Below are 209723 nucleotides of genomic sequence, written 5' to 3'. Positions count from 1 at the left end.
AGCAATTCACAGGGTGCCATTGGTTCTGGGGAAGAAGGAGAAAAGTGCTATACTGAAGGGGGATCCAGGGAACAAAGATTAGGAGCTAGATAAAGACAGGGAGTTAAGGTACAGAGAAGTGAGGTATCGGTGGAGGCAGAAAGGAAGGGTTATCATTGCCCTTGGTTTGATTCAGAGTTGAGACAAGGAGTTAGGTCCCCTTCAGGCAAAGCAAATCTCCAGTGCTATGTGTGTTGTGGGCTGTTTTGGTGGGGAGTGAGACACAGGCTGGCTTTCTGGGCTAGAGACAATCCTACCAAGAAATGGGTAGATTTATCTTGCAGAGCATAACCAGAATAACTCCTAGACTCTTAGGGCGGGGAAGCCTCAGGCAGGGAACAGGATTGTGAGGGAAAGTGAACAGAGGGAGAGAGATGTCATGTAATGGGGTGGCAGTTCCATTTCAGGCCAGGCAAAAGAAGCTGTACCACAATAATCCTACAGGAAGGAAACATGTCCCACCCATACCGGCTACCCTCAGTACCCTGGGACAAAGCTACAACTGTCCCACCCTAGTTATAGCTTTCTAGTTCAATTAACATGCCTAGAGCTCTGTTCTCAGGGTAATTGTTGCCTCTGTAAAGTCAACTTTTCCGACCACAGCTAAATTGTTCTCCTGCTCCTCGGGACTCCCACAACGTAGGGCCTGGTTCAGATCTTGCTGTAGGTTATCTTGTACTGTTCTCTAATTGTTCCATCTGAATTAGTTGTCCCTCCAAGTATATCAAGTTCCTTCTCATTCTCCTGTCATCTTCCTCCACTCCTCAAAATTAAGTATAGGATTGGTCCTCTCTAAGGATCTGATGGATGAAAGGATTGATTGACCAAGTGAACAACAAGAACTTGAGTCCAAGAACTGTGCAGGGGACCTACCAGGGAGGAACTGGATAGGGTAGGGATTGATTCCCACCCTCTAAGAATGTTACTCGCCAATAACCCACTGCATCCCCAAAACATCTATCCAGTCCTGTGGACCCTGGCAAGCCTGCCCTGGGTCTCTCTGCATGTATCATTTTCTGCCACATGCCAAGCCTGGCTGCCTGCATGGGTTCCATTCACAGGTCTGAGGAAGGAGGCTGATTCACTTTCTCACTTATATATAATGTGCAAGTTAATGCTATAAAAACACCTCATTCAATGGCTTGTCCCCAACATTCTGCAGTTGCCACCTGCTGCCTCATGAATACATTGCCCGACAGGACCTCTATAAACACCTCCAGAGCGCCCTCAGGGTCCACTCAGCAGTCTTATCTGCCTCAGGAGACTCCAAATGAGTTTAAAAAGAGGAGTACCACCTCAGTGCATTCTAGAGGCTTGATCATTTTAAAAAGCTATTTCTACATGAAATTGTGAGGGAAATTCTATCTGACTTTTTCTCCTCAACCTGATGATGATGATGATGATGACAGTATTTTACATACGCTTTTAGATTTTCAAAGTGCTTTACAAGTAGTATTTCCCTTTCCCCTCAGGATAACCCTAGAAGATAGATGCTATTATCATCCCAGTTTTATAGATGAGGAAACTGAGGAAGGTAGAGATTAAGTGACTTGTCCAGGGTCATATAGCCAGTAAGAGTCTGAGACTGGATTTGAACTCAGGCCTTCCTGACTCAAAGTTTAGTACTCCTTTCACTGTACCACCAAGCTACCCCTATGTACTCCTTTCCACTCCAGTCTTGCCAATATCTTCGTGGTTTTCCTGATATCTACATCTTAATTGTACTATTCCTTGTTGCCTGAAATGTCCTCTTTTGTCCTTACCTACTCAAATTAAAGGCACAAGCAGAACCCCAAGGATATATTCCATTGGTAAGTGTAGACCATGGAGATCTCTCCCTTCTCTGAACTCTGACAGCACTGGCTTTCCATAAAACTCAGTGTAGTACATAATTACACAGTGTTTCTTATTTCAGATACGTACGTCAGTTTTCTCTCCCTACCTAGAACATAAGCTATTAAGGATGTGGACTAAACCTTTTATGCTTCAAAACCTCCATAACCCAAGGCACACAGTAACTACTCAGCAAACATGGAGCTGCTGTTTTTGTTGTCATTTGAACAAACTAATTAATTCAGGAAAAGGGCTTGTGTCGGAATCTGATATTACTTTGAAAGGTAGTGTGTATTTTAAATTAAAATGTAAACTGATTGTAAGGAAAGGCAAGAAGTTAATAAGTTTATACTTCACAGCAAACCAAAATTATGCAATCCTATCTAATGATGGCCCAAGCTATACTCTCTAAGTCCCTAGAAACAAAATTTAAGGGGCAGAGAAGGGGAAAGCAGTGAACACTTCTTGAATCTTGTTTTTCACTTGGAACATAAGCTTTCAGAGGCCAGTAATGATGCTTAAATGGTTCTGTGACCTAACCCCAATGGGCATCCTTTTCTTCTAGATGAAGTAAGGGTCAAATTTTCCATATGCTCACAGATAATTTTGCTCAATATGAAAAAAATGGATTATCTGTGATCTTTCCTGATAATAAAGAACCAAATACACTTGGGGAATCTTTTGTTTCTCTTTGCCCCTACCCAGATAACAAAGGGAATTTCAGTAGCTGGGAGTTCCCAAGGGTGGCCACCAGCTCTCCTTATAAGTATTCAGGCCCACAAGGCTCAAATAATAGAATAATTTTAAGCATAAACTAATGACAACAGTATTTTCATTCAAGCTCATAGAAAGGATTGACACTTTTCAATTTTTTAGAGACCTGTACAGATTCTATGATTTAGAATACAAATCCAACTAAATCCTGACAAGTTTTCTTCCTTAGCATCAAGGTTCCTCTCTATGTCCCTTTTGTGTCGTGTTTACTGCTTCTACTAGCTCTCATTTCCTATCCAGCAGGCATTGTTACTTACCTCATCTTTTCAATACGTCTCAAAACTGGTCCTACACAGCTCCCGTTTCCTGCCAGATTTATTCGTTGTCTTCTCAGCTCTCATTCACTTTACGCTGCAGTTGGACAGTATTTCTCTTCTCCAATTGATGGCTCTTGCTACCTTTCCAAGGGAACCAGTTCTCTAACCCTTGCCTATGTAGAGACAAGTTACCAACTAGGTTTCTACAGATCAAAAAAAAAAAAATACCTCAACTCTATTGTTTTTAAATCTCCTTTTTGTGCACAGTCCTTACAGCCCCAGACCCCACATGAGAGGATTCAAAGAGGCTGTTAGACTTCATCTTACAAGGGAGTCTCCCTTTTTGCCCCTTTATGTTGAGTAATGTTTTATATATTCCCTCCTTCAGAATTTTGGCAGTAGGTATCTCACTTGTGTCAAACTTTATTGTCCCCCCCTCCCAAGTCTCAAGTTTCTTAAGTATATTCTTTCCTCAATTTTCCCTATGTCTTCCATTCTCCTCTAGAGCAGCTGGACTGGATTATTCACATTGCTAGGGCTGCTTTCAGGTCCATCCAGAAAAGGAGAAGTGAGGGTGGCACCAGCTCTTCCTGACATGGGTGGCCATATGCTGAGAAGAAGGAGGGATTTATACCATCTACTATGTGCAAAAAGCAACCCCTGTCATGTCATTCATCTTGCAGAATTCAGGGAAATCTCTATGTTGGTTCTCTTGTCATTTAATTTTCCTATCAATGCTTATGGGTATTTCTAAATATATTTCATTCCACTAGCTGGTCTTAAATGTGAACTACTCTGAGTTGGACTTTATATAGCATTTTATTTCTTAGTCTGCACCTATGATTTCACCCATGTTAGGAATTTCTAATGTAGAACCCACCCGATCCCCCAACACCATCACTAATATAGATTAGTAGCTCATAGTTTTATACAGAGCTTGCCTGGTTATGAAAAGTTTGAGATTTCTCCATGATCACAGAATTAGTACGTGTCCAAGGCAGGACTTAGACCCAGATCTTTCTGACTGCAGGGTTGGTTGGCCTTTTGCTGACTAAAACATTGAAGTCTTAATTGGGAGGATGGATATCTGACCACTAATGATGGAATGGGCCCCCTAAGAAGTTCAGAGAGTCTCTTGGATCCAAAGATAACATTATTTTGAAAGAAGGATAATAACAGCACAAATTTCACATTGTATCTGCATGGAGCTAAGCACAAGAATAAACAACCCCCTATCCCAGTGGTATTTACCTTTCTCCAGTGTTTAAAGTCATCTCAGTTAAATTATCAAAAATTATCAAATATCTGCAGTGTAGCTCCTCACAGGTTGATTGTTCTATTTATTCTAATTAGCTCAAGTCAAAAGTAACCTGATGTTTGCATTGGAAAAGCCTTCACTAGTGTCTTGAGCTTGGAAAAGACCCAAAATGTTAGGTTTTATGCATACATACAAATGTCAAATTTCAGAGCATTTGTATCATTTACTTTTCCTTTGGAAGAATCCTCCTAAATTCCTTAGATGATTTGATTGGAAACTTCAACCCCACAACTATTGAGAGGCACTATTGCATAATGGAAAGAGCACTGGAAATTGAGGGAAGATTCAGGATCATACAGATTTAGAGTCAAAAGGAACCATGAAGGTCACTTAAATCTAACCCCCAACTTTACAGATAAGGAAACTGAGGCCCAGATAAGTTAACTCAAGGTCACCCAGATAGCTAGTGGCAGGACTAGGAGTTAAACAGAGGTCCTTTGATTCTAAATGAGTTCAGTTATAGAAACACTGAGTTTGAGGTTCTGGCAAGATATCCAGGTAGAGATATCTAATAGGCAGCTGGAAATGTGAGATTAGAGTTCAGGGGAGATATGGACTTCAAATATACTGGGGAATCATCTGTAATAAAGTGATTAAAGAAACCATGGTTGTGGATGAGATGAGAAGGGAGACAATGATCCTTATTTGAATATCATACCATGCCTTAGGTTCCATGTTCCAGCTCTGATGCTTACTAGCTGTGTGACCAAACTGTAAATCTTTCAACTATTCTGAAAGTTTGCTTATACTGTAAAAAAGGGACAATAACTGCATTATCTACATCACAAGGTATGTTATGAGGAAAGTGCCTTGTCATCCCTAACCACTACAAGGTTAGCTTTGCTTGACCATGTTTTAAGCACAGGGCACCAAACTTAAGACCATCCAAATGACTTTGACTCATCCCTTCCCACTGCCAGTCACCGTTGTGCTCATTATCCAGTTGATAAAAGTGAGTCTTCCAGGAAGCTAAGGGAGGAGCTCAGGGTTATGCCTCAAGAGAAAGAATATAAAATGACAGTTCTAGAGTTTCCTGTCCTTCTACCCCAACTTGAACCCTTTTATAACTTCTCTGTTAAGAGCTATGAGACCTGACTATTTTATCCAAAACTTCCAGAGGGTTGGAGAAAGAAGACCAGTTCATCTCACATATTTAGAGCTTTCTGAGAAACCTCTGGGGTTAATTCCTCCCCAGTTAGGAGTAATATTCCTCCTCCAACCAAGTCATGTCACTGAAGACGGCAATGGTCCCTACATAAAACAACTTAGCCATTTGCTCAGTGGCAACATCCTGGCCCTTTATGCCATGACTGAGTGATTATTGCAACTTTATGCTGAATGATTTAGAGCTATAATCAAAGAATCTAGGATGGGGTGGGAGGTAATATTAATTCCCTGTTTTTCCTTCACCATAGGCATATCCACCAGAGTAGGTAATATTAACATATAGGAAATGGATCATAAGAGAAAAGAGTTTAGAGATGGAATTGGCCTTGGATATCATCTAGTCCAATCCGCTCCTTTCAAATAAGGGAACTGGGGTTCTGATAGATTGTGACTTTTACAAGGTCACACAGGAGGTCACAGAATCTGAATTCAAATCTAGGACCTCTGATCTCATAATAAGCTGTTTCATTTATATAATTAAAACAAAAACACATATGCAAGGGTTTCACTACTTCTCCTATGAGTTCCTGTGAAAGGAGGTGACAAAACAGGATGAAAAAGGTAATAACTGAAAAGCACTTCACCAAAGTAGGAGTCAATGTGATGTGGTATTGAGAACCTTGACTTTGCAGGATCTAACCCTAGCTATGTCAATGTATGACCCTGGATCTCCACTTCTTCATCTACAAAATAGGGATGATAATACCTATGATAAGTCATAGGTGGCTGTGAGATTCAAATGAGGATCATTGTCTCCATTCTCATCTCATTCACTCCCATGGCTTCATCGATCACTCTATTACAGATGATTTCCCCAGTATATTTAGAGTCTACTTCCCTGAATTCCAACCTCACATTTCTAGCTGCCTATCAGATATCTCTAGCTGGTTTCCTGCCAGTACCTCAAACTCAATATTTCTATAACTGAACTCATTTTGGACCTCTTTTTAACTCCTAGCCCCACCACTGACTATCCAGGTAAACTTGAGTTAAACTTGTCTGGGCCTCAGTTTCCTCATCTGTAAAGTTAGGGGTTGGATTTAAGTGACCTCCAAGGTTCTTTCCTGAATCTCCCCTCAACATCAGCTGTTTCTCCCAAGTTGCCTCTTTCTAGCTATGACACTGTCCTGGAACTTCAGAATTGTCTTTGACACCTTTATCTCCTTCATCCTCCACCCGTCTCTAGTCAGTTGCCACATACCACTAATTCTGCCTCCATCATATTTTTACAACTTTCTTCTCTTCTCCACTGACCCTGCCATCACCCTCATCTAAGCTCTCATCATTGAGATCTCATTTGTCCCATTGTAATTGCCTCCTTATTGGTTTCTCCAAGCTCTACCCTATCTAATCTATCCTTGACACACCTACCACATTATTTTTTTTCTAACATACCTGACTATTCCATTTTTCTCCTCGAAAGCTCTCAGAAGTTCTATATTTTCGTATTGAATGAACCATAAACTTTTTTGCCTGGCATTCATATGGGCTATCCCCAAATCTGGAATCCATGTTTTCCTCTCCAATTGGAAATCAAGTCTACCTAGTCCAAGTACTGTGTCTTCCACAAGACCTTCCCTGAGCCCAGCTAAAAGCAGCCTCTCTTTCTTCATATTTCTTTGAACATTTTACCTAGACCCTCCCTTTGCCTTTATCAAATTCCACATGAAATCATACTTATCTATGTACATGATGCATTTCATATATGTACACCCAGCATCCCCAGAGAACATAAGCACTTTGATGATGGGAACCATACCTCTTTTAATTTTTGAATCCTCAGCACCTAATACAAAGTTTTGTACATAGTATGATCTTAGTAACCATGTATTTGTTGAACTAAATTGAAATGAGATTACACATACAGAGCACTATGTCAACATCAGAATGATATATATGTAAAGGCTGGGGTCCCCCACACTCTCAATTATTCATAGCCAGTCCAGATGGCTGACTGAATAAATCAATCAAGGGTATAAACTTGGTGAGAACAATTTAAGAGGAACGAAGTGCTTTTGATCTTGAATGAAGATAAATGATGCCAAACAGGAAATGTCTTATAGTCATCCGAAAGAATCAGAAATACCTCTTGACCTATGGAAAACACAGCATGTCAGTCTGGCATCTGGCATTCTAATAGCAGGCTAGCCCAATGGAAGAGCACTTACAGTCAAGCCCTCAAGAAGAGAGTACTCAGGGGTGGGGAAAAAGAGGAAAGGATCTGTTTCCCTACTCCTTCCACACATCCAGGCAATTATGTGAGTTTGTGAGATCCATCAGAGAATACTACTGGTAACTGGAGCTGGTAGCAATGTCCCTGGAGCCTCAGTGACTTATCACAGCATCTGCATCAGGTGCAGAGAGACACAGTGAGGACAAACTAGATACATTAAGGAAAGGTGACTTCAGGATTCTATAAGGACACTCACCCTTGGAATCCAGTAGAGAATCATGTCTAATGGGACCTTCATGAAGATTCCACAAAGGGAGAAAAAGTATTTGTAGCAACCAGGAAGTTACCCCTTAGCTATATGAGTGCTTCACCATCATTGTATTTTAAGTTGGTGCCTGTTCTCCCCATGAATGCTGTGTGTATTTATGGGAGACGACTTCCGGGGAATTTTTCTTCATGCCAACTATTCTTATTATGTCATCACAGTAAATACCCTTTCCTACAAGTTCATTGAGGCTACTGGCTGATAATCAATGAGGAACACACTGGATGGGAACTTATTAGTATCAGTACTCAGCAATAATTAACCCTTATTAAAACCTAGAGGGAGTAGTAGTAATTGACCTCTGGATACTCATTCCCTCTGTATAATTGGAGGTTGGCAAAGCATTCCTGAAAGGCATGTCACATATAAATATAAACAATTAGTATTTTTGTTATCCCTAAAATTTCTTCAAGCTCCAGTTTTCTAGCCAGCATTGTTGTCCTTCTCAGAGGTATTACATTTGAAAAGAGAAACTTAGAGACAGAAATGCTTAAACTGTGAAATGAATCAGTAATGGTGAAATTACACCTTGATTCAAGGAAGCTATGCATTCTTGCTCTGGAGTGAGAATAACTAGCAGCCTAAGAGTTCAGGTAAATAATTATTTTACTAAGTACAGGTACAAGTGAGCATAGCGTCTCAAGATATTCTCAGACACACACACACACACACACACACACACACTCAAACACAGATACACTCCCTCCCCAGACAATCTACACAAAATCTCCAATGGGTATGAGAATCCATTAGGCCATCCTTATAGACTCCGTGCCTTTAGGAGGCCCAAGACTTGGCTTCTAGGACAATTCCTTCTGGGTGGGGGGGAAGGGATTTAAATCAAGTTGCACAGGGCCCCTGTCATAGATTCCTGACCTATGATAGCCCCTCAAACTGCATTGGTAGGTCACAGTCTTTTGCATAGCAATCAATTAGCATTTATTAAATGTTTATTATATGTTAGATACTATGGCTGACACTGGGACTACAAGGACAAAAATTAAACGGTCCTCACGCTTACATTCATTCTATCTAAGAAAAAAACATATATACAGTAAACACAAAATATACATGAAGTAAATACAAGGTAGTTGTGGGAAGGAGGAGGCACTATCAGCAGGGGGAAATCAGGAAAGGCCTCACATAGAAAGGAAACATTGGAACTGAGCTTCTAAGGAATGTAAGAAATTCTAAGAAGGGAGCACATTTCAGGCATCTGAATCAGCTGTGCCTACAGGCATAGAGACTAGAGTGGAATGTCATACACTCTTAGACCTAGAGCTTGAAACTATCTTAGAAGTTATTTAATTTGCATGGTGGAGAAAAGACATGGAATCACATGTGCTGTCCCAAATTCCCCTCCAAACTTGAAAATAATGCCTTAAAACAAACTCTGGACTAGGGAAACCAAGAAAAGGCCAAGGTGAAACAATTTTCCAATCCAAGACAACCTGAAAGGTCAGCAGGAAAGGTCTATCACATCAGGGTGAGAGTAGAGCACAGTCCAGTGCAGACAATGCCCTGGCAAGCTAGGAGCAGTCCTTGAGGTCACCTGAATTAGCAGTAGGTGCTTCTGGATCTCTCAGCCTACACAGGGTAAAGGAGTTGGACAACTAGTCAGAAGATAACAGGGGTACCTTTGCTGATACTAGGAACAGGATTCTGTTGTTTTGCCCATATGCAGATCCAGGTTACAGACCTGGGTCTCAGTTCCAAGGGAGGGAGAACACTACTAGCATACTAGAACTTGCATAAAAAGGTAAACAGGAAAGAGAAATCATAAGGGATTTAATAGGGCTAAACTGCTTACATTCCTACATGAGAAGATGATACCTGTAACTCCTAAGAACTTTGTCATTATTAGGGCAGTTCAAAGGAGTATATATAAACAGAGGGCATGAGTGTGAGTTGAATATTATGGTCTAATGCCTAAAAAATAGAATTAAGGGTGAGAAAGAAGAATGCACTGGGAGAAGGAGGAAGAGAGAGGTAGAATAGGATAAATGATCTCTATTCTAGAGGGGAAGACAGAGGACATAGTGGGGAATGCTAGAACCTTACCCTCATTGGAACTGGGTCAAAGAGAGAATAACATACTCAACTGGGGATAGAAATCTGTCTTGTGCTACAGAAAAGTAGAAGAGAATAAGAGGAGGTGGAATTGATAGGAGAACAGATTGAGGGAAGTAGTAGTTAGAAGCAAAACACTTTTGAAGACAGACAGTGAAATGAGAGGGAGAGTAGGATAAACTGGGGGGGGGGGTGGAATAACATGGAGAGAAATACACAGTAATCATAACTGTTAAAAAAATGCCACAAGTTTCTCTAACAAAGGTCTCATTTCTCAAATACAGAGAGAACTGAGTCAAATTTATAAGAATGTAAGTCATTTTTCAGTTGATAAATGAACAAAAGATATGAAAAGTCAGTTTTCAGGTGAAGAAATCAAAGCAATTTATAGACAACTGAAAAATGCTCCAAGTCACTATTCACTAGAGAAATGCAAATTAAAACAACTCTGAGGTACCACCCTAAATCTTTCAGACTGGCAAATATGACAGAAAAGGGAAATGACAAATGTTGGTGGGGATGTGTGAAAATTGAAACATTAATGCAATGCATTGCTGGTAGAGTTGTGAACTGATTCAACTATTCTGGAGAGCAATTTGTAACTATGCCCAAATGACTATAAAATCTGCATACCCATTGACCCAGCACAATTTCACTAGGTCTGCATCCCAAAGAGATTTTTTAAAACAGGAAGAGGTAATATATTCTAGGTATAGAATAAGGAATATTTTGTCAGATATAGTCACTATTTTGTGTTACTCTGCTTTATATACTTTCAATGGGGGTCTATGGGAGAAGTTCAGAGGTCTTGGAAAGGGATAACAGTAAGAAAAATGTCAAAAACAAAAAAAAGGAAAAGGACCTATGTGTACAAAAATATCTAAAGCAGCAGTTTTGTGATGGCAAAGAACTGGAAACTGAGGGGATGCCCATCAATTGAGGAATGGCTGAAGAAGTTGTGGTACGTAATTGTGATGGAATACTATTGTGCTATAGGAAATGATGATCAGGATGCTCTTAGATAACCATGGAAAGACTTACACAAACTCATGCAAAGTGAAATGAGCAGAACCAGGAGAACATTGTACACAGTAACAGCAAAATTATATGGTGATCGTCTGTGAATGACTTAGCTATTCTCAGCAATACAAACATCCAAAACAGTTCCAAAGGACTTACTTCGCATCCCGAGAAAGAACTATGGAGTCTGAATGCAGATTAAAACGCATCTTTCTTTAAACTTTATTTTTCTTATTTGCTTTCGGTCAGTATTTTCTTTCACAATAAGAATAATAAGAAAATATGTTTTGCATGACTGCACATGACCTATATCAAATTGCTTGCCTTCTCAATGAGAAGGGCAAGGGAGGCAGGGAGAGAATATGGAACTCAAAATTTTAAAAAATGAATGTTAAGATTGTTTTTACATGTAACTGGGGAAAGACTAAAATATTAATTTGAAAGAAAAGTAGGCTTGATGGTGGTGATACCATTTCAATGAAAGGTAAATAAAAAAGAACAAAATTCAAAAACACAGAAAGAATCTGTGTCAACCATTAATAAAAAGCATAAATCAAAGTGTAGAAATTATAGATATATGTACTATCTTCTATTTACAGCAATGTCTAGAAACAAAGAAATGCCGTGACATATGATAATTTGCTCAGCCTTTGAGAGATCATGAAATTGAACCTCTGTAATGTCATTGCAGAGAATATTTGAATGAGACAAATTTAATGTAGAAATAAAATAAAGTACTTGGGGAATAAAAACGTCATTTAATTCAAACCTTTCATTTGATGGATGAGGAAACAGAATGTTAAGTGACTTGCCCTAGGTCACACAGGTAGGTGATTGGAACTCAGGTTCTGGGAATTGAATACAGTTCACTCTGTCCTATGAGTAAGATCAGCCTTGTTCTCTGATTCCCTTTTGGTTGTGTTACTGATGCCAAAAAGGAACCCTTCAGTCTAATGATGAACAAGGATCTGGGAGCTCCGTTGTCTGAGGAGGATCAGCAGGAGCTCACCAACTTTTCCTAGTTATTCTGCCTTGTACATACAATAAGCTTCTGCTGCTCACTTTATTTCTGGCCTCTTCCTGTTAAGCTAGAGTTTCCCACAATCCTCTTCAGTCTTTTAGACATAAGAAGGCTTCAATTGAAATGCCTTATGGTCAGATAAACAATCACCTCTTAAGTCACAAAAAAAATGGCCCAGAGTCACAATCCATCATCTGTTCCAGGAAAGGAAACATGAACACAGCAATTGAGTAAAAATATTATGCAGACAGTGGCAGCCCCTAACTCTTTTCCAATCCTCCTGTCTTGGGCAGGGAATTTTCCAATTTATTCATTCAACCAACATTTAATGAGCGTGGAGTATGTGTAGGGCACTGTGCTGGGTACTACGTGGCATAGATACTGAAGGCTGAAGTCAGGGAAACAGATGGAGAAACAAGATCAATAAAGCACGGCCCTAGCTTGCAGGAAGCTCATGGTTTCACCATCCATCCAAGGGTAATCCTTGATGGATGTCTTGAGGTTATTTTTGCCCCCAAATAAAAATAGAAACATAAATAATGACAAGATTTTTAGCAGGGAAAGATGATGCCAGAAGGTAATTGCTTTGCAAATTACTGAAAGTTATAAACGGATCAATGATTTTCTCCAAAGTTGAAATCATCTGTAATTAGCAATATGCAAATCCCTCCCTAGTCCTTTGCTAGAGACAGTGAGATGTGAAACCCTAGGAAACTGTAATTCATACTCATTCAGAAGAGACTATGGTGGACAGTGATCAAGATCAGTCTAGAAAAGAGAAAGGAGGATGCTGATATTTATAAAGGACTCAGCAGGACTTTCCTCCTGTCACGGGGACCTGCGGACTGCTCAGGCAGAAGTGGAAAAGCTTACATTATGAGGATGGTTAAAAATTATTATTATCATTGCTGATAATAATAACTGACCCCGAGCTTTAAAGTTAGCAAAGAACTCTACCTATTTTATTTGAAAACTACAACAACCCCATGAGGGAGTGACTCTAGTGTCCTTTTCTTCATTTTACAGATAGGAAATTAAGGTTCCGAGAAGTTGACCAGTGTGTCCATGGTCACACAAAATTACACTTTCTATGGAAAGCCTTTCCAAATCCTTCTTAATTTCAGGGCCTTCTCTTGATTGCTTATCTCCTGTTTATCCTGTATAGAGCCTGTCCGTATGTAGTTGTTTACTCTGGTCTCCCCGTTGCATTGTGAGCTCCTCAAGGGCCTTTCGTATCCCCAGCATTTAGCACAGTACCTGGAGCATTTTTATTGACGCACTGACTGACACAGCTACCATCAGAGGCAGAATTCACAACTATCTCTTTCTGACACCAAATCTAGCAGCCACTTCTCTTTCTCAAAAATACCAAGCAGATGTAACTTCCCTTCACTCATAGGCAGAGGGTAAGGAAAGCCCTCACCCTCCGCTCTCCAAATAACTGAGGTGAAGATGGGAGCTAGGCAAGAAGAGTTCCAGGGATTTTTTGGTTTTACCTTAAGACAATGTCCTTGACTCCCAAAAAGACATTTAAATATTCTAAGTTTCTGTGTTACTCCAATGTATGGAGATGGTTTACAAAAACCTTAATTTTTTAAAAAATCAGCACCTGTATTTTTACCCATAGATCCTCTTGCCTAAGAAGTAATTCACAACAGCTGTTGCCACAGAAATAGGATCACCAAGAAGACAGAATACACTTCAGTAAGAGCCTAAATAGCATATTCTGCTTCATGACCTGAAAGGGTCCAGTGTGCGGCAGAGCCCGGTTGTTCTGAGGAGAACTGTGAATGATGGAACCGTAAATGCAGAGAGCATCACTCCGTTCACCTGGTATCCCCACCCCTCATTTAATTAAGGGGGAAGAATAGACATGGCAAGAAGGGGGGGTGGGGGCTTGCCCAAAGTCCCAGAGTTTAATTCAACAAGCATGTGTTAAGCACCTGCTGGGTGCCAGGCACTGATGACTTTAAGATTTACAAAGCCCTTTATGTGCATTATCTTAACCAGTCCTCACAACCATCCTGTGAAATAGGTGCTATTATTACTCCCATTTTATGGGCAGCTAGGTGGCAAAGTGGATAGAGCCCCACCCTGGAATCAGGAGGACCTGAGTTCAAATCTAGTCTCAGACATTTACTAGTTGTATGATCCTGGGCAAGTCATTTAACCTTGTTTGCCTCAGTTTCCTCATCTGTAAAATGAGCTGGAGAAAGAAATGGCTAAACCACTCCAGTATCTTTGCCAAGAAAACACCAAAATGGGGTCGCAGAAAGTCAGACACAACTGAAATGACTCAACAACAAAATTATTCCCATTTTACAGATGAGGAAGCTGAGGCTTAGAGAAGTTAAACTATAGTTTGCCTGCAATCAAACAGCCAATGAAGCAAAATGAAGCAAAACCTGAACCTGTGTCTTCCTGACTCTAAATCTAGCGCTTCATCCACCAGACAGCAATGCTGACCTCACTAATAGAAACAAAGACAGGACTAGAACCGGGGTCTTCCAATTCACTCCCAGTCCTGTCCTCTCCACTCCACCATAATGTCATTCCTTGTGAAACAATACCAAAAATGCTCCCCTGGTGCTGATGACTTTCAGACCAAGCCATTTCCACGAGGCATATGTGCAGGAATTCTCCAAGTCTCCTGATTCTGATCCAGCTAGCCAATGGAAAAGCTTGTCTCTGGCCATTCACAGTTGATTTTCTTCTCTGATTGCCCATTGAAGAATTGGAAGGTTAATCCCTCTCCAGCTCAGGTAGGCTAGAGGTTAATAACGTTTCCACAACACCTTACAGTTTTAAGTGCACATTATATTCATTAACTCATTTGATACTTGCAACAACCCTGCGAAGTACTGGAATGATGCCCATGTTACAGATTCAAAACCGAGGCTGACAAAGATTAAGTGATTTATCCATGATCACACAGCTAATGGGGCAGGATTCAAACACTAGCGTTCTAACTCCAGATCCAGTATTCTATCCACTAGGGCCTTATCCCTAGACCACTGGGACTGGAGGAGAAAAAAAGGAAGGAGAAGGACTTGGCCCTACTCAGACTTCCTGTCATCATCAGCATAGCAGAGATGTGTCAATGCCCCTTCAGAAACTTCACTCTTCTACAGGAAAGCTAACTTAAAAAAAAAGTAGCTGAAGGTATTTATGCTTGTTCTCCTGCCTGTAAACAGCTGGGCTACAAGCATCAATGGTCGTGGTTCCCTGAGGTCGTGAGAGGCAGCAGGCAAGACCAAATGGTCCCAGTGCCGATTAGGACACCATTTAATAAGTAACATCTGGCACTCCTGCAGTTCCCCTTTACTCAGGGCTCTCCAAGCATTCATCCCAGCCCCTACTGATGAATCCCCCCACGCAGCCTCCACTGCCAGTCCCAACTGAACACATAGAGCTGATCTCTCCAAACTAAACCAGCTGCCCCCTCCCAACAGTGACCTGGTTCCATTTGAAAGGGGAAGAAATAGTACAGAAATATATATATTCTGAACCACAGCTTATGAGCAACCCTCTGCAGTTTGTGCCAGTAACTAATCCTTCCCCAGAGCACCTTCTGCCCCCTACTTTTCCTCTTGTCTCCATCTTTCCTGGTGAAGGATAGAAAGGCCCCTCTGGCAGTTGGGGCTCGTAACTTGACTGCTCAGAAAGCATGGTTTATATCTCAGGTTGACATCTTTCTTGAGTCCCTCCTCCCTCAGTCCCTACAAGGAAGCTCCTCCTCAAATAATCCTATCTTAGATGCCAATCAGATCACGCTGAACAGCCCTGACCCTGCTCTTGAAGCTCCAGCTATTTAAGAGAAGTAACAAAGACCAAAAAGGCATCAAGACTTTTAGAATTGTTGTGCAGAATAGAATTGTAGGGATGAAAGAGAGATCAGAAATAATTAAATCTAAGCTTCTCATTTTACTGATGGGGACTCTGAGACCCACAGAGACAAAGAGGCTTGCTCACAGATTTGGCAGATTCAGTGAATTAAATATATAGAGTACTTTACTTCTGTAGTGAGCATGCATAGAAGAATCCTATTAGAAATGCCCAAGGAGTTCTAAGGGTCATTAGGCAGACCTTTTCCCCTTCCCTGCTGCAATGGTTAGAAGAGGATCCTATGCAAAAGCTTCTGGGCTAGGGGGAAGCTATCCATGGCAAAGATGAAGGACTGTTCAGGTTAAAAGACCAGAATGTTGAGAAACAAAAATAAAAAGATGGCCACTGTAGAGACAGTGATGTCTGAACCAACACTGAGGAACTTCAGAGCCATCCTGGGAGTGGAGATCAGACAAGAGCAAGAGCACAATATCTGAGGGACCAACTTAGGATTCAGGACAAGAGAAGAGTACAGAAGCCACAGCAAACCACTGGATCCACCCCAAACCACCAGAAGCTAGGGCAATGTTTATGGTAGCTAGGTGGTACAGTGGATAGAGTCGCTCTTAGAGTCAGGAATAGCTGAGATCAAATCCTGCTTGAGACACTTACTAGTTATATGACCTTGGGCATAGGGGGAAGGGGCATTTATTAAGTACCTAGCAGGTTTCTTTTTTTATTAAGTACCTACTACACCACCTGGATGCCTCAAACTCTCAACTTCAATTTCATCATCTGTAAAATGAGGGTAATAATATCACCTACCTCACAGGGCTGTTGTGAGGATTCAGTGAGATAATATGTGTAAACATCTTTGTAAATCTTAAAACACTGAAAGAAATGCTAGCCATGATGATGATAATGATGATGATGATAATGGACAATTACAGGGACTAGATATGAACTGGAATCCTACTCACGTTGCTAAGTGTACTCCTATGAGTCATCAGGGACTGTGGCTAAACCTCTGGAGGAAGGGAAACTGTGCTTGCTGGGCAGTGGTAGGGACCAAAATTAATACTTTCCTATAGGGGCTCAGAGAGGCAACTAGATGGCTCAAGAGATGAAGCAATGGGCTTGAAGTCAGGAAGACCTGATTTCAAATTCATCCATAGACATATACTAGCCATGTGGCCCTGGGCAAGTCACTTAGCCTGTTTGCCTCAGTTTCCTCACCTGTAAAATGAGCTGGAAAAGGAAATGGCAAACTACTTCAGTATCTTTGTCAAGAAAACCCCACACAGGGTCACAAAGACTTTGAAATGACTATTCCCTGGAAAATGCAGATGTTTCCCTAGAGTTCATTTAGACCATTCCTAATTGCACCATCTCCCTTACATCTGGATTCCTATAACAGCTACAGTTTATACCACACAGTTACTGGGACCAGGTGTAGATTAGAGCACAAGGATTCCACATGCTCCAGGGCCATGCTCAAAATCCTGCCTTCTGTGGAACCCAACATTGTCAGATGTGTGACCTCTGCTTTCCACTAAAGTCCTACCTTCTACGCCTCATGTGACACTGGATTCTCAAAAGCAACATTGACAATGAACAAATTCTTCAAAGTCCTACCGAGTTGGAAAGGCTTCAAGTACAGACCCAGAGACCTGTCTGTCCAAAGACCCTGTTTCTAAGGATCAGCTTGGCTAGGGTTGGAGAGGATAGTCATCAGATTGGCTGCAGGTGATGAATTCAGAGGTTTTCCAAGGCATAGTGGGATTGCGACGGGTGTTAGTGATGGGAGCTCCCCAAACTTTTCCCAAGGAAACCAAGAATCATCAGAGTAAATGTACCCTGTCGCCTTAGCTAAAGCATAATCTATTAGAGATCAGGGGCCATAACTTCTCCTTCCCTACTAAACCCCAACCCCTACTCCCAGGGGTGGAGAGCACAGGGATGGGCACACCAGATTTTCAATAAAGACATATCTTGTTGTTTGATATATATTATTATTAATGAAATGTCAATGTATGGATATTAGAATCATAAAATTATACATCTTAGAGCTGGAAAAGACATCAAAAGATCATCTGATGTAGCCCTTCATTATAAGCAATAGCATTAATAGGTTCAATTTTGGCAGCTAAAAGAGCATTGGATATTAGATAAGTCCAAAAAAGCATTAACATTGGACTGCATCTTGCTCCTGGGTGTTTCTCTTTTCTCTTTTCTCCAAGCACTAGAACAACCACAAGAAGCAAAATGAGGATACCCCAAATGGTCTAATTCAAGGTAAAAGTAGAAAATCATGTACTTGAGTCTATAAGAACCCAACGATTATTGATAAACAACACAAAGGCAGTGGAAAAGGAGATATCGTAAAGAGTGTCAGCGTTCAGGGTAATAGACCGAGGTGTGTTGGAGACAACTCTAGCAGGCTTTCAAGACTCAAGATTTGTCATCATGAGCATTTGCCTCTAGAAAGTCATCAACAACTAAGAAACAGGGCTTAATTTATTGTTCTGGAGATTTTCCAGACTTAAGAGAGTGATGGAGAAAACGTGTGTTACACAGTTAGCAGAGCCTATTGTTAAACATTATTAGTCACCCTCCCTATAATAGGTCTCCAAATATCCCAAACTAGCATGTTTACCTTAATTTGACTTGGGGTTCAGGTCCATAAATAATTAGCTGATAAAGATAATGGGAGGTTGGGTTCAGATCCATAAATGATTAGCTGATATCGATAATGACTGGGGGGAGCACAGATGAGGGAACATTGAATTCCTAAGTATCTAGTCTTGTGGCCAACATTCCCTGCACTCATTTTTTTTCACTTTGACCATCAATGTCCCTCCGCAGTTCTGTCAGAGTACCCTAGCTTCTATCATAGGCAGGCCTGGGTAAATCAGGAAGAGCTCAGAAAGTACAGCCCAGACAAGTGCAGCTGTCTGTCTGTCACTGACCTCTTCTGTCATCCCAGAAGTTTGCGGTGTAACTTAGTTCTTGAGATTTCCCCTCCCTTCCCTGCCACATGCACCCCTAGAACACAGCACAACAGCACCCAAGTAGACATCATAGAAGAATCAACCAGGCACCCAGGTTTAACAGCTTTACCACAAAGGGAAAAAGGAAAAATAGAATCACTGATCTTTGCACCCCCAAACCCAGGAGAATGGTTCTGGTCCTGGTTCCCTTGGCCTTCTTTCCTATCAACACAGTTAGTTTTATAGTATAAGGGATGATTTAAAGCCACTGACTCAAAATCACTGACTACCTATGCTGACTCCAGGCATCTTCAAGGGGTGTAAGAGGCAGATGCCCTCATTAGGGTTTTTGGAAGCAAGTTCTGTCTTCCCAGTGTACAAATCAATCACTCTACCTTTCCAGCACTGGTAATAGTATTTCGACTCCATAAATGAGAAATAGCTATCTTCCTAGAGACATAGTTTGTTTTCTTTAACAGTAGAAAATAAAGGGGTCAAAATAGAAAAGTTGCAGAGGGGGTTGTGTATAAATAGACAGCTTGGTGGTTATCAAATCTGACCCTGGAGTCATGTAATTAGAGAAGGGGGGGGGGGGGGAGAAATCTCATTAACTACAAAAATCATTAACAGTAGAAGAAAATAAAAGGAGGGCAGAAGGTGGAGCTGCTTAGCTGCCAAAGAAGATTGCTTGGGAAGGAAGGTTCTCAGTGAAAAATAACTTTTATGATTGCATGTATGTGCCTAGCTTTGTCATCCCCATGGACTCCGACATCCTCAGACTACCCTCAAGAAGTTTTAGTGACACTTCTCTTGGAGCTTAGCATCTCCCAATACATCCTCAGCATCCCCCTGCCATTCAAACCCCAAGCTGAAAAAACAGATCCTTGTGTCTGCCACAAACTAGCTGTATGATCTTAAGAAAGCTCATTCTTCTAATTCTCAATTTCCTTATTTATAAAAAGACTAAATGACATCTTTGGATTTTCTTCTAGCTCTAATGTGAGTCTTATGAGACTAATGCAGGGTTTCTTAATCTGGGGTCTATAGACCCACAAGGGATCCATGAATAGATTTCAGGGAGTTCATGAATGTGGATAGGGGAAAAAATTTATATCTTTATTTTCAGTAACTGAAATTTAGCATTTCCTTCAAATATGTAACAACAATTAGAGAGGAAATGCATGCCAACCTGCCAAAGGAATCCACGACCCGAAAAAGATTAAGAAGCCATAATCTAAAGGAGCCCCTATGGGCTGGCCTTACCAATGTTCTTGAGTATCAGGGTCTACTCCAGATTCCCTCTCCCCCTATGCCTAAACCAGGGGGGACATTCTTAACCTGCCCTCCAAATCCTTCCCCTTGAACTCATGGTAGCTATTTTTTACAGTCCTTTGAGTATTTTGCCTGGAACCCACAAATTTCATACATATATACACACATACATGTATATATATATATATATGTGTGTGTATGTGTGTGTACATATATATGCATGTGTATATATACATATATGTGCATGTATTCACACAAACACATATATACATACATACTCTGTGTGTGTATGTGTGTGTAGTTATCTTTCATGCATGGAGAGAACCAAAATGACCTCACAATGTAAGTATCAAGGTACTGTGCATCTGACTGGCTGATCAGACCAACACAAGCTTGGAATGCTCTACTGCAAGTCAGACACAATTAGATTGTGTGAACATTTGGAATAGAAATATCTCTAAATTTGTGCATCTTACTTTTCTTTTGAGTTACTGCAATTCTGCTTTGTTCATAAAGCACAGCTTCTTCTTTGATCCAGGCATGCCATGCTGGGTGATCCTGTGACAGTGTCTCCCACATCTCATAATCAATTGCAAAGCTCTTTGGAGAGACCTTAAAAGTGTCTTTGTATCACTTCTCACTTCCATCACTTGCTTTGTGTGAGTTTTCTGTAAAAGAGTCTTTTAGGCAAACAGATGTTTAGCATTCAAACAACATGGCCAGCCCAGCAGAGTTGTTCTGTCTACAGCAGAGTTTGAACGCTTGGCAATTTAGTTTGAGAAAGGACTTCAGTGTCTAGTATCTGTCTTGCCAGGTGATCTTCAGAATCTTTCTAAGACAATTCAAATGGAAGTAATTCAGTTTCCTGGCATGGTGCTGATAGAATATCCAGGTTTCACAGGCATACAACAATGAGGTCAGCACAAGAGCTCTGCAGATCTTCAGTTTGGTAAGCAGCTAATACTACTCTCCCACACTTACCTCAGAGTCTCCCAAATATTGATCTGTTCCTGGCAATGTGTACATCAATCTCATCATCTACATGTACATCCTTGGAAAGTATACTGTCAAGGTAAGGGTATTTATCCACAGCCTTCAAAATTTCTCCATTTGCTGCAACCAGTGGTTCCTCATGTGGATGGTGTGGTACTGACTGGTGGAGAAAACTCTATTTTCTTGGTATTAATTGTCAAACCAAATTGTCAAAACCTCTTCTTCAGATGGAAGTTCAGCTAGAGAGGGATTGACTTCAAACTGAGGTCAGTGGCTTCAGCATTGGTTGATGATGATCTGTTGAGAAGGCTATGGAAGTTTTCAGCCCATCTCTCTAGTATCATGTCCTTAACCCTAATCAATGTGGCTCCATCATCACTGAGTAGTTGAGATATACCATGGATCATTGGCCTATAAATAGTCTTCAGGGCATCATAACAGTGCTTTGTATTGTTACGATCAACATAAAAAGGGGTGTAAAGTGTGTTCAGAGAGGGCCAGTACCTTTGGTGTGATGGTTGCTGAGCCCTTTTCGGGGCTCTTTCCACCTTTGGTGTCTGTCTGTTCCACCCAGCCCTCACCTGTGAATCCAATAAACTGCAGCCTGTGTAGCAGCCACACCCTGGTAAGCTGTTTCAGCAGATGGGCCAGACCAGGTTGAGGGTAACCAAGGGGCTTGGTGAGTTAGGGAGATGTCTACCCCAAGAATGTGAAGACTTCCTCTGATAGAATGGGCGGATGAGAATAATTTGTTCCAGCAGTCATGAAGGCAGCTGAAACAGGTGATGTGGAGCGCTTAGAGCTTGGTTAGACACCGAAGATCATCCACTGCATCCTGAGCCATTGCCAGCTGTCTTGACTCTGTCGTGTCATTGGACTGTGATAACTCTAGAGGAGAGAGTGAGGCTGACAACTTGGTGCAACTCTGCCTCACTTAAATCCAATTTATACACAAACCAAAAGACATCACCCATACTATTTTACTATTATGCCTCAAAGTCCTGTGGTGACAGACAAGTGATGAAGCAGCAGGTGCAGATACACCAGGAGCTGTAGTCACAACTCTGCACACAAGTGACCCAGGCCATAGGGCCACCCCCAAGGCAAAATGACTACCAGAAGAATTAATATCAACAAATTAGAGCTCCATGTCAGGAAACTGAATCGCTTCTATTTGAACTGTCTTAGGAAGATTCTGAGGATCACCTGGCATGATAAGGTACCAGACACTGAAGTCCTTGCTTGAGCTGAATTGCCAAGCATTCAAACTATGCTTCAGATAGCACAACTCTGATGGGCTGGCCACGTTGTTTGAATGCAGAATATAAACTTTCCAAAAGGACTACTTATGGAGAACTCACATGGGGTAGGTGATCACATGGTGATCAGAAGAAGTGATACAAGGACACTCTCAAAGTCTCTCTCAAGAATTTTGGGTTTGACTGTGCAACATGGGGGACAACTGGCACAGCATGGCATACCCACATCAGAAAGAGTGCTGTTCTGTATGAGCAAAGCAGAATTGAGACAGCACAAAGTAAACACAGGATGCGCAAATTGGGACAATCCTCCCCAAATATCCACACGGACTATCTCTTCCCAACCTGTAGAGCATTCTAAGCTTGTATTAGTCTGATCAGCCATAGTTGTACACAATGAAATTTTTATTTTATCATGTTGATGTCATTTCAAGAACAAAGGACAACAAACAAACAGCCAATCAGCATAAAATGAATTTCATCTGTGTTCTTACTGAGCCAAGTTCTCTAAACTTCACTTTATTTTTGATGAAGTTAAATACTGTCTTCTTACAGACAAACTATCCTGCTGGCAAACCCTATGAAGTTCTTGTTTTTCACTTAGCAGCTTCTGAATTTCCCCATTATTTTCATCAAAAGTCTTGTTTTGTGATCATTCTGATCTACGTGAGTAACTATGATATTTTACACCAGATCTCTGAAAGCTGCCTACTCCTTTTGTGTTTCATTGTTGCCAACTATGTATTGGCTCAGTTTTTCCTCCAAGTTAGCAACAAATTATTCCTGCCAGGGAAAGGAAGCTCTAATCTTTTGACATTGTCTTCTTAAAGTTGTCTTGCTTTAGGTCCCTTGCTTTTGTTGAAAGCAAATATTTACCTTAGAGAGGGTAAGTTTATGATTGGTTCAACACTGTGCACCACACAACACCTTCATCCCTCTCACATCCCACCTGTCTGTTCTCCTTATAATCACACAGTCTACTAAATGCCAATGTTTGCTGTGAGGGTGCCTCCATGAAGTTTCATTTTGTTTAGGTAAATGGAAGACAGAGTTGGTGACGAGAAGGCCATGAGATCCACAACCTTAACTAGTAAGTGATTACTGCTGTGGCTGTTTCCAACTTCACTCCTCCCAAAGACTTCCTGATATGTCTGATAGTCTGTGCCTACTCCAGCATTTAAGTCACCCAGAATTACAAGCTTGTCCTCTTTCAGCACATTGATAATGAGGGACTTCTGCTCTTGATAAAATTCTTCTTTGACCTCCTCAAGGCTAATCACGGTGGGAGTATACCTTCTGATGACGATGTCATGGAGCTTTCCTGCAGGTAGCAATAGCATTGCCATAAGCTTGATATTCCCTCCTTTTGGAAGGCATACAATCTTGTTGACTAGATTAGTTTTGATTGCAAAACTTACCCCAGCTTCACGACACTCCCCATCATGGCAGCCACTCCAGAAAAACATGTATCCAGCTCTGACTTCAGGAAGCTGGCCCCCATTTGCCAGCCTTGCTTCACACAGGGCTGCTATCTGGATGTCATACCTGCCAAGTTCTCTTGCAACAAGAGCTGTTTGTCTTTCAAGTCTACTTGTTTTCTTGTTGTCTATAAGCATACACACATTCCATTCAACAATGCTGAATAGAATCATCTTTGCAAAAGTTTTTGTACATTATTTTGTGTTTTGACCCCAGAATAGGATCCCCACCTGCTGCAATAAGGAGGCCAGCATGAGGTTAGGTGAAGCAGACAATTTTCAGGGCACGTTTTCTTGGCCCTTCCTTACACCAGGAGGTGAGCAGTGTGGTCCTTCAAAAAGGACTCAGGCGCCCAAGGCACTGCTGAATCAATCACAGTGTTGCTTCAGTCCAGTGAGAACATGACCTTATGGCCTAGACTGTCTGTGTCAGTGTTTTGACTACAGCTCTCAATGTATCCACATCTGTTGCTTCAACACTTGCCCATCACCACAGGAGTTTGAGGTAGGTAAAAATGTTTAAGTGATATTTTTTGACTCACACATATATTGAATTTAAATGAGGCAGAGTTGTATGTAGTTGTCAGTCTCACTCTCTCTTCCAGAGTCATCAGTGTCTAGTGGCAAGAAAAATGTCAGAATAACTGCCAATGGCTTGGGAAGCAGTGAATGACCTTGTGTGTTCAATGTCTAACTGAGCTCTAAGCACTTTGCTTCAGTCACCCTCATGGGCCATTGGAACAAATTGTTCACATCTGCCTATTTCACCAGGGACGTCTTCATATGCTTGGGGTATACAGCTCCCTAACTCACTGATGGCTTTAAGACTATCAGTTACCTTCAGCCTGGATTATCCCACCTACTACGCCAGTTTTACAAGGATATGGCCACTGTGCATGGAGTCACAGGTGAGAGTTGGGTGACAGGTAGACACCAAAGGTGGAAAACAGACTCAGCAGTTCTCACACCAGAGGTATTTGTCTTCCCTAAACACTAACCACCTGGATGCCATACATTTTGTGTATGTGTAATCTCTTATAAAGTCATCAGTTTCCTTAGCTGTAAAATGGAAATAGCAGCACCTCCCTCCAAGGGTTCTTGTGAGAATCAAATAAGGTAATATTTGTAAAACATCTGGCACAGTGTCTGGCACATAGTAGGCACTTAATAAATGCTTTTTTCCTTTCTATCTACATTGTACTAATAAATACTATGGGAAATATGAAAATTCAAATAAGACAAATTCCTTGTCTTACAGGAATTCACATTCTTGATAGAGGTACAACACTTATCATGGTATCACATAGTATGGAATCAGGGATGGTACCCCTAGCACCTCTGGTACATGATACACAGCTGACAGTCAAGCTGATTCATCCCTTCACCATGATTTTTTTCTTTACCTTCTAGGGTCCCTGAGCAGAAAAAGAGCATAGGATTTTCTTCCTTTCCCCTCCTTTTCTCTTGCTTCAAGATAAGAGAGACTTGTCACAAAACATACACCTGGCAGAGGAGGAAAAGGGGCAGGAGAACAGTGACAATGGACTTGGCATGACATCTCCCACGCCTCTGCAGTCACACAATTCATCCCCAGGGTATAGCATTTCTCCTTCCTCATCTCATTTTTTTCAGATTCTTTATCTTCTTTCAGGGTTTAGCATCAGTGCGCCTCCTCTGTGTACTCTTTCCTAATCCCCCTAGCTGTTAGCATATACTGTGTGAGTCCTCTGTCACTCCATATCTTATAATATGGAGAAGGAAATGGCAGACCACTCCACTGAGGCAGGTGGATGGTGCAGTGGTTAGAGCACTGCACTTGGAGTCAGGAAGACCTGAATTCAAATATGGCCTCACACATTTGCTGGCTGTGTAACCCAAGTCATCCACTTTTTCTCATATGTAATATGAACTAGAGAAGGAAATGGCAAACCACTCCAGTATGTTATCCAAGAAAACCTCAAATGGGGTCACAAAGAGTGGGATGCAACTGAATGACAGCAATCTTAAAACTATATTTATCTGTGTCCATACCATATCAACCACCACAATAGGATGTAAGCTCGTTGAAGGCAGGAATTGTTACATTTTTTCCTTGCATCTCTTACACATAGGACAGTGCCTTACACAGAGTAGGCATATAATTAATTAATTGCTGGAATTTAAATGTAGTGTAATAGAGAGACTGGCCAGAGAGGGCCCAGTCCTTACAGCACTCTCAAATTTGCCCTTCCTGACCAGTTCAAGCACAATAAACGTCCAGTTCTCTCATAAGGACAAGGGTAATGTTTTTGTGACAAGTGTATTCTGTGCCGTTACTCCAAAGTTAGGCTGCTCCATCTGCCCTTTGTGGTTCCATTGTATAAAGCCAATGACTTGGAGTCCCTCTCCTCTGATAGGCATCAGCTCAAGCCCCAACTAGCTATGTTTCTCCCCCCCCCTCCATATTAGGGGCCAGTAACTAGCATCTCAGTTCCATTTAACCACAGTACATCAATTAGCTTTTACAAAGAGATATTTACTCTAAGGGGCAGCTAGGTGGTACAGTGGATAGAGAGCTGGTTCTAAAGAAAGATCTGAGTTCAAATGTAGCCTCAGACACTTAAGAGTTGTGTGACCCTGGGCAAGTGTCTTAACCTCTGTTTACCTTAATCCACCAGAGAAGGAAATGGCAAATCACTCCAGTATCTTTGCAAAGAAAATCCCAAAAGGGGTCACAAATAGATGGACACAACTGAAAACACTGAACAACATTTACTCTAAAGATATAGCGAGAAAAATGTACAAATATTCCCCCTCTTCCCCAACACAGAGTGGAGAGGGGCATACTCTCCCCCAAACCACCTTGGTCTCTATGGGAGCAGGCTCAAAATTTGTTTCCGTTCCTACATGGCATGGGTCCCATCACGTTCATGTGTAGATGTGGCATGACTGCTTTGTCTCAGCTTCTTCTGTCCTGGATCCAAAAGGTTACTCTTTGCTGCAATACCTAGCCTGGAACCCAGGCTCTGAGATGGCGGAGCTCCCTTACAATGATCTTTCAAATTCACAAAGTCATGAGATCCTTCATCTAGAATGGAATGGAAAAAAACAAAAATAAACCAAGGACCAGGGTCTGCTTTCTCAGGGACATGTGGCCTCAAGTTAAGTAGAAGATGCTAAGGCCCTGCTCCTCACAGCATAGTCTCACCCCTCCAAAATCTGATTCTCCAACCCTCAATTAAAGGTGTAGGAGGTGGACATCTTTCAAATATCTCTCCCTCCTTCAAATACCACAATTTTTAGCATACTTCACCCTAATCTATTGGTGATATCTTCACAAAACCCTTTTCTAATGAGAAAGTCTTCCCTTTTCCAGACCTTAATGCTATCTCTCTCTTTAGACTTCAGTCTTAACACCTTTCTACCATGTTCTGGCTCCTGGAAGCCTCTCTCTCTGCCTGACTTTCTGTCTCTCTGTCTCTGTCTCTCTCAATCTCCACCCCCTCCCCATCTTTGTCTGTCTCCGTGTGTCTTGGTTACGTCTGCCTGTCTCTGTCAGTCTGTCTGTCTCTCTCTATCTCTGTCTGCGTTGGTATATCTGCCCATCAGTCTGTCTGCCTGTCTCTGGCAGTCTGTATGTCTGTCTCTTTCCCTTTCCCTCCTCTCTCTCATGGTCTATGATAGTCTTTTTTGAGGCTGGGACCTCACACTTCAAGGCACTGATTAAGTCCTTCACAGATTTACTTGTTTCCTTTCCGATCTCATGTGTCTTTGTGACCCTGTCCCTCACTAACCAGCCAAGTTGAATTGACTAAGACCACGTAGAGCTGATAAATATGGGATATCTTTTCTTGTTCTCAGCAAGCAATCCACTTCCTGATTTAGGCTGGATGGTGGGAGACTTCAGGTCCCACTCGTCTTATACTCTATCAAGTGGAGCTCATCCATTAGTTGGTTTTCTTTAACTTTTTATTTTTTAAAAGAGGGGGCTCAGTGTGGAGGGCAGTATGATTGATACAAAAACAAAAGGCATAAATAAAACTTTTTTAAAAGACCATATATTCTACCCCTTTGAAAATTTTTAAATGTATGTGACACTGATATCAACGTTCTCACCCCAATCTAATTGGGCAGGGTCACTTCACCATACGCATATACATGAAGAGTTAAATAACACAAGATGTAAGTGTCCTGTGGGTGACAACGATGTAAGGTCGTAGTGGTCCGAAGGAATCCCAGATACTATGAGGATGTAAGGGGGACAATCTGGCCATATCTGGTGCCACAGGGATCTGTGCCTCGGGATCCTGCTGGTGATGTGGCTATTGAGGGCCTTTCATTCACTCAGATGAATTGAGGCATTAACGCATGGCACTTGACCGCACTGATATTCAGAGGTTTCCAAATTTATTTGACCTACCACTCCCTTTTTTAAAAAAATTACTCATCACCCCAATGGAAATCCACTTCCTTTAACCCTTTAACATTTGGGGGGGGGGGAATTTATGTCATTTCAAAAAAAAATACGGCTCCCTGGATCATTCCAGCCCCCCCTAGGGGGAGGAGCTTTGGGAATCTATGATGGGTACAGGTTTCTTCCATCATTGCTGGTGGCAAGCCCTCCTCACCATCTCCTCTGAAAGCCTGCAGCGAGGCACTGCCCCCCGCACCAGCTGTGGGCTTGCTCTGGTTCTATTACAATTTGTGCTGACCAGTACAGCACTCCCACCTGCTGTCTCTCACTCTTGCCACACGACTACCTCACCTTCTTTTCTTTCCCACTCCTACATGCTGTTCTTGATCCTACTTCTCACACCCATGGGATTGTAGGAAGGAAGGAAGAAAATGAGAATGTATCAAGCACCCACTATGTGGCGGTACGATGCCAAGCACCTTGCAAGTGTTGTTTTGTTTGATCCTCTCCATAGTCCTGACTATTATCATCCCCATTTTACAGATGAGGAACCCAGGGACACACAACTAGGAAAGTTCCTGATTCTAAGCCCAGTGATCTATCCAGGATGCCACCTAGCTGCCTTTAGACTTGGAAGGGACCTTACAGGCCTCCTCGTGCCGCTTCCTTATTTAACACAAGGAACATGTGACTCAGGCTCAGAAAGGTCAAGTAATTTGTCAAGGATGATGCGGTTTATAAATGTCAGAGGCAAGATTTGAACCCAGGTCTTCCTAGCTTCATTCCAGCACTCTCTCTACATCACTATACTGACTCCCTCACCATTGTTTGAAAGTCATCATGGCTAACATGCTGCAGCCTGCTTGTTCACCAGGTAGCTTTTCATTCTCCTCTGGGTCAACTGCAATTTTGCTTCTCCTAAGATTATGCTGCACTGTGGCTTGCAGTCATGTAGCATCATGGTGAGAATGTTAAAAAAGGATGAAGCTTTGTAGCAGCATGTGGTCTGGGATCATTTAAAAAATGCACTGCTCCTTGGATGCAAAGCACTTCTAGTTTAATTCTGGGTCCAGCTTAGGATTTTGGTGTCTGTCATGGAGAGAAAGGGGTAGACAGAGAAAAGGAGAAGGATAGGGAGGGGGGAGAGAGAGACAAGGTGAGAGACAGAGACAGAGAGACAGAGACAGAAAGAGAGAGAGGAGAGAAAAGGAGAGAGGGAGAAAGAGAGAGTGTGGGACAGGGAGAGGGAGGGGGAAGAAGAAGGGGAGGGGGAGGAAGAGGTGGAGAGAGAGACAAGGAGAGAGAGAGAAGGAGAAGGAAAGAGAGGAGAGAAAAGGAGAGGGAGAGAAGGAGGAGAGAGAAGGAGAAGGAGAGGGAGAAAGACAAGGAGAGAGTGAGAAAGAAGAAGAGAGAAAAGGAGGAGAGAGAAAGAGAGAGAGGGAGAGAGAGGGAGAGGGAAGGGGAGGGAGAGGTGGGGAGAGACAAAGAGAGAGAGAAAGAGTGGGAAAGAATGATAGAAAAGGAAAGAGAGAGAGGAGAGAGAAAGGAAGAGAAAGAAGAAAAGGAAGAGAGAATGAGAGAGAAGTGAGAGAAGGAAAGAAAAAGAGAGGATAGAGAGGGAGGAGAGAGGGAAAGAGATAGAGATATATAAAAGACATAGATAGGTAGAAATAGAGTGCAGGACTTGGAATCAGGAAGACCCAAGTTCAAATCCTGCCTTGGACACTCCCTAGCTATGTGACCCTAGACAAGTCACTTAACCTCTCTGTATCCTGGGTTCTGCATTTTAAATACCCTCCCAGGGTTATTGTGAGGATCAAATAAGTTAATGTATGTACAGCACTTTGTAAAATCTTAAAGTGCTCTATAAATGTTCGCTTTTATCATTAGATGTATGGGTTCACATAGTTCACATGTATGTCAGTCTGTAATAGAAAGTGGCATAAGACATAGACGGTCAAGCCATGGAGTCAAGAAGACCTGAGTTCAAGTTCTATTGTTGTCACATATTAGCTTGTGACCATGGGCAAGTCACTTAACCTCACAGATGGCACAGTAGATAAAGTGTTGGGTCCGGAGTCAGGAAAACTCATCTCTATGATTTCGAATCCATCCTCAGACATTTCCTAGCTGTAGGACCTTGAGCAAGTCACTTCACCCTGTTTGCCTCAGTTTCCTCATCTGTAAAATGAGCTGGAGAAGGAAAAGTCAAACCCCTCCAGTATCTCTGACAAGAAAACTCAAATCGGGTCACACAGAGTCAGACATGACTGAAAACATCTGAACAACAACAACCCAAGTAACTCTCTTATACTGAGTTATAGGTAATTTTCTAATCTATGTGAGTAGAAGGAATTTCTACTCACCAAAGTCCCTACATGGATGAGTCACAGGGATTGTCTTTCTTTTTGGTTATATTCATATTCCTAGCACTTAGCACAGAACTTGGCATGTGTTTAATAAATGCTTTATCCATCTATCTGCGGTTCAGTGAAGATGTGATCTGCTACCAAAAAAAAAATCTGTTTAAGTCTAACTGTTCTCTCTTCATGTTTTCATCAAGGATACCCTTCATGAACACACAGACTATTATCATAAAGATTTTAGAGAGGTAACAAAGCACTTGTGTTTGTGAGTGTGGGTGTGGGTGTGGGTGTGAGTGTGTCTGTGTGGGTGTGGATGGGTGGGTATGGGTTTGGTGGGTGTGTATGTGTGTGTATGTATCTGTATGTATGAGTTGGTAGTTCATATCTCTCCAGACTCCTTTTTAATCAGTAAAAATACCATCTGTAATGATTCTTTCAAAATCTCCCCCCTTCTTTCTTTGAATTATCTTTAAAATCCATCCCTGAGTATCTTTCAGATTGTGCCGCTTCTGTCACAGATTTCACATGTATGGACTTGGTCAGACTCTTTCTGACCTGGCCTTTAATGTCTCCCACATTCTCACACAGTACATCATTTCTGAGGTGGCAGAGTATAAATACAATGCTTCTACTATCATTGTAGTTGATAATGGGTCACTAGAGGAAGAACCAGCAGAACTGTTCTATTTCATTATTTCATGTTCAACTTCCAGTTTTATATGAATGCGGAGGGAGGGCTGCGGAGGGGGGAGATGGGGTGCCTGGAGCTAAGATGGTAGAGTTGAAGAAGCACTCAGCCAAGCCCTCCAACCTTTGCCTTCAAACAACTTCAGAATAACACCTCAATTCAAATTCCGGAGTGGCAGAGTCAATAAAAGCTCAAGATGAAACATTCTTCCCATCCAAGACAACTTAGGAGGTCAGGAGAGATGTGTGACATGGGAGTGGAGGTTGGCCCCAAGCCCAGGTAGATGCAACGCCAGTGGTGAGACTAAGTGATGGTTATAGAAGGAGAAACAGCTCAGGAGCTCTCAAGTTAGAGATGGGAAGGGGACCTGGAAACTTGTCCAAAAGAGATTACAGGGAACCCCTGTATTGGCACTGGACACAGGACCAGATGCTGTTGGGCAACTCCATTGCCTATACCCACTTCTGGGTCACAGTACGAGGGCAAAAAGAAGCACTTTTGGTCAAGAGGGAATGGGAGCCCTGAGGAAGCCCTGACTTCTGGTGCCCCTTGAAGATGAGTATCCATTGCAATCACAAGGGAACTTACCCAATAGGGAAGTAGGAGGGAAAGACGGTAATGGAAGGGGAGGTGATAAAAATGGAGAGTGGATAAAGGAAGACAGCGATCAAAAGTAAAGTAAACTTTAGAGGACAGGACAAAAAGAGAGAATAAATAGAAGAAAATAGAATAGAGGGAAATGCACAGTTAGCATTCATAACTGGGAATATGAATAGAAAGAACTCATGCATAACACAGAAATAACTAACAGAAACAAGAATCCAACAATATGTTGTTTACAAGAAACACACTTGAAACCGAGAGACACACACAGAGTTAAAATAAGAGGCTGGAGCTGAATCTATTACACTTCAAATGATGTAAAAAAAGGCATAGGTACAGATGCTCCCTGCATGATATGTCCAAGCTACCTGAATGCTCATTTTCCTCTCAGTTACTTTTTGCTTCTTTGTAATACAATACTGTTTGTAATCTTTGGATATCTTCTTCCATAAGCCCACATCGTCCTTGACTGTTATGCATCTGCTTACTAGGGATGGAGAGTCTGATGACTGTGGCAAGAGGCTGTGTCTACTTAATTGATATGAAACAGTTACCAAAATTTCTTAAGGAAATGAAGAGAGGCAATATCTTTACTTTCATTCATTTTCCATTTTCCAAAGTATACAATTTGATTAAGTCAAGTTAAAACTACTTTAAGTATATACAATATTGTTTCAATATTCTTAATATTTCTGCATCCATTCAACTTAAACATTTATTAAGTGCCTGTTATATTCATGACATTGTGCTAGATGCTAAAGATACAAAGCTGAAAAAGACATAGAACCAGTTTTCTAAAAGATTATATTCTAGATATGTGTAGAATACGTATACATGTATTTGTGTACATGTATACAAATAACTGTAAGACAAGACAATGTGATGAGTACAAAGTGCTATGAGAAATATGACGAGAGACAGAGAAAGAAATAGAGACAGAGAGACCACTTGGTATTTACAGGGTAAGGAGAAGGAACAGTCAAAGAAGACCTCATGTAAGCAGTGGCCTTCATGTAAGTTGAGCCTTCAAAGAAAAAAGAAATTTCAATAGAGATAAGAAAGGAATGTGTTCACTCCCAAAACGACAGATGACATGAATAAAGGCACAGAAATGTTCTAAAGTGGATTACTCACCACCTCCCTAACACCTCCAATACTTTCCTGCCTCCAAACCTCTACCCACACGGTCCCCTACTGTGTTTTACTGGAATGCCCACCCATGCTCTCCAATCTCTATCTGTTGATGTTATGTTCATCCTTAAAAATGTAGCTCAGATGCCATCTACTCCATGAAGCTTTCCCTGATTCCTCCTTATCCCCAATTACAAAAAATTTTTCCTTCCTTTAATCTCATGGAACTTTATGCTCAACTTCACATATTCTAATTTGTATTATATTTAGATGTATGAATGTCTCCTGGTACTAAAATCTGTAAGCTCAATTAATACAGAATATATTACACATACTAAGTGCTGAAGAATGACAGTGCTCCAGGATATTTGTCAACAGGAGACACAATCTCCCTCCCTCCCTCATCACACACACACACACACACACACACACACACACACACACCTCATCAGACTCACAAGCACTGATGTTGAGTGTCAGCTTCTGCTAGGAGGGTAGAGCCTGAGTAGTAGGTCAGAGTGAGCATAAGGTTTGAGACAGAAGAAGCTCTATCTCCTTGTAAGAAGAGCAGGGACCTTTGCCAAAGCAGCAGGAATTCAAGTGAAATCTCACCAGTTGCAAAGGAGGCAGGGATCTCAGTGACCTTTGCAAACGGTGTCAAAGATCCCTGGGTCCTTTATGTACACAATACCACTTGTAGGATGAAGCTAACATCCTGCTGCTGAAGGAGGACTCTCTCTTGTCTGGGTTCATGAGGAAGCTTCCCTTGGATTTGAAGTTATCAACACATCAAGGAGTCCAGGCTGGCATAATTCAATTAACTTTAGCATAAGGGAATGGAGAGAATTCAAGTAAGCCCTTACTACTAGGGAAGGTGGAATCCAAACAGAGTGATCAGCTTTTCCTGGCTGCAGAGAAAGGTAATCCACCCATGCATGACTAAGGTAGGAATCTGCCTTGGAAACTCTCTCTGCCCAACAGATTTCAGGGGCTTCATTTCTACCATCAGACCAAAGAGCCCAGGGGGCAGGGAGCAGATCTCTCGAATCAGAGTGGGGAGGGGGATGGGAGGAGCGGGGACAAGGCTCAAAGGAGGAGAAGGAATATCTCTCTCCCAATAGACTGGGAGTCCCCAAGGGCAAAGGTCAGGGACCGTATCTCCCTCTTCAGATTGTGAAGTCCCTGAACATCCTGCCTTCACTGTCCACCTTCCCATTGCACACAGGACATTACTCTATACACAGAAGAAACAATATGTGGTGTTAACTAACCAGGAAGTGATATTTTCCATGTTACATAAATGTGTTGGACTTGAAGTTAGGAAGACTTGAGCTCAAATGGGACCTCAGATGCTTACTGGTTGTGTGACCTTGGATAAATCACTTAAACCTCTATTTACCTCAGTTTCCTCATCTATAAAATGGGGATAACAGTGGCATCTGCCTCCAGGACTGTGTGAAGATCCTTTGAAACCATATTTGTAAAGCACTCAGCACAGTACCTGGCACATAGTACATACTCTACAAATATTAGCCAGTATTATTATAGTTTATTATTAGTAATTATTATTATCGGTCCAGCTTCTTTTTGGTTCTGTTTGACTTCTTTAAGGCCCAAAGTCTATGCTAACTGATGTGGATTTATTTTAGATTGAGAATCAAGGTGTTCATTTATTTTGGATTTTGGATTTACTACTACTACTACTGCTGCTACTACTGCTACCACCACCACCACCATCACCACCACTACCACCATCTCTACCACCACCACTACTGCTACTAGTACTGAAAATAATAACAATAAAACTTTTAAAAGAATTAAGAAATGGTTTCAATTCTCCCACAATGCCCTGAGTACCTCTAGTGGTCCCATTCTGGCCTTGGCCTCACATGTCTGATGCAATAAGAGGGTGTCTAAAATGCTAAGAAACATTGTCATTGTCCACAACCTAGAGGGTAATGGTTCACTAGCATCCCCATCCTCACCCCAAACATACGCACATACAGAGAGACCAAACACATAAATATTCACAAACAATCCATAAATATAGGCACATATGTGTATGTATGTGTGTATACACACACAACAAAATGCACTCATCAAGATGTACACACAGAGTTCATTCACACAGATACATACATACATACACACATAAACCCACTCCTCCTACCTGATAAATAGAATTAAAAACCTGGCTTTACTTTCTTCCAGCAGATGCCCCTGAAGAAAACTGCTGGCATCGCAGGGTCTTACAGCTTCCTGCAATCAGGCAGGAAGGCTAATTAGTCAGGTTGAGCTCCATGGGGGGAAATGCTGACAAATTTAATAGGCAACCAGTGTTTGGGCCCCCTGGGGAGCAGGCAGGCACTCATAAAGGCAGAGATGTAGCAGGTCAGAAGGCCAGGGAGGGGATGGGCTGGCATTCTCCAAATCAGACTTTTCCCTCCAGCTGCTTTAGGGGTTAGGGTGGCTCTTGGCACAGGGCAGGTCAGCTAAGACAAATCAAGGGGCCTTCCAACTTCTGGAGATGCCTCCTTCCTAGGGATTCCTGACCGGTGGCTAAGCTCCCAAAAAGAAAGAATCTCCCCCTCCTTCAAAATACTTCCTCAGTTATCATTATCTCTATCCTTGCCATTCCTTGAGTTACAGCTCACACTCACGTAGAGTCTCCAGCTTGTCATTTCTAAATCAGCCCCATAGGACCAACAGGTGCAGCACCAAGACTGGAGAGATACTGAAAGTGGGAGGTTCCAGTCAGGTCATGGGCATAATTAGCAACATAAACGGAATTCAGAACACTATAATAATACCTGAAATTTAGATAGTCCTTTAAAGTTTGCAAAGCATTTTATTTTTGAATGAGGAACCACACAGGAAGCTGGTCTGTGCCCTGGCCCCTCAAAGAGAGAGACAGGTACTCTACTATAGCCAGGAACATCCTAGAAGCCCACCATCACTAGGGACCAACTAGGAGTTCCCTATGTCACTCCAGCTCTCTCAAGAAAGGGCCAGAAAGCATGTCCAGCTCCATACAAGCTACATCCAATCACAGATTCCTCTGAAGCACCCCTGCTCCAAAACCAAGACGAGGCAGGTACTTCAGGTATGAGCACACTCTTTTTACAGATGAGGAAATCAAGGCTCAGAGAATTTAGCTGGCTTGCCCCTGGCCATACAGCTACTAAATATCAGGGATAGGATTAGAATCTAGCTCTTTCTGTCTCCAAGTTCAGCTTCAACCATTAAATTGGCCCCAAATTACTAGGAGTCAAGTCAGAATAGGGTTACTGGTGGTGCTTTTGGATTTGTTTTTTTGAACCCCAAATCATTCAGATATAGCCAGCTATCTATTATCTATGAGCTAATTGTTCGCTGTGTGGATTATCTGTTTTGAACTGAGTCTTCTGAGGGGAGCCCGGTGAGAGAATAATGGGAGGAAAGGCCCTGAATTCCAAAGAAAAGCAAAATGATTTCCAGTACATTTCTACCACTGCTTTTGCATTAGCCAGCTTCCTTCCTTGTATTAGGAAGAGTAGTGAGTGGGGCAGAAGAGGCAGCCTTTAAATTACCTGGGTCTGACTTAGCCATTTCAAACCAAAGCAGGTTTTTTCCCTAAATAGCACAGACACTGGCCTCAGCTCTCCCTATGGAACGTCTGTGGAATCCTGTTTCTGTGTTCAGGGTCAGTTTTTCTGCTTTCTTCTTGCCCGTATCATGGTCTTTGGGTGGATCTCTCCCTGGGAACTCAGTTTTTCCATCTATAAAACTGGGAGGGCGGAAGAGAGGAGAGAGACTGGGAATATAGATGATAGCCAAAGTCTTCGCCATCTCTGACATGCCACCCTGGAAGAGGCTTCTGGCTCCTCAGAAGGCCTAGCCTGCCCCACTGCTGACTGTTAAGTATGTGCAGTGCATCCGCTCTCTTGTCTGTCCATCACCAGCCTGATTATCTCCTAAGCTATTTGCTGCCACCCTCCCAAATAAATCAAACTGCAGCCTCAGCATCAACCGCCATCGGGGAGGATCGCTCTCCACGGTAAAGAAGGACTTGAAAATTGCTTGTGTCGGCTGGATTAAAAGAAAATAAAATCTGCACGCTATTCCCAAACAGTAATGAGTTTGACTCTACAAAATGAATTAGATATTAGACAAAATTGCCCAGCCCCAGAGGGCACTGCTACAGTGGGAGGAGGGGGGAAAGGCCTGTCCTGTGCAGCCTGCCTACAGTTCTTGGCTTACATCTGCAGCTCGAGTTCTGTAGAAAAAACAATGCTCAGGAGCCATGTAGGGGCAACAGATGTCTTTTTCCCCTTTTCCTACTCTCCTTAACGCTACTTTTGGTTTGGTAGACCAACTGTGCTCCTCACACCTGGTTAGGATTCCTGACCATTAAACATTCCTCTGCTCCACCTCAAAACTGAGAGGCTTCTCTCCATCATCTGCCCTCAGATGATGAATTCTAGGAATTCTGAAAGCAACATAGCTCCAAGGATACAAGACCACCCAGTCTCCCAGGGATCCAAATCACTAAGACTGAAGGGGCAGCATCTGAAGTCAAACATGTTCCAAAGGCAAAGCCCAACATTTGACCTGCCACTTTGTTAAACAAAGCACCCATACCCTTCAAAAACATATAATGATCAAAAATCAAGAGCATTCATTTTCTGGAGTTAAAGGTTATATTCCTACACCTGCCACTTATTGGATATTTGACCTTCAGCAAGTCACTTTCCTCATCTACATTCCGGTGGAAGTAGATTATCTCAAAGATCCCTTTCAGCTCTCAATCTCTGATCCAACAATGAAGGAGACACTCTGTCAAACAGATATTGACAAGGACGCAAAACAATACAGTAGCATTTCATTTATATAGCATTCTCTGGAAAGAAATTATTCCACGGAAGTAAATTTTTCCGATAACTGGAGCTCATCCCTTATAAATAATAGCTTTAATAACAATTATTAAAGCTAACATGTATATAGTGCTTCATGGTTTGCAAAGTGCTTTATATTTGTGAATTCCTTTGATCTTTTAACCAGATGAGCTGGGAATCATAGGGTCAGGTATCTCCTGAATAGTCTAAGGTGTAAGGGTGGGAGTGGGGAGGAATGTGTGTACAGGAGCCCAGAGGACAGTACCATACCGACTACATATATCTAGAAAATGGAAGCATGGAAACATGTCAAATTCAGAGCAGGAGTCTCCTTCTTCTCCCAATTAGTATCAAGGGCAAAGATCCATTGGACCTGACCTAGTTACCCAAAGGGAAAGCTAGGTGGCTTAGTGGATAGACTGGACCTGAAGTCAGAAAGACTCATCTTCTTGAGTTCAAATGTGGCCTCAGGCATTTACTAGCTGTGTGACCCTAGGCAAGTCACTTAACCCTGTTTACTTTTAAGCTGGAGAAGAAAATGCCAAACCGTTCCAATATCTCTGCCAAGAAAACCCCAGATGAGCTCGCAAAGAGTCAGAACACGACTAAAATCACTGAATAGCAATGAAAAAGTTACTCATAACTTTTTTCATTTGAAACATTTGGGATAGAAATCCCTCTAAGTAGATCACATGCTTTACTTCCTTCTGAGAGGAGAAAGAACATTATTTTTTCTTAATGCTCTTTTTTTTTTCTTGGGGCTCTTCATTATGAACGTCAATGATTCAATTGTATTATACACAGTGATATGTGCAGGTGCTCCAGAGAGAGGGAAGGCTGTTTGCCCTGAGATTAAACAGCCTCAGACTACTGAGCTTTTCTTATTTTCTATCTTCTCCCACAAATATTACTTGTCATTTTTCAGATTTCTCCTTAATGCCAAAATACATTTTCTTACGAGGCCAAAAGCATCTGTCATTTTGTTAATAGTCTCAAATTTGCTCCTTATTTTATGCACAATTGTCTATAAGACAGTTCTGCCTTCCCTTCTAACCACATGGATATTGTAATAGCTGTTTGACACTCAGAGGTATTTTTGTCTTACACGCAGTAGGTATTTAATGATGGTTAAATTGGGCTAAATTTCAGCTTTGTGATCATGTCCTGGATGGTTGAGGTTACCAGAAGCCTGACTCCTGGACAAGTGGGGAAAAAATCATTTTATGAGAGATAGTTACTGCCTTCAAGGAACTTACAATCTAGGTAAGAAATTATAAGATAAGCACGTGCAAAGTACATAGAAATCCCCACCATAGTTGAGAGCATCCAGTGGGAGGTATTGATACCAAATTCGATAGAACTTCAGAGGATATATGATACCCTGAAGAAGACAAACACCTTTGACCCCTGAACCGCATACCAACACTAATAAAATATTAATATTACATACATGGTAGGTACAAGCATGGGGCAGGAGGCAAGAAGGTGGTTATCAATTAGTCAGTCATGTCTTTATCAAGTATGTGCTTTTAGCAGGTGCTAAGCATTGTGGGAAGTATAAGAAAAAGAAGACTTGATCCCTGCCATCCAGTCTAGCTGGGTAGTTGACCCTCATATGAAGGAAGTCAGAGAGCAGCCCAAGACAAAATACAGTCAGGCAGAAGCAGAGTTGTAACTAAGAATCTTCAAACATGGGACAATGTAAAGAGTGAGATAAAGCAAAGGGTCAAGGGAAGCTCAGTAAAGGTGTGACCACTGAGATGAGGAAGAGAGGGAAAGGAGAGAGAGAGGATGGAAGAGAGAGGGACAAATGCAAAAGAACAGAGGGAGCAGAAATCATATAGCCTAGACTGTACTTTACTATTTACCCTTTAATATCTATTATCTGAATGGGATTCTCACAAGAACTCTGTGAGGTAGGCAGGGCAAATGTCATCCTCCGCACTTTACAGATGAGGAAATTGCGGCTTGGGAAAAGGTGGAATAATGCTGTGAAATAACTAAAGTTGTAGTTTGTAAGTAGAAGAACTAGGGCTAAGGGCCAGGTCTCCTAACCTGTAGTCTGTAGTTCCTTCCCCTGCACTAAGCTGCCCCTAAGGCAGGGGGAGATAGTGAGCTAGAAATGAGCAAGTCATTTTTCTTACTATCTCTTCTCTGGTCAAACTATGGCCAAGAAAACTAAATTGAACAGATGGCAGCCCACCATGTTTTCTCTTTCACACTGGGAAAGGCCAGGGCTCCCTGATTAATGTGCCCGAGTTCTCAAAAAACAAATGCCAGGAGACAGGGCTTTAGTTCCACCAAGCATAGAGCTGGCTACATCCCTGCCAAGGTCCCCTAGAAACAGTGGTCAGACAGAACACAGAAGCAGCCAATGATGATTTTGGCTCCCACCTCAGGGGATCAATAACTTCAAGGCAGAGAGCCATCCAGTTCAGAATTCTACCCTTCCCTCAGTCCCATCCTGAAAAAAAATAACCATTATGCCCTAGGGAATTCTAAGCAAAACCTGCAGGATTTTTGCAGAGGAAAAGGGAACACCAGCAAGCCCCTAGAAATCAGAAGGTCATAGGATTTAAAGCTGCAAAGGATCACCAAGGTCATCAAATCCAAATCCTTCAATTTACAGACAAGGAAACTGAGCCCCAGAAGAATGAAATGATTTGCCCAAGGCCAGACTGGTATTAAGTAGCCATGCTGGAATTCAAACCTAAATATTCCAACTTCAGACTTTTTTACCTGTTCTTCTTTGGGGAACTTGTCCCACTCATCCTCCTACATCTCCAGAGGAAAACCCAGCAAAGAGGCAATTCCAGGCTGTCAATCTGCCTTCCAAGTGGCCAGGCCTATCAAGTAGACACCTTCTTTATTATTTCAGCCGCTGCACAAAAAGGCCATATCGGGTTTTGAGTGGGCTCCTAGGAGGCCCAGAGCCCGGAACATATTAAGATTATTCAAATGAACCCAATATCTCTCACCAGTGTCTTCTATTTTGCATCCACGTTCTTTCTTCCTTTCTCCTCATTAGTTTGCCTGCTTCTTCTCACTCAGAAAGTATAAATCAAAAGGCTGTTTCTGATCACTAACTGTTAGGTCAGTCCAATTAGAAAAGTAGGAAACTATTTCCAAGCCTGGGCGTAGAGGAGCTGGGGAGGAAAGGTGTCAGAGCAATCACAGGCCTCCAAGGTTAGAAACCAGAGAGGCCCATGGTTTAATTATGACCATTCACTCATTCAACAATCAGTTATTAAGCACCTACTATGTGTAATGCACTGACCTAGGCTCTGAGGGAAGATATAAGCAAAAGTTAGTCCCTTCTCTCATGCAATTTATAGTCCAGTGGTGGTGGGGAGGAGCAAAGAAGATGTATACTTGTAAGAAAACTCCTTGTGCTAACGCCTTCTCTGCATCTTCATGTCTTACAAAGGTGTCTGAGGTCTAGAGAGATGACTTGTCCAGGGTGACAAAGTCAGTATGTGTTAGATGATAAACTGGAACTGACACTTTCTGCCTCTGAGGTTAGTTCCCAAGCCTCTCTACTCAATTCCACTGCAATACACTTGCCCTCCCTTCCCTCTGTACTAAGAAAATCAAGGCCATTCCCCAAAACATCCCTCTTTCTTCTTCCCATACACCTCAACCTCCTGATATCATGTCCCATTCTCTCCTCTTTTACTCCAGCTTCAACTGAAAAAATGGTACCTGCTCATGACAAGGCCAACATTCCATTCCTATTTTTAATCCCATCCTCTCCCATCTCCTCCAGTGAATTGCCTCCATAATCTCCTTCCCTGACTCTAATCTACATTCTCTTGCTATGTACTGTCATATTCCTTGATGTTTACAAATATACTCTCTCACCAGAAGACTTTACTAAGAAAACAGGTCATTGCCCATGAGCTCTCTCCTCTCTTCTCAAAACCTGGAATTGTCCTTCATTCTCTCCTCCCTAACTCCAGTTTATGATAAAGAAATGATCCCTATCCTAGATAAAACCAGCCCTCTACACCTGCTCTTAATCCCATCCCCTCCATCTCCTCAAATTGCCACCATAGTCATCTCCCTCTTTCTGTAATCTCGACTCTCCACCTATCCACTGGCTCATTCCCTGATGTTTACAAGCATGCCCAACTCCCATATCCTTGAAAAGTCCTTACTTAATACTACTATCCCCCTCAAGCCGCAATTTCATAGCTTTTCTCCATTTCACAGCCAAACTATTAGAAAAAGATGTCTACACTCATTGCCTCTACTTACCTTCTATCCATTACTTAGTCTTTTGTAAGGCTTCCAGACTCACCTTTCAGCTGAAATTTCTCTCTTCAAAATTACAATGATCATCTCTTAATCACTCAGATGATGGCCTCTTCTCAGTCCTCATCCTTTTTTGAGGACTTAACACTATTGACCCATCCACTCCAGGATACTATCTCATTTCCAGGTTTTCATGGCACCAATGTGTCTTGGTTCTTTTCCTGCCTGCCTAATCACTCTTTCTCAGTCTTCTTTGCTGGGTCATCATCAACATCCTTATGCCTAACTGGGTGTGACCCAAAGCTCTACCCTAGTTCTTTTTTCTTTTCTCTATACTCTATTGGTGATATTACTTATTTGGGTTCAGTTATCATCTCTGTGAATATGATGCCCAACCTTAGTTTTTCTCTGGACCTCCAGTCTCATATAACAGTTGCCTAGTAGACCTTTTAAATTGAATGTCTCAAAGATATCTCAAACTCAATATATTTAACACTCATTCACCCCTATTCCAGATAGTGCCCTTTTGTCAAAGGCACAAGCATCTTTCTAGTTGCTTCTACTTCCCCAACATCTTGCATATCCCTCTCCTCCTTTCAAATTATATGATCAAATTCCCTTCACTCAAGTCCCTATAACTTGGAATATTGTCTCCCTGTTTCAAGTATCTTCCCTTTTCAAACAATTCTCCAATCCAGCTGCCACACTGCACTCTCCTGATTCTCCTCTTACGTATCTCAATACTCTTTCTCAGTCTCTTTTGCTAGATCTTTTTCCAGGTCATGACCACTAACTGCGGGTATCCCACAAAGATCCCTTCTTTTCTCTTCCTATACTGTATGGCTTGGTAATTTTATCAGCTGCCATAAATTCAATCATCCTCTCTATTCAGGTGATTCCCAGATTTATTTATCCAGCCCTAACATTTCTCCAGACCTCATCACTGACTACCTGCCTACTAGACCTCTTGAACTGGATGTCCCCTAGGCATCTCAAACTCAATATATCCAAAATAGAGTTCATTATCTTTCCCCCCAAATTCTTGTCTCTTATGAACTTCCCTATCACTCTTATGAACTCCTCTATCACCCAGGCTTACAATCTCAACATCATCCTCAATTCCTCATTTTCCCTTGTCCAATATCACCAATCTACTCTTGCTACTACTTTTTCTTTCTTCCCTTATTATTCTCATATATGTTTCCTTCATGACTCACAGAGCTGATACCCTGGTGCAGGCCCTCACTACTTCACACCTGAACTATTGTAATAGCCTACTAGTTGGTTTCTCTGGTGTAAGTCTCTTCCCACAGCAGTTCATCCTCCATTCAACTGCCAAAGTGATCTTTCCAAGCCATTCCTCAATTGATAAATAGTCAAGGGATATGAAAAGGTCATTTTCAGAGGAAGAAAGTCAAACTATCAATATACATATGGAAAAAATGCTCTAAAATACTTATAGAGAAATAGAAATTGATAAGCTCTGATGTACCACCCTATTCCCATCAGATTGGCTAAGATGACAAAAAAAGGAAAGCAACAAATGTTGGAGGAACTGTGGGAAAACATACACACTAATATATTGTTGGTGGGAACTGTGAATTAGTACATTCTGGAAAGCAATTTGGAACTATGCCCAAAAAGCTATTACACTGTGTGTACTCTTTGACCTAGAATGCCAGTGCTAGATCTATACCCCAAAGAGATCAAAGAAAGAGGAAAAGGACTTACATGATATTTATAGAAATTCTTTTTTTTTTTGATGGAAATGAATTGGAAATTGAAGGCATACCCAACAACTGAGGAAGGACTGAACAAATTAATTTACATAATGTGAGGGAATCCAATTAGACTATAAGAAATGACGAAAGTGATGGTTTCAGAAAAACCTGGGAAAACTTATATGAACAGATGCAAAGTAAACAGAGCCCAAACAACAAGTTACATTGTAACAGCAATAATGAAATAATAGTCAGCTGTGTTCTCTTAGTAACTGATCAACACAATGACCTACCAGGTTCCAAAGGACTCATGATGAAAAAATGCTATCCACCTCTAGATAGAGAACCAATGGACTCAGAATACAGTGGGAAGCATTGTTTCCTTCCTTCCTTTTCTGTTTTTTGGGGGTTTTTTCTTTTTTGATCATGGCTAATGCCGGAATTTGTTTTGCACCTCTACATATATTTGTAATGAGCTTTCTTTTTCTGGCCTTTTCAATGGGTGAAGGAGGGGAGGAATAAGGGAGAGGCTGAGACCAGATCTGAAAAAAAAAATTGAATTTAAAAAATAAAAATCAAAGTGATGTTCCTAAAGCACATATCTAACTACATCACTACCTACATGATAAACTCCCTATTACTTCTAGAATCAAATATAAACTCCTGGGTTTGAAATTTAAAATCCTTCACAATCAGGTTCCAATCTCTCTTTCCAATTTTATTACATACTTTTCCCTTCTGACTCTTTAATTCAGCCAAACTGGCCTTCTTTCTGTACCTCAAACGCAATACTTCACCTCCTACCTCCAGCCACCCCCTAGGGCAGCCACACTTTAGAGCTCACCTTCACCCAAAAGTGACCTCCCTCCAAGATCATGAACTTAAAATTTCCCTTCTTATGACCCTCCTAGCACTCCACTTTTCCCAATCCCTCCTGCTTACCAAATACAATCTTTTATTTATCCCTTTTTTAATCTTGACTGTATGTCTCACGGCAGTGAGAAATAAATCATTTCTAATAGTTTCTAAACCATTTACACTCTCCCAAAGCCTTCAACCTCATCCTCACCCCTTCACTCACCTCCAATGAACACCTCCTTCTACTTTACTAAAATGGAGACTATGAGTTTGCTGTGATTCATTTCTCTCCACCTCCAAATCCCTCTGTATTTTTACTTTCACACACTCCCACCCCACTCCCCGTTTTATTTCCCTTCCTTCTTGTGAAGGCTAACCCCTCCATTGGTAATCCCATTCATAATCTTTTCTACCTTTATCAGTCTCTTTCTTTACCAACATTCAATGCCTCCAGTTCTACTGACTGCTGCCAACAAAAATGTTCTCTATGCTTTAAAAAAAAAACAAACAATTTCCTCTACCCTGTCAACCTTTCAAGATGTCCTCCCAGTTCTTTTCCATTCACTGGCAATTTCTTCCTCTAAGGGTAGTGGAAAGAGCGCTGTATTTGTACTTTAACCTAGAACAACCTGAATTCAATTCCTTGCCCTGCCACCTACTAGCTACATGGCCTGTGGCAAATCCCTTAGCTCTTCCACTCCCACCCCAGCAAATCTGAAGAGAATCTCCATTCACTGCCTAAACTAATATCGCTACAAACTCATTTCCTTCTCAGTCTGTCTCAATATGATTTTAACTTAACTTTTAACATAACTTTTTATTTTAACTTAACTTTTAACAATTTAAATGAAACTCTTCTCTTAAAGGTCCTCTTCATTGGCAAATATGCTCCTTCCTTACTTCCTTTTTGGAGGTCTCTGAACTTTCCAGCTTTGCCTGGTTTTGGCTTCAGGGTACATCATGTCTCCCCAAAACAGAAATGAGCCCCTGAAATCTCAACACCATGAAGACTGACTTGTTTTGACACTCAATATTGTCTCAATTCCCTCAGTGGTCTATCCCCTCAGATTGGAAGGCAGGACAGGGAAGCAGTAAACTCCTCCCAAAGTCTTGGATTGGAGGATCTGAACTTTCAGAACTTTTCACGTAATTCTCTGTTTTCTATCAGCAGCTCAGCTTGGATTCAACCTCACTGGACATCATGCTCCTGTGGGCTGAGTAGGCCCTGGTGGCCTCCATTGCTTTTCAGTTTCCTTTTGTGTGTCCTCCCTGCCCACCCCCACCCCCATTTAGATTGTAAGCTGTTTGAGAGCAAGAACTCTATTTTTCTTATTTGTATACTAATGTCTGGCCCATAGGAGGCCTTTAATAAATGTGAATTGAATTGAAAATACAATGAATGACTTTTTTCTAAATCCTCATTCTTCTCAATCTCTGACAATATTTAAGCTACACCCTCCTTAAAATTCTGTCCTCTTTTGAGTACAATGAGTGAATGACTGAATGAATAAAGCATTTACAGTATTTACTATATGCCAAACACTATGCCTGGTGCTGGAGATGCAAAGAAAGGCAGAAACAATCCTTGTTCCCAAGGAGTCTAGTCTAAATGGGGAGACAATATGAAAACAATTTTACACCAGAGATATCCTTGATTATTGACTATGCAATAGATGTCCAAGAGATCATTCTTTTGGGATGACTAACTGACTGATTCAGCCACTCACAAGCTCTGAGATCTTGAATCAAGTCACTTTACCCATCTGAGTCCTTCCTTTGGTAAACTGCCAGCAACTATAACATTTTGAATTGGATACAGGGGTGGGAAGGCTGCAGCCTCAAGGTTACTTGTGGCCCCTAGGTCCTCAAGTGCAGCCTTTTCACTAAATCCAAACTTCACAGAACAAATCCCCTTAATAAAAGGATTTGTTCTATAAAACTTGGACTCAGTCTAAAGACCACACCCAAGGACCTAGAAGGCCACATCTGGTCTTGAGGCTGCAGGTTCCCTACCCCTGATAAGATAATCTAGTGTAGGGATTCTTAACCAGGGGTCCATCGATCTCCAAGGGGCTCGAGGGGGGGGTGGGGGGTGAGGGCCACGAACTCAAACAGAAAAAAAAACACATTTTATTTTTCCTAACCTCTAATTGAAATTTAGTATTTCCTTTAATTATTTTAAAACAGTCTTCTGAGGAATCCATAGGCTTCCCCAATGGCCAAAGGTGTCCATGACACAAAAACAAGTTATGAGAACTTGATCTAGTCTAGTCCTCTCATTTTTACAGATGAGGGATCTGAGGCCCCCAAAGATTAAGCAGCTCCCCTAAGGTCACACAGGTAATAATTAACTGAGCTAGGGTTTGAGCAACTGCTAAAAGGTTTGCAAAACAAATAAAACCCAAGTCTTCTACCTCCAGACCCAAAACTCTTCTAACACACCATGTTGCACTAAATCATCCCTAAGACCCCTTCCTGCTCTAACATTCTGGGTTTCAATATATAACAAGGGTGTTTCGCCTTTAATGGAAGTTCTCTAACATAGCTACAATTACATACAGTGGTTAGAGAAATTGTTATTTATTGGAAAAACTCGAGACATTAGTCTACTGGGGAGGCCTAAAGTCAGAAGACAACAGTCAAGCAGTCAAGCCCTCACACTGGAGGTACTAGCGATCCTGGAACATCTCATACACCCCACTGAGGATACAAAGAAAGGTACAGACAGTCTTTGCCCTCAAGAAACTCCCATACTAATGAGAGAACATGTAAATATATGTGTGTGTATATGTATACACACACATGTGGGGCATGTGTGTGTGTGTGTGTGTGTGTGTATGCAAAGAGAGAGAGTATTATCTGTGAGTAAAAGCAAGGACAGAGTAGCTGATTCATAGAGTACGTGGAAGGAAGACTAGAAACTGGAGATTAGTTGGTGTTTAGTGTTGGCCATGCTCCCCATTTCCTACTAAAAAATGTTCCAGTCAGTCAATAAGCATTTACTAAGTATGAGACTATGTGCCAGGTACTGTGCTAAGCTCTAAGAATATAAAGGTAAGAGACAGTATCTGCTCTCAAAGAGCTCATAATCGAATGGGAAAAGAACATGAAAACAACTATGTACAAACAAGCCTAATATGGAATAAATTAGAGACACTTCAACAGAGGGAAGACTTTAAGGGAATGCAGGAAAGTCTTCTCATAGAAAATAGGATTTTAACTGAGACTTGAAGGAAGTCAGAGAAGCCAAGTGGAGATGAGGAGGGAGAGCATAAAACCTGGAATCTGGAAATGAAATGTTTCATGCAGCAATAGCAAGGAGGCCCATGTCATTGGATCATGGAGTACTTGAGGCAGAATTGGGATAAGGTGAAAGAAGAATGTGGGCCATCTTTTGAAGAGCTTTGAATGTCAAACAAAAGATATTATATTTGGGGGGCGGAGCCAAGATGGCGAAGTAGAAAGACGCACATACACATAGCTCCGAACCCACAAACCACAGAACGGCAGAGGGGACTAACCCAGGGCGAATTCTGCACCCAGAGACCACGGAATATTGGAGCGAGGGAGATTTCTGTTCCGGAGAGACCTGCAAACCTCTCGCGGGGGGTCCTTCGCGCCGAGGACTGCACGCCGGGGCGGGAAGCAGAGAGCAGCCCTACCGCGGCAGCGACACCATGAGAAAAAGATCCGAGAGGGCTACGGGGATGGGATCTCCAGCGGCCACGCGGGTCCCCCCACCCACAGAGGGACCTGCAAACCTCTCGCAAAAGGTCCGTCGCGCTGCAGACACGGCGCCCAGCCCAGACCTGCAGCGGCGGCAGCGGCAGCGGTCGCGGCTCCGAGAGGCACAGATCTGAGAGGGCTCTGGAGGCGGGAGCTTCAGCGGCAGCACGGGCCCCCCCACCAACAGGTGACTGACGGGGGTGGGTGAGAGAGTCTCTTTGGCGGGTTGAGAGGGGAGTGGGGTGCCCCCATGGCTCGGGCCCCCTCGGGAGGTGGGGGCTGAGAGGCGGCTGCGGACGGGGGCTCCCCAAGCAGGCGGGAGCCTGGATCCATTGTGCAAGGTCTGTGCATAAACCCCCTGAGGGAATTGAGCCAGAGAGACGGCCCTGCCCCTGACCTCAGCACCTGAACTTAATTTAACACTGAATAACAGCCCTGCCCCCGCCAAAAATCCTAAGGCGGGAAGCAGCATTTGAATCTCAGTCCCCAAATGCTGGCTGGGAGGACCAGGAGGCGAGGTGGGTGTGAGGAGAACATTCAGAGGTCAGGCCACTGGTTGGAGAAAATGCCAAGAAAAGGGAAAAGAAATAAAACTATTGAAAGGTACTTTATCAGAGAAAAGACACCTCCTCCCTTCCTTTCTGATGGGGAGGAACAATGCTTGCCATCAGGCAAAGACACAGAAATCGAGGATTCTGTGTCCCAGCCCACCCAATGGGCTTGGGCCATGGAAGAGCTCAAGAGGAATTTTGAAAATCAAGTTAGAGAGGTGGAGGAAAGACTGGGAAGGGAAATGAGAGGGATAAGGGAGAAGCATGAAAAACAGATCAGCTCCCTGCTAAAGGAGAACCAAAAAAATCTTGAAGAAATTGGCACCTTGAGAACTAGCCTAACTCAGCTGGCAAGGGAGGTTCAAGGGGCCAATGAGGAGAAGAATGCTTTCAAAAGCAGAATTAACCAAATGGAAAAGGAGATTCAAAAGCTCACTGAAGAAAATAGATCTTTCAAAACTGGAATGATACGGATGGACACTAAGGACTTTTCAAGAAAGACAGATATCTCAGAACATACCGCGCAGATTCGAAAAATGGAAGATAATGTGAAATATCTTATTGGAAAAGCAACTGACCTGGAAAATAGAATCAGGAGAGACAATGTAAAAAGTCTGGGACTACCTGAAAACCATGATCAAAAGAAGAGCCTAGACATCATCTTCCATGAAATTATCAAGGAAAACTGCCCTGAGATTCTAGAACCAGAAGGCAAAATAAATATTCAAGGAATCCGCAGAACACCGCATGAAAGAGATCCAAAAAGAGAAACTCCTAGGAGCATTGTGGCCAAATTCCAGAATGCCCAGGTGAAAGAGAAAATATTGCAAGCAGCTAGAAAGAAACAATTCAAGTATTGTGGAAATACAATCAGGATAGCACAAGATCTGGCACCCTCTACATTGAGAGATAGAAGGGAATGGAATAGGATATTCCAGAAGTCAAAAGAACTAGGACTGAAGCCAAGAATCACCTACCCAGCAAAACTGAGTATAATACTTCAGGAGAAAAAATGGTCTTTCAATGAAATAGAGGACTTTCAAATTTTCCTGATGAAAAGACCAGAGCTGGAAAGAAAATTTGACTTTCTAACATAAGAATGAAGAGAACCATGAAAAGGTGAACAGCAAAGAGAAGTCATAAGGGACTTACTAAAGTTGAACTGTTTACATTCCTGCACGGAAAGACAATATTTATAACTCTTGAAACATTTCAGTATCTGGGCACTGGGTGGGAGTACACACACACACACACACATGCACACACGCACACATACATAGAGACAGAGTGCACAGAGTGAATTGAAGAGGATGGGATCATATATTAAAAAAAAAATGAAATCAAGCAGTGAGAGAGAAATATTGGGAGGAGAAAGGGAGAAGTTATATGGGACAAATTATCTCTCATAAAAGAGGCAAGCAAAAGACTTATTAGTGGTGGGATAAAGAGGGGAGGCAAGAGAAAAACATGAGGTCTACTCTCATCACATTCCACTAAAGGAAAGAATATAATGCACACTCATTTTGATAGGAAAACCTATCTCATAATACAGGAGAGTGGGGGACAGGGGCACAAGCAGGGTGGGGGGGAGGATAGAGGGGAGGGCATGGGGAGGAGAATGCAATACGACGTCGACACTCATGGGGAGGGAAAGGACCATAAGAAAATAGAAGTAATGGGGGACAGGACAGGATGGAGGGAAATATAATTAGTCCTATACAACACAACTAGTATGGAAAACATTTGCAAAACTAAACAGATATGGCCTATATTGAACTGCCTGTCTTCCAAGGGGAAGGGGTGGAGAGGGAGGGAGCTAAAGAAGTTGGAACTCAAAGTGTTAGGACCAAATGTAATGTTCTTACCACTGGGTAACAAGAAATACAGGTTAAGGGGTCAAGAAAGCTATCCGGCCCTATAGGACAAAAGAGAAGACGGAGAAAAAGGCAGGGAGGGAGGATAGCGGAGAGAGCAGATAGGTCAGAGGGGCAATTAGAAAACTTGGGTCTGGGGGGGGGAGGGGAAAAAAGGGGAGAAAATTTGTAACCCAAAATTGTGTGAAAATAAATGTTAAAAGTTAAATTAAAAAAAAAGATATTATATTTGATCCGGGAAATGCTACGGTACAAGTTAAAGTCAAGTTTATAAAACCCACAAGAGACCAGCGAAGAAAGTCCTACTATGGAACTGGTTGTTGTTCATGGCTATGAATGTTCATTTAAAACTGGAAAATGGATGACTGGTGTCAAAAGGAGTGGAGTCACTAGGGCCAGAGAAACAGAAAATTCAAAAATCAAAGGAAAGAAAAAAAATCTTAGAACAGGAGGGATGAGAGAAAAACCAACGGTGGGAATAAGAAAGAGATTTGTAAAAGAGCAGGATAACTCTAGAGATTTTAAAAAAATTAAAACACAGTTGGGGAAGGGAGGCAGGTAGGACAGTAAAAGTGTCATCAATCCCTTTTGTGATGTATTATGTGCCACCTAAAACCACCGAAGGAATTTACAAGTTTAGCACCAGCTTACCTACCCCAAAGCATGTGTATGTACTTGAGCACTCTCTCCACAAGGCTCTGATCCTTGTCAAATCCCATTCAAATGCCCAACTACTCGTTACACGCTCTTTTTAGATGACATTGAACAGAAAAATGTAAACAATTTTGTAATACATAATTCTCCATTTACAGGTGACAATTAGATCTAGGGAGGTTAGATTACTTGTTCAAGGTCACACAGATGTCAGAGAAGAATTTGAATCCAGGTCCTCTGGTTCGAGATGGAATGTTTTTCTTCACTGTCCCATGTTACCTCTTGAGGGTTCTGAGTTACTTTGGAAAATCAGTGCAGAAAAGGCTTCAAAACATAGTTCTCAAAGGCTTGCAGCTACAGGTTAATAAGTTTGGTTTAACGTAGATTTAAATAAAGTAAAATTATGAAAGAAAGAGAAACAGTAAGAATTCAAAAGCTATGAGACACCCTTTCTGAAAATGCCTCTAACCTCTTGCCCTGGCCCTAAGAAAGGTCAAACATGCCGCTTGTTCAATATGACTTCCCATGCAACATATTTGGTTAGAAACCAAACAAAATTCAGGGGCAAACAATCAGCAGTGGGATGAAACTAGACCCTCAGTCTTGATGCCTGAATGAAAGGAGAACAAAAAAGTGAGCTCCGAGCATCTGACCTACCAGTGACATTGAGGGAGATCACCTGGACCTAGAAAGTCATTTCCCGGAGATAGTATGAAGATATTGCCCTTTCAGGATATTTCCACCAGGGCAGCTAGCAAACCAGAGACAACCAGGAAGTAGAAAAAGACATAATGATGTGATTGGGGAAGCTCCAAACATGGCAGACTCCAAGAGGGTCATACTCACCTAAATGCTGCCCCTGATAACTTCAGCCGAAGGCAGTCTCACATATGACATCATCCACTAGGGAACGAGGACCTGACATTTTTCATTTAATCTCCAGAGCAGTCCAGGCATGTGATTCAAGAAACTAGGTGGTATAATGAAAAGAGCATGGAACTTGCAATCAGGAAGAATGGAGTTCAAATCCTGCCTCAGACTCTTACTAGCTGTGTGACCCTGGACAAGGTGCTGAAACTCTCTCAATGTAAGTTTCTCCATCTGTAAAATGGGGATAATAATAACACCTACCTTGAGGGGTTATTGTGAAGATAAAAGAGTTAACATAGGTAAAATGTTTTGCAAACCTTCAAGGGCTGTATAAACTATTATTGTTACCCTAACATGCCAAGAAGGTTGCCCTTTTCACTACACTTCCCTCTCTCTTCAGAATACCCTGAGAAACCTGTCTTATCCCTAGCACCCTAGTAATACTTTACCTTTTAAAGTAGGATTTTCGCTGAGACCACTTGGAATGCATATGTTCATCTTCTCCAAATAAGTAAATGCTATTCATTCAATATCTAACATTCACAAGCACTTAAATGCCTAAGTCCAAGATACTACGAATCCTTTCATAGTATTGGGGGGTAGGCATTCTTACCTGAAAGGGCAAGAAAAGATTTTTAGATTGGTTGAGAGAAAACATTAGGGCCCTTGTGGTCTTGATCAGTTGCATTTATTAAGGGCTTACCAAGTGTTAGGCACTGTTTTAAGTACTGAGGATATAAAGAAAGACAAAAACCAAAAAGCTCACATTCTAATAGATACAATAAGATGTAAATAATTAGATATGTGTAAGGTTTTTACAGATAGAGTATCATCTGTAAGGAAAACCAAGAAGCATAGAGTAGCTGGATGTAGAATGTAGGGAAAGGGGGCTGGAAAGTTCCTGGTTGGTGTTTGGTCTTGGCCATGCTACTTTTTTCCTATTCAGAAATGAACCAATTTGTCAATGAGCATTTCTGAAGCACTTTCTATGTTCCAGGTATAACTCAGATCCTACCTTTTCTATGAATCTTGCCAGGATCGCTCCAGCCCACACTTCACCCTAACTTGAAAATATAAAAACAGCATTATTAAGCTTGCGCTGTGTGCAGATCTTTATGTGAGGTTTGGGGGAAGGATCAAATTTAGATAAAGCACGAATTCTGGCCTCATGGAACTTACAGTCCAGAAATGGAGATAAGAAACTAACAGATAACGGGACACAATTATTTATACGAATAAAGAGAGAGATATATATAGATATATGTGTATGTATGTATATTTATATATATGTATGTATATACACATACACACATACATATATGCATCCGTATATATTTTATATGTGTGTGTGTACATATAACAGTATTGTATGCTAGTGGGGAGGGAATGGGGGGAGTCATTACCAACTGAAGATATCTGGGAAGACTTCCTGGAGCAACTGAGTTTTTCTTTATATTGCTGTTCATTGTATAAATCGTTTTTCTGGTTCTAGTCATTTCACTCTGCATCAATTCATGAAGGTCTCTCCAATTTTCTGTGAAGCTGTCAATTTTATAATTTCTTATAATGTGATAATATTCAACTACTTTCATATACTGAGATTTCTTTAATCATTCTTCAACAGGCAGTTGCCACCTTAGTTTCCAATTGTTGGGGGATTTTTCTATTATGGAAAAAAGTATAAAGCTTTATATCCATGAGTCTTTTTCCTCTTTCTTCAATCTCATTGGGTTTATTGTTGGTGGACTAAATATACACATGAGTAATTACTAAGTATATAGATAAGGAATTTTGGGATGAAGACACTAGCAACTGAGGGGATCAAGATGAGTCTTTCGTAGAAGGAAACATTTGACCAGAGTCTTGAAAGAAGCTAGAGATTTTTAAATTTGCAAGTAGAGAAGGAATGCATTGTAGGCATAGGGAGCAACCCTTGCAAAGGCATAGAGAATTATGCTGATAAGGAACAGCAGGTAGTTCAGTATGACTGGTATATGAGGGGTGTGGAAGGCAATAATGTGCAAGAAGCCTGGAAAAGTAGGCAGGAAACAGATTGTGAAGGGCTTTAAATGTCAAATGTATTTTATCCTGGAGGTTCCTGACCAGAAAAATGACATAGTCAAATCTGAACTTTAGGAGCATCAAGCTGGCAACGGTGGAGAGGATGGATGGGAGACAGGAAGATGAGGCAAGTCAATTAGGAGGCTATTGTAATAATCCAGGAGAGAGGTAATGAGGGCCTGAATTAAAGCAGTAGCCATAGGAATGGGGAGAGAGGATAGCTACAAGAGATATGGTAAAGGTGAAATTGACATAGCCTGGCAACTGACTAGATAAGGAGAGAGAAAAAGAGGAAAGAGACAAGCATGATCCCAAGATCTTGAACCTGGGTGACTGTATGGTGGTAAGATTGTCAGCAGAATGAGGCAATTTGATTTTATAGGGAACCTGTCTCAATATAACTCATGAGGAGGCCACAATAGGTGTCTCCAGTATCTTCTCCCCCCATCCTTTTCCAAGGGAGACTGTAACTGATGCCAGAAAAGAAAGTAGAAAGTTGGGGGCCAGAGACTGGCTCCTCTGCTCTCCTCAGACAGAAGAGGTACAAGGCTACAATTATATCTATCTACTCCATTAAATGTTATTAATCTGGAGGATATAAATTTAAAATTCAAACTAAACTTTTGATAAACAGAAAAGGAGAACCCCAAGCTTTATATTCAAAGCTTGACTTCCTTCCCACCAAATACCAGTTCCAAAATGAACATACATAGCAAATAGCAAAGACCATTTATCCAGGTCAATAGGAAAACAGAAATCAGAATGAATATAAATAGAATATATACACAATACATATATATTCTATTTATTAATTTTATATTTATATATTTATTAATACATATTTACATATCGATCAGACAATAGAGAATGATGGAGCTCTCTAATTGGAGAATGAGATTGAGATTACCAGGTCTCACCCAGAGGGGAATTCCCCAAAGTCTCTATTCAGGTGTTGAAAGCTGTGAATAGGGACATTATAGAGACTGCCAGGTCCTCTCATAATGGCTTCTTCCCATGTCTTATTCTTAAGCAACCTAAAAGATGACTGGCATTGTCTATCTTGTCTCTTGAAGTTGGAAGCCAGAAGAATCCAAAGAGACCAGGGAGCCCAAAGAGATTAAAGAGACAGCATCTCTCTTCTCTCCTCTCTTATCAGCTCCACCCTCCACATAGGCCTGCATAGATGTCCACCAATGAGGATAAAGTCCTATACTAATGGGCTTTGGGAATCACAATAGAATTACATGTGGCCTCATTATTTTCTAGTTATTTTGTGAGGGTTAAGTTTGCCTCCCTCACTGGACTGTAAGCTTACCTTGTACTACCCACTGCACAGTATCAGGTACAAAATAGTCCCCAGCAAGACCTTGCTGACTGATTGAAGGGAAACATTAGCCTGAGGTCAAATGGAAGGCAGCTGCAGGAATCAGTCCTCGTCCTAATCTTTCCCCAGTCACTGGGCAGACCCAAAGCAAAAAGTGATGGATATAGACATCAGTCTCTGGGACTTCGCCATAGCCTCCTTTCCTCCAAATCACAGTCAGAGTCGTGACTTCACCCTTCCCTTTCTAAGATATTGTCTGCACCCATTTTCTGTGGCGTCTTTCCCCCATCATTGGCCAAGAGAGAGGGAGCAGAGTAGAATTCTCTAACTTCTGTCATGACCCCCTGGGAAACTGGCACTGGGCCTAGGAATGTTTCCAGGCCATAAAGTGCCTGGGCACTGCTGCATCATCAGGAACAATTCAAAGTGAAAGTGGAGGGAGTCCTTCTGGAAATCTGCCAAGCCCTCCCACCTCCATTCAAAGCTTCCCCCTGTGCTATGGAATATGGCCAAATACAGATGGAAACTTTATCAAACTCACCAGCAATAAACGCATGATGCCATAGTGGGGTGGGCTTTCACCTGTAGGGGTATGTTAAGCCTCCTATATCAGCCTAGTCTATTTGGCGAAATGGATTCATTTCATTATCACCTGTGAACTTCATTGGACTTTAACATTTCCAAAATTCCCATGGCTCTGGTCCCTCCAAGCCACTCTCCCTCTGAATTGGTTTTCTGACGGTGCCACTTTAAACATGATTCAAGAAAAATTACAGGGGCCTCCACTCCATCTGTCTCTGGAAATGGTCTTTGCGCTCAGATCCTTTGCCAGCAACACTCCATCTCCACAATTACCTCGGCTATTTTATCTTTATCTGTCTGGAACGCTGAAGGGGAAGCAGCAGATAAGGCTGATATTTAAGTGACTTATTCAGCTTAAACACATTTGCACCTCCAGAGCATGAAATACCCCACTGGGGTGCTGGTCCTTCTCTGGGGGGGGCGGGGAAGGGCAACCCCTGTGCCATCTTTAGACTTCAAGAATGATGAAGAGAAACTGCCAGGAAGCAGTTTTAATTATAACAGAGCCCAAGGTGATTCAAAGCCAAACTCCAACCAAAAATCTTATCTCCTAGAGAAGTGACTCTCATAGGTGGGAAGGTAGATCCTAGGTATTAGATGAAATCTAACGTCAAATTTGAAAACACATATTCATAGCAATTAAAGAGATATAGGTTGAGCCCCATGGAGGGGGTGGTCTATTGACTACTTCCAAAGACAGGGAAACCTTCCTACCTTGGCCTCTGGAGCAAAAGTAATAGTCCTGAGTTTGAGGTGAGTGTATTCTGTTTACAAAGATAAAAGGAAGGCCATTAGGGAAGCAATGATCAAAAGGCTTAGATATCAAACTCGTTTATACCTCCCCAGCCTGATAAGTAATCAATAAATACATCTTTACTAAATATCTACTATGTGCAAGGTACTATGGGAGGAATAAAGTCAATGAGTCATAGACTTACCCACAAGGAGCTTACCATCTAATACAGGACATCTCAGTGGGTATCAGTGGAGTATATGAGTTGTCCATCAGTTATCCCTCACTCTTGCTACACAAATGGTCCATCTTCTTCCTTTGTCATTGAACTCTCAGATAACATCCCTTAGGCCAATTCTCCTGTATAATTAATTCCTCACTGGGAACCCATGAAATAAGACACATACACATTTTTTAAAAAAAGTTGTTAGGTACCCTGTGCTACAGACCAGATGAGGAGTATAGGTACTAAGTACTATAGGAGTTCAGATGAAAAGGTGAGACCACCCCCTATCAGGTGGGATAGTCATGGAAGGTTTCACCATGCAGGCAGGACTTAAATTTAACCTTGAAGAATAGGACAGACATTCCAGGTAAGGATATATGCTGAGGGGTAAGCCTGATAGCTTTGGAAGATAATGAGTAGACTGGTTTAGATAAAGCAGATAATCTATTTTTTCCCTTTTTTCTTGGGAGGGGAGGGGAAGAAATTGGGGTTAGGTGACTTGCCTGGGGTCACAAAGATAGTAAGTGTCTGAGACTGGATTTGAACTCAGGTCCCCCTCCCTCCAAGGCCAGTGCTCTATCCACTGCTCTACCTAGCTACCTCTAGACAATTGATTTATAGGAATTAGTAGGAAATAAAGTTGGGGGGGTAGGTTAAGATCAAGTTATAGAGTACACTGAATGCCAGGATAGTGAAACTGGATTTTATCCCATGAATAGGGGGGAATGCATTCCAAATGAGATGTATTCTTATAGCACTGAGAAAGAGAGAGGAAAGGCTGCCCGGTGAAGTTATCTTCCTCTTTTCTGAAGACAAGATATTCTTGCTTCTGACATGAATCATTCTTCATGGAAAGGGATAGAAACTGATCCTCACTTTCCAAGAGGGAAATCCTATTGGCTATCTCCAGTGCCAAATCCAGAGGAAACAAGGCAATACAGTTCTACTTTCGCACGCTGACACATCTCTGGGACTACATCTCTTCCTAATCCTCCAGAATCTCCCCATTATCATCCTTTCCTTCCTTCCCTCCATGAGAGACCCCTGCAAATATACATAAATACGTTTTCCCTGTCCATTTGCATCTAATAGAAAAAAATTCTAATTCACAGCTAACATTCCACCTCTGCATCTGGCATATTTACAAATATGAGAGGCCAATTTTCAGAGGATTCAAGCCCCTAAGGAGAAGAGAAAAACTGCTATCTCTTATTCATTCCCTTAGCTGCTCTTTGCTTCCCCAAGGGATGGACAGGCCCTGAGCCAGAATAATAAAATCTGATATTTATAGAGAACTTTAAGGTTTCCCAAGTGTTCCTCCCAACAATCTTGTGAGGTAGATAATGCAAGCATTATTATTCCCATTTTCACAGATGAGAAAACTGAGTTTCAAAGAGGTTTGATCAAAGTCACGGACCAAGTGTTTGTGCCAAGATATGATCCTAGATCTCCTAACTCCCAGTCCAATTTTCTCTCCACTGTAACATGTGACCTCTGTGGGGATGAATAACATTGATCCTAAAGTATCTTCTTTATCCAGGGCTTAGTTTAAGTGGTGAGCTCTGTCTATGAACCAATCATCCACTTGTAATCCCCTCAGATGTTTCTCTAAAGCAAAATTCTTTCCTGGTCAAGGAGAGAGATCCTTTAAAAAAAAAAAAAGATAAAATAAAGGAGGAAGACCATCTACTCTGATTCTCCTACTCTGAAAATCCCCAAGGAACTATACCCTAGGCAGTCAAAAAGGCCCTAGTGAAATGATATGAGTTTCATATATCTTTGGTCTAGTTCCTTGTCATACTCTCTATATTCCTCATGCTTGTTCCTACCTTACACAACTTTCTGGCAGTACTGTACCTGCTACCTTGATTACCAGGAGGCAGTTGAAGGATTTTGCAGAAACATGCCTCCATAACTTGTTTTTTTCAACCTAAAGGCAAAGCGAGCCCCATTTGCGCAGCAGACAGACTTTGTCACCATGAACCTCAGAGCCATCACTTTGCAGATAATTGTGACTGGGGTGAGAGGCACTGAAGCCAGTGAGAAGACAGGAAACAGACACCTGCGATTTCTTATCCATGAGGTGCCTAGGCCCTTAAGCAGAAGTGTTATTCCAATTTTCTCACTTCCATTCTCCTTTAACCTCAGACCAAAGCAGGATATGCCTACTTTCATTTGATTTGTAGTCTGAATTCTTTAAAGAGATGAAATGTTCATCTTTTTTTTAACCGGGCCAGATACAGGAAGGATAAAACATGGATTTGGATGAATGGCTCTAAACACTAAGGGCCACTACAAAGGAATGTCATGCAACTAATCCATTCTTGCTGCTAACCCAAAAGTCAGAAAGTCCATGGAGGACTTTTTTTTCAGAGATTTCAGGCTCCCTAAGGGCTAATTTCTCTGAAAGCTGCATTAAACTAATAGCACTATAAAAGGTCCATTGTGAGATGTAATTGGTTTGCAGGACTTTCCTATAAAAATAATAAAAAGACTGCCAAAGGCAGTTTCCAAAGGTCAATTATCTTTGTGTTGCTTGAGTTGAGTGGAGGTCAGTCCCAGCATTCCATTTTATAGGTGTGTTAATCAAAACCAGGGCTGCCCCATCCATCTGACCTCATCAGCTGTCAGGAAGAGCAATGTTTCCACCCTTGGGTTGGTCCAAAAGAGTCTAGTTTGGATTCCCCTTCTCCTAACTGAAGACTGAGTCACAAACTTCAGTTGCAAGACGAAAGAGTGAGAAGTAACTAATGAAAAAAAGCCTTGTGATGATTTCCCTCCCACTATCTCAGCAGATCAAAGAATACCAGCTTCAGCAGCATCCCACCATGTTATCCTAATCCATAGTCCCAACTCAAATCTATGTGTAAAAAGAAGTCTCACTGGAACAAGGTAATGATCCACTTCATTCCTCTGACTCTTTAAAGGGTCAGATAGCTAGCAGACAGGTTGCTTTGCTTGGGCCTTTCTTGAGAAGAAGCTGAAAAATCCATGTGTATCCAAAGAGGTGAATGAATCTTGGCAAAAGTGTTGCTGTGGCTCCTCAATGAGGACTTGACTCTAAAGACTATGACTTGGTTAAGATGCAACAGGGAATAGCAGACAGCTAAGGAAAAATACTGCTCCCGTTAGAAAGGTCAAGAAGTGTAAGGTAGAAAGGTCAAGAAGTCTAAGGCTCAAGAATGAAAGGAAATAACATTTCCTTTTGCTTCCTGGAAAGCTGCAGTGACCAGGATGGAGTAGGATAAAGTCCCCAAAGAAGGCATACCCCCAGAATGTGGAAAAACAGCAAGGTTAGGAAGATGGCTCTTACTGGGGCAAAAATACATGTAAATTGATAGGATTAGCTACTTCTGGGAATCTTGCCCAGAAGTAACTCACCCTAAGAGATATAGGGTAGATGTATGACTAAAATTATAGAGACCTTCCAAAACCCCCATAATCTAAAAATGTAATTAATGTAAGATAAATGAATCTTGGACATGATAACAAGAAGTAATGGAATGAAAACAGCTTTTGATGACTCAGAAAGGCTACTGGAAAAGAGAAGTTTGGCTAGGAACAAATGGCCATGCTTAAGTCTTGTCTAAAGAAGAGGAAGTCCTGACTATTCAGCCTAAGTATCCATGTCATTTAACAGGTATATATATATATCCCCAGGGAGTTGGGAGGAGGGAGTGGGTTGAGTGTTTTCATCACTTAATGACATAACCTGTTAAAGCCATTTAATTTCCTTCACTGTGACACCATACTCCTCAAGCAATCCAATAAATAGATATTACTACCAGAAAGAGAAGGCACTGGCCAGTTGACAGTTTTTCTCAGTCATTCACAAATTTATACTTCTTAGTGTAAATTAATAAATTAGTTTTCTGGTTTAGTCATCATACTCTTAAGAATCTGTTTAGTATGAATCTGTCCCTCAAGAAACTGACCGGATGAACTGATAGAAAGGGTTTCCTGAAAGTGCAAAGCAAGTGTCAGACCCAGAACCCCTTATGAAGCAGTGCGTAAAAAAACCAAATAGCTAATCTTGTCCCTTCCCATCTTAATTATGATAACTAAGTTCAAAAACCAGTAAAAACATGTGCATACTCACCCCAAAACCCACCTAGATAGCCTACCTTTGGGGCTGACTAATGAGGGAGGAAATCTGAAAGACTGTCTAGAAGCATTAACAGCAGTAAGGTAGAAGATGCTGTATTCTCTAATAAACAAAAGAAAATTTTCTAACCCAGCCAAGAATTGCCAGTAATGTCAGTTAAGGCACCAACTTTTCTAGAACAAGCAAAGGCACTCTACTTATTACGTCTCCTTAGAGCTAGTGAGGACTAGAATTCCATAAAGTATCTTTTTCATCACTGGGAATCAATAGAAATCATCAGACCTCCTAAATGGGTTAGACTTCATTCCTATTATTTCAAACAGAATATATATCCTATGTATTTTATATAGATCCTCTTCTATTGTTTGTAACATCTCTCAACTAACATCCCCTTCTCTCCTCTCACACTGCCACCACTCTGGTGCAAGCCCTCACCATCTTATGGCTAGGCTATTGAAATAGGGATGATCTCCGTACCTCAGGCTTCTCTCCAATACAATCCATCCTCTACTCAGCTGTCAGATTGATCCTCATAAAACACAAATGTGACTATGTCTCCCCACTCTCCCCCCCACCCCCCCCTCCCCCCCGCTCTATTTAATGAACTCCAGTTGGTTCCGATTGCCTCCAGGATCAAATATAGAATCCTCTGTTTGGCTTTTAAAACTCTTCATAATCTTGCCCCTTCCTACATTTCCCTGCTTCTTACAATTTACGTCTCCCCCAGTACATACACACATACACAATTCTGCAACCTAATGACACCAGCTTCCTTGCTGTTGTTGGAAACCCAATACTCTATTCCTTGCCTGTGGATTTTCACTGACTGTACCCCACTCTTGGAACTCTCTCCCCAAGTCTCCCTCCAAGCTTCTCTAGCTTCTTTCAGATCTCAACTAAACCCTACCTTCCACTAGCGGCCTTTCCTTGTCCTCCTTAATCTTAGTGCCTTCCCCCTGGAAACATCTCCAACATACTCAGTTTATGTCCTGTTTGTGCATATTTGTGTTTGCATGTTATCTCTCCTATTAGACTTCAAACTCCTTGACATTAAGAACTGTCTCTGCCTTTCTTTGGATCCCTTTGCTTAGCACAATGCCTGGCTAATGCTTGTTGCCTGATTGCAACAAGAAAATCACGATAGATATGTGAGCATTTTAACCTTTTATACCCAAGTTCGTCTTGGGAGAGGCAACATTTGCTGGTCAATAGTACATGAAGCTTATTTTTAAAAACATGGAAGACCCATAGGTCTAGGATACAAATATAACACAAAATTTAACAATTCAACAAACAGTTACCAAAGTTGCCTACTTTGTGCACAAGACCATTTGGTGCTGGAGGAGATAGAATGATAAGAAGGCAACCCCTCTCTTCATGAAGTTTATTATCTAGCAAGGGCTCCCCCAGACCTTGCATTTGTTATCCTGTTCAGAAAAGAAATAGCTATTAAGCAACAGACTATTAAGGCCATTCAATTTCTTTGGCTTTGACTATACACACCCCAAGAAACTTTCTGATTTTCATTTGATTCTCAAAGTAGACTTTCCAAATGGATTGAGAAAGCAATAACTAGCTGACATATGTATTGACGAATTCACACTTTTTAGTGTAAATTAATAAATTGATTTTCTAGTTTAGTCATCAGTACTTCTTAAGTGGTTAGCATGAATCACTCCCCCCCCCACAAACTTCTATTGATCACACTTCATCACTCTTAGTTGATTTTTCTTTAAATGTACACTTTGAAAAATTCTAACGTAAACTAGACAGTGTTTGGTTCTTTCTGAAAAGATGAAGCTCAGTTGCAACATTAGTGACCTCTACCTTACTGAATGATCTTGAGCAAGTTGCAATCTCTCTAAGTTTCAGTTTCATCTGTAAAATGGGCATAACAATACCTGCTCTGTCTATTTTATAAGGATATAATGAGTATAGAATAAAGTGTGTATAGGAAATTGCAAAGGACTATGAAAATATGTTATTATTATTATACCAACAAATATCATACATATCCATCAATTAATAGCTAGTACTGGTCCAAATGAAGGCTATACTTTTACCTCCAAAGGTGGCTTATATGAAATACTATTATGATCTTATTTTCCATCTATATGTATAGATAGATAGACAAATATATACACAGATGTAATGTGTATATATATACACATGTGTATATATGTTTATGCACATGTGCCTATACGTTTGATATACATTTTATATGTATATAGATAGTTGTAGTGCCAACATAATATTCACAGCGTCTATGGCAGCCATGAGTATGCCCATGCAATTCTGAATCGCAAAATACAACAGACTTGCCACGTGGAAGACAGAACCAAAACATTTATTCAGATACCAGAAAGCTGAATCCCAACACCAGAAAGCCAAATCCATCATAGTAACAAAGAAATCTATATATAATAACAATGCAGAAGGCAACACCAGCCCCAAGCCTTACCTTTGTTAGGCTTCCCACACCCCAGCTCCCTTAAACAAATCACAAACAAGCTCTCCCACTCACCCTAGTTGCTGTCTTTCCCAGTTCTGACTGCTGTCTGACTAATTTCCTCTCAGATCTGCTCTAGCTCTGTGTCTTCATGTTCCACCCTTCCTGCTACACCCCTTCCTGTTCCATGCGACTTAGATTCATGTGACTCGGGCTTCCATGTGACTTAAGCAAGTCATATCGGCCTATTAATGGATGGGAAAGATCTTACCATTAAGAAGTAAAATTCCATTAACAGTAAGCAAAAATGCATTATCAATACAATAGCATATTTATATGTAGATATATGTGTAGACAGACAGACAGACAGACAGACAGACAGACAGACAGACAGACAGACAGACAGATAGATAGATAGATAGATAGATAGATAGATAGATAGATAGATAGATAGATAGATAGATAGATAAAGACAGACAGACAGATAGATGATATAGATGCAAGTATTTCCCCTTTTCAAAGACATCTCCTCTTAGGACAACAATCAGCATTCACAACTGATATACTGACATTAATATACAAATAGGAATAAAGGTATTAAGTCAAAGCACTCCAGCGTGAAGAAGACAGAAAGAGACAGTTCACATTTGTGTAATATTTTACATTCAATAACCCCATGTGCTAAGCAGTATACATGTTATTATTCCCTGTTTATACATGAAGAAACAGAGAGTCAGAGAGGTGAGAGGAAGCAAAATCAACTGAAGTTCAAGATTCTTTCATCCTTCCAGTTCACAGGCAGCAGGGGCAAGGAGTCAGGAGTACTCAAAGAGCTTGCCATTTCTGGTTTAAACATTCTAAACATTCTCTGATTTAAACACTCTTCTTAAACTGTCAAGTGAGAGTAATTCTGAAAAGTAATGCTGAATATCCAGGGGGAAACAAATCCTCTGATAATAAATCCCACAAGGAAATGGTAAAAATGTCTCAGATAACTGGACAGCCAACTGATGTTCTCTTGGGAATCACCCATTGACAAGAAGATAAGTTGCTGCCCATTTTGTGGAAGAAGAGGCAAAGATACATTTACTTTGGACATTTTGCTCACAACTTCATGATAAGTGCTCAGCAAGTTACAGGGCCCTAGTTCTGCTATTAGACAAAGTGGAACTTGTTGTTAATTTGGTTTGGGTTTGGGGTTTGGTTTTTTCAGGGAATGGGAAGCTGTCACATAGCTGAACAGGATTTATTTCCATCTGGAGAAAGTACAAATCTCCCCTTAGAGGTTTACATGTGTGTGTGTGTATAAAGACTTTATATATCTACATACATATATATATATATATATATATATATATATATATATATACATAAAGACTAGATTACTAAGAGTATGTTTTTAACAACAACAACAAGAGAATTTGGATACACACTTCGGTTAATATAATATGAATCCTGTTTAAATCTACAGGCATGAAGAAGGCATCTGACGGTTCTTCACAGAAGAAAATGGGACCTCTGGAGAATTACACTAAGAAATGGTCTTCTGATATTGACAAATCTCTGCTCCACACCAAGCAGAGCAGAGAATTAAGAAAGTCATTTCCAGTCATGGCGTAGGTAAGCATCTGAGCTGAAATATGATGAAAGTCGTTAATTTTTTTTTTCCATTAAGCTACCAAGCACAAGTGAGAAAATTCCTTCCTTTTCTCATTTCAACCTGAAATCTGCTAGAAACCCCATCACCCAGATTTGTCACAATAAAGCAACACATTGCTCTTTTGCCTTTTTCTCCAAAAACAACAATAAAATATGAAGTGTTGCTGCCACCACTTAACATGCAGATTGATGCGAAATGAGTGCTAATTAATGACTTTTAAAGTTACAGCTCTTTATTCTTGTCTCACACAGCATGCCAACCAAACCCAAGGTCTTAACATCTATAGAGTTTGAAGATCTTATTTCAAGCTCACCTGCTGAATGGGTGCTCCAATTAGAGTCACAGATTTAGAGCTGGAAAAGACCCCTGAGATCTTTCAAGCCTAATCCCTTCATTGTATAAATAAAAAAAATGGAGACCCAGAGAGCTGACTTGTCCAAGGTTACACAGCTAGAAAATGACAAGAGTCAGGATTTGAATCTAGGTCTTCTAACTCCAAATCTATGATGCTTGCCAGTATTCCAGGCTATGCAGTGACCAGATCCTGGATTGGTTTCTGAACTATTTCTTGCAATTTTTTTATGTTAAGAACAAATCTCCCTTATAGGAAGGACTGAAGCTGTAGAGCTGGAAAAGACCTTAGAGGTCAGCTAGTTCACTTCATTTCTGAGTTGAAGAAACCAAGACCCAAAGAGATTAAGTGACTTGCCCAAGATCATACTAGTAGGAAATGGCAGAACCAGAATCTTAATTCTGGTCCTATGACTAGAAGGTTAGTGTTCTTTCCACTACATTACCCTTTAGAAGCAAAATTTTGCAACTTTAATACAGACATAAAGAACTATTTGACTTCTTGTCCACTAAAGTCCTATTCTGATGCATCGTAGCATAAAGGTGTTCCCTTAAGCTCTTGCAAGTTTTGCCACTGGGGCATGAGTGTTGTAAGGCCCTACAAAACTAGAACGTCCATAATGAAGAGCACAGATAATTTGAGGACCAGACCAGCTAAATTTGGAGAAGGTTTTGTCCACAGGAGCTCATAGAGACTGTCTAATGAGGCTTGGAGGAGAGGTGGGGCTTGGAGGTGGGGTGGGATTGCAATCTGCATGGGTGGAGGGAATACCCACACAGATTTACTCAACAAATATTTTGTTCAACAAATATTTATTAATAATAATAATAGCTGACATAAAGCATCTCTGTGCAGAGCACTGTGCTAACTGCTAGAGAAGATACAATTTAAAAAGATAATAAGTCCCTGCCCTCAAGGAGCTTACAGTCTGGTAATAGGACACATACAAACACATACAAATAAAAAACACAATACACAATGTCAAGTGCACTTGAGGGACACAACAAAATTCATTGGGAAGTCTGAGAAAGGAAATATTTTGCAGACTGGACAATCAAGGAAATAAGTTAAAATCGCAGATCTTTCAAAGAATTAAAGCCTATCTCTATACAAGTATTTTTAGGCACATCACAACTAAAAAAAAAAACCAAGCCCTCCACCTCAGGTTATGGGGCACAGCAAACAATGGCCAACACTACTCATTTTGTGGCATGTAAGTCCCCCAAACCCCAAAACCATATAGCCATCAGTCTCAGGGTAATCCCCCAAACCAACATCTAACATATCATCTTTTATACCCTGTTGAGTTTGGATTATGCAGAAAGTTTCTACTATATTCTTTTTTCTCTACTACAATAAAGACAACCCAATTCTGAGCTTTACAGAAGTGGACAGACCTCAGAGTCAGAATAATCTGTAATCAAGTTTTACCTGTGACACATACTAGTGAACAGGCAAGATATTTAGCCCCTCAAGACTCCCAGACAACTCCCTAAGGCCACTGATTTAGTAAGGCTACCAATGTACTTCTGTATAGGAAATTTCTCACTGGAGAATTCCCTATGATAATGAAATATTGAGTACGGAGCCCCCCTAAAAAAAAACCAGGCACTTAAAGACAAAGATGAAATCAAAGTAGTCCACACCTTCAAGGAACTCAAACTCTACTGAAAAAAAACAGTATGTAGGAGATAAGTAAGTACAAAATAAGTACAAATTAATGGGTGGGAGACATAGCAGAATAACAAATCAGGATGTCAGGAAAGGCCTCTTGTAGGAACTAGTGACTGAGTTGTCTTGAAGAGAAAGGCAGAGGTAAAGAGAAAGGATATTCCAAACATAGAGGCACAACCCTTATAGAAGATCGAATGTCATATGTGGCGATCAAGTAGACCAGTTTTGCTGGAATATGGTATATGTGAAGGGGAGTAACAGTCATCAAACTGGAAAGATAAGCTTGAGGTTTAAACACCAAACAAAGTAGTTTTTACTTTATCCTAGAAGAAAGAGCCCCAAAGCACCTTGCACAGGAGATTGGGAATGGTCAGACCTGCACTTTAGGAATATCACTTTGGTAACTAGGTAAAGGACTTATTGGAAAAAAGATGACGCTTAGGTAAAGGGACCAATGAGGAGACTACTGCAACAGTTTATGCGAAACAACTGAGGCTTAACTTGGGGTGATGGTGATATGAGTATAAGGGAGTTGGGTAGATGTGAGAAATTTTGACAAGGAAATACCTATAAGATTTGATAACCCAGTGGAGATGGGGAGTAAGAGTGAAAGATCAAGGATGACCTCTAAGTGGCAAACCTGAGTGAATGGAAGAAGGGCAATATCATTTGCACAAACAGAAAGGAAAGAAGAAGGTGTTCAAAAAAAAGATAGTTATTTCTGTTATAGACATGTCTGAGATGATATATATTTGGGAAGCATCTACATGGAAATCACAGGCAAACCCAGGGAACTGATGAGACCACAAGAAAGAAGGTATGGAGAGAGGAGAGTCGACTGCAGACCCAGAAAATACAATTCACTAGTATGGTATACAGATGTATATATGTGTTTATGTAGATATACATATATATGTGTGCGTGTGTGTGTGTATATATACATATATATACATACATACATACATATATACATACATACATATATATACATACATATATATGTATATATATGTGTGTATATATATATATATATATATATATACATACACACAAACATAGATACATTAGTTCTAGGAGAGTCATTCTGTCGCCTCCCATGATTCTCCCTCCCACCAAAAACAAACTACAAACTGCTCTGTTTCCCTTTCTGTAACTCTGTGTATTTTAATTTTTGTACATTTTTTACTTCCGCCTTGAGAATATACATTTGACCCACACCACAGCTACGTGCTCTCTGCAGCATGGAGGTGAACTGGATCCAGAGTTCCAGTTTTCAAAATCTGTGACTACTCCCAACCCCTGAAGAGTGCCACCTGTTCTGAAGTACTATTTTCCTTTAGAGACTGCAGGGCCATTTACCTGTCTAACCACATTCCTTGATGCTTCTTAGAGTTAGAAAGGCCCTGGAGATCATCTCATCTAGACCATTCTCCCTCCCTTCCTCCAGTATAAAAATCCCCTCTATACCAATGCTGGCAAATGACCTTTAGTTCTATGTTTTAGCACTTCCATTGATGGTGACTTCACAATGATGTGAGGCAACCTATTTCATTGTTGGAAAATTCAAATTATTAGAAAGTTTTTCTCTATTATTAAGATCTATCTCCCTGTTAACTTCTACACACCCATTCCATTTTGACTCTCTGGAGTGTTACAGAACAATTCAACTCCCTTTTCCTCACGATATCCCTTAAAATATTAGAAGATCATAATCTATATCTTCTCAAGTCATCTTTTCTCCAAGACGGGAGTGTCTATTAATTAAATGACAATACCCAGAATTACTTAGGTCTGCCCTCTATCTATTGTGTCAAGAATGGAGTATTAGATACTAATAAATGCTCGCTGAGTTGAATTGAAAATTAAATTGTCCTGCCTTTCCTACACATCCATCAGGAAGTTGAGTATGAATATGCAGGGTTGCTTTGTATACATTCAGAATCTTTAAAAGCTCTTAACCATCCTAACCCCACTCCTGGAAGGCTATCTGCATCATTAGAAGTTAGAAGGCTTCGAGTCATTAATGTAATTGGCAAACATAATGACTTTCATTTCATTCCCTTATATTATCATAGGGAAAAGTAGAAAGAAGACTCCCTTTAAACCACTAAGGAAAATAACTTATCGTTGGTTTGAGAACTTGAAAGATCTTGGCATTCTCTCCTAAGTACAAAGAAAAACAATCATCGGAGCAAGAGACCCAGAATTGACATATTATACTTTAATAGCTGTTAAAACTACCAAGTTAAGGATATCCATTATTAAAGGTGCCTAAATATGTCTTCACAGTACAATAAGAACACTTGATCAGGTCAATTCACCCAGTAGTTTTGAATGTTCAAAATGTATATTATCCATTAATCTGACCATTTGGAACAATAAGTTCTAAAAAGAACAGAATATTAGGAAGTAATTTTAATTTGGGCATTTTAAATGCAAAACAACCCAGGAATGGAAGAGTTTCTATATGCTAAAAAAGAATAAAATCATCCTTAGAAAAGAACTCAGCTTTTAAGGCCCTTGTATATAAAATGCCACAAAAGACTTGATTAGGCAATTAAAGAAGTCAGGGGGGTGTACTGCATAATGCTGAAAATTCAAGAACTACATATTGTATTACATAGTAAGGAGGAAGAAGAAGGTATTAGACTGGATTAAGACGAGGAACCAAAATATGCACATATTTCTAACTTTAAAACAGCTTGACAAAGTTTTTCTAGTGCCTAACATAGTAGCCTGAATATAGCAGGCATTCAGTAAATATTTGTGGAATTAATGAAGAAGATATTTCCCCCTCTAAAATATATTTAACAATATTATTAACTTACAATTACATAACTCTTTAAAGGTTACAAGGTGCTTTTCCCAAAACAAGACTTTGAATTAGGAAAGTACAATAGTATTATCCATCTTTTCCAGATGAGGAAACTGTGGCCTTGAGAGGTTAAGTAAATTGCTCATGATCACACAGCTGGTAAGTGCCTAAGGTAGGAATTGAACCTGTCTCCTGATTCCAAGTTGGCCCTCTGTCTTCTATACCATGACTCCTCTCACTATGAAAAGGAAATGTATGGGTCATGACATCGTAGGAGGGATAAGAATATCTACAACATCATGTAAGAAAAGGCCACAGGTTATTCCTGAACACATAAGTCCTCTCACCCACTCATAAATCTAAATCACTCTAGTCAGTAAAAAAAAAAACAAAACCCAAGTCAGCTGGGCATCTTCTGGCCATCCAAATTTACCTTCCTTTGGAGAGGAGAAGGAAGGGGAGGAGGAGACAGACAGGAGAGGAGAAGCTGAGTTACCCAGCTGGTTGGATCCCCATTCAGGCAGCTGTGTCTACTCACAGATTGTTGTGTTTGTCCTTCGTTGCCGAAGACCATGCCATCAGCTCCTCCTCTCCTGTCTGTCTCCCCCCTCCCCTTCCTTACCCTCTCCAAAGGAAGGTAAATTTGGATGACCAGAAGATGCCCAGTTGACTTGGGTTTTACTGGCTAGATTCCTTTCCTTTCCTCTTCTGTCCTTTTCTTTCCCTTCCTTTCCTTTCCTATCTTTTCCTAAAACCTTAAACCCACTGCATTCTGAATCTAAATCACTATTGATTAGAGATATTAAATTAAAATACAAATTAAAAATTAATTAATTAAAATACCACCACCTCACAACTCTCAGATTGACTAATATGACAGAAAAAGAAAATGACAAATGTTGGAGAGGATGTGGGAAAATTAGGACACTAATGCAATGTTGGTGGCATTGTGAACTGATCCAACCACCTCTGCTTCCTTTTAAATATGCTGTGTCCCCTCAATAAGTAACCCTCCACTCCAGTTATCCTAAAAAATTTCCTAGATCTCTTTTATCAGAGAATTCTATCTTCAGCTCCACAAATTCACTTAGTAGGAATGATCAGTGTGGGGAATAGTCAAGATCCCACATCCCATTCTCCTCAAAACAATCCAATAATAATTGAGGGGGTTAGAGATTTTAAACCACCTGTGTTAATCAAGTCTTCACTTTAGATTTCAATTTCCACACTTATCAACTGGAAACTTTAACAATCTAAGTCATTTACTTCCAAACATATAAGGATGAAGAAGAGGATGTCAGCTACACAATTTTGAAGTCAGTGCCAAATAAATACCACATTTTGCATTGCCATAAAAACATGAAAGCCTTCAAAAACATAATGAAACATGTGACTGAAATGAGAAAATGCTGTGATGCTTACAGGATTTAGAGCTGAAAGTGACTTAGAAATCATTGATTCCAGCTCCTTCATTTTACAAACAAGGAAACTGAGGCCCACAGCGGGAAGTACTTTGTCCAAAGTGCACAGGTAGTAAGTATGAGAGACAGGATCTGAATCCAGAATTTGACTTTAAACGCAGTCTTCTTCCCACTACAATATGCTGTCTCTCAAAACAGAACTGAATTTTGTATCTGAATCAGAGAAATGAAGGGCATTATAATGGAAAATGCTCACTCACCTTCAACTAGAAAAGAAATGGAGCAAAATAAGGATTTTTTAAAGCCTCATTTACAAGATATCCATAAATGTTTGCAGGAAACCAAGTTCCTTGCTCCCTAATTCCAAAATTATCTCCATAAAATCAATCTGTTTAAAGCCACTGGGAGAGGTGACATTTGCCAAATGGTCCCAAAATCTTTGATGCCACTAATGCTAAATACATGCAAAGAGTATTTTCTAATGAAAGTTTTGGCTTGGATCAAACTTCAGAAAATCAAGAAATGGAATTATATTAAATTGACAAACCCCAGACATATTTTTACAGCTAAATTACAACCCTATGACAAATAGTTACCGATATATCCTCTTGGCATGTCTACTACTGGATATTATTGCTCATACTGCAACAAAACTTTGCCCTGAACAATTCTACAGAATTAAGAGAACTAAAAACCTCACTAGAACAACTGTCACTGAGAAGCTAGGAAGGACAAATAATGTCCAAAGATTTGATCTTATGCTCCTTTCCAACAAGAATGGAAGTTTCACCTAACTTACCATTGGTTCAGTTGGGATATAGTAACCAATAACATTGCAGCCCAACTCCTTTTAGAAGATCAAAATCCTATATAATTTCCTAGCCTTTCTTTTTGAAGCATGTCACATTTACAAATACCGTGTAAGTGTCACTATAGTTTTACAATGATCTTTGCTTATTTGCAAAGCTCAGTGTTTTGAATACCTCATAGTGGTGTTTGGGGATATGGGATTATCTCAAAGGGACAATCTATCAAGCCACTGGAATGTTCCATGTATCCGATGACCAATGTTGCTAATGGTAATTGTGAAGCTAAAACTGAGATCTGGTTTTTCCATTTGGACATGGATTTAATGCCACTGAACGGGGGAAATGGGTTGCATTCGATCAGCAGTAGCACAATCAGCTGCTGTTTCAGCTTCCCAAGACTCCCTCAGTCCTTAAAGAACTTTTATTATTGTTATGCTAAGAGCTATGCTCCACTCTACAGAGATGTGTAGAGTTTTCCACTACAGACACAAGTTCATTTCTATTGGTGACCTAATAAAGATTCTAAACTCTGACGACCAGAGGTAAAAGCATCTTAACCTGTTATCTACCAGTCTCCAAGGTTGCAATTATACCTTAATTATACAAGCAGCTATTGTCACATTCTCATTATGACATTTCTATGAGGTATTCAATCATAAAATTACATTACCAAATTCAGCTTTTACTTAGTCGTTTTACAGCCATTTGCCCATTCAATTATCATCCCCATTGGGAATAACATTATATCTGGTACTATAACATTAACATGTTGCATAGTAAATTCTAGGGTGTAATTTCAAAGCCTTAAGTAAGCCCCTTGAGTTAGATAAACAATCATATGTCTACATGTTTGGTGTATCAACTGACACAGCTGCTTGAGGTCAAAGAAAGAGTCAATACAAATCTACATTCCAGAAATTCCCTGACATAGCTAATATTTTCCCCAGATAATATAAATGGACTTCAAGTATTTAAGAGGCAGATTCATTTACCTGAAGAGAATCTGGATGGCTCTGAAAAGGAAAGAAAGAAAGAAGGAAAGAAAGAAAGAAGGAAAGGAAGGAAGGAAGGAAGGAAGGAAGGAAGGAAGGAAGGAAGGAAGGAAGGAAAGGAGGAAAGGAGGAAAGAAGGAAAGAAAGAGAAAAAGAAAGAAAGGAAGGAAGGAAGGAAGGAAAGAGAAAGGAAGGAAGGAAAGAAGGAAGAAAGAGAGAGAAAAAGAATGAAAAAAGAAAGAGAAAGGAAAGAAGGAAGAGAGAGAAAAAGAAAAGAAAGAATGAAAGAAAAAAAGAAACCCTTGAAAATTATTGTTAAGATTGAGGAAATTGGGAAAAATCAGAGGCAAATTCTTTCCCTTCCCTCCTCTGTCATACAATTAATCCCATACAACTGGTTAAACAACTGACATGCCATTACAACATTTCATACTTTGATGAGAGACAAATGAGTTATAAAGAACTCTCCTACCATCTCCTACTTGTCGACATAATGTGTCCATGATAAATTTATGACATAAACAAAACACCCAGCCAACTTGTCCCAACAGCTTGCCTTCTAGAACTACCTTCAACAATGTTGCCCCTCTTTTCCACCATCTGAATGATGACTCCTTAACAACAATGAACTTTTTATAATTCCCTTATTTTTGTCATCAGTTCTCCAAAGGCTGTTCTTTGGTTACTGTAAAGTTTAGAAAGTGAATTGGTTGTGCAAAGAAAACCAGATTAAGAGGAGACCCAAAGAAATAAGCCAAGTGTCCTCAAACAAAATTGCTGAATGAGCAGATCATTCTCTTCATGAGAGAGAACTCTGCGTAGAAGCCCAAATAACTATTAAATCAAAGAGAAAAACGTATATTGTAAGCTCTAACTCGGACTCTCAGAATAAAGGGTAAAACATATCCCTAGCATATTTTCACTGGGTTCCTAAATTAAATCCTTATTTTGAAGGTTTGATTCATTGGCTTTAATATTTTATTATGTATTCTAACAAAGCAAAGATCAAAATCTCTGCAAAGGTTTTGTATTTGAGGATTTTTTAATAATATATTGTTAGCATGTTCCTTTGGAGTAGTTTTCTTCCCTCAGACTTAGAGATAGCTTCCACATAGAAATCATTTTCAAAACACTAGTTTTTAAAAGATTAAGAGTTCCACCATCTTCAGCATCTCATGCAATTACTTTGTCTTATGACTTGTTAACAGAGGATAAAAAAGGTAGCTTTTTATTTAGAAGGCTGGAGGATATGCACTAGATTTCTAAAAATACAAAACATCAAAAGTATTATGTTATCTAAAAGCAAAAATTAAACTTCAAAGCTTTTCCACATGGAATATCTAGATTTGACACATTTCAAATCAGTCAGATGTTAACCGCCAAAGTTCTGGCTCTAACAGTGGGTCAGCTTAATTGAATAGATCTAAGCACAATCTGTTTGTATCCACATGGACCAACCCAAACTTCATCTCTGTTAAATGTCTGTGACTCTGCCGTGTGTGACATTGGGTATTATTCCATTCTGCTTCCTGGAATCCAAGTAATGAACTGAGTGGAAATTCCTCATTCATGTGACATAAAAAACATGCCTTCCAAACAATGCTGAGCAAATGTAATTGATTAGTCAATTGGGCACTGATAGTTGCTCCAGATTTTACGCCACTGCCTTGGTTGTCTTATTGATGGAGAATCCTCCACCAGTATAACGAGGGCCAGGTCTGGTCGTTGGATAGGTATTTTCTATCATGGAGATGCATTCCTTATTCCTTTAAAAAGGAAAAAAAAAGTTAGTTGATTTATCATCTTTCTTTCTTGAAAGTTTGATGTTACAAGAATTTCTTGGTATAATTATTTATCCATTTAAAATGGGCTGATAAAAGCTTCCAGTTTTAGATCAGGTGACTTAAACCTAATTAGGTGACTACTAATAACGTTGGGAATACAAAAGAGCTACAATTAAGTGAGCCCTCCTAATGTGAGCCTAAATATGGATAGAGGATCGCATTAGAACTGGAATGCTGTGAACTTTGCTGGCTCCCAACTTCTAGTGATCCTTCATTCTTATGAAATACTTATTTATTTTGAAAGGCTCAATGAAGTGTTTTTTCTCTTCACTGAATTATAACCAAATCCATCATGTGTCAACTTTTTAATTTTAGAAAAGTCCCTGAAAAACTTTTATTTCACATGTGCAGAAGTCAGTAGGAATTTATATCAGATATATACATTCATAAAAGATTAATTTTCTATAAGCATCGAGATACAGTAATTTGTAGGAGAAGTTTGCTAAAATTGCAAAGAGAAAATGAGACAAATAAGTTCACTAGACAAAACATAATGACAATTTTATAAAAGGAAGAGAGGGGAAGGAAGGAAGGAAGGAAGGAAGGAAGGAAGGAAGGAAGGAAGGAAGGAAGGAAGGAAGGAAGGAAGGAAGGAAGGAAGGAAGGAAGGAAGGAAGGAAGGAAGGAAGGAAAAGAAAAAGGAATCTTGAGTTTTTCTAAGGGCCTACAGAGATCTCCTGGTTGCAGAGGGGGGAGTGGGGATGGTGAGAAGAATTTATGTATGCATAGTCTCTAACATATGATTATTCCTTTTTTGTCACCAAGTTTCCTTAAATTACAGTTCAAAAGGAAAACATTTCCAGAAAACCCAATTCATAACATCAGCAAACCCTCTTAGGAATTTTTAAAAGTAATTCCACTTTGAGAAACACAAATGTATTTCTTTAAGGCAATGCTGAATTAAGGAAAAGTCAGACTGATAACACAAGTACATCCTAAAGGGGATTTGTATTGGGAATTAAGGAAGATGGGGAAAATGACTAAAAAACACCACTTAGGCAGTTAAGAAAAATAAGAGATAAAAAATTCATAAGATGAACTGGGGCAGAGGGAGCCAAAATAATAGCCTGAAGAGTCAAAAGAGTAGGAGATAATATTCAAAATCATTCAAAATCAAAATTATTGGGGTCTAGGGGGGAAGAACCTGTAGATCATTAGCTAATCAATCCAGCTGTCTCCTGGCAGAACTGATTTCATTATTATGAAACCATACTTAAAACATGGCAAAAATCTTTAGCTTTAAATGTCCCTAGCAAGGTCCCTCACATGACCTGGCAACTCATTTACTTGACTACTGTTAAATATATGTCACCCTTCTTTCCACCTCCCCAACTCCACCCCCACCTAACTTAAATTTCCCTAAAAGAAAAAATTTTAGCATAATACTCTTGGTATTCATCACAGCTGACTAATATTAATAAAGAAACCCCTTTATAATATATTATAATGTGCAATTTTGATTCTCTTTAGGCATTTTTTTCTCTACTCTAAACACTACCTAACATTTTAAATAATGCCTCATCATAGTTTTCTTCAAATCTTTTATTTCTCTCTTGTAAACTCACCATTCTTATATGTATTGTTTTTCTGAAGTGTAGACAGACCTCAAAGCAAATGGAATCACTCAACTAAAGACTAACAAAGTCAGAGTTAATTGATGATTACAGGAAGGCTAAGGATTCTAAAGGAAGACCATCATGGAAAGCTAAGACAATTGGAATGATAAGTCACCACACTCTGAGCCTACAGCTCTCTGGTAATTTAGACTGAGAAAGCTCAAACAAGAATGGACTAGATCCCCATCCCGGTAGGGATGAGAGAGACAGAAGGCAGTCAGTCATCCCTCAGGTGAAATGGCTCATCAGAGGGAAATAAATTAATTCATCTTTAAAAGTAATAGATTTGGGTCTAGAAAGAAAAAAAAATCCAGGTGAGCTAGCTATTGGGCATTAAGCAGATAAAACCACTGACCAAATTCTTCACTTTGAAAAAAGCTTATAGGGCTGTTGATTTAGAATTAGAAGGAGGACTTTAAAGGTCATCTAGCCCCATTCCCTTATTTTAAAAATAAGAAAACTAAAGCCCAGAGAAATGAAGAGAGTTGACCATTATCAAAGAGGTAGGATGTGGCAACGGCAGGACAGAGGAAACTTCTTTGACTATGGGTCAGACTTTGGGACTGGGACAGACTTTCCATTGCACCAAGCTGCTTCTTATGCTAGACACAGCATCGCCATTCAAAAGATGATCTTTATGCAATTACATTTAGTTGAGGAAAGCATATAACCCCAAGAGCATATAACACAGAGAGCAGATGACAGTTCCAAGATTGCACATGAAGCTTCATTTTAAAGCTAGGTCAAGTGTTCAGATTTCAGTCTGGGGCTCTGATTCACTAGTGTCTACCACTAATTGGTAAACATCTAGATAGACTGAAAAATACTTGATGAGATATTTATATCTCATCATTATAGTAATTTTTATATTATTATATCTCAACATTATAGTAATGTTCTGTTCCACTGAGATAAAGGCATCCAAATTTTTAAAAATAGATTTTTCAAGGAGGGTTAGATAGAGGCATTAGGCTGAACTTGGCCACTGAAGTAATAAGATCACAGGCAAATGCTTCAAAAACATCTGGATCATTTGCTAGCCCATTCAACTCTTTAAGCAACTGAAATCTCCGAACTCAAAAACCACCTAGCAATCAGCACAAGCATAGTAATAATAGCTAGCACTTTATGTCACTTTAAGGTTTGCAAAGCACTTTGCATATGGAAATATCTGCATTGTTTTGACAGTACAGAGTCTGAATGGCATTCTGGTTCACCAATCTATATTGAAATCTGCTAACCTTAGTTTCACTAACGCCAAGACCAGGCTAATGATAATAACAAAAAAATAAGGAAATTCAAAACTGTATTCCTGAAAGGAAACAAGAACTTGGGAATTTAAGAGAAATTCTCCATAACAAATACCAAAGTTACTTTCTAGAAGATTGTTTATCTATCAGTGAAGGATGTCCAGAGACACGGTGTTAGTGGAACACAATGATCCTAAAACTCGAGGAAGGTTGTTAGGGGTCAACAATTGTTGTTGATTCTAAACATAAATGCTGCATTACCATACTGTACAGATGAGCTAAAGTCCTTAATTAATCCCTGTTTTGCTGATCTGGTCACTAGAAATACTTGGAGTCTTAAATACGAATGAGCCTAAGCAGAGCAATCTGACTTTGAATCACACAGGCATGAAGTTTATCCACAAACTCCCAAAGCAGATTAAAATATCTCATCAAGTATTTTTCAGTCCATCTAGATGTTTACCAATTAGTGGTAGACACTAGTGAATCAGAGCCCCAGACTGAAATCTGAACACTTGACCTAGCTTTAAAATGAAGCTTCATGTGCAACCTTGGAACTGTCATCTGCTCTCTGTGTCTCATTTTATCCCCCAGAAATTCTCTGCTCCACGGTGACTTTTTGCAGTTTTCTGGATGTCTGTACTGTGTTTTCATATATACCAACAGTACAGAACATGAAAATGGAAAAAAATTACAATTCTTACTTCTGATTTTGTTCCTTGCGTTTCTGAGCGAGGTATTTCTTCTTCACATTAAGGAGTTCATTGGCAAGTCTCTCAATCTCATACTTGTACTCATGGCTCTGTGACTCATACATATTCAATTCTGAAGACAAAACCTAAAGTCCCAAAGAAAGTGGCAGTGACATAAGATACAGTTAGATGGTATCCTTTCCCTGGTAGAGCTAAAGATTTACAACAACATTCAGTAGCCCAGGAAGGAAGTCTGAATGGACCACAGCCCAAGCACATGATCAACAAATACATAATTACAAGTCAATAAATGGATCAAAGACCTTACTAAGGGTTGAAGGATAAAAAGAGAATAGTATACCAGAAAATGAAGTGTCATTCTCTAACTTATCATCGCTAATGTGAAATAACATTCATTAGGCTAAAAAAAATGGTTTCTTAAAATAAAGGATCTTATGTTCTTTTAAGGTTAGGTGACTTGCCCAAGGTCACACAGCTAGTGAGTATCAAGTGTCTGAGGCCAGATTTGAACTCAGGTCCTCATGACTCCAGGAGCAGTGTTCTATTCACTGCACTGCTTAGTTAGCCCAGGATCTTATGTTCTAAATTTTCTAAACAAACGTGCCAAACACAAGGTCTATGCCTCAGAAATAAGACTATGGTGATGCCAGTAACGTCCATGCAACACTCCTGAGTGGGCCTACGCCAGATTAAAATGTGATTGGGAAATACTTAACAAAATAAATCAAAATACAACAAAATAGAGATAATACCAATACATGATTTTTCTAAATTAATATGTGCCTGCAGGGATCTTTATGTATGGTTTCATAGCCCCCACTTCTATTTAAGTTTGATGCCACTGTTCTAAAGTATATTCTAAGAACATATACCAAATATACCCATAAAGGGTAGAAATTTTTAAAATTTAAATTTGCTTTAAAAGTTTTTTTAAGACAATCATGAAAAAATCATTACAGAGTTTGACTCCAAAGCTTTTGGGTGAAAAATGATTCCAGAGTCATCTTCCTAATCTCTTTAATCATCATACTGCTAACATTGTGGGTATTCATTTTGCAAGTCTGCAAAGGATAGTGGTTCTTGCTGTCGTGTGTCCTTTCCTTGAATTTTCTGGAGCCATTCACAAATCCTCATTTTACCAGGCACAGGGAAACTTACCTCTGAAGATGCAAAAGGTATAGCATGTATTTAAGAGACTCACTAACACTGTAAGAAACAGCAAGATGAAATGTGATTATCTGCTTCAGTTAAATGTGGGAAATAGATATTTCTATGGTCACCAACAGGCCAAAGAGGGTGAGACAGTGGGTCATGCATTTCATATAAGATCTCAGTGTTAAAAATCTGCCCTCTGTCTGTGAGGGAAGCAGAGATTGCCTTCCATTCTATTTACGGGGGATGTGATTTATTCTGTATTTCCATTTCCTTATTCTTTATTTCCAAGATTTGCATGAAAAGAGGATCTTCGCTTCTTAAGTGTTCATCTGCTTCTGAACCCTTTCCCCTTAATTGCAATGGAAATGATTATGACTATGGTGATGCCAACAGAAGAATATGATTTCCAGTTAGGGGAAAATCTGCCACAACAGATGAACTCTAAGAAACATAGATCCTGTTTTCAACCCATAAATAAAGGATTAGGGAAAAGAGAATGCAGGCAATGAGGCCAAATCAACTGAGATGCTCATTAACATTGACCTCTGAACTTCTTCCATGTGCTGTCAACTATACTCTCTTATATCAAGGATCTGGACTTTCTGAGCAGAAGGGTTAAAAACAATCCTGAAGATACTGTGAGCCACTTAGCATGATGCAGGGCTAATGTATGAGTATGTAAAAGCAATCTTCAGTCTATAGCAGTGTTCACCTAATCTGGTGCAACTTTATTGCAAAAATAAAATTATAATATTTGTTAACTTGTTTGAAAGAATCAAATGTTGAAAAAATGACCAAGAAATTAACACATGTATATTTCTAATTGTGATTCAGAATACTGTGAGAATCACAGAATTTCATATGCCATCTAGTCCAACTTATAATTAACCGATAGTCCCCTCTATAACATAGCCAGGCCTTCCCTCTCATCCTTGGAATACCTCTAGTGAGAGGGAATGTGCTACCTCTAGAGATAAATGATAGTGATAAGTATTTACAACAGTGTGTTGTAAATTAATGTTGTAATTAGACATATGTTTCGCCTGCCAGTTTTTTTTAAGAAAAAAGTTATAAAATCATATTCTTCAAAGAATACTTGTAAAATGACATCTGTTTTTCCCACACAGAGAAGGCTGTTGAACTCAGAAATAAGGACTATGATATTAGACTGTAAGCTGTCGGATGTATAACTTCTCTTCATGTCTCCTGTATCATCTAACATGGGACCCTGAAGATGGTAGGAAATCGACAAACATTTGTTATGGACTTATATTTAATATATGCCATTATTTTGACAGTATTCATGACATATTACAGATGTTTCTCATGAGTCTTAACTACTATAGTAATTATATCTAAGTATTTAGAAAGCTAATGTTCAAAATATAATAGGAAAATCCATATGGTAGTGGGGTAGGGGGCAAGACTACAAACAGAAAAATGAATTTTAAATGCAGACCAATATGGCAAAATATATACAATTCTTGTGTTAAAGAAAGAGCTCCAGGGTAACGAGACTTTGGGTGAGACCCAATTCTAGCTTAATTTAAGCTCAGCTTTCTTTCCTTACCTATTCATCATATTAATGGAAGGGTATTACCCTGGAGGATTGTGGGGAACTTGTGGTTTTGCATATTTCAGGTGATAGAAGGGAACAGTAGAAGACAGAACCCTTGAAAACTGTTCCTATGAGAACGGCAGTCTGGACATTTTCCATCCTGATTTGAGAAGTTTGTATGATTTTATTTGGCAATTAACACAAAACATCTTCCACACACACACACACACACACACACACACACACACACACACACACACACAACAAAGGTCTCTATTTCTAAATCATCCACATACAATTTCTTAGAATTCCGTGCACCAACCCTAGTTCTCTCCTTTTGTGCCCACCTGACTCTTTCTAGGAGTGGGGACCCTTGAATTCAGCCTGAGTATCCAAAAGCTGAGGAGGGGAGCAGTCAGGTCTGCCTCTCTTCTGATTTCCATATAAGAAAAACATTCCCTTAAGCACAAAAGGATATTCAGAAGGACAGCCTCTTATGGGGAAGTAAGGACATGTCTCCCATGCTCCTGAAACACCTCCCTTCTGATAGTAAGCAATCAGAGCCTTCAACTCACTTTCAGCTGTTTGGTTTTCTCTCTTAGTGTGTGCCTGTAGAGTTGCAGTTGCTCAGCTGCTTCAGGCCCAGGCTGTCGAGCCAAGATATGCTTCAGTTCCACATACAACTTCTCCTTCTCCTGCAGGAGGTATTAGAGAATCATAGAATTTCATGCTAGAAGAGACATTAGGGATTATCTAGGTCACCCTCCCTTTTTTTGAATGCTTAAACCAAACCCTAGAGAATCTGAATGATTTGCCCATGGTCATTTATTAGCTAACGAGCATCTCTTGATTCCAAGACCAGGCCTTTTTCAGTGATGCTTGTCCCAAGTTCCGAGTCTTCTCCACACTCACATCTAAGTTTAAAGATGTGCTGGTGATGGCCAGCCAATCAATTCATCTTGACACCATGATGAGGATACTAAATTTGGGGAACTCCAGACTTCCTTCACTAACCCCTTTCTGGGTCACTTCAATTTCTAAAATACAATGAACGTGTTGAGACCTAATTGCCTAAAATTTAACTTTCAGATCTTTAAATTAAAAGGCTTATGTAAAAGATAAAAACTCATTTCCATAGCCTTGCAAACATTAGTTACCACCACAGAATTTGAACAAATACTGATAAAGACAAGTGTTGCCACTCATCGGTTTCTGTATGTAATTCCTTGAGGTAACTAGGATGAAAAAATCTGATAGGTAAAAAAGACTCTCATTAAAAGAGACATCCAGTCAAATGAGAAGCTAATTTTTACCAAGAAGCAAGTATTCCAAGTACTGTCATCAGCTAACCCGGTTTGCCAGAGAACATAAAACAGTCAATAAAAATGTAGCTAAAGGGAAATTCATTAACTGGCAATTGTTATCATTTGTTGTGGTTTCTATCTTCCCCTGACGCATTATGGAAACTTTATTATTAGCACTACAGCTCCATTTACCAGGAAGTGTGTACATTACTTAAAATCAGTTTCACAGAATAAAGCCATTCCAGATACATGCCACTCAGAACCTTCTGGTTGAATATACATTAAAAAGGTAGTCACATTTCAGAAAGAGTCCAGCAATGACATGGAAAGAAAACAGGCTATGCCAAAGGGGAGAATATCAACAATATAATTAAGATCTAGGCATTTTCCTGTACTATAACACCCTCTGTTTCACCTTCCAAAAGGATCTTCACAAGTGTCAGTAGCAAACAATGAGAATAATATCAAAAGGGGAGTTTATTTTATGTAACCACTTAAAGCTTACCTTACAGAGAAAAAAAACATCTTCTTGACATACATAGTTTGAAGATTCCACTTAAACAGGTAAGGAATAAGGGGAGGAACCCAGTTAACTGTCTTTGTACCTCTCATCTGTCTCACTTCCTCTGGCAGATGTAGTGGTTGGGACCGAAATGAAAGGATCTCACAGAAGGGAGAAGAGACTAACCTTGTTTTTGTTCAAATAAAATCTTGAATTGATCATACTAATTCCTTCCCACCAGCTCAAAACATATCAAAGAGGCTAAGGCTTCAATGGCCCTGTGAGAAGGAAGCCAAGTGGATATTCATTAATACTTACTAAATATTTACCCTGTGCTTACTGTGTGCAGAAAATGGTGCAAAGTGGTAAGGAAGAGACAACGTTTGAATAAAATATAGCTCCTGTTTTCATAAAACTTTGCTTTGGTAGCTTGGTAGATAGAGTGGTAGACTCATTGAAGAAAAACTTGGGTCTGAATCCTATTTTAGATACCTTACTCTGTGATTTTGGACAAATAACTCTGAGCCTCAGTTTTTTCATCTGTAAAACTAGGAAAATAAGACTTGTTGCACTCATCTCTCAAAGGGCAGCTAGGTGGCACAGTGGATAGAGTGCCAGGTCTGGAGCCAGGAAGATATAAGTTCAAATCTGACCTCAGACACTGAGTAGCTATTGGACACTGGGCAAGTCACTTAACTGTGTTTGCCTCAGTTTCTGCTTCTGTAAAATGACCTAGACAAGGAATGGCAAACCACTCCAGTATCTTTGTCAAGAAAACCCCAAATGGGGTCACAAAGAGACAAAATGACTGAATAACAATCTACCTCTCAGGATTGTTTTGAGGCCCAAATGAGAAAATGAATGTAAAGCATTTTGCAAATTTCAAAGTGACACATAAACGTCTGTTACTGTTGTCATCACCAAAGCTGGAGGGGAGGTGACAAAAACAAATCATTATAATACAAATTATTACACAAAGAGTAGATCGGGGAATTTCGAAATAAAGTGCTCCATGTGCTAGGAGGGTGTGAGTTGATGGCAACCACGAGGATCAGAAAGGCTTTGTGGAGTAGCTGAATTCTGAGTTAGTCTTTAAAGGAAGGATTCAACTTCATTAGATGAAGAATGGTAAGAGAAAAGAATATTATTGTATCATATTACATTATATTAAATTATGTTATATTATATTATGTATATTATATTATATTTATTATATTCTTGAAGCCAAGTATGGATCAATTCTCTGCTGCCTGTGCTAATTTTGGCCTAACAATTAACACCAAGAAAACTCAGGTGTTCCATCAGCTACCACCACACCATCCATATGTTGAACCATCAGTTACAGCAAATGGAGAAGTTTTGAATGCTGTGAATAAGTTCACTTACTTTGGTAGTGTACTTTCCAGGGATGTACACATTGATAATGAAGTTGATGCATTCATTGCCAGAGCTAGTTCAACATTTGGGAGGGTCCAAAGGAATGTATGGGAGAGAAGAGGTATTGGACTGACTACCAAACTGAAGGTCTACAGAGCCACTGTGTTGACCTCATGGTTGTATTCCTGTGAAACCTGGACAGTCTACTAGCTCCATGCCAGAAAACCGAACTGCTTCCATTTGAATTGTCTTAGGAAGATTCTGAAGATCACCTGGCAGGATAAGGTACCAGGCACGCTGAGGCCCTTTCTCAGACTAAACTGCCAAGCATTCAAACTCGACTTCAGAGGGTACAATCCAGTGGGGTGGCCATGATTTTCTAATGCAAAATGTACCCTTGCTAAAAAGACTATTTTATGGAGAACTCACCCAGGGCAAGCGATCACATGGTGGTCAGAAGAAGTGATACAAGGACACTCGCAAGGTCTCTCTCAAGTACTTTGGAATTGAATGTGTGACGTGGGAGACACAGGCACAGGACTGCTCAGCATGATGTGTCCATATGAGAGAAGGTGCTGTGCTCTATGAGCAAAGCAGAATTGAAACAGCTCAAAGGAAATGCAAGATGCACAAATTTAGAATATCCATCCCAAATGTTCACTCAGACTTGGTCTGATCAGTCACTGTCAGATACATTGAAGCTTGACTTTACCATAGTGATGTCATTTTGGTCCTCTTCGAGAAAGAAGGACAACAACTAACCATATTATATTACATTACACAGTATTATATATAAGCCTAGAAAAAAAAGCCTAAGGAAAGGCACAAAAGTAAGAGAGTATACCATTTTTTCGGGGGAGAGAGTTTTTCTGGAACTTATCAGTTTGAGGTGCTAACAGGCCATCCAAAAAGAGAGGTCCTGTAGTCAGTCAAAGATTTAGGTTTAGAGCTCAGGAGGTCAGAACTAGAAGAAGAAGAGTCCACTATATAGGGGGTGAATGAAATTCAAAAACCAAGGAGGTGAAGGGAAAGAAAAAAATGAGGGCAAAGGCCATTGAGGAACGGCCTTGGGGCAGAAAAAGTCAACTCATCAGGACATTGGTGAGATTCCCTGCCAAAAACTGAGCAACTGTTAAATTCTTGGTTGGCCATAACGATAACTTCATTCTTCAAAAGGTGGAGGGTTTGATAAGGGATTCTGCTATTCTAGACTTGATTCTCACACAAAAGAAAAAAATGAATGGCTAAAGGAGTAAGAATGATAACGTTAAGGAGAAGCAACCTCTCCATATTAAAATTCATAATAGAAAAGAGGAAAGTTGGAAGACCATCTACTCTGCACCATGGATCCTGAGAATATATTTAAAGGCATTTGGAGAAGTAATAAGTAGCATGCCAAGGCTACTATTCTAGGCTAAAATTCTTAACCAAGAAAAGGATGGAAAGTTTGGTAAAAGAACAAACAGAAATAATTACAGTAAGTGAAAACCAAGGGGGAAGGAGGTGTTTTTTTTTTAAATATATCAATATGAAAGCACAGGAAATTCAGACCAATTAAGATGTTTAAAAGGCATCTACAGAAAATGGAAGCAAAGGCAGGTAATAGAAGAAAAATACAGAAGAGAGGCATGATCCTGTAAGAAGATCATGAGCAACACTAAGGCCCCAAATGATTAGAAGTTCACAAGGAATGCTGAAGTAAACAAAGGAGGTTAAAAGCCTCCATTTTAGTGAGTTCACCAGGCTAGCCATGTCTTCTTCCTTCTTCTCCAGGCTGAAATCCTACCTGTCCTCCTGCAATTTCTCCATATGCTCCTGCTGAGTACCTTCATCTCTCCCCTCCATTCAGATTCTTTTTATGAATTATCTTCCTACTTAGAATGTAAATTCCTTGAAGGAAGAGACTGTTTTTCTGCATTCCCAGAATTTAGCATAGCATCAGGCACATAGTCAGTACTTAAGAAAAACTTGTTGACTTGGTTTGACTTTTAAACTATGTTGGGACGATCAAAGGAAAGAATAAAACTGCTGCTCAGGCAAATGGAACAATGATAAGGGACAGGTAAGAGAAGGCATAACTATTCAACTTTTGGATATTTTGCCTTCTATTTCTCTGCCAAGGAGAAGGATCTTTGGATCTGCAGGGATAGATATTAAAACTCAAGAGAAATAGGAAGGTGGGAAGAGAATTCCTAGCTGCCTTCATTGAATTCGCATCAACAGACTTGAAAGATCTGACAGCTGTGACTGCTCAAGGCAAATGAGTTACCTTCCAAATTATCCCACACTGAACATAAATAACATCTCAATCTCACAGCGGAGTGGGTCCTCCAAATGTTTCCGAAAAGGAAGAACAATTTTCACTTGCAGAAGTAGGAAGTTTTTCCCAATTTGTTCCCAAGTCTTATGCTAGGATTTCCTTCTTCTAAAAATCATAAAGTATATTAAAACTGATAAAAGAGAACAAGTAAGGAAAAGGAACAGTAAAGGAATATGAAAGAATAAATAGCAGAAACTACCTGGGTACTTCAAATGGAAAAACTCAATCCTAGGCTCTTAGAACTAGAAGAGTCTTTGGAGGCCACCTGGTCTGATCTCTACTTGAACCAGAATCCCTTTCTACATTGGACCTGAGAGGCTGTCATCAAATTTCTGAATGAAGGCCTCCAATGAGGAAGAATCCACTTCTAAAGTAGTCCATTTCACTTTGAGATAGCTCTCATCATTAGAAAGTATTTCCTTACATCACATTTAAATCAACCTCTCTGAAATGTCTACTCTGCTTATTCCTGTCCTCCAGAGCTGAGCAGAACAATTCCAATCTTTCTTGAACACAATAGTCCTTCAAATATTTGAAGATAGCTCTTCACACTCCCTCCAGCTAGGTGGCAAAGTGAAAAGAATTCTATGCTTAAAGTCAGGAATATTCAAATCCAGCCTCCCATCATTACACCTCTCTTTATCTCATTTTCCTCCACTCTAAAATGGGTTATTATTATAAAAGCACCAACTTCACAGGGTTGTTGGGGGGAACCAAATGAGAGAATATTTGTAAAACACTTGGCCCCTAGTGCTTAGTACATGTTGTTATTTTTTGTTTTCAGTTCTCTTCATGGCTTCATTTGGAGTTTTCTTGGCAAAGATACTAGAGTGGATCTTCCCAGCTCATTTTACACAGGCAGAAAATGAGGCAAACAAGGTTAAATGACTTGCCCAGGGTCACACAACTAATAAATGTCTAAAACCAGATTTATACCCAATACGAGTCTTCCTGACTCCTGGGCCAGCACTCTATCTACTATACTGTATCACCTAACTGGTCAATGCTTATTCCCTCCCCATAGGTCTTTTTTTCTCTAGGTTAAAGACTCCTAGCCTTTTTATTCAAATTTTATGTTAACACAGTCTTTCACTCCAGCTGATCAATGACCTCCCTAAGCTACAGTGCCCCAAAATGTACAGAATATTCCAGCTGTGGTCTGACTAGGAAGAGGACATTGCAAATATAGTCATCCAGCACACATACATGCATACATGCACACACACACACACACACACACACACACACACACACACAAAATGTCTCCAGTCCTGTACTCGCTACCTTTTTAAATTTAATCTAAGATTATACTAGCTTCTTGACTACTATATTAATCCTATATAGTTCCCTAAAATCCTCAGATCTTTTTCAGAAGAATTGTTGCCTAGCCATGCTCCCTCCCCTTGTCCTTGTGAATTTGGTTCTTGGAATCCAAGTGTAAAATTTTACATTTGCTTCCCTTATTTTTCAACCGGTTAGGTTCATCCCAATGTTCTAGCCTTTCGATATCTACTTGAACTTTTGTTCTATCATACAATGTCTTGGTTATCCATCCCAGCTTTATGTTATCTGTGAGTTTTATGTCTGTCATCTATGCTTCTATGCAAATCATTGATAAACTGGTAAACAGCACAGGGCAAAGCACATAGCCCTGAGGTACTGCACTAGAGACCTCTTTCTGAGTTGATATCAAACCATTAATGATTCCTCTTTTGGTCCAACCATACATAAGATCTGACTCCAAATGGTACAATCTGTACTAATTTCCAGCCCACAATTCAGGGAGTTAGATGTTCCAAGAAAGATGATATATGGGAAACCAAGTAATAGTTTATGATCTGAAACAATGAAATGCATGAAGAAAAGTGGAAAAAAGAATTCTGGAAATAGAGAGTCCTTTATCAAATTTCTACTTGTATCAATCCAAGTATACTCTTAAAGAAGAACATCTTCCTAATAAAAAGCCCTAGCAAAGGCTGGTCAGCATTAACATGCTGGCCCTGAGTGTGATACAGATTTGTATTTGAGAAGAGTAGGCTAGTAATTTGGATAAATATGGAGTAGTTGATGGATTGAAGGTCTTATGTACAATTGTTTTCCAATTTATTTCTCTCCTAACCCTCTACAAGGGCCAACCAAGCTCTTCAAACATTGTGCAATGGTGTGTATAATAACCCCATTTAGAGACAAAGCGTACAATTCTATTATAAAGAGAATCTATCTTATGCAACAGAGACTCATTAGCTGTCCAATGTATATTGTCTCCATAAGCCAGCACTGGCAGAACCAGCTGCCTTGTAATGCATATCCTGTCCTTCTTCATTAAACAGAGTCCATCTTTTTTTAAATCTAGTCAATTAATTTGTCACTGGGTTAGAAGCACCATATGTCAATGAAAAAAATTCCAGAAAAATCATAAGTACTCTATTTTTCCCTTACTAACAAAAGACTATTTTCTTTGGGCTAGAATCTATTAATTTATTGTTTTGCTGTTGATTCACATGGAATATTAATATTACTTTGGCTCACATCTCATTCTTCAAATGATTTTATGAATAGCTACTACTAGAAAAAAATAAGTTTAGACACGAACATCAATACTGGAGGTCTCTGGGTCCAGCTTCAAATTTTTATGATTCTATGATCCTAGTTTGGGTTCATTGAATAGAAATGCTTTTGCAAACATTAAGTATGTTATCTTCATCCTCAGTAATTAAGTTCTCTTCCCAGGGATCCCCATTCTCTTTGCCAGAGAATTTGTCAGACGTGATTATAGGATTCCTTTTCTGAGAGACTCTCCGTGGAATGATGTCTGATGACACTTTAACACACTATAAATACTGACCAAATGCGGTGGTGAAAAAATTAATTACATTATTAGCCTCAAATAATACTGTTGTTCCCGGGTGCCATTCAGGAACCACATGGGAAAATACAGAGTTAAGTATCGCATAGGTTTTCAGCTATTCATGTTTTATCTACCTAAAATTTCAAAACCTGCCTTCAGAACAGTCTGTGCAAATAAAAGTTATACCCATTCTGGGAACAATCCAGAGCAAGAACTTGGGTTGCTCATAGGTCTCCTTTCAAGCCAAACCACAGTAACATATTAAATTCTCTGTCTGTTGACTGTATGGTTTTTCATCTGCTTCTTAATCTGTAAGTAGAAGCTAGTTCACATTCAATGTACACCTTGCCCCTCTATTTCCTCAGCTCACTCACTCTGTGCAGTAACTAAGAGGAACTAATTTATTCTATTTTAGTCTGAATCTGTGTTTGACAAATGCCAATGCGCTGATTCTGCTCAGGCCCACAGTCATTCATTTGTTCAAGCTAAAAGTTGGTGTAATCACCACAGCCAAGTCAGGTGAAATGAATAATGTCTTTGATGCTCAAAGCTTATCCATCTGCCTAAGTCCCTGGGTCAACGATCCCCTTGTAAAGTGTTAGGTACCATCCATGCTAGGGAATGATGGACCAGCTGCATTTTATCTTTACCTGATAAAATCAACATAATATGAAGAAGACAGGATGTAGGTAAGAATTATGTTTCCTGAAAGAACGCTACACAGAATCCAGAACATATGAGAAATTCTATGCTAATGGAATCCAAGAAATAAGAAGAGGGCATAGAATAATGTAAGCAACTACCAGGGAAGAAAGTGCAGTGGTGGAGAAACACCGAGGCATCTATAGGAGAAGAGGACCATCAAGCTGGGATCCAGGCAGCTACAAATGAAGTAATAATCTCAAATATTCCAACATGGTTATGACCCTCCACTGTTTTAAGTTTCAAGAAAATGTCTTTCCAATTGGAAAATTCCAATTGGAGTCATTTATATACTTTATCTTTCCAGGCTCCCCAAACAGACTGCAAACTCCTGAAAAAGGGACTAAATGTTCTACTTCTTTATAAGCCCTGTACCTAAAACAGTGGTCTGTACATAGATATTCCGTAAATTGTAGGTGATTATAACGTTTTATCATGGAATATGTATGTCATATGTAGGATCATGGAATCATAGATTCAGCATTGGGAAGGACTTTGTATCTAATCTAACCCTTTTATCTTAGAGATGAGAAAAATCTGAGGTCCAACGGGAGTAAGTGACTTTCCCAGGTCACATAACTATTAAGCGGCAAGCTGGTATTAAAATCCGGTCCCTAACCCCAAGTCTAGAACTCTTTCTCCTATAGCAATATAATTATAAATCAATTAGTACTGAGAAATCATATTCCAATGAGAACCTTAAAAATTTCCATCAATTAACAAAACTGGTAGAGTTCTCCATAGTGTATGTTGCTATCGTTATATAACTTTGAGCTGAAAATGTTCATAGGTCTTAGATTATAGAGCTTTAGAACTTAGTTCAGGGCTTACTTAGAGTAATCTGTGATCTCTTTTATTTGGAAGTTTGGAAATAGATCCCTACCCTTCCTGTGTGGTTCCTGTTTGCCACAGGGGATCCTCCTCACGACCCTACATGATCTCATGCACCTTAGTACTCAGACTCATCATCACTCTCTGTCCCTCTGATTAGAGGGTGGAGCCTGAACTCCAAAACCACTCTTTAAGGGGGGAGCTTAACTCAGACATCTTCTCATTTCTCACCTTGCTGTACTACTCTGGCACTTCTCTGACTTATCTACCATGTCCTCGTGTTGGATACTTTTCTCCCTAACCTTTCCATTTCAGGTCTTGCAAGCTCCTTGAGGGCAGGAACTTTTTTTCATGTTTGCATTCCCAGAACTTAGTATAGTGCCTGGCATATAGTAGATGTTTATTGTTTACTTAATGTTTATTGACATATATCGACCCAGCATATTAGAGTCCTTCCTTACTTTCTCTTGACATTGTAAAGGTACCAATGGAACACTCGGGTTATCCACTTATCATCCCTCTCCCTCCAATGTGGGTGGTCACATGACCAAACCATATCATCTTACCACACAATTCTTTGATAACCTTTTTCATTCCTGGTTTTCAAAATTTCTCCTTGGTTATTGTTGCAGTCTGATCACACCTACCATACTTTTCTCTGTTACACTCTAGATGATGTTCACTTTTAATTCTTTGGAAAATGTTGCATTCCAAGTCTCCTTACCATAGAGCAAGAAAAGTAGAACTCAGTATGTTAAAAGATGGGCCTTTGCTAGCTGGAGAAGTTTGGAATCATTAAAGGAGCTCTGTCGTTCAGTCATTTCAGTTGTGTCCAAGTCTTCATGACCTCTTTTGGGGTTTTCTTGGCAAAGATACTGGAGTGGTTTGGCATTTCTTTCTCATGATACTGAGGCAACAGAATTAAGTGATTTGCCCAGGGTCACACAGCTACTAAGTGTATGAAGCCAGATTTGAACTCAAGAAGAATAATCTTCATGACTCTAGGCCCAGTATTCTATCCATTGTGCCACATAGCTGCCCTAAATGAACTCTACAATTTCCTAAAAGAAAAATCCAGTCCACTCGTCCTCATGAGTTCAACTGTGGACCCAATTTGTTGTCCATCTGTACTGTTGCCCCAGACATACATACTGTTGTACAAGTTTTATAGGTCATCCACCTATACTCATGTTATAATCTGTGAAATAGACATTATTGGACACTTGGTCTTTCCTGTGTGACTGGTTAGACCAAACTCCTTTGGTTACAGAACTCTTCTAGGAGGCTCTGCCACATTCTGATTAATGCAATCAGCACAACATCAAGCACAAACAGGAGAATCTAGAGGACCTCACTGTCCACAGGAAATCAATTCTTCTTCAACAGGGACTCTGGGACTCTGAATTGAATAGCCTCTATCACAGTGGTAAATCTCTTTGGCAAGTGGCCATCACAGTGGCAATCTCTGTGGCATATTGACTGATATGTATGATTGGAGGTCATTGAGCAGGATGGTTTCTGTTGCTATTGAGTTCAAGGAATATTGAATCAATTTGGTGTACTTTGATTGGAAAATACTTGTTGGAGATTTTGTTGAAACTGGGAGATACTGTGTTGGAAAAGAGCCTGTAAAGTGATGTTTTACTCTCCTGAATCAAATGCTTTTAAATACTCAATAAACAATAGGTATAACAGGAACCTAGATTCTCAACAGCTTTTGATCCACTGTGAAAGAGTAATTCATTGCCTCTTACAAAGATCACTTTCCTATACTTGGTCTGTTCTGTCTTTCCCCTTCTTTGTACTCCTTAGTGTCATTCCTACCCGTCCTATAAGCATATCTAGGACTCTGATATTAAAGACCAAGTATGGAAGGTCCACTATCCTTGATGTGAAAAAAGTTTGTCATAATAATTCTTATAAATCTTATCTATTTTTTCCTGTTTGTTGTCTTCCTTGCATCTTCATCTTTAAATTTCCCTACAGTAACTTGGTTGGATATCTTAAGAAGCTTTCTTTAAACTAGTTTTATCATCCACTGCTTGCTTCTTCTCTGCTCTATTAGATGATGCTGTTCATAACTGTCCATCTTTCATTGTAATATTTTCCAAAGAAGTATATATCTTAATCTTGTGTTGTCCTGGGCAGCCATCTTTTGTCTTCTGAAAATTAAGTCAGATATTTGATAACTAAAGTGTTTTCTGGACTCTTCTGATCTCCATATCATGACAATAAATTTCCAAAGATGAAACTTCTATATAAAATATTCTAATTGGTGTTGATATCATTTCTATTTTCCATTTTCCATTTGAGTATGATCGTGGCAGCAGACCAAGGTCATTTTCTGAGGACCATCCTAGCTAAAGTATAAAGAGGCTCATCATTTTACATGGTGATAGATGTTTTTGCCATAGTAATCTATGAGATAAATTAAAAATAGTCCTCAATACAAAACCATCCCCTTTCATTTCTACAGTGACAGTGGCAAAGTGATAGTGAAGGGGACAGGGCTCTAAGAATCAGTTGCTTGCTACTCCGTGAGATCTGTGTTCAGTGACTAGCAAACGGACATATTGCTTACAGAGCTGATCAGTTGAAATCAACTGACATTCTTCCTATAAAGGAAATCAGAATATGAATGAAATAACTGAAATCAGAATAAGGAAATTACAGATGAATGGAAGGATGGCTCCTTGGAGAGGCAAAGAAAAGAGCTGACAGAGTAGGTTTTTATCATACAACCAAATGCAACAAGGAGCATTATTTCATGAAATTTTTAGTCATCGCATACTGAGGTGTAACCCTGGGGCTCAAGCCTAGGCACTGGCATAAGATTCTTCTTATTAGTGAAGAAAATGATTATTCATAACTTTGTGCCTGTGTGAGGGGTAAAGTTGGCAAGAAATTAAAAGAGAAGAGATTCTTTTCTTTTTGAGAGAGGATAGACCTGGTTCCAGACTCTATCCAGGGAAAGGCCTTTAAAGACTGAGAAAGATTCAGGGAAGAAGCCATCATGTAGAAGAGTCCGTGCCTCTAGCATATCCCTATTTCCAGCTTGCCACACTAGAAACTTAGAGTAATTTCCCTCGGGTGAGATCAGTGACTCTCTTGGTTGAGCTAAGATATCTCAGTCCCAGGTAGAGAGCTCATTTGTGGTATATCATCTGGTATATTCTAAACTTCTCTTATTTCTGTTCACTATCTGCCTGGATAAATGTGTTTATGTAACTACCACTTAGTGGGAAGGGAGTCAAACCTTTGGATATAACTTGGAATACTACTTTGCTGTTATGGGCAAGTGACCAGGAAAAGCATTTTGAAGCTAAAAATTATTTCCCCTAGACAAACACAATTGGAGGGGGCAGCAAATGGACATAATTCTAGTCTAGTATTCATCTTTGAGAAAGGCAGAGTGGACTAGCATTGTGGCCTCAATTTCCTGCTCCCCTCCTGGCAAGTCCCAAAGAATCATTTGAAAGGGATGGGTGAAATTCTAGAGATACCCATTCATGCCTCCCTGGCAAGCCAAATTTAGGCAGACTCAAGTAGACACACACATAATCTATAAGGGCAACATACACAAGTCACAGGCGGAAATAACTTCAGCTTATACACCAGAATTAGTTTCTAGGGACGAAGCAGTAGAGAAAATCTATGCAGAATTTGATAAGACCCTCTAAATTAAATAAACACATTCTGATACTTGGTGACTTCAATGCAAAGGTAGCAATAAGTAAGAATAAGAAAAACTATATAGGAAAGCATCTTTCAGAAGAAAGAATAAGAGGTGATAAAGACTTGTTGATTACATAAAAACCTCATACTTGCATATCATGAAGACTTTCTTAAAGAAAAGAACTGGTATATACTGGTTATGGTGGGCACCAGGTAAGAGATAAATGATAGGGATTGAACCTGGGATTTCATTGTTATAGGGAATTTCCAATAAGGAAATTTCTTCTCTCAATGCAAGTTGGTGCCTTCTCTGTGATTTATAATCTTAGAGGGCTATCAAGAGTCCTAAGAGGTTAGATAACTTGGCCAGCCTCACAGAGCAAGTATGGACTTGAAAGTACAGGTAAACCTGGTTCTGAGGCCAACTCTCTATCCATTATTCTTAGCTGTCTCTTTAACAGATAAGAAAAGATTTGTGATTGACAGAGTGGTTGGCTCTGAATCAGCTGCTCATGCTATAATGAGACCATAGAGTTATTAGAACTAAGAACAGAATTAAATAAAAAGCAAGGAAAAAAATAATAAGTAGAAAAAGATATTGCACTCAACTGGAACAATTCAATCATGAGCTATTTAAACAAGTAGTTGGTAATCAAAAATGTGAACCAGACAGCAAAAAATGCAGGGCTTACTGAATTTATATCTCAGAACTAAATCATAGAACTCAGAGCTGGAAGAGATCTCCCCTAAAAGGAAACTGATGATGTCAAAGTATCTCATTCAGACCATACCTGAAAAATAATATCTTCTAAAATATATGCAACAAATGTCCACGGGAATCATTCCAATGAGTAGAACCTATGACTTCTTGAGAACAACTCTGACTGCTTAGAAATTCTTCTTTACACCTGACATCCCAGTCAAAATCTGCCTCCCTGCAGTGTCCACTATTATTTCCCTTAGCTGTGTCTTTTGTGACTAAGTAGATCATGATAACCCTTTCAAATGTTTACAAACAATTGTCACAAGTGCCCCATGTCTTTTCTTCACTCCAATAAACACCTTCAATATTCATCAATCCTCCTGTTGCATGGCTTCTGGTCCTCTGACCCTCTTCTCTATATAATCTAGCTTGAAAAAAAAATTTTCTCACATGATCCAATATTGCACAAAACTGCATGAAGTCCAAAAACCAAAAGAAAAGTAAAGGGGAAACCATGGGACCTAAATATAACAGTGATTTGTATGTACTGACTATATCCTTAGACTTTATGTGAACGTAACAAAGAGATTCCAAAGGTGTGGAAACTTTTAATTTAATTTTCATAGAACTGATAGGATTCCTGCAGTTCCTTAGAACAGGAATTGGTCAGGCCTGACACATCCTTTTCTACAGTGAGCCCTAAGAATGTTTTTTTACATTTTCAAATAGTTTTATTTTATTTTAAAATGTGAACCCAAAAAAAATTCTTAGTTCATGGCCTACACCAAAACATTTCCTGAGATGGATTTGGCACTTGGGCCTTATTTTGCTGACTCTTGCCTTAGAACATAAACTCAGTTCTATGATCTATGAAACTATATGGCTGGTTGAAAATATGCTATACTGAAGCAAAACAAACAAAAACTAGACCCTCTTTTGTCCATCCTTCGAAACAGTCCTATACCTGACCTCTAAGAAGCAGAAAGGGAGGAGGGAAGGAAAGCAAGATGTGCCACAATATTTTATCCATAAACTTCTGCCCTTGGTTTTAAACAGCAGGAAAAGTGAAAAATCATCCTATAACAAGAAGAACAACTAGTCTGATCAACAATTCAAAAATGATCTCTCTCCCTCAGCCAAACTGGGTTCTCCTTTAAATTCCCTGCTGTACCTACCAGTCAGTGACAACCGAGCTTATTTACATACTCTTGAAAAGCAGGTCAGAAAATTGTTTATTGTACTAGCTTCATCTCTTAGTTATAAATGCTTGTAGAAGCTTTTACGGTTTGGGTTGTTGGCTTTTTTTTTTTTTTTTGCTTTATTTGCTTTGTAAATGAATGCAAATTAATTGTGCCTGGAAACCCCACATGTATTTACATGTATATATTGATATATTTCGGTGAGTGTTAAGAAGTAACAGTATCTTTCCAAAAATCATCCTCTAGCTAAAATGAATGTGTCAGCTAACTAATCAGAGGCTTCTGCATACATAAATACATGGCTCTTTGCTGGGAAATTCCTTGATGCAATTTTTTTACTCTTTCTACTTGGTTCCAATCGCCCCCTCCCACTGTCTTTAACCAAAGAATAAAGCCAATTTAAGATTTTGAGCAAAATTGCTTCCCTCACTTATACAAAGACAAACCCAGAAATACTACCTAATCTGTCTGAAAATGCTTATTTTAATTAGTAGGAAAATAAATTAGAAGCTCTGTAAGCCTAGTGCAGTTCTAGCTTGCATTAGAAAAGAAAAAAAAAATCATGGCTAATACCTTGGGGCTTTCTTGTTTATTGGCATTATAACCAAAATGTCAGCTAAGCTGAACTCAGGAACCACCTTGTTTATGATGTCATGAAGCAGCAAAACCCCCTAGAGAGAGCATTTGAGATGCTAGAATTCTAGATGAGAGAAAATAGGCCCTTAAGTTTCTTCTAAGAGGGGTACTAGTTTGTTGCATGGTGGTTCTTAGATTGTGGTAAAAATGATTAAGTGTTTTATAAGGCATATCAGAAATTAACATACACTAACCTTTACCATGTTTTTATAACAATACGGAAAACCACCTCCAGGACTTTCTCATCCAAACAACACAAACTTCCTCTTCGATACATTTTTGCAGGAGTGTTTATTTCTAAAACACTGACAAAAACTCTATGTAGATTATTGCCATTCCCCCCACATAGACTGAATTTCATTAACATGACTATTTAAATTTGTTTTATCTTAGTAACTGGCAGAGTACCTCGTCCTAGCTCTGTCCTTGTTTCCCCTCTCACTCCAAGCTCTGCTCTCCTGATCATGGAATTTCTCTGGGGTTTACTTTCAAATTTAGGTTGTATTATTCCTCCACCTAGCCTAACATTCCAACCAACAGTACCCACACAAATCTCCCAGAGCTAGTTTTTCTCCTTCCTATTAACAGTTCTCTAAAGCTTCTTCCCTCTGATGATCTTTCCTAGATGACTTGGCTCTGCTCAGCTAATGTTTTCATTTCCAGCTCCCTTTACCAAGTGGGATCCTAGTACCTGGATAAGAACTGAGAAACTTTCTGCTTTCCCTTCTCCATCTCTTTTCTTATCACTCTCTTCCATTAAAATCCCATATCCAGATTTCCTCTAACGTAGGACCCATTTGAAAAAAAATAGGCTTTTCTAAATATATGAATATAAAAATACTCATATTTCTAAGATCCAAACTTAAGAATCAATCTGCAAAAACAGAGTCAAAGAGTGTAGAATTAGAAAGGGCCCAAAGAAAGGGTTCTTAACCTGGACTCTGAATATTTTGAAAAATACATATTTTGACAACTATATTCAAATGTAATTAGTTTTCCACATATTTTATTTTATGCATTTAAAAACATTATTCTGAGAAAAGGTCCATAGGTTTCATTAAACTACCAAAGAGCTCTACATCATAGAAAAGGTTAAGAACCCTCTGACCTAAAAGGTCACTGAGTTGCTGAAGCTCAGAATTAGAAAGGACCTCAGAGGCTAGCTCATCCAACCAATATGTGAAAACCCAGCTAAAAAGTAGTTGTCAGCTTTTGCTTAAATAAGACCTCTGGTGAAGGGACCTAACTCTGGAGCCAGCTCACTCTTTTCCTGGAAGCTCTAATGATTAGAAAGATTTTCCTACCATCTAACCAAACGCTCTTTAAAGTTTCCATCCTTTACTCCTGATTCTACTTTCCAAGACTAAACAAAACAGACTGAAGACCCCCTCCATATGACAGTCCTTAAAATATTTGGAAAATTGCTATCATATCTACCCACACACACCAAGCGGGCTCAACATCCCCAGTTCAATCAATTGATCTTCACATGGTAGACACCACAGGGCCTTTAACCATCTAAGCTGCCTACTCTAGAGATTTTCCAATTTATCGATGTTCTCCTTAAAATGGGATACTCTGAGCTGAAGACGGTATTACAGATGTAGCCTGACCAGGACAGAGGATTGTAGGATTACTACTTCATTATCCCCAAATGCTAAATCCAGTAGCAATTAGTCAACAAGTGTGTATTAAGCTCCATATCACTGAGGATTACATGTCATAACAGCCTCATGCAACATGCTTCTAAAGACATTCATTGTACCTAGTAAAAGTTCAGTTTCACAAAACTCATTAATTCAAGCTTCAGTGAAGTTTGAATTAATAAGGTTGTATCACATTTCTAGGAGACATAGGATGAAATTCTCAATGCTAGAAATGTACAGGTGCAATTATATATTCTAATCACAATAAATAATTCCAAGTGACCCAGGTTTTATGAGTATTTTTTTTTAACTCTGAAGAACATTTTCTTCATCCCCAACATTATTGATTTGCATGACTTGGCTATACTGGAACAGTTAAGCATCTCTAATTATTAAGCCAGTTCTCTTCCACTACCCCAGCCCCTAGTATTCCCATTCAATTCATAAACAAGCATGTGTGTAAAGGAGAACAAATCAAAAAAAACTGAACAAACACCTGATCAAACATAGAGCCCAATGGGATCCCAAGAGAATATGGAACAACTATTGTTGTTCCATATTGGAACTAATGTTCCAGAATGGTTCAAAAGAAAAAAGAAAAACATAATGCAGCAAGTTAGAAGAGAAGAAATATCAGCATGGCAAAAAGAATTAGAAGAGAAGGAAAAACCTGAATCCTTAGTGAAGACTCTCACCAAAGAAGAGAAAGAGAGAACAGAGAACAAATTAACAAGACAATCTAGAAGAAGAACAGCAAATGGAAATAATGTTAAAAGAACCCATGATTTCTATATAAGCAAAAGCTATTAATCTTAAAGATAGGAGGTACAGACACACCTTAAGGATTATTGATCTCCCAGGAGAACATGACAAGTTTAAAAATTTGAATACCACAATGTAGAAAATAATACAAGAAAACTGTCCAGAATCTCTGACTACAGAAAACAAAGGACTATTTTGAATCCATAGATTCTTTCACCTCCAACAAAAGCGTCTTACACTTTAATATCAAAGATAGAGAGAGATGAAATGTAAGAATTTCAAAGACAAACAATGAATCTTGCAAGCAGACAAGAAAAAGATATTCATGGAAATTCGAATAGCATAAAACTCTTCTGTGGCCTCTACAAACTGCAGAATGTAATGGAATAACATATCCCCAAAAGAACTCAACATATTCAAAAAGAAGATATTCCGAGGAACTCAAGATGCAACTCAAAATGATATGCCCTAAAAATCTGAGCCTTATCAACAAAGAAAAGAGATGGAGTGGCATTTGAGGTATTCTTGCAACAACAACAAAATTATGTGGTTAAAATATTCAACTTGCAAGCGTCCTCATGCAACTGAACTACAAGGATTTACAAATACAATTACCAAAGAAAGAATAACACATCAAAGTAATGAAAAACGTTGTTGTTTTTTAAAGATAGAAGAAAAGAGACTGAACTATGGGGTTAAAATGGAACAGAGAAATCACTAAGAGGTTTATTTTAATATATAAGTGGTTGAAGGAGTGAAAGTTGGAAGATTTTGAACCAACCACTTATGCAGAAGGAAAAACAAAGGGAAAAAAGTGGAAAAGGAATGGATGCCAAATTAAATAAACCTTCGCAACTAGGAAAAGGGCTAGAAATGGAGAGAAGAGGTAAGAGGGAGAAAAAAGTCTATGGAAATATTATTCCATTAAAGTACATTAATCAAAATTAATAATAGGGACAAAGTACTGATTTAAAGGGGAAAGAGAAACAAAAAAATCTAATTTGTAAAAATTACAAACACTAGATAATCAAAAGGAAGAAAATATACCTCTAACTCTCATGACTTTAAATGTGAATGGACAAAACAATCCAGTAAAACAAAAGAAAAAAGTATAGATTGAATAAGAAAATAAAACCCTATAATGTTACTTACAATAAGCATATTTAAAAATCAAAGATCTACATACAATCAGCAGAAAATTTTCTATGAATCAGATGAATCCAAGAAAGTAAGAGTTGTAATCATGTCATCAGACAAAGCAAAACTAAAATTTCATAATATAAAAAGAAATGAAGAAGGAAAATACATTATCCTGAAAGGAACCATAGATAATAAACCAATGTCAATATTAAATTTACATGTTCGAATAAAAAAGGAAAAATTAACTGAATTATAAACAGACATAAATATTGATATGATAATCATAGATCTTAATGTTCCTGTTTCACAGTTGGAGAAATCTAACAGAAAGATAAACAAAAAGTGAAAATATAGAATTAAAGATATTATTGAAGAATTTAGAGTTAAAAGATTTATGACACCTTTGGAATGGGACCACTAAAAAGTATGCACATATTCTCAGCACCATATGGCAGTTTTACAAAACTATATAGTAAAGTAAAGAAAAATTGAAAATAAATGGTGAAAAGGCAAAAATATTAAATATATCTTTTACAGACCATAACAAAATAAAAAATGGCAATTAATTGAGGGAGCATGAACAAAAGACCCAAATCTTAATGGAGACTGAATGAATTTTATCCTAAATGATATCCTAAACAATGACGGAGTCACGCCACAAATCATAGAAACAATTAATAATGTCAAAACTGATAATGAAACAACATACTGAAATTTCTGGGAGGAAGCTAAAGCAGCTTTCAGAGGAAACATCTCGTCCATAAAAACAAACATTAGTAAATTTTCTTAAAAAAAAAAAAAAGAGGTTTAATGCAATGGACATGCACTTTTTTAAAAAATAGAAATCCAATAAGCCAGAATAAACACAAAAAAACTTTCAGAAATTAAAAGAGAAATAGATAAAATCTATAGAAATTATAAACAAAATTAAAAGCTAGTTCTTTGGCAAGACTAACAACCTGGGGGAGGGCAGAGCCAAGATGGTGGAGTAGAAGGATGAACCTCCTGTAGTTCTACCCCCAAAGCCCATAAAATACCTCTAAAAATGACTTTAAACAAATTCTAGAGCAGCAGAAGCCATAAAATGACAAAGTGAAAGAGATTTCCAGCCCCAAACAACCTGGAAGGCCAACAGGAAAGGTCTATCACACTAGGCTCGCAACCCAGCCTTGGTTGTGTTGCAGCAGGGACAGGAATGGAGCAGGCTTCAGGGTGCTGAATCATGGATAGCAGCTGTGGTTCCCAGATTACTCAACCCACAAGTGCCAAAGACAGCTTCAAAGGTCAATAAGAGTTCTTTCACCTGGGTTAGAAGGTAGCAGGGTCTGGCCCTAGTCCCAGCCCCCAGGGTGGCGGAAGTCACTGTGGTCCAACCTCTATTTTTGGAGCCCACGGCCTTAAGAATGAGTGGCAGCCCTGCAGTGAGGAGCAGTACTGGCCTGGTGGAGCTGGAGGTGGTTGTGGAGAGGGAATTCTATTCACAGATCCTGGGCAAAAAAACTTGTGGTGGCCCCCAGACCAGAGCACAGGACAGGAGAGGAGTAAATTCCCTTCCTTGATTGTGCCACCTTGAAGGAACTGAGAACTTACAGGTCCCTAGAGTACACCCTCCACTTGACAAAGGACTCAAAAGTCAAGTAACTGGCTGGAAAAGTAATTGGCTGGCCCCAAAAAGGAGAAAAAAATAAGACTATAGAAGGTTACTTTCTTGGTGAACAGATATTTTCCACCATCCTTTTGGTCAAAGAACATGAATAAATAGTTTTCAAAAGAAAAATCACCATCTATTACAACCATGCCCACTCAAAAAATGTTCCAAGTCACTAATAATAAGAGAAATGTACATCCAAATAACCCTATTTCACTTCACACTTTAAAAAAAATTGGCAAAAATGATAAAAGATGGGAATAATCAATGTTGCAGGGCCCTAGAAAAGACAGACAAGGAACACTGAGGCATTGTTGGTGAATAGTTGATACAACCATTCTGGAAGACAATTTACAATTAAGGGGCTAAGGTACACATACTTTAACCCAAAGATTCCACGGCTAAGTAAATACATTAAGATCACTGAGACAAAAAGAATTCTTTTTTCTCCCTTCTCCCCAGGTCAATATTTCAATCTTGCTCTGTTCTAGCACTTTAAACTTCCTCATTTCTGACTTTCCAATGAGTTCACCATATGTATTCCCACCCTTGATCCAGTCCTGCTTCTAGAAGAGCCATCAAGCACCGTGGAAAAACCCATAGAGCCCAGATTTTAACCATCACAAATTCAGACTAACTAGTTTCAATTTGGCTTTTATCTCTGTTTGCTAATTAAGGAGTTCCTTCATCAGGAATTCTCTCTGTGGGAAAAAAATCAACGGTTCCTTAGCATATACACATCTATGTGTATGTATATAGTTTGGGAGAGGGAGACGGATTGTGACTTGTACCTGTGATTTTGGCATAAGGAACTCCTAGGTAGGAAAAAATTCCCTTTCCCAATGGAGGCTGGTACATTTTCTGCAACTTATTGTATTGGAGAGTTGCCTAGAGCAAAGAGAGTTTAAGTGACTTACCCAGGGTGACACAACCAGTATGTATCAGAGCAGAGGCAGGATTTGAACTCAGGTCTTCACGATTTCCAGGCCAGCTCTCTATTCACTATACCAACCTGCTGCTCATTGTATGTATGGGTGTATGTTTGCATGTGTGTATACATACATACACACAGAGGAATAATTAGGCATAATTCACCATTACTCATAAGGGTTTTTCTTCTATGACCTGGAAGTTTGAAATGCCTCCCTCTGACTATAAACTATCCTTCCATTTCTCCCTCTTCCGAAACCTGCTCATCATTTTATCCCTCCCTGTTGTCCACTTCTAGTCTTTCTTCCCATTGTAGGCTTGACATTATAGTGTATCCAGCTTATCCCCTCTGCTTCAATTCCCTGCCCCTTCCCTCATTCTACCGTCATACATGCCCTGCTAAACTCAACTCTAAGTTACCACCACCATTGGCCTTCTTCCCTCCCACTCAGGTGACCACTAACTACACAGTCATGTTATCTAACCTCATCTGTGCCCACATTGCTTCAAGGCAATCCTTTTCTTCTTTCCAGACTTTCTATTGGGCTCCTAACAACTACTATTCTAAACCTTTTTTTCTCTCCACAAGACACCTGCATAACTATTTATTCTCCGTACTTCACATGGCAGAGAGAAATAGAACTGGATTGGTAGTGAGAGGACTTGGGTTTGTTTAGCAAGTCTTTAGGGACCCTGCTCAAATCCTAACCCAGCAATTCACCACCTGTGTGACCTTGGTGGGGTCCCTTACTCCTTCTAAACTTCCGTTCCCTCATCTCCAACATGAAGGTGTTGGACTAGATGACTTAAAAGGGACTAAGAAATACAACCGCCTTCACTTTGTTTCCTTATTTTCATTTATTTATTTTTAATGAGCAGAACCCTTTAGTGAATAGTATTGTGAGATCCACGTTCAGAGGGGGAAAAAATCAACTGGCGGTCTCAGAAGGTGAGAGTAAGGGAAACTTGAACAGGTTGAACAGCGCCCCCGGAGCTACGTCCAGCCCCACCGCGCCCCCGGAGGATCAGTCTTGGGGGGCGCAAGGAACCCTCTCAGGCCACCGGGAAGAAATGGGGCAGCAGCTTGCGGTAGATCTTCTCGTCCTTCTCCAGGAACACGCAGATCACCAGCCGCTCCACCTTGTCCCGGTGCTCCTGCAGCCACCCTCGAAGCACGTCCAGGACCACCTCGGCCGCGGCCTCGCTGGGGTACCCGAAAGCTCCGGTGGAGATGCAGGGGAAGGCCGCCGAGCTGAGGCCGTGGTCCAGCACCAGCTGCAGGCTGTTGAGGTAGCAGCTGCGGAGCTCCTGGACCTGGCTGGGGGTGGGCTCCCCCTGCGCGATGGGCCCCACCGTGTGGATGACGTGCTTGGCCGGCAGGCGGTAGCCGCCGGTGATCCTGGCTTTGCCGGTCTCGCAGCGGGGCAGCGTCCGGCACTCCTCCCGGAGCAGGTGCCCGGCGGCGCGGTGGATGCAGCCGTCCACGCCGCCCCCTCCCATCAGGGAACTGTTGGCCGCGTTCACGATGGCGTCCACCTGGAGCTTGGTGATGTCGCCTCGGAAGAGGGAGACCTTGGCGTTCAGGGCCTTGTCCACCGGGTACTGGGAGGGCGCCGCCTTGGCCGGGGCCTCCTTTGCCTCGGCCTCCTCCCACGTCGGGATTTTCTTCAGGCTGATGAAGTCTCGGCAGAAATAGTGCTCCTCCCTCTGCTTGTCGCTCAGACCTCTCAGAAAGGCTTTCGCCACCTTCCAGTCCATGGAGGACTTGAGGTCCACCCTCTCCGCCATGGCCGGTGACTCAGGCCGGAGGCTGGAGCCCACACCGGGCCGCAGGGATCCCTGTGCCCGGCAGGGGCAGCGGGATGCCAAGTAGGGCTCTGCTCGGGAACTGCAACTGAGCCTGCTCGGGCGTCCTACTTTTAAAGGGGATTAGCCCAAGGCTGACGTGATTCACCAAGGTCACACTGCTTGTTAGTGACATAAACAGGACCATAGAAACCATGTCTCCTCCTAGTCCAGGAGGTTTCATTGTGGGGAGGATGTGAGCCCTAGAGAGCAAGAATGAATTAGAGAGGTGTTGCTGCCCTGTCTTCCCCTTTCTCCACTATCCCAAAGGTGTATATCCCCCCTCCAAACTCATCCCTCCTCCAAACTGCCCTGTTTCTGTTGAGAGACCCATTATTCCTCCAGTCACTGGCACAATGCTGGCACCATCATCAGAGACACCATCTTTTCTTTCCTCCCCTTCACCCTTTTTCCAAGCAGTTGCCAAATCTTGTCACTTCTGCCTTCACAACTTCTCTTGCATTGTTCCCTTCTCTCCATTTCCATGGCCCCCACTCTAGATCAGAAGCTCCAGGAGGACAAGGACTGTCTTTTGCCTCTTTTGTATCCCCAGCACTTAGCACAGTGGCTGGCCCCTGGTAGGCACTTGAGAAATGTTGATTGAACTGAATTGGATCTCCTTATTTCGTGTCTCCTAATTGATTTTCCTGTTTCCAGTCTTTTTCTCCCACACAGTTACCCCAAAAGTCCTCCTTTTAAAGTAAAGATTGGATCATGCCATGGCCCTGCTCAAGAAGCTTGCCTGACTTTCTAATATCTCTAGTACAAAGTCTGTGGTTTAACATCGATGAAGTCCTTTACAATCTGGCTCCAGTCTGTGTTTCCAGGCTTCTTTAGCATCGCTCCCTTTCATGAACTCTACTTTTTTGACAAACCAGCTGTCCTACTGGTCTTGAACTTGGCATGCCCTCCTTTGCACAGGCCATTCTTCATGCCTAGAGTACATTCCCTCCTCCTCACTTCGATCTTTTGCGATCTTCAGCTTCATTCAAGGCCCACGTGTACATCATAGATTTTGAGCTGGGAAGATCCTCAGAAGCCATTTAGTAAAACTCCCTCATCTAACATAAGGCACCTGAAGCCTAGAATGGTTGTATCATCTTAGCTCTCATCTGCTATAGGAAGAAGCCTTTCCTAATCCCAGTAATTGTTAGCCTCTCTCCCTCCTTATTATTTACTTATCCGTGTAAATATCCTTCTCTGGTAAAATGGAAGTTCCTTGAGGGCAGGGGCTAATTTTCATGATGTCTCTGTAATTCTGACACCTAGCTTTTAAATCAATGTTTAATAAATGCTTGTGGAACTGAATTCAATTAAACTGAATTGAAATGAATGAAGGCAATATCAACGACTGGAAAGTGTTGGATTCAAGAATCAGAAAACCTGTATTTCGTTCCAAGTTCTCATTTGTACTGGCAAAATAACCACGGGCAAATTACTTAACTTCTCTCTGCCTTAGTTTCCCTAATGTAAAATGAAACTAATAACATTTCAATACCTTCCTCACAGAGTTATGAGGAAAGCACTTTGTACTCTTTAAAGGGCTATAATACATTGAGCTATTCACTATCATCACTCTTCAGTGGCTCCTTTCCTATTACTTTTAAGCATATTCAGGTGACCCCTGTTTTTAAAAAGTAACCTTTCCTATGATCCTGCTGCCCCCTTTACCTATCATACTACTTCTCTCCCCTCATTGCCATTTCTGCCACAACTGGCATTTCTTTAACCACCTCCACCTCCTCTCCAGCCATTCCTTTTCTTGCCCCCTCCCAGTGATCTAAATTTTACCCCTTCCCATTCTACAAGAATTATATTCTCAGTGGTCACCAATGAACTAGCCAAATCTACATGTCCTTTCTTAGCTCTCATTCTCCTTAATATCTCTGTGGCATATAACTGCTGAAAATTGCCATCTTGAAACTCTATTTAGTCCTTGATTCCCATGATGCTGCATCATCCCAATTCTCCTTCTCTTTTAAAAAAAACCTTCATTTGTTTGTCTTCTTTCTCTATATCCTAAATGTGAGGCTTCTCCAGGGCATGACCCTTTCTCCAACAGAGAAATCAGGAATTCCCATGGCTATGAATACTGTAGACTGCAACCAAATGGGACACCTGACCTGCAGAAAAAATACCTTGGGCTTATCTGACTCTTTCCCTTTGTTCACTCAACCCCTAGGCATGAAACAGCTTCTCTCAACTTCCAGTTCCTGCTTACCAAAATCCTGTCCATCCTTCCAGACTCAACTCAAATGCTTCCCCCTTACATGAAACTTTTCTTCTACTTCAAGAAGAAAATCTTTCCCTCTTTGGAACTTCCAAAATGTTTTTGTACACCTAATTAGTCATCATTTCTATTTTGCATTAAAGTTATTTATGTGTATTATATACCTTTAATTCATTTATCAGTGTTTATTAAGGACCTACTATATGCTGGGAAAGACACTAAGATAAATAAGATTTGATCCCTATCCTCAAAGACCTTATGATCTAATATGGCAAAACAAGATCTGTTTATAGATAAATATGTACAACTACAAATTAAAACATGTAAATACATAAAAGCTGCATAAAGTGTTCTGAGTTCAAATGGCTGGGAAATCACTCCTAGAGGAGGAGATAATGAAGGTGTGCATATTATTCTCTTTAATGTCCCTTCCTCTCCCCACCATCTTGTACCCACTGACTTTTTATTAACCTTTGTATCTGTATCAGTGCCAAGCACAGTGTTTTATAAATAGTAAACACTCAAGAAGTGTTTTTTGAATGAAAGACTCACAAATCCACATTACAACCTTGCCCTCCCCTCAAGTATTCACTGCAGCTCACCCAAGGAGGTCAGCATGATGAACTTAAGCATCTGGAAATCCTAAATCCTACCTCCAACACTTAATAGCAGCATGAATACTTAACTTGACTTAAGTCACTTAACTTCTAAGTCTCAGTTTCCTCAATTGTAAAACAGTAATGATAAATGCATGTAGTACCTGACTCCAATAGTTGTGAAGGTAAAATAGATAATACACGTAAAATATTTTGCCATCTTTAAAGTGCTGTCTATACAAATGCCAGGTAGAATAACTTTATTATTAGGTTCTAATCTACTTATTTCATCTTTCTTTTTCTTTTCTTTTTTTGAGTCTGGGCTCTCTTATCTCAGCCAGACTGGAAATACAATGGTCTCTCATGGTTCCAATCCCACTGCTGAACAAGATGACAACTTTGACCTGTTTGCAACCCAGGCTAGCTCACCCCTCCTAGGCATCCTGATGGCACTGTCAGCACTAGCCCTACAGTAGCTCAGAACTCCATAGCTTAATCTCCATCAGTAGGAATCACAAGAATGCCAACACATCAGCTAGGTCGATCTTTCTAGCTACCTATAAGACACAATCATTTTATTGGCACCTAAGCTTAACATATCTAAACCAAGCTTGGAATCTTCCCCCATTAATGAACTACCCTTTACCAACTTCCTCCTTTCTTTTTCATACTATTACTCTTCCCATAGGTTCCTGGGCTTAAAACCTTAAAGTCAATTTTTGAGTCATCTTGGGTTCTTCTCTCTCTTGCATTCTTCACATTTAGTCATTCATATTAAGTTCCATTAGTTTCTTCTTCAAAATGTCACCTTAGAGGCAGCTAGGTGGCTCAGTGAATACAACACCATCCCTGGCTTCAGGAGAACCTGAGTTCAAATCCAGCCTCAGACACTTGACACTTACTAGCTGTGCGACCTTGGACAAGTCACTTAACCCCAAATGCCTTGCCTTCCCCCCTCCAAAAGAAAATATAAAAAAAAATGTCACCTTGATTTGTCATTTCTGCTTATATGCCCACTTCTACGACCCTGATCCCTTACATCAGTGGTGGTAAACTCAAATAGAATGGATATTGACTTAGAAAGCTACAAACTAATGTTATCTATATTGATTGATACTTTTATTTATTTTGTTAGACATTTCCCAATTATATTTTAATCTAGCTTGGCCCATACTGGGCAATTTTGCTGACCAAATGCACCCACAGGCCAAGATTTTGATACTTCTGCCCTAGTCTACCACAAATGTCTCCTAACTAGTCTTGTGCCAGTCTCTTTCCCTTCTATTTTCCACAATACTGTCAGATGAATCTTCCTTAAATATCAAAACCGTCATATTATTCTACTTCTCAAGAACCTTCATGGATTCCCATTATCTTATGTGTCAAGTCTAAACTCTTCTGCTCGGCTGTTAGCACCCTCCATTATTTCACCCCTCCCTACCTAGGCATTCTTATTTTCCATTACCCCCTAGTACGTGCCCCCCAATCAGGCATATATTCCACATAAATACCACACTTGCTCCCATAGCTATTCCTTCATTGATGCCAAACTCCCTCACTTCCTGAAATAATCCTCACATTTATATAAGAGCATGCCCTTTCTTTCAGATCCTAGCTCCAACCCTAATTCCCTATGAGACCTTCATCAACATTGTCAGACCCTTCTAATGGTCCCTTGCTCTAACTCCTTTTATATTTTTTTTTATAACATGCGCGCGTGTGCACACACACAAAACTTATATGCTGACAGTCTCTAATTGTGAGACACAAAATATTAACATATTGTATATAATTGCATATAATACCATCTTATATACTAAAACCTATCAGTAGTATGTGAAATAAGTCTCATTTTTATATATGCTTTGAACACCCATAAAATAGTCTCATTATTTCTTCCTCCCCAACTAGACTGCAAGCTCTTTGATATTAGGGACAATATTTTCTTCATCTTTGTTTCTCTCTTAGTGACTAGAACAATGATCTATACATAATAAGTAGGTACTTAATATATTTTAATTTAATATATATAATATAATATACATATATAATATATAATATAAATATATATAATTTAGTATATTTTAATTTAATTTAATTAATCTTTTAATGAAGGAAGCAGTATTACTGAGGACTCCCTAGTGAGTCAATTCAATTCAAAAAAAAACATTTATTAAATGGTGACTATCCACCAAAATGAATGTTGACTAAAATATAGATTATACAGGAATAGAGAAATAATAGAGGTTTAGCTCATTATCTCATAACTAGGAACTGATGACACAGGAAAATGTATGCACTAACTCACTAACAGTTTCATAGGTTACTAGTTACCAGGCCAGATGGTCCTGGACTTTCTAGAAGGCTTTCAGAGGAAGGCCCAGTAGAAGAATCCATCTTATCTCAGCCTGCCTTTAGAATGATGCTGGACCAAGTCATCAAAAGCCAAGATCAAAAATGAGTTTGATAACTTCAGTGCAATCCTTAACCAGCTACGTAACTGGCATCTGTTTCAGGGCAGACCATGCATCAGGAACTTAGAAAAAATCTCTAGAGTATAAAGTCAGCAGCAATCAGTCTCTAACTTATACATCAGGTCTGTAGAAGATAGGGTTCTATATTGTTAAATTCATGAAACAGAAGCCAGATCTGACACCCATTTATCAGAGCTCCTTTAGGCATAATAAAATCAATCCTACCATTATAAGGAGGGGTGAACTTGATGACCCACTAGAGATTTTTTCCAATCTAAACGATTCTATAAATTCCCTTAAAATCATAAAAAATCCTATTAAGGATTCATGTAGGTGTTTGGAGTATAAATACAAATTAATTTCTGCTCCAGCTGCAAATTTTCTCATGCTTATAAGTAGCACCTTTATGTCTGAGATATTTCTGGAGAAAAACTATGAGAAGAGCTAAAGCTAGACAGGACTCCCCAGAGTTCTTGTTTTGAATCATTTTCTTCTAATTTGTTAAATAACTCTGCATCTTGCTCCTGTCCACAAACATTTATCACTGAAAATCTGTTTTACTTGAAAATGAAATATAATTGTATACTGATTTAATAAGAACCTAAATGTTCCACTGAGAATTGCTTTATTCAAAATACTTTGTTTCTGTTCTAACTAATCTACTTGTTTCCATTTCTAGTACTAGATATACTATTGCTACATATTTTTACTAAAAAGCAATTTTCCTATTTAAATGCTGCTCTTATAAGAAATTTATGTAGTTGTGTTGATTGCTATGCATCTTACTTTTTAAAAATAATTTAAATTAACCGCTCCTCTAGGGAAAAAAAGCACTAGTTTCTATTTAGAATTTTACCCCTCACCTATTCGATTTCAGTAAGTAGAAACCAAAGAAAATTGCAAATGTCAACACATTTTGAAAGATTCATTTATCAACCAATACATTTCTGGTTCAAACGTGTATTCAAGATGGAGTCAGATTACAAAACAGAAATGAGCAAATGTATCATGGGAAATGTTCCCAAATGCACGGGAGGAAAACGTACAGTCCCAAAGAAATGTGCTCTGCTATGACATCACAGCTGTTTCTTCTATAAAAGAAGCTAAATCGTGCGGCAAACCATAATTTCTCAAATAAAGGGAATAAAAGATTAAAGCGAAGAGAAACATGTCAGTAATAAAAGCCTAGGGTACCAACCAGATGTCAGGCATATTAAAATATCACATCAGGCAAAGATTAAAATGAAACTCTTCTCATGTTGCTGGAGAGGCAACTTAGAAGAGTAGATAGGAAGCCGGGCTTGAGGCTAGAAAGATCTAAGTTCGAATCTAGCCTCTGACAAATGGACTACCTTTCTTACCCTGGGCAAGTCCATCAATCTCTCAAGGCCAGAGGTATAAAAAAAACATGCCCATGAGCCTACTTAGTACTGCTCCAATTATATTAAATGTAATTGAAAAATATTTAACAAAATGAATAAAAATACAACAGTTTAACGAACAGTTTAGTGACCTCCAATTTGATTTGAGTTTGACACCACTAGGTAAACTCTGTTAAACTATAAGTTACAAGAGGAACCAACTACCCTAGTAGATGGAGTTTCCTCACCTTAAGAGTTTCTTTTACCCGTTAAATCACAGTCCCAGTCCTTATATATTCATATTGCTCAGGAAGCTTAGATGCAAGGTGTCTTCATCCATGCTCACAAAACAAAGAACTGTTACAGAAACTCATTTCAGCAGGATGGGTCAGCTACAGAACTGAGATATCAAGACGGTAACCCAAGAAGGTGTGGAGCCTAAATGAAATCTCTGAAAATGATTCGGAATATAAAGTGGCATTTTAGAAGTTGCTTTTTGATGAGAATCTCTCCGTAAACACTTAAATCAATCAACAACCATTTGTTAAGTGCCTGCCACATGCAAAGCAATGTAATATGGTGGACAGAGTGAGCCTCAAAACCACATCTGACACATGCTAGCTATCACCCTGGGCTAGTCATTTGGCCTCCTAATGTCCCAGGACATCTCTCGAAGACTACAAGGTGCAAGGATGGCGTCCAACCGCAAAGGTGGAGGGAATTTTTTCACCGTGAGTTCCTGTACCAACGAAATTATAGGTCCAATAAAAACCAGTAACAACAGGAGAATATGAAAGGTGCTGTCCTAAGCTACTAAGGATACAAAGGAAAAAAGAAAACAATCCCTGGCCTCCAGTTGCTTACATTCTACTTTAAACCTGCAGCTGAGTTGAGTCTCCTAGTTCTCGTGCTAGAAGGTTTGCATGGCTCAAAATCTGAGAATTCATAATCACATACTTGCTCTTGCTACTTGCTCAAAGCCCTTTCCAAGTCAGCATGTCAAGGCAGGAAGTCAGGTTCATCCCGAGTCCACGTCTCTCCACAAAGATCTTACTCTGATGTCTCATTTTGGCATCCCAAGTGATCCTAAGCTTTCAAAACCTAATCCTGCATCATTGCAAGTTCTGGCAGTTTCTACCAAGCTAAGAAGACTTTAGAGTGGGAGCCAGTGAAGGACCATCCCCTTACTAGAGACTCCTCACCAGACTAGCCAGTGGGTGATGAATTTGTCAGCAACCCACAACTCTGCACTATTTCCTACTAAATCTTAAAGAGATTGTGATGTTTGTCAGTACAGGGAAGAGATACAATGAAGAAATTGCAGCTTCTCAAAGCATACAGAAATGAGTATGCTTTTCTTGATTTGGAATTTATTTTCAATCAACTGACCAATAAATACTAAGCACTTTACTGAACCCTTACTAGGTAGCCTTGTTGAGATTCTACTTAGTTCAGCTTTAGGAAAATATTGCTCATTTAACATACTTCATGGTCCAGGGCCTTCCAAAGACTGTAGGCTCACATTGACTGGATTTGATCCTAGGGGTCTAAACTTAAGAAAGGTCATTTTCTCTCTTTGACTCATTACCCCCACCTGGGGTCCTCCAGGAATGTTTCCAAATATGCTTATGGTACAATTTATGTCTAAAGAGCCTCAAATATGGTTAACAAGATCCCCAACTCCTGTACTGATCCTTGAGGTACTAATGTGTATAGGGTAGAGAACAGCCTTAACTCCACACCTCATATAATGAAGACAGAAATAAAAAGAATTCAAATAATAGCCTGATAGTTCCACCCCAGAAAGGAACTGAACTCAGGGTTCCTATCAGAACAATACTTTGTCAGTGAAATCTCTTTCTCCCACAGAATCATAAACAACTCCTCCCTGGGACTCCTAGAAGGTGAACATACTTGAGAAATGCTGAGCAAATCATTTCCATCCTATCAGAAGCTGTCCCAATTAACCATGGCTTTGTTCCCCAAGTCATATCCTGCTCAGGAACTAAGTAGATACTCATTATTTTTCTAAGACACCACATCAGGAAATCTCCTTTTCTCTCTAGAACTCTCAAATTTAGAACTAGGTGGTGCAGGGCAGAACACTGGGCCTGGAGTCAGGAAGACCTGAGTTCAAGTTCAGCCTCAGACACTTACTAGTTGCATGACCCTAGGCAAGTCACTTAACCCTGTTTGCCTCAGTTCCTCATCTGTAAAATGAGCTGGAGAAGGAAATGGCAAACCACTCCAGTATCTTTGCCAAGAAAATCTAAATGAGGTCACACAGAGTCAGACACAAATGAAACGACTCAACCACAAATGTATGCAACTATGCCAAAGCTACCGCTGCAGCTACTCAGAAAAATTTCCTTTCTCTGGCTAGCAGGTTAGATTCCTGAGCTACAAACCTAAAGAGGTCAAAATGTCCTCCTCTACACAAGAGGGGAGGGATTAAGAGAATGCCATCTCCTGGAAAACAGGTATTAGTGCTTTTTTTATTTTACTATTCGCAGTGCCGAGCACATAGAAGGCACTTAATAAAGTCATGATGGTTGACTGTCCAAGAACTCCCCTTTCTCAAATAATCATCAGCTACTTTAGTGCAGGAGGGGAAAGGAAAAAAATCCCCTCCCCACACTCCCCACATTCCAGAAATAAAAAGTGGAAAGCCTAAATGTGCTGAAGAAAGTGAGAGACTTACCAGCTCGTTTTTATAGATCACAGAAAAGGGAGGTGGGTTCTCAGTCAAATCAGTCATCAAGAAACAATCCAGCTCTTTGAAATTTAATCAATACATGACCTGTTAGTCTGCTCAGACTCTATGAGGAAGTGCCTTCTACAAGCAATGGCCCACCTAGTCACTTCTTCAGATTGACTAGGGAATTCTTCAAAGGGACAAGTGACTCCTCTAATCACCCCTCTTAGAATGTATTTACTGAACATCTTCTATGTGCTCAGTGTTTCCAGAGAGACAAAAATGAATAACAGACGACCTGTCCTAAAAATGCTTACAATCTGAAAGAAAACTTATGTTTGTCTACCACATTTCTAGTTTATCAAGCACACAAAATCATAAACTAGACAAATGTCCAACTGATAAATTAAAATGACCTGAGAATATTTCATATAATGATGAATTTGATCAATGTGTTGGTTAGTTTTACCAAATTGGTTTTTTATCTTTTTTGGTCTTTATTTTAAGAGATGATTGGTAGGAGAAGAGAGGAAAGGCTACACTGGGAAATGCAGGTGATGCTTTAAAAGATAGCAATAAACATTTTAAATATATTTAATATTAAGATTAAAACAAGTGAACATAATCTAACCAATTCCTATATTTTTTAATTCCCTTCAAAACATTTTTTAGTTTCTCCTCGAATATGCGTGATCATAAAGAACTCTCCTGATGAAATCAAAGGCTGGTCCACACTTATCCATTTAGCAGTCCATTTAGGCTGACCATTACTGTAAGGATTTGAGGTTATCTATCATTCCCTGAAAAGTTTAAACTATTTTTAACTTCAATCAACCAAAGTAAAGGACCATCTCCATAATGAAATCTCTAATATCCATAGAATTCTCATTTTAAGATAAGTCATCCCCAACTCATTTACAGAAAGTCCACTATCAAGTAAAATAAGGAAGCACATGATAATGGAAAGTGTTAAGTATACCTAAGCAAGCATGCAAGAAGGACAGCTGAGAATTTTATTCCTCTTTAATGAAGCTGAACAAAGTTTAAAGAAACCTAAATACGGACACATAATAAAACCATAAATGCACTCTCCCCTGAAAGATGCTGTCGAAGAAAAAAATATTAATACTGTGCTTTGTGTTTTGGGCATAAGGTTGCTAAATCTAAGAATTTCTTGCTCAAAGAGAGAGATAGCTAGGCAGAGTGCCCTCATGCCTTTGGAGCAGTCCCTACCCTTTTTAATTGGTGGAGAGAAGAATAATTGTTGAGCACCCATAAAGTGCTACACTGCACAGAAAAGACAAGGTCAGCAAGCATTTATGAGGTACCTACTATGCGGCAGGCACTGTGCTAAGCCCTGACGAGACAAAGAAAGGCAAAATATAGTCCCTGCTCTCAAGGAGCCTGCAGTCAGTCTAATGAGGAAGACAACATGTAAATTACTACGTACAAACAAGATGTGGGCAGGATAAATTGTGGGTAGTTTCTGAGGGAAGGAACTAAGATTTAAGGGGCAGGGGGACTGAGAAAGGCTTCTTGCAGAAGGATGGGCTTTAGCTGAGACATGAAGGAAGCCAGCGAAGCCAAGAGAGAGAGAAGGGAAAAAGTTCCAAACATGAGGGACAGCCGATGAAAATACCCCAAGTCAAAAGTTGGAATGTTGTCTTCAAAGGAGAGCAAGGAGTCAAGTGTCACTGGTCCACGGATTGAATGAAGGGAAGTCAGTGAGAAGATTGGAAAGACAGAAAGAAGCCTGTTTATGAAGGCTTTAAAAGACAAAGGAGAATTTAATATTTGATCCTGGAGGTAGTAGGGAACCACTGGAACTTACTGAATTAGGGAGGAGACATGATCAGACTCGTGCTTTAGGAAGATGGATTTGACAGCTGAGTGGACAGTGATCTAGGTGGGGAGAAACTTAAGGCAAGGAACCAGCCAGAAGACTATTTCATAGTCTATTTAAGGTCATAAGGGAGTGAACTAGGGTGGTAGTAGTGTCAAAGAAGAGAAGAGTATGTTAAAAAGGTAGAGTTAACAAGACTTAACAACTGTTTGTATATGAGGAGAGAAAGCGGGTGAGGAATTAAAGATGACACCTAGGATATGAGCCTGAGTGACTGGGAGGATGGTGGTGTCTTTGATAGCAATAGGGAAATTAAGAAGAGGGAATGATTTGGGGTTAAAGATGAATTCAATTTTGGGCACATTAAGTTTAGGACATTTACAAGATATCCAGTTTGAGATATCCAATAGGTAGTTGGAGATTTGAGACTAGAGATCAGAAGAAAAGTTAGGGCTGGACAAATAAATCTGAGAATCATCAGCATAGAAATCTTAATTGAATGCATGGGAGCTGATGAGATCACTAAGCAAAAGAGTAGAGAGAGAGAAAAGAAGAAGACCCAGTATAGAGTCCTGGAGGATATCTATATTTTTTAAATAAAATTTTATTTTTCTCCAATTACATATAAAAACAATTTTTAACATTTATGGAGTTTTTTTTAAGTTTTGAGTTCCACTTATCCCTCCCCCTCTTCCTCCTTCCTTAACACAGTAAGCAATCTAATATAGGTTATACATGTACAATCATGTAAAACATTTCCACATTAGTAATTTTGTGGAAGAAAATGAAAGAAAGAGAGAGAGAGAAAGGAAGGAAGGAAGGAAGGAAGAGAAAGAAAGAAAGAAAAAAAGAAAGAAAGCATGCTTCAGACCACATTCAGACAATATCAGTTCTTTCTCTGGAGACAAATAGAATTTTTTACCATGAGTCCTTTGGGATTGTTTTAGATCATTGCATTTCTGAGAATAGCTAAGTCATTCACAGTTCTTCATCATACTAAATATTGCTGTTACTGTGTACAATATTCTGATTCTGCTCAGTTCACTTTGTATCAATTCATGTAAGTCTTTCCAGGTTTTTCTGAAATCATCTTGCTTATCATTTCTTGTAACGCAATAATATTCCATTACAATCACATACCACATTTTGTTCTGCCATTCCCCAGTTGATGGGCATCCTCTCAATTTCCGGTTCTTAGCCACCACATTCTTTCTTCCCCCTTTTTTAAATCTCTTTGGAATATAAGCATAGTAGAGGTATTTCTGGATATGCACAATCTTAATGCCCTTTGGGCATAGTTCCAAATTGCTCTCCAGAATGGTTGAATCAGTTCACAACTCCAACAATGCATTAAGAGAACCCCTTAATACCCCCATTAATGGGTATGACCTGGATGAGAAACCAGGAGATTAAGATGAAGATTCAGCTTCCAAAGGAAACTAAGGAAGAGAGGTCAGACAGATAGGAGAGCCAAAAGAGAGAGTAATGTCATGAAAATTTAAAGAAAAGAGAGCGTCAAGGGGAAAAGACAGTGTAAAAGACTGCAGAAAGGTCAAGGAGGATGACGGAGAAAAAGCTATTAGATTTATCAATTAAGAGATCACTGGTAACTTTGGACAGAGTAGTTACAATTGAATGAGGATGTCAGAAATCGACTGCAGAGAGGTAAGAAAGGAGGGATAGAGTGAGAGGAAAGGAAATAGAGAAACTGACTGTAGACATTATATAGATATATATGTGGACATATACAAAAATATATACACATATATACATGTGCACATATTAAATCTTCTGGCATTTGTCATGCTCCACCCTATGTAGTTATTTTCCTACTCATAATCTGTGCCATATGTAATTCCTTGAAGGCAATGGCTCTTTTATCCTCAAGAAGTAGCATGGCAGAGTGGAAATAGGGCTAGGTTGGCTGTTAAAATACCAGAGTTCAAATGCTGACTCTGTTAATTATTATCTGTGTGATGTTGGGGAAAGTCACCTCATTTGTCTGGGCCTCACCTTCTTCATCTGTAAATTGAGGGGGTTGAACTAGAAGACCTTTACAATTCCTTCCAACTCTAAATCTATAATCCTATCATCCATCTTTGCAACCTCCATAAAAGCTAGACAGGGCATACAGTAAGTGCTCAAGTGTTATTTAATTGAACATTGTACATAAATCAGCATGGAAATGTATATATCACTTTTTAGGGCTACCTTTCATTCAATTTCTCTCCTCACCCTGGGGGACAGACTGAGTACAACTACACAATACTAAGAAAACTCATAGTGCAGTTTCAGCAGAAAAGGGAAAGAAATCAAAGTAGAAGAGAAGCTTGTCCACTAGAAGCAGACTGAAAAAGAACCCTTTTTAATAGGGTTCACTATTTTAAATCCTTAGTGACAAGAATAGTGGAACTCCACAAGAAGAGACTTCCCACTCTCATCTAGTGCTTTTCCTAAGCAGCAAAATTGTGTTCTTCACCTCAAATTTTGGAATAGGACTTAAATTAACTTTGTTGTTTTTTGTCTAACAATTTTAATTTCCACTGTGTCTTCCTGTGGAACCAAGTCTTTCTAATAACACATCATTAGTGATTTCAGCACAGCTTTGGGGCCTGATATTTATTAGTTCACTGCTAATAGAGGAAGCAAGAATTATATTTGCAAAAGTCGCACCACAAGAAACTGGGGCAAAATCTTGGAGCTATTTTTCCCAAATACTAGTAGAGTTGCTTAATAATGGGACAACTATTTTTAATGTAGTCATATAAATGTTGATATCTATGCTGGGTCAAGTCTATATCTCCATTTATAACTGACAGATTCCTTTAAGAATTCGTTTATGCTGAATTTGAGGCTTTTCATGATTCTGTCCACAGTGTAGATTTTTGCGTCATGCTATGCAATCTCTATGCTGGCTCCAAAGCTCCTAATACTCCTGATGCGCTCCTTCCCTATAACATTCTAGGGAGTCTACACCTGCCTTTGCCTCATCCTTCTACTCCCTGAAATGCTATCAGCCCCCAAATCTCAACTGCCCTCACAAATTACTAGCTATCAGGAGCCATATTGGAAGCACTAGAGAAATCCTTTGAGACGGAAAGAAAAAATTTACATTTAACCTATATAAACTGAGCCTAAGTCAAAGTAATATGGTTATTTCTAGCATACCAAAAAATATGAAGTTACTTTGTTAATGATCTGAAAATCACTAGATATTGTATGTCCCCCTGTATAAGCGCGTATCCACTGTAGATCAATTCAAACTCTTGCCTAATTCAAGACATTTTACAAGTAAATAAGGCAGACTTTAACCTACTCAATCATAAAATTAAATCAGAGAGAAAGTTCACCTTGGAAATGCAGGCTTTAGATATTAACAAATAAGGAGCTCCTTTGGTTCATTTAGCCATTTATTTATCTATCTATCTATGGTCTGTCCCCATTCCCCAGTCCCCTAGGCACATGTGACAGGGAAAACTGAGTATGTAATGTGACAATCTCCTAAAGCAGCACTAATCAGAATGCAGCAAGGTAGTTTTATTACTTTATGAATTTTCAATACGTCACTATTCATTATACAGTCAAGTTCCCCACACAAATAACTCCCTAAAATACATATCCTTTGTTGTCACTGCTTGTTTATCACTGTCAATAACATTTCAAGGGAAGTGATCTTCCACATTTGTTCATTCTGGCCTTTTCTTTCCCAAAAGACCTAAGGATGACCCATGTGGCTGACAAATCATTTAATCTATCACCACAATTTCATCTTTTAGTGCTCATCTTTTAGATGGATTATGGCATCGTGATGTAATTAATAATCCAGATTCAGGAAGTAAAACTAGAATCCAAGGAATTTTAAATGGTACATGAGTAGATCAAAAAAAGCACTTCTTCAGTACAGAAGTATTAGCATTTTCTAGAGTTGGACTGACAAAGCAGGTCATGTCAAACAAAATGGAACCTGGTAAAGAAGGCCAAGTAGAGGCACCAATGTTTGCAAGTCATTATGACTTCTATTTTATGCCTCTTTTTATAACATTGTGATTTCCATAGCCTTAGATGTCAGAAATATCGGATATTCAATTCTGTTTATCACAGGTTTCCTTTTCTGGGCAGACGTTTTCCACTTTAGGAGTACTTGGTAAAGGAAAATTAAAGCAAAGGAGGTAATAGAAACATATATGTATATATATATGTATATACACACGTATACACACAAGTGTTCTATCTGCTAACCACACAGTATCTGTAGGACATTAGCTAAGTTCTCACCATCTTGATTCTCAACCTTTTCAGTATCTAACACAAGCTACCATCTTTATCCTGCCTCCTCCATGTCTACTCTTCCCTTTTCAGTGCAATCCTTACCTACAGAAAAACTCCTTTTAGGGAGTTATTTGTGTGGGGAACTTGACTGTAAAATGAATAGACATATTGAAAATTCATAAAGTAATAAAACTACTTTGCTGCATTCTGATTCACTGAACCATCATAATTAAAGAAATTAATGAAAATTACCTAAATAGGGCTAAACAGTTTTCATTATTTCTTTCCCAATTCTTCATGCAGTTGAATAAAGAACTTTCCCATCTCCTAATTCTCTAAGTTTCCTCGTAAAAGGACTAGGAATTTATCTCTTGAAAATACAGAAAGTGAAACTGGAAAAAAAGAATGGAGATTATCTACTACAATCCCATTTTATAGATGAAGAAACTAAAACCAGGAGAAGCGACTTGCCCAAGATCAAAAACTGACTGAGCTGGAACTAGAACCTAGGTCTTCTAATTCAATCTAGTATTATTTCCACTATAAAATGGTGCTCTTATTTTGCAATAACTTTTCTATAATGTGACAGCACTATTTGTGCATGGGTATTTATTAAATATCACCATCATTTCTTAGAGAATGTTCTCAAATTTTATAAATTGTTAAAATTACAGAATTTTTTAGGGAAATGATTGTAATAATGAGGAAGAAGCAGAAGTGGACATGCTTTGGATACGATCCTGAGAACCAGAAAATGTTTTGTATCTGAAGTCTATGGCCTTGGATGCTGAAGTATTTTTTAAAAGGCAGTAGAAATAGACACCTGGGTTTCTGCTTAATATGGCAAAATAAAAGTTATAAAAACTCCTTCATAAACACCACAGCAAAGGCCAAAAAGAGCACCATATAGAATAATGATCAGGAAGACCAGAAAAACATCAGCAAACTCCTCCATCCAGTCTAAGACCACCAGAAGTCTATGGGTGCTCAGAAGTGATTTTTCTTTTCTTGCAATGGGGAAAGAAGGGAGCAGAAACTCCGTGACTGCCAGTAAACAGAGCTACTCTGAGCACAGAGACACCAGGGGATCCTGAAGCAAGCTCAATCTAAAAGGGGCCTGAGGTTGTGGGCTCTCTGAGAAGAACTGGGCCAAAGGACTGGAAATTAGACTAGTCTGAAGTCTGTGGGAACTCCTCCTTTTTTTTTCTTTCCTCAAATTTATTAACTTATTTGTTTTCAGTTTTCAACATTAACTTCCATAAGTTTTAAGTTTTCTCCCCCTCTCCCCACTCCCTCTCCAAGATGGTATGCAATCTAATATGGGCTCTACACATACATTCCTATTAAACACATTTTCACATTAGTCATGTTGCACAGAAGAATTATAATGAATGGGAGAAACCATGAGAAAAATATAACAAAAGAGAAAACAATCATTCTGTGTTCTGACTCCGTAGTTCTTTCTCTGGATGTGGATGGCATTTTGCATCATGACTCCTTTGGAAATGTTTAGGTCTTTGCATTGCTGAGAAGGGACAAGTCCATCAAAAGTAGTCCTCACACACTGTGGCTATTACTGTGTATGATGTTCTCCAGATTCTACTCATTTCACTCAGCATCAGTTCATATAAGTCTTTCCAGGTTTTTCTGAAGTCCCCCTGTTCGTCATTTATTATAGCACAAAAATATTCCATTACATTCATATACCACAACTTGTTCAGCCATTCCCCAACTGATGGGCATTCCCTCAATTTATAGTTCTTGGCAACCACAGAAAGAGCTGCTATAAATATTTTTGTACATGTAAGTCCTTTTCCCATTTTTATGATCTCTTTGGGATACAGCCCTAGAAGCTGTCAAAGGTGTGGGGGGCTCTTTCTTGGCCTTTCAGATTAGCAGTTGGGGACAGAGCCAGCCCATGAAAAGTTACTAAGCAGAGAGAAGGGACAGGGAAGTGTATATTTAGGTATATTCAGAGCCAGAGCAGGATAGCACCAGCTCAGTGACTGGGTTAGTCCAATAATAGGAAAGCTACAAATATAATAAATTATATTGATAATTATAAAACAATTTAAATGATTATATCAATAGCTAGAGGGAAAAACCTTTGACAAAACAAAATATACGTTCATTTTTTAAAAATGTTTTTTAAAGCATAAGTAAATGGAACTTTCCTTAATTTGGTAAACAGTATCTATATGAAACGCAGACCTAGCATTATATATAATAGAGAAAAACACTAGAGACCATTCCAGTAAGATCACGGGTAGGTAAAGCAAAGATGTTGATGTCACAACTATAATTTGACATAATTTTAGAAATGCTATTATAGAAGTAAGACAAAGGAAATTGATGAACTAAGTATAATCAAAGAAAAAACAAAATTATTGCATTTTTTAAATTATATACTACTGTAATATTATATTACATGTAATATAATATTATAGATTCACCTAAAATTAATTAAAACAATAACTCCAATAAGGTAGCAGGATATAAAACATGCACAAAAATGATCAGCTTTTCAGGATTTGCCATCAAAATCCAGGAGAAAGGAATATTTTTAAAAATCCTATTCAGAGTATCTAACCAAATGTATAAAATATTCGGAAGTTAACGTTCCAAGGCAAACACAGGAATTATATGACTACAGCTATAAAACACATGGAAATAAAGACAAAGATTTTATGGGGACAGTTAGGTGGCACAGTGGATACAGCACCAGCCCTGGAGTCAGAAGGACCTGAGTTTAAATCCATTCTCAGACAACTTACTAGGTGTGTGACTGTGGGCAAGTCACTTAACCTTGAAGGTCTCACCAAAAAAAAAAAAGACTCTATCAAAATAAAGACAAAAATCACTGGAGAGAAATTATTAGCTTCTGATTGGCCCATGTGAATAAATAAAAAGGTCAATATTTCCTGAATTAATAAAATTCAATGCCATATCAAACAACCAAAGGATTACCTTATAGAACTAGATAGAATAATAACAAAATTCATCTAGTAAAACAAAAGACTAAGAATCCCAAGGGAGATCATGAAAAAAATTGGGAAGGAAGGGGGGCCTACTAGCAAATCTAAGTCAAGAAGGTCTGAGCTCAAATCTGGTCTTGGACATTCACTAGTTGTGTGACCCTAGGTCAGTCACTTAATTTCTGTCTGCCTCAGTTTCCTAATCTATAAATGAGGATAATAAGAACACTTACCTCCCAGATTTCTTGTAAAGCTAAAAGGAGCTAATATTTGTAAAGTGGTTTGCAAATCTGTGATGAGGATGATTCAGACTCTACCACCAAAAGTAATCACAAAAATGGTACTGGCTTAAAAATAGAAAATTAATGAATGGAATAAATTAGATGTGCAAGATCCTGAAGTAGTTAAACATAGCATCTTATTATGTTCTAAAACTAAGAACACCAACTACTGGTGTAAGGACTAATCATATGACTTGTTTATTTTGTTTTGGGGTTTTTTTTGTGTTCTAGGAAAATGGAAAGTTGTTTGGGAAAAACTAAACTTAGACTAACTTAGACCAATATCTCATACTACATATCTCATGAGTTCCAAATACATATATAACCTAGACATAAAAGGTCATATCATAAACAAAATAAGGAAAAGGGTATAAGATACAACTATGGATATGGAGAAATCATAAAAAAGGGGGAGGATACAGATGATTATAAAAAAAATAAAGTGGATAATTCTGCTTATATGAAATTGAAAAGTTTTAACACAAACAAAATTATTGTAGTAGGCAAATAGTGAACTAGAGGGAAAAAAATATAATGAATCTTTCTGTTAAAGATCTGGTCTCCAAAGTTGGTTGATTGGTTGTTTTACTTCATTCTCAAAGAGGACCATAATGACACCATTATGTAATAATCAAGTTACAGAATATCTGACTGTGGCTGATCAGACCAGTACAAGCTCAAAATGCTTTTTACCACAGGTCAGTCACAAATAGTCCATATGAACATTTGGGGTGGATTCTCCAAGATTACACATCTCATGTTTCTTTTGAGCTACTTCAATTTTACTTTGCCCATAGAGCATAGCCTCTTCTCTGGTGAGGTCACACCATGCTGGGCAAGTGTCTCCCATGTCACACAATCAATTCCAAAGTTCTTAAAATAGACCTTGAGAGTGTTCTTGTATCACTTTTTTTGACCACCATGTGAACACTTGTCCTGTGTGAGTTCTCCATAAAGTAGTCTTTTTGACAAGCATACTTTTGGCATTTGAACAATGTGGCCATCCTGTTAGAGTTGCTCTCTCTGCAGCAGAGTTTGAATGCTTGGCAGTTTAGTTCAACAAATGACCTCAGTGTCTGGTATCTTAACCTGCTAGGTGATCTTCAGAATCTTCCTAAGACAGTTCAAATGGAAGCAATTCAGTTTCCTGGCATGGCTCTGGTAGACTGTCCAGGTTTCATAGGCTTACAACAATGAGGCCTATGTAGAGCACAATGGCTCTACAGACCTTCAGTTTGGTAAGCAACCTAGTACCTCTTCTCTCCCGTACTTTCCTTCAGAGCCTCCATAACACTCATCCAGCTCTGCCGATATGTGCATCAATCTCATCATCTACGTGTACATCCCTGAAAAGTATACTGCCAAGGTTAGTGAACTTACCCACAATATTCAAAGCTTCTCCATTTTCAATAACCAATGGTTCCACATATGGATGGAGGCTGATGGAGCACTTCTGTTTTCTTGGTGTTGTTAGGTCAAAATTAACACAAATAGCAGAGAATTGATCCATACTTTATTGCATCTCAGTTTCAGAGGCTACATAAGCCTCTGCAAACAGAAAATCATGCACCAGCACTCCCTCCACTTTAATCTTGGCTTGTAGCCTTTTCAAGTTGAAGAATCTACCATTGGCGAGACAGCTGACCTTGATGCCATGTTCATCCTCATTGAAGACATTTGACCACATGGCTGAAAATATCATACTAAAATGCATGGGAGCAAGCACACGGCTTTGTTTCACTCCACTGGTGACTAGGAAAGCATGAGAGCAACGTCCATTAAACAGAGCTCAGGTGAACATGCCATCCTGAAACTGACATATAATACTGATGAACTGCTTCAGCAACCAAACTTTGATATAATTTTCCATAAATCTTCATGACTGACAGTATCAAAAACCTTGATCAGATCTATAAATGTTGTGTGCAGACCTCTGTTCTGTTCCTGGCAATTCTTGACCGTTTCTTGGCTCTTTCTGAAGCCACACTGGCTCTCAGCTAGATGACCATCTTCCAGGTGAAGGATCAGCCTATTAAGGAGGACTCCAACAAGAATCTTGCCAGCAATGACTAAGACAAACAAGTCACAGAACAATCTATTTCCTTTACCTTTATAGGGATAGACAATGGAGACATGCTTGAACTCCTGGGGTACAACTTCCTCTTGCCATACAACCTAGAAAATTTCAGTCAACTTTTTTATGAGCAATGAACTCCCCACCCTTGTAGGTTTCAGCTAGAACAGAATCAGCACCAGGTGTTTTGCCACATGAAAAGAGCCTAATGGCATTAAAAAATTTTTTTCAGTTGAATCTTCAGCTAGGGAGGGGTTGACTTCAACCTGAGGTAATGGTTTCAGCATTGATTGATGACAGTCTTTTGAGAACACTTTGGAAGTTTTCAGCCCTCCTCTGTAGGATCATGTTCTTAACCTTAATCAATGTGGCTCCGTCAGCATTGAGTAGTTGAGATGTACCATAGGTCTTTAGCCCATAAATAGCTTTCAGGGCATCATAAAAGTGCTTTGGACCATTACTGTCAGCATAAAATTGAATTTCATCTACCTTCTTACTGAGCCAAGAACCTGCATCTCTCTAAGCTTTGCATGTACATTACTTTTGATGGAATTAAATGCTGCCTTCTTAGGGATAGATGCTGGTAAATCCTGTAGAGTTCTTGTTTTTCATTTATCAACTTCTGAATTTCCCCATCATTTTCATCAAACCAGACTTGATGTTTGTGAGTGTTCTAACCCAGGTGAGCAAGTGCAGTGCTGTACACCAAGTCTCTGAAAGCTGCCCATTCCTTTTCTACCCCACTGTTGCCCAGTTTGTGTCGGCTCAACTTTCCTTCCAAGTTAGCAACAAACTGTTCCTGTTCAGAGACTCTACTCTGTTCACCTTAAGTCTTCTGGTGGTCGTTTTGCCTTGGGGCCACCGCTTTTGTTGAATGCAAACATTTAGCTTGGACAGCACAAGTCTATGATCAGTCCAGCACTCTGCACCACATTTTGTTTTCCTTACTCTCACATCCCATCCATCTGTTGTCTTTATGATCACATAGTCTACTAAATCCCAATGTTTGTTGCAAGGGTGCATCCACAAAGTTTTATTGTATTTAGGTAAATAGAAGACAATGTTGGTGATGAGAAGATCATGATATGCACAAGTCTTCAGTAGTAAGTGACCATTATTGTTGCTCTAGGACTCCCTGCCATGTCAGGTAGTTTGAGCCTACATTAGCATTAAAGTCACCCAGAATTATAAGCTAGGCCTCCTTTGGCACATTGATGATAAGGGTCTCTAGGTCTTCATAAATTTTTTCCTTGACTTCATCAGGGTTTGTCAGGGTGGGAACATAGGCACTGATGATAGTGGTGTGGTATTTTCCTACAAGTGCCAATCCCATCGTCATGAGTCTGTTGTTCACTCCTCTTGGCAGGCACACAAGCTTGTTGACTAGATTACTTTTTATTGCAAAATCTACACCAGCTTCATGCTGCTCCCCTTCACTGTGGCCTCTCCAGAAAAATGTGTATCCAGTTCTGACTTCAGTAAGCTGGCCTTCATTTGCCAGCCTTGTTTCATTCAGGGCTGCTATTTGGATGCAATCTGAATTCTCTTGCAACAACAGCTGTCTGTCTTTCAGGTCTTCTGGATTTTGTGTCGTCCATTTACCAGTGGTGAGTGGAATCGTCTTTGCACAAGTTTTTGTATTTTTTTTTTGTTTGAAACACAGGATAGGATCCCCATCTGCCCCTGTAATCAGGCCAAGGTTGGGTAAGCAAACAAGTTTTAGGGTACCTTTCTAGCTCCTTCCCCACATCAGGAGATGAGCAGTGCAATTCTTAAAAGTCTGCTCAGACACCCAGGGGGCTGCCAAATCCCACTACTGCTTAAAATGAGAAGATGACCCTATGGCCTGGACCATGTGACTACAGTTCCCAGGGTATCCACACCTGTTGCTTCATCACTTGCTACTTGCCATAGGACTTTGAGATAGATAAAATGGTGTGGATGATGTCTTTTGATTTATGTGTAAATTGGATTTAAATGAGGAAAAGTTGCACAGTGTCATCAGCTTTGCTCTCTCTTCAAGAGTCATCACAGTCCAGTAGCAGGACAGAGTCAAGATGACTAGTGAGAGTCCAGGATATAGTGGATGACCTTGGCGTCTTCAATGTCTCACCAAACTCTAAATACTCCATAGCACCTACTTCAGCTTCCTTCATAGACATTGGAACAAATTGTTCCACCAGTGGAAGTCTTCCCATGCTTGGGATAGATAACCCACAACTCACCAATGGGTTTGACCTCTCTCCCCACCCCCATCAGTTTCCTCAACTTGGTTTAGCCCATCTGCCAAAATGGTTTACCAGGGTCTGGCCACTGTACATGCTACAGCTTCTTGGAGTCACAGTAAGTAGAGTAGGTAGATATCAAAGGTGGAAAGCAGCCCTGAAAAGGGCTCAGTAGCCCCACAGCAGACATACTAGTCTTTCCTAAACACACCTAGTATTCAAAGTACATAGGAAATTGATATAATTATAAAAGTCCAAGAGACATTCTCTCAATAGAAAACAGCCAAAGAATATGAACATAAAGTTCTCAAAAGAAGTGTTAATAACTATATAAAAAAATTATCAAAGTCACTAATAATAAGAGAAATTTGAATTAAACCAACTCTAAGGTTCTATATCTCACACTCATCAAATTGGCAAAGAAAAAAGAAAGTAAAAATGACAAGTGTTTATAGGAGGACAGGTACACTAATGTACTTGAAGTTGTGGATTGATCCATCCATTGTGAAGAGCAATTTGCATACCCCAAAAGTCAGCAGTACTTTTGATGTAGCAAAGAATTGAAAACAAAGTAGGCAGTCATCCATTGGGGTATGGCTGAACAAGTTATGGCATATGAATATGATGAAATATTATTACTCTGTAAGAAATAATGAAAGAGATGGATTTGTATAAAATTAGAAAGACTAGCATGAATTGATACAAAGTGAAGTGTGTGAAGCCAGATGAACAATTTAAATAATGAATTCAATAGAGTAAAGGAAAAATAACTTTGAAAAATTTAAGAACTCTGATCAATTCAATAACTGGTTACAACTTGGGAAGACTAGTGATGAAATGTGTTTTTTCCCACCAAATGGAAGAGAAGTGGTAAGCTGTAGGCATAGAATGGGAACATATATTTTCAGAAATGACCAATGTGTGAACTTGCTTTGTTTAACTAAATTTATTTGTTACATGAGAGGTTTTGTTTTTTATTTATTTTTAGTTTTCAATATTCACTTTTATACAATTTTGAGTTCTAAATCTTCCCCGTCCCTTCCTTCCCCCTTTCCCCAAAACGAAATGCAATCTGATATAGGATATACATATACAATCATGTTAAATATATTTTTCATGTTGGTCATGTTGTGAAAGAAGAATCAGAACAAAAGGGAAAAACCATGATAATGAAATAACAAAAAACAAAAAATAGTCTGCTTCGATCTGCATTCAGACTCCATGGTTCTTTCTCTGGATATGGATAGCATTTTCCATCATGAGTCTTTTGGAATTGTCCTAGATCACTGCACTGCTGAGAAGAGCTAAGACTATCCAAGTTGGTCATCTCACAATGTTGCTGTTACTGTGTACAAAGTTCTCTTGATTCTAATCACTTCACTCAGCATCAGTCTATGTAAATCTTTCCAGTTTTTTTCTGAAATCCACCTGCTCATCATTTCTTATAGCACAGTAGTGTTCCATTACATTCACGTACCACAGCTTGTGTAGCCATTCCCCAATTTATGGGCATCTTCTCAATTTCCAATTCTTGGCCACCACAAAAAGAGCTGCTATAAATATTTTTGTATATGTGAGTCACAAGAGAAAGTTTTTATTGAGAGGAGGTAAGGAGGGGAACTGGAAAGATAGTGATCTTATTTTTTAAAAAAGAAACAATAAAAGGAAAAGAGTATCAATGAAGCATTTAAAAATATGCAGAAGAAAGAAGTTCAGAAGGGAACACAAACAATCAGGGCAATGTTGTACTGCCGTGTTATAGGTATACACGCATAAATATATGTATGTATACGCATGTCCATCTGTATATCTGCAAACATACAATAAACATACATATATAAACAAACAATACATAACAGAGTTTCACTGTTTCATACCCAAGCCTCTTTTCCTGTTTTTTTGCATATGAAAATGCTCACATTTGTTGATGTTTTCAAAATCAAAATTAGAAGAGATAATTTCTGTTTTCAAAAAGAAATTGAGTCACCTGGACCTGAATTTTGAACTATCACATAAAATGGCAAGGAATTTAGAGATAGAGGGCTCTCTGGGAAAGGGAATGACCACCAAAACCAAGAAAATCGAGAAAAGGAAGCCATGATCAACAAGAGTCAGCCAGAATGACTTCATTATGAACAATTAATATTAGAAACAGTGCATTTTCTTTTTTTTCAGGGTTTTAACAGTAGAAGGGAATGCTATAGCTGTCATTAGTATACTCAGATTTTAAGAAAGAATTTGACAAAGTTACTTGTGCTATTTTAGTGAACTAGATAAATTTAGAAATTAGAAAGGCCAGACCCAAAGAATAGTCACTGATGGTTACTAGAAAGTGATCTCTAATGAAATGCCCCAAGGATCTATGCTGTTTTACAGTTGTTATAAAGAGTTTGGATAAAGATCTATATGGCATGTTTGTCAAATTTACAGAGGACACAAAACAAGGAAGAATAGTTAACACATCAAAGGACACAGTTGGGATTCAGAAACATATCAATTGTTTGTTGTATGTTGGGTTGAATATAATTTGATGAAATTGAATAGGAGGAATATAAAGTCTCATATTTGGGTTAAGGAAAAACATTGTAACATAATAATAACATTATGACCAGACTGCAGATTATATGAAAAAAATGAGAATTTTAGTAGCCTGCAATCTTAAAACAAGTCAACTGTGTGAGATTCCACTGCACCATGATCTCCTTAATATCAAACAGAGGACAAAAAAGATACTGCAATCCTCGTCCCTATTTAGAGAAGCCCATCATCCAGGACTAAGGAGCTGATAATCCTGCCATACTTTTTACTGATCAAGACTAGTGTATAGTTCTAGGGGCCCCACTTAGGTAGAGATTGTCCAGAGGGGGCATCAAAGACTATAAAGGGCTTGGAGATCACATCTAGAGTAGGTTGAAGGAACTAGAGATGTCAAAATTGGAGAAAACAAATCTTAGGCAGAACATTCCAGCTGTCTTCAATTATTTGAAGGGATCTCACCTGGAAGAGGGATTAGATTTTTTTTTTCCTTCTCTTTAGCACCAGAGAATAGAACTTGGAAATTGCAGAGGAGAAGATTTAAGCTTCCTGGAAATTATAGCTATTCCAAAATGGAACGGGCTACCTCAGGAGGTTTGTGGGCCATCTCCCACCTCCTGCCCCCACTTTATGGAGGTCTTTAAGCAAAGGTTTCTTATCATCACTCTTCAGTGTGTTACAGAGGGGATTCCTGTTTTGGTACAGGTTGGACTAGATGCCACATGAAGTCCTTTTCAACTGCAAGGTGCTGTCATTCTACTTTTCAGCAGAAAAAAGAACAAAGAACCATTGGGGTGTCTACAGAAAAGGAAGTCTCCCGATTCATTGAGCATACTCTGACTTGGGCAAGAGATTCCATCCATTCACTCTACTGCACCTTTCAGTCAGTACTGAAGCACCTTTCTCAACCCCATCCTTAAACAAAGAACTCAGAAAATGCTCAAGTACCTTAATGCACTCACACATACACATACACACAAGAAAAGATATAGTCATTATAATTGAAAGTATAACTCAGCTTCCTGTAAATTGTAGACCACTGCAAAGCCTGACATTAATAACAAAACATAAAACTTTAGGACCTGAATTCTTCTCACAACCTCTTAGAGGCTCACCATTACCCTCTAGCTGAATCTAACCAATCACCATGAAGGAAACTACTATTTCAGTGTGAACACAGCTTGTCCTCCCACTGTACGTATAGCTAGAGGGGGAAGGGACCTATTTATTTCTTTATAACCCCTTCCCATAAAAGTAAAATGTTAACCATTCTTTTTTAAAAGAATTTTTATACAATCCACAATTCAACCAACACGCATCATTTCTAATTGCAGCTTTTTCTGTTAGGTACGGACCACTTTTCTAACATTTTAGTGTAACCATCAGAATTTGAAAAAATACAAATCCAGTGAAGCACCCAGATTTATTTCTCTAAGAATGACACAAGTGGTTTTTCTGGGATATACAAGTCCCAGGAGACTGCACATGTCAGCTACAAAGCAGGCCAACCTGTCCAGAGGGTGGATGGGCTTGATGAATATATTACTTGAAGATTAGCTGGTTTGAATAAATGATTCCAAGTTTTTTCTTTTCTAAATTCTGTCCTTTTCTTTGCCCCTGCTAAAAGACCATATGATGCTTTAGGAATGCCTATAAAAACTCAGAGTAGTGATCAAGACCATATTCCATTTCTCTTAGAAGAAAACAGCCTAAGTTTACTCTCAGGCATAACTTATTTGAGACTACAGAGAGCCCAGGCTGGAGGTCAGAGATAACTCTGGGTTATATTTCATGCTCCTAAAATGGATTCCTTCTGACATTTCTGGCCAATAAACTAACACACATGATTCTGGATGGTTATCTTGGTATCTTGGTATGTCTCTTTTTTCCCTGATTTCTACCAGAAGCTGTAAGAGATATGGTTCATTCCCTACTGTTGTTCCACAAAGACCAACACCACAGAGAGGGGAAAGAAATAGCCTCGCAGACCAGATAGCACAACCTGAAGCTGTTTACATCATTCTGGGGAGGATAGTTTTAAATAGCTGCATGAAACAAAAATGTCCGGGTTCATTCTTGCCTGATGTATAGAGGTCTTGGTAAGGGCCATGATCTCCAGAAAGGACCCCACATTGGCCAAGCCAAAGACCTAGGGATACTTGCCTCCACCCTACCCCAATAATTGTTCATTTGTTCTATTTCACTTGGCAGATTCTGAGGTCTAAAGCCAAAGCACTTAAGCTCAACAATTGTTTATTACCCAAATTAAAACTGGTGAGGAATCCTTAGCAGATTCCCAAGAGCCTAGCAAAGAAAACGGAACAGATCTAGAAAACCATCTCCACAGCCCAATCAAACAACTGTTTTCCAGAATTCTCTAGATATCAATGAGCGACACTTAGAAGATCAATTAATCAGCCACGGCTTGTTCTCCATCCGTGAGTCTCTGTCGCCATCTGCTGATCATTAGGAGGCATGCCACACTCACCAAAGAACCCAGCAGATGCCAGGATTACAGAGCATCCCCCAGAGATCAGCTGGGACAGGAAAGAACTGAGAGAGAGAATCTCGGTAAATGCAAAAGGCAGAGAAGAAGAATCCTACCTGAAGGAGTAATTCCTTTTCTACCACCTCTTCTGTCTTGCTGATGAGACGTTTCTGCAGAGTGTGGATCTTCTGTATCAGTTCAAAAGTACTGGGATCACTGGCCTGTCCAAGAGGAAAAACAAAAGACCAGTCAACATTCTCAGTGTGATGGCATCAGTTACTATCTCAGAAGTACTACTGCTTTTTTCAGATGCCTTATGAGTCCCCAGACACTATCTGAAACATTTTTAAAAGAGGGGATGGTATCTCTGCCTTCATAGCATTCACATCAAAGCACACACAAGACATAGTCATGAACCTTTATTTGACTGGTTTTTTAGTTGTAGGGTTGTGAGCAGAGATTCTTTTACAAGAAAGATGGTATTAAGAGCTGGAATGGCAGCATAGAGACCACCTAGTCCAACACCTCTATTTGATAGAAGAGGAGATGGGATTCAGACATCATGTGACTCAACTGTCCATAGTCACAAAGTCAGTGTATGTCAGAATGCCAAGACTATATCTCTATACATTATGCCATGCCCTCAAGTTTCTAGGGTAATGGCTGTAATGTGAACCACTTAGATCATAATAATAGCCTCAATGATAGTCAATTATTGATCAGGCTCCTAGTACCCTCTCTAGCCTCCTACAACTCCATACCAATTGCTTTCCCCATATACCCCTTTCCAGATACACAACACTGCCTAAAGCCCTAGGGTGACAAAACCCTATGGCAGATAATTGATAATCTACCTGAACTAATTCTTTAATAACTGACATATTCACACTCCATCATACCTCCCCATTCTAGTTATGCTTTATTCCCAGCTATCATTCTTCAAACCCCCTATCTATGACTAACTAACTTTATTCCTATCCCCTTCAACTTAAGTCTCCCAAATTCCCGCTTTAAAACTTCATGCTCCTTCCTACACACCTTCACACACCTTCCACTGTGCTCTCTGGAGTGCCTGCACCATAGATAACAAACTTGCTTTAATCTTAAACCTTTTCTTTTCTCATTCTCCATCTCCTTGCACTCCCTGAGACCTGGTTCCCTCCTTGATAACACAATGACTTTGGCTTCCCCAGCCAACATTTTCAGCCACGGTTTCACTTTTATTCATACCACCTCCCCCTGTCCCCCACCAGACTATTCACTGGCTGTGGTAAGGGAATCAGAATACTCTCTGCTTCCCATAGCCATTTCCAGACTCTTTTCCTACTATCTTCACAGAGGAAACTTTCTTCCTTAGAGATTCATTCAATCTATATTTATCACCCAAACAAGATTCTAGTACCTGTTATCTATTGATAATCAGGACACTCACCTTCCTTTCTCAATGAGTTCAGTGCCAGGTTCATAGTCTCTTTCCCAACTCTAGCCCTGATATTTCAGGGGACTTCAATAAATGTATATATGTATATATGTATATGTATATATGTATACACTCCCTCAAAACACTTACCTTGCATTCCTTAACTTATTCATTTTACAAGACCTACTCTTCCATTCAACCTTAGCCACATACAGACATTCATACTTGATCTTGCTATAACCCACAAAAACTCTACTTCCATATTCATAAACTCTGCAACTCCTTTGATCACAATCTGTTGTCATTCTGCCTCTCCCTTTGCCTTGAAATGCCAAATCCTGTTCTTCATTTTCACTGAATTCTCCAATCCCTCCACCCTCAGTTCTTTCTCAGGTCTTTACCCCCGACACTGTCCTCCCTTCCCATTTTGAGCCTTTGGTGAACCAATGTGACTCCATGCTATCCCCTTCTCATGATTCCTTTCTTCTTTTTTTCTATCAATAATTTTGCCTTACTAAGCGTCAGGCTTGGATTACCACCCGCTATCTATTGCCTTTACTCGTATTTGCATATTGCTGGAGAAAATTACAAAACTATGCTGACTGGGGTCCACTATAAATTTATGTTATATAACCTCAACTGGTCCCTCACCACAGCAAGATAGTCCTATTACACCACCCTAATTGATTCAATATCCCATTCCTCACAGCAGTTTTCCAAATATTTTCATCCTTACTCAAACTTTCCATGGCTCCCTCTTCCCCAACCCTCCCAGTTGAGTACCTTGCCTCATGTTTCACTGAATAAAATGAGGTCATTCACCAAGAACTCCCTCTCATCCTCCCCTCCTCATCTCACCTCATTCAGATGCCTTCTGCCACTATCTTCTTTTCCAGCTGCCTCATGAGAAAGGGTAGCCCCCTTTTGCCAAGTCAACCTTCTATAAGCACAAATGATCTCATTGCGTCCATTCTTTTGTAGCTAACTGGTCCTGTACAAACCCTATTTTCCCCACTTATCTTCAGTCTCTCTCTGCCTACTGGTTGTTTTTCCACTTGTGTGCAAACCCACCTGTCTCCCCATCCCCCCAAAACCCTCACTTAATCCATCCACCCCCCATTGACTATCATCTCATATTTCTCTTCCTTGAGAAAGCTTTCTATAATTAATGCCTTCACTTCCTCTCCTCTCTTCTTAACTCTCTGCTGTCCACTATTCAGCTGAGAATGCTCTCTCCAAATTTACCAATGATCTCTTAATGGCTAAATCTCAATCCTCATCCTTGACCTCATGACACTGTCAATCAGTTTCTTCTCCTTGATCCTCTCTTTCCTCTAAGTTTTCATGACACTGCTCTCTCGGTTCTTTTCCTACCTGTCTGAACACTTCTTCTGTTTCTTTTACTGTATCTTCATCCAGGCCAAGCCATTTACAAGTGTCCCTCAAGGTTCTGTCTTGGGCTCTTTACTCTTTTCCCTCTATCCTCTTCGATTTAGTGATCTCATCAGTTCCCTTAGATTCAGTTATCATCTCTGTGCTGATGATCCCCAGATCTCCAGACCTAACCTCTCTCCTAACCACCAGTCTCACAAATCCAACTCCCTAATGGACATCTTGAACTGAATATTCCATAGACATCCTATACTCAACACATCCAAAAGTGAATTAATTATCATTCCTCTGTCCCAACCTTTTCCTCTTCCTCATTCCTATCACTGTTGAGGGCACCACCATCCTTCCACGCACCCACCCTCACAATCTAGTTGTCATTCTCAACTTTCTCTCTCTCTCCTCTCTTCATATCAAATCAGCTGCCAAGTCCTATCAATTCCTACTTTATAAAATCTCCCAGACACCCACTTTTTTTCTCTGACACTGGAACCACCCTACTATAGGCCCTCATCAACTTGCACCTGAACTACTGCAGAAACCTGCTGACTGATCTACTTTAAGTCTCTCCTCACTCTCAGCCATCCTCCACTCAGCTGTCAAATTGATCTTCCTAAAAGGCAGGTCTGACCAGGTCACCTCCTAGTCAATAAACTCCACTGGCTGCCTATCACATCACCAATATTAAATATAAAATCTTCTGTTTGGCATTGAAAGCTCTTCAAACTTGGCTCTTTCCTGCCTTTCTTGTCTTCTTTCACCTTACTCCACTCCATACAATCTGCAAACCAATGACACTACTCTCTTTGCTGTTCATCGTGAATAATATTCCACCTCCAAACTCAGTGCACTTTCACTGGCTCTCCCCCATGTCTGAAATGCTCTTCCTCCTCATCTCTACCTCCTGGCTTGACCAACTTCCTTTGAGTCTCAACTAAAACCCCACCTTCTGTAAGAAGCCTTTCCTAGTCCTCCTTAATCTTAGTGCCTTCCCTCTGAGTGCATCCCCAGTGTATTCGTCTTATATCTTATTTGTACATAGTTGTTTGCATGTTGTCTCCTCCATGAGACTGAACTCCTTGGAAGCAGGTACTATTTTTTGCCTTTATGTGTATCCTCAGTATTTATCATCATACTTGGCTTATAGCAGGTGCTTAACAGGTGTTTGTTGACTTCACTAACATATGACAATAAAGTTTCCAAGTACTTTGCACATATTGTGCTATTTTATCTTCATAACAATTCTGTGATATGGAGGTATCATTATCCTCATTTTACAGATAAGGAAACTGAGCTAGAGAGATGTTAAATGTCTTGCCCAGAGTCAGAGAGTCAATAAGTATCTGAGGCAGGATCATAATTCATATTTTCCTGACCTCAAATCCTGTATTCTGTTTATTACACCAAGATGCCTCTTTCCTAGAGAAAACAAAAAGTCAATTTTACATGTACCATCATCAATTCTGTTCTTGCCAAAAACTCTTCAGAAGTTTTAAAGGACTCTTCAAAGACCAAAATAGGTTAGTCATACCAGATATCAATCAATCGACAAGTACTTATTAAAGACATACTCTGTAATAGGAACCAGGGATACCGAAACCATCCCTATTCTTAAAGAGTTAGATAATGACTCGAAGTCATAATTCTCATGGTACAATTTTAGTAGGTACTTATAGTAAAAACCCTTCAAGAAATTCCAAGTTGCCCAGGGAATACCTGAAGAAAACATCCTTATCTGTACAAAAGTGGGCTTGAATTAGATAGACTATGAGATGCCTTCTACATCTGTGATCCTATACCCTCCTTTGGACCTTGATGTATCTATGTGTAGGACTTCACCTTCATGAGGATTAGACAGGCATGGAATGATGGAATCATGGAAAGCTAGCTACCTCAGAAGAAGGAGCTAACAACTTTGCAAATGTCTTACCTAGAGCACTATTTAGTCAATAAAAGGAAATTGAGTGCTCATCAAATTTATCCCTCCAATGGACATGGTCATGTTTTTGATGAAAAGAGTTCCACCATCCTTTGATACTGTCTCCCACCTTCAAGAATACCAACAGGTAGTTTCATTCACACCAGGAGTGGGATAGGTTTGGTAAGCATATTTCTGATCATCAGTAGCAGCCTGTAACCACAACATTTAGTTCTAATGTAGGGTCATGACACAGAAAGGTGACCTTCTAATAACTATCTACTCCCAATCTAAACTCATGGCACAGAAATAAAAATCAGTAATTATTCTCTGGACTTTGTGAACCCACTTTCAATTGATCTGACATGAGAATTTAACAAATTGCCCTCAAAAAATCCCTCTCAATATTTTCAAATTCTTTCCAAAGCTTCTATTTTCTTTTTTGAGAGACCTTGCCATGGAATTAAGCTTTGTAGAGGCATGCACAGAAACACAAGGAGTGAACAATCATGTCAGTAAATGAATTCACAGTCTCCGACTAGATGTCTTAGGAGTATCCATATTCTCGCTCATTTGGTAAGACAAGTAAGCCACTCTGGGAATTTGACTGGGAATGAATGAGTTTGGGGATAGGGAGAGAAAAAGAATGAAGGAAAGAAATTTCTGACTTTATTTAAAAGTTACCTAATAGAGCCACAACTGATATTCACGTATTTGGACTACATTTGGCACAGTGTTTCTTGGCAGACATGAATGTTGTTAAAATTCAGGCCTCCTATTTACATAACAATTTATCAAGCATTACCCTTAATACTTTCTTCATTAATTTTTTTAGAAAAAAAATTACTTACTGAAATCTGTTTGGCTAATTTTTCCCATTACTTCAATTTTCCTTACATCAAAATATTCATATGCTCATAACATGAGTTTAGTTAGTCTCAGTCTCCTTCCTTATATGCATATTCCCACCATCTTCTTGAACACACATAGCCTGCCTTTCAATTTCATCTATCTGTTTTTCTTGATTTAATACACCACCTGAGGTGGTGCTTTGGTGGTAATAACTACCAGGAAGACATAAACTTGAAGTAAAATTGTTTGTGTTATCTAAAAATAGTACTTTTGAAAAATCCCAAAGAGAAGGACCTTAGTTAATAAAATACTGGTCTTTGTACTGGTGCCTGACATATTCTAAGCATTTAATAGATGCTTTATCTATCTATTAGTCTTTCACAAAGGGGGACAATTCATGAGAAGCCTGCTCCCTACAAAAAAGAAAAGGATGCAAAGCCTGAATGAAAGTTAGTGAGGATGTCACTGGCCAGTACAATCAAAGGTAAGGTGGTAGCCAGAAACAAAAGCTAACTGACAGGAAACAACCTAAACAATGACCATAGACTAGAAGGTAAAACTAGGCCATGTGTTGAGTTTGAACATCTTTTTAAGCCTCCAAGTAGGCAGAGTTTTGCCCGAGACTTCTTAAACAAAACCCGATTGAACCATCTGGCTCTGGAACAGCACAATTTACATTTCACCCAGCCTCCTCTATAAGCAACAATTTGCATAGCATTAAACAAAGCCATGTTTCATGTCGTGCTCTAGGTTAGAAAATGCAGGGGGAGTAGAGAAACAGAGGGAAATGGAATAATGCTTTGCCAGATGTTACCTCCAATCTTCTCCATCTGTGTATATTCATAGGGTTCTCTAGTTCCTCCTCCAGGGCTCTGCAGCGGGTCCTTTCCTTTAAGAATTCTCTTTGCATGTGGAAAAGCTCCTGCCTGAATAAGACAAAAGTTTCTTCAGTCAAGAAATTTGGTACCAGTTTGAGTTAATACATCACCATGATATTCAACACAGAAGAAATCTCAGAAGCAAACTTGGATTTAGGGAAGACTTTTAAGATACAGATCTACCTATTAGTTATCAAAGTAACCCAGTTTCATCACTTGGCTTAACAATTTTGTGATTTATGGGAAAAAAATTTGGAGGCAAATGAGCTGTTATAGCTCTAATTCAGGAGTTCATGACAACACCTACACCAGTGGGATAAATCTGCATTTTCAATTCAAGACATCTGGCTTCCTAGTGTTAAGTGTCAGCTATGAGGAATAAAAAGATCAGAAATTGAGGTGAAAGGAACCTCAGAGGCCACCCTCTTAATTTCCAGATGAGGAAACTGTAGCCTAAGGAGATTGACTGACTGGCCCATGGTCATAAAGGGAGTGTCAGACGTAGGACTTGCACCTCTAGACTCCACCTCCAAAGTCTTGTGTTCTTTGCACTGCAGCCAAAAGATCTTAAACAACTCTTAAATTTCATCTAGGCCTCTGCTACCTTCCTCAACATCTTTTCAAGGAAAGCAATGCACTTGGTTTTTGGTTTTTGATTGGTTTGTTTCAAAACCAAACCCTAGGTAACCCAAACAAATGCTTAAAAACTGTAACAATAAGTCCTAGACTACTTCCTTATAATACTGATATTTCAGATCTGGCTCTAACACTCACCCAAAAGATACATGGAAATTGTTAATTAATGGAAATTACTATTCTCAATTTGGATCATGGAATTTTAAAGCCACAAAGGGTCTTGTAAGTCATTTTGTACAATCCCCTCATTTTATATATGGGAGGAAACAGTCTCAAAAAGAAATCATGACAACTAAAACTAATTAATGGTAGCCAAGGGTGAGGAAAGTTGGGTTTCCTGGCTTTCAGCCTAAATTTTTTTCAACTACACTGTGCCTGACTGTGGGCCTGCTACTTACAGCACCATTCCCAGGAAGCTTGAAAAATGATGGAGGGTGAAGGCAAACACTGATGACAAGGGTAGAAAAGATATTATTTTCTGTGCCCTTCTACTGTGGGTATGCAGAGAGCTGATATTAAGCAGTCTCTTTTACTTAATTGCTTCATTCAAACTAATAATATAACTTCCGCTCATTAGCAAGATAAGCCATTAGAATTAACTGTACTATGTTCACTCAAAAGGCAGCTCAGAGTTGATTGCTTAGAATTAAAAGAATATATTGAAGATGCCCCCACCATTTGCCACAGACTTAGCAAGTGTAACAGAGTAAGGATGTTCAAGTCCATGAAGGCAGAGCAGAGACAGTCTCTGAAGGATCAGTCAAAACAAATTCTCTGTGCAGGTGATAAAATCACCTCTGTAGTTGGCAGCCCTAGGGATGAGCTTGAAGCTTCACTAAATGTTGGAATTATAGTTGGTGAGGACTGATACATTTGCAATAATAACCAAGACACAATTCTTAAAAAACATTCCCTGAATTTAAACGTCAAAGTCATTTTTTGATCTAATGAATTTGGGCAGTAGGTTCAAAATGTGCCCTTGTTTGCAGCTAATAAATATCCACCTGTGGTTTCTGATTCTTTCCTAGAAACCTGAAAGGGAATAGAAGGAGCTACTTTAGAACTCCAGGACTTATTCTAGTTTCCAAAAAGTTCCAGATTACATATATAAACCATGGAACTGTTTTCCCAAAGGGAAAATGTATCTTATATAAGGCAAGATCTTTTTTAAAATATGCCACCATAACAAAAGTACTCAAAGGTAAAACAGGAGTGGAATAGAATATTGCAACAGGATTTATAGAAACATGGGTAGCAAGTGGCACAGTGGATAGAGAGGTGGCTCTGGAATCAGAAGGACTTCTGTTCAAATGTGACCTCAGATACTTAGTATTTGTGTGACCCTGAGCAAGTCACTTAACCCTAATTTGCCTTAGTTTCTTCCTTTGTAAAATGAACTGGAGAAGGAAATGGCAAATTTCCAATAGTTTTGCCAAGAAAACCCCAAAAGGGGTCATGGAGAGGCAAATGCTACTGAAATGACTCGACAATAACCAAAAAAAGCCTAAGGAAACATTGTTTTTTACTTTTTTAAATTTATTTTTCTTGCATTTTTGCAGCATGGAAATATGAAAATATGTTTTGCATGACTTCACTTGAATGAATGGGGGAGGGTTTAGAGGGAGAGAGAATTTGGAACTCAATTTTTAAAAACGAATCCTGCAAATAAAGAAATGTTGCTTTTGATGATGCTAGAGCTACATACTTCTCCTCCTTCGATTCTAGAAATAAACCCACAGAAAGAAAATGTGTAAAGGTTATCATGGGGCATTATTTACATGACAATATTCTACCCTGTATATGGAATAGAAGAAAGAACCCTGGAAGTCCAAAGACCAGGGTTCCATGATTTACAAGCTGAGTGACCTGGAGAAAGCACAACCTCTCTAAACCATCATTTCCTCCTCTGTAAAATACAATGGGGGAAGGGTCAAATTAAATTATTTCCAAGGTCTCTTCCAGCTCTAGGATATTCTATAACATTCTATGACATCCTATCTTTCTTTTTGATAATTTTGTAAAGAAATGTGTTGAGAAATGAAAGTAAAAACAATTATTTCAACTGTTCCCAATATGATAACATGACTACAACTGATAATGAAATATGCAGTCACCTGAGCTCTTCCACATTTGCCACACTTTTGGCAAGAATTCCCTTTTCCCGTCGGAGTTTCTTAATCTCCAGTTTAAGGATGCGCATATCTTCTATCCTCTGGTTGTACTGGCTTTCTCCTTTGTTCAGCACAGATTGCTGGATCTTGATCTTCTCATAAAGCAAAGCAAGTTCATCATTCCGCCTAACCAGTTGAGATCCCAAAATATCTCGCTCACTTATGACCTAGTAAAGGAAGAAACATGGTACCATGAGCAATGTTAGTCATTGGGAAGTAATGTTGGTTTTAATAAGGCATTAGAGTCATCCACCAAGTAAGAATGCATTTGATTAAACACCTTCTCTGTGCTAGGCACTACATATCTTATATTTCATATTCAGCAGATGAAAGAGATATAGACAGACCTATTCTTTTCACAGAGATGGAGGAACTTAGAGAGAAAGAAAGAGTGACCTAGAGTTGACTCAAACACCTTCATTTCTTTGTGAATAGTCTTCCCACCTGGTCCAACTCCTTCTTTTGCCTCAACCTCTCAGCATCAGCCTCAGCAATAATTCTCAGGAGTTTTCTCTCCTCAGCTTCTTGTTTTTCAATAAAGTGTTTGGTCTCAAGGGCTTGTTGTCTCAGCTTCTGTAGTTCAGCCTGACAAGAACAAAAGACCCAAACAAATTTTGCTTAGTAACCACACAAAGTATGAGTTGAAGATCAGAATTTAGATGCACTGTTGAGCTTCATGAACATGTCTAGGTTGATTCATTCAACATGGTTCTGATCATTTACAGAAGCAAATATGAAACTGAAAGAACACACACCCAGCACAAAGAAACAAATAAGAAAGTGTGGCAACACACATTATAGCAAAAATGTTTATTCTGTGAATTATGCACGAGGAATTTCTAACATTTCGCCATATATGTGCACTCGTCTTCATTTGTATTCAGCAGCATTTTACAGCATTCCAACTAACTACCAAGGGAGCATACGTAAAATGTATAAAGAACTGTGCTGAGGACATAGGGACACTACATTATAAAGTTAACATGCTGGTCGTATACACTTACAAGTTGACTTCGGGGGCCATTTGAGTTATAAGCAAAAATTCAATCAAATGTTTAATGAGACCAACTATGTGTAGGGCACCATGGGAATTGCGAATAAGGATAAGATATAGTCCCTGCTCTCAAGGAGCATGCAGTTTAGTTGAGGAAATAAAACATACCCCATTTTATCACACATACAAGCTTGCAAGAAATATTCTCTTGCACTTACTATGCATGAGACACTATGCTAAGCACTGAAGGAAATAAAAAGATAAGTAAGACATAACCTCTGTCCACAGAAAACTTACAGGGATGATCAAACATGGACATATATGAAAAGATAACTAATAAAATGCAGCATCTAATAAGTAAAAATTGAACGACACAATAAACACCATTCAAATGTAAGAAAGAGTCACGAGGCTTTGGTATTTAGCAAAGGTTTCACAAAGGAGATGAGATGGGGACTAGATAGCTAATAATTATTTAAGTGGAGGTGAGAGGAGTATCCTAGGCAGAGGAACCAGTAGGATTAAAGATGCAAAAGTGGAACTACAATTAGCTTAGTAAAATAGTTACATGAATAACTATCTGTCCCTCATGTCAAAATAATATGGTTCAAAAGAAGAACAGCATGGCATTGAGAGGTTCTTAGGCAAGGCTGAAAGGTCAGCAGGTATTCCAAATCAGAATGTCAGCCTTTAATGTTTGGTAACAAAGCACAGGAAGGAAGGTGCAAACAGAGCTCATCGTCCAATGAGAACTGGAATTACAGGAGATTCTGAAATCTGATGTTAAGGTATCAAAACAAAAAAAAAGTGTCTCCAGGATGAGATCAGCAATGCAGGGAAAAATTGAGGTGGTCATTTCTTCAGAGACAATATTAGAAAAGTCCCAGAGGCATGCTATTGAAAGGTCTTTGGGTGGCAAAAAGCCCCTCTCATCAGTCCTGTGGGCTAACTTCTACCCAGGGTCTACCTGTAATACAGAAGGGTCCCAAAGATCACTGATTTCATACCTCAAACTTATTCAAACAGAAGATACGTGCTACTCCACAATACAAATGTATCTTAACAAACTAGATGCAACCAAAGACCATTATAAACAAGGTAAAACAGGATGTTCTGTTTGTTTGTTCATGAAATATACTTTGGTCTGGGGAACAAACAAAAAGAAATGTTTTGAAGGCAATCTAATCTAAGTTTTACTTCTGCAAGGGAAAAGGAAAAAGGGAGAGGATCGACATTTCAGTTTCCACAATCACTTAAAATGACAGAGACCACAATAATAAAATACCTGTTCAGCTCGTGTTTTCTTTAATAAAATTTTTATTTTCCCAGATGTGCAACATTCACTTCCATTTTGCTAAGTACCAAGAGCTGATCTGAATCCATCAGAAGAACAAATGTAAGCCCCATTATATTAAAATGCTATCAACAGCATGTAAAAGTATCTGTCTGAAAATGTAAAACTGTTCATGCATTTGGTTTTGCCATATAATTCTTTATATAATATATCACAGTTCCGAATGGCCTCCTTATGTCATAGGTATGTGAGCTGTAAGCAAGCTATGGCATTAGATGTTGGCAGCAAACAAAAATCTTGGGTCTTATGCATTTAGCAGTTATAAATCTATGTTGTCATGTATAGTTAACTATTTCTAGGTCCCAACAAAGATCCATCCAAATGGAGTCATGTTTGTGGTACTAGCATCTACTGGGATAACACAGCTCTAGTATGTACAGAGATCATAAGCTGATGAAACACAGTAGCTTCTTCAGCATCTCTGCACTTGAATTTTGCACATCTTATTTAGCCATAAGTCAGAAACCTTAAGAAAACCATCCTCAAGATTCTTCTTATTCATATTATAGGAACCTATCAATTATTCTGTGTTTTAGTAAAATTGCCTGCTTCTGTCTTGGCAGAGCAAACAGAACTAATTGAGTCTTCTTTCCACAAAATAATTAGGTTCTCTCCTCTCCTATTGCTCCCCAATCCATGAAATGAGACCGAGTGGATTATGTGAAAGGATGCTGTGCCCTAAAGACGAGACTAATATGATATTTGGCACTGGACATATAGTATTTGCTGCTGAATCATTCACCAGAAATCAAAGAACTGTCAAAGTGATGCAGGATGATTTGGAGGTGACTAGAGAGAATCAGAGGCTTGTTAAGACTGAAAGGCATATGTTCCAAATCAGACGATTCCTTTACTACTGATGAAAGTCTGGAATATATAAACCCAAATTCATCAACTTTACTAAAATCTATTGACATCCTGTCATAACTATAATGTGCTTACAATGCTCAGAATCACAAGGAGTCAATCAAATCTAGCAGGAAATTGACAAAAGAAACACAGTATGGAAAACAGCATGATTCCCTCCTTTGATGGCACTAACTGAAGACAAGAATGACCTAGTATGAAGTCTGTTCTCCCAACCTGATAGAGAAATAATAAATTGGGGCTGCCCTGACAAAAGGTGCTTTATGATATAACAAACTAGAGAGTTCACACTCACCTGGAGTTCACACTCAACCTACACCTATACTGCTTTGTAGAAATCTCATAAGAAGCTATATTTCACTTTGAACAAAGTTAATATGAAAACTGCAAAGATTTATGTCCCAAAGGTCCATCCATGTATACTGGGATTCATATCCCTAGACTAAAATGTCAAAGAAAATCCTGAGTAAAGTACTAAGAGGCACATTTTTTAAGAGACTACACATAAAAGAGACTTATTCCTAATCAAAAACTACCTTATATAATCTTGATTCTATAATCTTGATTCTATAATCAAAACTGATTGAGAAGTCCTCTTTGTAACTCAGGACTAGCCCAATGGAGAACTCCTTAGGGGAGGAAGGAAGTGTCTTGCAGCTCCAGTGAGTAACGCACTCTGAATTAAAAATCACGCAAATTTCAAGCCTTAAACAGTATTTCTCCAGGGCTAACTCTGGAAAGTCCAACAGCATAGAAGGAACTACTGCTACTTAGTCTGATGCCTATCAGAACTGACCTTATGCCACAATCCCAGGATTTTGCTGTTGCCTCTGGTGACAATAGAGGGTCCTATGTGGCCTTTGATTTGGTTTCATTGTAACACATCCATGGTTATGTAATGATGATCATCATAGGTATATTTCTTACAAATCTGAGATTACCTTAACAAACCTTAAACATACTATATTCATAGGACATATCTGAAGTAGAGAGTCAATAATAGTGCTAATTGTGTGTAGGACATTGAAAATATTCATCCAGATATGTATGTTATACTCTAAACTCACGGTGGTCCTTAACCATTTTTATGTCATGAACCCTTCTTAGAAGACTGTTTTTAAATGCAAAAAAAATAAGACGCATAGGCTCATAAAGTAAACTAAAGGTTAGCAAAAATAGAGATTAATTTTTTCCCATCTAAGTTCATGAAAATCCTTACATCTATATACAGATACCTTGAGAGTCCATAGACTCCATGTTAAAAACTCCTCTAGAAGTAAAATTGGGCTTCCTAGTCAATCTTCAAATAATGTCTCTAAAAGTAATTACACAAGAGCCTTGTGCTAAGATGTGATCCACAGAACCCATATTTCAGGACCAAATTAGTCATGAAGTAGTATTTAACTAAAATTCCCTTTGATACTTCCAATTTAAAAATAAATAAATAACTATCTTGCATAGTGTTCAAGGTTAACCTGTTTTATATTACACTCTATGTAGAATTATATGACTCCAATATATTTTCACATCTAAGACTTCAGAAGGAAATTATGTCAAAGTCAGGAGTGAAAGAAAGGAAAACAAATCTGTTATTCAAACTGCCTAGATCCTAGCCAGCACTTTAGCAGCTGAGCTATATCTGTCAAAGTTACAGGATGCACATCCAAAGCCGTTAAGGTGCTAATGTAAGCAGATGGCTGTTGTCCTGGAGCATTCGGCGCAAGGGAAGGTGTTTCAGACTCTATCCTAGGTACCCTGCTATTCTAGTCACATGAATGGTGCATTACCTTCAGAGTTTCCTTCTCCTTCTCTATGCGCTGATGTTCCAGGTGTAACTTCACAAGGGCTGCTTCTTTGGAAGATATTTCTTCTTTCAACTGATCTACCTGGTGGGTCATAATCTTCAACTTCCTCTTCATTTCTGTAATCTCATCCTGACAAGATGAAAGGGGAAAAAAGATTTGAAAAAGATATCCGCACTATGCCTATTAAAAAGCTCAAGATAAATCAATAGAAAACAATAAGAGCTTTTGGGAGACTCTAACTCTAAACAAGTTACTTGACCCCATTACCACCTAGAACTATTCCACTTTATGTTGCTCCTTTTTCTCCATCAGACTTCAAGTATTTTAAACCATTAATATTCAGACCCTAGATGTTATTATAGTTTTATCCTCATTTGACAGAAAACTAAGAACTAGCAAGGGCAGTTAGGTAGTACAATAGATAGAGCACCAGGTCTGGAGTCAGGAAGAGTCATCTTCCCGAGTTTAAATATGGCATCAGACACTTATTTACTGTGTGACTCTAGCTAAGTCACTTGATCCCTATCTTCCTCAGTTTCCTCAACTGTAAAATGGAAATAACATTAGCACCCTTCCTCCCAAGGGGGCAGCTAAGCAGCACAGTAGATAGAGTGCCAGAGCTGGAATCAGGAAGATAAATCTTCCTGAGTTCAAATCTGGTCTCAGATACTTACTAACTATGTGACACTGGGAAAGTCACTTAACTCTGTTTGCCTCAGTTTTCTCCTCTGTAAAATGAACTGGAGAAGGAAATGGCAAACCACTTCAGTATCTTTGCCAAGAAAAGGGGTCATGAAAAGTTGGACTGAAATGAGTGAAAAACAAAAAAGAACTGACCAAGATTATAACAGAAATTCTGTCTCTAAATTTTGTGCTTAGATCACAAGCATCTAATATCTCCCTGATTCTTAGTTACTATGGGCATGATTCTAAGCTTTAAAAGAAAAGCATGGTAATTTTACCTAATGGTCAAAAGAGAACGGCTCCAAACAATCCTATTATGTCAGTCAGTCAATAAGTATTTATTAATCACTAACTGTATATGCTAAGCACTAAGGGTAAAAGAAAATCTAAAACACAGCCCCTGCCCTCCAGGAGGTCACATTCTAAAGGGGGAGTGCAAAGAAAAATTGTACTTACAAGATATAAGCATAAGTAAAAGGTAATCTCAAAGGAAAGGCACTAGTAGTTTTGATAATTCTTATAACCGTTAACACAAAACTAATCAATAAGTAATCAACAAGTGGTTTGGGGTTCTAAGTGTCTATACCAATGGATTTTCTCTTTAAAAAAGATATTAAAATAAATTCATAATATCTCAGACTCTGAGATCTTTTTTCCTGATCTAAACCATCTTTCAATTAAGGAAATACTTTTAAATAGGAAATACTTTTAAACAGTAAGAGAAGTAAAGCTTAAAGGGAGGGGGAGGGGAAGTATTATTTACCTGAGCTTCGATCAGATTTTTGCTATATAGGTTTCTATCTGATCTCACAGCTTCATACAGGTTCTGCTGCTGTTTTAACTTAGTCTCTGATTCTGCTATTTTTTTCCTGTAGTCAAAGATCTGCATCTCACGGACCTTGATATCTTCCATGTTTGTGAGGACCTAAGGCACAAAGAGGCAAATGGATATGATTAAATAATCCTATTGCAAAGACCAATTTGTGGCAAATGGGGAGATTTTAGCTAAAGGGGATAAGTGTGGACCAGAGTCATCAGAAAATGCAGCCAACATCATTAAAGTCCAACACAGAATGTCACCCTTGTTGATTAAGAAGACCTTTCCATTCTTTTCTCCTCCAAGTCCCGCTCACATAGACAGGCTTAACGTGATTATTTGGGGATCATTAGAAAAAAAAAGAAGAAAATGTTTTCAATTCTGAAAATAACTGCCGACAAAACAGTATTAAATAGATCGCAACACAAAACATTCTTCAGGAAAAAAAAATGAAAGATCAAGACAAATTTTCAATATTTTGTCACCCTCATCACTTTGCAGCTTTACATATAACAACAAAAAAAAACCACCACTGAAAACTTTGAACACTGACAATAAAAATCACAATAATACCTCAACTATATTGAGCTCTTTTCTTCTGGGGAACTCGTAGTATTCCAAATAATGATCTTTTTTTAAGAGATCCAAATGCACTTATCCCTATTTTGAAGGTAAATGAAACAAGGGTAGCAATTAGAGGAACTGCCTAATGTCACATGTTCAAGGAACCAAGATTAAAGCTAGAACTTCAGACTTCAAGACATGATCTTTACGTTGTAAACTATGTCACCTCAGCTAAAAATGCTCACATTGAACATTTTTAATTTTTTTTAAAGTGACAAACTACTAAAGAAAATCACTAACAGAGAAAAAATGGAAACCATCAATGAGATCCAAGGTCTAAGTATTATAGGGGAAACACGATAAGCAGAAACTTCAGAGTATATCACTTTAACATTTCTTTTCACATTAGTATTTAATTTAATAAATGTTCAGCTTCAAAACAAAAAATGGATATTTTTATATATTCTAAGGGATCCTCTCTCTACTTGTTTCTCATTTTAAGAACAGAATTTGACAGCCTCGTTACCTCTTCTAATCTGGCAGAGGGAGCACACGTGAATGCACACTTCTAATACTCACTCACCTATGTGACCTCAATATGGAGCATCACAGACTATTAAAGGCGGAAGGATCTCAGAAGCCATCTTGTTCAATTTGGTCTTAAAAAGAATCCCTTCCTCAGTATACTTGAGAAGAGGCCATTCAGCTTTTGAAGACTTTCTGTAAAGATGAATTCATGATCTCCTGAGGCAATTCATTCCCTTTTTGAACAATTCTCATTGTTAGGAAGCTTGGAGGTAGGGGTGGAATCCTCTCCTCCCACTTAGATTAAACATAAATCTAGTTCTCTGTGCCTTCCTTCCAAATTTCATAAGTCTACCCTCTCCCAGGTGGTAGCTTTTCATATACTTGAAGACAATATTATGTTCTCTCCAAGTCGTCCCTTCTCCCACCAAAATATCCCCAATTCCTTCAATTATTCTTTGGGACACAATTCTGAGCCCTTCTTTATCCTGGTCTTCCTCCTCTGAATGTTGTCCAACTTATCAATGTCATTTCTAAAATTCAGTGCCCAGACATGCAGATCTACCGATCTGTATGACCAAATCAAAGTACAAGAATCATCTCCCTAGTCCTAAACACTAGGCTTCTCTGCAAAGCAGCCTAAGTTTCCATTCACTTTAAGAGATATCGTATCACACAGTTCGCACATTGACCTTGCAGACCAAAAAAATTCCCAGCTCTTCTTGAGAACTGCTGTATAGACACAAGTCTTTCATCTTTTATACTTATGGAGTTGATTCTTTAAACCCAACCTTAAGACTTTACATTTATCCCCCCCAAAATTCACCAAATTAGGTTTTGTCCAATGTACATGCTGTCAACAAATCTTGCCATTCAACAAGTTGACCATTTCTTCTAGCTTTGTGTCATTTCTGCATTTGATAAGCACATCATCTATGTCTTCATATAAGCCCCTTTTAAAAATACCAAACAGCACAAGTCCAAGTAAAGATCCCCAGGACATGCCACCATAAAGTTCCTTGCAGGTTGGCATCAAACCACTGATGACTACTAATTCTGAATCCAGTAAAGTGGTATTATGGCCTATCTTACTTCTCCATCTTCTTCACACAAATAGACTTTGTCAAATTATCTGTTTGAATCTAGGTAACTATATATACGGTACCCCTGTGATCTCCTAATCTAGTAATCCTGTCCAAAAACAAAAAATGAAATGATGCTAGTCCTGTGTAATCTGTACTTGATAAACCTATGTATGGCAACTTTTAATAATCAGAGTATCCTTTTCCAGTTCACCTTCCTTGTTACCCATACTTGGTGCATACCTCCTTTTTTCTGCTTTTATGACCTTTGAGTCTCTTCTTTTACTACAGGCCTTTCTATTATGGTGGGTCTTTCCACTCTCTGCTTAATTCAGAATTTTATAAGAGCATCTCTTATGCTAACACCAGAGAGTGAACAACCAGAGGCGAACAATTAACAAATTCACAACCTAACAGTGGCTCCTCAAGACTAATTATTTGTTTGACTAAGGCCTTATGCCTTATTTACAGACATTAGCACTTGAAAGTGCTGGCTGAGGCTGGCTCCCTAGTGCAAAATTAGAGACTACTAAAACACAATGCATTTATAACATTCAGACATGCTTTTATTTATTAAAAGGGACTCGTGGCTATGAGCAAAGCAGCACCTCCTGCTTAAACAAATATTCAGTCTTTATCCATAATATTCACCTTGTTGCCTTTTACAAAGATGCTGATGGAGTTTTTTTTCCTTTTGTTAGACTTCTCATATTAAGCAAAACATCTCTTTGACTTGTTCATGAGCAGTACTTCTTTTTGTTTATGACCCTGTGGCCTTGCAAGTTGCCAGGTGAACCAATTCAGAGGGGTGAGTCAAGGGTGTGAGGGAAAAATGTGGGTTTCTCCACAAAGGATCATGGGAAATGCCTATAGAGACCACTGTCATCACAGCTTAATGAGCCACTACAATTCAACAACCAAAGATTTTATTCCTATCCATGGAAAGAAGAATAAGGTAACAAATCACACAGGGAAAAATCAAAAGTACCTTGTCCTTAAATGAGATGAATGGGATGAATTCTGAGTTTCATTATACTGTTCTGAAGTCTATGTATGTTTTTCATCAATGACTTTCTTAAGGGTCATCAAAATAATGAATATTTACTGAGTACTAATTATATAGGCACAGATCTGTGTTAAGGACCATAGAGGCTGCCAAGAAATATAAGACCTAGTTCCTCAGGGAGCTTACAATTTAGTGGAGGGAAATAGATGTAAACATATGAAAAGTTCAACAATATTTAATATTAAATAATACTTCTGAGCAACATAGGAGCTGCTGCAAAGCAATAATTAATTATCAAGTAAATAGGTCAGACAATAAATTCTATGAATTCTTTTTAAAAATGAAATAGATTATCATGAGATAATGTGTTCTGAGAAGGCATCATGGAGGAAAAAAGATTAAAGCTGTATCTTGAAATATGGATGGAATTTGGATAGTGAAAAAAGGAGTTAGGGTAACAGCATGAGCAAAAAGCATGCAGTCAAGAAAGTACAAACATTTGGAGTGAAGTAAATATATCAGTTTGGCTAGAGCATATGGTTTCTATGTGGGGAGTCATTGGAGATAATTTGGAAAAATAGGTTGGGGCTTTGAATGTCAAATTTTAAATTCTGAACTTTATCCTGTAGACAATGGGAAACCACTGAATGCTCTAGATAATTGGTAGCTGAGTTTTAGGGATATTTATCTGGGAGTATTGTTTAGAATGGATTAAGAAGGGGGAAAACACTGGAATAAGGATAAACAAGGAGACTTTCACCACAATCCAGGTTTGAGAAGACAAGGGTGGTGGCAATGGAAATAAAGAGAAGGCATAATGAATGTTTCTAGTCCCTGATGGGATGTGGCAGGGGAAGGAAGTCATTGAAGAAGACTCAGAATTTTAACCCTGAACAACTGAAGGAAAGACAATAACATTAGCAAAAATATGGGAAGTAAGCAGGAAAAACCTGAAAGAGGGAAGGAGGGGGAGAAAACTATTTGGGGGAGGGGGAAAGGAAGAGAATCTATGAAATAATTGTTTAGTTATACAGGGTAATTAATATATCCAACTGAATGTCCGTTCCTTGGACAGAAAAGCAGTTATCTTGTATTTCTTTGTCCTCAAGGACTAGCACATTGCCCTTTATACGCCAAGTCTGAAAAAATGAAGAGACATAAAAGCTTTCTCCCAGTCTCAATCCCAAATCACTGCCATGGAGAAGAGGGAACAACTTTGGTTTATGTTGCTCCACAGAGCAAAACCAGGATAAATGCGTTTGTTATAGGAAGCCAGATTTGTGTCAACATCATTGACAGTTAAAACTGTCCAGTGAGTTTCCTTATGAAATATGGACTTTACCACTGCAGAAATTTTTTTGGATAGAGACTAAATGACAATATTTTAAGGCTGCAATAAAAAAGAATTCCCATAAAGGGTGAGGGACTAGACAAAATGGCCAGTAAGATCCCTATCCAATCTTAAGATTCTCTGAAGAGCTCAGTTTTTATACATTTTGAGTCTGGTATGAGGGTAGGACATTTGGATGAACATGCATAACAGTCAGTTAGAAATACAAGCCTGGAACTTAGGAGGGGTCAGAACTGTAGACTTCGATTTCGGAGAGATATGAGAAGGAAGGACAACTGAAGTCATGAAAATTGATGAGATCAGGAAGAATAAGAAAATGCAAGAAAGTAGAGATGGAACAGTCAGCAAGAACAAGAAGAGTATATATAGTATTTATTGAAGAAACCAAGGTAGGAGAGAGAGCTGAAATAAGCAAGAAAGTATGGTTAATATTGTCAAATGTTATAAAAAGATTGTCTTTACATTAAGAAAAAAGAACTTAAGTACATACCAAAAATATTCTTCTTAAAAAATAGTCCCCAAGTCCACACTAATCAAAAAGGATAAACATTTCTCAGAAGATTTTCCAAAGCATCCATATTTATCATTTTAGGTCATTTTCTGAGATTCTGAAAATCCCTGCTTTAAGATGGTGCTGGAAGAAAACAAGAATATGGAAACTCTCTGGGAAATGGAAAGGCCATTGCTCTTATTGAGTGATGGGGAAAAGAATGCTTTGAAATACTTTGAACAGCTTCATCAATAGTCAAAATAACAGGCAGCACATCAGAGAAGGGGAAAATGCTTGTTCAATTACTTTGAGAGGCATTATAACAAAAATAACCTTTTGACCAGGAAAAGTGATGCATCAGACTGAAAGGATACAGCTAATGACTGTTTCTTTTGTAGGTACACAATTAACTGACACAGGCAGACCATCATATTATAAAGATTTTAAACTACCCATCCCAGGATTCTCTATGCCAGAAATAAGAGTTTATCATGACTGACAAGAACAATTACTATTTTTTTAATGGCAACCAAAAAATACCTAAGTACTGAAGCCTGTGGTGGAAGGAAGAGATTATTTAATAAAGTAACTCCTATTTCAATGTCTGGACTCAATTCATTTTCATGGGAGTCATTCAGAACCAAGTCACATATGCATATGAGTCCAAATCCTGAAAATTCATAAAATGACTTGGCCACTCGATCACAGGAAAGCATACTGTCAGCAAACTGTCCCCTGTTGGAAATGAAACATCAGAGAGCAGAAGACGCTAGCTGTGGGGCAGGAGCTTAATTAATTGATTACACTTTCAGATATCTCCAACTAACTCGTGAGAAAAACCATGCCTAAATATGGAAAATTTTATTCCAGCAGCAGAAGAGATGAGGTTCTTTGCGTTTGTAAGCTTGCTGCAAAAGAATCCAGAAACTGCTTACAGTGCATTATGAAGGCACAGTCCCAGTTTATAATCTCCTACCTTTTCTTTTTCTGATAAAACAACCTGCCAATAGTAATAAGAATGAGATAAAAATCAATAAAGCATGCTTGAAACCTGCAGCATAGCCAAAACATATGGACTGAGGCTGGGCAGGAAAGTAGGTCATTGAATCTGTAACCCTTTAACTTGTATTTGATGAAATATAAGTACGATAAACTTCTCAAATCAGTTTTCTAACTTGTCAATGGCTTGGGTGCTGACTATGCCTTCATATTCTGAATAAAATAGAAAAACTTCCTGTCTAAAGAGAAAATACCCACATGCCTAGACATTTGAGACTATTTGATTCTTCTGAATCTAAAGCAACCATGGGCTAGCCCAAATATGTTCTGGATTTATTCAGTTCTTACTAGGTGTGTGAGCACCAAATGAGGCACTGAAGTCAATACACAATGATAATTAAGTCAAAGTCCCTGCCTCTAAAGGACCTGCCATTGTAGCAGAGGAGATGAGGCAAAAATAAAAATGTCAATCATACAAAGGTAGTTATTTCCTTAACTATCTATCAAGGCTTAAATTTAGGGGGGATAAAAGAGGATTTCTGATTAAACTTTTATTATGTGCTAATAATGTCCCTATTACACTAGAATGTGTACAGTAATACCACTACCTCCATTCTAGTAACTTGATTAGACTGCACTCTATATGCCCAGACAGAATGATGCCAAATACATTTTTCCCTTTCTGATTGTGAAGGCCTTGAACTGAATGTTACCCTTATTACCCCACACTTGTATTAGAATGTAGTTCCATGGCATTAACACTAGTTCCACATTAAATTTCAAATTAGTATCAAGGACATAGGCAGCCGTGGCCTAAGATTAATTCAAATACAGGCTTTATTTTCTAGGGAACTTCATTTCATTAAGTCATCTGTGCAGTAAAAACAATATTTCTTTGATCAACTTTTGCCTTGCTTACTTCCAAGACTGTGAAACACATTATTATTCATCTCCTTGGGCCTCTGCCCGCAAGAGCTTGGCTTTTGCCATGTTATAGGCAAGAGACTTCAGTAATTTGTAGGTAGGAATTAATTGTGGGAAAAAAAATGGGTTTTGGCCACATAAAGTACTCGGGCAAAACTGTCAAAAGTTTAACATTGGGAATGAAAAAGAAATGGTCCTGAAATGAGCTACTGCCTGCTGAGTGTAAAATACTTGGCAGACAGCTAGATTAACAAAGAACGATTTTATCAGATATTTATGAAAATTCAGAAAGACTGCCTTATGTAGCCAAAGTTAGGGGATAGGAGAGGAGAGTTTGTATGGAAGAAAGAAGTACTAGAATCCATAAGGCAAATTCTGGGATTCTGATCTATCTCCTTTTGGCACACACACACACACACACACACACACACACACACACACACACACACATACATTCACACATACTCACTCACACACACACTCACACACATAATTCTTTCTTCAAGTAAAGGTAATACAGCTGGATGGTCCTCAATCATCTTGGATTCCTCTTTATATTTCTCCAAATAAGAGGGAGCCATATTGATCACATATAGAAAATTCTAGAAGGAAGAGGAGTCACAGAATGCCAGCAAAATTCTGACGATAACTCAATGCCTTCCAATAAGTATATTAATAAGGGAAACAAAATTTTAAGTTAATATATTTCTAAACTAAATTCAGCACTGTTCCTTCCAAGCCAACCGTGGGACAGTTCTAGGCACCGTCCTTCATTTATTCACTGATTCAAACATTTACTGAATGCCTACAATGTGTAAGTATGATACTCAGCACTAAAAAATAATGTCTGGGATTTCACCCTAAAGGAGAGATGAGAAAATATACCTCCCTCTCTTCTTGGAAGGGGCGTGGGACGCTGCATAGACTGTCAGATTCTCTCAGCTAATGTATTTGTTGGTTGATTCTGAGCTACTTATTTTTCCCTTTCTCTTTTATTCACTGTTATAAGGGAAGGTTCCAGGTAACTGGGAAATTAAAGTGATGTAAAAATGAAAGTTTGTGTGTGTGTGTGTGTGTGTGTGATTCCTTCCTTAAAAGGGAAACACATAAGTAATGGTAATACCAGGTATAATATGATATCTACCAAAGAAAGACAAAAAGAAAATTCTCTAAGAGTTCAAAGGAAGGAGATAAGATTTCTATCCGAAGGGAATCAAGAAAGGCTTCATGGGGAAGAAGACCTTTGATCTGAGCCTTGAAGGTTATAGAGAGATGGTAGACGGCAATGGCAAGGAAAGAGAAGAAGCATTTCTAGAAGAATAGCGTGAAAAAAGGCCTGGGAAAAATACAGAAGTAGACATGCAGTCTCTTTGGAATGACATCTGGGCTATGCTTTGAAAAGGAATGGAGAAAAGGTTGATAAAGTAGAGGGACTCAAATCTACATTAAAGAAGTTGGAATTTATTCTATCTCTATTACTGAAGATTCTCAAGAAGGAAATGAGATGAACATATTTGTATGCTACAAAGATTAATATAGCAGGATATTTAAAATAGACTGGGGTGGGGACAGACTAGAGACAAGTGAGTAGGCTATTGAAACAGTCAAGGTAAAACAATAAGAAGCTAGATTATATTGTAACAATGGGATGCAATGAAGGGGGTGGAGGGCAGAAATGTTGTGGAGGTAGAAGCTATAGGATATGGCAATTGATGGGATGTGGAATGGTGAGAGAGAAGGAGTTAGAAATGATGCCAAACCTTCATGGCTGGGAGGATGTCAAGAGGGCTCTCATCCTATTATCAAGGAAACCTTAGAACTCCCATATAAGTAAAAATTCATAGAATAAATGTTGACTTTGAACAAAAACCTCAAAAACAATGAAAATTTAAGGAGAAATTCCGGACATAGAACAGAAAAGAAAATCACTAAGGAGAATCTTACATTGCAGTAGCATAGATAATTGCCAATGTGGTGTCATTTGAGAAATTCCCCAATTTCTTCCCCCGTTTGTCATTAACTGAATGGGCTGAAATAGAACACTTGTACAATGGAATTTTTAATTTAAAAAGATATGTGAGGTGATGGATTTATTTAATACACTGGCCTGGAAAGAGCACCGGATGATAAAAGGAATGAATATACCCAAGCTATACTAGTTGTTTATGTTATGTCTAAAGAAAGACAAGGTAGCAGTAGCAGATAAGCGATATCAGAAGAAGCTGCCAGGCTTATATGAGGCACTGTACTGCTTCTACGTAGCCAAACCAAGGAGACTGTGAGATTATGACAATGTTATCTGGTATCTCTCCTCACCAATAATTGAAGAAAGAGTACATGGGTCATATAGACCAAGTCATTGACAGCATTGCTGGTAATTCTTTAGCTGAACATATCCAGATAAGTGAAAAAGAATCTCAAAAACCAGTGTGCCACTCAAAGTATAACTGACTAGTTATCAACATATCTTTTAGACAGCTAAACTTTGTCCCCTGGTGCCTACAGGAAGGATTCTAGAAAGACTGAAGGGATCCTTTATTTAGATGCTTAGCTAACAAGAGACTATATATCTGATGAGCAGTGCTTCCTCTGCAGTTAAACTTGGAAACTGTGAGCCTAGAACCTTGAACCCCTACCCAATCTTTGAGCCTGGAACCAAGGAGGAAAGAAAAGGAGCAGGGAGGGAGCAAGGGAGGAAGGAAGGACTTATTAAGCTCCTACTATGTTCTAGGCACTATGCTAAATGTTTTACAAATAGCAATTGTTTCTCTTTTACCCAGGAACCCTGAGGGTCTTCCCCTCCCAGTCTGATTTATTTTTTGATTAAAGGGACCATCTCTTGAGTAACTACTTAAAGAAGCCTATTTATTGAATGGGTATATCTCACTCAAAGTGAGAATGTGATAGGACCTTAACCTGAAAAGGTCTCACATTGCATCCTGGGCCATCTCCAGTCATCCGGATGAATATCAGGCCATTGGACCCAGATGGTTCAGGAGAAGAAACTGAGGTTGGTGACCTTGCACAGCAGTCAACTGCAAGTCATGTTATCATCTTGATGTCATGGTCCTCTTCAAGAATGAAGGACAAACACAACAACAAAAATAGACCAACACGTAGTGATACTTGAAATACTACCCTGAGATGGTTATTCCTCTGAGAGTGGGAAAGACTTTTTGAATATAAGTTTTCCTAGGAGGATTAACTGGGAAGAATGTCCTAAGCCATTCATGACTAGATATAAAATAGTTTAAAGGTAGCTGCTTTTCTCCTAATTAGCTCAACTAGAACTTGAGGTAAAGGGGACAATAAATTAAAAAAGAGAATGTGTCATTTATGAGTATGGAAAACTCCCAGATTGGACAGGCTTGGGTATGATAGCACAGTAAGAGGCCCTAGATGACCATAAAGTAGGACGATGGCTGCAAGTATCTGTGAGGGCTGGGAGAGGACTGAAGACCAGTTGTCAACGTCATAATTTTGCCTTGGGTCAGACCTGCATACAGTCATTGAGAGGAGAAAAATAAGATTATCTTTCACTATTTCAAAATTCAGCCTTCTAAAGCTCCGGACAAGTGAAATATCAAAGCTTTAGCAAGTAACATTTCCAAAATTCAAGTGAGATTGAGAGAAAGAAGAGAAGAGACTTGACAGCACTTCCCATGTAAAACTGAGAATCTTACCCTTTGTGTGAGGTCACTAGCTTCATTAATGTAACGATCTCGCTCCTTTTCCAGTTGGAAGATGATCTTCCTTTGTTTCTGAGCCTCATCTTTGTAGTTCTGGATTTCTTCTTCCAGGTGCCTCTTGTTTTGTTCATGAAGTTTTACTAAGTCCACCTGTTTCTGAGTGGCAATGACCGCCTTCAGCAGGTTCTACAGGAAAAAAGACACCAAAATATTCAGGTTACCAAGAAATGAACTCATCTTAACTCGGGAGTCTGGAATGACTATCTTTCATAACACCATTCTTCCACATTTTTAATAAATGGTCATTTTTTTCCAATTACATGTAAAGACAATTTTAACATTTTTTAAAATTTTTAAAATTTTTTAAATGCTTATTTAGCATTTTGTTTTCTCCAGTTATGTGTAAAAACTATTTTTAACATTTGTTTTTAAAACTTTGAGTTCCAAATTATCTCTCTTCCTCCCTCTCCATCCCCCCTCACTGAGAAGGCATGCAATTCGATATAGATTATGCATGCGTAATGCAAAACATTTCCATAATAAACATATATGCTTCAATCTGTACTCAGACACCATCAGTTCTTTCTCTGGGATTGGACATAGCATTTTTCTTCATAAGTCCTTCAGAGCTGTCTTGGATCATTATATTGCTGAGAATAGCTAAGTCATTCACTGCTGATGATCCCACAATATTAGTGTTACTTTTATACACAGTACATTTCACTTTGCATCAGCTCATGCAAGTCTCTCCAGCCTTTTCCGAGAGCATCCCACTCATCATTTCCCATAGCACAATAGTATTTCATCACAATCATATAATGCAACTTGTTCAGCCATTCCCCACTTGATGGGCATTCCCTCAATTTCCAATTCTTTGCTACAAGAAAAGAGCTGCTATAAATATTTTTGTACATATAGGTCCTTTCCTTGGTGGGGTTTTTTTCATCTCTTTTGGGATACAGACCTAGTAGTGGTATTGCTAGGTCAAAAGGTGTACATGGTTTTATAGCCCTTTGGGCATAGTTCCAAATTGCTCTACAGAATGGTTAACATTCATTTTTTTTTATTTTGAATTCCAATTTTTTCTCCCTCCCACCTTTCTCTCTTGTCTCCCCTCCTCCTCCCTAAAGCCATAAGCAAATTAATATAGGTTATATATATACAATCATGTAAAAAATATTTCCATATTAATCATGTGAAATTCTTGTGCATTTTAAAGTAAAATATAAAGTGTTCAAAACTCAAAATGCACCTTTTTTCTGATGATATTACACAAAAATAGATAAACTTTTATTTTCTCCATCTAAATTGACCTGAGCAAATCCCTTACCCTCTCAGGGCCTTAGAGAACTTTCTAAGAGTTTAAGTTGCAAAGAAGGTAGCAATTTGCATTGGTAGAAGGAGTCTTCTCATCTAGATGTATGAGATGGCAGTGAAATCACATGTCCAAAACCTTGGCTGTTATATATGTTAAATGCTACTTAAATTAAATCTGATTGTGGCAGCTGTATAAAATTGAAAGTCTGGGGACTATTTCCAGAATTATCCAAAATACTAGATTGTTTTCTTTAGATGTATAAACAGGCAAAAATTCAATTTGGAAAGCATTTATTCCACTCCTACCATGTGCCACTACTGTACCAGATGCTAGAGATATGAAGACAAGAATCTACATAGTCCTTGACTTCAAGAAGCCTATGTTCTTTTTCAGGAAAAAACATGGAGAGAGATAAGTACAAAATATAGACATAGGTAACACAAACATACACAGGTTTGAAACAAACACTATAGAGAGGTCAAAAGAGCTATCAGAATAATAAAAGGATTTTCTTGAGTAATGGGGGCCCTACTTGTGTTGCAGTGTATAAATTTGTAAGAAACCCAGTCGGTATGTTGTGTGACTTCCTCCGGTGGAGTCCAGAAGCAATGGAAAAATGGTAAAGGAAGTTGGTGGGGATAGTCTAGGTTTGGAAAGGGATGAGCAGGAATAGGACAAGGAGGCAAGAGATTTAAGGGTATAGGGCAGGCTAACATTGCAGTGGTTAGCTAAAGGGTCAAGGTTCCAAAGGGAGGAAAGTGAGACCAGAGTGGGGCAATCTACTAGAAAGTTCAAATGAAAAGGAAAGGACAAAGATCACATGAGGATGAAGAAGGAAGGATAGAAGCAGACAAAATTATAGTCTGAGGGGGAAAAAAAGTTTCCAAGTTCTAGATCACAGATTATGGAAGTAAAGAAGTTCCAAGTGGTCTTTCTATCAATGTTATTTCCATCACTACGTACAGCTGAGATGGAGTAAAATCATAGATTATAGAATTTGAGGAAGCTGATAAATAGAGAAGCCAAGGATATGAAGGGATAGCCATGTGCATATCAAAGTCCCCAAGGATGAGGTCAGGGCAGAAAGAAAATGAAGTCCCTGAGGAGGGGTTAGGACAGAAAGAAATACTGTGAGCCAGACGCTGAATTCCTTGAGAAAGAAGGAAGAATGACCTGGGACCTGCACATGACAGCAATCTGGATCTTGCCAGGGTAAAAGAGATGATGGAGTGAACTTAAGATGAGAAACTGATAAATGATATTGGAAAATGAAGGTCCAGAAATAACCTTATGGTATAAGGTCCTCGTGACCTGATGTGCCAAAGGGCATTGAGAGAAAGGCATCTAGATGAAAGACTGTGAAAGGAATGAAACTAATACAAAAGACAGTTTGTTAACAGCAGAACAGGATTACAGAAGGGCAGGATCAATGGAAGAGAAGAGCAGGATAGGGACATGGGGGGTGGGACTAGGGCTGAAGTGCATGGGAATGAGAGAAAAGCAATGGATAGCAAAAGGTGGAGATTTTGGCCAAGGAAGCCTTCTATTCTGGACCATCATGATTTGGAGAGGAGGAAGAAAGAACTGTTAACAACAAAACAATGGTTTGTCCCAACTTTCCCAGTAGCTCCAGGTCCCAGGAAGGATGTGATCTGCACATGTCCCTCTGGGATGTGTATGGTGGGGTGGGGTGGGATGGGATGGGGTGTAATAGAGACGTGGTCCTGGGCCAAGTCCAGGTAGCAAGAGAGTGAGGTGCCAGGGAGCTCACAGATTATGAAGGGCTAAAACATGTTTGATTTACTTATTGGCTCTCATTAACATAGGAAGTTCTGTCCCCTGCCCCAACTCAAGTGATTTGGTTTTTCTCCCTCTAGCAAGGAAGCCAGTGGGATGGGAGGGAGCAAAGCTGTGGTCCTAGACTGAGCCCAGGTGATGACAGAGCTGCCTGGTGTCAAGGTTATAGAGGGCTGATGTTAGGTTTATTACTTCCCTCACCAGCAAGGTCAACTTTGTACCAAGTCATGTTATGAAATGCTGAGAGACATTTACCCAGAAGCAGTGAAGGGGAGAGAGAGACAAAGACAGAGAGAGTTGTTTTAGATAAGAAGAGAACAGAAGGCTGTTTTAGGATTGGGAAGTCCTAAACATGCTTGTCGCTGATAAGAAGGGACCACTGGAAAAGGAGCAATTTAAGAAACATTGGAGAGAAAGACAGCAAGAGCCAAACCTTCCAAAAAATAGGAGGAAACAAACCAAGGGCAGATCCAGAAGAATTAGCCTTAAAGACGAGTAGGGATCTTGATTTTTCTATGACTAAAGAGAAAGTAGTTAGTGGATTGTGGTACAGAGACATGCTGGAGAATGAAGGGAAAATGTGAAGTAAGTCTACATGGAATGACCCCAATTCTCTCTGTGAAGTAGGAAGCAAAGTCATCTGTTCTAAGTGTGGAGGGTAGAGTGAAACTGAGGAGGTGGGGAGAAGGAGGACAGAGGAAACATCTATTAAATCTATGAAACCTAAAGGAAACAATTCGAAACTATTATGAAACCTAAAGATATAATAAAAGATACAGCTAACATCTTCTGTTCCTAAATAAAGAAAAGTAACCATGGGAATTAATCAATAATACCTTCACTCCACAGCCTGCTGTCTCAAAATGTGCAAAAAAGGTGACATTAAATCTCTGCAATTAACAAATTTAACACTTTGGGCCCATGAAATTCTTCTAGCAGTAAATGGAGCCCTCCAATCTTAAAAGTAGAACTGCTAACCAAACAGGAAATAGAGAAGATCATAGAAAGTAAAATGTATAATTTCAATTACATGAAATTAAAAGACTTTTGTACAAACAAAACTAATGCACTCAAAATTAGAAGGAAAACAGCAAATGGGGGAGGAAGGAATTAGAGCAAGTTTCTCTGATAAAGGCTTCATTTCTCTAAAGAATGTAACCAAATTTATTTTTTTTAAAAAAAGAGCCATTCCCCAATGGACAAATGGTCGAAGGATATGAACAGGCAGTTTTCAGAAGAAGAAATCAAAGCTATTTATAGTCATATGAAAATATGCTCTAAATCACTACTGATCAGAGAAATGAAAATTAAAACAACTCTGAGGTACCACATCACACCTATCACATTGGCTAATATGACAGAAAAAGAAAATGACAAATGCTGGGGGCAAGGGGGGGGATGTGGAAGAATCAATCGGGACACTAATTCACCATTGTTAGAGTTGTGAACTAGTCCCAGGCATTTTGGAGAACAATTTGGAACTCTGTCCAAAGGGTTATAAAACTGTGCATACCCTTTGACCCAGCAATACCTCTACTAGATCTGTATCCCCAAAGAGATCAAAGAAAAGGGAAAAGGATCTATTTGTACAAAAATATTTATAGCAGTTCTTTCCGTGGTGGCAAAGAATTAGAAATCAAGGGGATACCCATCAATTGGGGAATGGCTAAACAAAGTGTGGTATATGATTGTGATGAAATACCATTGTGCTATAAGAAATGATGAGCAGGAAGGTTTTAGAAAAACCTGGGTAGATTTATATGAACTGATGCAAAGTGAAGTGAGCAGAACCAGGAGAACAGCAATATTGTAAGGATGATCACACATGTAAAACTTAGCTACTCTGATCGAGAAAATAGTTCAAGACAATTACAAAGTATGATGATGAAGAAAAATGCTATCCACCTCCAGAGAGAGAAATGCTGAACTCTGAATGCAGATTGAAGCATACATTTTTTTTTACTTTCTCTGTTTTTCTTTTTTTAGGGGAAAGCTTAAGAGGTTCTGTTTTCTTTTGCAATATGGCAAATATGGAAATATATTTTGCAAAACATCACATGTATAATCAATATCAAATTGCTTGCCTTCTCAAGGAGAGGGGAAAGAGAGAATTTGGAACTAAAAATGTTTTTTAAAAATGAATGGTAAAAAAATTTACATGTAATTGGGAAATATTTAACAGAATAAGTTAAAATATGTTTAAAAAAAAAAAAAGTAGAGCCACCAGAGGCATACCTCTGAGCCTGTTTCACTAGTTCTGCTAGAGAAACATGAACTCAAGGGTCTACCGATCAGAAATTTGGAGCTAGTTGGAAGGAATCTTAGGGGTCATCTAGCTCCAACTATGGATGGGGAAAATGAAGCCTACAGGGGTCAGAGGACTCAGTCAAGGTCACAAGCAGCAGAGGTGGGATCTGAATTCTGACAAATGGAGCACTCTATTAAAAAAAAACCTCACCCAATAAAAGCAAAACTGAAGATTAGGGTGGAGGATAGGTGAGGGCTTTTAAAAACCATTAACCAACTATTCTAGGATATTACGCACTGTACAATTTTTATAAGCACCCACTTACATTTACTCAATTAACACAAAGTTGCAGATATGTAGATATTAAATTCTGAGATTTTGATCAACTACTTAGGATACCAAATAACCTATCCTCAATGAAATGGAATCCACAAAATACTCTTAAATCCCCTACCGTTTTATATGCTAATTCTCAGAAGTTCCTTTGTGTTCACAGGTGATAATGTAATTTCAATTCACAGACACTAAAAGGCAGAGTGTAAGCAGCTGCTTAAAGGAAAATTGAGAGCTATTATTTATTCTAATCTACTTTGGCTTGCTGTGAGTTTTATTTCTTTGCACAACTGGTTATAGACAGATATTATATTCCCAAAGCAAGACATTCATTTTCCAGCATTACTATCACAAACTCACCTTATTTAATATGTCTCTCTCTCGCAGAAGCTCATCCATAGCCTTTTTATCAAGTTCTCCTTGCTTTTTTGCAATCTCCAGCTCTAAATCACCAGAAAAAGTTATGTTTAAGACCAAATTATGGAGCTGAAAAAAAGACAACTCCTCTCCAGCAAAGGGGAGAAATTATTTGAAACCTTTATCACTATTACAGCAAAGGGGAAAGGTCATTAACAGGAAACTAAAAATGTTAAGGATAGCTTTAAGACTAACCATTGAAGGAGAAAGCAATGCTGTGGCTGTTGTTAATGTCAGTAAGAGATAGAAAATTCAGTCAAATGTTGTAATGCATGACAAAAAGAAAAAAAGCCAGGACTGGAACTGTCACAAACGCTAACTCCTCCAATCTGAAAAGTGCTCTGTGCATTTAATTATTTATAAAATAAATTATCCTGTTTCCTGCTTTTTTCATTTCTTTCAGTGAGGGTACCAGGAAAGTCTCAAGCTACACCTCGAAAGAAGATTCAGCTACCTAAAACATCCTAAAACTAGAAAGTCCAGTTAATAAAAAATCAGTTAGACATCTGAAAGTCACCAAGAGAAAGCTTGAATGGCTAATATTTCTAATAATCCAATCTAAGTGGGAGAAGCCCCTTGAAAATACGCAGGTTCAAATTTTAAGATGTATTCTTATTCAGAAACAGTATCTAGACCAAAGGACTAGAATGATACTTTGCCCTTTACTCATAATATCTTCTTTTTTCCTTATGGCATCTCTCCCATAACCAGATAAAACTGAGACTAACTGATACCATAAAATATTATTTTCTCAGCTGCCAAATCAGTTATTGAGAATGAAGCCAAAAATACATTGTGTTTGTATCTGTCCTTCATTCTCTAAGAGGACTAAGAGATCAAGATGATGACATGACTTGAAGTTGACTTTGATTTCAGTGAGGGAGGGCTGTGCAAGGTCACCAACCTCACCAATGGCCTGATATTCACCAGGACGATTAGAGATTGCCCAGAATGCAATGTAAGACCCTGGTCCTTTCAGGCTAAGGTCTTATCACATTCTCACTTTGAGTGAGATACACCCATTCAATGAATAGGCTTCTTTAAGTGGTTACTCAAGGGATGGCCCCTTCGATCAAAAAAGAAAAAAAATCAAACTGGGAGGGGAAGACCCTCAGGATTCCTGGGTAAAAGAGAAATAATCACTATTAAGTAATTACAATCACTCTGTGTTAGGTGAGTGGGGACTTGTTGTTCAACCTATGAGCTCCAGAGTGAATTGGGTTAAAGGCTTGATCTTTGAGCAAGAAATGTAGCCAGTAAACCTAGAGGAAAAAGGCAGCTTTTGTACCTTCCTCTGGGTAGAACACCAGGATGTACACTAATGTAGTAACAATAAGTTACTACAGTGAAAATCCACTCACCACTTTCAAGTAAATGAGTTAGAGGTCACAACACAAGCTTTTATTCACACACACATACACACACACACACACACACACACACACATATACACACACATACACACACACACACACACACACACACACACACACACACTGAACCAGAGCAGAAGGTATGTGGAAGGACAAGATAACACTAAGCGTGGGTACACTGAGTTGTAACTCCAATGTCTAACACCATATCTACACAATGCCAAAAATTGCCTATTGAAAGGTCAACAAAATCAGTCAAACCAGCTATTTGACATGATGGCCAAAAAAGATGTTCACTAAATTCAACGGTTTGACCGGACTGAGTCAAACTATGCTTTTTTATGGGCTTTGCACAGAACTCACCAGATACCATCAGAGTCACTAATCAAACTAATCAAATGTTTATGAGAATCAGCAACAATGCTGCTTTCAGCCTACCTTTCTCTAATCCACCAATCTGATTTTTGAGGATTTCCTTGGTCTGCTCCACCTCTGCCTTCTGATCTTCAGCTTGGTGCAATTTTTTATGTATTAACTCTCTCATTTTGTTAAGTCTTCCAATGTCAAGTCGCATCTGATGGATTTCCTCCTCTTTAGCCTATATAATTAATGACACAGAAAGGACAAAGACATTTGGCAAACAAAGGACTCAGTGAAATGAAATGATGATAAATTCTCAACCAATAAAAGGAAGTACTCCTTTGACAGTGCAAAGATAGTCTGTGGGATTAAATTTTTAAAGTAGTATTTGGACTGAAGAGATATTGGAAAACTATGTTCTGAATAGTATAGTAGGCAAGCTAAATGAAAAGACTAGGATCAAATCTTATGCTGAAGAGTGAAATCTGATGGTCAGGTCAAGCAAGATTTGGCCACTGAAGCCATTGTCATAAATAAATTGTTCTGTGTACACTTGATCAGTAATTATTCCATAACTGGAATTTGCAATTGACAAATTTAATACTTTTAGTCCATGAAATTCCTCTAGCAGTAAATGGAGCCCTCCAATCTTAAAAGTAGAACCACTAACCAAACAAGAGAGAGAAGATCATGGAAAGTAAAATGTATAATTTCAATTACATGAAATTAAAAGACATCAGTCACTATGTAATTTTCTCTAAGACACTGAAAGTGCTCTGCTATATAGCATTATTCTCTCCACTGACCTAATGCAATAGTACAAAGGTCTAACTTTTTTTCCAGACATACCAGGTCACAACCAAGTATACCAAGAAGTAAAGTCTTAGGCCACAGGAGTATTATTATTTTTGGGGTGAGCATGAAGATGAATTGATATGGCAATATCAATAGACAATTCTGGATGGTAACAAATGTATCTAAAAAAAGAATTCCTGCCACAGACAGCACCACACATTTGCCCATATGTTTTCAGTTAAAGGCAAGGAGTTGTTATTATTATTGAACCAATTCCCTTATAATGTAATGAGATTAATTTTCTCTGAGATTTCTAAGCCATTATCTCACAGTATCTTCGATGTATACAACAATCCCTTAAATGCTATATAGTATAGACTAATTTTTTTTAATTAAAGTCAATTATAATTTTGGTAAGGGGGAAATTTAGAATTTTGCCAAACTACTTTAAAAAAATACTGGAAACATCCTAGGAGGGTGTCATCCAACCAATTTTGGGAATCACAGTTCTAGCAAATGGACAGGCAGAACATGGTTGTCTTTGTTTTCTTCTAGGCAGAATCCCTATAGATGTGGGAGTATAGAAATATACCTTTTTTGCTCTATGTCCCACAATGTCAATAAAGGAGAATATTTGTATAGGCATTTTTACTCTAATGTCAATTACAGGCTTATATTCCTTTGCTTCTAAGTTGTTATTTCTGATGGGGATGGGATCTGAATCCCAAAAAGGAAAAAACCATGTCTTTGGGCTCTGGGCCCCTAAAAGGAAAAGCCCCTGCACTTTCCCACACAGCCCAGGTCCCTGGCATTTACTGGGGTTAATCCTGTCTTTGTGGCCCCGTGCCCAAACCTCTGATTCTCGGTTACCTCTAACCTAGCCCAACCTTAATTCCGGTTCACCCTTGGCTACTTTCCACCTTTAATTCCTTCTCGCCTCCTTCTCTGTTCCCACAGTCTTCCATATAAAAGGTTCATCATGCCTCCATTAAAGTGCTCAAATTCCTTAAGAGTCTAACCAATATGGTGAATTTTTAGAATCTCAACCACCCTGACCAGTGTTCTAATAAACCTTGTCTTTGGCTGAAAGAAGGTTTGGATCAAATTCATCTAAAGTAGGACTTGCGTCACTATTTCAAGGTCCCAGCACCCCTAAACCTCAACAGTTTCTTCACTGGTGGAACTAATGATGTGCTTAGAAAGAACATTTTTTTCAATCCAAACCATGCCTGAATGGTTTTGATGTTTATTTGCCTATAGGGTTGTATTAGATTACTTCAATTTCCTAAATAGTTCTATGAGTCATGCATTTCTTATTTCAAATTCTAACAACCTAGGATTATGAATATAGTGGTGTTTACTCTCAAAGGTAATAAGGTAAATAAAAAGCTCTTCTCTTCAATATCTTGAAGACAAGACCATCATTTATAATTCCTTCAGTTGAGGGAGGGGTATGAACCAGAAACCCTTTTTGAAAAATAGATAGGACACAGATGATAGTCATAAAAATGGATGAACACAGCCTTGTAAACAAGTGCAAAATTCAAAGTGGTTTCCCCACTTTGACTTCCTAACCAAAGTAGTAAAGCAAAAATAATAGAAAACATTCTTTACTACTTACTCAACATGAACCTTTCCTTGCTCCAGGCAAGGGATAACTTGCAAGACTGAATTAAGGAGGCCAACATCTGACCTAGATTCTGAAAGGTCTTGAATAACCATATGATTGATAATAAGGTTTACAGTTTTACATACAGGCATGGGAATTATCACATTGTCTGCCCCAAGGCATGAAGTAATCACAGCAGGTGTTCGGCTGCCTTTGATATATCAGGGCATTCAGTAAAGCGGGAGGACAATATTTCTAGAGAGAGGGATCAATGGTTTAAACTGAAAAGACAAATTCCATATTAACAGACAAGGAGCAAGAGAAGTCTTGTGTAACCGACATGTCAGGCTGTATTTACTTTTAGCTCCAGCGTTTTCTGCTGGTTCTCCTGGCTTATCTGTTCACAAGCCAAGACGTGCTGTTCATTCTCCTGCTGAAGCTTAGTGTTCCTCATCTGAAACTGCTCCAGCTCCTTGGCAGCTCGTTCATTTAGGATCTAGGAGAGATGTGAAACAATCGAGCTGATACTTTTGAATCTGACTCCAATATCTACATATGCCCATAAACAGCACCACAAGCCTCCCAGAAGGAGAAGAGAAACCCCAGATTTCCATCTCTGTAGAAATTACTCTTTATTCCTGATGAAACTACTAATGTACTCACAATACAATGAATGCTAAATGACTAGGGAGAATAACAATTTCTAATGAATAACACAGTGAGAGTCCTTTTTTCTTTCCTCGGAGCTCTGGGAAGTCTCACTCACAGGTGGTGGATAAATATTTTAATGCCTTTTTGTCATTTGGCAGGCATCACATACACAACAATCGCTATAATCATTGCAAATGAGCAGCAGATTCGAATGGATTTTATCAGCTGTGGGGCAGAAGAGCAGGACATCTCTGCAGGCAAATCCGACATTAATATGCCTAGAACATTTCCATAAATGGAACAGTTCACTGAGACCAGCACATAGCCATTTTCCCATTTAATCCATCTTAAGTCAAAAATCTGGAACAGCAGCATGATGATTTATGCCTTCTTGATTTTGGTATCAGCCAGTTTTCTTCCTCTTACTAAAACTCTCCTGAACAGACTAAATTTTATAGATGAACCTATACATATCCTGGGTCATCTTGATATAACAGAATAGTTATCAGGGAATTGGAAGATGGAAAGACTGGAAGGAAGAAGAAAAAGAGAAGTAAACCGTATAAAAGCACCACTCTAGAACACTACCATCATCCTCTCATGAATCAGGCTTGGGGGCTATCCTGACAAGAGAAGCTAAATCAAATTTTCAATTAATATAGAATAAACTAAAGTGCAGCCTTCCAGTCTAAATGGAACTGGTATTTTACCTAAGCCATCTCTATCTTGGCTGAATAAGCTACTCTGTTTTTATCATGATTGCCGAATTCTGGGAAAAGTATGTCATTCTGCAGTCATGATGGTAATAGGTAATTTATTGCCACATTAAGAAAGTTAAGGAATGAGTTTCTAAGTCAAATAATTTGCTCATCTTCCCCCTAGAGGTTATACTATGTAAAATATATACATAACTCTGGACGTCATGTAGAATTAATAAAGAAATTGTCATAGGAATACCTGTTACAATTTTTTTAATGGTATGAGAGGAAGCAATTCTTTGGGAACAGTGTCTCTGGCTAACAATATCTGGGAGAGTAAGAAACCACTTTTCAATTACTGGAGTTTCTTCCTTGAGGTCTCATATCAGAAAAGGTGGATTACAACTATTAACATTTACATTATCTTAAACAATTATAACATTTAAGCAAAAAAGTGTTAGAAAGTCTATTGTTTAAAAAGAAAGATAGACATACTCAGTTCACTCTTTAAGATTTAAACCTTAATAGTTAATCAACAGTCAATCTCCCCTTTTCTGAGTGTGCCTTTGTTTCTGTGTGTGTGTGTGTGTGTGTGTGTGTGTGTGTGTGTTAGGCAACCCCAATCCCCCACCTCTCCTTCCTACCCAACTCTTTGGCACTCATCGTATTAATGTCACCCTCGTAGTGGACACCAGATCAGCTTAGCCCACTATGACTAAGAACTCCAGAGCTCAAGAGATCCGTCAGCCTCAGACTCCCCAGCAACACCTCATCACACCCGGTATTAATAAAAATTTTTCTGAGTCAAAAGGAGGGACATAAAAAAAGAATAAAAAAATAAAGATGTCATAACTCCCACTATTACCTCTTTAAATAAGTTATGAAAGGCAAATGATTGCTAGATGTCTGCAGTGCAGGAGGGAGATCACACACGAGTCTCCACCCTTCTAGATGAAGCCCATCACTCTGGAAGGCACTGCTCCTAAAGCCAGGAATATGGCTGCCCACGTGTGTACCATACCTTCTGTTCTTTGAGCTGTTGCTCCAGTTTTTGGATCTCCTCTTTACTCTTCTGCACAAGCTGCTGGAGTGTCTTTATTTCATTCTGTTTTCCATCCATGTCATTCTGAACCTGCTTGAGCTCTTTCTCCAGTTTCTCCTTCTTTCGAATTTCCCGGGAAGCTTCATTCTGACGAAGCTGGATTTCTTGTTGGAACTATAGTTACAGAAGAGGCAGAACCGAAAGAAATTAAAACCTTTTGATGCAGTTGGTAAGATTCAGTGCCTTCCACCCTGTTTCGGTGTCTCCTTTTAAGGAGAATCATCTCAGAATGGGGGTTTTTCTTTAGCTATCCCCTAGCCCTGATTTTTAAATCTTTAGAGGGCAGGAAGACTTCTGGCTTGTTCTTCCATGTCCTGAATCTACGTCAATCATGACCATGCTTTCTTTCCTGCCACCAGGGAGAAACACTTTATAAAGATCATTGATAGTGAAAAACACCACTTGGTCCGTGGCCTAAAAAAAAATGTTCAGATTTGTTCACCCATTTAAACCCTTGAAACTGGAAGGACCGAAAGGCATTGCTTCCACCAGCTTGGTAGGTAGCAGCTTATGGCCTAGTCTGATATGGCCTTCTCAGGACAAGATTACCAGCAAAGCCTCTTTTCCAGGCAACATTCTCTACTGACGTAGTTGGAATAAGAATCAGTAAAGAGTCAATAGCTCTCTGAAAAAACAGGTCAGAGAAATACACAAAAGAGCTAAGATACCTTTTGATATAAGATGATTCATTTGAGGTGAGGAAAGGAAGAAGAAACTGGTTTTAGAAGGAACTACAGAAAAGAAAGTTGGGGACAGCCCTTCTTCTTGGGGCTCATACTTGCTCCCCAGACCTGAGAAATGGCTTGCTCGGCCTCATCTTTTGATCTCTCTGTTTCTTGGTGCTGCTCAGTGATTAAAGCTAGGCTCTCTCGTAGTTTCACAACTTCGGACAAGAGCTGGTCTCGCTCCTTTGTTATTTCTTCCTTGTATTTCAGTAAATCTCTGATGCTGAAAAAAAAAATGAAACAAAACACAAACCCGATGGCAGTCTTCTCTCTGAGATTCTATCCCCTACTGAGCTCATTTTAATGTAAGCGATTGAATGTCAAGGATTGCTGATTAACTCATAGCAGCTGTCAGATTATACAGTTTTCCTTTTCATTTTAAATATTCATTAGAGAGCTGCAGTCACAACTGATAAGCCTAAGATATAGAAATACTGTACACATCATTAGTTTTTACCCTGTTCACCCTTTAACAAAAAAAAAAAAAAAGAGCAAAGGAGTGGAACCCAGATAAAACATGCATAAAGACAAAATTTGACAAATATTAGTGATGTAACTGTTTAGAACATACAGTATTGTAATCCTTCTGTCTGAAGAGTACACCAGTTCATTTTTAAATAGTTTGCAATCCAGACACCATAGCTAGTTACTTGGCTCGGTCCCTCTGTAAGACTGTAAGACTTTAGAACAGAGAACCTAAGCATCTTAAGACAGCCTCTGGACCAAAACTGATCATGGGGAAGGTAGACACTTCAAGGCTAGGACTGAAGAGGAAAAGCTGCATTTCTGTCATTTGCTCACGAGAGACCCCAAATGGCTATTTAAGCCAACTGAGAAGCATATTTGCTTATTATCACTCACAGAACCTTTTGAATATACAAATATATACTAATTTAAATATTCACACACATATCTCAGAGTACTTTCCTTCCTTTCCATGAAACTATACCAGAAACTCATAGAATCAGTTAATTTTAGAGTTGGAAGGGACCACAGAATACCAATCTAATCTACCCTATACCTGAAATAGAATTCTCCCTATAATATACACACAAAAAGCTTTCTTTCTGCTCATTGTACACTTTACTGTCTTCTGCACATTCTATGGTCCGGTCAAACTGGCCTTCTCCCTGTTCCTCATACACTCTATCTCCCATCACCCATGCTTTTGTCTTGGTTGTGTCTCATACCTGGAAAGCTCTCCTTTCTCACCTCCACCTCACCCTGACTTCCTTTAAGATTCAACTTAACCGCTACCTTCTACAGGAGGCCTTTCCCAGTCCTCCCTAGCTGCTAGAGCTTTTTCCTCTAAGGTTGGTTACCTTTCATCTACTCTACACATAGAGTATGTACCTAATTATTTATAATGCCCATTAGAATGTAATCTTCTTAAGGGCAGAGACTATTTGTTTCTCACTCCTTAGCATAGTACCTGGCACATAGTAAATACTTAACATTTGTTGAAAGATTAATTTAGTCTTCTTTTGCCCCAACTTCCATCCATTACTATTGGTTATGCCCTCTGGTCTAATCCTTTTTCCACATGACAGCCTTTCAGATGTATTAAGATAGCTATCTTGCCCACTCTGAGTCTTATAATTGAAGGATTCTGGATTTACAGTTGGGAGGGACCTTAGAAGCCAACTAATATAACCCTCTCATTTTACAGAAGAGGAACTGTGGCCAAGAGAGGTTAAGTGATCTATACAGTGTCACATAGTTAATATGTATTTAGAGGGGTAAGGAGGGAGGGGGTCATTTGAATCCAGATCTATCTGACCCCAAGTCCAAGTCCAACATTATTCACTAGACCATATTGCCTCTCTTGACTTCAGACTAGACAAATGATCCCCAAAACATTCCTTCAACTAATCTTCATAGGGCACACTTCGCCATGATGGCTGCCCTCATCTGCACATTCTCCAGTTTCACCAACATGGTGCCTGTGACTGAAGGCAAGACAGAGGTAGACTAAGCGGGCAGATTCTAGCTGGACTCTCATTTCCTTATTCCTAGAAGCTGTGCTTCTCTTTCAGCAGCCCAAGACTGTATTAAGTTTTTGTCTGCTATGTCTTACTGTTTATTTATGTTGAACTTGCAGTCCACTAAAACTTCTAGGTCTTTTTCATAGATTAGATTGTTAGCTACAAATCCCCCATCCAGCGTTTAAACCCATGTTGAATTTAAATAAATTGACTTTAAATATCATACCTTACATTTATTGCTATTCAATTTCGATTCATTAAATTCAGTTCAATCTTCTAGTCCAGGGGTGGGGAACCTGAGATCTTGAAGCCACATGTGGCCTTCTAGGTCCTCAAGTGAGGCCCTTCTGATTGAGTCCAAGTTTTATAGAACAAATCTTTTTATTAAGAGGATTCATCGATGAAATTTGAATTCAGTCAAAGGACCATACTTAAGGACATAGAGGGTCATGTGAGGCCTTGAAGCTGCAGGTTCCCCAACCCTGGCTAGTCTCTTGTAGAATTTAAAAACTTCAAAACACATAGTTTCTAGGTAATTTAATCATTTTTATTAATCAAGTCAGCATAATTATTAATAAAAGGAGGTAATATGGATATCACTCTTAGACCAAAGACCCCTCATGGTGGTGAGCTCATATTTTATATACCTTTGGAAGAATAAGTATTCCTGAAGATGGCAATCAACTCTAATTGGCTAACAATTAAGGAGAGAATAAATATTCCAGTGAAAGGCTGGGTTATATTCCAATGAACGTCTTGGGAGTACATGGCTTGGATCAACCAAGTCTTGGTCAAAGAGACTTATCAATTGCCTTATCACCTATCTGACAAAAGGGAGGATCCACATTTCCTCAAACCTGCCTGAGAAAACACAATGAGCAGAGATGCACCCATTAACCTAAATTTAGAATTTCTTTTACTCTCTCTGATTAAATCTCAGCCATCCTGACAGGGCAAGTCTTGGAGAGAGATTTTCCCATGCTGATTGATTTCTGGCTAAGTTAGTTAATTCAATAGTCACTGAAAGAGAAATAATCATTCCTCTCAGTCTCAAGATATTTTTTGATCCTGACTCTGTCACCCCAAGTGTTCCCTGTCACCTCTTCTAAAGAGACAACCTTAGGCTAAACCACTTGACTATACAGTCTGCTCTCAGAAACACACTAACTTAAAACTGGAGTAAGACTTTTAGAACACTGTATAGATGTATTTAGATTTAAATCAGGTACCTTTCAGACCTTTGAGAGTCAAGGATAATGAACAACCCTGCCCTCCATCAAACATCTTTTGATGCCACTCGTAGAGGATAAGCCAGACTCTGGAGTCCATGAAGCTTCTTATTACACTCTCATACACATCTTCGCTTCATTCTTGAATTCTTGCCCACTACTTATTTGCCCTCTCAGACTACACCATCAATTCTATTAGGTTACAGACTAACTCTCTAGTTCTTCTCTACTACCAGCCTCCCCTAGGAATCAGGGGCATGGATTCAAAAGTGTATGGAAAGAACTCTTTACCTGTAGCATCATGATTGGTATCCTAACTGTGCTACAGTGACTAATCTGTTACTCCACGAAGGTCTGTTTCAGACTTCCCCATTGTCTTCCACCTGTAGTGCCAAAGTCTCTAAAGAAAAAGCTTGGATTGACTCAGTAATAAATCAAGACAAACTGGTCTCTGTTTGCTGACCACTGTTTAGCAAACACAAAATAAATCTATTACATTTCTATTTTAAGTTCCTTGTGAGAACAAGAAACAATGTTTTCATTTTTTTCTATATCCCCAGAGCTCTCTCAGTACCTGACATGTGGTAAGCACTTAATAGATGTTTGTTGATTGATAGTTGAAATGTAACAGCCATCTAAGTACTCAATAAACAAATTTTTAATGATTGATTCACTTAAAGGAAAGCTAAATTTGTTTGGGAACTTTGAATAAGTTGAATATTCACCAGTACTGGGAAAATAAACCAATAATTCCAAAGGAATTATTGACAAATTATGTAAATCCACCAAGTCATGCAAATTTCCTAGAGGGGCAATACCTACAAGTCAGAGGATTGTGGGTACAAAGAATGAGAAAAGCAAAGCATTTATTTTACCTAAAACATTTATTCTACCTAAAAAAAAAAACCAGAAATTTACTATGGAAGAAGTTAAGAAAATTGCTGTATAAATACAGAAAGCCAAGGTTTCTTTTTTAAGGAGATAATTTCTTCAAAATCAGTTCAGAACACATCTAGTAACCTACTTGTTACTCTGGCCCAGTGATAATCCCGATCCTTGTTCTACTAGTTTACTCAGATTCACTATTTCCTCTTTCAGTGCCAGAATGGTTTCCTTTGCCTTCTGTTCTTTATCATAAGCAGAATCCACCATTTTCCAAGCCTTTTCTATTTCCTAGGGATGCCATGGAATATATTAGTCAGAAAAGCCAAAGTAGGTCCCAAATGAAAATGTCTTCATTTTTGTCATAACTAACAAAGTAACACTAATTAACATTGCAAATAATAGCTGTAAATCTAGGAGAGGGAGGATTAGAAAATACACTGAAGTGGTGTCAATAAATGTCGAGGAATGCTTTCAAGGAGAAATAAATAATCTTCAATTTAAAACCTATTCGTGCTTATTTCTCTTTAACATGAGTAAGACTTAAGTGTACAAGATCTGATAGAGAAACAATCAAAGATCTAAAAACAGGTTTCAAAAATTGAAAAACAAAAACTAAGGTGTTTCCTGGTTCAGACTAAATTTTTGACATTCTTTGCAGGTTCCAAATCAAAAACCATGTTGTGTCTTCAATCCTGATCTGAACTTCATTATTCTAGTGACAGGAACTGTGTACAGGGAAAGGAGAGTACAGAACACACTCCCAACTGTTAGCAAATTGCATAGAACAACTACCTCAATTATTCCCCTTTTCTTAATTTCAGAATCCTAGCATTCCCACCAAATTTCTAGAATGGAATAACAAAACCAGAGCATGAGATTATTAACATTACAAAATATACTATGAAATATTTGCATAAATGATTAAGAGTAAATTTATATTATCTAAATAAATTAATAGAGCATCCCAAGTGATGCAGTATTTCTGATTTTCATATTACCACTTCACTTTCTTGCTAATATCTTAATTTCATCACATGATAAACATAGAGCCTGAGTGGAAGAAGGGTCTATGGCAATATTCACCCCAAGGTGAGCTGGTATTCCCAAGCACACCTAGATAATAGAATATGCGCACCTGTTGTCAGAGGTGAAACCCACAAGCTTCTGATGAAAATTTCTAGTAATTAACAGAGAATTAATGGGGGAGGGGCAAGGAGGGAGTTGATTCTTCTTGTTTTAAGTCATAAAATGAGGGGGAGAGAATCTTTGAACTTAATTTAAATGCATGTGCAAGTTCCTGATTTATAGTAGAGATAGGGGAATGAAGCTCTTCTGGTCTATCAGGTAATTACAGCTCATAATTATGTTGTTTTCTAAAAAACAAATTCTAATCTGTTGTATAATTGCCCCCATCTATTGCACCCTCTCATGCTTTTTATCTTTAAAGTTATGAAGAAAACTTAGAGAAAAATATTTGAACATTAAAAAATATGTCTTCAAGCTTAAAAATATTTAAAAACAAAACAGTAGATGAGTTTCATCCAATTCTGCTATAACCAGTTTATTTTGTTAATGATAGGGTTTGGATTTTCTATTTCTTTAATTTACAAAGAAATTTTTTTTTAAATTTTAAAGCATTTATATCTACAGACAAGAAGCAAAGCAATGGGTAAAGTGAGAAAGCCTAGTACCAAGAAAAATACAGTTTCTAAGGTAAAAGAAGTAACCTCCAAAGCACAGGGTTGAGAAGCATATGCCCACATGGTTCTGGATTTTAAGGGAATTATGTGTACGGGAACAATGAAGACTTTTTTGCTGACCAAAATAAAGAACAAAAGAAAATAGATTAAAATTAAGTCTTTTTCTTTTTAACCTCTTTGTCTAAGCAGATATCAAAGGCCCTCATTTGTAGATAACTATCCAACTTAGGGCTAGATGTTCCCATGATACTCTCTTGATCAGCATCCAAATGTAACCTAAGTAGGTCAGATCATTGTTCTTTACCTACCTAACCCTACACCTAAAAAAAAATGTGGAAATAATTCCCTCTTGTGGGAGGTTTGTGTGATAAATGAAAATGTCTAAAACTTCCCTCATCCTGACTAGACCGGGAAAATTCCCAGCCCTATTGACAACAGAAAAAAATTCAATCATAAATCAATTGTTAGAGCTATATTTCTCTGTCTCAAGCTGAGATCCTTTGCTTAAAGCTGCTAAAATATAAAGGGATGATGTTTTAAATTTATGAAGTGTACACTGATTACTTTCTCTTTCCTTCCCTTGCAAATCATTACCTTTTTGAGTGATGCAATGGTTGTCTGGTCATCCTGGGACAGCTTCAGGGCAGTGGCTACCTTAGCAGAATTAACAACAATCTCTGCATTTAGCTCTCTACATTTTGCCATCAAACGTTTTTCATTTTCATAGGACTTTTTCATAACAACATGAAGCTTTTCATATTCCATCCTGAATCTCTCCAAACTTTTATCTCCTGAAAGTTCATTGATGACATCTTGGAATTCCCTTTCCAATTCTTCAAAAGCATTTTCTTCCAGGTATGACTTTTCAAATTTCTCCTAGAACAAATTATAGGGATATGAAGTTAAAAGCTGAGCTCAAAACTCACCATGAACTATCACCAAATCAGTAGCGGGGGCAGAAGAAGGGGAGGTCTAAGAGAGAATTCAAACACAAGACATCTTGCTCCAAAATCTAGCACTCTTTCCAATATATCACATTAAGCTCTTGCTATTGATACAACATTTCAAAAATATTCCATCCTCAACACCTTCGGGCATCATCAAATAAGGCAACTTTCACAAATAAGGGTTCTGCAACTCATCAACCAATTTCTTTCCAAAAAAATCTTGTTCTAAGGAATGTTTGAAATGCTAGAGACATTTTCCCCAACTGAAACAATGTTAATACATGTTGTTGAGCTTTCTACTGAAGTCTACAGAAGACTACAATATGGCTGATTTGTATAATATTACGGAGAAAATGCATTCAGAGTTCCAAGTGGAGATACTGAAAATATTCTTTTCCTAAAACCAGTATGAGAATTGGAAAGAGAGGCGACAGGGACTCTAATGTGATGAAAAAAGCTAAAGGAGGAAAGAGGGGAGGGGAAATGGAGCCTCCAATTGTCATTAATCCCAAACACACTTACTGGTCTGGATTTGCAACCCATCACCAACCATCTTTTTCTCCTAAAAGTCCTGGAGACTGATCTAACTGCTTCCAGTTGCACTACTATACCACCTACTGCTGACTGCAAAGATTTCCTTCCTTCCTTAATTACACACAGTCCTTTTTAAGATTTTTTCAAGAATTTTCCTGCTAGTAAATGCAGGACAAATATAAAAGGAGTTCAAGGTTTCTATCTCCTTTCCAATTCAGGCATGTAGGTAGCCCAGTACTGGACTTGGAGTCAGAAAAAACTGAGGTCATATCTTATTAGTTATGTGATTTTGGGCATATCCCTTAATTTCTCTTCAATCCTCAGTTTCCTTACTTGTAAAATGGTAGGAACAGCACCTACCTCATAGGGTTGTTGGGAGGATCAAATGAGCTAACATTAATAAGTAAACCTTAAAGCACCACATAATAGCTAGCTAACATTATCCAGACTACTACTATAATCTATCTTCCCAAAAAGCACAAGTCTGACTACATCATTTCTCTGCTCTAAAAGTCTCCAATAGCTCCCTATTGCCTCCAAAAAAAATAAAATACAGACTCCTCGGCTTGACATTTAAAACCCTCCAAAATCTAATTTCACATACCTTCCCAACCTCACTTCCTACAGCTGCCCTTCATAAATTTTCTGTCGCACTAGCCTACTGACTTTCCCCAGATTCAATACTTAGGCTTAATCACCCTGCCTTAGAATGTCATCTCTCCTCATCCTGACCTCTCAAAATCAACTTTGATAGGTGTTACCTCAGATCTTGAATATTCTGACTCACCTTGTTTTCCAGTATGTGCCCTTACATGATCCTCCCCCCTCCACACTTTAGCTAACCTAATTAAAAGCTCCTTGAGGAAAGAACGGTTTTGTCTTTCTTTTTGTATCTGGACAAGCACTACGCCTTGCACATAATAGCAGCTAGCATTTATATAGCACTTAGTATATGTACCAGGAATTTACAATTATTATCTCATTTTATCCTCATAACAATGCTGTGAGGTAGGTGCTAATGTTATTCCCATTTTACAGATGAGGAAACTGAGGCAAAGAGAAGTTAAATGGTTTGCCTAGGATCACACAAACAGTAAGCACCTGAGGACAAATTTGTCCTCAGGTCTTACTGACTCCAGACCCAGTACTATATATACTGAACCACCACCGCCATATACACAATAAATAATTTTTTTTAATTGTAGTCTAATACCCAACACCCGTCCCCAATACTCTCCCATACACCCACTCTCTCTATTCACTAAGACTTTGGAGACAAATGCAAAGTCATACAAAGGTATTAAGAGTAGATGAATCAACCAGATAATTTTTCAGTTCCTATTCTCTTTCAGGCGAGGCAGCTAGGTAGCCAGTGGATACAGTACAAGGCCTAGAGTCAGGAAGACTCTTCCTGAATTCAAATCTGGCCTTAGACACTTAATAGTTGTGTGATCCTGGGCAAGTCACTTAACCCTGTTTGCCTCAGTTTCCTAATCTATAAAATGAGCTGGAGAAGGAAAAGCAAAACCACTCTAGTATCTCTGCCATGAAAACCCCAAATGGGGTCACAGAGAGTCAGACATGAAATGAAGTGACCAACATGAAACACGGGAAGATTAAATTCTTTGTCAGGGGCTGTGGTGCAGAATTAAGATCAAGATTTCTATTGAAAAGTCAGGCATTTAGGGGTGGCTTCAGAGGTAAGGGTTGCAATGGGAAAACAGCCAAAGTGGTTTACTCTCCCAATGTAGGATAGCACTACAGAGGAGAAAAGTGCATCGATCTCCCATGTTGACTCACATAAGCTGCAGAACCAGGAATTTGAGCACAGCTCTTGCTTTACTCTCTGCACTCTCCCAATTCCTTTCCATCCACTAAGGTCCCCATTCTGGACCAAGAAGTGAGTGAAAAGTAAGCCCTGGTGATAAGGGGAAGTGGGTTGAGATGGTCCCAAACAGTAGCTGAAAAAAGAAGAGAAAAAAGAAATCCCAAACAAATGTACCTTAGCCAGCAAAAATAAAGGTAGCCACTGACTTCCTAGTTAGCTGTTCCATAAGTCAAAGACATACTAAATCTTTGGTGGGCCAGAGGACTGACCACAGCTAAAATGCAAAACTTCATCCTTGACTCCAGGAAGGAGTCGTTCCTTTGTTTTTAAACTGCCTTTTTATAAAAATAATTTAAAATACTTCACTATTATATCAAATAATTTCATGAAACAGTTAATACCAAGAAAAGAAGTCTTTAACACATCACTAATATAATATAATATAAATAAAATAAAGGCACAGAAAAATGGAAATTAAGACCATGTTTGGAGGAAAATTTAGCTTTCCCTTGTTCCAGCCAAACCTGATCTTCTTGTGATTTCCAATGCCTTGTTCTTCTTGCTTTTCTCTCACAAAATGATACTTGCCAAAAAGAAGACTACTTTATGAAGAACTCACACAGGGCAAACTTTCACATGGTAGTCAGAAGAAGCAATACAAGGACATTCTCAAGGTCTCTCTTAAGAATTTTGGAATTGATTGTGCGACATGAGAGACTGGCACAGGACCACTCAGAGTGGTGTGTCCACGTTAGAGAAGGTACTGTGCTCTATGAGAAAAGCAGAACTGAAACAGCTCAAAGGAAATGCAGGATATGCAAATTTGGAGAATCTACCCCAAATGTTCACATGGACTATTTAAGCCCAAGCTGTGGTAGAGCATTCTGAGCTCCTATTGGTCTGATCAGCCATAGTCAGACACTGAAACTTGACTCTAGCATAGGGATGACATTTTGCTCCTCTGAGAATGAAGGACAACAACCAACCAATCACTCTTTATTCAATTTGACTTGCGTCTTTGCCTAATCTGGACTTCATTCAGCCATTGCAACCATGCCCATAGTACCACCATAAAACCCTCTGTCCCTGAGATCTCTCATTGTTCCTGGTCTATCAATCCTCACCCTTTGGTTGTCTCCACTGTTGATTTGCTCCCCTCTTCATCCCTTAGCTGTCAATCATTTTCTCAAGAAATACTACATAGTCCCAGGTGCTCAGCAAATATTTATTGAATTTTTATAAAACATTTAGTAGACTACTTAGATTTTAAAACTTAATCTTACAAGAGATATACATCATGACATGGACTTGACAAGATTTATCTCCATTATGCCATCCTGGTCTCCTATTCTCTAAAAGAAACTACTTAGATCCTTTGGACCTAAGGAACCTAAGAAAACTTAAGGATCCTAAAAAAAAATCTCAACTCACATTTTTCTAGAAGAGTAAAAAATTAGACATGAAATAGGTCAAGATCTTGGTGATTTTTACTTTTTTTACATTTTGAAACTGATTCAGGATTGTTGATTTCCAGGAATATGGTATAGAATTATCAAGGCAAGTCATTACAAAGATGATGTCATACCTCCATGAAAACAAAGGAAAAGCAGAAATATTTTCCCAAAGTCCCCAAAAGGAGAGCAAATTAAACTTCTGAGGACAATTTTTTCTGAAGACAGCTCTCCTATGATAACCTGCAGGGAAATGATTGTATGTTGAAAAGAAACAGGAAAATTCTATCCAACTATCCAGAAGGACTTTCCAGTAAAAATCCATTTAAAATATGAATAATATTCCAGGAAAATTTATATTATTTGAATCCCTAGAAGCAAGGGTCATCTGAGTGTCGCGTGAAAAACACCTCCGTGCAAAGTTAATAGTCCTTTCTATCTTTAATTTCTTTGATTAACTCATCTGTAGATTAACTTCTAACACTGACAAAATTATTTCCTCAATGTAAACAGACATACTAATTTAATTAAAATATGTTTGCTATCAACTGAAAAAATCATGAAATTGAAAATCTCAATATTCATTGTACATTAGTTCTTGCTTACTTCATTCTTCTGTCAGGTACAACAAACAAATGATAAAGATGGTTATTATGGAACATTAAAAAGCTCCATAATCTTGTTAATAAGACCTTCGTGATTAGAAACAAAGGTTAATCTTTTTCTACTGCTTTCCTACATATAACGCAACTAATTTTGATTGATAAAATGTCTTTATAACCCAGAGAGGTTGTGAAGCTTGATTAATGTTTGTAACATGATTTGAGATCCTACACAAACAAGCTCTCCAGCATTAAATCTCTGTGAGCTCACCAAGACCATTAGCCTGTGCCCCTGACATTTGATAAAAATGAGAGACTAAGATGCTACGGGGCTGAGGAGAAGGCAAGTGTTTATGCAGAAAGATTTCCTCCCCCACCTCGACCTATTTGGAGTAGCTAGAAAAGGGAGAAAAAGATCGAAGTTAATTGGAATATTTACATAGAGTGGTATGGCAGGGGCTAGTGTATGTGACCACATGCAACCAGATCACACTGTGTGCTGGATCATGAAAGGAAAGGCAATGGTTGGGGTTTGTGTGTGTTTGGGCTAAGTAATGTCTCCCAAGGTTGAGGATTCACAGTCAGGTTTTTGGACTCCCAATCTAATGCTCTTTCCAGTGCATTTTCAGTTTTCATCAGAAATGGTCTCAAGGACACAAAAAAGTGTTTCCTTTATCTACTTTAGGACTAGTATTAAATTGGGAGATTTTCTTGCTGATTAAAAACAGGTTACTAAAAATACTACAATGTAACATTTCCACAAAAGGGGGGAAATCATATTAGGAAGATAAGGTAATATTGCTGCCGCTCAACACTTTTCTCCTGTTAATGCTAAACATGAGCACACAAAGAAATTTATCTCAGCAATGTTCTCCATTCCATCCCATAAATGGTATTAATGTCAGCACTTAATCACCAGCTTAATGATTTGTTTGCAGATCAAGTTTCCCCTGAACACCTGGAATTTAGCATAGAAATGGAAAAATATCAAATAAAGAAAAGTTTGAAAATGGGGCAGGGAGGAGAGAGAGAGAGCACTGAGAAAATACATGTAGCCATATCTATCCATCTATATGTGTGCGTATTAATGTATAAATAGATACATGGAAAAGAGAAACCTAATCACAATGTCACTGAAATTAAAATTCAATTAAAAACAAAACAAAAATGTCTGGCTATTAATGATCAATAGCTGGTTTTAGATAAATGCTTGAGCTGAATGCCATATCAATTTCTGAAGAGCATAGTCAAGTCCACAGGTCAGGGGCAGGCTATAATACCAATTAGTGCAGAAAAGGAAAAGACAACAGGAAATGTGAAAAGACGAGGATGGAGTAATGGACTGTGGATGAGGAACTGTGAGATCAATGAGGGGAAAGAAGAAACAAAATAAAAGAAGACTGAAAGGCAGTGTAGTATGGTTGAAAGAGCACTGCATTTGGCTCTGCTTTGAATACCTGTATGACCTTGACCAGCTCATACTTTCTCTAGGTCTTAGGTCCCTCATCAAAAAATGAGAAGATGGGATTTCAAGGTCTTCTGAGGTCCCTTCCAGCTCCAAATCTATGTTTTTATGAATACAGATATAGAAGATGAAAGAGGCTAGATGAGAGAAATCGTTTATTAAGAGCTTGAGTGGCTGGAATAAAGAAATAGAAGGGACAAAAATGTGCGTATGTAAAACATAGATTTACGAAATCATAAAATTATATCTGGAAGGTATCTCACAAACCAATTAGTCCAACCTTCTCATTTTACAGATGAGGAAACTGAAGCCCACGGTGCCAAAGAAACTTGCCCTAGGACATAGAGGTGGGGAGCGACCCAGGTAAGATGAAGCTGACCCCGGAGTCGCCTGCGTTCCAGTCTTGCGTCGGACACCTGTCATCCCTGTGACCACGAGCGAGTCACTTAACTTCTAAGTAATTATAATTTGCTTTGTTGACTATCTGATGCATAGGTAGAGGGAGTTTCCCCACAGGAGGAAACCACAGAAACCTGACACACATCCCGACCCTCCACACACACAACACACAAATGCCAAAAAGAAAGGGGTGTGTGTGTCTGTGTGTGTGTGGATGTGTGTGGATGTGCGTGTCTGCGTGTCTGTGTGTGTGGATGTGTGTGGATATGTGTGTCTGCGTGTCTGTGTGTGTCTGTCTGCGTGTCTATGTGTGTGTCTGTCTGTGTGTATCTGTGTGTATGTGTGTGTGTCTGCATGTCTGTATGTGTATGTGTGTGTCTGAGTGTCTGTGTGTGTCTGTGTGTGTCTGTGTGTCTATGTGTGTGTCTCTGTGTGTTGTGTGTATGTGTGTGTGTCTGCGTGTCTATGTGTGTGTCTGTGTGTGTCTGTGTGTGTATGTGTCTGTGTCTGTGTGTGTCTGTCTGTGTGTGTGTGTGTGTCTGTCTGTCTGTGTGCGTGTGTTAGCAAGAGGGAAAGGGGAGAAGTAAGATAAGAAAAGGTAGTGACGGAAGGACAAAGGTAGAAATGTCAAGGCAGAAGGAAGGAAGGGCGGGGAGTTCTGGTAACGGAGAGGGACCCGAACGATAAGGGCTGTGGACGGGGAGATGGAACCAAGAAGCGGCGGGCGGTGCCTGGACAGCAGAGAATGACAGGAGAACGCCAAGAATGAATGGCGAAGGGATGGGGCGAGGCGCGGGGAGGTCGGACGGAGGAGCTCCACGGACTGGAGGAGCGGACAGACGGCCAGGGGCCCCGGGCGGGCGGAGGGCGCGGGGGGGGGATGGCAAGGGGGCGGCGATCTGGGGTGCGCCGAGAGGGCCTCGCAGGGGCGCCGGCTGCTGACCTCTTCCATCCTGCCGCCGTCCGGGGGCTGGCGTGCGGGAGTGCGGGAGGGAGGCGGGAGAGGCGGGGCCGACACGTCTCAGCCCCCTGCGAGGGCTCGGGTCACAACATACAGGCTGCTCTCCAGGATACGGGCGAATAGATCCGGACCATTACGCGTCGCTTCGGTTGCTAGGCAACCTGCGCTCACCCACCACCACCCCCTCCCCCCGCTAGGGGCACGTGACAGGCACGCCGCGCGCGAAGCAGAAGCGAATCTCCGCGGGGGCAGAGCTTCTGAGTGAAGGGCTAGGCCCGGAAATATGCAAATAAGCGCGGGGGCGGGGCGATGGCCTGCGGGGGGGGGGGGGGGGAAGGGGCGGGGCGATGGCCTGCGGGGGGGGGGAAGGGGAGGGGCGATGGCCTGCGGGGGGAAGGGGCGGGGCGATGGCCTGAGGGGGGGGGGGAAGGGGCGGGGCGATGGCCTGCGGGGGGGGGGAAGGGGAGGGGCGATGGCCTGCGGGGGGAAGGGGCGGGGCGATGGCCTGAGGGGGGGGAAGGGGAGGGGCGATGGCCTGAGGGGGGAAGGGGAGGGGCGATGGCCTGCGGGGGGAAGGGGCGGGGCGATGGCCTGCGGGGAAGGGGCGGGGCCTGTGCTAGGGCATCGGGCTCCGTGCTGGAGGGGTTTGCAAGGTGAAAGGAGGCGGGGGAGAAGAGCCCGGACTCTGGGTCTGCGGCGCAGCGCGTCCCCTTATGGGTCTTAAGGTTGCCCGTTTGTAAAGTGGGCATCCTAGGTACCAGCTGAGATAACGGAAAGAAAAGCAGGCACAGGGGAAAGCTCTGCCCCGGGGTTCTGCTTGGAAGGCTGGGGGGGTGCAAGAAGACGGGTGTCTCGCAGCTCCAGCTGCAGGTGAAGAAGCGGAGGTGCGGAGACCTCAGTGTTAGCCCTGAACCGCCCGCTTCCCCTGCCAGGGCGGTCCGGGGAGATTCTCTGAGGCCGCCGTGCCAGCCTGGGGCTGCCCTCCCCTGCCAGAGCCAGTTGTTGTCTCTCCGTCTGCTCCGAGTTCTCCTCTCGCTGCCACCCTTTGCAGATCTGCCTGGCACAAAGAACATCTGCCCTGGCTGTGTTAGAACCTGCGCTCTGAGCCTTCCCACCCTTGGTGTCACTTAGCCCTTCTAAACCTCGGTTTCTTCAGTGATAACGGTGGAATATTTAAATTCCACAAACGTTAAGTGGTTACTAGATGTATATACAAGTGTGTGAGGAGGGAGAGAGAGAGAGACAAAGTAACTAAGCATTTATGTGACGCCTGCTATGGGCCGGGCACTATACTAAGTACAAGGGAGGTATTATCCCCGTTTTGAAAGTGAGACAAGCAGAGGTTAAGTGACTTGCTTAGGGTCACACCAGCTTTGAACTGAGGGCCTCCTGACAGCAGGCTCTATCCACTGTATAGTTACAGAGAGAGAGAGAATGAAAATACATCTCACTGAGATGTTTGTTGTGAGGAAGGTACTATGAAAACCTTAAGATGCTGTAGAAATGTGTTATTTTTCTTCTTCTATTCATACTTTTTTTCTCCTCCTTTCTTCTTTTCTTTTCCTGTGTCTTAGAATATCCAGTTACATCAGACCTTACTGTCTGTACCCTAGCCCCAAGGACACGGTTTAGCCCCACTAGGGAGAAAAAGAGAAAGGAAGAAAGAAAAGTTGAAGGAAGGAAAGATGAAAGTTGCCTCCTGGACGGTGCTTGTCCCTATTATTGTTAATTAGCACAAGCTATAGAGTAGGGGGAAGGGAGAGGGGGAAGGGAACAAGAATTTATATGTGCAAGGCACTGTGCTAAGAGCTTTACAAATCTCTCAATTGATTGGATCCTCACAACAACCCAGTGTGACTAATAGACTGTTAGGGATAGAAAGGACTTTTGAGATCATCCAATCTCATCATTTTGAATACAGGGAAACAGAGGTGAAGAGAGGGAAAGGTTTACCACTTACAACTGTGATAACCAAGATTTAGCAGCTGAGCTCATACTGGAATGCAGGTCTCCTGACTATAAAACCTCTTGATTCCCTGGGCCAGGGCTCCAATCAAAGGAATGAAGATGCCTGAGATATGCGATATATATATGGCACCTTCCACGCCTCCACAAATTACATGTTGAGAACCTCATAAGGGTCATGAAACATACCCCTCCCATAAAGTCTATATTCACATCAATCTGAAAATAACTTGCCCAGACTCACTTAGAAGCTGATCATTACCTTAAAATAAGCACTTGATAAGGTAGAAGCTTCAGGGGATTGACCTGCATCATCAGCCCCAGCAGGTGCCCTCTGGGTGCCCTCATCAGATGTGCCAGCACCTGGGGTCTTTTCCCCATCTAATGGAGTGTCATCTATTGACCTAGGCATGAGAAAGGATGACTAATGTTCTAGAAAACATGTGAGAGTAAAATAAAAGACACCTGCATTCTAGAATCATGGCATCACAAAACCTTAGTCATAGTACATCTCAAAGGTCATTATGTTCAACAATAGCCTTCCAGAACCTCCACCTATTGTTAACTGCCTCTTCATCTTTTCACTCTTTGACTCACTTTGCTGCAAGGAAGGTATTTTTTTTCTTTCTTTTTTAACAGTGGTCATAAGCAAAAAAACTGTCTTTATTCTTTTGGAGGAAGAAAACTAGACATGCTCTGGATCTTTTCTAGGAGGAGACCCAAGGCAGTGAGTTTAAACCTTGATATTCATGTTTGTGGTTAGACAAATACTCAAATAGCATGGTATAGCAACAGCGAGGCAAGGTTGCCTAGTGACAAAAAGTCTATTGCAGGCCTTCATGTCTGGAACTGTTCTTTGATTTAGTTGCAGCAGAGCTCATCCAGAGGGTGAGTGCAAAAGATTGTTGTTATGCCAAGCTCAGGGCATAGCTTTCTTGCTGGGCTTTAGCTCTGGAAAACAGGGTGTCTCCTAATAGTCAAAAAGAGAGGAGCAGTCTTGGCATGGGGATTCTGACATTTCCCCCTCTTGACCAAAGAGAAGAAGTCTAAAAAAACCTCTCCCTTTCTGAACGATAAAGGAGAGGCAGGTATAAGCCAAGATGCCACAAGAGGCCAGTTGGGCAAGGACAGTAAGGAAGGTATTTTCTAAACCTTAAAGTTGTATATAAGTGTGAGTTATCATTAATAATGATGCCTGAGATCACATCAGTTTTTTTGGCTGGCATAGAATGTCATAGATGTCACAGATGGAAGTAATTTAAGGGACCTCAGCAATTAACTAGTCCACCACCAACACCATCACCACCTTCCTTTTACAAATGATGAAACTGAGACCCAAAAAGATTAAGTTCCTTACTCAGGATAATAAGTCACACAGGTAATAAGTCTCAGAGGGAAAGGTGATGGACCAGGAAAGACCTTCTAAGGAAGATGTGATTTGAGTTGAGTCCAGAAGGAAATCACTGGAACCAGAAAGTGGAGAAAGAGCATTCCAGGTATGGAGAACAGTCAGTAAAAAAGGTCCCTAAGAATTGGAGTCTCTTGTGTGTCAGGAATGGAAAGAAGGCCAGTGTCACTGGCTCTTACAGTATCTGGAGGGAAGCAAAGTATAATAAGACTGAAAAGACAGGAGGAGGGCAGGTTGCAAAGGGCTTGAAAAGCCAGGGGATTTTATATTTGATCCTGGAGGTAATAGGGAGCCACCAGAGTATATTGAGTGGTAACAGTCAAACATGCGCTCTAGTAAGATCACTTTGGCATTCAAATAGAGGATGGAGCTGAAGAGGGAGACAGTTGAGGCAGAGATACTAACCAGAAAGCTATAGCAGTAGCCAAGGAGTGAGAAAATGAGGGAATGCAAGACTGCACGTGGGGTGTCAGCTGTGAGAAGGGAGAGAATGAAACAGATTAGGATGTATGTAAGATGCTTGCAAGTGACAAGTCAAGACTGACACCAACGTTTTGAACTTAAGTGACCAGGAGGATGGGGATGCCCTCAACAATATTGGGAAGCTGAGAAGAGGGAAGGATTTGGTTTGGGGGGAAAATAATGATTTCTCTTTTTGATATGTTGACTGTGAGATTTCTTTGCCTAAAGTAGTCACATATATTCAAATTCACACTATTCAAAGTTGTAATTATATCAAAATTTCTTATTGGTTCCAGACCAATAGAAATATACAGTGTGAATTTGAGTATGGAATCTTGGAGACTGCAATGCTAATGAGAGTTAAAAAATCTTCCCCACCCATTAATGGGCCTGCCCCTTAAGGGAAGCTTGATTAGAAGAGATTTTTTGTTGTTATTGGAAGGCCCACACCTTTCCTTAATTTCTAATGAGGTAGTGGCTTTCAAGGGCTGTGATGCCCTCTGGCTCAGAAAAGTGTATAAATACTCTGAAGTGAGGTTTTATTTTGGTGCTTACTCTTTGGAAGTGTTTGTTTGGCCAGACAAGGCTCCTTTGAAAACCCAGATGTTGGTGCTTCTCTGTGGTAACTATGTATGTATTGCTTATGGTCAGACAGTTGGAAGCCCTGTCTGTTGATCTGTTGATCTTTACTTCTCTGTATTTTCCCTGAAGTTCAGGGTGCTGACTTTTCCCCTTGAACTAAGTGAATGATATATATGCTTGATTAAAGTAGATTGTTGACCCCTCAAAAGTTGCTTTTCTTTTAAAAAAACAGATCTAAGAACCTGTACAGCAGGCCCTCCTGTGTATGCTGGGGTCCTTGTTGTTACAGAGATAAAGTCCAGCTTCTTTGTTTTTACAGAGCAAGAAACTGAGGCCTAGAGAAGTGACATGACTCATGCAAGATTATATAGAGCAGAACCAGGGTTTGAATTCATACCCTTTGACTCTAAATTCTAAGAACTTTCCTCTATGCTCCTACAGAGGAAGGAACCTTCCAAGACCAATGCATAAAGAAGGAGGGCCTGCTGTACAGGTTGGACTGAATTGCCTCTGAGGGGCCTTCTAGATCTAAGACCCCTTACAGAACTACAATATTCAAGATATGTAGGAAACTTGTCCAACTATGTAGGACTAATTATTATATTCATGTCTAGAGGAGCAAGATGACTCATTCATGGCATCCATTGAAAGAATCGGATATAAGGGGAAGGGGCCATAGGCTAAATGGAGCCTCTTTGGTCTGTTTGTTTATTTTCTTCCATTCTAGATACAGGAAGTAGAGCGTCTCCAATCTGAGTTGGGAGCACAAGACTCAGGGATCTGGGAGTCAGAATCTAGGTGGCCAATGTAACATTGACACCCTAAGGAAAAGAGAACCCATTTGGGAGTGACATTCAGGACCCCAGCCTGGAGAAAGGAATTATCTGGCAGCAAAGTCATCTTCAGACATGAACTTGGTGGGACCAGTGCTATGTAGGAACTAAGCTAAGTTCTGACCTTCCCTGTTCTCTCTTACCTTGAGACCAAGGTAAAGGAAATGCGACAGGGAATGCCCCTGAAGCATTCAGGGAAATGTCTAAGTTACATCTGTGAAGTAAATATTCCTTTATAAAGGCTTTAAAAAAAAACTAAAAGTAATTCCCTAATAACTAGTCAAAGTTTAAGAATGGTTTTGAAAATAACTATAAACTATTAATCTTTTGAAAGAGTGAGATTTCCTAAACACAGGAGACTGCTTGCCTTCTCAGTTCTGGTGGTATATCTTTGTCCATTTTCAGTGTCTATCTGAGACCCAAGTGGGTGTATATATAGGAAAACCAGTGGGGTATAACATATAGAGAGCTGGCCTTGGAATTAGGAAGACTCGAGTTCAAATCCCCTCTCTGACATATATTGCCTATGTGACCTGAACAAGTGATGTAACTTGACTTTTCAGTGCCCCCAAACAATTGTATAAGATTGTAACTTGCAGAGCAGATGACAGTCTGCATGGATGAAAACAGGGTGTTCTACTCGGACAGCTAGATAGTTTAGTAGATAGAGTACTGGGCCTGGCATCTGGAAGACCTGAGTTCAAATTCAGTCTCATACACTTAATAGCTGTGTGATCCTGGGCAACTTGCTTAACCTCTGTCTGCCTGAGTTTCCTCATCTATAAAATGGGTATAATACCTACCTCCCAGATCTGTTGTAAGGATCAAATGGCATAACAATTTTAAATTTCTTAGCATAGTGCCTGGGGCACATAGTAAATACTATATAAATGTTAGTTATTATTATTCCTTACTGGGAGCTTCCCAGACAGAGGAAGTCACAGGTCTGGTATAGATAGCTAGCTAGCTAGATATACATATATATGTATATACACACACATATATATATATTTTATATATATTTCTACACACATATACATATATGTATATATTTACATGTGTGTGTATATATATACATATATATGTGTGTGTATATATACATATATATATATACACACACACATGCATCTGTATGTGTACACAAGATCTGTACATTGTCCATCCAGCTATATATTGTGGTCTGGTCATTATTCATTCACTTGTTTTTTTCTATATGGATAGTTAAGCCAAACCCTTTGATCATGGATCTTACTCAGGAGTCTCTACAATGTTCTAGGTCTTGATAGAATTAGCACAAACAACACCATCTGAAATACCCCACTATCTGTAGGAAATCCTTCTTCAACTTGGACTCTTTTCTCCATGAAAATGATGAATACCTCTGGTGAGCATTTTTATGCCTCACTCAATGATAATGATCAAGGATTAAAGTTATGTATTTGGTTATATCTTGTAAGTAATCTAGTGTCATTTTGTCATATGAATGATAGATACCCTGTTGAAAGAAAGCTATTAACACAGTGTTTGCCTCTGTTGAGTAATAAGCCTCTATATTGTCAACAGTGTGCACAGTGAGATCTCATATACTGTAAGTACATCTTTAAGTCAATTGTGAATTGGTAAAGATGTAGTTTATTGTGGAATATTGCTTATCAAAATGTGCATTCCCTTCTTAACCCTCATCAAGTGTGCCCTTGCTATATCTGTAAATTGTTCTCATTAAAATTTTATGTAAATGGAAAATAGATATGTGAGTTGGTTTTTGTTGTTCGGTTTTTCAGTTGTGTCCAATTCTTCATGACCCCATGTGAAGTTTTCTTGGCAAAGATACTGGACTGGTTTGCTATTTTCTTCTCCAGATCATTTTATAGATAAGAAAACTTAAGGCAAACAGAGTTAAGTGACTTACCCAGGGTCACACAGCTAGTAAGTGTCTGAGGCCAGATTTGAACTCAAGAAGGTAAGTCTTCTTGACTCTAGGCCCAGCACTCTATCCATTGTCCCACCTAGTGGCCTTTTAATGAGTTGGTAGCTATTGATATTATCTTGCCCACTTTTAACAGTAAAAATGACTAAGATTTTTTACGTCTTTGGTATGTTTCTTCTTCTTCAGATACATTAATAAATGATCTCTCAACACTCTCAAAATTGTATTGCCTCTAGTTTAGATCTCCTCACTGTGTATGTGGTCTAATCCAACTACTTTGTACATCTTTGTTTTTTTCAACACCATTTGTGCTTCCTCAAGAAGGAGCTCCGGATTAGTGATGGTAGAGGTCAAATGTAATGGTTCCACTGTTCCTGGTGGTGCAGAGTTCATGATAAAATTCTTTACAGATCTTTTCCCTTTTTCATATCCTTGTACTTCCATTTTCATCTCTCAAGTTGACTCGGCTTAGTTGAGTCTATCACCAAGCTTTCTTCATCTCATTTTTTTCCCACTGCTCCTTCATGTTTCATTGTGACAATATAATTTATAATTTTCCATCATTTTTCTCTGTAAGATGTTTTAAAATGAGTTTATATTCTAAGAATTTGTGGCTCTTGACTGCCATGTCCCTCTACTTCACACAGGGGATCAAGTATTTGTTAACTACAGCAAATTTTAGGTTCTTTGTGGCAATTAACTTACATTCTTTAAACTTCTATACAGAATTATTCTAACTGGATTTTCAATTCTCCAAACATTTTGCCACCTACTTCCCTTTTTCAAGCACCAATAATTTGTTTAAATAAGTCAGATTGAAGTTGTTTTCATTTCACCTTAATTTCACTTCCATCAATGACAAGTTGTTTTCTGAATATTAAAATATAACCAGCTTAATTTTTTGTTTTTATTTATTTTTATTTATTTATTTTTTATTTTGTAATGTTTAACAATCACTGCCATACAATTGTGATTTTATCCCCCCCACCTACCCCCCACTACCCCCCTCCCTCCCCATGACTGCATACAATTCTGTAGAGATTCTACATATACTTTCCTATTGAGTATATTTTCACTATAGTCATGCTATGTAGTCAGACTATGATAAATGAAAGAAATCGTATAACAAATCAGAACATGATACACAAACACATACACATACACAAACATGATCTGCTACAATATGTGAGTGACTTCCATATTTCTCTCTCTGAGTGTGGCAGGCATTTTGCCTTGAGATCCTCCATTGGGATTTTTTTTTTTGGTAAGAAGTTCTTGTGTTATTACACAAATCTAAGTCTACCAGAAAAAACTCTCACACACTGTGGTTGTTGCTGTGCATAAAGTTCTCCTGGTTCTGCTCCTTTCACTCAGCATCAGGTCATATAAGTCCTTCCAGGCCTCTCTGAAGTCTTCTTGTTCATCATTTCTTATGGCACAATAGTACTCCATTACATTCATATACCATAATTTATTCAGCCATTCCCCAATTGATGGACATCCCCTTGACTTCCAGTTTTTGGCAACTACATAGAGTGCTGCTATAAATATTTTTGTACATGTGGGACCCTTTCCCATTTTTATGATCTCTTGGGGATATAGTCCTAGTAGCGATATTGCTGGGTCAAAGGGTATGCACATTTTTGTAGCCCTTTGGGCATAATTCCAAATTGCTCTCCAGAATGGTTGGATGCGCTCGCAGCTCCACCAACAATGAATTAGTGTTCCAACTTTCCCACATCCTCTCCAGCATTTATCATTTTCTTGTTCTGTCATGTTTGCCAATCTTATAGGTGTGATGTGGTACCTCAGAGTTGTTTTGATTTGCATCTCTCTAACCAATAGTGATTTAGAGCATTTTTTCATATGATTATAGATAGCCTTAACCTCTTCCTCTGAAAATTGCCTGTTCATATCCTTTGACCATTTATCAATTGGGGACAGCTTAATTTTTGTGACACTATTTGGTACTTGCCATAACTGTCACTTCCCAAGTCTTTTCTGGAGAAAAATAATCCTGAAGCTTCTATGTAGTCTCCAAACCTTTGAAGTTGGCATTCCTTAATCCCCGAGCTATGGCATTCATCATATTTTCTTACCATTCTCATCTTTTCATGGAAATCCCCAAGTTTCAAAGCATACATTGATTTGAATTGGAAGGTCCTATAGAGATCTTTGTAAAATCATTCTATCCCTCTTCATCTTTTGCAACAGACATTATCAGCACAGAAGCTGCAATTATTTTCATGGTTGTCTTTTTGCAGTAAGTGAGCACTTCCACAAAGGATAACTAAATGTCCCATGAAATGATGGTTCCTGTTGTCTTTGGACACAGAGTAAATCCCCTCAGCCAGGAAGAATCTGTGAGCCATCCTTCCATTTCACGCAACTTGAAAAACCCTTTGTGAAGTGACTTCAGCCTTCATTTGCAGGTTTATTGCATATTACATTTCAGTGAAATTAGCCTATTTGCTCTTCCCCATATGGATGTGCCACTCCATCCCCCAGTCCCCATTCTTTGCACCGGCTTGCTCTCATGACCAGAATTCACTCCTTCCTAACTTGAATCCCAAGCTTTTTTCCACGTTCGGTTTAAAAGTTTCCTCCTGCCTAAACATGCCTGTCCTGATGCCCCAAGTAGCTAGTACTCTTTCCCAAACCTTGAAATTACTTTGTGCTTACTTAATATGTTTTGTAGTATGCGCTAATCTCTGTATATGTTGTTTCCTCCCCAAAATAGCACAAGTTCCTTGAGATAAACCACTAGGCCTGCAGTCAGGAAGACCTGCATTCAGATCCAACCTCACAGTACAAGCCGTGTGACCTTGGGCAAGTCACATAACCTCTGCCTTAGTTTCCACATCTGTAGTCAATAAATTTTTTCTTTTATAATCACAAGTCTTTATGTCCTAAAAGTGAAATAGAGCAATATTGATGCTTTATTTCATATTTCATATTATCTCAAATTAAATGACTTCTTTTAATCGCTTATAAAGAAATCACTAGAACAATAAGCCTATGGTATACACTACCAAAGTTGTTATATTTAAATGTTAGACTCCAGGACTGTGGGGTTTGGGCATGTCACTTTCTGAGCTTCATTTTCCCCTACACAAAATGAAGGTGTTCATTTCTCCAGTCTCTTCCAGTTCCAACATTCTGGGATTCCGTAAGCCCAGCTCTTCTGTCTCCAGAAGGCTATGATTCAAACTCAGGAATGTGGAAACAAAGAAACTTCAAGACATGTTCTGAAGGCAGGTGAGAGATGCAAATGGGCTGTCTACCCAGGTGGGACACTGGGGAGAGAGCCTGAATTTTCAAGTCCACACACATTTCCAGAAGGCTGTGCAACCCTTACTGGAGGATTTTGGCATTAGCTCCCCATAACACTCTGTTATAGTAAAATAAACCACAAGGTGGCAGCATACTACCAAAAACCTTGAAAATACTAAGTTAAGGGAAACTTTCAAAACAGTGTTCAGTTCAACAAACATTAGCTACTGAGTTCAGAGTCCTGTACCAACTTCTAGAAAAGACACAAAGATAATAAACGCTGTTTGGGGCAAGTTTTGCTTTTTTGTTTGTTTTTTTGACAATTAAATATTAAACACTTTGTAAATATCTCATTTGATCCCCACAACAACCCCGGAAAGAAGGTGCTATTATTATCCTCATTTTACAGTTGAGGAAACTGAGGTAGACAAAGGTTAAGTGACTTGTCCAGAGTCCCACAGCTGCTGCCTCTTTTTTCAACTTCATTTTGTGAATTATGTCCTCGTATTAGAATGGAAACTCCTTCAGAACAGGAACATGTCTTTCTTTTTGCTTCTGTTTGAATTTCCAGCACTTAGCATAATGTCTGGTGCATTTTGTCAAGGGGAAAAAGTCAGCATGTGAACTTCAGAGAAAAGACAAACAGAGAAATAAAGATCAACCAACAGAGAGGGCTTCCACCTGACTGACCTTGTTTGAGATCATATTTGAACCGAGGTCTTCTTGACTTCAGGTCCAATACTCTATCCACCATGCTACCCAGCTGCCTTTGAGACAGAGAGAGAGACAGAGAGAGAGAGAGAGACAGAGACAGAGACAGAGACAGAGACAGAGACAGAGAGACAGAGAGAGAGACAGAGAGAGAGACAGAGAGAGAGACAGAGAGACAGAGACAGAGACAGAGACAGAGAGACAGAGAGAGAGAAATGTTAACTTCTACACTTGGGTTCCTGAAATCAGATTCAAAAATAAAGGTAAAAATTTGGGAAGGCAACGTCTCATGGGGGAAAATGTCTTGGGGTTTATAGGATTGCAGGTTCAATATAAATCAAGAATATGGCGTAGCTACAAAAATTAACACTATCCTGTACTGCTTCAAAAGAAGAAAGTATCCAGAATGAGGGAGGTGATTTTTTTTCACTCTACCATGGTCAGGTCACATCTGGATCCCTTATACTCAATTCTGGGGTACACATTTTAAGAAAGCTCTAGGCAAAGTGGAGCATGCCCAGAAGAGGACCACTAGAATGTGAGAGACCTGAAAAATAGGACATAGGAAACATGACCAAAGGAACTGGGAATTTTTGACCTGGAGAAAAGGATTCTTGGAGGGGAAACATTCAATCTCTGAAGGGATGCCATGTGGGGTAGAACAGTTAGACTTGTTCTCTTTGACTCCTGCAGCAGACAGAACTAGGAACAATAGGTAAGAGCTATAGAGAAACAGATTTAAGTTTTATATAAGGAAAACCTTACTAAGAGTCAGCACTATCTAAAAGTGAGATGGACCGCCTAGGGACATAGTAGGTTCCATTTCATCACAGATTTTCAAAGAGATTACACAACCATTTATGGGAGATGTTATAGATGGTGTTCTTGCTCTTGAACTAGATAATCTCTAAGGTCTTTTCCCACCCTGAGATTCTTTGATTTCGTGATCATAAATCTCTGTCTCCTTGAAGGTCCAATGATGACATCAGAAAAAAAAGTACTTGTAGACTTCAAGAATGAGGCTTTTCTCATTGTAGAAACTTAATAACCAGGTTCTCAATATATCTGTTTCTTTCCTCCAAAGGTCCAACTCAAGTCATAGAGGTGTTGTTTTTGTTTTTTTTTATAGAAAGTCATCATTTTGTCCCCCCTCCAATCCATTTATTTTGCAGATGAGGAGACTGAGACCCATAAGGGATCTTGACTTACCCAAGATTTTATCTCTAGAATGTGGCAGAGCTAGGACTATCACTTCAGTCTCTTGACTCCCAGTCCAATTATCTTTTTCCAAACAACGTCTATCTTCCTTATCAATTAAGAGCCATAATTAAGAGCAATGTAATGGCTCCCCCCTTCCCCCCACCCCGTGTGATTCCCTTCTCTGCAGCTTAGGGAGTTTATCTTAGACAAAAAGTTATAAACTCAATTACAATCACAATGAGTTTCCAGTTAGGAAAATTCCTAACATTGAGGCAGAAGCTGGGCTCTCTGCCTAAATTTAAGTTTAATTTCAAGTTAATCCCTGACTTCTTGGCGGTTGAGATAAAATTCTATATAATAGGGAGCTGGTTAGGATATGCAGCATGTTTGACCAATACAATCCCCTTTTGGACTTTAGTGGGTATGAAGACATTATGTAACTGGCTCCAATACTGAAAAAAGGGTTTTTCAATTGACTACACTACTGGAATTGGGGTGCATTAAAAAGGCTTTAACCAGACAAATCAACTCTTTATTCAAGTGACAAAGCAAGGACTAAGCCTTCGAAGGAGAGATACCTGAGCCCCTGCTTTCCCCACTACAGAGGGAAACATGGCCTTCCTGTTGCTTCTGTCTCTGCACTGTCTAATCTTTCCCGATTTTAGGTAAAGGAGGTTGAAGACGGTTACAACTTTATGAATCTCAAAGAAGTTCAGGAGAACGATCCCATTTGGAAACTACAATCCATGACAGGATTTCCCAGAGACCAGATGATGAGGAATGAAATCCTGAGTGATCTACCCAGCTCAGTTCAGCATTAAATACCCAGAGAAACAAATTCAAATTCATGTTATCCATAAGCTATGCTGCTTTTTAAAGTGAACTTGGTAGAGCAAATAATATATACAAAATAACTTTAAGTTTGAATCCATTCTCCCCAGAGACTTAATAGGTATAGAGGTGAACATGCTTTCTCCAAAGTGTCTGAGGAAAATATTTCTTCTTTTATTTTTACATCTTTTCAATAACTATCCCTTTGCAAAACTCAATTTATGCTTGCTCATTAAATGGAATTGGGGTGCTAATAACGAGCAGATAAATAAATTTTTACCTGGGTATTTAGGGCATGTTCACTAAACTGATATAAGGGTAGAGGATCCATTGATTATCATGTCCAGTTAAAATTAATACCTTTGTTAGTAAAAAACATTTCTTGAATAAATCAATCAATGTGAATGGAGCCTGTACATTTTCTTCAATCAAAACCATTATTGAGAGACTTAGTCTTGCCCTAAGGAAATAATAAGAGTATGGAAGTATAGTCAATTCAGCTAAAACAGGATGTACTTTCCCAAAAAGCATCTCAGTAGTCAAAATCACACAATAAAAACCACAGAGCTTATGAGGAAAATAGAGTTGGGAAAACACTGTTTAAAAATGTCATCAGTGACACAAAATAAAAATAGCAATCTAAAAAAATTGGTAGCACCACTTTATACATGTTAAATAATTAAAAAATAAATCTTGCAATAAAAAGTGGTCCCTTCTGGGGACTTGGGCTGCTACAGCAAATTGGATCTGCTAAAATTCCTCACCTCAGGACCAAAAGACAAAGGTGAAACTTTGGAGAGGTAATGGAAAGGAAACCAGGCTTCCTCCAAACACAGCTCCTACTGTACAGTGGGACTATAACGTGCCTCTTTCTAGACACAAGACTTCTATTAAATTAGTAAGAGATCACATCAGTTTGTTTGACTACTATGTTACACTGTTTTCTCATGTTGAATTTGCTGTCCGCTGAAAACCCCACATGTACTGCTGTCAAGTCACATTTCCTCCAGACTGTCCTTATGAAGCTGGTTTTTTTAATCTAAGTGCAAGAATTCATATAGCACTTGTTACATTTGCAATATTGTTAAAAAGAATGCGCCTTGCTCAAAAGCTGAACTTTCCATCCCAACCACAAACGACTGATCACAAGAAAGGCTTTGGATGGTTCAAAACAACTTATTTGTGTTACAGAAAAGAGAAAAGATGATGTCGAAACCCATATCCTACTGAGAGTGGATCAACTAAGACTCTATGTGTTAAGGCTAGAACATTATTATTATAGAAATGTGATTCAATTTGTAGAACACTGAACTCACATATATAGACACACAATAGGCTAACAATTGGTTTAAGAATTGGCTAAGGGCTTTGGGACCAGGGAAGAATTGTTTCAGATGCAGAGGCAGTTAAAAGAAACTGTATCTAGGGCACACAGCAGGAATCTAGCAGACATCCCTCAAGTAAGAGCATTAGGAATTTATTAATATGTATTTATCATTGTCTTAATGCCATGTAGGGCAGTGGGGATGGGATGGATGGGTAGTCAGTGATTTCATATCTTTGGTGTGAAGGCCCTGGGTGCAGAGATCCGGTCTTCTTTCTCTCCTACAATACCTAAGACATTGTTGTGTATACAACAAGCACTCAGGAAATGCTTGTTGAACTGGGTAGGTGATGGGAAGGAAGTCTCCTATAGACTTAACCTTGTAAAATGTTATCCATCAGAATAGACTACTTTTCAGGCTTTCAGCTGGTATCCTGGTTCTATATTTCTATTTCTGCCTTTCAATTCCACATACGACTGCCACTGTAAACCAACAGTTTTTGAATACCCTGGGACAATTTTCTCCTCGAAAACTAGTAGAAGGAAAATTGAACAGGGAATTGGGAGGCTTTAGATTTGGTTCAGTTTCATTTGTAATACGAAGGGTTGGACTAAATGACCTCTATGGTCCTTCATGGCTCTACAAATCTGTGATCCTTCTCCATACAGTGCATTTTGCTCAGCACTGGTGCTGGAAATACAAGGAAGTATCAGAATCCCAGGCCCTGCTCCTAAAGAGCTCACAGTCTAGTCTCAGCAACAATATGAGGACAAGGACCCACAGAAGCATTGATATTACTCAAGGTGGGTTGGAAAGCCCCGTAGCTCTATCTCTAGGTAACAATCCTTAAGGAAGGTCATATTTAGTCCATATCAAGCCCTACCATAGTCACACCACATCTTGAGCTGAGAAAAGGTTGTTTCAAATATCATCGACAGGGACTCAGCAAGCACGTCCTCATTCTTTCAGAGCTAGAAGTAATTCATCTGAACCAGATGATTTGAATTCATCAAGGCTCTCTTGCCATCCCCTTATTTATCTTGACTCTTAGCTCCCTATTGGTCATTTTGTTCTGTCCTTTCCAATCTAAAGGTCATCTTCCTTGACAAAAAACAAAAATAAAAACAAAAAACTCCACAGAAGTAAGATCGGAGCAGGACTGATTTCTCTTGTCAAACTATTCACTTTGCCCTATCCATTGTTTAATCTTCTTTACTCCAATGTAGCTTTAAAATTGTTTTTAATTGTCCTTCATTTCCTCAGCAGTCTCAGTTTCTTCCCAGCCTTTAACAGTGTTGACGCTAACACTTTTGTATTGTCTCCTATATTTAGTATTCATTCTCTGCCCACCCCCCAAGCTACCTTTTTTTCTGTTGTTTTCTTGTATGTTCATTGAGGGCAAAGACTATCTTTCTTTTTTTGTTCCTATTCTCAACCCTTAGCATCTCATCTGACACATAATAAGCACTTAATAAAAACCTGTTGGCTAACTGATTGTTACCTACCTCTTGCTTCCATCTTCTGTTACTATCTTTTTAAAAATCATGGTTAGTTTGTGAGTTCTTTCTACATACACATCCTTACTTTTTAACCGGTTCCCATTTTTTCCTCTTCATCAGAATTGCCTCCTTTTCTGTATCCAAATTTCATTCTCCAGTTTAGCAAGGTCCTTCCCCAAATGTGGTGCCCAGAACTGTAGCCAAAACTTTCAATGTGGTGTGATTGGGTAGAGCTTGATATGGACTGAATGTGACCATCCTCATTCTTGGAACTATTCCTTCTTTAATTCATGTAGCCTTGGCTTTTTTGGCCACTGCATCACTGTATCACACTAAGTTTTAGGGGCAGTTAAGTGGAGCAGTAAATAGACCACAAGCCTAGAGTCTGGAAGACCCTAGTTCAGTTCCAGCTTTAGACACTTACCAGCTCTGTGATCTCAGACAAGTCATTAAATCTCTATTTGCCTTAGTTTCCTCAATTGCAAAAGGAGGATAATAATAGCAGCTACCTTTCAGGGTTGTTGGGAAGACTAAATGAGATAATATTTGTAAAATGATTGGCACAGAGTGCCTAGTGCATAGTAAATGCTAAATAAAAACCAGCTATTATTATTATTAACCCATATTGAGATTGTAGTCTACTAAAACCCTAAGACTTTTTCACATGAATTTTTGTATAGTCCTGCAGCCCCTATACTATTCCTAGAAATTTAATTTCTTGAACCCAAGTGTAGAACTTTACATTTGTCCTGATAAAATTTCATCTTATTCAATTTGAGACAATGTTCTAACTTGTTGAGAGTTTTCTGGAAACCAACTTCAGTGTGTTAACTAGTCCTCCAAGCTTTGTGTAAACTGCATGTAACAGGCATGCCTCGGGGAAGATGCACCCAGAAAGTCCTGAATGATGAGGCAGTGTTGGAAAGAACTAAAGAAGAGTAAACAGGAAAGAACTTTCCAAGAGAGAAAAATAAAGGGGACAAGGGTGGATGAAGGGATCGTGAGACTGGGGAGAGGCTCTTGCCAAGGCTAAGTCTGTCCTTGAACCTGACTCGAGGCTTGTTAAGGCAGTAACAAGGAAAGATCATCTGGTCCCATATAGTCCAGCCAATGAGCCAGCTATATTGGGAAGGAGTTGGAGGGCATGATTAAAGATGGCCAACAGTGATGAATGGGGTGGGAAGCAATGAAGAAATCCTTCAGGTCTTGAGTTCCTTGACTTACTGGACATTAACCCTCAGGTCTTGAGTTCCTTGTCTTACTGGACATTAACCCTCTGGGAGGTTTAACCCTGAGTAGAGCAGTCTTAGGGAACAACTCTTATAGACCAACTGAGGACAAGTCAGTCTAAGAAAGCCAATGGTGTTCCTGGAAATGTTGGACTTGAGTTATGCCTACAAATTAGTTTGAGGCTTCTGGCATATATAAGGGGAACCACAGGCTTGCAGCCCACACACTGGTTGTTTAATATATTTATTTTTTCTTCCTTGTGCTACTTGTGTAACAGGCTCCAAGTAAGCCTTGCACAAGTGACTGGAGTCCACTGAAACTTAGCAGCAAACAGAAGGGGGTGGAGTATGCTAGTAAGAGGAAGTTTGAGGCACAAGAATGTAGTTGTTTACTCATTTCAGGCCAGTCAAACTCTTCCTGACCCCATTTGGGGTTTTCTTGGCAAAAACATTGGAGCAGTTTGCCATTTCCTCCTCATATGACAGATGAGGAAACTGAGGCAAACAGGGTGAAGTGACTTGCCCAGAGTCATACAACTATTAAGTATCTAAAGCTGGATTTGAAATCAGGTCCTCCTGACTCCAGGGCCAGTCCTCTATCTCCTTCCTCACCTAGCTTCCCCAGGCATAAGAATTTAACTGGATAAACATACACCATACTTCTAAACTAATGATAGAATCACTGCCACTTAAAAATGGGGCAGAGGTAGGGAAGAGAGGTAACCAGTTCTCTGAGAGCCATAGAGAGTTTGACTTTCTTCCCCCACTCCCCACCTATGGTGTTGAGTGGGTTGCGTAATTGAAGAGTGGGCATAGGACTGCCAACATTTGGTCTTATATTACTGAACAGGATCGGACGACTAGGCAATAGTATCCCTTGGGTGATTAAATGCAAATTGTTGTATTCCATCTCTAGCTTCATTCAAAACTCTGGTTAACATATTAAATGGAAGAAAGAAAAGAGACAGATTTCTAGAACATTTTCCTAGACTTCCCTCCAGGTAAAATAGATCCATTAATGATTACTTGTTGGGTCCAGGCACTACAATAGTTATCTATATAATATAGGTACCTATATAATCTTTTATATAATTATTTAAATCCTATGTCTCTCTGTTTTGTACACCAGAGATACTTTGTCATTTGCCTTCCTAAAATTCAGGTCGATGACATTCTCCAATTTACCAGTCTAGTAACCCCTGTCGAAAAAAGAAATGAAGTTTATCTGGTATAACTTGTTCTTTATGGTTCCTTTGTTTTTAAATGGCTGTGGAGGAGAAAGTGAGACTGGTGACTTTGCACATCCCTCCCTCACTTAAAACCAATTCACTTGCATGTCATGGCATCACCTTCCTAATGGCACAGTCTTCTTTGACAATAAAGGATAAATAGCAAATGCTTCTAATGATTAAAAACATATTCTACCTTTTCCCCCCTTGGAATCAAAGTCAAACTCTCAGCCCATATTCTGAAGAATCCATCATCCCTCTTCACCACTCTCCAGTTCTGTCGTGCCTCTATCATCCTGTTAGATTGCCAAAAATCGTTATCAACAGCTCTGCAAAGACAGTGACAAATTCTTATAGTTCCTTGATATGTTGGTTCAAAACCTCTTTGGTTTCCTAGGACTAGGCTCTGTGTGTGTCTGTGTGTGTCTGTGTGTCTGTGTGTCTGTGTCACAGACTGCCTTTGCTCTAGATATGACCCTTCCCCCTTCCAGAGACATCCTACTCCTCCCTTTTCTGGAGCTTTCTATCCCTATCCACTGTGCCAACTAGCTGCCCAATGGAATATGACATACATACAAATTCACTTATGCAGTCCATAGGTATCACATCACTTTTTTTCTGGAATTTTCCCCATCTTTTCTCATAACTTGATACTTACTGTTGGTTTTAGCTGTCATTTACAAGAGCTTACCATTTTTAGATGTTTTTCACCTCTTCTCTGTCAATCTCCTAATGTCAATAGTACTTCAAACCCCTTCCACCTACATTTTCCTCTTTCCTATCTCAGTGTCTGCTGGAGATAGCAACAGGTGCCTCCAATCTGACTACCAGTACAAAGGAAGCCAAAAAGATCTCTGACTGCCCTCCTCAAGGATAATTCAAGACTTCCAAGGAACTATGATGACATCAATAAGGATTCTTCTTCTACCAATGCAAATCACAATCTCCTTATTATCATAACAATTCATAAATTTCTGGGGGTGAGGGGAAGAAAAATTGCTCAGAGGTTAATAAAATTTAGCTAGATTGGTCTTCATACAATAGACAACACAGAGTACTTGAAGGTGTTTTTTTTTTCAATTTAGTTGTATCTGCTACAGCTTGTGTCCCATGGACATACCTTAGAAGACACAGGATCATCCTCACACCATAATCAGGCATTAGAATAAGAAGTCAGAAGATGGGGATGTTTGGGCCAGAATGGGGAAAAAGCAACTGTACTTCAAAATTGTGGAGAATACAAGTCTATGGGCTTATGTAAGAGTGTCATGATATGGCATCAGGGCTGGGGTTGATTAAGTAAAGATATTATAATACTGGCCTAGCAGATTTCAGAAAAACCTAGAAAGACTTGTATGAACTGATGCAAAGTGAAATGAGCAGAACCAGGAAACACTGTACACAGTATCAGCAACAGTGTGTGATAATCCACTATGAATGACTCAGCTCTTCTCAGTAACACAATGATCCAAGACAAGTACAAAGGAATCAAGAAGGAAAATGTTATGCATGTACAGATAAAGAACTGAGAGTCTCTGAATGCAGATCAAAGCATACTTTTTTCACTTACTTTACTCTTCCTCCTGTTTTGTTTTTCTTTTCTATCTGTTTCTTCTTCCACAACTGGGACTAATAAGAAAATATTTTTACATGATAGCACATGTATAAACTATATCAAACTGCCTATCATTTTCAGAAGAGGGGAGGGGAGGGAGGAAGAAATATTTAGAACTCAAAATCTTGTAAAAATGAATGCTAAAAATTTTCTTGACATGTAACTGTGGACAAAAATAAAATACTATTTATACCGAGAGAGAAAGAGAGAGAGAGAGAGAGAGAGAGAGAGAGACAGAGAGAGACAGAGAGAGACAGAGAGACAGAGAGAGAGAGAAACAGAGAGAGAGAGAAACAGAGAGAGAGAGAGAGAGAGAGAGAGAGAGAGAGAGAGAGAGAGAGAGACGAATGAATAAAATACTGGCCTTAGGAGGATTTGCTTCTGTGTTAGAATATGACTGAGACTGAGAGAGTAGTCCTGAGATTTGAGAGCAAATTCAGTGGGAGGGTGATTTTATTGAGTGAACATGGAAGAATGAGAGAGCACATTAATTTATGGGAGGTATGGAGCTGAGAGTGTATGAACTGTCTGTGAAAAATAGAGAAATAGAGTGCTGGTTCATTATCTACACAGCAGTACAACAGGGGAGAATACTATGATGAAAAGTTTTAAGACTAGATGATTCTGTCTCATACATTTGTTTGAAGAAGAGATTCCTAGGAGGCACAGGGTGACCTAGGGACATGGAGTATATATGACAAGATAATGACATAGGACTTCAGTATGCAAAAAACATGTGGATAAAAACTTTAAACATGGCATTCCTAAACCACTTAAAATTTTTGTAAGGAGGGTATAAGTTAGGCCTGTAGTTTAAAGAAACATTCTCAATCCTAGAAAAATTGAGTCAACTTCCATTTTTGAGAGGGATTTCCTTTGAACTAGTAGAGCCCTGAACTGAGAGTCAGGGGACCTGAACCCAGTCTTAGGCACTATCTCTGTGCTCTCAGGCATCACTTCTCTCTGGTGTTTAGTTTATTCACCTATAAAATGCATCTAAGGGCCCCTTCTGGTCCTTCCATCTGATGGTTCCATGGAGAAAAGAAAAGGGCATTCACTTAAACCTAGCAATCAAAGCTCCCCTCATCAGCGGGCCCCCAGGAAGTTACCCCATCTTCTCAATACGTTGTTACTGAGAAGCCTCTCCAATTCACAGCTCATAAGCACCCCCCACCCCTGCAACATATTGACTTTTGGGGACATGTTTTAGTTTGTGTTTTGTACATTTCATTGATTCTTTCTGAATATCAAAGTTCCTTCTCGCCCCAACTTCTCCAGATTGAACCCTTCCTTGGACAATGAAAAAGAATTAAGCAAGATAATCCTTCGCAGAAACCACATCTGGCCAGATATATCATCTCCTCTCATGTTCATCTTTCACCTCTATCTTGAGAGCAGGGGTGTCATATGGATAGTCTCTCCTCTTGAAGATTTGCATTGGTTTTTCCACTGCTCCAAGTTCAGCTTTGTTTTAATGAGCTTTTCATATACATTATTGTAGCCGTTATGTATATTGTTCTCTTGGTTTTGCTTATTGGCCCTGTAGCACTTAATACAAATCTTAATATGTTCTTCTGAATTTGTCATATTTATAATTTTTCATTGCATAATAATATTCCATTAATTATCACACTATAAAGCTTTTAGCCACTCTCCAATTGATGAGTATCCACTTGGTTTCTATTTCTTTGCTGCCAAAAACAAATGCTATTATGAATATTCTTAAATATATTGGACCTTTGTTTCTATCTGTAACTTATATGGGGTGAGTCATGGGAAATGTGCAATTTAGTCACTCTTCTTGCATAATTCCCAATTGAACTATACAACAGCAAGACCACTTTATAGCTCCACATACCAATGTGCCTTAGATGCCTGTCTACCCACAATTCCCCCAAAATTGATGGTTCCTATCTTTTGCCAGTTTTACCAGTTTGCATTTTGTCATTGTCATTCAGTCATTTTCAGTCATGTCCA

At 39.4% G+C, this 209723-nt stretch overlaps 2 protein-coding genes across 6 annotated transcripts; both read right to left on the bottom strand.

The window, feature by feature from the left end:
* Positions 1 to 26546: 26546 nt before the first annotated feature.
* CFAP58 (cilia and flagella associated protein 58) lies at positions 26547 to 190051 on the bottom strand. Of its 5 annotated transcripts, none has more exons than XM_072621688.1 (18): positions 189885 to 190034; positions 180065 to 180346; positions 177910 to 178058; positions 173738 to 173894; positions 172866 to 173060; positions 170854 to 170991; positions 168170 to 168329; positions 166302 to 166384; positions 160240 to 160431; positions 149562 to 149723; positions 148097 to 148243; positions 143539 to 143679; positions 143038 to 143261; positions 140224 to 140335; positions 133947 to 134051; positions 82292 to 82411; positions 78995 to 79128; positions 69750 to 75346 (listed from the first exon to the last, which is right to left on the bottom strand). In XM_072621688.1, exons 1-18 carry the CDS (start codon positions 190032 to 190034, stop codon positions 75235 to 75237), a joined length of 2763 nt encoding a protein of 920 aa, XP_072477789.1. In that variant the 3' UTR covers positions 69750 to 75234. The 5 variants fall into 5 exon arrangements, with proteins under 5 accessions (XP_072477792.1, XP_072477789.1, XP_072477791.1 ...); XM_072621690.1 differs by lacking the exon at positions 189885 to 190034 and adding an exon at positions 187640 to 187899; XM_072621698.1 differs by lacking the exon at positions 177910 to 178058 and having other exon boundaries at positions 189885 to 190051.
* LOC140512550 (ADP-ribose glycohydrolase MACROD1-like) lies at positions 104779 to 106769 on the bottom strand. Its single transcript, XM_072621710.1, has one exon. It carries the CDS (start codon positions 105725 to 105727, stop codon positions 104993 to 104995), a length of 735 nt encoding a protein of 244 aa, XP_072477811.1. The 5' UTR covers positions 105728 to 106769; the 3' UTR covers positions 104779 to 104992.
* Positions 190052 to 209723: the final 19672 nt, after the last annotated feature.

This window comes from Notamacropus eugenii, chromosome 1 (assembly GCF_028372415.1).
Source record: "Notamacropus eugenii isolate mMacEug1 chromosome 1, mMacEug1.pri_v2, whole genome shotgun sequence".
Lineage (NCBI taxonomy): Eukaryota > Metazoa > Chordata > Mammalia > Diprotodontia > Macropodidae > Notamacropus > Notamacropus eugenii.
This window is presented reverse-complemented; position numbering and strand designations above follow the sequence as displayed.

Excerpts from the sequence above, each read along its gene's own strand:
- LOC140512550 (XM_072621710.1), bottom strand. The coding sequence starts at position 105,727 with ATGGCGGAGAGGGTGGACCTCAAGTCCTCCATGGACTGGAAGGTGGCG.
- CFAP58 (XM_072621688.1), bottom strand. The coding sequence starts at position 190,034 with ATGCCTAGGTCAATAGATGACACTCCATTAGATGGGGAAAAGACCCCA. Across the intron at positions 173,895-177,909 it reads TCACTGGGCCAGAGTAACAA|CATCAGAGATTTACTGAAAT; the intron begins GTAGGTTACTAG and ends TTTTTTTTTCAG. Across the intron at positions 168,330-170,853 it reads AGAAAACGCTGGAGCTAAAA|GCTAAAGAGGAGGAAATCCA; the intron begins GTAAATACAGCC and ends TTAATTATATAG.